The 226,747-nt window shown below is 42.7% G+C and overlaps 2 protein-coding genes across 3 annotated transcripts; both read left to right on the top strand.

Annotated features, from left to right (window-relative positions):
• Window positions 1-30,703: 30,703 nt before the first annotated feature.
• Window positions 30,704-33,313, top strand: LOC117507769 (uncharacterized protein K02A2.6-like). Its single transcript, XM_034167575.1, has one exon. It carries the CDS (start codon window positions 30,704-30,706, stop codon window positions 33,311-33,313), a length of 2,610 nt encoding a protein of 869 aa, XP_034023466.1.
• An 8,091-nt stretch (window positions 33,314-41,404) lies between these two features.
• slc6a11a (solute carrier family 6 member 11a) lies at window positions 41,405-189,189 on the top strand. 2 transcript variants are annotated; one of them, XM_034166446.1, is made up of 14 exons: window positions 41,405-41,600; window positions 89,074-89,208; window positions 124,388-124,528; window positions 125,131-125,218; window positions 126,553-126,685; window positions 129,009-129,143; window positions 129,306-129,409; window positions 129,518-129,642; window positions 156,818-156,930; window positions 163,605-163,742; window positions 164,029-164,131; window positions 183,730-183,830; window positions 188,575-188,745; window positions 188,832-189,189. In XM_034166446.1, exons 1-14 carry the CDS (start codon window positions 41,405-41,407, stop codon window positions 188,979-188,981), a joined length of 1,833 nt encoding a protein of 610 aa, XP_034022337.1. In that variant the 3' UTR covers window positions 188,982-189,189. The 2 variants fall into 2 exon arrangements, with proteins under 2 accessions (XP_034022337.1, XP_034022336.1); XM_034166445.1 differs by lacking the exon at window positions 41,405-41,600 and adding an exon at window positions 57,669-57,811.
• The last annotated feature ends 37,558 nt before the right edge of the window (window positions 189,190-226,747 follow it).

A 226,747-nucleotide genomic window follows, 5' to 3' on the forward strand; every position in this document is an offset into this window, starting at 1 on the left:
TTTCTCACAGTATTACTAGAGGTCAGGGTAATGCCATCCAGAGTAAGGATCTGGTTAGACACCATGTTTCTAAGATTTGTGGGGCCAAGTACAATAACTTCAGTTTTATCTGAGTTTAAAAGCAGGAAATTAGAGGTCATCCATGTCTTTATGTCTGTAAGACAATCCTGCAGTTTAGCTAATTGGTGTGTGTCCTCTGGATTCATGGATAGATAAAGCTGGGTATCATCTGCGTAACAATGAAAATTTAAGCGATACCGTCTAATAATACTGCCTAAGGGAAGCATGTATAAAGTGAATAAAATTGGTCCTAGCACAGAACCTTGTGGAACTCCATAATTAACTTTAGTCTGTGAAGAAGATTCCCCATTTACATGAACAAATTGTAATCTATTAGACAAATATGATTCAAACCACCGCAGCGCAGTGCCTTTAATACCTATGGCATGCTCTAATCTCTGTAATAAAATTTTATGGTCAACAGTATCAAAAGCAGCAATGTCTGAGCCTTAACACTTTGACTGCATGCTTGGAGTTTTATTGCAGGTTTTGCCAATAACATATTCATCATGGGTTATATGGTGATGATTTCACAACAGTAATACAAATATAATTAAAATAATAATTGGCTGCGATTTATTATTATTATTATTATTATTATTATTATTATTTTTGTTTTGTTTTTATTTATTTATTTTTTTAATAATACAATAATTCTGACTGATCTTGCTTTGACTGGGACTGGATTGATTTCTTAACAAATTTTCCTGGGAGTGAGGGAGGAAGGTTTTCGAGGTTAAGGTCCCCAGCACGATGAACTTGATTTCCTCTTCATCAGCTATTAGTCGTTGGCTGACCACGATCCTTGTGCGATATTGTGATCCTTCAGCAAGGTTAATCCACATAAGATATTATTCCATCTTCAATCAACCACAAGTTGATCTAATCCATTCTGGTATGCTGAGATATTCCTTGAGAGAGAAATCGTTGAACATTCCCCACTCAGACTTAAGGCCAGTGGTTATCCTCCATCATTCTGCTACTCCGTAACTGGACGGCCTGAGTGGGCGTCGTAATATCTCTCAAACGACTCTGCATGGCTCCAATCCTCTCACTCCACGATTCCAATTGATGCTCACAAGATGGTCAAGTCTTGTGATCTCCTCGTAGCAGGGGAGTAGTGGCAACAGCACCTCTCCCTGGAAGAATAACCCCGTTTTCTGGTGTTTCAACAAGTTATATATGTTCCTGACTCCAGTCGTCCTCAGATGATCTTGGCTACCATGGGGACACTGTTGACTCAAAACCTCCTCCCTTCTCCTTCTGCTTTACTGGAAATCTCCGCAGCCCCTACCACTAACTTATTTCTCAAGTTCCTCTTTTCTGTTAACACTTCAGCTTTTCTGAGAATTAATTATTTTAGATCATTTCTTCGAAGGTACCAAAAACTGTGCAGTTTAATTCAACAGCATGTATATTAATCCCATGGCACGTATTATACTCCAAGATGAAAACAAGCTGAGAGCAAGCTTAAAGTCATCTTTCCTGACACCCCGGAAAAGGGTCTGCAGGAACTAGTCCCGGCCATGGCCACGGTCTCCACGGGCGTCCTCCGTCACAGGCTGACCACCGTTCCGGTCTGTTGGCACCCGGCTGTCGAAGGACCAAGATGTCAGAGTTGAAATCTTTAAAAAAGCAACTCAGTTAACTAAACACAAAGAATGATCATGCTGGAGACTGAATTTCATTTCCTGATCAGGGAGAGCCAGCGTGACCCCTCGTCACTGTCCGTCAGTCAGCTCTGAAGGGCCCGCCCACTCTGCTCCTGAATTTACTGCACACAGACATATTACAAAATGATATACGAGGCACAGCTGCGTTTCTTCAGTCAATTCATACTTGTATCACTTCGCACCTGGAAGGCGCCCTGCAGTCTTGCTCAGACAGATAGTAATTGTTCTTCAAATTGAGACATTACAGTGCCAGCCTCGAACTAGTGTGTTATTCTCTGCTCAAGGCCAAAATATTAATCTGTGCTGGACAAAAACACAGCTCTAGCAAAACAGTCTGCGCATTCATTCACCAACAAATGTTACTTTTTTTATGGGAGCAGTTGTAGTCTGTGTTCAGCAGAAACATAGCTTTAGCAAAACAGACTGCACATTCATTAAGCAGAAGAACAAATGTTACTTCAAAAGTTCAGTTTATATTACTGTTTTAACAATGAGTGATTATTTAGAAGAATAATGGTGCATGAACTCTTACATATGCATATATGTATATATAGAAAACAGAGAACAGAATCAAAACAAGATGAAAGGCAGTTGATCAAAGTAAAGGCATCAAAGTAAAGACAAAGACATTAATATTTGATAATAATATTGACAATATATAGAAAACTCTATCATAAACCAACACATTAATGTTGGTTTACATAATGAATGACTCAACCAATATATAATGACACATAATGAATGACTCATTGTGTGTCATGTGTTGGTGTTTAAAGATAAATGTGCTTTTGTAAAATATTCCATTTTTTTATTTGTAAAAACAGGCATTTTTACGGAGCCCTGGAACTGTCATCGCAAAATGTTTTGCATGTGGAGAGAATGTGCACTCATTTTATTATATTGTGCGCACGTTTTATGATGTTGTGCGCATGTTTTATTATTTTGTGCACACGTTTTATTATATTGTGTGCTCGTTTTTAGCATCGATTGAGTAAAACAAGGGCACGATCTACTTAAACGTGGCCACAATTTGTAAAACGTGCACTCAATATTGACACATACGTAAATGTTGGCTATTAGCCAACAAACCAGGAGACAGTGTAATACATTGTCCAATTAGAAATGGATCTGGTCCGAGTGTATCATCATGGTTTGGGCGCACAAGGACATATAGAGAACTCCAGCTGCCCAGCATGACATCATCTGGAGTTTAAGCACATTAAAAAGGATGCTGAGGGCGAAGCATCTCCCTGTCGTGAGGATGACAATTTAGGTCATATTATGAAGTTAATTTTGAACGAAAGGAAAACGTGCCCACGTTTTATTAATTCGAGGGCTCAATTAAAGGAAACGTGCGCACGAATTATCACGGCCAGGAAAACGTGCGCATGTTTTATTAATTTGAGAGCACGTTTTATTAATTTATGGGCTCAATTAAAGGAAAACATGCACACAAATTAATCATGGCCAGAAAAAAATATCACTTTAAGTGACCTCTCCTGGGTTCCGTACTCCCATCGAGAGTTTTTGTAAATTAAGTTTGAAAAAAAGCTTCTGTTTATGTTTTGCTTCTGGAAACACGAGTCCGACGTGTGGTTTTTGAACGTACAATGTGTGTGAGAACATAAATCATGCGCTATGAACTTTTACACCGTGCAGTTCTGTCATACAGTTTGAGCTGTCGCCCAGTATAGTGATTGAATATATATCAGCCCAGCTTCAGGGCCAATACTGCCATGAAAACGACTGGCCAGTAGATGGCAGTAGAGACCTTGAAAACTTGACAAAACAAAATTCCAGATAATCCGTGTCTGCTACATTTAAGATGCGTGGTATTTAATAATCACAGAAAAAATAACAATGTCTATAAACCCAGAAAATATATTCATGAGAATTTTAGGCACTAGAGTTTAATGCTGTTGTCCGTACAGCCTGATCAGCCTGATCAGAGTGTTTCAAATGCATTTCTCATGTCGTGAAAGTACTGAGATTACCCCCCACCCAGAAGCGAACATTTGCAAACATCAAACAAATGTTCATAGAATGTTTGTTTACTGTTCAGCAAGTTTGTGAACGTTCATGTAATGTTTGTGATGTTTGCCTAATGTTTGCATGGAGGCGAACATTTGCGAACATCAACTGAACGTTCGTAGAATGTTCATTTACTGTTCAGCAAGTTTGCGAACATTCATATAATGTTTGTGATGTTTGTCTAATGTTTGCATGGAAGCAAACATTAGACAAACATGTGAGGAAACATTTGCAAAAATTAGTCAAATGTTCATAGAATGTATGCTTAATGTTCAACATTCACATAATGTTCATGTTGTATGTGTAAAGCTTGCCTCTAAATAAAAGTGTGTGTGTATATATATATATATATATATATATATATATATATATATATATATATATATATATATATATATATATATATATATATATATATATATGTGTGTGTGTGTGTGTGTGTGTGTGTGTGTGTGTAAAATTTCACATTATAGGAAAACATTAAATATCATTTACGGCATACAGAAAGTTAATGTTGGACTCCATTTAAATTATGTGTGCAAACATAGGTAGAATGAACAATAGGAAATAATTTAAGCACTCTACCATGGTAACCAAGAATTTGTCGATTTATGATTTATTCAGGCCTACTGAATATACTGTATAATTTCAAGATTACTGTAATAAACTGACAGAGCTAACTCCGAAACATGTCTTGGTGCAACTTGCATAAACATGCACTCTGTTAATTGGAATATTAATTTTTGCAAAATAATTTACATCACTACAGACTGTGATTGTCATCTACCAGCTACTTTTATGGAAACAGATTGCAATGGCATCTTATTATCCAGACGTCCCACAGACCTGAGTTACATACATTTTGCCAAATTTAAAAAAAAGCCTATCTTTAGCATTTTTGTAAATAAGGAAAAATACATTAAAGTTATTAAAAACTGATTTACAAAATAATGTTTTCAACATGCATGAGCAGGAAGCATTGACATTTAAATAAAACAGCTCACAGACAAATAATATTTTTACTGGTCACTTCACAACTTGCAGTTCAAACATGTTTGAACATGAAATGAATATAGCAGTCACACACGTTACAGTGGCAGAAATCAACTCGATTTCACATTTCCAGAATGAACATTTGTCCAGGGTTTAGTGTTTCGCTCAGGCCTCATTTGAGGATGACTTCATGTCACAGTTGAACAGTGTTTGGTGGGAATTGTTACCACATAATTGTTACAACATATTTCTTGCTTTCTGATTCCTTTATTTAGGCTGCTTAATTCATGTTTGCAGTGAGGCATGATATTATAATTATCCAGGGTAAAACATGTACATTGTACACAATATAATTGTAAGACCTGGATACAATCATTTCTGTATGTAAAATGCAACATACTCATTCTGGTAAAAAAATAAAAAATAAAAAAGCATCAGTGATCATTGTGTATAATTTCCTGTAATCACATTATACATTCAAGTATTGCCAATTAAGTTAACAAATTTCTAGCATAAGTGTTTGGTTCCTTCGTGGTTAAAGGTAAAGCCAGAGCAGGTTTATCAGCTCAGAGAAATGCTGTCTCACAAAACTACTGTAATAATTGGGTCAGAACGTCTGAAACACTATAGTGCTTTATTTTAAAACATGTTTGATCAACATTATCAGAGGATACAATTCAAATGAATTCATTTTATTTAAAGTAGTTTGTGTACATAGATCTATTTACTATTAAATTATTTTGTTAACAATATGCTTGCTGCTTCACAGTTGCTTGCAGTGCTGCTCACGCACCAGTTGGTGGCAGTAGTGCACCGAGTTGGGTTAAAACCCACTGTTTAACAGAGCAGAAGAAGAAGACTTAGCTGAGTTGCAGCACTCAACTCCGTTCTGTTTTAGCAAATAGAAGTTTGTGTTCCACAAGTTAATTTACTTGTTCAGTCTCTATACTATGATTAAGAGACCACTGAGAGCAGGAGACTAATGCTGGACGCTCGTCGACTGGGATTCCTCACAAAGAACCACCACATAGCTACCCATGAGGTAGCAGCTAGCTTCAAATGGCTGGGCCTTTGTGCCGTGATATCGACGCTGTGAATATCAAAAGAAGGTAACGGAACCTGATGTGAGCACAAATTCGTTTTAGTCAGAAATAACAAAACTTGCTTGAAGCTTGATTATGCCAGCCATAGATTAATGGGAACCAAACCAACACATTTTTGACTAGCATGGAGCTAACGTTAGCCACAGAGAGGCACAGGCCTAATTAATATTTTGACTAAAACATGACTAAAATATATAGTCTCTTTTATTAGGTGTTGACGCATTTGAAATTTAAGTAATGTCAGTGCCCAGAAAGAGACTTTATGAAGATAAGCTTGTGATAATATTTTTGGATTATTGCTTGTTTCCCCCCAACAGCAACCATGCCGGCTGCCATAAGAGTTGTTCAATCAGTGAATCCTCCATCTGATCAGTGGGTTGAGTGTGTGCCTGCAGTTGATTCACATCAGCCCGATTATCCCGAGGTTTGTACTATAATGGTTAAATAAGATTGTATAGTGTGTCCAAGCAAGCAAAATATTCAAACATTTCTGGCAATAAATACTCTGTTCTATTTGGGATATAATTTGAAAATAGAGTAAAATCTGTCAGTAATGAAGTTGTATATGCTAACTTTCCTTCCTTAAAGAAATAATTTACAGGCCCTGTTACTCAATAAACATTTATTTATTGCTGATATAAAGTTTCAGAATTTCTTATATAAAAAATTTGCATAGTTTCATTTGCATAGTGTGTGCATACTGTCTATGGTACCATACACTTGAAACAGAAGGACTTCTATGCTGTACTGCTGAGGTTTACCACCTTATCTGGGGTGGAAAAACTGACCTGTGCTAACAAAAAAATAATAATTTTTTGAGATTCTTTTGGAATAGACCTGAGTAAGCACCAGAATGCATTTGAGATTTCACATTTTCTGGGGGACAACCACCAGACCCCACCAGGGCCTTTTCAAGATCTTTCAAGTTTTTTTTTTTTTTCATAGCTCACTTTCATCACTCAGTTCATTCACAGATTTGTCCGTGCTCATGATGAAAGGTCAGCAGCATTGGCTTAATCATTTGTGAAGCATAGGATTTAATAAAAAAGTGGGAACGTCTGTATTAAGGTTGTAACATGTGGATCTATATACATTTTGTGTTCCAGGAGAAGCAGAATGACATCATTCACAGTATCGAACAGCTGAATGACAAAGTTGATGCACTACATCCTTGGACCATCCCTGAAAGTGTCGGTTCCCAGACATACCAGGAGAGAGAACAATGTGAACGCTGCTGACACGATTATCCGAAGGTTGGCCAGCTAAACCAGAAGTGTGTGCCTGAGCCAATTACAAGCAGTGCCTGGAAGTAATGGGGCTTCCAGTAAAGTCACTCAAAGAAGTGAATTAATGTGTTTTCTGTTTGTTAGATCCTCTTCACTTCAATAAAGTTTTGCCTTTTTTTTTTTTTTTTTTTTTTTACACAGTGTATTATAAACATGCTGTATTTATGGAAAATAGTAACTAAAGGGCCTTTCACATTGCATGCTTTATACGCATCAGGCAACAACTCCCACTGTGTCGTCAGTCATGTTGTGTCAACGCCTCCCTACACCCTGACGCGACGCATGCAGCAGGTGGGGGTGGAGATTTTCACTCTTGATTTTTTTCCAGAGGAAAGCTGAATGATCGCCATGTTGTATGTGTGTCGATGAACCAAGAAAAAGCTTTAATATAGCAATTTGATTTCACAATCAAATTAATTTTTGGGTTAAAAAAACATTTGCAAGGATTTTTCTTCAGAAAACTGCTCTGTATAAATGAGCAGTCCTGGGCCATGTTTCTGTGGTTTCTTCCACGAGTCTTCCATGTTTGGACCCAACACGTTTGTATTGGACAGTGCGAAGCTTTGTCACAGTTCAGAGCACCAAAAGTTGGATTGGGTTGAACTTTGAACGTCATTCTGTTGACAAGCAGGAATGCGCACACTCCCGGTAGAAGCATCTGTTTAGCTCAGCTTTTGACGTGACACTTCTAACGTCTGTAAAAAGCTACGTGTTTCATTGAAAATAATGCTTTTTAGACCGATTTGTGGCGCTTCTGACACTTCCAAGCATGCGGTGTGAAAAGCCCTTTACACAAATAGCATTGGGTACAGAGGATTAATCATTTTTGTCTGATCTGCTTTCACCTGTGTGGTATACCTCGCTGATAACTAACCTGAGAAAAATTCTGCAAGCAAATAAACAGCTTGTTAAAAATATAGGGCCTGTCCAATAAGGAGTTGAGTTGAATACCAGTTATGACCATGCCGCTCAAATTATACAGTATCTGAACAGGAAAGTGTATATATAATTGCTTATGACTAACAATGGAAATGTTCAACTTGCAGCTCAGGAGTGCTAATGACAGACTTGAGGGCGAGGACAAGTGAACCAGGCACCAGAGGAATGCCCTAATCAATGCCTTGACTGCATACACCCCTGGAATGGAACAAGGGAAGAATACGGTAACAAGCATTGTCAGGGGCTGCTTGTACACTACGGCTCCTGTTTATCTTTGGCAGTGCTTCAGCAGTCAGGGCAAGTCAGGAACCGTCAAAGGCAGCCTTGCCAGGGACGTGCCACAAATTTAGTTATGGAGGCTGCAATAAATATCAATCATTTCTACAATTGTGCCATAATCCGAAGATGTCCTATCCAAGCAGAAGAAGTATAGACGGGACCATCCTGAACTTCTTCCTGACCCAGATTACAGGTTTGAGAAACTAACAATCTTGCAAATCTGTCTTTTTTTGGGTGGGGGGTGACACCCAGTCACAGTAGAGAGGCACCGTGACGTCTGGTCTGTCTGGCTGCTAATGCTAACATGGCAGAATCCGCTACAAAACATTTAATTTCCGTGTAAATCTAACATGTCTATCATATGTAAAAGCTACTGGAAAACGCTGTTTTCACAACCTGATAACACAAGACATCTCGCAGACGTCAGTGTGCACACATCCTGCAGTCGATGGTAACTTCCACATTTTTCAGAAGTTCATGCATGTGCACACGCACGATCTTTGGATGCCATTAAAATGTCAGTTTATCCTACAACAATATAAACATACAGAGGCGAATATATTAGAGATACACAGATAACACAATAAAGGGCATATATATATACACACTTTGCACTGGGATACCAATTAAGTAATTATTATGAAGACAATCCTCATATGGCTGAGGGTATTTTAGCATTGTGTTTATATTTCATAATATCAAAGCTTATGAGCAGATTAGCAGCAGCATTTAATTTGCCTTGTACATGGAATATTTTTGATAAAATTTTATTTTACTTCCGGAGAAACTTTTTTCTCTGGTGATCAAACATTAATTTAAATTAATAATTTTTATTATTTTTGTATATTTTTTTTATCATGAATTTTCTCAGGAAATTTTATTGTAATGTGTTTGTGTTAAAACTTCAGTTTTGCTTTAAAAATTGTGTTCAATTATATTGTATCTGACTATCATACTTTTATGTGATAAAAACTTAGTGTTTTGTCATGTGAATTTCCTCAGGAAATTTATTGATTGTAATGTGTTTGTGTTAAACTGTTCAGTTTCGCTCTTAAAATGTGTGTTCAGCAAGTTGCATTGTCGTATCTGACTAATGTCATACTGAGTCTTCAAATCTGTCGTTAAAAACTTTATATTAATATTTTTTCATAGGAATTTTCTCAGGGAATTTGAGAGTGTTTGTTTTAAAACTGTCCACAGTTTTGCTCTTAAATATAAAGTATTAACTGTATGTAGATGTAAGCTGAATTTATTTTTGCTCCTAAAATGTGTAGTTGGTTGTAGATCAATAGATGAATGTTTTTTAGGTTTCATTATTGTTTCTCGAAGATTTATTCTTTTGTCTGAACATCTTTTGGAGTAGTGTCGGTGGTATGCCATGTAAGAAATCTTTTGTAAAGTTGAAAATTTTTCATTTTATGTGCTTTTTTATTTTTGAGCATGATGTTTAATTCTGTAAAGATGAATTCCATCATTAAATCTGTAAGTGATTTCAAAAGTTTCTGCATTATTGATTTTATATGTGAATTCCATGAATACATTGCAAGTTACTATTTGAATAAAACCTGTTGAATTTCAAAACATTTATAAAGTTTGTTTTACATCATTTTTAGTTCTCAATAGGAAAAATCACAAAAAATTGTAGCTATATTGAGCAGGAACATTGCACGAACATCATGAACAAAGAATGAGGACAGGTAATGTTAGCATTCGAACATTCAAATGTTCATTTAATGTTCTGGTTCAACTGTTCACATGATATTTGTGAACGTTTGTATAATGTTCATTGAATGTTTGCATGCAAACATTACCTGTCCTCATTCTTTGTTCATATGACGTTCATCCAATGTTCAGGCCATGTTTGCAAATGTTGTCATGCAAATGTTCAATGAACATTCAAAGAATGTTCAGTTTCCGGGTGGGCCTATTCTACCCATAATGCACTGCTGGGCACAGCACGTATCCACACTAAAACCTTAAAAATTAGCGCATTACTTTAAAACAAAAACATATATCTGATATTTTCACTTTATAAGACTTCAGACATGATGTTAATTTAAATAACTTGTCCCAAATTAGTTTGGTTAAAAGTTGAACCATAAGTTAAAAATGTATGTCTCTGGATGACTTGGGTGATATTGCCATTGTATCAGTATGGAGTTAAAAGAAATTAGGTTTTTTGGGGGGCTGCAGAGGACAGAGTGGTTTCTTTTTGAAGCAGCTGTTCTCTGTTTTGCAGAACTACACAACAGCTATGAAACATTTAACAGGTAGGTTGTCAACTGATGTTAAATTTTATAAATGTTTGTAGCTGTTCAGCTTTACTTACCATGTTATCGGTTATAAGTTATCGGACAAAAATGTATCACAAGATAATTAGTCCAATAATGGTTTTTAAAGTTACCTAAAAAGATAATCCAATAATGAAAACATTATCTTTGATAATTACTGGTTATGGGATTATTGGAACTGTGCCCACCACTGTTCATGAGTATATCATATCCATATTTTTGGTTAGTCAAAATATTGTCTTAAAACAGCAATAACCCTGGAAAAAAACATGCCTGAAAAATGAAGAAAAGTACTTGTTGAAAAGTACATAAAATGGATGTAAGAGTCACCAAGTAAATAAAGTAATGACATCACAACTGGGAATAGCATCACAAGAAAGCAAGTAAAGTCACAATAGCTGTATTTATCTTGATAACATTCAGAATAGTTACCAACAGGTGTGACAGGTCCACAGATGGGCTGTGTTGTTCACTTCCACAAGTGATTAAACTGAAAAATGTCACAGGTGAATTGTTTCTGTTGTCATAACTCATAGCATGTCTGTTGACAGAACTGAAGTGATGAACTTTTATGGCACTTTGAGATCTCTCTTTAAAAAATCAGAAGCTTCTGCAGCCTGGATGAGCGTGCGAGTGTGATTATATATACTCAACAAAAATATAAACGCAACACTTTTGGTTTTGCTCCCATTTTGTATGAGATGAACTCAAACTTTTTCCACATACACAATATCACCATTTCCCTCAAATATTGTTCATAAACCAGTCTAAATCTGTGATAGTGAGCACTTCTCCTTTGCTGAGATAATCCATCGCACCTCACAGGTGTGCCATATCAAGATGCTGATTAGACAATGTACAGAAACTTTATTTTCAGTGATTTTACAACAAACTCCTGAATTTAAGCACGCTGTGCTACTGAAATAATTTTTTCATACACATATAAATACACCGCAGTCCAGGTACAAATTGATCAAAATGCAGGTGGAACTGTTTATTACCCAGGAATAAATGATCATTTATAAGAAAAGGTGGTGAGTGAGCAAACCATTCTATGTTTTGTAAGCAGCTTATATCCTCCTCCACAGTGACTTCGTTGTTGTTGTCATCCCGACAGCTGCGCTTCATCCTCATCTTCTGTCGCGTACGGCTCGAACATATATGACTGGAGCCCCTCATTATTTTCACCGTTGCTTCGTTCATCAGAAACGTCCTCATCTTCTTCAAAAACAATCGATACGTCACTTAAATCTTCACTATAATCGCTCACTATGCCTTCGCTGTCCGTGTCTGCCGTATTGGTAAACAGAGCATCGTTTCGACACATTTACTCGCATGACGTCACATCTGTCGCAGCGATAAAGTAGGTCAACTCGGAGGCGGTAAATGCAAATTCTCAGATGGGTAACGAAACATCTAAATCCTTGTTCAGTGTAATTTTATGGTAAAAAAACAAAGACAACATGTGGAAAAAGCTTTTTTATTCTTCAAGAATATGTAAAAATGTCATGGCGTGGCAGGGACCCTTTAAGCAGTATCTTTATTCTACGGTGCATCCGGAAAGTATTCACAGCGCTTCACTTTTTCTACATTTTATTATGTTATAGCCTTATTTAAAAATGGATGAAATTCATTTTTCTCTTCAAAATTCTATACACAATACCCCATAATGACAATGTGAGAAAAAGTTTTTTTTTAGATTTTTGCTAATTTATTAAAAATAAAAAACTAAGAAATCACATGTACATGGCATGAAGCTCAAAATTGAGCTCAGGTGTATCTCATTTCCATTGATCATCATTGAGATGTTTATACGGCTTAACTGGAGTCCACCTGGGGTAAATTCAGTTGATTGAACATGATTTGGAAAGGCACACTCCTGTCTACATATAAGGTCCCACAGTTGACAGTGCATGTCAGAGCACAAACCAAGCATGAAGTCAAAGGAACTGTCTGTAGACCTCTGAGACAGGATTGTCTCAAGGCACAAATCTGGGGAAGGGTACAGAAACATTTCTGCTGCTTTGAAGGTCCCAATGAGCACGGTGGCTGCCATCATCCATAAATGGAAGACGTTCAGATCCAACAAGACTCTTCCAAGAACTGGCTGTCCATCTAAACTGAGCAATCGGGGGGGAGGATTAATATATGGAATAGTTTGCACCATCTGTCATGCTTAGTTGTTGTTATGGGGTAACATGTGACATATATCATAGAATCCAATGGATGCTGACCTTATTTGACCTTTACTCTGGACACCAACACAGTCAAAACTATTCCATTTATTAATCCTATTAGCTCAACCAATAATTTGCATCACTTTATACCAACTTTAGACCTCTGTACAAACTAAAACTGACCTTTGTAACAATTTTTGCTGTTTTTACCCCATAACTCCAGAACGTTCTGTCATAGATAGTTCAAACTATACCTTTATGGAATCGTTATGATCAGACAAATAATGTGGTATAGTTTTCAACATGACTGGAGCTTTTTTTATTTTGATCCCTGTGTAATTCTTTATTGACCCCTGTAGCTCATTAGAGGTCAGCTCCAGGATGATGTTGTAAGTTGTCTTGACAACAATTTTGTGATGGATTGGATTGCTTTTTAAAGTTTGTGTTGGACTGTATAGAACCTCTTGTCCTCAAAGGACCAGTGACACACACCAAAATGTAAGCCCCTTTTCTGTTTAGAAATTAATAAAATATCAAATGACAAGGATTCATTTTAGGTGTGATATAAAACAAATGATGAATGTTTTCTTAATTTGTGTAATGAAAAGAATATTTAATTTGGTGAAAGATAAAATGTTCCATTCAATGACGCGCATAAACATTCATTGTTTTTATAACAAAGTGAGTCCAAGTAATTTTGCCCAAGGCACTTGATGGACTGGTTAAGTGTACTTCTGGCTCTTGAGATGAAACTGTCATTTAACATTGAAGTCTGTCCATGAAAAGCTCAGTCTTGTTTGCCAGATGGAAGAAGTTCAAGTAGATTGTGGCATGAGCATGTACTGTACATGCCAATACCAGTGGCTTTCGCGAGGGAACGTGTGCTGTAAATAACCTCCAGGGCTGGGAGCAGCACCCTTACGATCCTCTGACTCTTAAAACAACCCGCTGGAGACAATTACAATCACCTCCTGGGCAGCTGAGATATCACACCCAGATACAGTGACACAGTAAGTTATATCTATCTATCTATCTGAGTGCGTTGCACGTGGGGATCCATGGGCTCTAGATTGGGTAATGTTTATACAATAGGTAGTGTTGTGTGGGCCGCTGAAGAGGAGGTACTGCTGGCCCACTACCACCAGAGGGCGCCCTGCTTGGAGTGCGGGCTCCAAGCACGAGAGGGCGCCAGACCCAGAGGAGGTGACAGCTGTCACTCATTACTCCAGCTGTCACTCATCTACACCACCATATAAGCCGGACTGCAACTCCACCTCCCCGCCGAGAAATCGACTACCAGTACTAAGGTAATTTTCTCTGCTGACTTATACGTTGAATAGTAATCTGAACTTCTGTTGCAGCCGTTTTCCTGGTGCTTTCCTTGTCTGGAGGATTGGCGTTTGGTGTGACAGTGACGGCTTCACCTCGCACCCCGTCCCAGATAAGTGGTTGATCAGGAGCTGCACGAGTGTCTGTGATTTGGAGGTGGAGGTGCTCCCTCCTAACGGTGTCTGGACTGTTAATTACTGAGTGTGCGGACTCACACTCACACATCATCTTTCTGTTTTCTGCCAGCAGTACCAGGGTCGACAGCCGAAGACAGAGGCCACCTGGGGACTCGGGACTTGGCGGCTCCGGTGTTCTTCAGGCCGTTGGTGGTGGAGGCCGTGTGGGACGCGGCTTCTCTCTCGTCGGGCGTCTTCTATCTTCGAGCCTGCCCACACGTCACCTGGTGTTTATTGACTGTGAACATTAAGACACGTTTCATTGTGTAATATCACAACATTAAATTGTTACCTTTTGGCTTACTTATTGTCCGTTCATTTGCGCCCCCTGTTGTGGGTCCGTGCTACGACACCTTCCCAACAGGTAGTTGACATTTTTCAAGGGTGTAATAAATTGTGCAAAGTTTCTATAATGAGTTGGAATTGGGTAGGATACTCAACCCCTTTATTTCCTGTTAACTACATAATGTGGTGATGTTAATTTACTGTCTTAATGCATTTAAAAATTGTTTAGGTCCTTCGTTATCATAATCATCATCATTATTATTGTCAGTATTATTATTATTACATGATTTTTACTTCTATTTTGTCATTTGATTTTTAAATGGACCACAATGGAAATAAGTGTTTTCACTTTCTTGTGTCATCCATGTATTTTTAACCTATTTACAATTATATTATGTACTTACATTGAACTTACTAAATAAAATCACGCAGACATACATGCACGCACGCTTTAAATACAGTGGGGCAAAAAAGTATTTAGTCAGTCCCTGATTGTGCAAGTGCTCCTACTTAGAAAGATGAGAGAGGTCTGTAATTTTCAACATAGGTACACTTCAATTATGAGAGACAAAATGAGAAAATCACATTGTAGGATTTTTAAAGAATGTATTTGTAAATTATGGTGGAAAATAAGTACTTGGTCAATAACAAAAGTTCAACTCAATACTTTGTAACATAATCTTTGTTGGCAATGACAGAGGTCAAATGTTTCCTGTAAGTCTTCACCAGGTTTGCACACACTGTAGCTGGTATTTTGGCCCATTCCTCCATGCAGATCTCCTCTAGAGTAGTGATATTTTGGGGCTGTCACTGAGCAACGTGGACTTTCAACTCCCTCAACAAATTTTCTAAGGGTTTGACATCTGGAGACTGGTTCGACCACTCCAGGACCTTGAAATGCTTTTTACGGAGCCACTCCTTTGTTGCTCGAGCGGTGTGTTTGGGATCATTGTCATGTTGGAAAACCCAGCTACATTGCATCCTCAATGCTCTCACTGATGGAAGGAGGTTTTGTCTTAAAATCTCATGATACATGGCCATTCATTCTTCCCTTAACATGGATCAGTTGTCCTGTCCCATTTGCAGAAAGACAGACCCAAAGCATGATGTTTCCACCCCCATGCTTCACAGTAGGTATGGTGTTCTTGGGCTGCAACTCAGCATTCTTCTTCCTCCAAACACGACAAGTTGAGTTTTTACCAAAATGTTCTATTTTGGTTTCATCGGACCACATGATATTCTCCAATCCTCTTCTGGATCATCTCTGCTTTGCTCTCTGGCAAACTTTAGACGGGCCTGGACACGTCCTGGCTTAAGCAGGGGGACACGCCTGGCACTGCAGGATTTGAGTCCCTCTCTGCGTAGTGTGTAGCCTTTGTTACTTTGGTCCCAGCTGTCTGCAGGTCATTCATCAGGTCCCTCCGTGTAGTTCTGGGATTTTTATTCACCGTTCTCATGATCATTCTGACCCCATGGAATGACAACTTGCGTGGAGCCCCGGATCGAGGGAGATTATCAATGGTCTTGTATGTCTTCCATTTTCTTACAATTGCTCCCACAGTTGATTTATTCACACCAACCTGCTTGACTACTGTAGATTCACTCTTCCCAGCCTGGTGCACATCTACAGTTTTCTTCCTGGTGTCCTTCAACAGCTCTTTGGTCTTGGCCATGGTTGAGTTTGGAGTCTGACTGTTTGAGGCTGTGGATAGGTGTCTTTTATACAGATAACAAGTTCCAACTGGTGCCATTAATACAGGTAACAGGTGGAGGACAGAAGAGCTTCTTTTTTTTTATATAATTCAAGTTTTTATTGAACTTTTCTTAGGCTTGGTACATGGCAAATTAAACAAGTTTCTCCATACAGGAACAAGTAGTATATGTTGACAAAATTGACTCCAGTAACAGACTCCACACATTTGACCCAAAAATAGGCAACAAGTACAAAAAGTACAAAGCAGTGAATACATGATGATATCCAATGATACCGTCACATATACATACCTGCACAGCCCCCCATACCCAAAATACCTCTATGTACATCATCTTGACATGTTGCTGAGGTATACCACATTACAGAATCCCACTTGGGGGAAACACAACATAACCAAAATCCTAGTGGGGGTCATTATTTACCTTTATGTAATTGTAAAACCTGTCCCAAAGGGTCACCCCCTCCTCCCTGTCATCACTCAATCTACTAAGCATACGAGGTCTGTCCACAAAGTAACGGACCTTTTAGTTTTTTTCAAAAACTATATGGATTTGAATCACGTGTGATTGCATCAGCCAAGCTTGAACCTTTGTGCGCATGCGTGAGTTTTTTCATGCCTGTCAGTTGCGTCATTCGCCTGTGAGCAGGCTTTGTGTGAGCAGTGGTCCAACCCTCTCGTCGGATTTTTATTGCGAATAAAATGTCTGAACGATTTGGAGCTTTGCTGCATCAAATTTTTCCAGAAACTGTGAGAGACCTCCAGGTGGACACCGTTTGGAAAATTCAGATGGCTTTCAGGGACGATTTTATGGGGATTACACAGATTAAGGAGTGCTCCAGCCGGTTTAAAGACCGCCCATAGCATCTGAGAGCGCGGCGCACTCCGAACGCCAATCGACAGGCTGAAACCCCGCTGAAACAATCAGATCATTTCCAAAGTGAAGGCTTTGTTGATCTGGGACGTTGTCTGACTACCACAGAACTAGGAAGAAGACGTGGACATCAGCACTTTTTTGGCACATTCCACTGTTACAGGAGTTTTTGTCATGGAAAGAGAAGCAGAGGAATGCGCCACAGAGCCGCGAATGGCGCAGACAAAAGCACCTCCGTGTTGGTCTCACAGGACAGCTTTCAGATGGCTTTCAGACGGCTTTCGGTGGCTTTTCAGTCGTGTGACTATCTGAGAAATTGTGGATGAGCTGGATATGCCAGAACATGTCCTGTGAGGCTTCATCATGGTGTTGCTTTGCGCCATGCGGCTCCATGCGACGCGTGAATCCCTCCACTCCTCTTTCCATGACAAAAACTCCTGTAACAGTGGAATGTGCCGAAAAACTGCTGATGTCCACGTCTTCTTCCTAGTTCTGTGGTAGTCAGACGATGTCCCGGATCAACAAAGCCTTCACTTTGGAAATGATCTGGTTGTTTCAGTGGGGTTTCAGCCTGTCGATCGGCGCTCGGAGTGCGCTGCGCTCTCAGACGCTGTGGGCGGTCTTTAAACCGGCTGGAGCACTCCTTAATCTGTGTAATCCCCATAAAATCGTCCCTGAAAGCCATCTGAATTTTCCGAATGGTGTCCACCTGGAGGTCTCTCAGTTTCTGGAAAAATTTGATGCAGCAAAGCTCCAAATCGTTCAGACATTTTATTTGCAATAAAAATCCGACGAGGGGGGTGGACCACTGCTCACACAAAGCCTGCTCACAGGCGAATGACGCAACCGACAGGCGTGAAAAAACTCCCGCATGCGCATGAAGGTTCAAGCTTGGCTGATGCAATCACACGTGATTCAAACCCATATAGTTTTTGAAAAAATAAAAAGGTCCGTTACTTTTTGGACAGACCTCGTACATTCATAGGATGCAGTTGCAGTCATTGCACACACCCATTCTTTCACTTGTGGAGTTTTTGATGCCTTCCAGTGTCTTAAGATGACTCGACAAGCTGTTCTTGTACCCACCGAAATTACAGAAAAGTTACCTTTGGTTATATTGGGTAACTGGGACCTATCCCCCAGCAAACAGAGCTCTGGACTTGAGGGAATCTCTGCTCCAAGCCAGTCACTTAAAATATTTAGAACCTGAGTCCAGAAGAGTCTAATCAAGACACATTCCCACATACAGTGGAGGAAGGCACCAGTTTCTTCCTTGCATTTCCAACACAAATCATCACCCAAAACTTTCATCCTATACAGTCTGGATGGTGTGTAATAGTACCTATGTAATACATCATATTGTGTGAGTTTACCCCTCGCCTCTCTCACATACTGTATTTACCACAATCAGCCACAATTACTGCCCATCTGTCACTGTTAATCTCTTCACCAAGGTCCCTCTGCCAAATCATCTTTAATTGATCATCGCTGAGAGAAGAATTAGCACTTTTATAAAATTGTGAGGCTTTTCGTTTACCAAACGGAAGTTTCATATAATCAATTATCATATTATCAGTAATATTACATGGCTTTGAGGTAATGCAACTCCTCATTTGCAAGAATTTCCAAAAATTTTCTTTTCCCACCAGATCAAATTTCTGCAACAGCTTGTCATATGACAAAAACACCCCATCTTCAAATAGATCTTTAATGTTGCTCATACCCTTAGCATGCCACTGTTTCCAATACACAGGCTTCTTCCCAAGACAAACATCTGGATTATTCCACAATGATAGATATCTTTGTAGAGTGTGTGTGAGTTTAAACATTTTATGTACTTTGATCCAAACATCCCTTGAATGTCAAAGTATTGAGTTTGTAATGTTAGACAACCTTTGTGATAATACTTCTATAGGTTGGAAGGGTGAACATATCTCCTTTTCTACTTTCATCCACGCTGTTTCATCTTCTGCATCCTGCCAGGATCTTGCTATTTTAGCCATCTCAAAAGCAAAATAATACAATCTAAGATCTGGCAGGCCAAGCCCTCCCTTCTCTTTATGTGCACATAACTTTCTCAGTTTAATTCGTGGTCTTTTCCCAGCTCATAAGAAATGTTTTATTATATCATCCAGTTTCCTAAATATGTTAGATGGTATCTTAATTGGTAACATCATTGCCACATAGCTGAACTGTGGGGCAATAATCATTTTTATAATAATTTTTCCCCACAGTGTTAGTTTTAGTTTTCCCCACTTATCAAGGTTTGTTTTTATCTTTTGAAGTAAAGGGTTAAAGTTTAGTGCCACTATTTCGTCTGTATCCTCACAGAGTTTGATACCAAGATACTTCATTCCCTGTCGCACCCACATAAAATTAAACTTTTCCACCATAGATGAAGTACATGATTTGGAGAGAGGCATTGCCTCAGATTTCAAATATCTCTTGATACACCCTTTGTAAAATTGGAACAACAATATCTACAAAGATTTTATAATATTCCATTGGGAGTCCATCATAACCCGGTGACTTCCCATTTTTCATTGAAAAAATTGCTTTTCTTATTTCATCCATGGTTATAGGTGATTCCAGAGCAGCTGCTTCCTGCGGTGGGAGCTTAGGTACATCTATATTAAGAAGAAACTTATCCATATCTTCTGGTGAGGCACCAGAAGACATGGAGGATGTGTATAACTTCTCATAATACTGTTGGAATATTCTATTTATATCTTTAGCATCAAAAAATTGTGCTGTTTTATAACCGGTATGGTATTAGCAAAAATTTTTCTTTCAACTGTCTGGCTAATAATTTCCCCATTTTTTCCACACCTTCATAAAAGTTTGTTTTCAACCTATAAAGAGCATATTCTGCTTTCTTATTATAGATATCATGTAAAGAGTATTTAAAGCAGGGGTGGTGGCCAAGTGGTTAATGCGCTTGGTTTCAGTTCAGAAGGTTCCGGGTTCAAATCCCACCCCTGCCACATTTCTCCATGTAATGTGGAGTTGCGTCAGGAAGGGCATCCGGCGTAAAACTTGTGCCAATTCAACATGCAGATCCACCTTGGATTTGCTGTGGCGACCCCAAGTGCAAACAAGGGAGCAGCCGAAGGGACTTACTTTACTATATAAAGAGTATTTAAGCTTACAGATTTCTTGAAATTTCCTATTAGAGAAGTGTTTTGACAGGTCTAATTCCTTATCTTTAATCTCCTTCTCCAAATCTTCAATCCTGGCAATGTTCTTGCTTTTCTTTTTAGTGGCCTGTGCTATAAATTTTCCTCTCATATATGCCTTTGAGGCTTCCCACAAAGTGGTTATTTCTTCAGTACTACCAATGTTAATTTCAAAAAAGGTTTTTAAATCTTCTTCCATTGTCTTTTTAAAAGTTGAGTCCGACATCAAGCCAATGTTTAGTCTCCATCTGCCTCTCCTTTCAGTTTTCGGATTAACCTTAATGAACAATTCGACTGGTGCATGGTCTGTAAGGGAGATTGCCTTTATGTCACAGTCAGCTACGTTGTCTGCCAGGGAAGTACTTATCAGAAAAAAATCTATTCTGGAATAAGTTTTGTGGCTCAGAAGAGCTTCTTAAAGAAGAAGTTACAGGTCTCTGACAGCCAGAAATCTTGCTTGTCTGTGGGTGACCAAATACTTATTTTCCACCATAATTTACAAATAAATTCTTTAAAAATCCTACAATGTGATTTCCTGGATTTTTTTCTCATTTTGTCTCTCATAGTTGAAGTGTACCTATGATGAAAATTACGCGCCTCTCTCATCTTTTGAAGTAGGAGAACTTGCACAATCAGGGACTGACTAAATGCTTTTTTACCCCACTGTATATAGCTGATTTACCCCCCCAGCTGAATTGGCGTGCGAGCCCAGAATGCAAATATCAATGTTCATTGTTCAGTGTTGTAAGCTAATACGCGTAGCTTCTCTAAAACTATTAGTCCTATAAGCGTTCGGTTGTGGCATCATTCATCCTTGACCCAAAATACATAAGCATACCAAATGGCAAATGTCAGCTCTCCACAGTTTGGGCGTGATGAAAATTGCATGCACACACGCGTGCACACAGTGGCGCTGCAAGGGTCGCATGGGGCACCAAACAAAATATTCTATGGGGGCCCTCTGACCAGCTTTCATCATACAAATAAAATTAAAAAAAATCTAATGCAATGCTAAAATACCCTTGGCCGTATGAGCATGGTCTTCTTTATAATTTGCAGCTGTTTAATTGGTATCCCAGTGCAAAGTATATTTTATATATATATATATATATATATATATATATATATATATATATATATACACACACACACACAACAGCTACCATCTGAGGTGCCTTAACACAGAGAACGCACCAGCATGAGCAGCATGTTCACCATTCTTCACCTTCGTTGGCTTGGCCACGTCAGAAGAATGAATCCGGGCCGCATTCCTAAAGATCTACTCTACGATGAGCTGGTAGAGAGCACTCGTTTGGCTGGTTGACCATGCCTGCACATCTGCAAGAAGGAAATGAAAATGTGCAGCATCAATGTAAATACATGGGAGCAGTGCGCAAAGGACCGTGCAGCCTGGTGCCTTACTGTCAGAACAGGTGCACAGAGGGCTGAGCAGGAGAGGAACCAAGGCCTTGCTGAGCAACGGTCTAGGAGGAAGGAGTGACAGCAGCAGCCTCAGCAGGCATCACAGTACATGTGCAACAAATGCAGCAGAGATTGTCACTCGCGCATTGGACTGATAAGTCATTGGCGCAGGTGCAGAAAGAAACAAAAGACAAAAATTTCCTGTATATTTGTATTGTCACCTGTGTTGGTAGCATGGCCCAAGCAGAGGGTCACTCCTTTGAGTCTGGGCTGCTTGAGGTTTCTTCCTCAAATCATCGGAGGGAGTTTTTCGTTACCACTGTCGCCTGTGTGCTTGTTCTGGGGGTTGGTAAGGTTAGACCTTACTTGTGTGAAGCGCCTTGAGGCAGCTTTGTAGTGATTTGGGACTATATAAATGAAATAAATAGAAATTGAATGAAAAAAGTGTATAAAAACCAACAAACAATGAAAAGCAAAAAAAAAAACAAAAAAACAAACTGGACGTTACACCACCGTCTTCCGCAGGTGGATGGATGCCAGGAAATTGCAGTAACTATCTCTAAGTGACAATGTGTTTTGCAGGCAGTAGTATATATACATATATATATACGAGGGCTGTCAATAAAGTTATGGTCCTTTTATTTTTTTCAAAAACTATATGGATTTCATTCATATGTTTTTACGTCAGACATGCTTGAACCCTCGTGCGCATGCGTGAGTTTTTCCACGCCTGTCGGTGACGTCATTCGCCTGTGAGCACTCCTTGTGGGAGGAGTCGTCCAGCCCCTCGTCGGAATTCCTTTGTCTGAGAAGTTGCTGAGAGACTGGCGCGTTGTTTGATCAAAATTTTTTCTAAACCTGTGAGACACATCGAAGTGGACACGGTTCGAAAAATTAAGCTGGTTTTCAGTGAAAATTTTAACGGCTGATGAGAGATTTTGAGGTGATTCTGTCGCTTTAAGGACTTTTCACGGTGCGAGACGTCGCGCTGCGCTCTCAGGCGGCGTCGTCAGCCTGTTCAAGCTGAAAACCTCCACATTTCAGGCTCTATTGATCCAGGACGTCGTGAGAGAACAGAGAAGTTTCAGAAGAAGTCGGTTTCAGCATTTTATCCGGATATTCCACTGTTAAAGGAGATTTTTTTAATGAAAGACGTGCGGACGGGTCCGCGCGTCGGGACGCAGCCGACGCGGTGCGGCGGCACAGGAAAAACACCTCTGTTGAAAGCCTTAAGGACAAGTTGGAACATGTCCTGCCTGTTAAACAATTTCTCATATACTCACTCCACTGAAAGCCATCAAAAGCCGCCTGGATTTTACAAATGGTTATCAACACGGAGGTGTTTTTCCTGTGCCGCCGCACCGCGTCGGCTGCGTCCCGACGCGCGGATCCGTCCGCACGTCTTTCATTAAAAAAATCTCCTTTAACAGTGGAATATCCGGATAAAATGCTGAAACCGACTTCTTCTGAAACTTCTCTGTTCTCTCACGACGTCCTGGATCAATAGAGCCTGAAATGTGGAGGTTTTCAGCTTGAACAGGCTGATGACGCCACCTGAGAGCGCTGCGCGACGTCTCACACCGTGAAAAGTCCTTAAAGCGACAGAATCACCTCAAAATCTCTCATCAGCTGTTAAAATTTTCACTGAAAACCAGCTTAATTTTTCGAACCGTGTCCACTTCGATGTGTCTCACAGGTTTAGAAAAAATTCTGATCAAACAACGCGCCAGTCTCTCAGCAACTTCTCAGACAAAGGAATTCCGACGAGGGGCTGGACGACTCCTCCCACAAGGAGTGCTCACAGGCGAATGACGTCACCGACAGGCGTGGAAAAACTCACGCATGCGCACGAGGGTTCAAGCATGTCTGACGTAAAAACATATGAATGAAATCCATATAGTTTTTGAAAAAAATAAAAAGGACCGTAACTTTATTGACAGCCCTCGTATATATATATAGAGAGAGAGAGAGAGAGAGAGAAAATTATACATTTAGTGTTATTTACATTCATTATTAAGATCCTACTGTCTTACTTACAATTTGTGCATGTTAAAAAAGCCTGTCTATCAATCAGTCATACAACAATATTTACATTTATATAACGGCTCAGTGGATCCTTGTCATTTGATTGGTGCTTTGTATGTCACATGACATGGATTAATATACAAATAATGAATGTTTATGAGTTCAGTACGAATATTTCACCAAATTAAATATTCGTTCCATTGAAAGAATGTAAAAAACATTCATTATTTGTTTTATATAACAGCTACGAGGTCTATCCAAAAAGTAACGGACCTTTTTATTTTTTCAAAAACTATATGGCTTTGAATCATGTGTGATTGCATGAGCCAAGCTTGAACCTTCATGTGCATGTGTGAGTTTTTTCACGCCTGTTGGTTGCGTCATTCGCCTGTGGACAGGCTTTAAGTGAGCACTGGTCCAGCCCCCTCGTCGGATTTTCATTGTCAGGGAAATGGCTGAGCGACTGCAGCTTTGTGCCATGAAAATTTTTTCAGAAACTGTGTGAGACAGCCAGGTGGAAACCATTCGGAAAATTCAGATGGCTTTCGGTGAAGATTCTAGCGGTGTCACACAGATTAAGGATCATTACAACCGGATTAAAGACGGCCCACAGCGGCGCAGGGCGCGCCGCGCTCTGAGCGGCCATCGACGGGATGAAACAACCAGATCATTTCCAAAGTGAAGGCTGTGTTGATCCGGGACGTCGTGTGACTACCAGAGAAATCGCAGAAAATGTGGACATCAGCACTTTTGCGGCACATTCCACTGTTACAGGAGATTTTGTAATGAAAGAGTCGGGACGGAGCAGCTCATGGCACACAGCAACAACACCTCCGTGTTGGAAGTCTCACAGGACATGTTGTGACATGCCCAGCTGTTACACAATTTGTCAGATACTCACTCGACTGAAAAGCCACCGAAAGCTGTCTGAATCTTCTGAATGGTTTCCAACACGGATGTGTTTTTTGTTGTGCGCCATGAGCGGCTCTGTCCCGACGCGCGAATTCCTCCGCACGTCTTTCATTACAAATTCTCCTGTAACAGTAGAATGTGCCGCAAAAGTGCTGATGTACACCTCTTCCACAATTTCTCTGGTAGTCAGACGACGTCCCGGATCAACACAGCCTTCACTTTGGAAATGATCTGGTTGTTTCAGCCTGTCGATGGCCGCTCGGAACGCGGCACACCCTGCGCTGCTGTGGGCCGTCTTTAATCCGGTTGTAATGATCCTTAATCTGTGTGACGCCGATAGAATCTTCACCAAAAGCCATCTGAATTTTCCGAATGGTTTCCACCTGGCTGTCTCACACAGTTTCTGAAAAAATTTTCATGGAGCAAAGCGGCAGTCTCTCAGCCATTTCCCTGACAATGAAAATCCGACCAGGGGGCTGGACCAGTGCTCACTCAAAGCTTGCCCACAGGTGAATGACGCAACCGACAGGCGTGAAAAAACTCACGCATGCACACGAAGGTTCAAGCTTGGCTGATGCAGATGATGTCAGAGCTCTATTGAGCCGAGTATTCCTTTAACTTTAACTAGTAATGACTTCATGACTTTCTTTGCTAATAAAATTTTAACTATTAGAGAAAAAATTACTCATAACCATCCCAAAGACGTATCGTTATCTTTGGCTGCTTTCATTGATGCCGGTATTTGGTTAGACTCTTTCTCTCCGATTGTTCTGTCTGAGTTATTTTCATTAGTTACTTCCTCCAAACCATCAACATGTCTATTAGACCCCATTCCTACCAGGCTGCTCAAGGAAGCCCTACCATTAATTAATGCTTCGATCTTAAATATAATCAATCTATCTATTAGTTGGCTATGTACCACAGGCTTTTAAGGTGGCAGTAATTAAACCATTACTTAAAAAGCCATCACTTGACCCAGCTATCTTAGCTAATTATAGGCCAATCTCCAACCTTCCTTTTCTCTCAAAAAATCTTGAAAGGGTAGTTGTAAAACAGCTAACTGATCATCTGCAGAGGAATGGTCTATTTGAAGAGTTTCAGTCAGGTTTTAGAATTCATCATAGTACAGAAACTGTTGTGAAAGTGTAGGAACACGGACCCACAACAGGGGGCGCAAATGAACGGGCAATGGAGGAGTCAAATAACACTGTTTTTACTGTTGTGAAAACAGGCACAACAACACAGCCGATTACAATATTGAGACTGAGTCCAATAACAACGGTGTCGTGTGGGCAGGCTCGACGATAGGAGACGTCTGTCCAAGTTGAACCGGAACCAACCCGATTTCCTCTGCCACCGAACCCTGGGAATACTGGAGCCGCCAAGTCCCGAATTCCCAGGTGGCCACTGCCTCCGCTCGTCGGATCCGGTACTGCTGGCAAGGAACAAAAACAGTCAGGTGTGGATGCGGCTGCACCCAGCAACACGGAGGGTGGAGAGTCCACCTCCACCTCTCGTTAACAACAATACAGGAGTGTAGGAAGATGAGTACTTACCCAACTGTTGTCCAGTAGTCAGCTGTCCTACGAATACTCAACAAGAAATACAACAATGGTTATTTATATGTTTGGGCTGAGAGTGTTACCTCTTTGATAAGGCGATATCTCGGCAAATGAGGTGGAGATGCCGTCCTGCTGATATACCTCCCGGTTGATTGGAATCAGCTGTCTCCAGTGATGGGTGACAGCTGTCATCCTGGCTGCTCCTGTAGGGCGGCAGCGCCCTCCGGTGCCTGGAGCCCGCACTCCAGGCAGGGCGCCCTCTAGTGGTGGTGGGCCAGCAGTACCTCCTCTTCAGCGGCCCACACAACAGAAACAGCATTAGTGAAGGTTACAAATGATCTTCTTATGGCCTCAGACAGTGGACTCATCTCTGTGCTTGTTCTGTTAGACCTCAGTGCTGCTTCTGATACTGTTGACCATAAAATTTTATTACAGAGATTAGAGCATGCTATAGGTATTAAAGGCACTGCGCTTTGGTGGTTTGAATCATATTTATCTAGCTAAACTGCAGGATTGTCTTACAGACATAAAGACATGGATGACCTCTAATTTCCTGCTTTTAAACTCAGATAAAACTGAAGTTATTGTACTTGGCCCCACAAATCTTAGAAACATGGTGTCTAACCAGATCCTTACTCTAGATGGCATTACCCTGACCTCTAGTAATACTGTGAGAAATCTTGGAGTCATTTTTGATCAGGATATGTCATTCAATGCGCATATTAAACAAATATGTAGGACTGCTTTTTTGCATTTACGCAATATCTCTAAAATTAGAAAGGTCTTGTCTCAGAGTGATGCTGAAAAACTAATTCATGCATTTATTTCCTCTAGGCTGGACTATTGTAATTCATTATTATCAGGTTGTCCTAAAAGTTCCCTGAAAAGCCTTCAGTTAATTCAAAATGCTGCAGCTAGAGTACTGACGGGGACTAGAAGGAGAGAGCATATCTCACCCATATTGGCTTCTCTTCATTGGCTTCCTGTTAATTCTAGAATAGAATTTAAAATTCTTCTTCTTACTTATAAGGTTTTGAATAATCAGGTCCCATCTTATCTTATGGACCTCATAGTACCATATCACCCCAATAGAGCGCTTCGCTCTCAGACTGCAGGCTTACTTGTAGTTCCTAGGGTTTGTAAGAGTAGAATGGGAGGCAGAGCCTTCAGCTTTCAGGCTCCTCTCCTGTGGAACCAGCTCCCAATTCAGATCAGGGAGACAGACACCCTCTCTACTTTTAAGATTAGGCTTAAAACGTTCCTTTTTGCTAAAGTTTATAGTTAGGGCTGGATCAGGTGACCCTGAACCATCCCTTAGTTATGCTGCTATAGACTTAGACTGCTGGGGGGTTCCCATGATGCACTGAGTGTTTCTTTCTCTTTTTGCTCTGTATGCACCACTCTGCATTTAATCATTAGTGATTGATCTCTGCTCCCCTCCACAGCATGTCTTTTTCCTGGTTCTCTCCCTCAGCCCCAACCAGTCCCAGCAGAAGACTGCCCCTCCCTGAACCTGGTTCTGCTGGAGGTTTCTTCCTGTTAAAAGGGAGTTTTTCCTTCCCACTGTTGCCAAGTGCTTGCTCACAGGGGGTCGTTTTGACCGTTGGGGTTTTTCCGTAATTATTGTATGGCCTTGCCTTACAATATGAGGCACCTTGGGGCAACTGTTTGTTGTGATTTGGCGCTATATAAATAAAATTGATTTGATTTGATGCAAGCGCACATGATTCAAATCCATACAGTTTTTGAAAAAAATAAAAAGGTCTGTTACTTTTTGGACAGACCTCGTAAAATAGATCCTTGTCATTTCATATTTTATTAATTTATAAGCAACAGAAAAGCGACTTACATTTTGGCGTTCCACTGTTGCTGAAGTCCAAATTGTGACGTATAGTCCAGTGATGCTATGCACTGACTTTGGACTTCCATAAAAAAAAAGACTTTGTGTTGTTCCTTAGTCCAGCCAAAAATCACACCAGCATTTCCAGTGGCAGTCCTAGAGTGATTTACTCCCCGGGCGAAACCCCCTGCGTGCACCCCCCCGCGCACACTAACATGGCCACCACCTCCGCCCCACCACCCATGAAAACACTAACTTCGTCCAGAACACCCACAATCCCACTAATTACCTCACAACAGCTATTTTCAAGAACAAATTTGCAGTTTTAATGACTACTGCAATAACAAACACAAAGAAATTGGCACAGTCTAATGTGTCATCATCCATGGACTTATCTGCAATGATCTTCTCAAAAGTTTGCAGGAGGCATCATAATTGTTTGCCACAGTGCTCACTATCCGTGATATGAAATTCCATCGAGTAGGAGCATTTCTGGGCAACCTTGAGCAGCCTGCAGACTCAAGAAAAGACATCCTCTGTGGATTTTGAGAAAAAATGTGGCAAACCCAGAGAGTGATGCAAAAAAATTCTGCACTCAAGATAAGCATTTAGCCCCTTGAGACAGAACCAGAGTCAGTCTGTGTGCATAGCAATACACAAACATTACACTGGGGGCTATTGCTTTAACTTTGGCCTGCAAACCATTGAGAGCTGAAGCCATGACAGCAGTCATGGCTTCTTCGTAAGGAAGACTATCAAATGACTTCGCCAAAATCCGGTCCACAACATTCAAATTGTCTGCCATTATGTGCAGCTTGCTACCTAGCTAGCTCGCTAGCTGGGACTGGCGTGAGGCTAGTGTGAAGGGTGTCCGCCTGTGAGTGCTTTGTGACGGTGGAGGAGCTCAGCAGCACCCGCTGCTCGGTAGGGACAGAAACTGCGATAGAAGTCAGAAAGAGTGATAGAAGTCAGTCTCCAAACACAAGCAGCTACAAAAAAACCCCACCAGAAATAGAAGCTCGATTTGTCACTAGTCGTTTTTAACAAAGAAAATACCGCCAAGAGGATTACAAAAGTCTCTGGTTCAACTCAGAAAAGAATGAAAATTAAAAAATGCTCCTGTCATATACGGTAACAGATGTGCCTGCACATATATACGGTAATGGGACCAGGACACGCGGGAGAGAGCGTGTGGTTTTTGTGCTGTTAAGATGTGGAGTGACGGGGAGTAAAAGCCATAAAGACAAATAGCCTCTGGAGCAATCATTTACATGGTGTCAGAAGTGCAAACCGGTGAGACATGGCGAAGTTCAACCCCCCGATAAACTTCACATTTGACAAACCTGCTGAGTGGCCCGACTGGAAGCAACGTTTTGTGAGATTCAGAACTGCTACCAAACTTAGCACTGAAGATGGCGCCATGCAGGTGAGCAGCCTGATATACGCAATGGGAAGCCAGGCTGAGAATGTGTTTCGTTCGTTCACGTTTGGGGAAAATGAAGATGACGAAGACTTCAATTGCGTGCTGGCTAAGTTTGACGAGTACTTTGTAACGCGCAGGAATGTAATACACGAGCGGGCCTGTTTCCACCAACGCGTTCAAAGACCTGGGGAAAAAGCAGAGACTTTTATAAGGGCTTTGTACGAACTGGCAGAACACTGTGATTTCGGCGCGAGCAGGGAAGAGAACATTCGCGACCGAATTGTTGTTGGTATACTGGACAAGGACGTCTCAAAACAGCTCCAGCTAAAGCAGCAACTGACCCTGGCAGTGGCGATAGAAACTGTTAGGCAGTCCGAGGAGATCGCCTCACATGTTAGCATGCAAGGAGCAGAAACTGGGCTCGTGCATGAAGTGAATAACAAACCTAACAACAACGTAAAATTCCGAAGACAAAAGAAAAAGGGGAATAGCGGACATAACGGAGATGGCAAATGCGGAAAGTGCGGGAAAATGCGTCATAGCAGAGACGAGAACTGCCCTGCGCGGGAATCCACATGCAATTCGTGCAACAAAGTGGGGCATTGGAGCAGGGTGTGCAAGAGTAGGAGGGCTGTATGCGAGGTCACGGAGCAGCAGCAGCAGCAACTGTCATATTTCCTTGGGGCAGTGAGCAAAGCAGTTGCGGAAGCATCAGAGCAATGGACAGTCAAATTGCGCATAGGCTCCACTCCAGCTGAGTTCAAGATCGACACGGGGTCGACGTGAACATCATCTGTGAAGAAACCTATCACTCACTCAGACTCAAAACACCACTCGAGCCTGCAGACATCCAACTGGATAGCCCAGGAGGGGAGTTACAGTGCATTGGACAGTTCCAGAGCACTGTGGCTTACAAAGGAAAGAGACACCCACTCACAGCATACGTCGTCCGGGGCCGCACAGTCAGCAACCTCCTCAGCAGATCAGTCTGTGAAGCTGAACCTGGTGAAGAGAGTGGAGGAAGCGGTGTGTAACACAGGACACCTGAACTCTTAAGACTGAACCTGTAAGAATACAGCTGAAAGACAATGCTCAACCGTACGCTGTCCACGCAGCTAGGCGCGTGCCAATTCCCATGCTCCAGAAAGTCAAAGAGGAACTTGAGCGTAGGGAGAGGAACGGCATCATAGAAAGGGTGACGCAGCCTACCGACTGGTGTGCATCCATGGTGCCAGTCTTAAAGAAAAACACTGGTAAAGCACGTATCTGTGTGGATCTAAAAAGACTGAACAAAGCAGTTAAGAGAGAACAGTACATCTTACCTACCACAGACGAAATTATAGCTAAGTTGAGTGGTGCCACGGTCTTCACGACGCTCGATGCAGCCAGTGGGTTCTTCCAAATCCCACTACACCCAGACAGCTGCAAACTCACGACCTTTATCACCCCGTTCGGCAGATTCCACTTTAAGAGGCTGCCGTTCGGAATAACCAGCGCTCCCGAGATTTTCCAAAGGAAAATGATGGAGACAATGGAGGGGCTGGAAGGAGTGGAGATCTTCATGGACGATGTGCTCATCTATGGGGCCACAGTGAGTGAACACGACCAGCGTCTGGAAAAGGTCATGCAGCGCATCGAGATAGCTGGGTTGAAGCTCAACCGCGACAAGTGTTCCATCAGACAACACCAGCTGCGCTTCCTCGGGCATCTCATTGACAAGGATGGGATTCGGCCCGACCCAGACAAAGTCGAGGCTATACAACAGCTGCCACCACCAACGAACGTGCCAGAACTGAAGAGGATCCTGGGCATGGTAAACTACCTCGGAAGGTACATTCCCAAGCTGTCCACAGTGGCACAGCCGCTGTACGAGCTCCTGAAGGGCAAAAATGCATGGACATGGGGTCTCGTACAACAAACAGCTTTTGAACACACCAAACAGCTACTGACAACGGCACCAGTTCTTGCCTACTACGATGTCAGCAAACCTACGGCCGTGTCAGCCGACGCTAGCAGCTATGGACTGGGAGGAGTTCTCCTCCAGCTTCATGGGCAGCAATGGAAACCTGTCGCATACTGTTCCAGACGACTCACCGACGCAGAGACACGCTACGCACAGATTGAAAAGGAATGTCTGGCCGGTGTGTGGGCGTGCGAGAAGTTCGACAGGTACCTCACTGGCATTGAATCATTCAAACTAGTAACTGACCACAAGCCACTTGTGCCGCTCATAAACAGCTGCAACTTGGACAACGTACCTTTGCGGTGTCAGCGTCTCCTAATGAGACTGATGAGATTCAGTCCCGTGGCAGAGTATGCTCCTGGGAAAACTCTGATAGTCGCAGACACTCTCTCACGTAGCCCGCTGTCCACATGTACCGAGCCGGACACTCAGAGTGATGTGGCGTGTTATGTTGCTAGCATAGTGGGGGTAATCCCTGCTAGCCAGAATAAGATGGAAGAGATAAAGATGGCAACTGCAGAGGATGCTGAACTGCAGTCACTCATAAAGTTCATATGGACAGGATGGCCAGAACACAGCTGCAAGGTGCCTGTGGGTATAAGACAGTTCATGCAGGTCAAAGCAGAACTGTCAGAGCACGATGGCCTGGTCCTCAGGGGAAGCAGGATCGTGGTCCCGCAGCTGATGAGAAAAGAGATTCTCCAGAAGATTCACGAGGGACACCAAGGACTGACTAAATGTAGGGAAAGAGCCTACTCATCAGTGTGGTGGCCCGGTCTCGCTACAGAGATAAGCGGCCTAGTGTCATCTTGCCAAGTGTGCTTTGAACAGAAAAGAACACAACAAAAGGAGCCACTCATCTCTACACCACTTCCAGATTGTCCGTGGAAGAGAATCGCAATGGATTTATGTGAGTACAATCATCAGAACTACCTGGTTGTCTCAGACTATTACTCTAGATTCGTAGAAATACTGCACATGCCATCCACAACCAGTACACATGCAATACGTAAGTTGAAGGCAGTCTTTGCCAGGTTTGGCATCCCAGACGAAGTAGTGACGGATAATGGGTCGCAGTTTTCTAGTGCTGAGTTTCAGGAGTTCGCGAAGCAATTCGACTTCAGACACTGCACGTCCAGCCCACACCACCCACAGGGCAATGGGCATGCAGAGAGGGCCGTGCAAACAGCTAAGAAGATCCTCAAACAAGCGGATCCAGTGCTGGCCTTGATGATCTACAGGTCCACTCCGTGCTCCTCGACCGGCTTCAGCCCTGCAGAGCTGTTAATGGGGAGAAAGATCAGGACAACGCTCCCTACCCTGGAGAAGAATCTTCGATCATGGTGGCCGAGCAGAGCAGCGGTGAAGGAAAAGGACGACCGAGAAAAGGCCAAGCAGGCCTACTACTACAATCGCCGCCATGGAGCCCGATCTTTACCTGTCCTACAGCCGGGCGATGTGGTAAGGTCCAAGTTAGACCATGAGAAATCGTGGTCACGGTCAGCAGTGGTTTCAGGAGAAAGCACCACTCCGAGATCACTCGTCATAAAGACACAGCAGGGGGCTGAGCTTCGGCGGAATCGCCGCCACCTTCGACCTGAACCGGTTTCCCAGTCTTCCCTACCAGCGATCAGCGACAATACTGAGACAGACACTCACTCTGCCGTGTCAGAAACGGTTCCCTCCAGTCAGAGTGTGACTCCACCTGTAAGCCTTATACCTGGTCAGACTGTGACAAGATCTGGACGGGTGTGCAAACCAGTCAACAGGCTTGACCTGTAGATGGTACCTATGGCCTTTGGGGGGGGTTATATATATATATATAAAAAAAAAAAAAAAAGAAAAGGGGGAAACGTAGAGATGGAATGTGAAGAGAAAAGAGAACGTTTGTATTGAAATGGCATTATTGTTGTGAATGCTGATCCAAGTTCTTGCGGAGTTGCATCTGTAATAGAAGTTACATAAATGGGTTAATATTGATTTGAGATAGTTCACAGTAAATGTAAGGAGATTTGTTCCAAATATAAGTAAGCAACGGGTTGTTTGTTTTAAGGGGAATAATCCATTTTGAAGGGGGAGATGTCATATACGGTAACAGATGTGCCTGCACATATACTATGTCATATACGGTAATGGGACCAGGACACGCGGGAGAGAGCGTGTGGTTTTTGTGCTGTTAAGATGTGGAGTGACGGGGAGTAAAAGCCATAAAGACAAATACCCTCTGGAGCAATCATTTACAGCTCCCACGGATGTTTACACCAAAAGATCGCTGATTCGCTCATTTTGCTGTCAATCAAAAAGGGATTCAGCCTCAGACAGATCATCCAATCATCATGCAGAAGCTAAGCGTCCGGGCCAGCCGAGGCCAGCCCACTGCCCCATAGACCCCCAGACACGCTGCTTCGCTACTGTTTATAGCACTGTGAAGCTGCGGGAATGGGTGAGAGGAAAGCCGCCATGGGACGGGAAGGTGGGGGCGCCGCTCTGCCGTAACGTAACCACGAACCCCCCCGTCAAGACAACACCCCCCACCTCGTTTTTTTTTTGACCGTTTTTTTTTTCCGCACGGTCGTGCCGCCACTCCCCCTGCGATGCCGCCGGCCCGCCTCCAGGACCGCCTCTGAGCGTTTCATGTGAACAGCTCTTCATGCATCCAGATGGCTTACAGTGGAGTGGGTTTTGTGTGTGTGTGTGTGTGTGTGTGTGGCAGCCTCAGTTAGCTCAATCAAGGCATCGGGTCGTTGTCACTACAGGAAAGAAAAATTTGCTTCGTGGTGTTTTAGACTTCGCACCGTATAATGCACGGCTTCTCGTTGTTTAATCCTTATATATATTACTATATTACTTATATATATTACTTATATAAAATTACTGTTATATATTTTTGTGCCTTGATATTCGAAATAAACATTTTTTTTAAAAAGGTGATGTAACACAGTGGTAAACATACCACTCTCCCAGCTTTTTTTGAAATGTGTTGCAGGCATCCATTTCAAAATGAGAAAATTTGCAAAAAAAACAAACAAGAAAGTTTATCAGTTTGAACATTAAATATTTTGTCTTTGTGGTGTATTCACTTGAATATAGGTTGAAGAGGATTTGCAAATCAGTGTATTCTGTTTTTAGTTACATTTCACAACGTCCCAACTTCATTGGAATTGGGGTTGTACAAACCTGAGGGGAAAAACAGATCTGCAAAAAAGTGGGTAGGTGAGGTTGGTGACATAACTAAATTTCTTTGTTTTGGGGTTTGCTTGTGGGTTATTTTTTTGTTTTTTTTTTGTTGTTTTTTTTGCCTTACCATTCCACATTTAGCAAGATCAATAGAAGGATATAATTTGGTAACAGTTCTACTTTAAAACACTGGAATTACCCTGTGACTTACTGTGTCTTTGTGGGATCAGTGGTGTGCATGTTAAAGTGTCACAACAGCAGACGAGATAAAATAGTAAACATAGCAATCATAAAAAACTAGGAGGAGGAAGTCTGTGACATAAAAAAGTAAAATTAAATTATAACAAACTATATATCGGAATATTTTGAAACGTACATAAATTCACAGGTCATAAAGAAAAATCTAAGGTAATATCAAAATATGCCTATATGAATGAAACTCATTGCACTTGTCTCTGAGAAATGTGCGTCTGAGTGTAAATCTGTTATTTAAAAAAGGCTTGTAAATGAAACAAGTAAAAAAAAAAAAAAAAAAAAAACCCTATCCAAAATATTGAGTTCAGAGTTTTTCTCACCAGATAAGTGGTCATAAAAGATCTGTTTGAACAGTCTTATCTGATTTATGATACAATGCTAGAAATATGAACCTGTCAGCCACACAAAGGCTGCTTGGAGCCACTGAAACAGCAGGGAAGCATCAGGTCCTGTGGTTTAGTTGTTAGAAACTGTGCTAATCCCACAGCCTCCAGCTGCTCTGTGTGTAGAAAAATACAGCAGGAACGTGTCACACTTCCACAGAACGTTGTGGCTTCCAGTGGCATTAGGACAGCAGATGTCTTGCTCATGACACCAATTCTCTGCCATGTCAGGCAAACAGGAGTCCCAACTAGACGACTAGGACCACATTTAAATCTGGAATTCGCCTCAAGATTTGTTGAAGCCCAGTGCTTGAAATAGCAAGGGGTGCACAGCAGGTCCACCCAGCCATAACTAGGTCACAAAGTAAACTAGACAGGACACTCTAGTGCAGGGGTATTCAACTCCTTCCAGAAAGGAGTGAGAGGGTGCAGGTTTTCTTTGTAATCACCCACTCCACCAGGTGATTTCACTGATTAACTGATTCCATCTGCTAAAAGTTATGTTTAAAAAAACCCCTGCACCCTCTTGGCTCTTTCTGGATCAAGGTGAATATCCCTGCTCTAGTGAGTGCAAGGTTCCATATTGACATATTTTGTAAAATACACATCTGACTTCCTATTCAATTTCAGGAGTAATAATCGTTTGACCTTGATTGTGACATTCAAGGCTACTCAAGGTCAAATGTAATACAATAGTTTTAAGTCCAGATAACTTTATACATGCTCACTAGTAGTTATGGGTATTTTAGCACTTTTAAGCCACTATTAGTAAACAGAATGTGAGTGACCTTGATTTCGATCTTCAAGGTCACTTTTGGAAAATTTGTATTATTTTACTGGAAGGGCAAATATGACTTCCCCTTCACATTCACAGATCTCCCCAGACAATGGCATAACAGTGCCATGCCGTTATACTGCCATCCAGCGCCGCTAAACTGTGGCATCATCTCGTAATGTTTTAGTGTGATACTTGGTGGGAATCTGACTGCACGCAAACCCATTTTTGTGGGAAATTTCAAATAAACAATTTCAGCTCTTTATTTTATCCTGTTAACATCCAGATGACACAAACCATGACAAAATGCAAGCATTACATGAAGCCCAATGATCAAAGGACAATATCTGGTGCCAGACCGACTTGATCACTGCTGTCTGCCGCAAGATTGACCAGATTGGAGGCTAACAACAATGCTGCAGCTCCTATGACAGTGAACAGGGAGGGTTTTATGAAAAAACAACAGACCTGAAATCAAAATTCTTCAGGTTCGAAGACACTTTCATTCTTTGAGATTTTGGTGCTGGATAGCGGTGTGCATTATTTCCATTCTTCTAATGTGTTAAAGGATATGTCACATCGAAATCATAAAATTTCTGAGTGTTTTCCGACAGTGTTTCTTTGAAGAAACTGCCCCAGCGTGCACTTTAATAGAATGTCTCTGCTAACCTTAAAAACGAAACCACAGAATAATTGCAAAGTTTACATAGTGGGATATCAGTGGTGGACACAGTTCTGCTAATTATCGAAGCTCATGTTTTCATTATCAGCTTTTCAGATAATTTTGAGAACCATCGGCAGACTATCTTCCGATAAATTTTGGTCCAATAATTTTTAGACCACTAACATATTTTTGCAGGCGTGGTGAACAAAGCTTAACAGTTACAAACATTTCTGAAGTCCTAAATCAAAGATTTGAGTACCTACCTGTTAAATGTTTCATAGTAGATGTATAGTTCTATTCTCTGCAAATAGAGGAGAGCTTGTTCCAGGAGAAACCGCTCTGTCCTCTGCAGACAAAGGAGAAGTAGTCACAAAAAAGAAAAAAGCTCATTTCTTTTGACCCATACTGACTCACTGGCAATATCACCCAAGTCATCCAGTTTTAACTTGTGGTGCATTATGGGTAATCTCAGTACATTCCCAACAGGAGAAATGCATTTGAGACGCTCTCATCAGGCTCCACAGGGACAACAGCATTAAACTCTTTGTATATTGTCCCTAAAACTCTCATGAATATATTCTCTGGGTTTATAGACGTTGTTATTGTGTTTGTTTTATGTAAAAATGCCAGAAGAAGCTCAGGTTGCTTCTCCATTATTTTCAGTTGGAATCATTGTGAGCTCCAATTGGTTCCTGTTTGCTCTTTAACGACTTGCTTTTGTCAGACACTGTCTGACCTCTTTGTTCCAGAGTAATATATATAAGATGTCTGAAATTCGGTTTGCATTTATTAAATTCCACACGTCTTAAACGTAGCAGACACGAATTATTTATTGGGAATATTTGTTTTAGCAAGTTGTCAGGGTCTCTACTGCCATCTCCTGGCCAGTAGTGTTCATGGCAGTATTTGCCTTAAGTATTGAGATATCTCATAATCCTTTGCACACCAGAGAGTTGTTGCAGCTGATGAAAACCAATAAAAATGTACATTTTGGTTGTATAATGTTCATTTACAATTGTCGTGTTTTCTCTCTGTGCTGTTTAAACCGCAGCAACTATCTGACACGCAAAGGATTATGGGTTAGGGTCTGAGCTTCTGGGCGCCAGTAGATGGCAGTGTTCTATTTATTTTGACCCCGATTATATCAGATGGTTGTCTAATCACAACTTGACTTTTGCAAATGGCTTTTTTTTTTTTTTTTTTACAAATAAAAAGAATGGCATAATTTATAAAAGCACATTTATATGTAAACACCAACACGCACACCTCACATTAACGTCTTGGTTTTTACATAGAATGAATGAGTCAACCAATCAGTGTTAGCGGAGGATCATTTTACCCATAATCCGTTTGGCATCTGTGTGTTTGTTACAAAACTTCAGAATTAGTGCATTATTTAAAATGAAAAGATATGTGTTATATTTTAACTTTGTACAAATGACAGAATTGACATTAATGGAGTTAATCCATCCAGATTAATTTGTTTTATAAATCAAAACCATAAGTCAAAATTGCTTTATTTTCCAAGACCTCTGCCTCACAGTGACACTGCTATATGCTGTTAAGGAAAAATGATGTATTTTTGTGTGTGTAGAGTTGAGCTTAGCTGCTTCTTTCAACTGCTTCACTGCTGCAAGCTATGTAGTAAACAGGAGCTTCCAGCAGTGGGCAGGACGCACAAAGACAGAAGTGCTGACTCATTGTTTGGGTCTGTTGTTGCCTTTGATGCTGCCAGAAGTGATTGCGGTGTTAAAACTCAAAATCAGCTTGTTAGTAGTTGCAAGTGCACCGGAGACAATACTGAAAGTTATCGGTTAACTGTAGCTTCCAATAAATTTTTGGGTGGTTTATCGGTTTAGCTTCATAAAAGATAACTTTTCAGCTAGCCGACTAGCTGTTATCGAAGCTAACCTTTTGGTTAGCTGTGCCCACCACTGGATGTCATGTTATGATGACTCATTTTTAAGTTAGAACTGTTAATTTTGATGCAGCAGCCACGTTCCACTGTGAGAAAACTTAGTGCACATGCACATCCATTAATCATGAATGCAGCCTGTTAGAAACAATATGGCTCTAAAGGGAGAGCGACTTACAGGTAGTTGTTCATGAATAAGTGTTGCCACTGTAGAGGAAATCTTACAGATGCTTGTCCCAGGTAGTGGGATCGATGACCGCATTCTCCACCAGATGCTTAGGATATCTTACAAATGCCTATGTTTCATAATGCTTCATATTCATGCCCTCATATATGTAAAACTGACAGCTAAACAGTGCTTTGTCTGCGTGGAACAACTTTGCATACTTGGCCACGACTTATGTTCCAGACAGTAGTTATCAGCAATGTTATTTAGTTCCCAACTAGGCTCTTGTTTTCTAAGTGTTGGGATGCCTCTCTGAGCTCAGTGCTTGTAACCACACCCCTGGGCCGGGTTATGCTCTTGGGGCTTAAATGTGCTAATTCCTGTAGACTACTTTTGTACTGTGTGGGACCGGTGGGGGACTTCAAGCTAAAATAAATGTCCTGTGAGACTTCAACATGGAGGCGCTTTTGCTCCATGTTGAAGTCTCACAGGACATGCTGTGACATGCTCACCTCTTCCACAGTTTCTCAGATAGTCACACGACTGAAAAGTCAAAGTGTCTTTATTTGTCTCCCTAAGGAGAAATTTGCCTTGGACAGAGTCTGCTACACAACAACACATCCAGTACATGGCACCCATACATTAAAAACAACACAGTAAGTCAAAGGATAAATATAAATACACAACATTATTAACATCTTTGTGCAAATTCCGCAATACATACCCTTAAGCTATCTTCCCTGAACTATCTGCTGATTTATGAGCTTCACTGATAATGGAATAAATGAATATTTATATCGATTATATTTACAAAGAGGAACCCTGTACTTCCTTCCTGAGTTAAGTAAAATATATTCAGAGTGCAGAACATGAGACTCATCTGCCATCGAAAGCCATCTGAATCTTCCAAATGGTGGAAGAGGTGGGCATGTCACAACATGTCCTGTGAGACCTCAACGCGGTGGCGCTTTTGTTCCGCCATCAGCTTTGTGCCCAAGCCATCGGCATGAATTTCGCCGCCACTCTTTTCATGGCAAAATCTTCTGTCACAGTGGAATCTGCCGAAAAAGTGCTGTTGTCCACCTCTTCCGCAATTTCTAGGATAGTCACACGACGGTCCCACATCACCACAGCGTTCACTGTGGAAATGATCTGGTCATTTCAGCATGTTGATGGCTGCCCAGAGCGTGGCGCGCTTTAAACCAGTTGTACCGCTCTTTAATCTGTGTGATGCTCATAGCATCCTCACCAAAAGCCGTCTGAATAATCCGAATGGTTTCCACCTGGCTGTCGCCCAGTTTCTGGCAAAATTTGATGCAGTCGCGCTGCTCCAGTCGTTCCGCCATTTCCTTACAAAGAAAAAACGACAAGAGACTCCACCCATCCTCACACAAAGGCTGCTTACAAGCAAATGACGCAACCGACAGGCGTGAAAAAAAAAAAATCACGCATGCGCACGAAGGTTCAAGGTTGGCTCATGCAAGCACACGTGATTTAAATTCATCAGGTTTTTGAAAAAATAAAAAGGTCTGATACTTTTCTAACAGACCTCATATGTTAAGCTATGTTAGTCCACTTTAAAAGAGTGGTTTCATTCCAGACAGACAAATTCCAGACAGATGAATTTAAAAAAAAAGCTCGTACATTAACTGTCACCTTTAAATATTAACCCCTAACCAATCAATCTACTTTAATGTAGTAAACTTTTCATTTTGCTGACTTTGACAAAATAAAAAACTATAGCGCACAGTCGTTAAAATGTAATCTGTATTTTAAAAAATGCCATCTAGCTGAAATTCGTTCATCTGGAATGAAACAAAATGAGCAAAATTTGAGTGACCTTGATTTCAGTCTTCCAGATCAATCAAGGTCCAATTTGAAAGCATATTTTTAAAGCCAACATATGACAACATCTGATAGTAACCGTGGGCCTGGTACTTCAGATTCAGGAGTTATGAGCCTTTAAAATCCACCCCCCTCCCCTCCACCATCAAATTGCATTGGAATAAAATTTTGACCTTGTATAACATGACCTTGAACTTTGATCCCTATTCCTCAAACATTAATGTAATCATTTGGTTGAAATCCATCCTTTCAGTCTTGAGATAGTTTAACACACAGAAACACATGAAGGTGAAACCAGTAATCACACCCAGGCAGTTTTTTTAACACGTCATATTTCCTGATTGTGTTCAACCCTTCTGCAGAGGTCCTGTAGTCCAGCTGACAGAGAGGAATACTGCTCGCTTTGTTTCTTTGAACCTGTTCTCCTGGGAAGGGGCATTGCGATGGAGGGGTGAGTACTTCTGTGTTTTTATTCAACACTGAGCATTACTTTAAATTCTCTACTGTAAACAGAAAAGCTTATACTTATAAACACTCACTGTCAAAAGCCCACAAGTTTAGCTTCAGTAATATTTAACTAAAGTTACTGCCAGAGGGCTTATGCAACAGGATAAACTAGTCATTGAGAGGAAAATTCCAGGGTTAGATTTCATGGAATGAGTTAATTTATAATGGTTGCTGTGTGTTTGGACCATGTCAAGGGATTTCCTTAAAGGCAATGACAATGAAGTGCCGGGCAACAATAAGGTCCGGGTGAAAGAGAAGAGTGAGCTGTTGGACCGTGGTCAGTGGGCAAACAAGCTGGAGTTCCTACTGGCTGTAGCCGGAACCTTGGTTGGGCTTGGAAACCTATGGAGATTTCCCTATTTGTGCTACAAAAATGGTGGAGGTAAGTAAGATTTCCAGATTATGGAAATTACTCAAGTATTTTCTGTTCAGTGCAAAGTCAACCAACTGCTGTTGTCCAAAATCTAGTGTCAACAAAAGTGGGGAAAAAATTGAATTATGTAGAGTTTCAAATGATCAGGACATTTAGCACTCACTGCTGTTTCTTTTTATAAATGAATCTGTTTTAAACTGTGTGAACAAATGGCATCCAGTGGACAAAGCAAACAAACTGTTTTGCTAAAGTCTTATTTCAAGCAAAATGTTTGGATAATTAATTGTGAAATCATATAAAAGATCACTGATTTAGTCCAACTGAGGGGCATTAGGGGTCTCCAGTTGGTTCAAAATGCTGCTGCCAGACTTTTGAAATGAAGTAGAAAGTTCGACCACATTACACTCATTTTGGCGTCTCTTCACTGGCTTCCTGTCCCAGTGAGATCAGATTTTAAGGTTCTGCTACTAGTCTATAAAATTGTTCACAGACTGGCACCTCCCTACTTAGCTGACCTAATTAAACCTTACGTACCGGCCTGGGCTCTGTGTTCTCAGGGTGCAGGACTACTTTGTGTCCCTAGGGTGAATAAGAAGTCTGCGGGTCATAGAGCTTTCTCTTATCTTGCCCTTGTTCTGTGGAATGATCTCCCTGTATCAATAAAACAGTCAGATTCTGTAGAGACTTTCAAGTCCAGACATAAGACGCACTTATTTTCCCTTTTGTATGGCTAGCATACTGGCATAGTATGGTTCTACGCTTTTTACTCTTTAAATTCATTTTATTAGGAAACGCGTCCTCAACTTTATCTAAAGTCTGGGTGTTTTAGTGAAGCTTAGGGCTAGTTGCCGGTGGTCACCTTAGTATTTCTTCTGTTTTTCTTGTTGCTAAATGTTGACAAATTATACTGTCTTTGTTGTCTTTCTGATGCCTGATTCTGTTTTTTTTTTTTTTTCTCTCTCTGTTTCAGGTGTGGCTCCATCCAGAGATGGGTGTGGTGTCTGTTTCTGAAACCCTCCTGTCCTGTGCACCAGCAACATTTCCTGTATATTCGTTTTGTGAATTGTCGGTAGCATGACCCAGGCAGAGGGTCACCCCTTTGAGTCTGGTCTGCTGGAGGTTTCTTCCTCAAATCATCAGATCTGTGAATACAGTGTGTGGGTGAGGGTTAGTATATAAATGGAACTAATTGGAATATTATGTCTTTATTGTTTTTATGCCATGACAAAAAAAAAAAAAAAAGTATTCAATCACTGTAAAAATGATGCGATTTAATCTCAAAGTGGAAACAAATCTTTCTCCCTTTTTCACCACAACAAATCCAGGACACATCTGCACGTTGACTGGGCACAAATTTCACACTGGATGTCCTTTCAGATGCAACTCCACATTCCATAGATAACAAGCATGTGTGTTTTTGAGCTGGGAGCCTTCTGCTGTGTAAACAGGCTTACGAACCACTTGACCACCATGCTGCCAAAAACCTTTCCAACCCTTTAATACAGGAAATTACTTTCACAGCTAGTTGGCATTGGAACTCACTTTATTGCTAAAATAGGTCTTTTTTTTTTTTTTTTTAGCAATTATGTGAGTTTTAATGCCAATTGAAATCTCATAAGCATATCTAAATAAGGTGTGTTTATTTATGTGGTTTCAATTGAGTATACTCTCTGTTGAAGGTCCTCAGGGAACGTCCCTTCATCGACAAGTTATAGGATTGCTTTTAGATCCCCAGGATATTGTGTTGGTTATCTTGGGGCTGTCCTGGAGGATTATTTATTTTATTCTGATTTATTGGCTGTTCAACACCCAACAAATTCAATTCAATTTCAATTCAATTTTATTTATATAGCGCCAAATCACAACAAACAGTTGGCGCTTTATATTGTAAGGCAAGGCCATACAATAATTATGTAAAACCCCAACGGTCAAAACGACCCCCTGTGAGCAAGCACTTGGCTACAGTGGGAAGGAAAAACTCCCTTTTAACAGGAAGAAACCTCCAGCAGAACCAGGCTCAGGGAGGGGCAGTCTTCTGCTGGGACTGGTTGGGGCTGAGGGAGAGAACCAGGAAAAAGACATGCTGTGGAGGGGAGCAGAGATCGATCACTAATGATTAAATGCAGAGTGGTGCATACAGAGCAAAAAGAGAAAGAAACAGTGCATCATGGGAACCCCCCAGCAGTCTATGTCTATAGCAGCATAACTAAGGGATGGTTCAGGGTCACCTGATCCAGCCCTAACTATAAGCTTTAGCAAAAAGGAAAGTTTTAAGCCTAATCTTAAAAGTAGAGAGGGTGTCTGTCTCCCTGATCTGAATTGGGAGCTGGTTCCACAGGAGAGGAGCCTGAAAGCTGAAGGCTCTGCCTCCCATTCTACTCTTACAAACCCTAGGAACTACAAGTAAGCCTGTAGTCTGAGAGCGAAGCGCTCTATTGGGGTGATATGGTACTACGAGGTCCCTAAGATAAGATGGGACCTGATTATTCAAAACCTTATAAGTAAGAAGAAGAATTTAAATTCTATTCTAGAATTAACAGGAAGCCAATGAAGAGAGGCCAATATGGGTGAGATATGCTCTCTCCTTCTAGTCCCCGTCAGTACTCTAGCTGCAGCATTTTGAATTAACTGAAGGCTTTTTAGGGAACTTTTAGGACAACCTGATAATAATGAATTACAATAGTCCAGCCTAGAGGAAATAAATGCATGAATTAGTTTTTTCAGCATCACTCTGAGACAAGACCTTTCTGATTTTAGAGATATTACGTAAATGCAAAAAAGCAGTCCTACATATTTGTTTAATATGCGCTTTGAATGACATATCCTGATCAAAAATGACTCCAAGATTTCTCACAGTATTACTAGAGGTCAGGGTAATGCCATCCAGAGTAAGGATCTGGTTAGACACCATGTTTCTAAGATTTGTGGGGCCAAGTACAATAACTTCAGTTTTATCTGAGTTTAAAAGCAGGAAATTAGAGGTCATCCATGTCTTTATGTCTGTAAGACAATCCTGCAGTTTAGCTAATTGGTGTGTGTCCTCTGGCTTCATGGATAGATAAAGCTGGGTATCATCTGCGTAACAATGAAAATTTAAGCGATACCGTCTAATAATACTGCCTAAGGGAAGCATGTATAAAGTGAATAAAATTGGTCCTAGCACAGAACCTTGTGGAACTCCATAATTAACTTTAGTCTGTGAAGAAGATTCCCCATTTACATGAACAAATTGTAATCTATTAGACAAATATGATTCAAACCACCGCAGCGCAGTGCCTTTAATACCTATGGCATGCTCTAATCTCTGTAATAAAATTTTATGGTCAACAGTATCAAAAGCAGCACTGAGGTCTAACAGAACAAGCACAGAGATGAGTCCACTGTCCGAGGCCATAAGAAGATCATTTGTAACCTTCACTAATGCTGTTTCTGTACTATGATGAATTCTAAAACCTGACTGAAACTCTCAAATAGACCATTCCTCTGCAGATGATCAGTTAGCTGTTTTACAACTACCCTTTCAAGAATTTTGAGAGAAAAGGAAGGTTGGAGATTGGCCTATAATTAGCTAAGATAGCTGGGTCAAGTGATGGCTTTTTAAGTAATGGTTTAATTACTGCCACCTTAAAAGCCTGTGGTACATAGCCAACTAACAAAGATAGATTGATCATATTTAAGATCGAAGCATGAAATAATGGTAGGGCTTCCTTGAGCAGCCTGGTAGGAATGGGGTCTAATAAACATATTGATGGTTTGGATGAAGTAACTAATGAAAATAACTCAGACAGAACAATCGGAGAGAAAGAGTCTAACCAAATACCGGCATCACTGAAAGCAGCCAAAGATACGATACGTCTTTGGGATGGTTATGAGTAATTTTTTCTCTAATAGTTAAAATTTTGTTAGCAAAGAAAGTCATGAAGTCATTACTAGTTAAAGTTTAATGGAATACTCAGCTCAATAGAGCTCTGACTCTTTGTCAGCCTGGCTACAGTGCTGAAAAGAAACCTGGGGTTGTTCTTATTTTCTTCAATTAGTGATGAGTAGAAAGATGTCCTAGCTTTACGGAGGGCTTTTTTATAGAGCAACAGACTCTTTTCCAGGCTAAGTGAAGATCTTCTAAATTAGTGAGACGCCATTTCCTCTCCAACTTACGGGTTATCTGCTTTAAGCTACGAGTTTGTGAGTTATACCACGGAGTCAGACACTTCTGATTTAAAGCTCTCTTTTTCAGAGGAGCTACAGCATCCAAAGTTGTCTTCAATGAGGATGTAAAACTATTGACGAGATACTCTATCTCCCTTACAGAGTTTAGGTAGCTACTCTGCACTGTGTTGGTATATGGCATTAGAGAACATAAAGAAGGAATCATATCCTTAAACCTAGTTACAGCGCTTTCTGAAAGACTTCTAGTGTAATGAAACTTATTCCCCACTGCTGGGTAGTCCATCAGAGTAAATGTAAATGTTATTAAGAAATGATCAGACAGAAGGGAGTTTTCAGGGAATACTAAGTCTTCTATTTCCATACCATAAGTCAGAACAAGATCTAAGATATGATTAAAGTGGTGGGTGGACTCATTTACTTTTTGAGCAAAGCCAATAGAGTCTAATAATAGATTAAATGCAGTGTTGAGGCTGTCATTCTCAGCATCTGTGTGGATGTTAAAATCGCCCACTATAATTATCTTATCTGAGCTAAGCACTAAGTCAGACAAAGGTCTGAAAATTCACAGAGAAACTCACAGTAACGACCAGGTGGACGATAGATAATAACAATAACTGGTTTTTGGGGACTTCCAATTTGGATGGACAAGACTAAGAGACAAGCTTTCAAATGAATTAAAGCTCTGTCTGGGTTTTTGATTAATTAATAAGCTGGAATGGAAGATTGCTGCTAATCCTCCGCCCCGGCCCGTGCTACGAGCATTCTGACAGTTAGTGTGACTCGGGGGTGTTGACACTTTTAAACTAACATATTCCTCCTGCTGTAACCAGGTTTCTGTAAGGCAGAATAAATCAATATGTTTGATCAATTATTATCATTTACCAACAGGGACTTAGAAGAGAGAGACCTAATGTTTAATAGACCACATTTACCTGTTTTAGTCTGTGGTGCAGTTGAAGGTGCTATATTATTTTTTCTTTTTGAATTTTATGCTTAAATAGATTTTTGCTGGTTATTGGCAGTCTGGGAGCAGGCACCGTCTCTACAAGGATGGGGTAATGAGGGGATGGCAGGGGGAGAGAAGCTGCAGAGGTGGTAAGACTACAACTCTGCTTGTAGTCTTACATAATATGTAATTATGAATCAACATCTTTTAAGCTGTGGTAGATGTTATACTTCTGACATTTCCATCATCATGGAATGACCTCAGATTCAAAAAGAAAATGAGCACCTCAGGTCTGCAGAGTAACACCAAATCACATATGAATACACCTGAGTTTACATGAAGTTGGCTGCTTCACCTAACCAGTGGTTTTTTTCCCCTTACTTCTGTATAGCATTCCCTTATGTCTTACATCAGATACAGTGTGGTCAATCAGTAATTTGCGTGCTTGTGATGCACATGTTCCAGTATCCTTGATCACTGATTGGAACAACCCAGAGAAGTATCTGTGACCATGAGGTGGAAATGTACCCTGAACAATGTCCTTGATTGTCTGATTGCAGCAGGAACATTGTAAATCCCCCACACATATTTGGAGTTGCCAGACTATGTTTACCTCCAGCAGTGGTGAAAACCTCAGCTCTGTACTTGATATTAATTGATGAGCAGCTGTTTAAGGAGGGTTTGACAGCAGATACCAAGTGACTCATACAATCAGTTTTGTCATGAACGCAGACAAACATTATCAGGCAGACGAGTACAGAGCTTTATTGTAACACACACACACCCGTTTCTGTGTTGTGAGAGTCATTACCCCATATGGTACCTTACTATATCTCAATTCCTTGGTTGTGGTCCTGAAGTTTCTGGTGGACTTTTTACAGAAACGTTTGTTAATCCTTGTGTAGTCATTTGGGCCTCCTTGATCTAAACTGAGCTCAATAACCCAAATTCTGTATGATCCCATGTTTCTTCTATTTTTTATATAATAGACTGTACAGGAGCTCATGATCTCCTAAATCTTTTTGTTATGACTCCCAAGAAGGAATTTGATTTGTGGACAACCTAAATATACTTTGTCCCCGCAACAAAATTTTGCTTGGGCTAAAGTGCAACAATAGCTGCAGAGCAGAGAAATGACAGACACACAAAACAAACAAACAAAAAAAACCAGACAGATAAAACCAAGGTATAAAAGCCTGCTTCAAACCTGCCAAAATGACATGTTTAAAAACATTATCCCTATGAAAAAACCCCTATAAAAATAGTGACATTAAAAACCAATGTGCAAAATACTGTAAGTGCAGAGATGCACGTCGATGCAGGTTTGAAGGATTCAGTCAGAATGTTCAAATTTCAACAGTGATTAAAACTGGAAAACTTATTTTTTTTAATTAAGTATATGGAACTAATGTATACACAAGTTATTTAAACATTTGATTAAATGGAATGTGCGGTAGGAAAAACTTGAGTTTAAAAGTTATTAAAGTAGTATATAGTGGGGCAGCATTTTTTTCTCATTTGAATTTGCATGTGGTGATAAAAAGCACCAAGTTGGGCACAGATATAGCCAATTATACTACAAAAAAGATGGATATTGAGCCATTGTGAATTTTCAATCATGGTTGTCATGACCATTTTTCAAAATGAAAATGCTTTCCATTCATATTAACAAATATACCACATTACTTGTCTGATCATAAAGATTCCAAAAGGTATGTTGAACCCATCTATGATAATGTATGAATTTATTGGGGTAAAAAACAGCAAAAGGAATGATAAAGGTCAAATTCACATGCTAAAGTTGTACTAATTCTGGTAAAAAGTGATGGAAGGTATTGTTGATAGGGTTTTAAAGAGGGTTAGTTTGCACTATCCGTCATGCTTAGTTATGATACAGGGTAGATAGATCATATAATCCAATGGACTTAACCTTATTTGACAATCTGGGGACGACACATTCAACACAGAAATATTCCATTATTAGTTGTCAGGATTCAGAGCCAGGTATTTAACAAAACAGAACCCAAATGCAGACGCCAAACACAGGAGGTGAGTTCAAAAAAGTTGCCAAGTTTTAATACATCATGAGCCCAATATACAAAACAGGAGTGGGTAAGACTTCAACAAAATAGGTCTACGTTCAAAAGGGGTTGTGGTATCTAACTCACAGCAGGTGCGGCAAGAAGATGAACAAAAAATAGTCTTTATCCCATTAAGGTGTAATATCAAAACTCAGCAGGAGAGTGGAAGATTCAACAAAAATAGGCTTAGGGCTTTATCCAATAGGGGTGGGGTTTCAAAACACAGCAAGAATGAGGAAAGTTGTAACTCAAATACAAATAACGCTGAACCAGGGTGAGGGGGGGAAAAAAACAAAACAAAAAACAGCAAACAGAAAGTACAAACAAGCCAAATATGCTTAGAGCCCAGGGAAAACTTAAAGAATTTCAATGATCAAAAATATACATACCACCACAACATGAGAAGCATGAGTACAAGCAATGGACCAGCAAAGACCAAACCAAAATGTGACCTTAAATAACCAGCTGAACTAATGAGGCACGCCTGTATGATTACACCAGTACATGTACTGACAAAAGGAGAACACCAGAGTGCAGCAGAGAACAGACTTCCATGTAAAGAGAAATACAAACCTTGACCCCCAAGTTATAACCTGAACACAGAGAAAGGAACTGCAAAAAAAATAAATAAAATGAAACCTGAAGGACTGTTAACACATAAAACAGAAATATTAGATTAAAAGGGGAACAGACCTGAACAAACGTCAAAAATAACCCATCACAGATGGCTGCATGACAGTACCCCCCCCCTAGAGCTGGCTCAAACAACCCCCCCCCAAAAAAACGACCCTCCTGAGCCCACGCGACAACTGTAGTCTCAGGAGATGTGCTCTTGTACATGTCGAAACTGAGTGGAGGCAAGTCATAGTGAGCACATCTACCGTGTTAATCATTGCCGTTTCCCTCTAAACGACTCCAGGATGAGGACATTCATTTTCCGGGAACAGACTCATTTGTTAGGGAAAATACAGAGGGTCCTTTACACTTGTAAATACTTTGCTCGGGTACCATCACTGACATCTAAACATTGACTAGTACATGGGCACATAGTTCTACTACTATCTTGGTTTAGAGAAGTCGTACTGGATTTCAATGCAGAGCCCAGCTCCAAGGAAACATTAATACTTGTGTATGAGCTACTGTGTTTCAAGTCAGATCCGAAGTGATTAAACTCAGATGGCTCTCTATTATCATAAGAATCATTACATTGACTGAAGTTTGGACCGGTATGGACTGGATCTTGAGAAGCATTATACTGTAAAAAAAAACCCCCCCAAAAAACCCCCAAAAAACCTGTTAACGGTAAACCTCCGGCAGCTGTGGTTGCCGAAACACTACCGTAAAGTTACAGTAAAACATTTTCATTTACTATTGATACTGTTGATTTTACGGCTAAAAAATGTACATCGTTCCATTTTATACTGTGAAAAAAAAAATAGTTTTAACCTTTAAAAAAAATTGTTTTACTTGGAAAATTTACATAGTAATCTCATCAGCACAATGGTATAGTCGAATAGTACAATAGTAGTTACAAACAGCATTCTTTACGAGAAATGAATGTAAAAACTGTAGTGTGACCTGTTAAAAATATAACAGCATTTTCCATTATCAGCATAACAGTGTATTTAACATTAGATTTTTAGCTTGACATAAAGCTGTCAGAAATATTAAAGCATATGCCTTTTATTAACACAAAAGTAATAGTGTGTGAAATAAATGCAAAAATTGTCATGTTACTTGTTATAAATATCACAGCATGTTTCTGTGATCAGCACAACAGTATGTACATTTAACTGTGAATACTGTATTCTTTAAGAAATAAATGCAAATTCACAGTATTGAATGTATACCATATTACGGCATTTTTCCATTAAAAAAAACTGCAAGAGTAGGAAATTTATCTTTTCAAGAGAAAAAAGTAAAAAAAAAACAGTTTTTGCTGATTAATGTAATTACAGTGATTCAGTGTTATATAAACACTATCAAACTGTTCTGGAGATTTACAGATTTTTACTGTTATGATTCAGTTATTCACCACAAATTTCTGAATATTTTTTTTACAGTGTAGACCTTACTGTAGTGTCACAAGAACCAATCATCAGACTGAGATTGGACCTGGTGCAATCGGAATCATCAGAAGGATCGACATTTTGACTGATTGGAACCGTTACCCTTGGGGTCTTGGGAAATGTCAGACCAATCTGCCTCATCAGGAGAATCAATATTGCGACAGACTGGGAATGGTATGAGCGGGATCCTGAGATGTAGTAGGACACTTCTGTTTGTCTAGGCCTGCCCCCCAGTCTGTATTCTGCAGACAGCAGGATCCTGAGTGATTACTATTACTTCCCTCAAATTTGTCTTTGGAACTGCTTAGGTCACTGTTACGTCACTACATGACCACCATACTCTGGCTTAGAAGATACCATGGTCTGTTTTTTTCAAAAAAAATCTTCAGCTGTGAGAGGTTGAAGCCCCGTGGCAATACATGTTACTGCAGGATCAAAGAAGCTAGCTGGAGGAGGGACGGCTCATTCCTCCATGACATCCTCAGGGGTTGAGATGGGATTCCCCACTGTGACATCACTGGAGGTAGCATGTGAGTTCCTTGCTTCCTCATCGGAACTGCTGGGCTCACTGAGAGACCTGTAAAGAAAGTCACAGTCATTACACGTGGTCCTCACCCTGGAGCCTAGAGACTGCTCCGCAAGAGAACCACCCTTCCCTTCTGAGATGGCTCAGAGGAAGAGATGAGAAGGGCGGTGGCCATTGTGGGTCCCCCTACAAGTCTCCTCTGACAGCCTTAGTGTGGCTCCTCTTCCTCATCAGAGGACCCTGCTCAAGCTGATGACATCGGTTGACGTTGTGCGCTGGAGACAGGACTGGGTTGGCGTGACTGAAGATGAAGCCAAGGCGAGTGAAGTGACTGTGTGGAGTAACTGGAGGCACTTTGGGCATGGATGACACCTGGCAGCTAATCTTACAATAAAATGCTTTGGGATCCCGGGCCCAGTCTGGGGGGTTAACGCTTTCCGAGACTTTTTCACAGAAGAGAGTTCAGGGAGCACCGTCACTGCCCAACTGTGGGAACTAACCACCAGATGGGCAGTAGCCAGGTATCGCTTCTTCAGGTTCTTATAGTTTGTACCATGGAAGGAATTGTAGCAGAAGGAGAATTGTTCACAAAACCTTTCAGACACTAGGAAGTCTGGGAAAGTACCTGCAGGATCAATATTCAGACAACTCATCTCAGGCTTGAGCGAAACCCGTGGAGAACTGGCCTGTGCTACTGAGTGCAATATTGTGGAAGGCCCTGGTGTTGATGACGGGACTGAACTGCACTGAAGACCCTGGGAGGTGTGACTGTTGGCCTAAGGCTGCTGGAAGGCTGAGCTTGGTGGTGAGAGGTAGTTATGGAGGGTGTGGTAATGGGAGGAGTGAACAGTAAAGTTTCTGAGTCATGTGAGTTTAGCTCCTGAGCTGATTTAAGTCCAGATAACTTTATACAGGCTCACTAGTAGTTATGGGTATTTTAGCACTTTTAAGCCACTATTAGTAAACAGAATGTGAGTGACCTTGATTTCGATCTTCAAGGTCACTTTGTGGAAAATTGTATTATTTTACTGGAAGGGCAATATGACTTCCCTTCACATTCACAGATCTCCCCAGACAATGGCATAACATTGCCATGCCGTTATACTGCCATCCAGCGCCGCTAAACTGTGGCATCATCTCGTAATGTTTTAGTGTGATACTTGGTGGGAATCTGACTGCACGCAAACCCTTTTTGTGGGAAATTTCAAATAAACAATTTCAGCTCTTTATTTTATCCTGTTAACATCCAGATGACACAAACCATGACAAAATGCAAGCATTACATGAAGCCCAAGATCAAAGGACAATATCTGGTGCCAGACCGACTTGATCACTGCTGTCTGCCGCAAGATTGACCAGATTGGAGGCTAACAACAATGCTGCAGCTCCTATGACAGTGAACAGGGAGGGTTTATGAAAAAACAACAGACCTGAAATCAAAATTCTTCAGGTTCGAAGACACTTTCATTCTTTGAGATTTTGGTGCTGGATAGCGGTGTGCATTATTTCCATTCTTCTAATGTGTTAAAGGATATGTCACATCGAAATCATAAAATTTCTGAGTGTTTTCCGACAGTGTTTCTTGAAGAAACTGCCCCAGCGTGCACTTTAATAGAATGTCTCTGCTAACCTTAAAAACGAACCACAGAATAATTGCAAAGTTTACATAGTGGGATATCAGTGGTGGACACAGTTCTGCTAATTATCGAAGCTCATGTTTTCATTATCAGCTTTTCAGATAATTTTGAGAACCATCGCAGACTATCTTCCGATAAATTTTGGTCCATAATTTTTAGACCACTAACATATTTTTGCAGGCGTGGTGAACAAAGCTTAACAGTTACAAACATTTCTGAAGTCCTAAATCAAGATTTGAGTACCTACCTGTTAAATGTTTCATAGTAGATGGTATAGTTCTATTCTCTGCAAATAGAGGAGAGCTTGTTCCAGGAGAAACCGCTCTGTCCTCTGCAGACAAAGGAGAAGTAGTCACAAAAAAGAAAAAAAGCTCATTTCTTTTGACCCATACTGATACTCACTGGCAATATCACCCAAGTCATCCAGTTTAACTTGTGGTGCATTATGGGTAATCTCAGTACATTCCAACAGGAGAAATGCATTGAGACGCTCTCATCAGGCTCCACAGGGACAACAAGCATTAAACTCTTTGTATATTGTCCCTAAAACTCTCATGAATATATTCTCTGGGTTTATAGACGTTGTTATTGTGTTTGTTTTATGTAAAAATGCCAGAAGAAGCTCAGGTTGCTTCTCCATTATTTCAGTTGAATCATTGTGAGCTCCAATTGGTTCCTGTTTGCTCTTTAAACGACTTGCTTTTGTCAGACACTGTCTGACCTCTTTGTTCCAGAGTAATATATATAAGATGTTCTGAAATTCGGTTTGCATTTATTAAATGCCACACGTCTTAAACGTAGCAGACCACGAATTATTTATTGGGAATATTTGTTTTAGCAAGTTGTCCAGGGTCTCTACTGCCATCTCCTGGCCAGTAGTGTTCATGGCAGTATTTGCCTTAAGTATTGAGATATCTCATAATCCTTTGCACAGCCAGAGAGTTGTTGCAGCTGATGAAAACCAATAAAAATGTACATTTTGGTTGTATAATGTTCATTTACAATTGTCGTGTTTTCTCTCTGTGCTGTTTAAACCGCAGCAACTATCTGACACGCAAAGGATTATGGGTTAGGGTCTGAGCTTCTGGGCGCCAGTAGATGGCAGTGTTCTATTTATTTTGACCCCGATTATATCAGATGGTTGTCTAATCACAACTTGACTTTTGCAAATGGCTTTTTTTTTTTTTTTTTACAAATAAAAAGAATGGCATAATTTATAAAAGCACATTTATATGTAAACACCAACACGCACACCTCACATTAACGTCTTGGTTTTTACATAGAATGAATGAGTCAACCAATCAGTGTTAGCGGAGGATCATTTTACCCATAATCCGTTTGGCATCTGTGTGTTTGTTACAAAACTTCAGAATTAGTGCATTATTTAAAATGAAAAGATATGTGTTATAGTTTAACTTTGTACAAATGACAGAATTGACATTAATGGAGTTAATCCATCCAGATTAATTTGTTTTATAAATCAAAACCATAAGTCAAAATTGCTTTATTTTCCAAGACCTCTGCCTCACAGTGACACTGCTATATGCTGTTAAGGAAAAATGATGTATTTTTGTGTGTGTAGAGTTGAGCTTAGCTGCTTCTTTCAACTGCTTCACTGCTGCAAGCTATGTAGTAAACAGGAGCTTCCAGCAGTGGGCAGGACGCACCAAAGACAGAAGTGCTGACTCATTGTTTGGGTCTGTTGTTGCCTTTGATGCTGCCAGAAGTGATTGCGGTGTTAAAACTCAAAATCAGCTTGTTAGTAGTTGCAAGTGCACCGGAGACAATACTGAAAGTTATCGGTTAACTGTAGCTTCCAATAAATTTTTGGGTGGTTTATCGGTTTAGCTTCATAAAGATAACTTTTCAGCTAGCCGACTAGCTGTTATCGAAGCTAACCTTTTGGTTAGCTGTGCCCACCACTGGATGTCATGTTATGATGACTCATTTTTAAGTTAGAACTGTTAATTTTGATGCAGCAGCCACGTTCCACTGTGAGAAAACTTAGTGCACATGCACATCCATTAATCATGAATGCAGCCTGTTAGAAACAATATGGCTCTAAAGGGAGAGCGACTTACAGGTAGTTGTTCATGAATAAGTGTTGCCACTGTAGAGGAAATCTTACAGATGCTTGTCCCAGGTAGTGGGATCGATGACCGCATTCTCCACCAGATGCTTAGGATATCTTACAAATGCCTATGTTTCATAATGCTTCATATTCATGCCCTCATATATGTAAAACTGACAGCTAAACAGTGCTTTGTCTGCGTGGAACAACTTTGCATACTTGGCCACGACTTATGTTCCAGACAGTAGTTATCAGCAATGTTATTTAGTTCCCACTAGGCTCTTGTTTTCTAAGTGTTGGGATGCCTCTCTGAGCTCAGTGCTTGTAACCACACCCCTGGGCCGGGTTATGCTCTTGGGGCTTAAATGTGCTAATTCCTGTAGACTACTTTTGTACTGTGTGGGACCGGTGGGGGACTTCAAGCTAAAATAATGTCCTGTGAGACTTCACATGGAGGCGCTTTTGCTCCATGTTGAAGTCTCACAGGACATGCTGTGACATGCTCACCTCTTCCACAGTTTCTCAGATAGTCACACGACTGAAAAGTCAAAGTGTCTTTATTTGTCTCCCTAAGGAGAAATTTGCCTTGGACAGAGTCTGCTACACAACAACACATCCAGTACATGGCACCATACATTAAAAACAACACAGTAAGTCAAAGGATAAATATAAATACACAACATTATTAACATCTTTGTGCAAATTCCGCAATACATACCCTTAAGCTATCTTCCCTGAACTATCTGCTGATTTATGAGCTTCACTGATAATGGAATAAATGAATATTTATATCGATTATATTTACAAAGAGGAACCCTGTACTTCCTTCCTGAGTTAAGTAAAATATATTCAGAGTGCAGAACATGAGACTCATCTGCCATCGAAAGCCATCTGAATCTTCCAAATGGTGGAAGAGGTGGGCATGTCACAACATGTCCTGTGAGACCTCAACGCGGTGGCGCTTTTGTTCCGCCATCAGCTTTGTGCCCAAGCCATCGGCATGAATTTCGCCGCCACTCTTTTCATGGCAAAATCTTCTGTCACAGTGGAATCTGCCGAAAAAAGTGCTGTTGTCCACCTCTTCCGCAATTTCTAGGATAGTCACACGACGGTCCCACATCACCACAGCGTTCACTGTGGAAATGATCTGGTCATTTCAGCATGTTGATGGCTGCCCAGAGCGTGGCGCGCTTTAAACCAGTTGTACCGCTCTTTAATCTGTGGTGATGCTCATAGCATCCTCACCAAAAGCCGTCTGAATAATCCGAATGGTTTCCACCTGGCTGTCGCCCAGTTTCTGGCAAAATTTGATGCAGTCGCGCTGCTCCAGTCGTTCCGCCATTTCCTTACAAAGAAAAAACGACAAGAGACTCCACCCATCCTCACACAAAGGCTGCTTACAAGCAAATGACGCAACCGACAGGCGTGAAAAAAAAAAAATCACGCATGCGCACGAAGGTTCAAGGTTGGCTCATGCAAGCACACGTGATTTAAATTCATCAGGTTTTTGAAAAAATAAAAAGGTCTGATACTTTTCTAACAGACCTCATATGTTAAGCTATGTTAGTCCACTTTAAAAGAGTGGTTTCATTCCAGACAGACAAATTCCAGACAGATGAATTTAAAAAAAAAGCTCGTACATTAACTGTCACCTTTAAATATTAACCCCTAACCAATCAATCTACTTTATGTAGTAAACTTTTCATTTTGCTGACTTTGACAAAATAAAAACTATAGCGCACAGTCGTTAAAATGTATCTGTATTTTAAAAAATGCCATCTAGCTGAAATTCGTTCATCTGGAATGAAACAAAATGAGCAAAATTTGAGTGACCTTGATTTCAGTCTTCCAGATCAATCAAGGTCCAATTTGAAAGCATATTTTAAAGCCAACATATGACAACATCTGATAGTAACCGTGGGCCTGGTACTTCAGATTCAGGAGTTATGAGCCTTTAAAATCCACCCCCCTCCCCTCCACCATCAAATTGCATTGGAATAAAATTTGACCTTGTATAACATGACCTTGAACTTTGATCCCTATTCCTCAAACATTAATGTAATCATTTGGTTGAAATCCATCCTTTCAGTCTTGAGATAGTTTAACACACAGAAACACATGAAGGTGAAACCAGTAATCACACCCAGGCAGTTTTTTAACACGTCATATTTCCTGATTGTGTTCAACCCTTCTGCAGAGGTCCTGTAGTCCAGCTGACAGAGAGGAATACTGCTCGCTTTGTTTCTTTGAACCTGTTCTCCTGGGAAGGGGCATTGCGATGGAGGGGTGAGTACTTCTGTGTTTTTATTCAACACTGAGCATTACTTTAAATTCTCTACTGTAAACAGAAAAGCTTATACTTATAAACACTCACTGTCAAAAGCCCACAAGTTTAGCTTCAGTAATATTTAACTAAAGTTACTGCCAGAGGGCTTATGCAACAGGATAAACTAGTCATTGAGAGGAAAATTCCAGGGTTAGATTTCATGGAATGAGTTAATTTATAATGGTTGCTGTGTGTTTGGACCATGTCAAGGGATTTCCTTAAAGGCAATGACAATGAAGTGCCGGGCAACAATAAGTCCGGGTGAAAGAGAAGAGTGAGCTGTTGGACCGTGGTCAGTGGGCAAACAAGCTGGAGTTCCTACTGGCTGTAGCCGGAACCTTGGTTGGGCTTGGAAACCTATGGAGATTTCCCTATTTGTGCTACAAAAATGGTGGAGGTAAGTAAGATTTCCAGATTATGGAAATTACTCAAGTATTTCTGTTCAGTGCAAAGTCAACCAACTGCTGTTGTCCAAAATCTAGTGTCAACAAAAGTGGGGAAAAAATTGAATTATGTAGAGTTTCAAATGATCAGGACATTTAGCACTCACTGCTGTTTCTTTTATAAATGAATCTGTTTTAAACTGTGTGAACAAATGGCATCCAGTGGACAAAGCAAACAAACTGTTTTGCTAAAGTCTTATTTCAAGCAAAATGTTTGGATAATTAATTGTGAAATCATATAAAAGATCACTGATTTAGTCCAACTGAGGGGCATTAGGGGTCTCCAGTTGGTTCAAAATGCTGCTGCCAGACTTTTGAAATGAAGTAGAAAGTTCGACCACATTACACTCATTTTGGCGTCTCTTCACTGGCTTCCTGTCCCAGTGAGATCAGATTTTAAGGTTCTGCTACTAGTCTATAAAATTGTTCACAGACTGGCACCTCCCTACTTAGCTGACCTAATTAAACCTTACGTACCGGCCTGGGCTCTGTGTTCTCAGGGTGCAGGACTACTTTGTGTCCCTAGGGTGAATAAGAAGTCTGCGGGTCATAGAGCTTTCTCTTATCTTGCCCTTGTTCTGTGGAATGATCTCCCTGTATCAATAAAACAGTCAGATTCTGTAGAGACTTTCAAGTCCAGACATAAGACGCACTTATTTTCCCTTTTGTATGGCTAGCATACTGGCATAGTATGGTTCTACGCTTTTACTCTTTAAATTCATTTATTAGGAAACGCGTCCTCAACTTTATCTAAAGTCTGGGTGTTTTAGTGAAGCTTAGGGCTAGTTGCCGGTGGTCACCTTAGTATTTCTTCTGTTTTTCTTGTTGCTAAATGTTGACAAATTATACTGTCTTTGTTGTCTTTCTGATGCCTGATTCTGTTTTTTTTTTTTTTTCTCTCTCTGTTTCAGGTGTGGCTCCATCCAGAGATGGGTGTGGTGTCTGTTTCTGAAACCCTCCTGTCCTGTGCACCAGCAACATTTCCTGTATATTCGTTTTGTGAATTGTCGGTAGCATGACCCAGGCAGAGGGTCACCCCTTTGAGTCTGGTCTGCTGGAGGTTTCTTCCTCAAATCATCAGATCTGTGAATACAGTGTGTGGGTGAGGGTTAGTATATAAATGGAACTAATTGGAATATTATGTCTTTATTGTTTTTATGCCATGACAAAAAAAAAAAAAAAAGTATTCAATCACTGTAAAAATGATGCGATTTAATCTCAAAGTGGAAACAAATCTTTCTCCCTTTTTCACCACAACAAATCCAGGACACATCTGCACGTTGACTGGGCACAAATTTCACACTGGATGTCCTTTCAGATGCAACTCCACATTCCATAGATAACAAGCATGTGTGTTTTTGAGCTGGGAGCCTTCTGCTGTGTAAACAGGCTTACGAACCACTTGACCACCATGCTGCCAAAAACCTTTCCAACCCTTTAATACAGGAAATTACTTTCACAGCTAGTTGGCATTGGAACTCACTTTATTGCTAAAATAGGTCTTTTTTTTTTTTTTTTAGCAATTATGTGAGTTTTAATGCCAATTGAAATCTCATAAGCATATCTAAATAAGGTGTGTTTATTTATGTGGTTTCAATTGAGTATACTCTCTGTTGAAGGTCCTCAGGGAACGTCCCTTCATCGACAAGTTATAGGATTGCTTTTAGATCCCCAGGATATTGTGTTGGTTATCTTGGGGCTGTCCTGGAGGATTATTTATTTTATTCTGATTTATTGGCTGTTCAACACCCAACAAATTCAATTCAATTTCAATTCAATTTTATTTATATAGCGCCAAATCACAACAAACAGTTGGCGCTTTATATTGTAAGGCAAGGCCATACAATAATTATGTAAAACCCCAACGGTCAAAACGACCCCCTGTGAGCAAGCACTTGGCTACAGTGGGAAGGAAAAACTCCCTTTTAACAGGAAGAAACCTCCAGCAGAACCAGGCTCAGGGAGGGGCAGTCTTCTGCTGGGACTGGTTGGGGCTGAGGGAGAGAACCAGGAAAAAGACATGCTGTGGAGGGGAGCAGAGATCGATCACTAATGATTAAATGCAGAGTGGTGCATACAGAGCAAAAAGAGAAAGAAACAGTGCATCATGGGAACCCCCCAGCAGTCTATGTCTATAGCAGCATAACTAAGGGATGGTTCAGGGTCACCTGATCCAGCCCTAACTATAAGCTTTAGCAAAAAGGAAAGTTTTAAGCCTAATCTTAAAAGTAGAGAGGGTGTCTGTCTCCCTGATCTGAATTGGGAGCTGGTTCCACAGGAGAGGAGCCTGAAAGCTGAAGGCTCTGCCTCCCATTCTACTCTTACAAACCCTAGGAACTACAAGTAAGCCTGTAGTCTGAGAGCGAAGCGCTCTATTGGGGTGATATGGTACTACGAGGTCCCTAAGATAAGATGGGACCTGATTATTCAAAACCTTATAAGTAAGAAGAAGAATTTTAAATTCTATTCTAGAATTAACAGGAAGCCAATGAAGAGAGGCCAATATGGGTGAGATATGCTCTCTCCTTCTAGTCCCCGTCAGTACTCTAGCTGCAGCATTTTGAATTAACTGAAGGCTTTTTAGGGAACTTTTAGGACAACCTGATAATAATGAATTACAATAGTCCAGCCTAGAGGAAATAAATGCATGAATTAGTTTTTCAGCATCACTCTGAGACAAGACCTTTCTGATTTTAGAGATATTACGTAAATGCAAAAAAGCAGTCCTACATATTTGTTTAATATGCGCTTTGAATGACATATCCTGATCAAAAATGACTCCAAGATTTCTCACAGTATTACTAGAGGTCAGGGTAATGCCATCCAGAGTAAGGATCTGGTTAGACACCATGTTTCTAAGATTTGTGGGGCCAAGTACAATAACTTCAGTTTTATCTGAGTTTAAAAGCAGGAAATTAGAGGTCATCCATGTCTTTATGTCTGTAAGACAATCCTGCAGTTTAGCTAATTGGTGTGTGTCCTTTGGCTTCATGGATAGATAAAGCTGGGTATCATCTGCGTAACAATGAAAATTTAAGCGATACCGTCTAATAATACTGCCTAAGGGAAGCATGTATAAAGTGAATAAAATTGGTCCTAGCACAGAACCTTGTGGAACTCCATAATTAACTTTAGTCTGTGAAGAAGATTCCCCATTTACATGAACAAATTGTAATCTATTAGACAAATATGATTCAAACCACCGCAGCGCAGTGCCTTTAATACCTATGGCATGCTCTAATCTCTGTAATAAAATTTTATGGTCAACAGTATCAAAGCAGCACTGAGGTCTAACAGAACAAGCACAGAGATGAGTCCACTGTCCGAGGCCATAAGAAGATCATTTGTAACCTTCACTAATGCTGTTTCTGTACTATGATGAATTCTAAAACCTGACTGAAACTCTTCAAATAGACCATTCCTCTGCAGATGATCAGTTAGCTGTTTTACAACTACCCTTTCAAGAATTTTTGAGAGAAAAGGAAGGTTGGAGATTGGCCTATAATTAGCTAAGATAGCTGGGTCAAGTGATGGCTTTTTAAGTAATGGTTTAATTACTGCCACCTTAAAAGCCTGTGGTACATAGCCAACTAACAAAGATAGATTGATCATATTTAAGATCGAAGCATGAAATAATGGTAGGGCTTCCTTGAGCAGCCTGGTAGGAATGGGGTCTAATAAACATATTGATGGTTTGGATGAAGTAACTAATGAAAATAACTCAGACAGAACAATCGGAGAGAAAGAGTCTAACCAAATACCGGCATCACTGAAAGCAGCCAAAGATAACGATACGTCTTTGGGATGGTTATGAGTAATTTTTTCTCTAATAGTTAAAATTTTGTTAGCAAAGAAAGTCATGAAGTCATTACTAGTTAAAGTTAATGGAATACTCAGCTCAATAGAGCTCTGACTCTTTGTCAGCCTGGCTACAGTGCTGAAAAGAAACCTGGGGTTGTTCTTATTTTCTTCAATTAGTGATGAGTAGAAAGATGTCCTAGCTTTACGGAGGGCTTTTTTATAGAGCAACAGACTCTTTTTCCAGGCTAAGTGAAGATCTTCTAAATTAGTGAGACGCCATTTCCTCTCCAACTTACGGGTTATCTGCTTTAAGCTACGAGTTTGTGAGTTATACCACGGAGTCAGACACTTCTGATTTAAAGCTCTCTTTTTCAGAGGAGCTACAGCATCCAAAGTTGTCTTCAATGAGGATGTAAAACTATTGACGAGATACTCTATCTCCCTTACAGAGTTTAGGTAGCTACTCTGCACTGTGTTGGTATATGGCATTAGAGAACATAAAGAAGGAATCATATCCTTAAACCTAGTTACAGCGCTTTCTGAAAGACTTCTAGTGTAATGAAACTTATTCCCCACTGCTGGGTAGTCCATCAGAGTAAATGTAAATGTTATTAAGAAATGATCAGACAGAAGGGAGTTTTCAGGGAATACTAAGTCTTCTATTTCCATACCATAAGTCAGAACAAGATCTAAGATATGATTAAAGTGGTGGGTGGACTCATTTACTTTTTGAGCAAAGCCAATAGAGTCTAATAATAGATTAAATGCAGTGTTGAGGCTGTCATTCTCAGCATCTGTGTGGATGTTAAAATCGCCCACTATAATTATCTTATCTGAGCTAAGCACTAAGTCAGACAAAAGGTCTGAAAATTCACAGAGAAACTCACAGTAACGACCAGGTGGACGATAGATAATAACAAATAAAACTGGTTTTTGGGACTTCCAATTTGGATGGACAAGACTAAGAGACAAGCTTTCAAATGAATTAAAGCTCTGTCTGGGTTTTTGATTAATTAATAAGCTGGAATGGAAGATTGCTGCTAATCCTCCGCCCCGGCCCGTGCTACGAGCATTCTGACAGTTAGTGTGACTCGGGGGTGTTGACACTTTTAAACTAACATATTCATCCTGCTGTAACCAGGTTTCTGTAAGGCAGAATAAATCAATATGTTGATCAATTATTATATCATTTACCAACAGGGACTTAGAAGAGAGAGACCTAATGTTTAATAGACCACATTTAACTGTTTTAGTCTGTGGTGCAGTTGAAGGTGCTATATTATTTTTTCTTTTTGAATTTTTATGCTTAAATAGATTTTTGCTGGTTATTGGCAGTCTGGGAGCAGGCACCGTCTCTACAAGGATGGGGTAATGAGGGGATGGCAGGGGGAGAGAAGCTGCAGAGGTGTGTAAGACTACAACTCTGCTTGTAGTCTTACATAATATGTAATTATGAATCAACATCTTTTTAAGCTGTGGTAGATGTTATACTTCTGACATTTCCATCATCATGGAATGACCTCAGATTCAAAAGAAAATGAGCACCTCAGGTCTGCAGAGTAACACCAAATCACATATGAATACACCTGAGTTTACATGAAGTTGGCTGCTTCACCTAACCAGTGGTTTTTTCCCCTTACTTCTGTAGTAGCATTCCCTTATGTCTTACATCAGATACAGTGTGGTCAATCAGTAATTTGCGTGCTTGTGATGCACATGTTCCAGTATCCTTGATCAACTGATTGGAACAAACCCAGAGAAGTATCTGTGACCATGAGGTGGAAATGTACCCTGAACAATGTCCTTGATTGTCTGATTGCAGCAGGAACATTGTAAAATCCCCCACACATATTTTGGAGTTGCCAGACATGTTTACCTCCAGCAGTGGTGAAAACCTCAGCTCTGTACTTGATATTAATTGATGAGCAGCTGTTTAAGGAGGGTTTGACAGCAGATACCAAGTGACTCATACAATCAGTTTTGTCATGAACGCAGACAAACATTATCAGGCAGACGAGTACAGAGCTTTATTGTAACACACACACACCCCGTTTCTGTGTTGTGAGAGTCATTACCCCATATGGTACCTTACTATATCTCAATTCCTTGGTTGTGGTCCTGAAGTTCTGGTGGACTTTTACAGAAACGTTTGTTAATCCTTGTGTAGTCATTTGGGCCTCCTTGATCTAAACTGAGCTCAATAACCCAAATTCTGTATGATCCCATGTTTCTTCTATTTTTATATAATAGACTGTACAGGAGCTCATGATCTCCTAAATCTTTTTGTTATGACTCCCAAGAAGGAATTTGATTTGTGGACAACCTAAATATACTTTGTCCCCGCAACAAAATTTTGCTTGGGCTAAAGTGCAACAATAGCTGCAGAGCAGAGAAATGACAGACAACACAAAACAAACAAACAAAAAAAACCAGACAGATAAAACCAAGGTATAAAAGCCTGCTTCAAACCTGCCAAAATGACATGTTTAAAAACATTATCCCTATGAAAAAACCCCTATAAAAATAGTGACATTAAAAACCAATGTGCAAAATACTGTAAGTGCAGAGATGCACGTCGATGCAGGTTTGAAGGATTCAGTCAGAATGTTCAAATTTCAACAGTGATTAAAACTGGAAAACTTATTTTTTTTAATTAAGTTATATGGAACTAATGTATACACAAGTTATTTAAACATTTGATTAAATGGAATGTGCGGTAGGAAAAACTTGAGTTTAAAAGTTATTAAAGTAGTATATAGTGGGGCAGCATTTTTTTCTCATTTGAATTGTGCATGTGGTGATAAAAAGCACCAAATTTGGCACAGATATAGCCAATTATACTACAAAAAAGATGGATATTGAGCCATTGTGAATTTTCATCATGGTTGTCATGACCATTTTTCAAAATGAAAATTGCTTTCCATTCATATTAACAAATATACCACATTACTTGTCTGATCATAAAGATTCCAAAAAGGTATAGTTTGACCCATCTATGATAATGTTATGAATTTATGGGGTAAAAACAGCAAAAGGAATGATAAAGGTCAAATTCAAATGCTAAAGTTGTACTAATTCTGGTAAAAAGTGATGGAAGGTATTGGTTGATAGGGTTTTAAAGAGGGTTAGTTTGCACTATCCGTCATGCTTAGTTATGATACAGGGTAAGATAGATCATATAATCCAATGGACGTTAACCTTATTTGACATTCTGGGGACTACACATTCAACACAGAAATATTCCATTTATTAGTTGTCAGGATTCAGAGCCAGGTATTTAACAAAACAGAACCCAAATGCAAGACAGCCAAAACACAGGAGGTGAGTTCAAAAAAGTTGCCAAGTTTTAATACAGTCATGAGCCCAATATACAAAAACAGGAGTGGGTAAGACTTCAACAAAAATAGGTCTACGTTCAAAAGGGGTGTGGTATCTAACTCACAGCAGGTGAGCAAGAAGATGAACAAAAATAGTCTTTATCCCATTAAGGGTGTAATATCAAAAACTCAGCAGGAGAGTGGAAGGATTCAACAAAAATAGGCTTAGGCTTTATCCAAATAGGGGTGGGGTTTCAAAAACAGCAAGAATGAGGAAAGTTGTAACTCAAATACAAATAACGCTGAACCCAGGGTGAGGGGGGGAAAAAAACAAAACAAAAAACAGCAAAACAGAAAGTACAAACAAGCCAAATATGCTTAGAGCCCCAGGGAAAACTTAAAGAATTTCAATGATCAAAAATATACATACCACCACAACATGAGAAGCATGAGTACAAGCAATGGACCAGCAAAGACCAAACCAAAATGTGACCTTAAATAACCAGCTGAACTAATGAGGCACGCCTGTATTGATTACACCAGTACATGTACTGACAAAAGGAGAACACCAGAGTGCAGCAGAGAACAGACTTCCATGTAAAGAGAAATACAACACTTGACCCCCAAGTTATAACCTGAACACAGAGAAAGGAACTGCAAAAAAAATAAATAAAATGAAACCTGAAGGACTGTTAACACATAAAACAGAAATATTAGATTAAAAGGGGAACAGACCTGAACAAACGTCAAAAAATAACCCATCACAGATGGCTGCATGACAGTACCCCCCACCTAGAGCTGGCTCAAAACAACCCCCCCCAAAAAAACGACCCTCCTGAGCCCACGGCGACAACTGTAGTCTCAGGAGATGTGCTCTTGTACATGTCGAAACTGAGTGGAGGCAAGTCATAGTGAGCACATCTACCGTGTTAATCATTGCCGTTTCCCTCTAAACGACTCCAGGATGAGGACATTCATTTTCCGGGAACAGACTCATTTGTTAGGGAAAATACAGAGGGTCCTTTACACTTGTAAATACTTTGCTCGGTACCATCACTGACATCTAAACATTGACTAGTACATGGGCACATAGTTCTACTACTATCTTGGTTTAGAGAAGTCGTACTGGATTTCAATGCAGAGCCCAGCTCCAAGGAAACATTAATACTTGTGTATGAGCTACTGTGTTTCAAGTCAGATCCGAAGTGATTAAACTCAGATGGCTCTCTATTATCATAAGAATCATTACATTGACTGAAGTTTGGACCGGTATGGACTGGATCTTGAGAAGCATTATACTGTAAAAAAAACCCCCCCAAAAAAACCCCAAAAAACCTGTTTTTAACGGTAAACCTCCGGCAGCTGTGGTTGCCGAAACACTACCGTAAAGTTACAGTAAAACATTTTCATTTACTATTGATACTGTTGATTTTACGGCTAAAAAATGTACATCGTTCCATTTTATACTGTGAAAAAAAAAATAGTTTTAACCTTTAAAAAAAATTGTTTTACTTGGAAAATTTACATAGTAATCTCATCAGCACAATGGTATAGTCGAATAGTACAATAGTAGTTACAAACAGCATTCTTTACGAGAAATGAATGTAAAAACTGTAGTGTGACCTGTTAAAAATATAACAGCATTTTCCATTATCAGCATAACAGTGTATTTAACATTAGATTTTTAGCTTGACATAAAGCTGTCAGAAATATTAAAGCATATGCCTTTTATTAACACAAAAGTAATAGTGTGTGAAATAAATGCAAAAATTGTCATGTTACTTGTTATAAATATCACAGCATGTTTCTGTGATCAGCACAACAGTATGTACATTTAACTGTGAAATACTGTATTCTTTAAGAAATAAATGCAAATTCACAGTATTGAATGTTATACATATTACGGCATTTTTCCATTAAAAAAAACTGCAAGAGTAGGGAAATTTATCTTTTCAAGAGAAAAAAGTAAAAAAAAAACAGTTTTTGCTGATTAATGTAATTACAGTGATTCAGTGTTATATAAACACTATCAAACTGTTCTGGAGATTTACAGATTTTTACTGTTATGATTCAGTTATTCACCACAAAATTTCTGAATATTTTTTTTACAGTGTAGACCTTACTGTAGTGTCACAAGAACCAATCATCAGACTGAGATTGGACCTGGTGCAATCGGAATCATCAGAAGGATCGACATTTTGACTGATTGGAACCGTTACCCTTGGGGTCTTGGGAAATGTCAGACCAATCTGCATCATCAGGAGAATCAATATTGCGACAGACTGGGAATGGTATGAGCGGGATCCTGAGATGTAGTAGACACTTCTGTTTGTCTAGGCCTGCCCCCAGGTCTGTATTCTGCAGACAGCAGGATCCTGAGTGATTACTATTACTTCCCTCAAATTTGTCTTTGGAACTGCTTAGGTCACTGTTACGTCACTACATGACCACCATACTCTGGCTTAGAAGATACCATGTCTGTTTTTTCAAAAAAAATCTTCAGCTGTGAGAGGTTGAAGCCCCGTGGCAATACATGTTACTGCAGGATCAAAGAAGCTAGCTGGAGGAGGGACGGCTCATTCCTCCATGACATCCTCAGGGGTTGAGATGGGATTCCCCACTGTGACATCACTGGAGGTAGCATGTGAGTTCCTTGCTTCCTCATCGGAACTGCTGGGCTCACTGAGAGACCTGTAAAGAAAGTCACAGTCATTACACGTGGTCCTCACCCTGGAGCCTAGAGACTGCTCCGCAAGAGAACCACCCTTCTCCTTCTGAGATGGCTCAGAGGAAGAGATGAGAAGGGCGGTGGCCATTGTGGGTCCCCCCTACAAGTCTCCTCTGACAGCCTTAGTGTGGCTCCTCTTCCTCATCAGAGGACCCCTGCTCAAGCTGATGACATCGGTTGACGTTGTGCGCTGGAGACAGGACTGGGTTGGCGTGACTGAAGATGAAGCCAAGGCGAGTGAAGTGACTGTGTGGAGTAACTGGAGGCACTTTGGGCATGGATGACACCTGGCAGCTAATCTTACAATAAAATGCTTTGGGATCCCGGGCCCAGTCTGGGGGGTTAACGCTTTCCGAGACTTTTTCACAGAAGAGAGTTCAGGGAGCACCGTCACTGCCCAACTGTGGGAACTAACCACCAGATGGGCAGTAGCCAGGTATCGCTTCTTCAGGTTCTTATAGTTTGTACCATGGAAGGAATTGTAGCAGAAGGAGAATTGTTCACAAAACCTTTCAGACACTAGGAAGTCTGGGAAAGTACCTGCAGGATCAATATTCAGACAACTCATCTCAGGCTTGAGCGAAACCCGTGGAGAACTGGCCTGTGCTACTGAGTGCAATATTGTGGAAGGCCCTGGTGTTGATGACGGGACTGAACTGCACTGAAGACCCTGGGAGGTGTGACTGTTGGCCTAAGGCTGCTGGAAGGCTGAGCTTGGTGGTGAGAGGTAGTTATGGAGGGTGTGGTAATGGGAGGAGTGAACAGTAAAGTTTCTGAGTCATGTGAGTTTAGCTCCTGAGCTGATATAGTCCTCTGGCTCCTCACCCAATCAGGAAGTTTCCCCCTCTCAAACAATGCCCCTACAAGTGCAAAGTCTGTAAATAAATCCACAATCCATCTATTCTGCACCACCAGATCCAGTGCTTGATCAAAAAAAAAAACCACAAAAAAAAAAAACAAAACAGTTTTTTGGCTTGGGGTGTAGCAGCAACAATAATTAAACAAATGATTACATTCAGAAAAAAAAAAACAGCCTTAAGCTTAGACAAGTAAAGAGAGCTGCCTGCTGGGTTCTGGCTTAGCTGGTCCATTCTGTCAGGATTCAGAGCCAGGTATTTAACAAACTAGAACCCAATGCAAGCCAGCCAAAACACAGGAGGTGAGTTCAAAAAAGTTTTAATACACAGTCAGTGAGCCCAATATACAAAAACGGGAGTGGGTAAGGCTTCAACAAAAACAGGGCTATGTCCAAAAGGGGTGTGGTATCTAACTCACAGCAGGTGAGCAAGAAGATTAACAAAAATACAGTCTTTATCCCATTAAGGGTGTAATATCAAAAACTCAGCAGGAGAGTGAAAGGATTGAACAAAAACAGGCTTTATCCAAATAGGGGTGAGCTTTCAAAAACAGCAAGAGTGAGGAAAGTTATAACTAAAATACAAATAATCCTGAACACAGGGTGAGGGGAAAAAACAGCAAAACAAAGTACAAACAAAAGCCAAATATGCTTAGAGCCACAGGGAATTACCTGAATATATCAACAAACAAATAAACTTAAAGAATTTCAAAGATCGAAAATATACATACCACCACAACATGAGAAGCATGAGCAACAAGCAATGGACCAGCAAAGACCAACTCAAAATGTGACCATAAATAACCAGCTGAACTAATGTGGCACGCCTGTATTGATTACACCAGTACATGTACTGACAAAAGGAGAACACCAGAGTGCAGCAGAGAACAGACTTCCATGTAAAGAGAAATACAACACTTGACCCCCAAGTTATAACCTGAACACATCAGAGAAAGGAACTGCAAAAATCAAATGAAACCTGAAGGACTGTTAACACAAATAAAACAAAGAAATATAACTTAACAGACTAAAAAGGGGAACAGACCTGAACAAACACCAAAAAATAACCCATCACAGATGGCTGCATGACAATCCTATTCGCACAACCAATAATTTGCATGACTTTTTTTGTTTTTACCAAAATTGGAACATGTTAACCCTCGCAAATGTGAATCAGCTGCAAGTCGTGAATTATCCACAAACCGTTAATTGCAAAACATGACTACTGAAAAAATTTCTCACGAAATGTGAACACAGGTTTCGCAAATCTTAAGTTGCAAAATGGGAACATCATTCATGATCTATGATATATATATATATATATATATATATATATATATATATTTTTTTTTTTTTTTTTTTTTTTCAGTTTACAGATGAATTACTTTAGGAAGTCTTGATCAGTAACCCTATCTCCGCAAAAAAAAGTGTTTTTTTTTTGGGGGGGGGGGGGGGGGTCACTACAGCCGGTAAGGCGGAGTGTTAAGCCCTGAGTAGGGTCTTGCTTCTGGTTTCCACCCCCCCTCCCCGGGCGTGACCTGCTACAGGGACAGCGGCAGGTGGGGAATTTGACTGAGGCGGTATGCAGGTGTCAAACTCAGGGAGGAAAAGAAACCTTCCCTGGAGACTCCGGCAAAGTTAGAAAGATAGTCACTGAGTTCACAGCTCAATAAATCTTGAGAAACTAATGTAGAAAAACAACACTAGTTTCTAACCTCAGGAAGGTAGACAACGAGCTACAACCTTATTCTGAGCTGAAAAAATAACACTGATCTGAAAGATCAGGCTGCTGAGAAACGGAAGCGTAGGGACCGTCTACAAAAATGAAAAGAGACACCAGAAAAGTATTCAAATAAATTCATTGGTACAAGGTGTGGTGTTTACCAAATACACTGAACACAACAATAATCTCCTGCTTGTTATACTACAGCACTCATTTTGGCAAAATACCTTTTTGAAAAATTTAAGGGACGTTTTCATTGCTTAAATTTTCTTTCAGATCAGACAGGAGTTCTGTGGACTGTGATATTTGCATATGACATTGTGATGTGTAGAGAGAATAGAGAGCAGGTTGAGTCTGGAGAAGTGGGGATACGCTCTGGAGAGAAAGTGAATGAAAGTCAGTAGGAACAATGTGGAGTGTGTGTGTGTGTGTGTGTGTGTGTGTGTGTGTGTGTGTGTGTGTGTGTGTGAGGGAGCCAATGAAACAGAGTGGCTGCAAGAGTAGAGATATTGAAGGTAGATGAGTTTAAACATCTGGGATCAACTAGCCAAAGAAAGTGCAGTGAGGATGTAGTGGGTGGAGAAAGGTGGCAGGAGTGATTTCTGAGATGGAGTGATTGAAAAGTTTTGAGCCCAACAAAGAAGAAACCACAACTGAATTAATGTTGTTGTTATTGTCCAAGGCGGCTGCTCCCATTTTGTTCGGGGTCACCACAGTGGATACAGCCAGATCCACATTGGTATTTGGCACACGTTTTACGCCGGATGCCCTTCCTGATACAACTCCAGTGTAACCTGGAGAAACACCACAAATGAATTAATGTAATGCTTTATTTTCAACATAATTCCGATGTAAGTCCACACATTTTCTCCAGCATTGCTGCAGTGGCTGAATACTGTTCTCACAGAAGGTCTTATTCTGGAGCTCGAGGAAGTCATCCACTACAGATATGACATCATTATTAGTATTATACAGCAAGATGCCTTTTCATGTTTGGAAACCGATTGAAGTCTGACGGAGCCAAATCAGGGGAATAAGGTGGGTGCAGAACAAGTTTGAACCCATATTCATAAATGGCAGCCATTTCGATGACCAATGTGTGGAGTGGTGAATTGCCCTGGTGAAACAGAACACCTCGTCAGAGCATTCCATGCAGCTTCTGCTTTATTTTCTCCCACAGTTGTTACAAAAAGAATGCATAATAGGCCTCATTGATGGTCTCTCCCTTCTGGAGATAGTTCACCATTATGTTGTCCTCAGAATCTCAGAAGACAGAGGCCATGACCTTTCTGGCAGATGAGACAGCTTTGGCTTTCTTTGATAGTGGAGAACTCATGTTTCCATTGCTTCGACCGTTGTTTGGACTCTGGTTTTAAGTGATGGACTCAGGTATCATCCATGGTCACAAATTGTTGCATGAAGGTATTCTGTCTCAAAAAGCTGAAGATTCTCCCTGGACATCTGCAACATCATGTATTTGTGATTGACCACAAGAAGCGTTGGGGTCCACCGTGTTGAAAATTTTGTCATTCCCAGTTTCTTCATCAGAACCGAACCAACTCTCTCCTGGGAAATGCCTACAGTACTGGCTATGGGACGCTCACTTACTCTTCTGTCAGCAAGGACCATATCATGGATCTTTTGGATCATATCAGTTGTGGTGCCACTTCTGGGTCTTCTTGAACTTGCTCCATCTTTGACGCTTGTTCTGCCCCTCTTGAATTTGGCTGACCAGCCTTTAACTGTAGCATAAGATGGGGTATCCTCCTCTCATGTCATTGCCATGTCCTCATGAATCTCCTTTGGAGACATTGCTTTTGTCATGACACACTGAATCACAGCACACCCAACAGCTTTATCCATTTTGCCAATGTGACACACCCTGACTCACTTCACTGAAATATTATGTCTACATTTCACCCAGTGAGTCAAAATTTCACACATTCTTAAGAGAAAAGTTGGTTTCTCAGAATGCAATAGATGGAGAACCACACCCTAATTTTTCTGGATCAGGCTCAAAACTTTTCAATCACCATCACAGAAGGATATCTGAAAAAGTGAACAGCAGAGTTTAAAAAATAGCAGTGAGTCAGCTATGTTGTACAGCTTACAGCCGCTGGCACTAACAAAAAGACAGGAGGCAGGATTGAAGATGCTGCCATTTTCATTGGGAGTGATGAGGATGTACAGGAGGAGTGAACATATCAAAGGGACAGCACAGGTATAGAACGGTTTGAAGACAAAGTCAATGAAGTGAGATTGAGCTGGTTCAGACGTATCAGGGTGCGCAACTAGGCACATGATTGTGTGTTAGTTTGAGAGAGAACATGCTGGTGGCTGATTGACAGAGGAACATGCAGATGACAGAGTGATATTGAAAAGGGTAAGCTGCTACGGTGACCCCTTACAGGAGTAGCCAAAAAAGAAGAAAGAGAAGAAGAACAAGAAAAAAAAAAAAACAGTAATTTTGGGTTAGGATTATTTTTATTTAAAATTTAATAATAAAAGGTCTTGGCAGCTGGCAAAGTACTGAATATCTCTGACTTCAGTGTGTGGAGTTGATATTTTGCTATTGGGATTCTTGATAACATTCTCATAATGTTTGCTGCAGTCTCCAGGCGCTCTCGTTGTGAATTCTCCTCTGTTATTCTTTGTGGTCTTATTTTGACATTTTTAGTGCCAGATTGTTGTGGTATCATGCCTGCTTTTTTGTGTTCTTTTCCCATGTTTCATCCACAGTTGGTGATAGGGATGGGTATTGATAAGATTTTATCTATCAATGCCGTTATCGATCCGATTCCTTATTGATGCCCTTATATAATATATAATACCTCCTGTCAATTTTCTGTGTACTAAAAGTTGGCTTTTACAGGTTTTCTATGTCAATATTTTATTGAGTCTTAAAGTAAATAAATATGAAATTTGTCACTGGATCCTTGATCTCTGGACATAAACAGAAGTAAACAAAATCTGTAGTTTTTGTCAAAAGCATTTACTTTCAGATGGCACAAATACAACCCCTGGCAATAATTATGGAATCACCGGCCTCGGAGGATGTTCATTCAGTTGTTTAATTTTGTAGAAAAAAAGCAGATCACAGACATGACACAAAACTAAAGTCATTTCAAATGGCAACTTTCTGGCTTTAAGAAACACTATAAGAAATCAGGGAAAATAACTGTGGCAGTCAGTAACGGTTACTTTTTTAGACCAAGCAGAGGGAAAAAAAATATGGACTCACTCAGTTCTGAGGAATAAATTATGGAATCACCCTGTAAATTTTCATCCCCAAAACTAACACCTGCATCAAATCAGATCTGCTCGTTAGTCTGCATCTAAAAAGGAGTGATCACACCTTGGAGAGCTGTTGCCCCAAGTGGACTGACATGAATCATGGCTCCAACATGAGAGATGTCAATTGAAAGAAAGGAGAGGATTATCAAACTCATAAAAGAGGGTAAATCATCAAGCAATGTTGCAAAAGATGTTGGTTGTTCACAGTCAGCTGTGTCTAAACTCTGGACCAAATACAAACAACATGGGAAAGTTGTTAAAGGCAAACATACTGGTAGACCAAGGAAGACATCAAAGCATCAAGACAGAAAACTTAAAGCAATATGTCTCAAAAATCGAAAAAATGCACAACAAAACAAATGAGGAACGAATGGGAGGAAACTGGAGTCAACGTCTGTGACCGAACTGTAAGAAACCGCCTAAAGCAAATGGGATTTACATACAGAAAAGCTAAACAAAAGCCATCATTAACACCTAAACAGAAAAAAACAAGGTTACAATGGGCTAAGGAAAAGCAATCGTGGACTGTGGATGACTGAATGAAAGTCATATTCAGTGATGAATCTCGAATCTGCATTGGGCAAGGTGATGATGCTGTAACTCTTGTTTGGTGCCGTTCCAATGAGATTTAGAAAGATGACTGCCTGAAGAGAACATGTAAATTTCCACAGTCATTGATGATATGGGGCTGCATGTCAGGTAAAGGCACTGGGGAGATGGCTGTCATTACATCATCAATAAATGCACAAGTTTACGTTGACATTTTGGACACTTTTCTTATCCCATCAATTGAAAGGATGTTTGGGGATGATGAAATCATTTTTCAAGATGATAATGCATCTTGCCATAGAGCAAAAACTGTGAAAAATTCCTTGCAAAAAGACACATAGCGTCAATGTCATGGCCTGCAAATAGTCCGGATCTTAATCCAATTGAAAATCTTTGGTGGAAGTTGAAGAAAATGGTCCATGACAAGGCTCCAACCTGCAAAGCTGATCTGGTTCTTTTGTTTTTCATGATTCCATAATTTTTGCCAGGGTATAACTCCATAGCCTCTGAGCTGAGTTCAGCCAGCTGTGCTGCACGTCAGGATGTAATTCATAAAACACGGATGACATCTCATTTTGGGAGAAAAAAAATGTTTTTGTTCATTTTCTGTATTTTTAACATTTGGAAAAAGGTGTCATTTGATTTAAAACGGTGATTCGCTTTGAAGTTATTCCAACCGGCCTCTGTGTTTCAAACTTGACTCAGCAGAGACCAGTGCAGCGTTTGGAACTGTGTAAACGGAACGGAAGACGATTTCTGTTTGTTGCCCGCAGCAAGACAAGAGTCCCAGTTAGTTTAGGGGAGGTGATGGTCTCATGATTAAGCGTTGGGCTTGAGACCAGAGGATCCTCAGTTCAAATCCCAGCCTGACTGGAAAATCACTAAGGGTCCTTGGGCAAGGTCCTTAATCCTCTAGTTGCTCTTGATGTGTAGTGGGCGCCTTTCATGGCAGCAGCCTGGCATCGGCATGAATGTGAGGCACTGATGTGTAAAGTGCTTTGAGCGTCAGATGGAAAAGCGCTATATAAATGCAGTCTATTTAAGAGTTCCAGTTAGTGACTTTAATCCACACAAAAGTGACTCACAATTGATATATTTTAATGGCTTTGAGAGGGGTTCAAGAAGTGGACTTTCCGCTTCTGAAAAGCAGCAAAGCACAGAATCAACGAAGCAGCGGGTCAGAGTCTGCTTCATTGCTTCAAGCACAGCCGCTGCAGAAGCAGTCAATTACAGACCCGCTGCACCATCTGCAATCAATGTAGAGAAATGATCATTTTCCTGACAAACACCCTCAAAAACAACGGCCGCTCTGAAGAACCAATAAGGGAATCGTTAAGCAAAAAGGCTATTGATGTCAGTGGATCCCTTTCTTAATGATTCTCGAAAAGAGCCGGCTCTCGATGCCCAACCCTAGTTGGTGACCTATGCTGCCTCTATGTGTTTCCTGAGCTTTGCCTGCTGTTTCCTGATCTATTAAATTGTAATATTTGCTAGCTGCTGACCGACCTTCTGCTTGTTTAACTGTATTACTTCCTTGCTGCTTTCCTCATGGACACTGTTTGATGCTGGACTGTCCTCCTGTGTACAGACCCATCACCTGTGTCCTCGTTCAATCTGCATCCACCAAGATGACTGTATTATACAGACCTCCACTACTACTACTGATTAAATGATTCCATCCGCTCAAAGTGATATTAATCAGTGAAATCACCTGGTGGAGTCAGTGGCTGCAAAGAAAACCTGCACCCTCTTGGCCCTTTCTGGAACAAGTTGCCCACCCCTTATTTAGACCCCTGTCTAATTTTTCAACTGGCCCATATCTGGCTGCCTATTGAAAATTCAAGTGGCCAATCAGTTTTTTTTAAAAGAGCTAATGTCTATGGATTATTTGTGCTAAATTTGATGTTTGAAACACAATTCGCAGGATTCCACTCTAAAAATTCTCTTATCTGTTGCACTATATATGAGATGTAAGATGCTGCTCCTCAGTGTTTCTCAATTGCCCTCAAAGTATTGGAACACTTGGTATTTCACACATTTCAATTTGTTCAGCTACAATTTGACAGAAGGTACATTTGAGATGAAAGCCTAGATTTGATGTTTTGGTGAAAGAAACTTTTGTATTTCTTCATAATTGATGTACATAAAGTCCAAGACATATTCAATAATTTGGAAATGTTCATGTTTCCATCCCCTGACTTGTCAAAAGAAAACTGGCAATAAAACTGATTATTATTTACAGGTTTTAGAGATTTCTTTTGAGTTTGAGGAAGATAATTTTAGAAATTTGAATTCTTTATTTTTTTTATTTTTTTTTTGTATTTCTTGTATTTAAAATGGCATAAACAAATTAAAATGTGTGATATTCCAAGTGTTCCAATACTTTTGGAGGGCACAGTATCCTAACCTTATGATGAGTGCAAAATGAGTGTGGCATTATTACCGTTTTGTTTAAGAATGTTTAATTTTCACTGTTGCTGCACTTTGTGTCATATCATATTGATATGAAAATTTGGTAAGGTATACGCGTATCTTCTATTATACATTCCAAATCTTAGATGGAACTCTACTAGTGTTTACTAAGGTACACCTAAATATCAAAAAAAAAAAAAAATAAAGAGTACAGCCACTTAGGTGCCTGGTCTTGAGAACCAGGGATGGTAGGTTGAAAAGCTTTTTTTCCCATGGGAATTCTCCCTACATACCTAAGTGGCTCAAGAATATGGACAGCATGTATATAAGTGACATTTATATGACAATATTGAAATACGATAATTTGGCCATATAGTACAGCCCTACTATCAACTAGCTGAAAACTTTGAATATTAATTTACATCTACATTATAAAAAATGCTTAAAGTGGCAGGGGGTTAAGAGGGCTGTAATGAAGGGGGGTCAGCTGAAAAGCAAAAAAAGAAAAATGCTTAAAGGTGGAGAGTATGGGGGCAGAACCCCTCCAGAAGCTGAAAGGCAAAATAAGGAAAATGCTTAAAGGTGGGGGTCGACTGAAGCATTTACTCAAATTAAAGTCTGGAGAACTTAAATGACATGGTGAGATGCTGACGAGCTCCACTCGTTCATGTCCGCGACATATGTATATTATAGCACCCCTTGGGCACATATTGTGGCATTTTGGGATAAGCTTTCACTGCTATGCTGATGATACTCATTTATACATGCTGATAACTACTGGTAATCTCATTCACATAAAATCCTTGGAAGATTGTCTTGCGTCAGTGAGAAGTTGGATGTCTAGAAACTTCCTACTTTTAAACTCTGATAAGACTGAAATGATGGTTTTTGGTCCAGTGAGACATCGGCATCAATTTGACCAGTTAACGCTTAGCTTAGGCTCATGTGTCATACATCACACTGACAAAGTGAGGAACCTTGGGGTAATTTTTGATCCTATATTGTCCTTTGACCTCCATATTAGAAATATTACGAGGCCTGCTTTCTTCCACCTGCAAAATATAGCGAAGATTCATCCCATTCTGTCTATAGCTGATGCTGAGACGCTGATCCATGCATTTATCTCTTCTAGATTGGACTACTGATGAGCTGATAAAAGTGTGAATGGTTTTCTCCAGGTCTGCACGGTTTAAAAAAGGTTTAACCTTTGCCAAGAGACGCAACTGATAAAAACTGGTCCTGACCACACTATCAAATCAAATCAATTTTATTTATATAGCGCCAAATCACAACAAACAGTTGCCCCAAGGCGCTTTATATTGTAAGGCAAGGCCATATAATAATTATGGAAAAACCCCAACGGTCAAAACGACCCCCTGTGAGCAAGCACTTGCCAACAGTGGGAAGGAAAAACTCCCTTTTAACAGGAAGAAACCTCCAGCAGAACCAGGATCAGGGAGGGGCAGTCTTCTGCTGGGACTGGTTGGGGCTGAGGGAGAGAACCAGGAAAAAGACATGCTGTGGAGGGGAGCAGAGATCAATCACTAATGATTAAATGCAGAGTGGTGCATACAGAGCAAAAAGAGAAAGAAACACTCAGTGCATCATGGGAACCCCTCAGCAGTCTAAGTCTATAGCAGCATAACTAAGGGATGGTTCAGGGTCACCTGATCCAGCCCTAACTATAAACTGTAGCAAAAAGGAAAGTTTTAAGCCTAATCTTAAAAGTAGAGAGGGTGTCTGTCTCCCTGATCTGAATTGGGAGCTGGTTCCACAGGAGAGGAGCCTGAAAGCTGAAGGCTCTGCCTCCCATTCTACTCTTACAAACCCTAGGAACTACAAGTAAGCCTGCAGTCTGAGAGCGAAGCGCTCTATTGGGGTGATATGGTACTATGAGGTCCCTGTTGTGTGGGCCGCTGAAGAGGAGGTACTGCTGGTCCACCACCACAAGATGGCGCCCTGCTTGAAGTGTGGGCTTCAAGCACGAGAGGGTGTCGGAGCAACCAGGAGTGACAGCTGTCACTCATCATCCGTACCAGCTGTCACTCATCCACTACTCATCACCACCACCATAAAGGCCGGACTGCAACTCCACCTCCCCGCCGAGAAATCAGCTACCATTCAGGTAACTTTCTCTGCTGACTCAAATCATTGAGTGATAACCTGAACTTCTTTTGCAGCCGTTATCCTGTGGTGTTCTGCCTTATCTGTGGGATTGGCGTTTGGTGTGATCAGCGACGGCTTCGCCTCACACCCCAAACCAAGATAAGTGGTTAAACAGGAGCTGCACGAGTGTGTGATTGGAGGTGGAGGTTCTCCCTCCTTTACTGAACACTGACTGTGGGAGTACTGAGTGTGCGAACTCACACTCATCAGGACTGTCTCTGTTTTCTGCCAGCAGTACCGGGTCTGACTGCTGAAGACAGCGGCCACCTGGGGCGCAGGGCTTGGCGGCTCCGTTGGTGGTGGAAGCTGTGTGGGGATCCAGCTCTTCTCTCGCCAGGCGTCTTCTATCGTCGAGCCTGCCCACACGTCACCTGGTATATGATTGACAGTCCACCATATTGTTATTGTCTGTACGTCGTTGTGCGATTCACAACATTAAATTGTTACTTTTGGCTTATCCATTGTCCGTTCATTACCGCCCCCTGTTGTGGGTCCGTGTCACGTCACTTTCACAACAGTCCCTAAGATAAGATGGGACCTGATTATTCAAAACCTTATAAGTAAGAAGAAGAATTTTAAATTCTATTCTAGAATTAACAGGAAGCCAATGAAGAGAGGCCAATATGGGTGAGATATGCTCTCTCCTTCTAGTCCCTGCCAGTACTCTAGCTGCAGCATTTTGAATTAACTGAAGGCTTTTCAGGGAACTTTTAGGACAACCTGATAATAATGAATTACAATAGTCCAGCCTAGAGGAAATAAATGCATGAATTAGTTTTTCAGCATCACTCTGAGACAAGACCTTTCTAATTTTAGAGATATTGCGCAAATGCAAAAAAGCAGTCCTACATATTTGTTTAGTATGTGCATTGAATGACATATCCTGATCAAAAATGACTCCAAGATTTCTCACAGTATTACTAGAGGTCAGGGTAATGCCATCCAGAGTAAGGATCTGGTTAGACACCATGTTTCTAAGATTTGTGGGGCCAAGTACAATAACTTCAGTTTTATCTGAGTTTAAAAGCAGGAAATTAGAGGTCATCCATGTCTTTATGTCTGTAAGACAATCCTGCAGTTTAGCTAATTGGTGTGTGTCCTCTGGCTTCATGGATAGATAAAGCTGAGTATCATCTGCGTAACAATGAAAATTTAAGCAATGCCGTCTAATAATACTGCCTAAGGGAAACATGTATAAAGTGAATAAAATTGGTCCTAGCACAGAACCTTGTGGAACTCCATAATTAACCTTAGTCTGTGAAGAAGATTCCCCATTTACATGAACAAATTGTGTTCTATTAGATAAATATTAGATACACACTATCAATCTGCTTATCAAATCTGAAGCCACTGTCAAAGGTGACCCCGAGGTTTTTTACAGTGGCTTTCAGTTTAGCAGGCAGGTGGTTAAAATAAAATACATTCTGTCTTCTCCTCATTAAAAAAAAGAGAAAATTTTGACCTAGCCATAACTTTATATCTGCAGTACAGTTGATGAGGGCTTGAAGAGCGCCTGCTGTGTTCGGGATCACAGGCAAATAAATCTGTAGATCATCTGCATAACAGTGAAAAGCAAGATTGTGCCTGGCTACAATAGATCCCAGTGGCAATATGTACAATAAAAATAATAAATGGCCAAGAATCGAGCCTTGAGGCACACCGCAAAACAAAGGCGCAACGGAGGAAGATAAATCATCGATCATTACAGAAAAAGTTTGGTTGGCTAGGTACGATTTAAACCATTTCAGTGGTGTACCATGAATACCAACACACTGGTCAAGTCGTGATAAAAGAATAGAATGGTCGACCGTATCGAATGCTGCTGTCAAATCCAACATTACTAAAATAACAGGGCACTTGGTATCAACGGACAGAGCAATGTCATTGTGTACTTTTAAAAGTGCAGATTCAGTGCTGTGTCTTGATCTGAAGCCAGACTGAAACTTGTCAAAAACAGAGTTACTTTCTAAAAACAATTGCAGCTGTGTAGAAACAATTTTCTCAAGGACCTTTGAGATAAAAGGCAGATTAGAAACAGGTCTAAAATTGGACAGAACATTTTTATCCAGATTTGGCTTTTTAAGAAGTGGTCTCACTATTGCATGTTTAAAAGAGTTTGGGACACACCCTGAGCTAAGACAAGTGTTTATTAAAACCAAGAGGGATGGCCCAACGGTGGTGAGCACCTCTTTCAACAATCTAGTTGGAAAAACATCCAAAGGGCAGTTTGTAGGTCTCATTTTGTTAACAATATCAGTGAGGGACGTAAGGGAGATCAGTTCAAAGTGGTCAAACACGGCAGAATGCAAAGCCATCTCAGGCTGGCTTTGGCTAATGCTGCAGCTGCTCAGCGCTCTTACACAGTTCACTTTATCAACAATAAAGTGCAGAAAGTCCTTGCAAATGGAAACGGTGGCATCAGCCAGAGGAGAGATGTGTGGGTTCACAACCGAATTAATTATGTTAAACAAAACACGAGGGCAGTGTCCACTTGTAAAAATAATTTTAGAGAGAAATTCAGATTTAGCCTCTTTCACAGCCCTCTGGAACTGGGCGAGACTATCTCTCAGTATCTCCAGTGATACGTGCAATCTGTCTTTTTTCCAACAACACTCAGCCTGTCTGCGACGCTGACTTAGGGCTCGGGTTGTGTCATTTAGCCAAGGATCAGCCTTAGTCCTGGTGGATCTGCGCTGAAGAGGAGTGATGATATCCAGAATCCCAGTGCACACAGCATAGAAGGATGACAGAAGACTCTCTGGGCATTCAGGATAAGTATCTCCATTAGAAGCAAAAAAGTTAGAATCCACAAATGCAGCAGTAAACTCTCCAACTGTAGAAGAGGTAATAATGCGCCAACAGGAACCCAGGACAGGAGGCTTGCTTGCAGGTGGAGGTGCAAGAACATTAAAAATAATAGGGAAATGATCTGAGATGGGGATTTCAGAAATTTCAACCAGTGATACAGAGAGCCCTTGGGAAATAATTAAATCCAAACGATGTCCATCTCTATGTGAACGTTTATCCACAGACTGAGTTAAGTCAAATGACTCCAAAAGACGTATAAACGTATTTTCCAGTATATTCGTTTTGTGAATTGTTCTGTAATTTATGTCCGTAGCATGGCCCAAGCAGAGGGTCACCCCTTTGAGTCTGGTCTGCTTGAGGTTTCTTCCTCAGAGGGAGTTTTTCCTTACCACTGCAGCTCTGGGGGTTAATAAGGTAAGACCTTACTAGTGTGAAGCGTCTTGAGGCAACTCAACCCCTGGCAAAAATGATGGAATCACCGGCCTCGGAGGATGTTCATTCAGTTGTTTAATTTTGTAGAAAAAAAGCAGATCACAGACATGACACAAAACTAAAGTCATTTCAAATGGCAACTTTCTGGCTTTAAGAAACACTATAACAAATCAAGAAAAAAAAAATTGTGGCAGACATTAACGGTTACTTTTTTAGACCAAGCAGAGGGAAAAAATATTGACTCACTCAATTCTGAGGAATAAATTATGGAATCACCCTGTAAATTTTCATCCCCAAAACTAACACCTGCATCAAATCAGATCTGCTCGTTAGTCTGCATCTAAAAATGAGTGATCACACCTTGGAGAGCTGTTGCACCAAGTGGACTGACATGAATCATGGCTCCAACATGAGAGATGTCAATTGAAACAAAGGAGAGGATTATCAAACTCTTAAAAGAGGGTAAATCATCACGCAATGTTGCAAAAGATGTTGGTTGTTCACAGTCAGCTGTGTCTAAACTCTGGACCAAATACAAACAACATGGGAAGGTTGTTAAAGGCAAACATACTGGTAGACCAAGGAAGACATCAAAGCGTCAAGACAAAAAACTTAAAGCAATATGTCTCAAAAATCGAAAATGCACAACAAAACAAATGAGGAACGAATGGGAGGAAACTGGAGTCAACGTCTGTGACTGAACTGTAAGAAACCGCCTAAAGGAAATGGGATTTACATACAGAAAAGCTAAACGAAAGCCATCATTAACACCTAAACAGAAAAAAAACAAGGTTACAATGGGCTAAGGAAAAGCAATTGTGGACTGTGGATGACTGGATGAAAGTCATATTCAGTGATGAATCTCAAATCTGCATTGGGCAAGGTGATGATGCTGGAACTTTTGTTTGGTGCCGTTCCAATGAGATTTATAAAGATGACTGCCTGAAGAGAATATGTAAATTTTCACAGTCATTGATGGTATGGGGCTGCATGTCAGGTAAAGGCACTGGGGAGATGGCTGTCATTACATCATCAATAAATGCACAAGTTTACGTTGATTATTTTGGACACTTTTCTTATCCCATCAATTGAAAGGATGTTTGGGGATGATGAACTAATTTTTCAAGATGATAATGTATCTTGCCATAGAGCAAAAACTGTGAAAACATTCCTTGCAAAAAGACACATAGGGTCAATGTCATGGCCTGCAAATAGTCCGGATCTTAATCCAATTGAAAATCTTTGGTGGAAGTTGAAGAAAATGGTCCATGACAAGGCTCCAACCTGCAAAGCTGATCTGGCAACAGCAATCAGAGAAAGTTGGAGCCAGACTGATGAAGAGTACTGTTTGTCACTCATTAAGTCCATGCCTCAGAGACTGCAAGCTGTTATAAAAGCCAGAGGTGGTGCAACAAAATACTAGTGATGTGTTGGAGCGTTCTTTTGTTTTTCATGATTCCATAATTTTTTCCTCAGAATTGAGTGATTCCATATTTTTTTCCCTCTGCTTGGTCTAAAAAAGTAACCGTTACTGACTGCCACAATTTTTTTTTCTTGATTTCTTATAGTGTTTCTTAAAGCCAGAAAGTTGCCATTTGAAATGACTTTAGTTTTGTGTCATGTCTGTGATCTGCTTTTTTTCAACAAAATTAAACAACTGAATGAACATCCTCCGAGGCCGGTGATTCCATAATTTTTGCCAGGAGTTGTATAAATGAAAATAAATTGAATCGAACAATTCCAAGAAATGATCTAGAACTGTCAGATTGATCTTTGTTACCTGGTGGTGGCCTAGCATGGCTATAATCCAGCAGCCTTGTGAAGAGATGTTGACTCTGTTTGGCTGGGCAGAATGTTTCATTTTCCCTTTTCCGGGAACATGTTAAACTCAGGAGCAGATAGAACAAAATGAAGATAATAAACAGACACGTTGATGGCAAAATCCGAGGACTTTTGATGTTTTTAGAGGTTTTTGGGCACACACCCAGCACCTACCAAATTGTGTGCCTGCTCCTCAGCAGCCATCTTGTCACCATTCACCTCTTGCATATATCTCACCATCAAAGCTGTGTGTGCCAGTTCCAGCATCCACACCTGAAAAGCTAATGCAGATTGGATGGTCTTGGCTAACACCACAGGGACTACAGTGATGGGTGAGAATGGGTCTGTTCGTATATTGTGGGCCCTCAGGCCACCGCTGGACTGATATATTGCACACCGGGCATTTGCCCGGTGGCCTGACGGCCTACTGGCCTGTGGATTTTTTTTTTTTTTTTTTACGAAGTAAAGTGAGCTGTGAACTTTTCATCCGCGTTTTTTTTTTTGTTTGTTTGTTTTTGTAGCAGCTACGACTCGTCCTCACCTCTTAAAGCGCAGTGATAACAGCACACCTGCACTGAGCTTTACAAAGACATTTTTATGCTTTTTTCCTCCTTTATTTAGAGCTGAGCTGAGCCGCTCCGTATCTGCACGTTAAAACAGCTGATCCTCCGCGACGCGTCAACAACTAACACTATTTTCCACTCAAATGCACCTAAACTCTCTTTCTTAGGACCACATGATGTGAAAACGCAATAAAACTTTCTGACCTGTAAATCTGGTCATGTTTTCTGCATAAATAAATGTTATCCATTCTTTGTGCTCAAACGCCAAAGCAGGGGCGAATCCAGATGGAATGGGGGCGTGGGGCAAGGATGTCCCCCCTCACAACACCCCTAGATTAAAGGTCCAGTTTTGAAGCCTTTTTTTTACTACAACTACTAATACTACTTAATAATAATTTCGACAAGTAAAATGTTTAGAGAAAATTTAAATGTTAGAAAAATGTTAGAAAGAATTTAATAGTTACATTTATTAACAATGTAGGTTAGAAATGACAAGTTTTACTGTTACAGTGCTGTCAACAGTTAAATATGAGGTCAAGAAAGAGGTCTTTATTTTACTTTTTATAAAACAAGTATATATTTTCATTGAAGTCAAGAAAGGGTGACTATAAAGTGAGGCGGGGACCACTACGGCCATGACGGTAAGTGAAGGTTAACTTCAGCTATTAATTGATGAACAGCAACCTAACTTGTTCATAAATCAGACATCTGTGTGTGAGAGAGACATTCTGATCTTCTGGTCCGAAGTAAAGTGCTGTCTAACTGGGTCACTCAGATATGAATTAAGGTTGGATATTATTTTCGTTCGTGCTAACTCTGCCAGTCACGTAACCTAGCCTAGCAATGTAACCTGTGCAAATGGTGTGCATGGCTAGCTACCATGCTGTCACCGCCTGGATGTTTCTTTATTCTATTTGTGTGACGGCCGTGCGTCGGTCATACGAAGTATGCTGTTTTGCACAGTGTGCGGTGTGGTGGCGTGGTATAACGGCGTCCCTGTCTAAAATGTATTTTCCCAAGTCCTGGCATAATTTCACATACCTAACATTTTACTTTAAATTGAGAGTCATTCTCTAAGTTGATTAGCAACACAAATTGGTAATAAAAGAAATCATTGATGTTACTTGTAGCTTGTAGTGAGATAGACAACTTTCTCCATCTTGTGGCCTTTTTGTGTATTGCAGTTTCAAAAGTTCAACCTTTGTATCCTGTCATTGGTCCAGTCATCCAGTCATTTCTTGCTTTATATGATGAATTGTATCACACAAGTAATGATATATTATTTATAGTATAGCCTACAGTATTTCTATAACAAATGTTTTTATATAATTTCTATTTCTAAATTTAAGTAACAAGGCTGAATGAAATGGCATCTTATTATGTCTAAAAAGCAGAGGTGTCAAGTAACGAAGTACAAATACTTCGTTACTGTACTTAAGTACACTTTTTAGGTATCTATACTTTACTCCTTTACTTATTTTTCTGCCTACTTCTGACTTCTACTCATTACATTTTCACACAAGTATCTGTACTTTCTATTCCTTACATTTTTAAAACAAACAGCCTCGTTACTCTTGGCTTCAGTTTAATGTTTATATATATATTTTTCACGTCATGTGCGCCTGTAATCAACTTTTCTGCAGCACGGCTTTGCTGTGAACCAATCCAAGCAGTGGTTCGCAGATTGAAGCAATGCTTCGACCTATTGCTTTGTTTATTCTTTCTTTCTTTCGCTTAATTTTCCCCTGCTAAAACCCTAAAGAGCATACTTCTGTGAGTATTATTTACCTTTTCTATGTTAAACCGACCTGTTATGGTCTTCTGAAACAGTCGATATATGTATTTCATAACTTAAAAACGGGAGGAGCGACGCTAACGCGTTAGCATGTCTATGGCATTTTCAATGTTAAAAGTTAGCATTAAGCAGCTCTCATCACGTTCGGGTGCATTTGTTTTCAAAATGTAATATTTCTTAAATATATTTTTGTTTATATATTAATAATCTAATGATTATTATATACAATTTTCGAGAAAGAGGCAAAAAGAACCTGAATAGAAACACAACAGAAAATATAAAAGCAACTAACAATGAACATACATAAATAAATACATACATACATACATAAATGTTTCCTGTGAACACCTAGTGACTCTTACACCTCCACTATATCCCTGTCTTATTTAATGACAATTTGTTTCAGTCAAACCATATTTTCAATGTGTTAATTTCTTCAGTGATTTCCTCCAGAACTATATGCCAAACTAGAAAACTGCTGCATCCTTGTAAGAGCAGAATACTACTGGAATGAATTTGAATAAGGAAAGTTTTTTTTTTCTTCACTAAATGGATGCTGCACTCACTGCAGTTTGTCTGGAATAGTCCCAGATTGCATTTCAGAGCTTCTAGAATTGAAACATTTTCGTACAGGTAGTGTTGGGGGGTAATTTTGGGTTGTTGGTCTTGGGCCACATGTAGAACGAATCAGTTTTTAAATTAAGCTTTCAATTCATATAGTGGCATCTACCTTTTTTTTTCTTTTTCTTTTTTAAAGGTTACTTTATACTTTTATACTTTAAGTAGGTTTTGGAGTACATACTTTTTCACTTTTACTTGAGTAAAGAGGTCAAGTTGATACTTCAACTTTTACCAGTGTTTTTAAACTGCAGTATCTATACTTCTACTTAAGTAACAAATGCCTGTACTTTTGACACCACTGCTAAAAAGTAATGTGACCTACTGTCAATAGATCGTACTTTTGATAAGCCTATGATAACTGTATTTCGGGAGAACTTTTCATAATGCTTCTTATAGTGTTAAAATGTATGTGTCTCCTGGTGCACATTGATCGGTTAAGGGACCAAAAAAAAAAAAAAAAAAACCACACTGTCACAGCAGGCTTAATTTTTTCCCCTTCGATACCTGGTGGTGGCCTTGTCTTGGTTAAAAATGCCCGGCCTGAAAAATTTCCCCAGTCCAGCCCTGCCCTCAGGACATTATATTGCCAGTTGTCCATTAAAAAGACCAGGCTCATGAGAAAACAGAACACCTTTGCACCTCCACTAAGCTCTTCACTCCTTGACTCATCATGCCTGTGATTCTCCATGCACTCTCTGGTTCAATTGAAATTGCCGTTGTCATCATTTCTGGAATGGATGAAATTTTAATGGAGAAAAACCTAGCCCTACAACTCAATATGCCCCTGGAGCCCCTAGAAGAACCTCTGCAAGCAAATGCTCTGGATAGATAGCTGCTGGTGATAGTTTCTCACTGGATGTCATCCATTCATTTCATCATGCTGGGTAACCATTCAGAATTTGTGCAATTTTGTATAATTGTGTCACCACTATATCCTGTAGTTCTTAGTTACCCCTAGTTATGGGTCCACAACCCAATCATAGAGTGGTCAGTAGGGACCATTAGCAACTGGTCCACTAGGTGTAAGTTAATTTTTATTAAAACTGTCACCTCAGGATACTCTTCAGCAGCTGGAAACTCAGTCACCAGATCTCACAATATTTCCCAGGATTATTGGGACCTGAAAGAGTTGTTTAGTAAGACGTGTGCAGCCTGTTTGGTGCCTCACAGATCCAACGACTCTGCCATTGACCTCCTCCCAGCGGCAAAACCACCACAAGGACCACTGTACTCCCTCTCAGGACCCAAGCTCCAGGTGATGAAAAAATGTATCCAGGAGGGGCACTTTGCTGGTATCATTTGCCCATCCTCATCACCTGATGGAGCAGAGTTTTTATTGCTGAAAACAGGAATTGGCCTCTTCATCCCTGTATTGATTACAAGGACTTATATTACATCTAGATCAAAAACAGATACCCTTGCCACTTATTTCCTCTTCTTTGGAGTTATCACAAGAAGCAAAAGTATTTACCAAAGTAGACCAGACAAATGTGTATCATTTGGTACGTATAAAGGAAGGGGACCAATGAAAGACTCCCTTTAACATGCCAAGTGAGTACTTAGTTATGCCATCTGGAATTTCCAATGCTACAGCAGTCTTCCAAAACCTTATGAATGATGTCTTACAGGACAGGTTCAGTGTTTTTGTCTTTGTGTATGTTGATGACATACTAATTTTTTTTTTTTTTTTTTTGAAGGAACAAAGTCAAACATGGTAGCCATATGAGAAAAGTTCTCCAGTGTCTTTTGAATAATCAGCCATTTGTAAAAGCCTGTGTACTGTTGTACCGATCCATCAACTGTGACCTTGACCATCCTCTCCATCTGTTTTGAACTTGACAGCTCCATTGTACATACTTTCACTGGTGTATATTCTGTCTGTTCCATTGTCTGGTAGACAGAATAAACTCTGTCAACCACCATCGGTGTTGTTCTGGGGTCAAAGGTTTATTTGTTACATGCTGGCCTTTATAACCTTATTGACCATGTCTGTGTCTTAATTTAATATACAGTTGTGAATCCCTAAAAACTAGATAAACATGTACAGTAGTGTTGAGAATAATAGTAGTGCTATGTGACTAAAAACATTAATCCAGGTTTGGAGTACATTTCTTATTGTTACATGGGAAATAAGGTACCAGTAGATTCAGTAGATTATCACAAATCCAACAAGACCAAGCATTCATGATATGGACACGCTTAAGGCTATGAAATTGGGCTATTAGTAAAAAAGAAGTAGAAACTGTACACAGCATTATTTCATGATTAACATATTTATACTGTAAAGAGAGTAGTTTTGTTTTGAGTGAAACATTGTTTATTTCTCTCAGGTGCTTTCCTGGTTCCATATGTGCTGTTTCTGCTTTCTTGTGGTATTCCAATGTTCCTCCTGGAGACTGCCATGGGGCAGTATACATCGCAAGGATGCATCACCTGCTGGAGGTATTTCTGCCCATTGTTTGAAGGTCAGTGTATTCAAAGGAAGTGCCTTAATTTATTAATTATCCCTCGGAACAGATGCATAATAACAATTCTGTCTAGTGTTAACTGCCTGACTGCTATCTGCTCGTCCACCACTAGTAGTGTTAAACTTTATTCTGCATACTATATATTTTCCCGGAGGAATGTCCATCAGCATATTTATTCTCAATATTTTGTGCTATTCAAAAATGTGTCGTGTTATTGCTGTTGTTCATATGTTATAGTGGGCATATTACCGATGGATGAAGTGCAGTTCTTTAAAAGAACAGATGAACACTGGATGCAGGACAGTCAAAGATGAAGTTGGGTGTCGAGGATAACTTGAGCCTATATCAACATTTCTTTGTAGAACCAATGCAACAAATTCGGCTTTTTGTGCACAGAAGGCAGTGAAGGGGTGAATAAAATATGAGTAGAAAAGGAGACAGTAAATGAATTAAAGCAAATGTTCAACAGACAACCAGAGGATGTAATAATTACCACATGGGGCGTGCAGCCAGTACACTGAGTGTCTTTCCCAAGCCCAGATAAATGAAGAGGGTTGAGTCAGGAATTCTTAGTCTGTACGTGTCAGAGTTTGAATTTTGTTAGTTTTGTATTATCTGGGTTTTGGTTTGTTTATTCTCTTGGGATTTTTATGCTTGGGTCTCTGTCTCTGTTTCTTTTGTCTCTTTCTTGGTGATGGGTGCATCCCTCTCTCTGGCCACGCCCTGCTTCTGGTGCTTTCCATGCACACCTGTTCCTGATTTACTGATTACCACCTGGGGTTTTATAAAACTCAGCCACATGGGGTGTGCAGCCAGTACATTCTGAGTGCCGGACCCAAGCCTGGATAAATGAGGAGGGTTGCGTCAGGAAGGGCATCTGGTGTAAAACAAGCCAACCCAACTATGCAGACTAAGAATCGAATTTCCATACCGGATCGGTCGAGGCCCGTGCTAACAACTTCCGGTGCTGTTGCCCAACAGGGTGCCGGTGGAAATTGGGCTACTGCTGGGCGAAGATGACAAAGAAGAGGAGGAGACTGTTTCCACAAACAGCAGGGGTAAGAAGAAAACTAGAAGGCTGGAAATGAGAGTGGGGACTTTGAATGATGGAAGTATGACTGGTAAAGTGAGAGAGTTGGCTGATATGATGGAGAGGAGAAGTACTAGACACATTGTGTGTGCAAGAGACCAAGTGGAAGAGAAGTAAAAGCAGGAGCATCGGCAGTGGGTTTAAGTTGTACCATGGTGAGGACAGGAAGAGAAATGGTGTTGGGGTCATTGTAAAGGAAGAGTATATTAAAAGTGTGTTGGAGGTTAAGCGAGTGTCTGACAGGGGTGATGAGTGTGAAGTTGGAAATTGAAGGGGTGATGATGAATATCATCAGTGCATATGCCCCACAGGTAGGTTGTGAGATGGAGAAAGAAGATTTCTGGAGTGTGTTAGATGAGGTGGTGGAGAGTGTGCACAAGCATGAAAGAGTGGTGATAGGAGCGGACTTCAATGGGCATGTTGGTGAAGGGAACAGAGGTGACGAGGAAGTAATGGGTAGATATGGTATCAAGGATATGAATGGGGAGGACAGATGGTAGTTGATTTTGGAAAAAGGATGGAAATGGCTGTGGTGAATACCTACTTTAAGAAAAGGAAGGAGCACAGGGTAACATATGAGTGGAGGAAGGTGCACACAAGTGGACTACATTCTTTATAGGAGATGCAAGTTAAAAGAAATCAGAGTCTGTAAGGTGGTGGCAGGAGAGAGTGTCATTAGACAGCATAGGATGGTTGTTTGTAGGATGACTTTAGTGGTAAAGAAGAAGAGAGTGAGAGTTCAACAAAGGATCAGATGGTGGAAGCTGAAGGAGGAAGACTGTTGTGTGAAATTTAGTGAACAGGTGAGAAGCACTGGTTGGAAGGGAAGCAATTTTGGACAACTGGAAAAGTACTGCAGATGTGGTGAGGGAGACAGCTAGGACAGCACTGGGTGTGACATCTGGACAGTGGAAGGAAGACAAGGAGACTTGGTGGTGGAATGAAGAGGTCCAGGAAAGCATAAGGAGAAAGAGGTTGGTGAAAAAGTTTTGGGATAGTCATAGAGATGAAGAAAGTAGACAGGAGTACAAGGAGATGCGACGTAAGGCGAAAAGAGAAGCGGTAAAAGCAAAGTAAAAGGCATATTGCGAGCTGTACAAGAAGTTGAATAGTAAGAAAGGAGAAAAGGACTTGTACTGATTGGCCAGACAAAGGGACAGAGCTGGAAATGATGTGCAGCAGGTTAGGGTGGTAAAAGATGCACATGGTAATGTGCTGACAAGTGAGGAGTGTGTGCTGAGAAGGTGGATGGAATATTTTGAAGAGCTGATGAAAGATGAAAATGAGCAAATGAAAAGGCTGGATGATGTGGTGAGAGTAAGTCAGGAAGTACAAGAGACTGGTAAGGAAGAAGTGAGGTCTGCTATGAAGAGGATGAAGAGTGGAAAGGCAGTTGGTCCAAATGACATTCCAGTGGAGGCATGGAAATGTCTCGGAGAGATGGCAGTGGAGTTTCTAACCAGATTGTTTAATAAAATCGTAGAAAGTGAAAGGATGCCTGAGGAGTGGAGATGAAGTGTGCTGGTTCCTATTTTCAAGAACAAGGGTGATGTGCAGCGCTGCAGTAGCGACAGAGGCATAAAGTTGATAAGCCACAGCATGAAGTTATGGGAAAGAGTAGTAGAAGCTAGGCTTAGAAAACAGGTGAAGATCTGTGAGCAGCAATATGGTTTCATGCAGAGAAAGAGCACTACAAATGCAATGTTTGCTCTGAGGATACTGTTGAAGTGCAGAGAAGGCCAGAAAGAGTTACATTGTGTGTTTGTGGACTTAGAAAAAACTTACGATAGAGTGCCAAGAGAAGAGCTGTGGTATTGTATGAGGAAGTCTGGAGTGGCAGAGAAGTATGTTAGGGTAGTGCAGGACATGTACAAGAATAATGTGACAGCGGTGAGATGCGCAGTAGGAATGACAAACTCATTCAAGGTGGAGCTCAGGATCAGCTCTGAGTCCTTTGTTCACAATGGTGATGGACAGGTTGATGGATGAGATCAGACAGGTGTCTCCATGGACTATGATGTTTGCAGGTGACATTGTGATCTGTAATGAGAGTAGAGAGCAAGTTGAGTCTAGTCTGCAGAGGTGGAGATATGCTCTGGAGAGAAGGGGAATGAAAGTCAGTAGAAGCAAGACTGAGTACATGTGTGTGAATGGGAGGGAGCCCAGTGGAATAGTGCAGTTACAAGGAGCAGAGGTGGTGAAAGTAGATGAGTTTAAATATTTGGGGTCAACTGTTCAAAGTAATGGAGGGTGTGGTAGAGAGGTGAAGAAGAGAGTGCAGGCAGGGTGGAGTGGGTGGAGAAAGATGGCAAGAGTGATTTGTGACTGAAGAATATCAGCAAGAGTAAAGGGGAAACTTTACAAGACAGTAGTGAGACCAGCTATATTGTACGGTTTAGAGACGGTGGCACTAACAAAAAGACAGGAGGCAGAGTTGGAAGTGGCAGAGCTAAAGATGTTGAGATTCTCTTTGGGAGTGATGAGAATGGACAAGATTAGGAATGAACATATCAGCGGGACAGCTCAGGTGGGATGGTTTGGAGACAAAGTCAGAGAGGCGAGATTGAGATGGTTTGGACATGTGCAGAAGGACCCAGCATATATAGGGAGAAGGATGCTGAGGATGGAGCCACCAGGCAGGAGGAGAAGAGGGACGCCAAAGAGGTGGTTTATGGATGTGCTGAGGGAAGACATGCAGGTGGTTGGTGTGACAGAGGAAGATGCAGAGGACAGGGCGAGATGGAAACGATTGATCTGCTGTGGCGACCCCTAATCGGAGCAGCCGAAAGGAAAAGAAGACCTGGTGTTTTATAAGCTCACTGGATGGTTTTGTTCCTCACCAGTTTGTCATGCCTTGTGCCTTCATTCCCGCTCTGTACCTGCGTTCTTGTTCCTGCACAGTAAAATCACCAGTGTAAAAGTAACACTGACATATGTTCAACTGTCAGTGTTAATTTAACACTGGTGATTTTACTGTACCTGCCTCATACTGTGTACCTGACCTCCTGCCTGTTGCCTTGACCACACCTTATTGCCTGATAATTTCTGTACTGCTGTTTTTGTTGGACTGCCTACTCATGTACTGACCACTGCTATCCACTTCAGTAAAGCCTCCTAAAAATCAGAGCTGTCTGCTGGAGCCGTGCATTTGTGTCCCACCATTCCTCACCATCCCGCCTGACAGTACAAACTGGACAACGATGGACACAGCTGGCTCTGACCCATTTCAGTGAGCGGTACGCTATCACAGTAAGCAGCTCGCACAGCAGCAAGACCACCTCGCTGCCCTGACGTCCGGGTTTAGCGATCTCGCTAAACATCAAGACTTGTTTGTGGAGTTGGTGAGCGCTCAGATGAGTTGGTTGCTAACTAGACTTGATCATCAGGCTTCTCCCGTGACGACCACCGGTAGCGTCAGTCCATCACCTCTGGGGCCATCAGCACCCGTACTGGCTTCCGTACCTGCACCTGAGTACTGCAACCTGCTGTAACCACCGGTACACTTCTCAGATGAATCAGGTGGCGTAAAACCATTCATAACCCAGGGTAAGTTGAACTTTGAGCTCATGGTCTGTAAGTTCCCGTTTGACAGGACGAACATAGCTTATGTCATCACTCACCTGACTGGCTGTGCGAGGCGGGGGCAACAGCAGAGTGGGGTTGTCAATCGGCCACCTACTCCTCTCTTTTGGCTTTCACCGCCGCTCTGCTGTTGGTTTTCCAGCACACCTCTCCGGGCTGTGAAGCGGCTCAATCTCTCATGAGGCTGAGGCAGGGTGGACGCAGAGTCTCCGATTACGCTGTAGATGTCCGCATCTTGGATGCCAAAAGTGACTGGAATTCCGCAGCTCTCTATGAGGTCTTTCTCCAGGGGCTGGCTGAAGAAATTCGGGATCAACTGGTGTCTGTGGATCTGCCCGACGACCTGGATCAGCTCATTGCTCTTGCCATCCAGACCGACCGGTGCCTGCAGGACCTTCCGTGGTGTGCCGTCCACTACTCCTCCTCTCCGCTCCTCCTCCTGTCATGTCAATGTGGATTCTCTGCGCCACAGCACAGCGGAGCCAATGCAGCCCAGTCACACCCGCCTCTCCTTCACCGAGAAACAGTGTCGTCATGACAACGGACTTTGTTTTTACTGTGGTCATTCAGGACACATGATTAGTAATTGCAAAGCCAGGGGTGCCACCTTGAAGCCAAAATTGGACATACGGGTGAGTTTTAAATTCCATTACTCCATCCACAGCACAAAATGTTATTCCTGCAATGCTATTCTCTGAGTATTCATCTGTTTCCTTGTCAGCCTTTATTGATTCCGGTTCTGACACTAATTTGATTCAATCTTCTCTTGCCAGGTCCCTGCACCTGCAATTAGTTAAGCTCTCGTGCCCTCTGGTGGTGCATGCTGTGGATGGCCATGAATTGGGAAGTGTTACTCACCGCACTCAGTCTGTTTCTTTGATTGTGATGGAGAATCACTCCGAAATGATCAGTTTTCATGTATTTGACAAGATGACACATCTGCTCATTCTGGGGCACCCCTGGTTACAGCAGCACTATCCTCATTGTAAATGGGCTGAAGGGAAAATTGTGTCATGGGGTCCGGCTTGCAATAACTCCTGCCTTTTAAACTCAGTTCTCTCTCCGCCCATTGCTAACCCGGATCTCACTGGGGTTCCTGGACGCTATCACGATTTAGCTACGGTATTTAGTAAAAGCAAGGCCAAATCACTACCATCCCATCGTGAGTATGATTGCGCCATCGAGCTCCTTCCTGGAGCGGCTGTGCGTGATTGGGCTGTCCTGTCTTCTCGTAAGGAAGTCCAGGAATTACTGGGCTTTGCCAACTTCTGTCGCAAATTCATTCGTAATTTCAGTTACGTTGCAGCTCCACTTCATGATGCCACGTCGTTCCTCCGGTCGTTTGCCTGGACTCCGGAGCGCGATGAGGCTTTCAGGGTCTTAAAAAAAATCGCTTTACTGTGGCCCCTGTGCTGCTCCTCCCTGACCCCACCAGGCAGTTCGTGGTTGAGGTAGATGCTTCCGATATTGGTGTGGGTGCGGTACTGTCGCAAAGAAGTGCCGATGATAATAGGCTGCATCTGTCTGTCTAAGAAGTTGATGCCCGCTGAGTGTAATTACAGCATCGGAGACCGTGAGCTGTTGCGGTAAAAGTGGCCTTGGAGAAGTGTTGCCACCGGTTGGAGGGGACACAAACACCTTTTCTGGTTCATACCGATCACAAAAACCTAAGAGTATTTACGACCCGCCAAACGACTTAACGCTCGACAAGCTAGGTGGGCAGTCTTCTTTAGCAAATTCAATTTCATACTGTCATACCGGCCAGGGACTAAGAACGGAAAGCCGGATGCTTTGTCTCAGCAGGGGGAACCTATCGACGCCTCAGCCAATCCTGAACTGATCTTGCCTGCATCCTGTTTTGTCTCAGTTTTCATGTGGGAAATCGAATTGAAAGTCCGGTGGGCTGCTGATGGGGTTCCGGCTGTCCCACCGATAGGCTTTTTGTTCCTGTTGCGCTCAAGGGGGAGGTAATCAGGTGGGGCCACGACAGTCGCTTCGCTTGTCATCCGGGTATTAAAAAAACTCAGTCTGTACTTTAACAGAGATTTTGGTGGCCGGGACTGGTTAAAGATGTGACTGAATATGTTAATGCTTGTCAAACATGTGCAATGCATAAAATGCCCAGTCGCCCGCCTGCTGGACTGTTAATGCCGTTGCCTGTTCCCACACTGGTCTTCAGCCCTCTCGGGGAAACACTGTGATTCTGTCTGTGGTTGATAGATTATCTAAGATAGCTCAATTCATTCCCCTGCCCAAGTTACCTTCAGCCAAGGAAACCGCCAAGGTGATGCTTACTAAAATCTTTAAGATCCATGGTTTTCCCCAGGGTATTGTGTCTGATCATAGCCCTCAGTTTGTATCACATTTCTGGAGGGAATTCTGCCGTCTCCTTGGGGTTTCAGCTAGTCTTACACCGGGTTACCATCCGCAAGCCAACGGTCAAACTGAGCGAGTCAACCAAGATTTGTGAAAGGGTCTGTGAATTTTCACCTCCCAGCAGCCTGCCACCTGGTCCTTCCAACTGCCCTGGGTAGAACTTGCTCATAATCACTTGCCCTCAGTATCTACCGGTTAGACACCTTTTCATGGTGTTTTTGGTCATCAACCCTCTCTATTTCCTCCCCTAGATCTTGGCTCCTCAGTTCCCTCGGCACTCCGCCTCATCCTCCGCTGCTGACGAACCTGGGAGCGGGCCAAGAGGGTTTTACTTCGCACCTCACAGGCCTATAAGTCCACTGCTGACCACAGGAGGTCCTCTGTTCCTGCCTATGTGCCCGGCCAAAAAGTTTGGCTTTCCATTCGCCATCTTAAATCGAGGACAGTCTCATAAACTGCCTCCCATGTTCATCGGTCCATTTCCTGTGTCCAAAATTATTAACCCTGTTTGTTTGTCTTCGTCTCTCCACATTCATCCCTCCTTTCACACCAGTCAGATCAAACCTGCTAGGTCCAGTCCTTTGTGCCCTCCTTCCATTCCCCCTCCAACTGCTCGGTACATGGATGGTGGCCGGGTGTCCACGGTGCGGCGGCTTCTGGCCTCTCGCCGCTGTGGCTATGGGGTTCAGCATTTGGTGGATTAGGAGGGTTATGGCCCAGAGGACCGTTCATGGATTCCCTCTCGCTTTATTCTGGACCCTGCTCTGATTCGTGAGTTTCACTCCTCTCATCCCGATTCGACTGGGCCACCCAGGGTCGGCTGTGGGGGGGTACTGTCAGAGTTTGAGTTTTGTATTATCGGGGTTTTGGTTTGATTATTCTCTTGTTGGGATTTTTCTGCTTGGGTCTGTCTGTCTCTGTTTCTCTTGTCTCTCTCTCTTCGTTCTTGGTGATGGGTGTTTCTCTCTCTCTCTGGCCACACCGGCTTCTGGTGCTTTCCATGCGCACCTGTTCCTGATTTACTGATTACCACCTGGGGGTTTATAAGCTCACTGGGTGGTTTTGTTCCTCGCCAGTTTATCATGCCTTCATTCCAGCTCTGTACCTGCGTTCTTGTTCCTGCTTGCCTCATAGTGTGTACCTGACCTCCTGCCTGTTGCCTTGACCACACCTTATTGCCTGATGATTTCTGTACTGCTGTTTTTGTTGGACTGCCTATTCATGTACCGACCACTGCTATCCACTTCAGTAAAGCCTCCTAAAAATCAGAGCTGTCTGCTGGAGCCATGCTTTTGTGTCCTACCATTCCTGACCATCCCGCCTGACAGTACATGCAGACTAAGAATCGAATTTCCATCCTGGATTGGTTAAGGTGCCGGAAGAAATTGGGCTACTGCTGGGCAAAGAAGAGAATGAGAACATGTCCAGACAGGGGGAGAAGCAGAAAACTAGACAGGTGTAAGTGAGAGTTGGGACTTTGAATGTTGGTAATGTGACTGGTAAAGGGAGAGAACTGGCTGATGTGATGGAGAGGACAAAGGTAAACATATTTTGTGTGCAAGAGACCAAGTGGAAGGGAAGTAAGAGCAGGAGCATAGGGGGTGGATTCCAGTTGTTGTATCATTGTGTGCATAGGAAGAGAAATGGTGTTGGGGTAATTTTAAAGGAAGAGCATGTTAAGAGTGTGTTGGAGTTTAAGCGAGTGTCTAACAGAGTGTGTTAAATTGGAAATTGAAGGGGTGCAAATGAATATCATCAGTGCATATGCTCCACAGTTAGTCTGCAAGATGAAGGAGAAAGAAGATTTAGAGAGCATGATACATAGTAGTTAGTGAACTAGATGAGTGTGACCAAGCATGAAAAGAATGGTGATAGCAGACTTCAATGGGCATGTTGGCGAAGGAAACAGAGGTGATGAGGAAGTACGTAATGGGTAGATATGGTATCAAGGATAGGAATATGGAAGGGCAGATGGTAGCTGATTTTGCCAAAAGGGTGGAAATGGCTGTGGTGAATACCTACTTTAGGGGAAAAAAGGAAGGAGCACAGGATAACATATGAGTGGAGGAAGGTGCACACAGGTGTACTACATTCTTTATAGCAAGCTAAAATAAATTGGAGAATGTAAGGTGGTGGCAGGAAAGAGTGTACCTAGACAGCATAGGATGATGGTTTGTAGGATTACCTTTGATGTAAAGAAGAAGAGAGTGAGAGCTCAACAAAGGATCAGATGGTGGAGGCTGAAGGAGGAAGACTGTGTGAAATATAGTGAGCAGGTGAGTGAGGCACTGGATGGAGGGGAAGCAATTTTGGACAACTGGAAAAGTACTGCAGATGTGGTGAGGGAGACTGCTAGGAAGTTACTGGGTGTGTCATCTGGACAGCGGAAGGAAGACAAGGATTCTTGGTGGTGGAATGAAGATGTCCAGGAAAGCATAAGAGAATGAGTTTGGCAAAAAAGTTTTGGGATAGTTGGAGAGATGAAGAAAGTAGACAGAAATACAAGGAGATGTAGCGTATTGCAAAAAGGGAAGTGGCAAAAGCTAAGGAAAAGGCATATTGCAAGCTGTACAAGAGGTTGAATAGTAAGAAAGGAGAAAAGGACTTGTATCAACTGGCCAGACAAAGGGACAGAGCTGGAAAGGATGTGCAGCAGGTTAGGGTGGTACAAGATGCACATGGTAATGTGCTGACAAACAAGTAGAGTGTGTTGAGAAGGTGGAGGGAAAAATTTTGAGGAGCTGATAAATGAAGAAAATGAGAGAGAAAATGCTGGATGATGTGGTGAGAGTAATTCAGGAAGTACAAGAGGTTAGTAAGGATGAAGTTAGGGCAGCTATGAAGAGGATGAAGAGTGGAAAGGGAATTGGTCCAGATGACATTCCAGTGGAGGCATGGAAATGTCTAGGAGAGATGGCAGTGCAGTTTCTAACCAGATTGTTGAATAAAACTTTGAAAACTGAGAGAATGCCTGAGGAGTAGAGACAAAGTGTGCCGGTTCCATTTTTTTTTTTAAGAACAAGTGTGATGTGCAAAGCTGCAGTAACTGCAGAGGCATAACGTTTATCAGCCACAGCATGAAGTTATGGGAAAAAGTAGCAGAAGCTAGGCTTAGAACACAGGTGAATATCTGTGAGTAGCAATATGGTTTCATGCTGATAAAGAGCACTGCAGATGCAATGTCTGCTCTGAGAATACTGCTAGAGAAGTATAGAGAAGGCCAAAAAGAGTTACAATATGTGTTTGTGGATTTAGAAAATGCTTATGACAGGCTGTCAAGAGAAGACTTGTGGTATTGTATGAGGAAGTCTGGAGTGGCAGAGAGGTACATCAGGGTAGTACAGGACATGTGCAAGAATAGTGTGACAGTGATGAGATGCGCAGTAGGAATGGCAGACTCATTCCAGGTGGAGGTGGCATTACACCAAAAATCAGCTCTGAGTCCTTTCTTGGTTGCAATGGTGATGGACAGGTTGACAGATGAGATCAGACAGGAGTCCCTATGGACTATGATGTTTGCAGATGACATTGTGATCTGTAATGAGAGTAGAGAGCAGGTTCAGTCTAGCCTGGAGAGGGGGAGATATGCTCTGGAGAGAAGGGGAACTAAAGTCAGTTGGAGCAAGACTGAGGACATGTGTGTGAATGAGAGGGAGCCCAGTGGAAAAGTGCGGTTACAAGGAGTAGAAGTAGTGAAAGTAGACAAGTTTAAATACTTGTGGTCAACTGTCCAAAGTAATGGAGAGTGTGGTAGAGAGGTGAAGAAGAGAGTGCAGGCAGAGTGGAGTGGCTGGAGAAAGATGGCAGGAGTAATTTGTAACCAAAGAATATCAGCAAGAGTGAAGGGGAAAGCATACAAGACAGCAGTGAGAGCAGCTATGTTGTATGGCTTGGAGACGGTGGCACTAACAAAAAGACAAGAGGCAGAGCTGGAGATGGCAGAGCTGAAGATGTTACGATTCTCTTTGGGAGTGATGAGAATGGACAAAATTAGGAATGAACATATCAGAGGGACAGCTCAGGTGGGATGGTTTGGAGACAGTCAGAGAGGCGAGACTGAGATGGTTTGGACAAGTGCAGAGGAAGGACCCAGGTATACAGGGAGAAGGATGCTGAAGATGGAGCCACCAAGCAGGAGGAGAAGAGGGAGGCCAAAGAGGATTTATGGATGTGCTGAAGGAGGACATGCAGGTGGTTGGTGTGACAGAGGAAGATACAGAGGACAGGGTGAGATGGAAACGATTGATCTGTTGTGGTGACCCATAACAGGAGCAGCTGAAAGATAAAGAAGTGGGTTAATGATTGAATGACACACCTTTCAAGATTCCTTGTTCAGTTGTTGGTTAGGATTTGACCAAGAGGACAACAATGAGGCACAGCCTTAACATTGCTGTTCAAAGCAGGGGTGTTGCATGATGTCATCAAATGAACATAGAATGGAGTCAGTGGGAAAAAAAAATCTTCACAAATAAAAATGTGATAAGTGATGGTGTCATCTTTCTTCAGCGTCACATTATTTAGCAACAAATCCACCTGCTTGCGGTTTAAGCTGAGGACACACAACAAGTTTTTTTGCTTGATTTTACAGACAATTCACAGTTGGGCCGAGTCTCCACCAGTCAGCACTACTCGGTGGGCTAGTTGGCACAGAAATCTGTTAGGGATAAAGACTCAAATTGGCAAATGTGTGAGGAAGAACAGACCCAACCACAGTCACAGGCAATCAAATGTTTGAATTTTTTGATCCCGTAGTGTATGCTGATTACTGACCTGACTGCAAACACATGTTGGCAATAGCTACTGAAAAAGATTAGGTAGGACACAGGAAATATCATGCAAAGACAAAGACGACAGGAAGTAGCCAGTGGGAATATCAAAACAATGATGGTAAACTGTTTTTTCTTCATAATGTGTTTCTCAGTGCAGATATCTATGCAAAAAACAGTAACAGCAAGCCTTTTGTCATTCATGATCGTTTACCTTCTAGATCAAGGGTATTCAACTCATTCCTGAAAGGGCCGAGAACCACCCCCTCCACTAGGTTATTTCAACGATTAATTACATCACTTTGAGCAGATGGAATCAGTTAATGGAGGGGGTGGTTCTCGGCCCTTTCTGGAATGAGTTGAATACTCCTGCTCTAGAGTGTCACTCTTGTGAGAGTTTGCATCAAACTCTCGCTCTCAGGAGTCACTCTGGAGAGTTTGACTCATTCAGTTGGCTTCAGTTCCTTTGACAAATCATATAGTTTGTGAAACCTTATTAGACGCAGTCGTTAAATGTGTGATCCCCAGTCTTTCAGTCGTGATAGAAAAAATCTGCTGAAACTGGTTAGTCAGTTTCGGTAATGCCTGTGAAAGCTGTGTAGTGTGTCCCCAGCTTTCCAGCCATTTCTCAGTATATTGGCATCAAATAAATATAAACGTTCTTATGTTCAAATGGCTCATCTGGAGTTTCACTCACTCATCTTCAACTGCTTACTCCAATTAAGGGTCATGATGAGCTGGAGCCTATCCCAACAATCATAGGGTGTGAGGTGGGTTCAACCCTGGACAGGATGCAAGACTGTCACAGAGCCACATATAAACAAACAAACATATTCACACCCGCACGCACACCTACAGACAATTTAAAGTGTCACACCTAACCTCAGACTTGTATAAAGTACCTCAAAGTGATACTTGAGTGAAAGTAGAAGTAACTTTGGTAAAAGTTAAAGTCTCCTTAAAATAAAGGAGTAAAAGTAAAAGTCTTCAAGCATCTGACATTTACTGTACTTAAGTATCAAAAGTAAATTTCTCATATAAATGTACTTTAAGTAAAAGTATTGAGTAAAAGTAAAATCCAAAACGAGTAGAGACTGACACGGTGACACAAAAAGAAAGCCAGTGTGGTTTCTGGAGAAACCAGGTCTGGGCCTCAGCCCCTATAAAAGGCTAATCTGCCTCTGGTGAAGCAGTTGGCATTGGTGACAGGATGAGTAAGCAACAGGTGGATGTATATTGCTGTAAATAAAGTTCCCATTCTTTTTCCTGGAAGATCCACGCACACACTTTTCTGTTAAACACAACAGCCAGGCTCTTGTGAAACAGAACAGTTATTTATAGCTGAACAGTTGTGCCACATTTAAGGGCCCCTTCACACATAACATGACTGAAGCCGACTAGCGCACAAAGGAGGAATTGCATGTCATTCGTCAAAAAGTTTAGCTGCCTCCAATGCCTCGTACACCTGTTGCTACAACTAGTCGCACACACCAGCGGCTCATTACCCCATCCCCGTAGAGACAGTGCCTGCTCCCAGACTACCAATAACCAGCAAAAATCTATTTAAGCATAAAAATTCAAAAAGAAAAAATAATATAGCACCTTCAACTGCACCACAGACTAAAACAGTTAAATGTGGTCTATTAAACATTAGGTCTCTCTCTTCTAAGTCCCTGTTAGTAAATGATATAATAATTGATCAACATATTGATTTATTCTGCCTTACAGAAACCTGGTTACAGCAGGATGAATATGTTAGTTTAAATGAGTCAACACCCCCGAGTCACACTAACTGCCAGAACGCTCGTAGCACGGGCCGAGGCGGAGGATTAGCAGCAATCTTCCATTCCAGCTTATTTGTTGTGAAAGTGTAGTGACACGGACCCACAACAGGGGGCGCAAATGAACGGTCAATAGATGAGCCAAAAAGTAACAATTTAATGTTTTGAAATGTGCACAACGAAATACAGACAACCTCAGAATATAATTACAGTCAAATCACAAAGGTGACGTGTGGGCAGGCTCGAGGATAGAAGACGTCTGTCCTGAGAAGAGCCGGAACCACACGATTTCCGTCGCCACTGAACCTGGTGAATACTGGAGCCGCCAAGTCCCAAATTCCCAGGTGATCACCGTCCCCGACTGTCGGATCTGGTACTGCTGGCGAGAACAAAGATAGTCAAGTGTAGGTGTGTGCACACCCAGTAACAACAACGGTGGGAATGCCACCTCCACCTCTCACTCATTACGCTGATGAATTTACAGTGATCCCTCAGAGGAAAAGAGTGCCGTCCTGCACTCACTCAGCCTCCACAGGAAGAGGGACCGGTACTCCTGCAAACACTCACAATATACAGCTTATAAGTAACACAAATGGCTGAGGATATTACCTCCAATGAAGTACGATATCTCGGCAACGAGGTGGAGATGACGTCTGGTCTTTATGCAGTGAGATGATGTTGAGTAGATGGGCGACAGCTGTCAAGAGATAATGAGTGACAGCTGTCACCCCCGGCTGTGTCCGTGGCGGCAGCGCCCTCTCGTGCCTGAAGCCCGCACTTCAGGCAGGGCGCCCACTGGTGGTGGGCCAGCAGTACCTCCTCTTCTGGCGGCCCACACACAACAGGACCCCCCCCTCAACGGGCGCCTCCTGGCGCCCGACCAGGCTTGTTCGGGTGACGGTGGTAGAAGTCGGCCAGGAGGGCCGGATCCAGGATGAAGCTCCTCTTCACCCAGGAGCGTTCTTCGGGTCCATACCCCTCCCAGTCCACCAAGTACTGGAACCCCCGGCCCATCCGACGGACGTCCAGGAGCCGGCGCACCGTCCAAGCCGGCTCCCCGTCGATGATCCGAGCAGGAGGCGGCGCCGGTCCGGGAGCACAGAGGGGTGAGGTGGGGTGAGGCTTGATTCGTGACACGTGAAAAACCGGATGGATCCGCAGTGAAGCCGGGAGTTGGAGCTTCACTGCGGCAGGACTGAGGACTTTGAGGATCTTGAATGGTCCGATATACCTGTCCTGAAGTTTCGGGGAGTCCACCTGGAGGGGGATGTCCTTTGTGGAAAGCCACACCTCCTGCCCGGGCTGGTAAGCAGGGGCCGGGGATCGCCGGCGGTCTGCATGGGTCTTCGCCCTCGTCCAGGCCTTCAACAAGGCAGAACGGGCGGAGCGCCACACCCGACGGCACTTCCGCAGGTGGGCCTGGACCGAGGGCACACCGACCTCTCCCTCCACCACAGGAAACAACGGGGGCTGATACCCCAAACACACCTCAAATGGGGAGAGGCCGGTGGCAGAGGACACCTGGCTGTTATGCGCATACTTGATCCAGGCCAGATGTTTACTCCAGGCCGTCGGGTGTGCGGACGTCACACAGCGTAGAGCTTGCTCCAATTCCTGATTGGCCCATTCTGCCTGTCCATTGGTCTGCGGATGATACCCGGACGAGAGGCTCACAGTAGCCCCCAGTTCCCGGCAGAAGCTCCTCCAGACGTGTGAGAACTGGGGACCACGATCTGAGACGATGTCGGTGGGTATCCCATGCAGACGGACGACGTGGTGGACCAGGAGGTCTGCTGTCTCCTGGGCTGTTGGGAGCTTCGGAGGGCCATGAAGTGGGCCGCCTTGGAGAATCGGTCCACTATCGTGAAAATGGTGGTGTTGCCCTGGGATGGCGGGAGGCCCGTGACGAAATCCAGGCCGATGTGGGACCAGGGGCGATGAGGCACAGGTAATGGCTGGAGAAGTTCTTGGGACCTTTTATAGTCTGCCTTGCCCCTGGCACAGGTGGTGCAGGCCTGGATGTACTCCTGGACGTCTGCCTCCATAGACGCCCACCAGAAGCGCTGCCGGACAACTGCCACGGTCGTTCGCACCCCTGGATGACATATATACTCCAGGTTCCGATGGTCAGTGAAAACCGTGAACGGCACAGACGCTCCCTCCAACAGGTGTCTCCACTCCTCAAGAGCCTCTTTCACCGCAAGGAGTTCTCGATTGCCGACGTCATAGTTCCGTTCAGCCGGGGTCAACCTGCGTGAAAAGTAGGCACACGGGTGAAGAACCTTATCGGTCTCTCCGCTCTGGGATAGCACGGCTCCTATCCCTGAGTCAGAGGCGTCCACTTCAACCACGAACTGGCGGCTAGGGTCGGGCTGCACCAAAAGTGGTGCAGTAGAGAACCGTCGTTTCAACTCCTTGAACGCGGCTTCGCACCGATCCGACCAGGTGAAGGGGACTTTTGGAGAGGTCAGGGCTGTCAGGGGGCTAACTACCTGACTGTAGCCCTTAATGAACCTCCTATAGAAATTAGTGAAGCCGAGGAACTGTTGCAGCTTCCTACGGCTTGTTGGTTGGGGCCAATCTCTCACCGCCGCAACCTTGGCTGGATCAGGGGCGACGGAGTTAGACGAGATGATAAACCCTAGGAAGAACAAAGACGTGCGGTGAAACTCGCACTTCTCGCCCTTCACAAACAGTCGGTTCTCTAATAACCGCTGGAGGACCTGACGTACATGCTGGACATGGGTCTCAGGATCCGGAGAAAAGATGAGAATATCGTCCAGATATACGAAGACGAATTGGTGCAGGAAGTCCCGCAAGACGTCGTTAACCAAGGCTTGGAACGTCGCGGGGGCGTTGGTGAGGCCGAACGGCATGACCAGGTACTCAAAGTGACCTAACGGGGTGTTAAATGCCGTCTTCCATTCGTCTCCCTTCCGGATCCGAACCAGGTGATACGCATTTCTAAGATCCAGCTTAGTAAAGATTTTGGCTCCATGCAGGGGGGTGAACACGGAATCCAACAATGGCAACGGGTATCGGTTGCGAACCGTAATCTCATTCAGCCCCCTGTAATCAATGCATGGACGGAGTCCGCCATCTTTCTTGCCCACAAAAAAGAAACCTGCCCCCATTGGGGAGGTGGAGTTCCGGATCAGCCCGGCAGCTAATGAGTCCCGGATGTAGGTCTCCATTGATTCGCGCTCAGGTCATGAGAGGTTGTACAGCCTGCTGGACGGGAACTCAGTGCCTGGAACCAAATCAATGGCACAATCGTACGGACGGTGCCGGGGAAGGGTGAGTGCCAGATCCTTGCTGAAGACGTCAGCAAGATCGTGGTACTCAACCGGCACTGCCGTCAGATTGGGAGGGACTTTGACCTCCTCCTTAGCCTGTAAACCGGGAGGAACCGAGGATCCTAAACACACCCGATGGCAGGTTTCGCTCCACTGAACCACCACCCCAGACGGCCAATCAATCCGGGGATTGTGCTTCAACATCCATGGGAAGCCCAAAATCACGCGGGAGGTAGGAGTTACAAAAAACTCAATCTCCTCCCGATGGTTTCCAGACACCACCAGAGCTATTGGTTGTGTCTTGTGTGTGATTAAAGGGAGGAGGGTGCCATCTAGTGCCCGCACCTGCAATGGCGAAGGAAGCGCCACCAGAGGGAGCCCTACCTCCCTTGCCCATCTGCTGTCTAGCAAATTCCCTTCTGACCCCGTGTCCACCAGTGCTGGGGCTTGAAGGGTTAAATCCCCACTCAGGATTGTAACTGGGAGTCGTGTGGCAATCTGTGTGTGTCTCATGTGAATGTTTTGACCCCCCCTTAGCCCAGTCTCTGAGGGCGGTTGTTGTTGTGGCCGTTTGGGGCAGTTTTTCTGTGTGTGCTCCTTTGAGCTGCAGAGAAAACACTCCCCGCGGATCAGCCTTCTCATTTTGGCCCTGTGCGTTTCCCTAACAACGTCAGCAGGGGAGCTGTTGCCCCACAGAGCGCTGTGGCTGTGGAGCGTGGGGAGGGCGGCCCCTTTTCGAACCCGGAAGGGAGAGGGACGGCGCGTATCCGGCCACGTCCTTCGCCTCACTCCCGACGGCGTTCCTCCAACCGATTGTCTAACCGTATAACGAGATCGATAAGCCCATCTAAATCCCGCGGTTCCTCCTTAGCTACCAGATGCTCCTTCAGGACCAATGACAGTCCGTTTATGAAGGCGGCGCGGAGCGCAACGTTATTCCAGCCGGACCTCGCAGCCGCGATGCGGAAGTCGACTGCATGTTCGGCTGCACACCGGTGCCCCTGTCGCATTGACAGCAGCATTGTTGAAGCGGTCTCTCCTCTGTTAGGGTGATCAAACACTGTTCTGAACTCCCCCACAAACCCAGTGTATGCTGATAACAACCGTGAGTTCTGTTCCCAGAGCGCCGTAGCCCAGGCGCGTGCCTTACCCCGAAGCAGAGCAATCACATAAGCTATTTTACTAGCATCTGACGCGTACATGACGGGACGTTGTGCGAAGACGAGCGAACACTGCATGAGAAAGTCCACGCACGTCTCCACACAACCTCCGTACGGCTCAGGAGGGCTTATGTATGCTTCAGGGGATGGTGGGAGGGGTTGTTGAACCACCACTGGAACGTTCATATCCTGCACAGGGTCGGCAGGAGGAGGAGCTGCAGCAGCGCCCTGAGCGCTCGCCGCCACCTGCGCGGAGAGAGCCTCCACCCTGCAGTTCAGGAGGATGTTTTGCTCGGTCATTTGATCCAACCGAGCCGTAAAGGCGGTGAGAATGTGCTGCAGCTCACCAATCACGCCTCCTGTAGACGCCTGCACTCCCTGCTCTTCCATTGGTCGTTCAACAGCCGGGTGACGCCCCTCGGAGTCCATGACGCTGGCCGAGATATCCTGTTGTGAAAGTGTAGTGACACGGACCCACAACAGGGGGCGCAAATGAACGGTCAATAGATAGCCAAAAAGTAACAATTTAATGTTGTGAAATGTGCACAACGAAATACAGACAACCTCAGAATATAATTACAGTCAAATCACAAAGGTGACGTGTGGGCAGGCTCGAGGATAGAAGACGTCTGTCCTGAGAAGAGCCGGAACCACACGATTTCCGCCGCCACCGAACCTGGTGAATACTGGAGCCGTCAAGTCCCGAATTCCCAGGTGATCACCGTCCCCGACTGTCGGATCTGGTACCGCTGGCGAGAACAAAGACAGTCAAGTGTAGGTGTGTGCACACCCAGTAACAACAACGGTGGGAATGCCACCTCCACCTCTCACTCAATACGCTGATGAATTTACAGTGATCCCTCAGAGGAAAAGAGTGCCGTCCTGCACTCACTCAGCCTCCACAGGAAGAGGGACCGGTACTCCTGCAAACACTCACAATATACAGCTTATAAGTAACACAAATGGCTGAGGATATTACCTCCAATGAAGTACGATATCTCGGCAACGAGGTGGAGATGACGTCTGGTCTTTATGGAGTGAGATGATGTTGAGTAGATGGGTGACAGCTGTCAAGAGATAATGAGTAACAGCTGTCACCCCCGGCTGTGTCCGTGGCGGCAGCGCCCTCTCGTGCCTGAAGCCCGCACTTCAGGCAGGGCGCCCACTGGTGGTGGGCCAGCAGTACCTCCTCTTCTGGCGGCCCACACACAACATTATTAATTAATCAAAAACCCAGACAGAGCTTTAATTCATTTGAAAGCTTGACTCTTAGTCTTGTCCATCCAAATTGGAAGTCCCAAAAAACAGTTTTATTTGTTGTTATCTATCGTCCTCCTGGTCGTTACTGTGAGTTTCTCTGTGAATTTTCAAAACTTTTGTCTGACTTAGTGCTTAGCTCAGATAAGATAATTATAGTGGGCGATTTTAACATCCACACAGATGCTGAGAATGACAGCCTCAACACTGCATTTAATGTATTATTAGACTCAATTGGCTTTGCTCAAAATGTAAATGAGTCCACCCACCACTTTAATCATATCTTAGATCTTGTTCTGACTTATGGTATGGAAATTGAAGACTTAACAGTATTCCCTGAAAACTCCCTTCTGTCTGATCATTTCTTAATAACATTTACTCTGATGGACTACCCAGCAGTGGGGAATAAGTTTCATTACACTAGAAGTCTTTCAGAAAGTGCTGTAACTAGGTTTAAGGATATGATTCCTTCTTTATGTTCTCTAATGCCATATACCAACACAGTGCAGAGTAGCTATCTAAACTCTGTGAGATAGAGTATCTCGTCAATAGTTTTACATCCTCATTGAAGACAACTTTGGATGCTGTAGCTACTCTGAAAAAGAGAGCTTTAAATCAGAAGTGCCTGACTCCGTGTTATAACTCACAAACTCGCAGCTTAAAGCAGATAACCCGTAAGTTTGGAGGAAATGGCGTCTCACTAATTTAGAAGATCTTCACTTAGCCTGGAAAAAGAGTCTGTTGCTCTATAAAAAAAGCCCTCCGTAAAGCTAGGACATCTTACTACTAATCACTAATTGAACAAAATAAGAACAACCCCAGGTTTCTTTTCAGCACTGTAGCCAGGCTGACAAAGAGTCAGAGCTCTATTGAGCTGAGTATTCCTTTAACTTTAACTAGTAATGACTTCATGACTTTCTTTGCTAATAAAATTTTAACTATTAGAGAAAAAATTACTCATAACCATCCCAAAGACGTATCGTTATCTTTGGCTGCTTTCAGTGATGCCGGTATTTGGTTAGACTCTTTCTCTCAGATTGCTCTGTCTGAGTTATTTTCATTAGTTACTTCATCCAAACCATCAACATGTCTATTAGACCCCATTCCTACCAGGCTGCTCAAGGAAGCCCTACCATTATTTAATGCTTCGATCTTAAATATGATCAATCTATCTTTATTAGTTGGCTATGTACCACAGGCTTTTAAGGTGGCAGTAATTAAACCATTACTTAAAAAGCCATCACTTGACCCAGCTATCTTAGCTAATTATAGGCCAATCTCCAACCTTCCTTTTCTCTCAAAAATTCTTGAAAGAGTAGTTGTAAAACAGCTACCTGATCATCTGCAGAGGAATGGTCTATTTGAAGAGTTTCAGTCAGGTTTTAGAATTCATCATAGTACAGAAACAGCATTAGTGAAGGTTACAAATTATCTTCTTATGGCCTCAGACAGTGGACTCATCTCTGTGCTTGTTCTGTTAGACCTCAGTGGTGCTTCTGATACTGTTGACCATAAAATTTTATTACAGAGATTAGAGCATGCCATAGGTATTAAAGGCACTGCGCTGCGGTGGTTTGAATCATATTTATCTAATAGATTACAATTTGTTCATGTAAATGGGGAATCTTCTTCACAGACTAAGGTTAATTATGGAGTTCCACAAGGTTCTGTGCTAGGACCAATTTTATTCACTTTATACATGCTTCCCTTAGGCAGTATTATTAGACGGCATTGCTTAAATTTTCATTGTTACGCAGATGATACCCAGCTTTATCTATCCATGAAGCCAGAGGACACACACCAATTAGCTAAACTGCAGGATTGTCTTACAGACATAAGGACATGGATGACCTCTAATTTCCTGCTTTTAAACTCAGATAAAACTGAAGTTATTGTACTTGGCCCCACAAATCTTAGAAACATGGTGTATAACCAGATCCTTACTCTGGATGGCATTACCCTGACCTCTAGTAATACTGTGAGAAATCTTGGAGTCATTTTTGATCAGGATATGTCTTTCAAAGCGCATATTAAACAAATATGTAAGACTGCTTTTTTGCATTTACGCAATATCTCTAAAATTAGAAAGGTCTTGTCTCAGAGTGATGCTGAAAAACTAATTCATGCATTTATTTCCTCTAGGCTGGACTATTGTAATTCATTATTATCAGGTTGTCCTAAAAGTTCCCTGAAAAGCCTTCAGTTAATTCAAAATGCTGCAGCTAGAGTACTAACGGGGACTAGAAGGAGAGAGCATATCTCACCCATATTGGCCTCTCGTCATTGGCTTCCTGTTAATTCTAGAATAGAATTTAAAATTCTTCTTCTTATTTATAAGGTTTTGAATAATCAGGTCCCTTCTTATCTTAGGGACCTCATAGTACCATATCACCCCAATAGAGCGCTTTGCTCTCAGACTGCAGGCTTACTTGTAGTTCCTAGGGTTTGTAAGAGTAGAATGGGAGGCAGAGCCTTCAGCTTTCAGGCTCCTCTCCTGTGGAACCAGCTCCCAATTCAGATCAGGGAGACAGACACCCTCTCTACTTTTAAGATTAGGCTTAAAACTTTCCTTTTTGCTAAAGCTTATAGTTAGGGCTGGATCAGGTGACCCTGAACCATCCCTTAGTTATGCTGCTATAGACTTAGACTGCTGGGAGGTTCCCATAATGCACTGAGTGTTTCTTTCTCTTTTTGCTCTGTATGCACCACTCTGCATTTAATCATTAGTGATTGATCTCTGCTCCCCTCCACAGCATGTCTTTTTCCTGGTTCTCTCCCTCAGCCCCAACCAGTCCCAGCAGAAGACTGCCCCTCCCTGAGCCTGGTTCTGCTGGAGGTTTCTTCCTGTTAAAAGGGAGTTTTTCCTTCCCACTGTCGCCAAGTGCTTGCTCACAGGGGGTCGTTTTGACCATTGGGGTTTTTACGTAATTATTGTAATGCCTTGCCTTACAATATAAAGCGCCTTGGGGCAACTGTTTGTTGTGATTTGGCGCTATATAAATAAAATTGATTGATTGATTGATTGAAAGACAGAGAGTGCCCTGTAAGAGCCCATTCGATCCCTTTCGTGGCAGCTGTCGGCCAAATTACAGATGACACAAACAAACATCGACACCGTTCGCTCGGCACTTAGAAAATGTGTGGCCATTCACACTGTCAGCACGAAAGTAGTCAGTAGATGATCACTTTCGAGCTGGATGTGTGAAATTTGTTTAAGTGCCCCACGAGAGTGGCATTGTAAAAAGCAACACACACGTGGCCTGTATGTCTCTATGTGCAATGAGTCACCCCCCGAAACATGTGGCGTACGTGTGTTTTACACCCCCTCCCTCCCGGCACACCACATGTGTTGGGGGAGCGCACACGTACATAAAATGCTGATATGTACAGACATGATCACATGGGGACCGGCCAGCCAAGTCTGAACGCACACAGCATGGGGAACTGCCTCCCAGCTGCTGACCAGAAACTCACTGACAGCTACAAATGATGGTTCAGTGCACACGACGTGGTACATTAAAAACACAGAGACCACAGCCAGGACAGGTATATTATAAGTACTACATAAAAACTACATACACAATTACATAACAAATAAATTTAAAAAAATGATCATATCACACAGAAGAGAGTAACACATTTTAGGCATTTTAGGACTAAGTAGTAAAGTTTTTGTCTGTTAATCAGAGCTTTTGTAAATTGCAGGTTCGAATACCATGTGTGGCATGTATTTTTTATTTTTATTTTTTTACACAGCAGCTGCGTGATGTGGTTCCACATGCTCCAGCTGCTTGCACTGTGTTCCTGTGCAGTGCGACGGTTTTGTATGTGTGCACGAAACCATCGCAACGGGATCGTTCACACCTGGCCAACTGTGTGTCACTCCCGATGTTGGCTCGATGTTTTCATGCTTCGTTCATTCGGGCTGTTTCGCCGTGATTCACCCTGATTCCTTATTCGTGCTATGTGTGAAGGGGGCCTAAGGAAAAGAAAAAAACAAGAAAAAAACAAAAACCAATGCAAGCATCATTGCCACCAACCACTGCAAAGCAACCAAATGCAGGGCTCTCAAATCCAAAATGTGGTGGTGCTGTTACGTACCATATCTCAGCAGAAATTTCAAATAAAATAAATGAAATGAAACAGCCACATTGGCCAGTTTTGTCTGTATTGCCCAATCAAATTTCTTCTACTTAACGAGTAACAAAGAAGGTTCAGGGAAATGTATTGGAGTAAAAGTATACATTTTATTGAGGAAATGTACTGAAGTTAAAGTGAAAGTCGCCAGAAATGCAAATGACAAGTAAAGTAAATAAGTGTAAATAAGTAAAGTACAGATACATCAAAATTCTACTTAAGTACAGTAACGAAGTATTTATACTTTGTTACATTGCAATACTGCCGAACCTGCATGTCTGTGGATGTTAGTGGGGCATCATTCTTCTTTGTCTTTCGGCTGTTCCCGTTAGGGGTTGCCACAGCAGATCAATCGTTTCCATCTCACCCTGTCCTCTGTATCTTCCTCTGTCACACCAACCACCTGCATGTCTTTCCTCAGCACATCCAAAAACCTCCTCTTTCTCCTCCTGTCTGGTGGCTCCATCCTCAGCATCCTACTACCTATATACCCTGGGTCCCTCCTCTTTAGAAACCAGTCACCATTTGCTTTATTATACATCTGTGTAGTTAATAAGTAAAATAATCTCCACTGACGATTCCCTCACGCGCGCATGTAAAAAAAAGAAAAAGAAACTCCGCTCCCGCTGCTGCAGGGCTGCTGCTCGCTCCAAAAACTGTCATGATTGTGAAATAAAGGACAAAAGAGACATAAGTCCTGCTCACAGGCTGCTACCAGATACAAGACATGTTGACATCCTCAGTCAAACTCCAGACATCTCCACGTCACTACATATTCAGTCCCTGATTGGTCATCGCGGCGTGACGAGACGAAAAAGTTCAGATTTTTCAACTTGGGGAGGAGGGCAACACAACGCGACGCAATATCGCGCCACAAATGCGCAAAACGCTCAAAATCGCTTCACTCGCATCGCTTCCCTTGCATCGCGCTGCGCGGTTTGGCACCAAAACGCGTCCTTACATAGGGATTACATGGCAACCTGTGGCTGCAGTCGCTCGCGTCGCGCCCGGTGTGAACGCGGCATAAGCCGTACAACATAGCTGGTCTCACTACTGTCTTGTAAACTTTCCCTTCAACTCTTGCTGATATTCTTCGGTCACAAATCACTCCTGCCACCTTTCTCCACCCACTCCACCCTGCCTGCACTCTCTTCTTCACCTCTCTACCACACTCTCCATTACTTTGAACAGTTGACCACAAATATTTAAACTCATCTACTTTCACCACTTCTACTCCTTGTAACTGCACTATTCCACTGGGCTCCCTGCCATTCACACACATGTACTCAGTCTTGCTTCTATCCATCCATCTATTTTCTTCCGCTTTAGCCGGAGTCGGGTCGCGGGGGCAACAGCTCAAGCAAAGCCGCCCAGACCTCCCGATCCACACACACCTCCCCCAGCTCCTCCAGGGGAACCCTGAGACGTTCCCAAGCCAGCCAAGAGACGTAGTCCCTCCAGCGTGTCCTGGGTCTTCCCCGGGGCCTCCTCCTGATGGGACATGCCTGGAACACCTCTCCAACAAGGTGTCCAGGGGGCATCTGGAAAAGACACCCGAGCCACCTCAACTGGCTCCTTTCGACATGGAAGAGCAGCGGCTCGACTCTGAGCTCCTCCCGAGTGACCGAGCTCCTCACCCTATCTCTAAGGGAGCGCCCAGCCACCCTGCGGAGGAAACTCATCTCGGCCGCTTGTACTCGCGATCTCGTTCTTTCGGTCATGAGCCAAATCTCATGACCATAGGCGAGGATCGGAACGTAGATCGATCGGTAAATCGAGAGCTTTGCCCCCTACTCAGCTCTCTCTTCACCACGATGGCCCAATACAGCGACCGCATCACTGCAGATGCTGCACCGTGGAGTGGGTGGATCATCTGTTGATCTCACGCTCCATCCGTCCCTCACTCATGAACAAGACCCCGAGATACTTAAACTCCTCCACTTGAGGCAATGACACTCCACCGACCTGAAGAGGGCAAAACACCTTTTTCCGGTCGAGAACCATGGCCTCGGATTTGGAAGTGCCGATTTTCATCCCGGACGCTTCACACGCGGCTGCAAACCGCCCCAGTGCACGCTGAAGGTCCCGATTGGACAAAGCCAACAGAACCACATCGTCCGCAAACACCAGAGACGAGAGTCTGTGGTTCCCAAACCAGACCCCCTCTACACCCTGGATGCGCCTAGAAATTCTGTCCATAAAGAATGAACAGAACCGGTGACAAAGGGCAGCCCTGGCGGAGGCCAACATGCACTGGAAACAGGTTTGACTTATTACCGGCAATGCAAACCAAGCTCCTGCTGTGGTCGTACAGGGACCGAATAGCCCTTAGCAAAGGACCCCGGACCCCGTACTCCCAGAGCACCCCCCACAGGGTGCCCCAAGGGACACGGTCAAACGCCTTCTCCAGATCCACAAATCACATGTGGACTGGTTGGTCAAACTCCCATGAACCCTCGAGCACCCGATGGAGCGTGTAGAGCTGGTCCAGTGTGCCGCGACCAGGACGAAAACCACACTGCTCCTCCTGAATCCAAGGTTCAACTGTCGGTCGAGTTCTCCTCTCCAGTACTCTGGAACAGACCTTACCGGGGAGGCTGAGGAGTGTGATACCCCTGTAGTTGGAACACACCCTCCGGTCCCCCTTCTTAAACAGAGGGACCACCACCCCGGTCTCCCAATCCAGAGGCACTGTCCCCGACCGCCACGCGATGTTGCAGAGGCGTGTCAGCCAAGACAGTCCCACAACATCCAGAGACTTAAGGTACTCAGGACAGATTTCATCCACCCCAGGAGCCTTGCCACTGAGGAGCTTTCTAACCACCTCGGTGACTTTGGCCTGGGTAATGGATGAGTCTGCCTCTGAGTCCCCAGTCTCTGCTTCCTCTTTGGAAGACGTGACAATGGGATTGAGGAGATCCTCGAAGTATTCCTTCCACCACCCGACAACATCCCCAGTCAGGGTCAACAGCTCCCCACCCGCACCGTAAACAGTACTGGTGGAGAGCTGCTTCTGCCTCCTGAGGCGTCGGACGGTTTGCCAGAATTTCTTCGAGGCCGACCGATAGTCCTCCTCCATGGCCTCCCCAAACTCCTCCCAGACCCGAGTTTTTGTCTCTGCGACCGCACAGGCTGTGGCACGCTTGGCCTGCCGGTACCTGTCAGCTGCCTCTGGGGTCCCACCTACCAACAAAGACAAGTAGAACTCCTTCTTCAGCTTGACAGCATCCTTTACTTCCGGCATCCACCACCGAGCTCGGGGATTGCCGCAACAGGCACCAGAGACCTTGTGACCACAGCTACGATTGGCCGCATCGACAATGGAGGTGGGGAACATGGTCCACTTGGACTCCATGTCTCCAACCTCCCCCGGGATCTTGGAGAAGCTCTCTCGGAGGTGGGAGTTGAAGACCTCGCTGACAGAGGGTTCCACCAGTCGTTCCCAGCAGACCCTCACGATACGTTTGGGCCTGCCAGGTCTGACCGGCTTCCTCCCCTCCCAGCGGATCCAACTCACCACCAGGTGGTGATCGGTCGACAGCTCAGCCCCTCTCTTCACCCGAGTTTCCGAGACACGTGGCCAAACGTCAGATGATATGACTACAAAGTCGATCATCGACCTCCGGCTCAGGGTGTCCTGGTGCCACATGCACTTATGGACACTCTTGTGCTCGAACATGGTGTTCGTGATGAACAAACTGTGACTAGCACAGAAGTCCAACAACTGAACACCACTCGGGTTCAGATCGGGGAGGCCGTGCTTCCCGATCACCCCCCTCCAGGTCTCACTGTCGCCGCCCATGTGGGTGTTGAAATCCCCCAGGAGAACAAGGGAGTTCCCAGTCAGAGCGCTATCTAGTACCCCTCCCAGGGACTCCAAGAAGGTCGGGTACTCTGCACTGCCGCTCAGCCCGTAGGCCAAGACAACAGTGAGAGACCTGTCCCCAACCCGAAGGCGTAAGGATGCGACCCTCTCGTTCACCGGAGTGAACTCCAACACATGGCAACTGAGCTGGGGAGCAATAAGTAATGCGACCCCAGCTTTCCGCCTCTCCCCGTGGGCAACGCCAGAAAAGTGGAGCATCCAGCCCCTCTCCAGGAGTTGGGTACCAGAGCCCAAGCTATGCATGAGGTGTCCTGAGGTGAGCCTGACTATCTCTAGTCAGTATCTCTCAACCTCCCGCACAAGCTCAGGCTCCTTCCCCCCAGCGAGGTGAGATTCTACGTCCCAACAGCCAGGGGCTGTGAGCGCGGACCAGGCTGCCGGGCCACCTGCCCTCAACCGCCACCTAATCCTCTCTGCACCCGACCCCCATGGCTCCCTCTGCAGGTGGTAAACCCACAGGAGCAGTCTTGCTTCTACTGACTTTCATTCCCCTTCTCTCCAAAGCATATCTCCACCTCTTAAGGCTAGACTCAACAGGCTCTCTACTCATTACAGATCACAATGTCATCTACAAACATCATAGTCCATGGGGACTCCTGTCTGATCTCATCCGTCAACCTGTCAATTACCACTGCAAACAAAAAAGGACTCAGAGCTGATCCTTGGTGTAATCCCACCAGTGGTGGGCATGGATAACCAAAAAATTAACTTCGATAACAGATAATCAGATAACTGAAAAGTTATCTTTGATAAAGATAAAATGATAAACCACTCAAAAACGTATCGGAAGTTACAGATAACCGATAACCGATAAATTCCAGTATTGTCTCTGGTACATTTGCAACTACTAATAAACTGAATTTGAGTTTTAACACCATGATCACTTCTGGTAGCATCAAAAGCGACAACAGACCCAAACATTGAGCCCACACTAATGTCTTTGAACATCTTGCCCTCTGCTGGAAGCTCTTGTTTACTACATGGCTTCCAGCACAGACGGAAGCTGAGAGCAGTCACAAAGCCCAGCTCTCTACCCAAACAACGCTCCGGTCAGGCGGAGGTCTTGGAAAATAAAGCAGTGCTGACTTATGGTTTTGATTTGTAAATAACATTAATACCGATAAAATAACTCCATTAATGTCAATTCTGTCATTTGTACAAAGTTAAAATATAACATATATCTTTTAATGTTGAATAATGCACTAATTCTGAGGTTTTGTAACATACACAGACAAACACTGATTGGTTCAGTCATTCATTATGTAAACCAACACGTTAATGTGAAGTATGTCGTGTGTTGGTGTTTACAGATAAATGTGCTTTTGTAAAATATTCAATTTTTTTTATTGGTAAAAACAGGCATTTTTACGGAGCCCTGCAAGTGTCATCGCAAAATGTTGTGGAGAGAATGTGCGCTCATTTTATTATATTGTTTGCACATTTTATGATGTTGTGCGCACGTTTTATTATATTGTGCACACGTTTTATTATATTGTAAAACATGCACTCAATATTGTCTTGACACATATATGTTGGCTAGTCGCCCTATTGACATTTCAAATCCCGCAAAACCTCAGGGAGGTCGCCGCGCTACGAGATCTCAGTAACATTGAGAACTGCACTGAGACACTGATCACGCTGCACTTTCACCGCTGCACACAGACAACACCATTAACATCGCAACATAAAACTATTTTTATATTGTGCCTACAACTCTCATGAATATATTGTCTGGGTTTATAGACGTTATTGTGTTTATTTTATGTAAACGTGAGAATCACAGGCTGTCTCTCCGTTATTTTCAGTGGGAGCTGCTGTGAGCTACAATCACTTCCTGATCGTCGTTCTGGGGGAAAGTGAAGTTTGCTCTTTAACGTCTTGATTATTGTTCTTTACAACACTGTTTGTCCTCTTTGTTCCAGACTAATATATAATATGTCTGAAATTCAGTTTGCGTTTTTTAAATTCCACCCAGATTAAACGTAACAGACACGGATTATTTGTTATAATTGTTTTATCAAGTTTTCACGGTATCATGCAGCAGTCTCTTATTAACGTGACGAAACGCATAAAAAAAATTACATTTTTGTCGTATAATATTAATTTACAACCGTCATCATGTTGATTCTCTATATTGTTTGACTGCAGCGACTCTCTGCCATGCAAGGAATTATGGGATACGTCAATAGGGCGAATGAACACTACTGGCTAGTAGATGGCAGTAGAGACCTTGAAAACTTGCCAAAACAAAATTCCAGATAATACGTGTCTGCTACATTTAAGATGCGTGGAATTTAATAAACGCAGACACAATAACGTCTATCAAATCAAATCAATCAAATCAATTTTATTTATATAGCGCCAAATCACAACAAACAGTTGCCCCAAGGCACTTTATATTGTAAGGCAAAGCCATACAATAACTACGGAAAAACCCCAACGGTCAAAACGACCCCCTGTGAGCAAGCACTTGGCGACAGTGGGAAGGAAAAACTCCCTTTTAACAGGAAGAAACCTCCAGCAGAACCAGGCTCAGGGAGGGGCAGTCTTCTGCTGGGACTGGTTGGGGCTGAGGGAGAGAACCAGGAAAAAGACATGCTGTGGAGGGGAGCAGAGATCAATCACTAATGATTAAATGCAGAGTGGTGCATACAGAGCAAAAAGAGAAAGAAACACTCAGTGCATCATGGGAACCCCCCCAGCAGTCTAAGTCTATAACAGCATAACTAAGGGATGGTTCAGGGTCACCTGATCCAGCCCTAACTATAAGCTTTAGGAAAAAGGAAAGTTTTAAGCCTAATCTTAAAAGTAGAGAGGGTGTCTGTCTCCCTGATCCGAATTGGGAGCTGGTTCCAGAGGAGAGGAGCCTGAAAGCTGAAGGCTCTGCCTCCCATTCTACTCTTAAAAACCCTAGGAACAAGTAAGCCTGCAGTCTGAGTGCGAAGCGCTCTATTGGGGTGATATGGTACAATGAGGTCCCTAAGATAAGATGGGACCTGATTATTCAAAACCTTATAAGTAAGAAGAAAAATTTTAAATTCTATTCTAGAACCTAGAACCTAGTCTATGAACCCAGAGAATATATTCACGAGAGTTTTAGGCACTAGAGTGTAATGCTGTTGTCTGTAGAGCCTGATCAGAGTGTTTCAAATGCATTTCTCATGTCGTGAATGTAGTGAGATTACCCTATCCTACCCATAATGCACTGCTGGGCACAGCATATATCCACACTAAAACCTTAAAAATGAGCACATTACTTTAAAACATATATCTGATATTTTCACTTTATGAAACTTCAGACATGACATTAATTTAAATAACTTGTCTGACATTAGTTTGGTTAAAAGTTGAACTATAAGTTAAAAATGTATGCCTCTGGATAACTTGGGTTAAAAGAAATGAGGTTTTTGGGGGGACTAGTTCTCCTTTGCCTGCAGAGGATAGAGCAGTTTCTTCTTAAAGCAGCTCTTGTTTGTTTTGCAGAGGGTAAAACTATACATCAGCTATGAAACATTTAAGAGGTAGGTGCTCAACTGATTTTAAGTTTTATAAATATTTGTAGCTGTTCAGCTTTATTTACCACGTTATCGGTCTAAAAATTATCGGACAAAAATTTATCGCAAGATAAATTAGTCAGATAATGGTTTTTAAAGTTATCTAAAAAGATAATCCGATAATGAAAACATTATCAATCAATCAATCAACTTTTTTCTTATATAGCGCCAAATCACAACAAACAGTTGCCCCAAGGCGCTCCATATTGTAAGGCAAGGCCATACAATAATTATGAAAAACCCCAACGGTCAAAACGACCCCCTGTGAGCAAGCACTTGGCTACAGTGGGAAGGAAAAACTCCCTTTTAACAGGAAGAAACCTCCAGCAGAACCAGGCTCAGGGAGGGGCAGTCTTCTGCTGAGACTGGTTGGGGCTGAGGGAAAAAACCAGGAAAAAGACATGCCGTGAAGGGGGGCAGAGATCGATCACTAATGATTAAATACAGAGTGATGCATACGGAGCAAAAAGAGAAAGAAACAGTGCATCATGGGAACCCCCCCACAATCTACGTCTAAAGCAGCATAACCAAGGGATGGTCCAGGGTCACCCGATCCAGCCCTAACTATAAGCCTTAGCAAAAAGGAAAGTTTTAAGCCTAATCTTAAAAGTATCTTCGAAGTATTATCGAAGTATTATCTTCGGTAATTATCGGTTATTGGATTATCAGAACTGTGCCCACCACCTTCACCTTCACCCTCCATTACTTTGAACAGTTGACCCCAAATATTTAAACTCATCTACTTTCACCACCTCTGCACCTTGTAACTGCACTATTCCACTGGGCTCCCTCCCATTCACACACATGTACTCAGTCTTGCTTCTACTGACTTTCATTCCCCTTCTCTCCAGAGCATATCTCCACCTCTGCAGACTAGACTCAACTTGCTCTCTACTCTCATTACAGATCACAATGTCACCTGCAAACATCATAGTCCATGGAGACACCTGTCTGATCTCATCCATCAACCTGTCCATCACCATTGTGAACAAAGGACTCAGAGCTGATCCTGAGCTCCACCTTGAATGAGTTTGTCATTCCTACTGCGCATCTCACCGCTGTCACACTATTCTTGTACATGTCCTGCACTACCCTAACATACTTCTCTGCCACTCCAGACTTCCTCATACAATACCACAGCTCTTCTCTTGGCACCGTATCATAAGCTTTTTCTAAGTCCACAAACACACAATGTAACTCTTTCTGGCCTTCTCTGTACTTCTACAACAGTATTCTCAGAGCAAATATTGCATCTGTAGTGCTCTTTCTCGGCTCTTTCTCTGGCTTCTACTACTCTTTCCCATAACTTCATGCTGTGGCTGATCAACTTTATGCCTCTGTAGTTACTGCAGCTCTGCACATCACCCTTGTTCTTGAAAATAGGAACCAGCACACTTCGTCTCCACTCCTCAGGCATCCTCTCACATTCTAAGATTTTATTAAACAATCTGGTTAGAAACTCCACTGCCATCTGTCCTAGACATTTCCATGCCTCCATTGGAATGTCATCTGGACCAAGTACCTTTCCAATCTTCATCCTCTTCATAGCAGCCCTCACTTCTTCCTTACCAGTCTCTTGTACTTCCCGATTTACTCTCAACACATCATCCAGCCTTTTCTCTCGCTCATTTTCTTTATTCTTCAGCTCTTCAAAATATTCCCTCTACCTTCTCAGCACACACTCCTCACTTGTCAGCACATTACCATGTGCATCTTTTACCATCCTAACATGCTGCACATCCTTTCCAGCTCTGTCCCTTTGTCTGGACAATTGGTACAAGTCCTTTTCTCCTTCCTTACTATTCAACTTCTTGTACAGCTCGCAATGTGCCTTTTCCTTCGCTTTTGCCACTTCTCTTTTCGCCTTACACCGCATCTCCTTGTACTCTTGTCTACTTTCTTCATCTCTCCGACTATCCCAAAACTTTTCACCAACCTCTTTCTCCTTATGCTTTCCTGGACCTCTTCATTCCACCACCAAGTCTCCTTGTGTTCCTTCCACTGTCCAGATGTCATACCCAGTACTATCCTTGCTGTCTCCCTCACCACATCTGCCGTACTTTTCCAGTTGTACAAAATTGCTTCCCCTCCAACCAGTGCTTCTCTCACCTGCTCGCTACATTTCACACAACAGTCTTCCTTCTTCAGCTTCCGCCATCTGATCCTTTGTTGAGCTCTCACTCTGTTCTTCTTCTTTACCTCTAAAGTCATCCTACAAACAACCATCTTATGCTGTCTCTCTCACTCTCTCCTGCCACCACCTTACAGTCTGATTTCTTTTAGCTTGTATCTCCTATAAAGAATGTAGTCCACCTGTGTGCACCTTCCTCCACTCTTAAATGTTACCCTGTGCTCCTTTAAAGTAGGTAATCACCACAGCCATTTCCATCCTTTTTGCAAAATCAACTACCATCTGTCCTTCTCCATTCCTATCCTTGATACCATATCAACCCATTACTTGCTCATCACCTCTGTTCCCTTCACTAACATACCCATTGAAATCTGCTCCTATCACCACTCTTTCATGCTTGGGCACACTCTCCACCACCTCATCTAACACACTCCAGAAATCTTCTTTCTCCTTCATCTCACAACCTACCTGTGGGGCATATGCACTGATGATATTCATCATCACCCCTTCAATTTCCAACTTCATACTCATCACCCTGTCAGACACTCGCTTGACCTCCAACACACTTTTAACATGCTCTTCCTTTAAAATGACCCCAACACCATTTCTCTTCCTGTTCTCACCATGGCACAACAACTTGTACCCACCGCCGATGCTCCTGCTCTTACTTCCCTTCCACTTGGTCTCTTGCACACACAATGTCTACCTTTCTCCTCTCCATCATATCAGCCAGCTCTCTCCCTTTACCAGTCATAATACCAACATTCAAAGTTCCCACTCTCATTTCCACTTTTCTAGTTTTCTTCTTGTCCCGCTGTTTGTGGAAACGTTCTCCTCCTCTTCTTCGTCGTCTTCGCCCAGCAGTAGCCCAATTTCCACCGGCACCGTTGGGCAACAGCACCAGTGGCGGACGTTGTTAACCCGGGCCGCGACCAATCCGGTATGGAAATTCGATTCTTAGTCTGCATAGCTGGGTTGGCTTGTTTTACGCCGGATGCCCTTCCTGACGCAACCCTCCTCATTTTTCTGGGCTTGGGACCAACACTCAGAATGTACTTGCTGCACACCCCATGTGGGCAGCATAGCAGAATTTTGCACACATATTCTAAACTAACTAATGTTTATTTTCACATATGGAGTCATCCTGGAGCTGACCTCTAATGAGCTACAGGGGTCAATAAAGAATTACACAGGAGTCAAAATTTAAAAAATGCTCCAATCATGTTGAAAACTATACCACATTATTTGTCTGATCATAATGACTCCAAAAGGTATAGTTTGGACTATCTATGACTGAATTCCATGGAGTTACATGGTAAAAACAGCAGAAATGGTGACAAAGGTCAGGTTGTTTGTACAGGGGTCAAAAGTTAAAGTTGCTCCAATTTTGGTAAAAAGTGATGCAAATTACTGGTTGAGTTAATAGGATTAATAAATGGAATAGTTTTGACTGTGTTGAATGCTTGGTCTCCAAAGTAAAGGTCAAACAAGGTCAAGGTCCATTGGATTCTATGACATACTCATATATGGCATATGTTACCCTGTAACATAAGCATGATAGATGGTGCAAACTATTCCTTTGTAAAATGCTATTAACTCAACCAATAATTTGAACCCACACAAAAAAGGGAGAACATGTAAACTCTACACAGAAAGGCCCCAGGTGTATCTATCTATCTATCTATCGGCATAATAATCTCTGGCTTCAGCCTAGTCCTTTCCATTTTTGGTCAAAATGAAATGGATGGATGATGACAGACAGGAATTTAAGGTGACAGACTCCTGAACACTCTGCACTTGCTCTAATGAGTCACAGATAAGAAATGCAGATGGGAGGTTGAGACTTTAGTGTACACAATGTGAATCTCATGCAGTGCCAACCAAGTGACTTCGCTTCAGGATCCCATAGCAGTTTTATAAATGGTAAATGGACTGCATTTATATAGCGATTTTCCATCTGCATCAGATGCTCAAAGCGCTTTACAATAACATCTCACATTCACCCTCATTTCATGGCCATCTCTAGTTCATTCTAACAACATACTTTATAAAATGTAAAGCATCCTAAGGCTTAATGCCAAAGGTAGACCTATAATTGTAGCAGAGCTCAAACTTTATGTACATTGCTGTATAAATTCATGCAGCTGTTTGCCTCTTTAGGGATTGGCTATGCAACCCAAATTGTGATTGCATATGCGGCGGTGTCATATATCGTCATCCAGGCCTGGGCCTTCTTTTATCTGTTCTCATCCTTCAGCGCTGAGGTCCCATGGGCCAGCTGCAGGAATGACTGGAACACCGGTAGGTTTGTCAGCAGTTGCAGAGATTTACTACATACAGTAGGGCATGTAGCTGTATTTTGTTTCTTTGTTTATTTTTCTTTCTTCTTGGTTAATCTTCATCATTTTTTGCAGGACATCTTTATATTAGCAGTGATAGACAAAGGACCATTAACATACCTTTATTAGCTCCATAATGCCATAATGTGGGGATGATTGACTCTTTAAGTTACCGATTGACTGTCAGTCCCAGATGGTAATAACAGAAAAAAATCTATAACATCTATAAAGAAGAGTCAAACTTACTTTTCAGGATTTCCCAAATTATTCAATCACACATTTTGTAATGTATCTGCATTTCAAGATTTACAGTGATGGTCAGTCTTTATTTCTTATTATTGGAACCAGAAACCTATTGGTTGATCATATTTATGGAATACACTTGTGTGTGTGTGTGTGTGTGTGTGTGTGTGTGTGTGTGTGTGTGTGTGTGTGTGTGTGTGTGTGTGTGTGTGTGTGTGTGTGTGTGTGTGTGTGTGTGTGTGTGTGTGTGTGTGTGAAAAGTGGTTTCCAAATATTTGTCCATGTTGATCATCTAGAACTTCTCCTTCCACCTTCTCTTAGACAATTGTGTTGAATTTGATAAAAAGAACATGTCATCCAATTGGACAGCACCTGCAAATGCAACATCGCCTGCAACAGAATTCTGGGAGTAAGTCTAATTTAGGATCTTTGTTTTTGTGTGGGCTGTGGCTTTTTACCATTACATTTATTTATTTATAATATTCTTGTAAATGTTGTCGACAGTAAAAGCTGCTTATTTGGTCAAATTTGGACCCAGATCACAGTTAAATATCCGATCACTACTGTGGCTGGTGTGTTGGGCCAAGACAAAAGTACAGAACCTTACCATATGACGTGGACCACTCCGGCATGCCAAGAGCCACGGGTCTAGGATGCAGGGTCCCAGGAGAAACAAGGAGAAGGACAGCAGGGCACAGGGGCCAGGAAGGGCACCCACTAGGACCACTGGGGCAGCCAGGCAAACCGCCAGGGGAACGGCCCAGGTGGAGCAAAAATGCACCTGTATCAGTTCCTGTTCCTGACTCTGAAGCGGTCGAGGGCCAGCATGCCTCATGAGCTCCTGTTGTCCCTAGTTCCTTGACGGCCGATGGCCAGCATGCCTTAACAGCTGCTGCTCAAGCTTCCAAGGCAGTCTAGCTGGTGGTGAAGAGTTGACATGCCTCATCTCCTCCCCTGGTTCCCGTCTCTGGAATATCTGACAAACAGTTCACCTTATTTGATCCAGCAGTTTCTGTTGCTCCAGTGTGCATGGCATGACGCACCTCCTCAGCCCTTGAATGTCTGGTTGCCCAAGGCCTGAGTGTCTCTCCCATTTCAAAATTTTTGGACTGTTGTCATTTGGGGGATATTTCTGGTTGTGGGTTGTGTCATCCGTGTGTCACGCCATTGGTTTCCTGTTGTCTGTTCTGCCATCCCTCTGTTATCATGTCTGTTTGCCAGTTCTCCATGCATCCAGTCTGTCCCTTGTTGCCCCAACAGCTTTTTCCGTTTTGTTGTCTCCTATGTGAGCCACACTGATGTCCCCCTGATGTTCTCGCACCTTCCTGGTGTCTGGTGTGTTTTTTGTTGGCTGTTCCACTTTCTTCTAGGCTTAGTGTTTCCACCAGCCCCTCCACACGTTCCTGTTTTCATTGTTTTGGTTTCTTGTGGTTTTCATGTCGCTTCCTGTTGCTTCCTTTGTGGTTACCTGCCTTACAGTCCCCTCCACCCACCATGTTTGTTGTTTTGTGTTTGTATCCCCCTTCCAGCCCCCTCCACGCTGCACTTATTTTCTGTGCTAGTCCCTCATGGTTTCATTTGGTCTGAACACCTGGTGATGTTCCATAGGAAGGGGAGTACTGTCATGATTCATGCTAAGGTGTTTTATTCTGGTCTCTGGGTTTTTTGGTCTTTACCTCCCACATATATTATTTCAGAGTTCCCTTACAGTGCTACAGTTCTCTTTTACTGTGTTCCTTTCAGGCGACGTGTCCTGGGTATATCTCAAGGAGTTGAGGAAATTGGTGTCCTGAGGTGGGATTTGACATTATGTCTCTTACTGGCTTGGATAATATGCTACTTCTGTGTTTGGAAGGGAGTCAAATCCACTGGAAAGGTAGATCCTTTATTTTATTGTAATGTGTGTATGTTCTCTTTGTACATGCAATATATATATATATATATATATATATATATATATATATATATATATATATATATATATATTTGATCCAATTTTCAATTCAATTTATTTCATTTATAGTGTCAAATAACAACAAAGCTGCCTCAAGGTGCTTCACACAAGTAAGGTCTAACCTTACCAACCCCTAGAGCTCCACTGCCGATTTTGCAAGTCCTCCCACCAACGATGAATAGAGAGGTCTGTAATTCTTATCGTAGGTACACTTCAACTGTGAAAGCCAATCTAAAAAGAGAAAAAAAAATTCAGAAAATCACATTGTATGATTTTGAAATAATTAATTTTTAAATAATTAATTTGCATGAAATACGTATTTGATCACCTACCAACCAGCAAGAATTCAGTCTCTCACAGACCTGTTAGTTTTTCTTTAAGAAGCCCTCCTATTCTGCACTCTTTAACTGTATTAAGAACTACACAGGAAGACCTGGTCAATAACCAGGTCTGGGACCTGGGACCATAGTCACAAAGATTACATTAGTAACACATGATGCCGTAATGGTTTAAATCCTGCACAGCAGCAAGGTCCCCCTGCTCAAGGCAGCACATGTCCAAGCCCGTTTAAAATTCAATAGTGACCATCTGGATAATGCAGAGGAGGCATGGGTGAAGGTCATGTGGTCAGATGAGACCAAAATAGAGCTTTTTGGTATCAGCTCCATTCGTGGTGTTTGGAGGATGAGAACAACCCCAAGAACATTGTACCAACCGTGAAGCATAGGGGTGGAAACAATTTTTGGGGGTGCTTTTCTGCAAAGGGGACATGATGACTGCACCACATTGAAGGGAGGACGGATGGGGTCATGTATCACGAGATTTTGGCAAACAACCTCCTTCCCTCAGTAAGAGCACTGAAAATATGTTGTGGCTGGGTCTTCCAGCATGACAATGATCTAAAACATAGCCTGGGCAACTAAGGAGTGGCTAAGAAGCATTTCAAGGTCCTGGAGTGGCCGAGAGTTTCCAGACATGAACTCAATAGAAAATCTTTGGAAGAAGCGCAAACTCAAAAGATCTGTATGGAGGAGTGGACCAAAATCCCTGTTGCAGTGTGTGCAAACTTGGTCAAGAACTACAGGAAACATCTGACCTCTGTAATTGCAAACGAAGGTTTCCGTACCAAATATTAAGGTCTGTTTTTCTATTGTATCAAACACTTATTTTATGCAATAAAATTTAAATTATTTAAAAATCATACAATGTGATTTTCTATTTTTTTTTTGTTTTTGTTTCTGTCTCTCTCAGTTGTGTACATACGATAAAAATGACAGACCTCTCCATTCTTTGTAGGTGGGAAAACTTGTAAAATCGACAATGGATCAAATACTTATTTGCCTCACGGTATATATAAAATGCCTCCTATGCATATATAACATAGGAACTGGAAAAGCTCTCACTGGACTATCTGGACCCTGCAACATTTCTGCCACTGCATTTTTTGGCAATTCCTTATACCTTTGTTTCATTTTGTTTTATTTTCATTGTTAGCATGGCCAAAGCAGATGGTCCCCCCACCGAATCTGGTCTGTTTGAGGTTTCTATCACCTGAGGGACTTTTTTCTTTCCCACTGTTACTAGTGTACTTTCTCGGTGGGTGACTAAGGTCTAAACCTTTCACGTATTTTGCAACTTTCTGAGACTTATGTTGTAATTTTGGCACTGTATAAATCAGCTAAATTAATATCATTGTCTTTGTATGTTTACGGGATCATGCAACATATTTTAAGACCATCTCCAAGAAACATCCAAAAATCTGTTTTATCAAGAGGAAGAATTATACTTAGGTGCTTAAACGTACAAGCCTGAAGGTCAATATTACAAGCTGGGGTGTATCTAAAATTTCAACACAAAAATTAGTCCTTCCAATTTAGCAGGGAAACCATAGGATTAATGGGGTCAGTCAGTAAGTGGGTCTGCAAATTTCCGTAACTGTGTCGAAGCAACTGAATAATCATTTTTGAAATGAGTTCTGGTGGACACAATTAAGGACTAGTGAACCCCATAGTTTGGGTCATGTTAATATCTTTTGAAATGGCCATGGCATAAAACAAGCATAGACAGACCTATCAAGTTGTTTTGAAGCCTTGTTGCTTATCGCAAGGCCCTGGTACGATTGAAGACAGCTAAACATTCTAACAAAATAACCAACAAAGAGACCAATAAAGACCGAGGAAAAATAAGATGTCCATGAATAAGGTTAAAAAAAGGAAAACATTCAGTCTTTGTTTCCTGTTGGCAGGTAGTTTACTTTACCGCCACTTTTCCATATGTGATGTTGGTGGTTCTGCTGGCCCGTGGACTCAGTTTACCAGGAGCTATCGATGGTTTAGCTTTCTATTTATATCCTGATCCCACAAGGTTGGCGGATCCTCAAGTAAGTAATAGTCAAATATTTAAAATAAATACCACTGCAACATGTCAAATCTCCATCTGGAAAGCCAAACCCAGCAGTAACATACCCCTGTTACCGTTGAGTTTCGCTTTCCCAAACACAAGTCATACCTTCTATGATATGTATTTTTTCCCATCTGCTCAGGTGTGGATCGATGCAGGTGCCCAGGTTCTTTTTTCATTTGGAATTTGTCAAGGGAGTTTGACGGCTTTGGGCAGTTACAATCACTACAACAATGACTGCTACAAGTTAGTGCTCAGTATAGTTTGTTAAATATAAATCATACAGGATCGGGGTAGGGATATGTGAAAGGGTCACTTACTTTTTTAATTGTTTTTTTTTCTGCTTTTTTCCAGGGATACTTTTATTCTGTGTTTGGTGAATGGAGGGTCAAGCTTTGTGGCTGGGTTTGCCATCTTTTCTGTTTTGGGCTTTATGTCTTATGAACAAGGACTGCCAATATCTGAAGTGGCTGCTACTGGTGAGCAACGGCTTCACCATCAACACATACACTCGTGTTTGAAAAGAGAGTTCTGTGTTTGTTCAAATAATCAAGTGCATAGGTGTTAAACTGATTCCAGAAAGGGCCAAGAGGGTGCAAGTTTTCATTGTAACCACCAACTCCATAGAAAGTGTCATACTCTTATTTTCAGGGTTGCCGCAGTCCAGTGTATCTGCGATCCACCATACATCCGAAACACTTTACCAATGGAATTACACAATCCCAAAGGACGTGCTGAATGGACTAAATTAGTACGTTATTATTTTTACTTTTATCTGTTACATATCCAAATAAACCCAGTCAAATATTTGATAATGTCTGTATTATGGTACTGCCACATAGAGCTGATGATTCATAGGGTGTCATAGTGTAAGTACAGCACAGCTTACCCTTATACTACGTATGCGGTGCACCCAGAAAGTATTCACAGCACTACAATTTTCCACTTTTTTTTTGTTACAACCTTATTCCAAAATGGGTGAAATTCTTTTTTGTCCCTCAAAATTCTACGCAGAATACCCCATAATGACAATGTGAATAAAGTTTTTAATTTTAGATTTTTTTTAATTAGAAAAAAAATCACATGTACATACCTATTCACAGCCTTTGCTATGAATTTCAATTCATTCATTTTATAAAAGCACCAAATCACAACATCACCCCAAGGAGTGTCACACAAAACATAAAACAGTTAAAAAACAATTTAAAATGAGTTTAAAAAAAACAACAAATTAAAAACACAATTAAAAAAGCAAAAAAAATAAAAGAATAAAACTGAAAAATAATTAAAAAATAAAATACAACAAACTGTATTAACTGTAGGACTGATGGAAAAAAAAAATGTCTTTAGTCTTGACTTGAAGGTCTCCACAGTATCAGACTGCTGGGAGACCATTCCACAATAGTGGGGTGTGATACAAAAAGGCCCTTTGACCCACAATCTTTTTCTTTACCCTTGGAACACAAAGCAGTCCTGCATCATGTGAGCGCAAAGCCTGGGCTGGTACATCGGGGGCAGCAGCTCAAGCAAAGCCGCCCAGACCTCCCGATCCACACACACCTCCCCCAGCTCCTCCGGGGGAACCCCAAGTGTTCCCAAGCCAGGTTTATTCTGTAACAATGTTGACAGCAAAAATAATTTATGGTCAAAGGTGCTCGATCAGACCTCCCCCAGTCAAGCTCAGTGCAGACTCCATTCGAGTCTAACTCAAAACATAAAGAAAAAAAAAAACCCCACAAATATATATATATATATATATATATATATATATATATATATATATATATATATATATATATATATATATATAAGGGGTCCTTAAAGCTGTAGTTAAAGTCCTTATTCTCTGTGAAGCCCGTAAAATTTTCACTGCAAGCCAGATAAATTTGTCGAATGGTTTCCAGGTGCCAGTCTCTAACAGCTTCTGAAAAAATTCTGATGGAAAAAAAGTCCTTTTCATTCCGCCATTTCCAGACAATGAAAATCCGACGAGGGGGCGGGACCACTCCTTCCACAAGGCGTGCTCACAGGTGAATGACGTCACCGACAGGCGTGGAAAAACTCACGCATGCGCATGAGGGTTCAAGCATGTCTGACGTAAAAACATATGAATGAAATCCATATAGTTTTTGAAAAAATAAAAAGGTAGAATACTTTATGGACAGCCCTCGTACATCAAGTGCCGATATGAGGCTCAGCCTAAATTAATGCCGCAAAATGTGAACTAAATCACCACAGGATCTAACAAAAATAAATAAATAAAATAAATAAATGAAAATGAATCCCCTCCAAAGTAAACACTTATGAATGACCATGACAACAGTAACAACCCCACATCTAAAGTCACTGACAGAAATAAATCTTAAAACAGTGTATATTATGAACTGAACTTAAACACATTCACATACCTGTAACAGTGTTGACAGCAAAAATAATTTATGGTCAAAGGTGCTCCAACTCCACATCAACAGATCTAACCAAAGAAAGCAATTTAATGTAGATCTCACGTGGAGATAAAATGGCGACACTAAACCACGCACCCACTGGAAATCAGATTTTTTTTTTTTTTTTTTTTTTTTTAGCAAAATTGCAGCAGCTCTCACAACTCATTTTACAGGTCAAAATGCATAAAAAAAAAAATTCAAACACTATAAAAGAGACAACTGTTCTGTGCACTCAAACCGTTACGTTAACTTAATTTATAAAACTTTATAATCACGCAGCTTTAAACACATACCTCCCCCCGTCAAGCTCAGTGCAGACCGACGAGGGACAGGAAATGACACATCATGTCCGTCAACAGCCAGTAGGGGGAGTAAAACGCAACCTAATATATTGCTTTCAACACAATTGGAAGAAACTTGGAAACAAAAATAATAATAATAATAACAAAAAGGATTTTGGTGAAATTTATATCCTTTAGCCACCGAATAAAAATGAAAATAATAACAACAATAATAAAATAAAACAAACAAAAAAAAAATTCCAGCGTCATTTACTACATCTGTTACATTCACCCCTCCTTAATTTTGGCAAAATTGTTGTGTGGGCCGCCAGAAGAGGAGGTACTGCTGGCCCACCACCAGAGGGCGCCCTGCCTGAAGTGCGGGCTTCAGGCACGAGAGGGCGCAGTCGCCTCACAGGAGCAGCCAGGGTGACAGCTGTCACGCATCACCTGCAACAGCTGTTACCCATCATCTGATCAGCAGGGGAATATCAGCAGGACGACGCCTCCACCTCTTTGCCGAGATATCGTTCTACCTGGAAGGTAACGTGCTCAGCTGACTGGTTAACAGTGATCTTTTGTGACTTTTGTGAGTTGTTTAGCTGACTCCTTTTCCAACGAGTGGTGGAGGTAGTTTTCCTGCCGTACGGATTCCTGGGTGCAGACGCACCCACATTTAATTGTTCTTTTGTTCCTCGCCAGCAGTACCAGGTCCGACACGCGAAGGCAGTGGCCACCTGGGAGTTCGGGACTTGGCGGCTCCAGTATTCCCGGGGTCTGGTGGCGGAGGAAATCGTGTGGTTCCGGTTCTGCTTTGGACAGACGTCTCCTATCTTCGAGCCTGCCCACACGACACCTTTTGTGATTTGGCTTTTGTCTATTGTTGTAATCTGATTGTATTTGTTGTGTCCATTCACAACAGTAAAGTGTTGTTATTTGACCTCATCCATTGTCCGTTCATTTGCGCCCCCTGTTGTGGGTCCGTGTACCTACACTTTCCCAACAGGATATCTCGGCCAACGTCATGGACCCCGAGGGGCGTCGACCGGCCGTTGAACGGCCAATGGAAGAGTAGGGCGCACAGGCGTCTGCAGGAGGAATGATCGGTGAGTTGCAGCGAATCCTCACCGCTTTTACGGCTCGGCTGGATCTGATGACCGAGCAGAACGTCCTCCTTAACCGCAGGGTGGAGGCTCTCGCCGCGCAGGTGGAAGCACGCCCTCAGGGCGCTGCTGCGGCTCTCCCTCCTGTCGATCCTGTGCGCAATAGTGACGTTCCACAGGTCGTTCAACGACCCCTCCCACCTTCCCCTGAAGCATACATAAGCCCTCCAGAACCGTACGGGGGTTGTGTGGAGACATGCGCGGACTTTCTTATGCAGTGTTCGCTCGTCTTCGCACAACGTCCCGTCATGTACGCGACTGATGCTAGTAAGATAGCTTATGTGATTAATCTGCTTCGCGGCAAGGCACGCGCTTGGGCTACAGCGCTCTGGGAGCAAAATTCACGGCTCCTTCTGACATATGATGGGTTTGTGAGGGAGTTCAGAACAGTGTTCGATCACCCAAATAGAGGAGAGACCGCTTCAGCCGTGCTGCTGTCAATGAGACAGGGGCGCCGGAGTGCAGCTGCTTATGCAGTCGACTTCCGCATCGCGGCTGCGAGGTCCGACTGGAATAGCACCGCCCTCCGCGCCGCCTTCGTAAACGGACTATCGTTGGTCCTGAAGGAGCACCTGGTGGCTAAGGACGAACCACGGGATTTGGACGGGCTTATTGATCTTGTTATACGATTAGACAATCGGTTAGAGGAACGCCGTCGGGAGCGAGGCGAAGGACGTGACCGGATACGCGCCGCCCCTCTCCCTTCCGGGTTCGAAAAGGGGCCGCCCTCCCCACGCTCCACAGCCGCAGCGCTTTGTGGGGCAACAGCTCCCCCTGTTGACGTTGTTAGGGAAACGCACAGGGCCAAAATGGGGAGGCTGATCCGTGGAGAGTGTTTTCTCTGCAGCTCAACAGAGCACACACAGAGAGACTGCCCCAAACGGCCAAGACGTCAACACTCGCCCTTAGAGACTGGGCTAAGGGGGGGTCAAGACATTCAAGTGAGACACACACAAATTGCCACACAACTCTCAGTCACGATCCTGAGCGGGGATTTAACCCTTCAAGCCCGAGCACTGGTGGACACGGGGTCAGAAGGGAATCTGCTAGATAGCAGATGGGCAAGGGAGGCGCTTCCTTCGCCATTGCAGGTGCGGGCACTAGATGGCACCCTCCTCCCTTTACTCACACACAAGACACAACCAGTAACTCTGGTGGTGTCTGGAAACCACCGGGAGGAGATTGAGTTTTTTGTAACTCCTTCTACCTCCCGCGTGATTTTGGGCATCCCATGGATGTTAAAGCACAATCCCCGGATCGATTGGCCGTCTGGGGTGGTGGTTCAGTGGAGCGAAACCTGCCATCGGGTGTGTTTAGGATCCTCGGTTCCTCCCGGTTCCAAGGCTAAGGAGGAGGTCAAAGTCCCTCCCAATCTGACGGCAGTGCCGGTTGAGTACCACGATCTTGCTGACGTCTTCAGCAAGGATCTGGCACTCACCCTTCCCCCGCACCGTCCGTACGATTGTGCCATTGATTTGGTTCCAGGCGCTGAGTTCCCGTCCAGCACGCTGTGCAACCTCTCACGACCTGAGCGCGAATCAATGGAGACCTACATCCGGGACTCATTAGCTGCCGGGCTGATCCGGAACTCCACCTCCCCGATGGGGGCAGGTTTCTTTTTTGTGGGCAAGAAAGATGGCGGACTTCGTCCATGTATTGATTACAGGGGGCTGAATGAGATTACGGTTCGCAACCGATACCCGTTGCCATTATTAGATTCCGTGTTCACCCCCCTGCATGGAGCCAAAATCTTTACTAAGCTGGATCTTAGAAATGCGTATCACCTGGTTCGGATCCGGAAGGGAGACGAATGGAAGATGGCATTCAACACCCCATTAGGTCACTTTGAGTACCTGGTCATGCCGTTCGGCCTCACAAACGCCCCCGCGATGTTCCAAGCATTAGTTAATGATGTCTTGCGGGATTTCCTGCACCGATTCGTCTTCATATATCTAGACGATATACTCATCTTTTCTCCGGATCCTGAGACTCATGTCCGGCATGTACGTCAGGTCCTGCAGCGGTTGTTGGAGAACCGGCTGTTTGTGAAGGGCGAGAAGTGTGAGTTTCACCGCACATCTTTGTCCTTCCTGGGGTTTATCATCTCCCCCAACTCCGTCGCTCCTGATCCGGCCAAGGTTGCGGCGGTGAGAGACTGGCCCCAACCCACTAGCCGTAGGAAGCTGCAACAGTTCCTCGGCTTTGCAAATTTCTACAGGAGGTTCATTAAGGGCTACAGTCAGGTAGTTAGCCCCCTGACAGCCCTGACCTCACCAAAAGTCCCCTTCACCTGGTCGGATCGTTGCGATGCCGCGTTCAAGGAGTTGAAACGGCGCTTCTCGTCTGCACCCGTTCTGGTGCAGCCCGATCCTAGTCGCCAGTTAGTGGTTGAAGTGGACGCCTCGGACTCAGGGATAGGAGCTGTGCTTTCCCAGAGCGGGAAGACCGATAAGGTCCTTCACCCGTGTGCCTATTTTTCCCGCAGGTTGACCCCGGCCGAACGGAACTATGACGTCGGCAATCGAGAACTCCTTGTGGTGAAAGAGGCTCTTGAAGAGTGGAGACATCTGTTGGAGGGAACATCCGTGCCATTCACGGTTTTCACTGACCACCGGAACCTGGAGTATATCAGGACCGCCAAGCGGCTGAAGCCCAGGCAAGCCCGCTGGTCACTGTTCTTCGGCCATTTTGACTTCCGGATCACCTACCGTCCCGGGACCAAAAACCAGAGATCGGATGCCTTGTCCCGGGTACATGAAGATGAAGTCAAAGCGGAGTTGTCGGATCCACCAGAACCCATCATCCCGGAGTCCACTATCGTGGCCACCCTCACCTGGGACGTAGAGAGAACCGTCCGGGAGGCCCTGGCACGAAGCCCGGACCCCGGAACTGGGCCGAAGAACAAACTATACGTCCCACCAGAAGCTAGGGCTGCAGTCCTGGACTTCTGTCACGGCTCCAAGCTCTCCTGTCATCCAGGGGTGCGAAGAACCGTGGCAGTTGTCCGGCAGCGCTTCTGGTGGGCGTCCCTAGAGGCCGACGTCCGGGATTATATCCAGGCCTGCACCACCTGCGCCAGGGGCAAGGCTGACCATCGCAGGGTATCAGGACTACTCCAGCCGCTGCCTGTGCCTCATCGCCCCTGGTCCCACATCGGCCTGGATTTTGTCACGGGCCTCCCGCCGTCCCAGGGTAACACCACCATCCTCACGATAGTGGACCGATTCTCCAAGGCGGCCCACTTCGTGGCCCTCCCGAAGCTCCCAACAGCCCAGGAGACAGCGGACCTCCTGGTCCACCACGTCGTCCGGCTGCATGGGATTCCAACAGACATCGTCTCCGATCGCAGTCCCCAGTTCTCCTCGCAAGTCTGGAGGAGCTTCTGCCGGGAACTGGGGGCCACGGTGAGTCTCTCGTCCGGGTACCACCCTCAGACCAACGGGCAAGCAGAACGGGTAAACCAGGAGGTGGAACAGGCTTTGCGCTGCGTGACTGCCGCGCACCCGGCGGCCTGGAGTACCCATTTGGCCTGGATCGAGTATGCTCATAACAGCCAGGTGTCTTCAGCCACCGGCCTCTCCCCTTTTGAGGTATGTCTGGGGTATCAGCCCCCGTTGTTTCCGGTGGTTGAGGGAGAGGTCGGTGTGCCCTCGGTCCAGGCCCACCTACGGAAGTGCCGTCGGGTGTGGCGTGCCGCCCGTTCTGCTTTGCTAAAGGCCCGGACGAGGGCAAAAGCCCATGCAGACCGTCGGCGGGCCCCGGCCCCTGCGTATCGGCCAGGGCAGGAGGTGTGGTTATCCACAAAGGACATTCCCCTCAAGGTGGACTCCCCCAAGCTACAGGACCGTTACATCGGCCCATTTAAGATCCTTAAGGTCATCAGTCCAGCCGCGGTGAGGCTTCAGCTTCCGGCCTCACTGCGGATCCATCCTGTGTTTCATGTGTCCCGAATAATCACACCTCACCCCTCTGTACTCCGGGTCCGGCACCGCCTCCTGCCCGGATCATCGATGGCGAGCCGGCTTGGACTGTACGCCGGCTTTTGGATGTCCGTAGGATGGGCCGGGGCTTCCAGTATTTGGTGGACTGGGAGGGGTACGGCCCCGAAGAACGCTCCTGGGTGAAGAGGAGCTTCATCCTGGACCCGGCCCTCCTGGCCGATTTCTACCGCCGCCACCCGGACAAGCCTGGTCGGGCGCCAGGAGGTGCCCATTGAGGGGGGGGTCCTGTTGTGTGGGCCGCCAGAAGAGGCGGTACTGCTGGCCCACCACCAGAGGGCGCCCTGCCTGAAGTGCGGGCTTCAGGCACGAGAGGGCGCAGTCGCCTCACAGGAGCAGCCAGGGTGACAGCTGTCACGCATCACCTGCAACAGCTGTTACCCATCATCTGATCAGCAGGGGAATATCAGCAGGACGACGCCTCCACCTCTTTGCCGAGATATCGTTCTACCTGGAAGGTAACGTGCTCAGCTGACTGGTTAACAGTGATCTTTTGTGACTTTTGTGAGTTGTTTAGCTGACTCCTTTTCCAACGAGTGGTGGAGGTAGTTTTCCTGCCGTACGGATTCCTGGGTGCAGACGCACCCACATTTAATTGTTCTTTTGTTCCTCGCCAGCAGTACCAGGTCCGACACGCGAAGGCAGTGGCCACCTGGGAGTTCGGGACTTGGCGGCTCCAGTATTCCCGGGGTCTGGTGGCGGAGGAAATCGTGTGGTTCCGGTTCTGCTTTGGACAGACGTCTCCTATCTTCGAGCCTGCCCACACGACACCTTTTGTGATTTGGCTTTTGTCTATTGTTGTAATCTGATTGTATTTGTTGTGTCCATTCACAACAGTAAAGTGTTGTTATTTGACCTCATCCATTGTCCGTTCATTTGCGCCCCCTGTTGTGGGTCCGTGTACCTACACTTTCCCAACAAAAATCCTGTACGTACGAAAGACCGCACATAAAACAACCCCCGCCAGCATAATATTCACCATCACCTGATCCAAGATAACCTTTGGGAATCTAATTGCCCACACAGCGTATTAAGCTACTTATTTCATAAGTTCGGAAAATGATAGAAGTTGATCAGGCTGCTGCTTTTCCTAGTTAATATGATGCCTTTTACATCACGTAAAATCTCGGATCTCAATCCAAACAGTGTGAACATCCTACCAGCCAAACCAAAATAATATGCGTATCAGATGTAAACATAATGCAAAATCCAAGTTCATTCTACTTTTCAATCCAAAACAAGTTAAGTAAAGACTGTGACCTTCTATTGAACCCATCTACGATACCCCTTGTGAAAGGTTTTTGTGCCATGTTTTCTATCAATCGATTGACCGTTTTGACAACCCTCCCTGTGCGTGTTCTGACCACAGGTCTCTCAGGCACTCCGTCTTGGCTTGGTATCTGATTGTCAGTCACTGATACGAATGAGTCAGTGTTACAAAGCCCTGTCTTGTCTTGATCGGAATTGTTGACTGGAAAGTCATGGTCTTTGTCAGTCCTGCATATTTCTGGGGGGACACTGGGACCTGGACTGTCTCCCATGGATGTTACTTGCTCCTCTTCAGTGTTTCCACAATCACCAACAAGGTCTGACTGGGGTCCTTCTGACATTGGCTGATCCAAGTCTCTGGATGAGGAGCATGACATATCCTCCATCGCTGACTCACTATCAGCATCTGGCGAGGTACATATCCTTGAGCGTGTGCGATCCTCTGAAGCTTCTACTGACAAGCCCCCTACAGCATCGATGGATGGAGACTGAAACTCGCTGACTTCATCTGAGGCACCTGAATCCATCTCCTCACTAGCTTGTCCCGACATGGGCAGGAAGGTCACATCCAACATCAAGTTCCTGTGCACAACTTTGGTTTTCCCGCTCTCATCTGTGACTTTATAGGTGTGAGTTCGGGGATTCAGGTCTGTGACAGTGTAGATGGTGGGTTCCCATTTATCTGCCAATTTCCTCTTCCCCTTTTCAGCTTTGTTAGCAAGTAAAACACGGTCACCCACACTCAAGCAATTGCCACGTGCTCTCTTGTTATAGCCATGGGCTTGGTGTTGCTGCTCTTTCCTTGCGTGTTGCTGTGCAGTGTTGGCAGCCTCTTGGAGGTTGGTGATTAGTTTCCCTGCATAGGTCTTGTAATCAACCACAACTGGATCCTTCAGAACCTGTTTGAAATCTATGTCCACTGGGAGTCTAGGGACAACCTCCAGCCTGCTGAGGGCTTCCTGTTCAGAGGGGGCAAAGACCAAAAGATCATCAAGGTAACACAGCAAGCTACTGAAATTTAGGTCACCAAAAATGCTTAGCATCATCCTCATGAAAGATGCCGGGCTGTTACAAAGGCCTTGGGGCATTCTGTTATATTCATGTAAGCCCAGCGGTGTTGTGAACCCTTACCAAAAAATAGTACTGATAAGTATATAAAAAGTAAACTGGAAGTATACTTGAAACATACTTGCACGTACTACTTTTTGGTAAGGGAAGGCGGTATACTTCTTATCCTCTTCATGCATGGGTAGGTTGTAGAAACCTGATGTTAGGTCCATGGTGCTGAAGACAGTGTTTCCACCAAGGGCTGCCAAACAGTCCAACTGATGGGGCAGGGGATGAGCGTCTTTGATGGTCCTGGCATTCAGCCAGTGGAAATCTGTGCATATCCTGAGATCTCTATTTTTCTTCCACACCATCACGAGTGGAGAAGCATATTCGCTCACTGACTTTCGAATAATTCCATCCTCTTCCATCGTAACTTTTGGTAGTGAGCTAGAGGCACCCTCCGATATGGAAGGCACAAGGGGCGGTCATCCGTAAGCCGGATTCTGTGCACAGAATCCTTGGCTTCTCCACAGTCTACATGGTGTTTCGAGAAAACATTGCGGTATTGTTCAAGCAGTTCTACCAGCTGGGTTTTGGTAGAGGGGCTCACTTGGCAATTGTCAGTGTCAAGATTTCTGAGGCCCACATTCTGCAGTCTCTGCTTCAAGTCTGCATGGTCATTGTGTTTTTCAAAGACTGCTTTCTCTATGTCATCCTCTTTCTGAGAAGAGCCTTGGAGCAGCGTAAAATCTTCCACTGCAACACAGGGCGAAACATCTGCCAGCTTACAGTTTCTTCTGAGAGTGAGTGGCTTTTCTGTAAAATTGGTAACTTTCATGGGAACCCAACCATCTCCCCATAAAGGTGTGACAACTCTGCCCACCATTATACCACAAGGGACACACTTGACCGAGGTAGGCTCAGCCACTACTGTGCTCCCTGGTGACATAGGAGCATTTTTTGGCAGCTTGCCCCATAGCAAGTACTCTTGTTTGGGAAGCAGAGTCACTGCTCGAGTTAGCTTGGCTGTACCAACCTTGTCAGGTGCTCCTGTTCCTCTCCACCTCGTGAGATTGGCCATCATCTCTAAAAGCTGCTCACCCTCAGAGGAATCCTGCACATTGCATGAGATAAGTTTCCAGTAATTGTCATCATTCTTTAGTTCATGAAAAACATACTTTAACATGTTGGTGCCAATGATGATGTCATCCTTTTGGCCAGCTACCACCAAGACTGGCACCATGCATTTCACCCCATACAAGCTCAATTCCAAATCATTCATGCACTTAGGACTCACTTGTTGTCTTCCATAGCCAACTAGTATGATACGCTCTGTCAATTCTTGTTGTGTCAAAATGTTCTTTGATAAAAGTCTCTGTTCTGTTGTGAAAGTGTAGTGACACGGACCCACAACAGGGGGCGCAAATGAACGGTCAATAGATGAGCCAAAAATTAACAATTTAATGTTGTGAAGGAGCACAACGAACATACAGACAATCTCAGAATATGATTACAGTCAATCCACAAAGGTGACGTGTGGGCAGGCTCGAGGATAGAAGACATCTGTCCTGAGAAGAGCCAGAACCACACGATTTCCGCCGCCACCGAACCTGGTGAATACTGGAGCCGTCAGGTCCCGAATTCCCAGGTGATCACCGTCCCCGACTGTCGGATCTGGTACTGCTGGCGAGAACAAAGAGTCATGTGTGGGTGTGTGTACACCCCATAACAACAACGGTGGGAATGCCACCTCCACCTCTCACTCAATATGTAGCAGAGTACCGCAGTGATTCCTCAGGGGAAAAGAGTGCCGTCCAGCACTCAATCAGCTCCCGCAGACAGAGGATAACAGGTACTCCTGCAAAGACTCACAATATACAGATTGATGTGTAAAACACAAACGGCTGAGTATATTACCTCCAATGAAGTACGATATCTCGGCAACAAGGTGGAGATGACGTCTGGTCTTTATGGAGTGAGATGATGTTGAGTAGATGGGTGACAGCTGTCAAGAGATAATGAGTGACAGCTGTCACCCCCGGCTGTGTCCGTGGCAGCAGCGCCCTCTCGTGCCTGAAGCCCGCACTTCAGGCAGGGCGCCCACTGGTGGTGGGCCAGCAGTACCTCCTCTTCTGGCGGCCCACACACAACAGGACCCCCCCCTCAACGGGCGCCTCCTGGCGCCCGACCAGGCTTGTTCGGGTGATGGTGGTAGAAGTCGGCCAGGAGGGCCGGATCCAGGATGAAGCTCCTCTTCACCCAGGAGCGTTCTTCGGGTCCATACCCCTCCCAGTCCACCAAGTACTGGAACCCCCGGCCCATCCGACGGACGTCCAGGAGCCGGCGCACCGTCAAGCTGGCTCCCCGTCGATGATCCGAGCAGGAGGCGGCGCCGGTCCGGGAGCACAGAGGGGTGAGGTGTGGTGAGGTTTGATTCGAGACACGTGAAAAACCAGATGGATCCGCAGTGAAGCCGGGAGTTAGAGCTTCACTGCAGCAGGACTGAGGACTTTGAGGATCTTGAATGGTCCGATATATCTGTCCTGAAGTTTCGGGGAGTCCACCTGGAGGGGGATGTCCTTCGTGGAAAGCCACACCTCCTGCTCGGGCTGGTAAGCAGGGGCCGGGGATCGCCGGCGGTCTGCATGGGTCTTCGCCCTCGTCCGGGCTTTCAACAAGGCAGAACGGGCGGAGCGCCACACCCGACGGCACTTCCGCAGGTGAGCCTGGACCGAGGGCACACCGACCTCTCCCTCCACCACGGGAAACAACGGGGGCTGATACCCCAAACACACCTCAAATGGGGAGAGGCCGGTGGCAGAGGACACCTGGCTGTTATGCGCATACTCGATCCAGGCCAGATGTTTACTCCAGGCCGTCGGGTGTGCGGACGTCACACAGCGTAGAGCTTGCTCCAATTCCTGATTGGCCCGTTCTGCCTGTCCATTGGTCTGCGGATGATACCCGGACGAGAGGCTCACAGTAGCCCCCAGTTCCCGGCAGAAGCTCCTCCAGACGTGTGAGGAGAACTGGGGACCACGGTCTGAGACGATGTCAGTGGGTATCCCATGCAGACGGACGACGTGGTGGACCAGGAGGTCTGCTGTCTCCTGGGCTGTTGGGAGCTTCGGGAGGGCCACGAAGTGGGCCGCCTTGGAGAATCGGTCCACTATCGTGAAGATGGTGGTGTTGCCCTGGGACGGCGGGAGGCCCGTGACGAAATCCAGGCCGATGTGGGACCAGGGGAGATGAGGCACAGGTAACGGCTGGAGAAGTCCTTGGGACCTTTTATGGTCTGCCTTGCCCCTGGCACAGGTGGTGCAGGTCTGGATGTACTCCCAGACGTCGGCCTCCATAGACGCCCACCAGAAGCGCTGCCGGACAACTGCCACGGTCCTTCGCACCCCTGGATGACAGGAGAGCTTGGAACCATGACAGAAGTCCAAGACTGCAGCTCTGGCCTCTGGTGGGATGTACAACCGGTTCTTCGGACCTGTTCCTGGGTCCAGGCTCCGTGCCAGGGCCTCCCGGACGATCTTCCCCACGTCCCAGGTGAGGGTGGCCACGATAGTGGACTCAGGCAGGATGGGCTCCGGTGGATCCGACAGTGCAGTTTTGACCTCCTCTTCGTGTACCCGGGACAAGGCATCCGACCTCTGGTTCTTGGTCCCGGGCAATAGGTGATCCGGAAGTCAAAACGCCCGAAGAACAGTGACCAGCGGGCTTGCCTGGGCATCAGCCGCTTGGCGGTCCTGATATACTCCAGGTTCCGATGGTCAGTGAAAACCGTGAACGGCACAGACGCTCCCTCCAACAGGTGTCTCCACTCCTCAAGAGCCTCTTTCACCGCAAGGAGTTCTCGATTGCCGACGTCATAGTTCCGTTCAGCCGGGGTCAACCTGCGTGAAAAGTAGGCACAGGGGTGAAGAACCTTATCAGTCTCTCCGCTCTGGGATAGCACGGCTCCTATCCCTGAGTCAGAGGCGTCCACTTCAACCACGAACTGGCGGCTAGGGTCGGGCTGCACCAAAACTGGCGCAGTAGAGAACTGTCGTTTCAACTCCTTGAACGCGGCTTCGCACCAATCCGACCAGGTGAAGGGGACTTTTGGAGAGGTCAGGGCTGTCAGGGGGCTAACTACCTGACTGTAGCCCTTAATGAACCTCCTATAGAAATTAGCGAAGCCGAGGAACTGTTGCAGCTTCCTACGGCTTGTTGGTTGGGGCCAATCTCTCACCGCCGCAACCTTGGCCGGATCAGGGGCGACGGAGTTAGAGGAGATGATAAACCCCAGGAAGGACAAAGACGTGCGGTGAAACTCGCACTTCTCGCCCTTCACAAACAGTCGGTTCTCTAACAACCGCTGCAGGACCTGACGTACATGCTGGACATGGGTCTCAGGATCCGGAGAAAAGATGAGAATATCGTCCAGATATACAAAGACGAATCGGTGCAGGAAGTCCCGCAAGACGTCGTTAACCAAGGCTTGGAACGTCGCGGGGGCGTTGGTGAGGCCAAAAGGCATGACCAGGTACTCAAAGTGACCTAACGGGGTGTTAAATGCCGTCTTCCATTCGTCTCCCTTCCGGATCCGAACCAGGTGATACGCATTTCTAAGATCCAGCTTAGTAAAGATTTTGGCTCCATGCAGGGGGGTGAACACGGAATCCAACAATGGCAACGGGTATCGGTTGCGAACCGTAATCTCATTCAGCCCCCTGTAATCAATGCATGGACGGAGTCTGCCATCTTTCTTGCCCAGAAAAAAGAAACCTACCCCCATCGGGGAGGTGGAGTTCCGGATCAGCCCGGCAGCTAATGAGTCCCGGATGTAGGTCTCCATTGATTCGCGCTCAGGTCATGAGAGGTTGTACAGCCTGCTGGATGGGAACTCAGCGCCTGGAACCAAATCAATGGCACAATCGTACGGACGGTGCGGGGGAAGGGTGAGTGCCAGATCCTTGCTGAAGACATCAGCAAGATCGTGGTACTCAACCGGCACTGCTGTCAGATTGGGAGGGACTTTGACCTCCTCCTTAGCCTGTAAACCGGGAGGAACCGAGGATCCTAAACACACCCGATGGCAGGTTTTGCTCCACTGAACCACCACCCCAGACGGCCAGTCAATCCAGGGATTGTGCTTCAACATCCATGGGAAGCCCAAAATCACACGGGAGGTAGGAGTTACAAAAAACTCAATCTCCTCCCGATGGTTTCCAGACACCACCAGAGTTACTGGTTGTGTCTTGTGTGTGATTAAAGGGAGGAGGGTGCCATCTAGTGCCCGCACCTGCAATGGCGAAGGAAGCACCACCAGAGGGAGCCCTACCTCCCTTGCCCATCTGCTGTCTAGCAAATTCCCTTCTGACCCTGTGTCCACCAGTGCTGGGGCTTGAAGGGTTAAATCCCCGCTCAGGATTGTAACTGGGAGTCGTGTGGCAATCTGTGTGTGTCTCACGTGAATGTTTTGACCCCCCCTTAGCCCAGTCTCTAAGGGCGGTTGTTGTTGTGGCTGTTTGGGGCAGTTTTTCTGTGTGTGCTCCTTTGAGCTGCAGAGAAAACACTCCCCGCGGATCAGCCTCCTCATTTTGGCCCTGTGCGTTTCCCTAACAACGCCAGCAGGGGGAGCTGTTGCCCCACGGAGCGCTGCGGCTGTGGAGCGTGGGGAGGGCGGCCCCTTTTCAAACCCGGAAGGGAGAGGGACGGCGCGTATCCGGCCACGTCCTTCGCCTTGCTCCCGACGGCGTTCTTCCAACCGATTGTCTAACCGTATAACGAGATCGATAAGCCCATCTAAATCCCGCGGTTCCTCCTTAGCTACCAGATGCTCCTTCAGGACCAGTGACAGTCCGTTTATGAAGGCGGCGCGGAGCGCAACGTTATTCCAGCCGGACCTCGCAGCCACGATGCGGAAGTCGACTGCATATTCGGCTGCACACCAGCGCCCCTGTCGCATTGACAGCAGCATTGTTGAAGCGGCCTCTCCTCTGTTAGGGTGATCAAACACTGTTCTGAACTCCCCCACAAACCCAGTGTATGCTGATAACAACCGTGAGTTCTGTTCCCAGAGCGCCGTAGCCCAGGCGCGTGCCTTACCCCGAAGCAGAGCAATCACATAAGCTATTTTACTAGCATCTGACGCGTACATGACGGGACGTTGTGCGAAGACGAGCGAACACTGCATGAGAAAGTCCGCGCACGTCTCCACACAACCTCTGTACGGCTCAGGAGGGCTTATGTATGCTTCAGGGGATGGTGGGAGGGGTTGTTGAACCACCACTGGAACGTTCATATCCTGCACAGGGTCGGCAGGAGGAGGAGCTGCAGCAGCGCCCTGAGCGCTCGCCGCCACCTGCACGGAGAGAGCCTCCACCCTGCGGTTCAGGAGGATGTTTTGCTCGGTCATTTGATCCAACCGAGCCGTAAAGGCGGTGAGAATGTGCTGCAGCTCACCAATCATGCCTCCTGCAGACGCCTGCGCTCCCTGCTCTCCCATTGGTCGTTCAACAGCCGGGTGACGCCCCTCGGAGTCCATGACGCTGGCCGAGATATCCTGTTGTGAAAGTGTAGTGACACGGACCCACAACAGGGGGCACAAATGAACGGTCAATAGATGAGCCAAAAATTAACAATTTAATGTTGTGAAGGAGCACAACGAACATCTCAGAATATGATTACAGTCAATCCACAAAGGTGACGTGTGGGCAGGCTCGAGGATAGAAGACGTCTGTCCTGAGAAGAGCCGGAACCACACGATTTCCGCCGCCACCGAACCTGGTGAATACTGGAGCCACCAGGTCCCGAATTCCCAGGTGATCACCGTCCCCGACTCTCGGATCTGGTACTGCTGGCGAGAACAAAGACAGTCAAGTGTGGGTGTGTGTACACCCCGTAACAACAACGGTGGGAATGCCACCTCCACCTCTCACTCAATATGTAGCAGAGTACCGCAGTGATTCCTCAGGGGAAAAGAGTGCCGTCCAGCACTCAATCAGCTCCCGCAGACAGAGGATAACAGGTACTCCTGCAAAGACTCACAATATACAGATTGATGTGTAAAACACAAACGGCTGAGTATATTACCTCCAATGAAGTACGATATCTCGGCAACGAGGTGGAGATGACGCCTGGTCTTTATGGAGTGAGATGATGTTGAGTAGATGGGTGACAGCTGTCAAGAGATAATGAGTGACAGCTGTCACCCCCGGCTGTGTCCGTGGCGGCAGCGCCCTCTGGTGCCTGAAGCCCGCACTTCAGGCAGGGCGCCCACTGGTGGTGGGCCAGCAGTACCTCCTCTTCTGGCGGCCCACACACAACATGTTCTGCTTTTTCACTCATTGTACAAGCCATGGATCCTGTGTCAAGCAACCCTTGCAGCTGGGTAGAACCACTTATCACTGGGGCATGGAATAGTTCACCATAGGGCTCAACTCTGTGGATATTTTGAATGACTACGGTGCTATTGTCTGGCATTGCTTTGCAGACCTTGAGATACACCTCCTTCAAGTCTTCATCTCCGTCAAGGGTTGATCCTTTAATGCCCACACATCCCCTCTCCAAATGTGAGCAGCCTAGTTTAAATCCATTCCAACTTGCCCATCCCTGGGCTGTGGCAATGGATTATTTCTCGGCTTGGCCTGTTGGCATTCTCTCCTCCAGTGGCCAGGCATGAAACAGCTCATACAAAGGTTCTCCTGCCTGCAGTGCATGGTTGTTGAATGGTCAATAGACTGGCAGACCTTACATCTTCTTTGAGAGGAATTTGCTTGTCCCCTCCCTGGAGGTGTAAATGATGCTGACTGATTTCTCTGCTCCAACATGCGATCCAGCAAGCCAATAAGGGACTGTATGCAAACATTCTCTGTCTGAGAGATGGATGATGGTCCCGTTGCATTCTGGTCGCAGGTTGGTTCCTTGACACTTTCGGCCCAATTATCAACATCTGTGACTGAGGGTTGGGCGTGTACACCAACCTGCTTTGTTGGTATTGGCCGGCCTGTTTTACTTTGGGCCTTTGTCCTGGCCTCTCTCTGATGTTCAACAATGTGTTCCTGGATCTCATTTGCTGTCCACTTCTCAGCCGTTTTGAATTTCAGAACACTTGATGGTGCAGGGTCGGGGCAATGTTTCACAAACATCATTGTTACTTCATGAGAAGGGTCTTCAACCTTGTCTCCTTAAGCACTTATCTGCCACGTCCACAGCTTTGTTCAAGCGAATCCAATAATCCATTGGGCTTTCCCCCACCAAAGGGAGTGTGTTGTAAAAATCCGCTAGAGGCATAGTGGAATATGTTACTTCACTGAAATATTGCTTTAGGATGTCAAATACAAGCTTAGTGTCTTTAGTGGGCTTTAAAGATGGGATGCTGCACACACACACGCACACACACACACACACACACACATATATATATGTGTGTGTATTCTATTTCTACCTCATTTTCTTATTTTATTGTATTGCTACAACTATTATTATTATTATTATTATTGCTTATCCTTGCACACACTGTTTGTTGCACATTTTCCTCTACTCGTACCCATCTTGTGTGTTTTTTTAAGAGCTGACGTAACATGAATTACTCCACTGTGAGATCAATAAAGTCTTATCTTAAGTAGGTCGATGCCAGTCCATGAACAACTTGCCAGGCTAATAACAGAACCTTAAAGTCTGATCTCAGAGAGACAGGTAGTCAATGGAGGGATGCCAGAACAGGTGTAATGTGGTCAAACTTTCTGCTCTGTGTCAAAAGACTGGCAGCAGCATTCTGAACTAATTGGAGACCCCTGATACTGGACTGCGGCAACCCTGAAAATAAGAGTATGACGCTCAGAATTGAGCTTAGGTGCATCCTGTTTCCACTGATCATCTTTGAGATGTTTCTATAGCTTCATTGGAGTCCACCTGGGGTAAATTCAGTTGATTGGACATGATTTGGAAAGGCACACACCTGTCTACATATAAGGCCCCACAAGGAGTTGTTTCAGGACAACTCTCTGAATGTCCTTGAGTGGCTCAGCCAGAGCCCAGACCTGAATCCAATTAAACATCTCTGGAGAGCTCTGAAAATGACTGTGCACCAGTGCTCCCCATCCAACCTGATAGAGCTTGAGAGCTGCTGCAAAGAGGAATGGGCAAAACTGCCCAAAGATAGGTGCGCCAAGCTTGTCATTATATTCAAGAAGACTTGGGGCTGTAATTGCTGCCAAAGGTGTATCAACAAAGTCTTGAGCAAAAGGTGGGAATACGTATGTACATGTGATTCCTCAGCTTTTGATTTTTAATAATTTTGCAAAAAGTAATAAAAGAAAACTTATTTCATGTCATTATGGGGTGTTGTGAGTAGAATTTTGAGGGAAAAACACAAATTTCCTCCTTTTTGGCACACACATACACACACACACTCAAAATATTCAAAATTTACATTGGTGGCGTCTCTTATGTGTTTTTCATAGTCATGAACTTTGACCCAGCTCAGCATGCACTGCGCATACTGAGATGCTGAATTTGCTTATATTGTATTGGTGCATCAAAGATCAACAGATGCATCAGGGTTTGTCTTCATTAAAAGTTCTTTTAATCTGATTAACAAGATGATAGCATTTGTTTTTGAGTTATTATGTACATAAACCCGCTGTGAAGCACTTACTCACTTATCCACTCATTTACATTTTTCCTGTCCAAGTCATACACTGTGACCAGTGCAGGGAATTCTACAAATTATATTCATACATCTCCCCTGTAACAAGAGCAATCAGAGATTTCTGACATCCGCCAATCCGGATCCGGATCACCTCCACAATTTAATGGACTATTCCATGCCCTAATATCTATCTGTGGTGCAAATTTGGTGAGAGTCTGTGAAGTAGTTGTGACGTAATCCGTCAAAGCGTATATGAAGTGAAATCTTGATCCAGAATCTGGATTCGGATTCAGATCACCTCCAAATTTACTGGAGTCTTTCATGGTCAAATATGTATCCGTGGTGAAAATTTGATGAAATTCTGGAAAGTAGTTTTGACATAATCCTTCAAAGACTATATAACATGAAACTTGATCTGGATCCAGATCACCTCCAAAATTTAATGGAGTCTTCCATGGTCTAATATGTATCTTTGGTGAAAATTTGGTGAGAATCCGTGAAGTAGTTTTGACATAATCCTTCAAAGCCTATATAAAGTGAATCTTGATCCAGAATCTGGATCCGAATCTGTATCACCCCCAAAATTTAATGGAGTCTTCCATACCTCAATATCTACACAGTATCTGTGGTACAAATTTGGTGAGAATTCATGAAGTAGTTTTGATGTAATCCTTCAAAGCCTATATAAAGTGAATCTTGATCCAGAACCAGATCTGGATCACCTTCAAAATTCAGTGGGTTCTTCTGTGGCCTAATATGTAACTGTGGTGAAAATTTCATCAAAATCCGTGCAGTAGTTTTCACGTAATCCTGCAAACAGACAGAAAAAAATCATAGAGGGATATGCTTTGCAAACTTAATACCCATTGCTACATTGGATGATGTTGAAATTGAATGGAATGACTGAGAATGGCTAGGACCAATTTTATTCACTTTATACATGCTTCCCTTAGGCAGTATTATTAGACGGTATTGCTTAAATTTTCATTGTTACGCAGATGATACCCAGCTTTATCTATCCATGAAGCCAGAGGATACACACCAATTAGCTAAACTGCAGGATTGTCTTACAGACATAAAGACATGGATGACCTCTAATTTCCTGCTTTTAAACTCAGATAAAACTGAAGTTATTGTACTTGGCCCCACAAATCTTAGAAGCATGGTGTCTAACCAGATCGTTACTCTGGATGGCATTTCCCTGATCTCTAGTAATACTGTGAGAAATCTTGGAGTCATTTTTGATCAGGATATGTCATTCAAAGCGCATATTAAACAAATATGTAGGACTGCCTTTTTGCATTTACGCAATATCTCTAAAATCAGAAAGGTCTTGTCTCAGAGTGATGCTGAAAAACTAATTCATGCATTTATTTCCTCTAGGCTGGACTATTGTAATTCATTATTATCAGGTTGTCTTAAAAGTTCCCTAAAAAGCCTTCAGTTGGTTCAGAATGCTGCAGCTAGAGTACTGACGGGGACTAGCAGGAGAGAGCATATCTCACCCGTGTTGGCCTCTCTTCATTGGCTTCCTGTTAATTCTAGAATAGAATTTAAAATTCTTCTTCTTACTTATAAGGTTTTGAATAATCAGGTCCCATCTTATCTTAGGGACCTCGTAGTACCATATTACCCCATTAGAGCGCTTCGCTCTCAGACTGCGGGCTTACTTGTAGTTCCTAGGGTTTGTAAGAGTAGAATGGGAGGCAGAGCCTTCAGCTTTCAGGCTCCTCTCCTGTGGAACCAGCTCCCAATTCAGATCAGGGAGACAGATACCCTCTCTACTTTTAAGATTAGGCTTAAAACTTTCCTTTTCGCTAAGGCTTATAGTTAGGGCTGGATCGGGTGACCCTGGACCATCCCTTGGTTATGCTGCTTTAGACGTAGATTGTGGGGGGGTTCCCATGATGCACTGTTTCTTTCTCTTTTTGCTCCGTATGCATCACTCTGCATTTAATCATTAGTGATCGATCTCTGCCCCCCTTCACGGCATGTCTTTTTCCTGGTTTTTTCCCTCAGCCCCAACCAGTCTCAGCAGAAGACTGCCCCTCCCTGAGCCTGGTTCTGCTGGAGGTTTCTTCCTGTTAAAAGGGAGTTTTTCCTTCCCACTGTGGCCAAGTGCTTGCTCATAGGGGGTCGTTTTGACCGTTGGGGTTTTTCATAATTATTGTATGGCCTTGCCTTACAATATGGAGCGCCTTGGGGCAACTGTTTGTTGTGATTTGGCGCTATATAAGAAAAAAGTTGATTGATTGATTGATGTCTGAAGTTTTATAAAGTGAAAATAACAGATATATGTTTTAGTTTTAAAGTAATGTGCTAATTTTTAAGGTTTTAGTGAGCACATGTTGTGCCCAGCAGTGCATTATGGGTAGGATAGGGTAATCTCAGTACGTTCACGACAGGACATATGCATTTCAGACACTCTGTTCAGGCTCCACGGACAATAGCATTAAACTCTAGTGCCTAAAATTCTCGTGAATATATTTTATAACAACAACAAAAAAAAACATTACAAGACAGTTCTGCGGTGTTTACACATGTACAGTGCAAGCGGTTGGATGCTCGTTGCTCTTCAGAAGCAGGATACCCTCACGACAGCCAACCAGAATAATATCAAACAGGTTTGGTTTTCATCTGACCATACGATCGGCGATCAGGAAGTGGTCATGAGATGTTAAACACAGCTTGTTACTCCATGTACACTACATGATGCAGGACGTGCGATTAACCTGAAACTTGGTCCAAAAAATTCTCACACGAATGAAAAATCATCTGAAAAAGGACCAAAACTCACACAGTGTAAAGCCAACATTTATGTATCAAGACAATATTGAGTGCACGTTTTACAACATCATAAAATGTGCGCACGGCATTAATAAAATGAGCGCACATTCTCTCCGCATGCAAAACATTTTGCAATGACACTTAAAGGGCTCCGTAAAATTGCCTGTTTTTACAAATAAAAACATGGAATATTTTACAAAAGCACATTTATCTGTAAACACCAACACACGACACATGTCACATTAACGTGTTGGTTTACATAGTGAATGACTGAAATAATCAGTGTTTAGCAGAGGCACTTTTTACCCAGAACCCTTTGTCTGTGTTTGTTACAGAACCTCAGAATTAGTGCATTATTCAACATTAAAAGATATATGTTATATTTTAACTTTGTACAAATGACAGAATTGACATTAATGGAGTTATTCTATCAATATTCACACCAAACCATAAGTCAGCATGACTTTATTTTCCAAGACCTCTGCCTGACCGGAGCGTTGTGATTGATAGAGAGCTGGCTTTGTGGTTGCTGTCAGCTTGTGTTTGTGCTGCAAGCTGTGTAGTAAACAAGAGCTTCCAGCAGGGAGCAGGATGTTCAAACACAGAAGTGTGGGCTCATTGTTTGGGTCTGCTGTTGCTTTTGATGCTTCCAAAAGCGATCGTGGTGTTAAAACTCAAATTCAGCTTGTTAGTAGTTGCAAATGTACCAGAGACAATACTGGAATTTATCGGTTATCTGTAACTTCTGATACATTTTTGGGTGGTTTATGCATTTATCTTTATCAAAGATAACTTTTCAGTTATCTGATTATCTGTTACCAAAGTTAATTTTTTGGTTATCTGTGCCCACCACTGCTCTTATTTATAAATCTAGGTTTAGCTTATTAGCTGTTGGGGGTCACAACTATAACTCATTTGAGCATCTGATTCTCCGCTCTGCTCAGGATATTACGCATTGCCATGGTCAGAAGAAAAAAAAAATCAGCCTTATTACTTTGTCACTGTATATAGGCCTCCTGGCCAGTATTCTGAATTCTTAGATGAATTTTGTGCATTCATCTCTAACTTGTTAACTAGTGCAGATAATATTCTGATCATTGGTGACTTTAACGTTCATATAAATAAGCCTTCTGATCCGCTCTACAAATCATTTATGGAAATTGCGGATGCATTAGGATTTCAACAATGCATTCGGGACTCGACACACATTAGTGGAAATACCCTGGATCTGGTTCTCGCACATGGTATTGCTGTCACAATGTTGACATCATACCTCTTACATCAGTGGTCTCTGATCACTCACTTATTAAGTTTACAGTTGCACTGCCGTGTTTAGTGGAACAACAACCTTATATATCAATCAATCAATCAATCAATCAATTTTTTTATATAGCGCCAAATCACAACAAACAGTTGCCCCAAGGCGCTTTATATTGTAAGGCAAGGCCATACAATAATTATGTAAAACCCCAACAGTCAAAACGACCCCCTGTGAGCAAGCACTTGGCTACAGTGGGAAGGAAAAACTCCCTTTTAACAGGAAGAAACCTCCAGCAGAACCAGGCTCAGGGAGGGGCAGTCTTCTGCTGGGACTGGTTGGGGCTGAGGGAGAGAACCAAGAAAAAAACATGCTGTGGAGGGGAGCAGAGATCAATCACTAATGATTAAATGCAGAGTGGTGCATACAGAGCAAAAAGAGAAAGAAACAGTGCATCATGGGAACCCCCCCAGCAGTCTACGTCTATAGCAGCATAACTAAGGGATGGTTCAGGGTCACCTGATCCAGCCCTAACTATAAGCTTTAGCAAAAAGGAAACTTTTAAGCCTAATCTTAAAAGTAGAGAGGGTGTCTGTCTCCCTGATCTGAATTGGGAGCTGGTTATATCAGTACAGCGATGCATCAACTCCTCAGCTAAGACTGAACTCGAAGCTAGACTGCCTGATGTCTTAGCTTCACATTTGGCAAATGCCCAATCAGTAGAAAGACTTGTGGATAGTTTAAACTCAGTGCTCAAAACTACAATCGACATGATTGTGCCACCTGTGTTAAAACCACGCTCCCCCAAATCACCCCTTGGTTCAATGATTACTTGCGTGACCTCAAGCATAAGGCAAGAGGTCTAGAACAGAAATGGCGTAGTTCAAAATTAGAAATATACTACCTTGCGTGGCATGATGCTATCTTAGACTATAAGCATGCATTACTGGCTACAAAGCGGACCTACTACTCTGATTTGATCAACAAAAACAAGCATAACTCAAAGTTCTTGTTCGACACGGTGGCAACACTTATTCATGGACAACCACGCTCAAACCACGCTCCCCCAAATCACCCCTTGGTTCAATGATTACTTGCGTGACCTCAAGCATAAGGCAAGAGGTCCAGAACAGAAATGGTGTAGTTCAAAATTAGAAATATTTTACCTTGTGTGGCATGATGCTATCTTAGACTATAAGCATGCATTACTGGCTACAAAGCGGACCTACTACTCTGATTTGATCAGCAAAAACAAGCATAACTCAAAGTTCTTGTTCGACACAGTGGCAACACTTATTCATGGACAACCACCTGTAGTTCGCTCTCCTTTTACAGCACAAGATTTCCTGGCTTACTTTGAGAAGAAAATAGAAGACATTAGGTTAAACATATCCCAGCATGCCTTAACCCAGCCACTACACCCTGCTATTGAGGTGGGCGCCATTACTGAGGAATTACCTAGATTTACAGATTTTGATAGTATCTCACGAGGCATGCTGACGAAACGTATAACGTCAACAAAAAGCACAACCTGTCTATTTGATCCTATACCAACAAAACTGTTTCAGGACCTGTGGCCCACTCTTGGGCCGACTGTGCTAGAAGTTATTAATCTTTCTTTAACTTCTGGATCTGTTCCTAAATGTTTCATATCTGCAGTGATTAAACCATTACTTAAGAAACCTAATCTTGACCCTAGTGTATTGAAAAACTATCGGCCGATATCAAATCTATCATTTTGCTCTAAAAATTCTGAAAAAAGTGGTGTCACACCACCTCGTGGACTATTTTACTGAGAATAATCTCTTTGAGCCATTGCAGTCTGCTTTTAGAAAATATCATTCCACAGAGACAGCTCTCACTACAGTGGTGAATTATCTGCTTACAGTGTATTCAGTTCTGGTGCTGTTAGATCTCAGTGCTGCATTTGATACCGTGGATCATCATATTCTACTTGATAGGCTCGAAAATCATTTTAGTGAAGCAGCAGGACCTTAGGTCAGCCAAAGGGGAACTCCCCGTTAGCCACGCTAGCGGGAACGTCTTTTCAATTGGGACCCGGGACTTTCATCCCGCTACATTAGGATTACTGGGAGTGCCCTTGCATGGCTGACGTCATACTTAACCAGTCGTTCTCACTGTGTTTTGTACAGTAACACTACCTCTAACCTTACAGACATGAAATTTGGGTTCCACAGGGGTCCGTCTTAGGCCCCCTGCATTTCTCCCTTTATATAACACCCCTTGGGCACATATTGCGGTGTTTTGAGATTACCTTTCACTGCTATGCTGATGATATTCAGTTATACATGCTGATAACTGCTGGTAATCTCGTTCACATAAAATTCTTAGAAGATTGCCTTGCATCAGTGAGAAGTTGGATGTCTAGAAACTTCCTACTTTCAAACTCTGATAAGACTGAAATGATCATTGGCATCAATTTGACCAGTTAACGCTCAGCCTAGGCTCGTGTGTCATACATCACACTGACAAAGTGACAAACCCTGGGGTAATTTTTGATCCTACATTGTCCTTTGACCTCCACATTAGAAATATTATGAGGACTACTTTCTTCCACCTGCAAAATGTAGCAAAGATTCATCCCATCCTGTCTATGGCTGATGCTGAGACCCTGATCCATGCATTTATCTCTTCCAGATTGGACTACTGCAATGTTCTACTTTCTGGTTTACCGCAGTCTAGCATTAGGACTCTCCAATTGGTTCAAAATGGTGCAGTCAGACTTTTGACACGAAGCAGAAAGTTCAACCACATTACACTCAGACGTTTGACACGAAGCAGAAGGTTCGACCACATTACACCCATTTTGGCATCCCTTCACTGGCTTCCTGTCCCAGTGAGATCAGATTTTAAGGTTCTGCTACGAGTCTATAAAATTGTTCACAGACTGGCACCTCCCTACTTAGCTGACCTAATTAAACCTTACGTACCGGCCCGGGCTTTGCATTCTCAGGATGCAGGAATACTTTGTGTCCCTAGGGTGAATAAGAAATCTGCGGGTCATAGCGCTTTCTCTTATCGTGCCCCTGTTCTGTGGAATGATCTCCTTGCATCAATAAAACAGTCAGATTCTGTGGAGACTTTCAAGTCCAGACTTAAGACGCATTTATTTTCCCTTTCATATGGCTAGCATGCTGGTATAGTTTTGTTTTACGCTTTTTACTCTTTTAATTCATTTTATTAGTAAACAGAGCGTGCCGCGGCCTCAACTTTACCTAAATTCTGGGTCTTTTAGTGATGCTTAGGGCTAGTGGCCGGCGATCACCTTAGTATTCTGTTTTCTGTTTGTCTTGTTGATTAATGCTGGCAAATTATACTGTATTTCTTGTCTTTCTGATGCCTGATTCTGTTTTTCCTCTCTGTTTAAGGTGCAGCTTCATCCAAAGATGGAAGTTGTATTTGTACTGGAGATCCTCCTGTCCTGTGCACCAACAGCATTTCCTGTATATTCGTTTTGTGAATTGTTCTGTAATTTATGTCTGTAGCATGGCCCAAGCAGAGGGTCACCCTTTGAGTCTGGTCTGCTTGAGGTTTCTTCCTCAGAGGGAGTTTTTTCCTTACCACTGTTGTTCTGGGTGTTAGTAAGGTTAGACCTTACTTGTGTGATGCACCTTGAGGCAACTCTGTTGTGATTTGGCACTATATAAATGAAAATAAATTGAAATTGACAGACAGACAAATAAATAAACGCCGGTGATTTTATTACATTCTTTAATGACTGTGTTTATATTTAAACACAGGACCCGGCTTGGCATTCATTGCTTATCCACGAGCAGTTGCTATGATGCCTTTTCCTCAGTTATGGGCTGTGTGCTTCTTCATTATGGTCATCTTGTTGGGTGCAGATACACAGGTAAGATTAAAGTGATTAAAGTGCATCTCAAAAAAAATCTGCATATCATGAAAAAGTTCAATATTTGTCGTGAGATATGTCAGAAAGTGAAAATATATATTCCTGTCTGTGTGGAGTTTGCATGTTCTCTCCATTAGTGGAACAGTTAACTGTAGCAATCATTAATTTCTGGAAACAAGCACCAAAATTGGCACACATACTCCTTAGACATGAAAAAACAATTGGCCACTTGAATTTTCAATTGGGCAGCCAAGTAGGGGTCAATTGAAGAATTACACAGGGGTTAAAATTAAAAGATACTCCAATTATATCACATTATTTATCTGATCACAGAGATTCCAAAAATGTATAGTTCCAACTATCTGTGACTGAATGTTATGGAGCGATGGGCAGTGATAGGCACAGTTCTGCTAATTTGCTAACCGCTAATTAGCACAGCTAATTTTTTGCTAGCTTTTAGCTTTTGTTAGCTTTTCAGCTAACTTTGAAAACCATCATCAGACCAATTAGCTTCTGATAAATTTAGTTCCACTAACTTTCAGTCCCCTAATTTTTGTTGTTGTTGTTCATAAACTGAGTAAAGTTTAATGGTCAAAACGTTCATAAACCCTAAAATCATACATGTTATTTCCTGTGTATGAACGGGAACTGATGTTGTGTTTGAACACAATATGAGTGAGTCGTTAGTTCAATTTCAATTTATTAATTTATATAGCGCCAACTCACAACAAAGTTGCCCCAAGGCGCTTCACATAATTCACAACAACACAAATTAATCTAAAATCAAAATTAAAAGCAAGAAAAGCACAGTAAAAAGATAAAACACAGTAGAATAAAAAGAAATTACAAAGCAAACACAAACAGATTAAAAAATTAATGATAAGACAGTCTAAAAAAGTGGGTCTTCAGTCTTGATTTAAAAATCTCCACCGTGTCAGACTGCCGAATAACAGCAGGTAGATCGTTCCAAAGAGCCGGACCACGGTAGGAGAAGGGTCTATACCCCACAGACTTTTTGTTCATCCTCGGAACACACAGAAGCCCTGTGCCCTGCGAACGCAAGGGCCTCGCAGGTACGTAGGGCTTAACCAAGTCCGCCAGGTAGGAAGGTGCCAGTCCATGAACAATTTTATAAACCAACAATAAAACTTTAAAATCCGATCTGGCAGAAACCGGTAGCCAATGAAGGGATGCCAGAATGGGAGTAATGTGGTCAAACCTTCTACATTGTGTCAAAAGTCTGGCAGCAGCATTCTGTACCAACTGAAGTCCTCGAATGCTAGACTGCGGCAGGCCAGAAAATAAAGCATTACAATAATCCAATCTAGAAGAGATAAACGCATGAATCAGAGTCTCAGCATCAGCCATAGACAGGATGGGGCGAATCTTCGCTATATTTCTCAGATGAAAGAAAGCAGTCCTCATAATTTCCCTAATGTGGAGGTCAAAGGACAACGTAGGATCAAAAATTACCCCAAGGTTCCTCACTTTGTCAGTATGATGTATAACACATGAACCTAGGCTAAGCGCCAGCTGATCAAATTGATGCCGATGTCTTGCTGGACCAAGAACCATCATTTCAGTCTTATCAGAGTTCAAAAGTAGAAAGTTGCTAGACATCCAACTTCTCACTGCTGCGAGACAGTCCTGTAAAGATTTTATGTGGACGGGATTTCCAGCAGCTATCGGCATATACAACTGAGTATCATCAGCATAACAATGAAGAGCAACCCCGAAACGCCGCAAAATGTTCCCAAGGGGTGCCATATACAGGGAAAAAGCAGGGGACCCAGAACGGATCCCTGCGGAACCCCGAACTTCATGCCCTTAAAGTCAGAGGTAGTGTCATTGCACAAAACACAGTGGGAACGGCCAGACAGATAAGACGTCAGCCACGCAAGAGCAGTTCCAGTAATCCCGAAACAGTTTTCTAGTCTATCAAGTAGAATATGATGATCAACTGTGTCAAACGCAGCACTGAGATCCAACAACACCAATGCTGTAGTAGTATCCGAGTCCATTGCTCACAGAAGATCATTAACTACTTTAATAAGTGCTGTTTCTGTAGAGTGATGTCTTCTAAAAGCAGACTGCAGTGGCTTAAAAAGGTCATTCTCAGTAAGATAGTCCACAAGCTGCCGTGAAACCACCTTTTCCAGATTTTTAGAGCAGAATGATAGATTTGATATCGACCTATAATTTTTCAATACACCAGGATCAAGATTAGATTTCTTGAGTAGTGGTTTAACCACGGCAGATTTAAAACAATTTGGAACAGATCCAGAGTTTAAAGAAAGGTTAACAATTTCCAGCACAGTCGGCCCAAGAATGGGCCAGAGATCCTTAAACAATTTTGTTGGCATAGGATCAAATAAGCAAGTTGTGCTTCTCGTAGACATCACGAGTTTCGTCAGCACACCTTGTGAGATACTGTTAAATTCCATGAATCTAGGTAGCACCTCAGTGGTAGTCCCCTGCTCAGTAGCTGAATACAATGACTGGACCAAAGTATGCTGAGATGTGCTCAACCTAATATCTTCTATTTTCTTTTCAAAATAGTCCAGAAAGTCCTGTGCTGAAAAAGGAGAACGCCCAACAGGTGGCTGTCCATGAATAAGAAATGCCATCGTATCAAACAAGAACTTTGAGTTATGCTTGTTTTTGTTGATCAATTCAGAATAATACGCCTGCTTCGTAGCCAATAAAGCATGCTTATAATCTAAAATAGCTTCACGCCACGCAAGGTGAAACACCTCTAGTTTGGAACTACGCCATTTCCATTCCAGCCCTCTAGCCTTCTGCCTAAGGTCACGCAAATAACTGTTGAACCAAGGTGTCTGTGCTTTGGGAAAGCGTGGCTTTAATAGAGGAGGCGCAGTCTTATCAGGTGTGGTTTTAGCGCTAAATTCAGGCTATCCGCAAGACAGTCTACCGACTGAAATTTCATCAAGCCTGAAGTTAGGATTTCAGGTAGTCTCGCTTCGAGTTCAGTCAAAGTTGAAGGTTTAATTCGTCGCCGCAATGATAGGTAAGGTTGTTGCTCCACTAAACGCGGCAGCGTAATTTTAAACCTAATAAGCGAGTGGTCAGAGTAGTTCCGTTAATGTTTATAAATATAATGTACAGATAAACTGTGATTATTAAAACTGCGATTTACTGCTTTTATTTTTTATGTATTTATTTTTCGTGCGTTCGTTTTGTGTCATGTTTACAAACACAACATGGGTGAGTTGTTACTGTAACAGTTCATAACAGTTCACAACAGTTCATTTTTATAAAGACAATGACAATGTTAGGATTTTCTTTTTATTTATTTATTTTTCATGCATTTGTTTTGTGTTTGTGAACGTAATACGTGTGAGGCGTAGCTCCATTACTGGTTTATAAATATATAATATAGAGAGAAACTGTGACTTCTAATACTGCAGTTTGCTGCTTTTGATAAAGATGATGACCGTGTTTGGGGTTTTATTTTATATTTATTTATTTTTCATGCATTCGCTTTGTGTTTGTGACCCTGGGATCACAAACACGTGTTATGTGACTTGACCTTTGAATTTACCCAGCAGCCCCTGCGGTGCTTAAACTAAAAACTGGCTTATCAGTAGCTGACAGTGTAATCCAATATGGCCGTGACTGAGTCAATACTAAAAGTTAGTGGTAACTTTTTTGCGGTTTAGCATTATAAGAGTTAACTTTTCAGTTAGTGGATTAGTGGCTATCAAAGCTAACTTTTCAGTTAGCTGTGCCCACCACTTCTTCAAACTATACTGGATTAACCATGTAATTGATCAACTGGTCTCTGAACGCTATTGACACCATTTTTTTCAACAAGGAAATCAGGGCTGGGGGGCCCTGCATGCCCAGATGGCTACCCTGCGGGCTATGTTCTCAATGCCTGGGAGAAATGGCGTGTCACATGCTTGGTGCCACTCTCTGTGGAGGACGTCAAATATTTATTTATATTTGGTTTTATTGTAGAAGGGCTGGTACTTATTGGTGTATGAGCTTTCGCTTATCATGCCCCTCTTCTGTGGAATGCTCTTCCTGCGTCAATAAAACAATCAGATTCTGTGGAGACTTTCAAGTCCAGACTTAAGACGCACTTCTTTTCCCTGTCATATGGCTAGCATACTGGTACAGTTTTGTTTTATGCTTTTTACTCTTTTAATTCATCTTATTAGTAATTGGAGCGGGCCGCAGCCTCAACTTTACCTAAATTCTGGGTCTTTTAGTGAAGCTTAGGGCTAGCGGCCGGCGATCACCTTAGTATTTCTTCTGTTTTTCTTGTTGATTAATGCTGGCAAATTATACAGTATTTTTTGTCTTTCTGATGCCTGATTCTGTTTTTTCTCTGTTTAAGGTGCAGCTCCATCCAGAGATGGGAGTTGTATTTGTGTTGGCGACCCTCCTGTCCTGTGCACCAACAGCAATTCTTGTATATACGTACATGAATTGTTCTGTGAATTGTTTCTGTAATTTATGTTTGTAGCATGGCCCAAGCAGAGGGTCACCCCTTTGAGTCTGGTCTGCTTGAGGTTTCTTCCTCAGAGGGAGTTTTTCCTTACCACTGTTGCTCTGGGGGTTGGTAAGGTTAGACCTTACCTGTGTGAAGTACCTTGAGGCAACTCTGTTGTGATTTGGCACTATATAAAGGAAAGGAAAAATATGTGCTGCCCTGACCTACCGGAGAATTGGCAAGACAGCTGCCACCAGAGCCACGACCCCTCACCTGTCCGTCAGGATTAATGAGTTGGGCAAGGCGATACATTCTGAGACTGCGTTAACTCTTGAACTCAGACGTAAGTTGGATAACATCTTGGAGCAAATGCACGCCTTGCAAAGGAAGATGTCTGAGACCAGGGACTACTCAGAAATTGGATTTGGTTGTTCATGAGAGCTGCAAATGTGTTTTCACTGCTCAACCATAAACATGGCAGGTTTATCAGCCTCTAAAGGTCAAAGCGCCCCATTGTTTTCCTCCAGAGGAATTTCTGCGGCCTTGGTGAACCATTCGGCTGACTTCTTATCTTTTGCAACTCCAGCACACACGGACAGAGACTGATACGCATGCTCCCACCCCCTTCCCCTCCTTTGTGTTCCTGTCCCCATCCCCCACCCCATCCCATCTCCCACGCACGCCACTCCCTTCCCCCTCTGAGGCACAACGCAGCTTTAGCTGTGGCAGCTCCCCATTTCCTCCAAGCTGGCTACGCAACCACATGTTGCTGCGGCCCCCCCACACTCACATTTCCTCAATTCGGATGACGGACTGTTTCAAAGTTTAGCGTACATAAACAATCAAATGTATATGCGCGGTTGTTTTAATTCTGATGTGGGCCATTATTACGTTCAACTAGTAATAATTGTGGATTAATTGCTGTGCATTTGTATGAGGTAATTTGGTGTGAAATTAATTGCCCTTTTAGGGAACAATAAAGTTGTCTGAGTCTGAGAGTGAAGAAGCACAGAAGCATCCACTGTGTTTTATCAAGTCCAAAGTCAACATAGTGTTCTACCAGGGCATTTTAGAGCACTTGATGCTCCGGTGACAAGCTTTATGGAGATGCTGATTTCCTTTTCCAGCTGGATGTGGCACCTGTCAACAGTGACAAAACTGCTAGTAACTGGCTAGCTGACTGTGATATTACTGTACTTGACTGGCCCCATAGATTCTCTATGGGGTATTGTCAAGAGGAAGAAATAGCCAAAATACCTGACAAAAAAGAACTCTCTCTCTGTCATATATAAGATATACCTTACTGAATTTTCATGCAGCCATCTGTGATGGGTTATTTTTTGGTGTTTGTTCAGGTCTGTTCCCTTTTTAAGTCTGTTAAATTATATTTATTTGTTTTATTTCTGTGTGAACAGTCCTTCAGGTTTTATTTGATTTTTGCAGTTCCTTTCTCTGATGTGTTCAGGTTATGACTTGGGGATCAAGTGTTGTATTTCTCTTCACATGGAAGTCTGTTCTCTGCTGCACCCTTGTGTTCTGTTTAATTATGTCCCAGTCACTTTTGCTTATGGAAGTTTGTTATCTGCTGCACTCTGGTGTTTTCCTTTTGTCAGTACCCTTTTGTCGCACCCTTTTTGGATGTAGACCTATTTTCGTTGAAGCCTTACCTACTCCTATTTCTGTATGTTTGGCTCACTGACTGTGTATTAAAACTTGGCAACTTTCTGAACTCACCTCCTGTGTTTTGGCTGGCTCGCATTTGGGTTCTATTTTGTTAAATACCTGGCTCTGAATCCTGACTCTCTCTCTCTCCCCCTTTATTTAAATACGCTGTAGTTAAAAGCCTCAATGTGATTAAAAACCTCTTTTCCAAGTGTGATCTGGCCAAGAAGGCAGCACAACACGGTTACAAAGATACATAACTTTCATGCACAACAAATATACAAATTAAATAAATACACACACACACACAAATAAATAAAACAAAATATTCAGTGAGCATCAGATACAGGTGCAGTTTCTAAAATGCCATCATAAAAACATTTAAAAGTAGTCACATTGACCGAGGGAGTTTTTCTCTCCATACCTCATAACCCCGTTTCACGATATTCTAACTGTTTAAGATGCAGTTGTATGAAGCGGTAATCATTCACCGATAATGGTTATCAATAACTGCTGTTAGTGATGTGTCCTGTGTGTTTTTTGTCCCTGGCAGTTTGTCAGTTTGGAGTGTTTGATGACATCCGTAACAGACATGTTCCCCGCTGCTTTTCGAAGAGGTTATCGCAGAGAGTTGTTGCTGCTTTGTCTCTGCTCTGTTTGCTTCTTATTAGGACTCCTGCTTGTTACAGAGGTGAGATAAAATATTTTTAACATTTACAAATATGTTCTTATTATACAGTTTTGTACTGGAATATTTAAATTTAAAACTACACTGATGAAAAGGGATGAATAGAATTCTTATAATGGTGCTATAATAATGAGAATAACATTTAAATAATGATTTGTAAATGTCCTCTGGCTTAAAAAAATCAAATAGAAAACAAAGGATTTTTTTTCTGAAGAATGATAAAGCTATTTTTGTAACTGTGTATTTGTATTGCTTGTCCAGTAATAGTCACTAGTCTGTCTTCCTACAGGGGGGGCTGTATTTTCTTCAACTTTTTGACCACTACGTGTGTAGCGGTAATAATCTTCTTCTTCTGTCGGTGTGTCAGTCGGTAGCAATCGGATGGATATATGGTGAGTTTTAATGGTTTCCTCTTATTAAAATACAAATATATATCAGGATTTAGTTCTATGCCTGTTTGAATTACCTTTGCTCTACTAAATAGTTTTTTATGTATCTTTGTTCATTTTGCTAATGTGTAAATAAGGAAAGTTGTCCTCTTGGAAAGGAAAAATATTCAAATTTGAGAATAATTTATTTGTCATCACTGTTTTAAAAGCCTTTACTCAATGATTTGTCAAATTTTTGAAGAAAACACTCAGATCTCCTGGGTGGTTTTACTGGAAGGTCGGGGTCAAGTGTTATGCATCACAACATCCCTTACCAAAAAATAGTACTTATAAGTATATAAAAAGTAAACTAGAAGTATACTTGAAACATACTTGCATATACTACTTTTTGGTAAGGGATGGAACTGCCTTGGCTCCTGGATGGCAACCACCCATATCTGGCACAGCCAGGTGAAATGTGGGTGTGGCCTTGACTTTCTCCACCCACTGAGGTCTTCATCATTGAGAGAATTACTTGGTGGATCTTGAGTCCTCCCACTGAACATATCTCATTGCTACAGTGTTTTTAATGCTGGTCTTGGTGGTTTGCTTCTACCTGCTGTGGTCGGCTGCTCTTTCTTCCCATATACCTGGTTCAATAGTGCAGATCTTCGTATCATGTTTGCAGACATCCTTGTAAAGGAGGACTGGTCTGCCAGTGGCCAGCTCACAATACAAAACTCTTTAATGATCCTACCATTGTCCTCATGCCAAGACATGTGTCAGGAGTGCAAATACGAGGTCTATTAGAAAACTGGCAGTTTTCTAAAAAAAAAAACTATATGGATTTGAATCACGTGTGATTACACCAGACATGCTTGAACCCTCGTTCGCATGCGTGAGTTTTTTCACGCGTGTCGGTGACGTCATCCGCCTGTGGGCAGGCTTTGAGTGAGCACTGGTCCAGCCCTCTCGGCTGAAATCCTTTGTCTGAGACCCTGCTGGAGACGGCGCGCGTTGCTTTATCAAAATTTTTTCAGGACCTGTGAAGGATATCGGAGTGGACACTATTCGAGAAACTCTGCTGGTTTTCGGTGAAAAGTTTAACGGCTGATGAGAGGTTGTGGAGTTTCTTTCGCTTTAAGGACAGCTCACAAAGCGGATTGGCGCAGCGCGGTCGGAGGTGGCGTCCGTCTGGCTGTTTCGAGCTGAAAACGTCCTAATTGCAGGCTCTGTTCACCCAGGACGTCGTCAGAGAACAGAGAAGTTTCAGAAGAAGTTGGCATGAGGAGTTTATGCGGACATTCCACTGTTAAAGGAGATTTTGTAATGAAAGAACGTGCGGGCAAATTCGCCGAGTCGGTTCTGTGACGATAACGCAAATCCGCCGCGACAGGAAAAACACCTCCGTGTTGAAAACCATTTGTAAAATTCAGGCGGCTTTTGATGGCTTTCAACAAGTGAGTATCTGAGAAATTGTTTAACAGCTGGGCATGTTCCAACTTGTCCGTTAAGGTTTCCAATGGAGGTGTTTTTCCTGTCGCGACCCCCCACGGTCGGGTCCGGCCCGACATGCAAATCTGCCCACACGTTCTTTCATTACAAAATCTCCTTTAACAGTGGAATGTCCGCATAAACTCCTCATGCCGACCTCTTCTGAAACTTCTCTGTTCTCTGACGACGACCTGGGTGAACAGAGCCTGAAATGTGGAAGTTTTCAGCTTGAAACAGCAAGACGACGCCGCCTCGGAGCGCAGATCGCCGTCAGGCGCCGTGGGCCGTCCTTAAAGCGACACTTACACACCAAAATATCTCATCAGCCGTTAAAATTTTTACCGAAAACCAGCTGAATTTATCAAATGGTGTCCACTCAGTTGTGCCTTGCAGTTTTTGAAAAAAATTTGATCAAACAAAGTAGCAGTCTCTGAGCCATTCCTAAACAATGAAAAAATCGATGAGAGGGTGGGCCACTCCTCACTCAAAGACTGCCCACAGGCGAATGACGTAACCGACAGGCGTGAAAAAACTCTCGCATGCCCACGAGGGTTCAAGCATGTCTGATGTAATCACACGTGATTCAAATCCATATGGTTTTTGAAAAAAATAATAAGGTCGGATACTTTTCTAATAGACCTCGTATACGGGGGTGTGTGTTCAGGAGAGGACATTGTTTGACACTCAACCCTTCCATGAGATCCCCAGGATTCTTCTAAGGCAACACATGTGGAAGGTGTTAAGATGATTCACAGCCATATAGACATGTCCTCAGCACATCAACCTGATGTACCTTGAGCTTGATGTTTATAGTCAGCATGCAATTATTCCAGCCCTTCTGGGATAGGCACGCCATCGTTGTTGTTGCTTTCACCAACCACATGTTCAAGTGTGTAACTAGGTTAAGGTTACTTGTAACAGTGGAGCCCATATAGTAGGTGAACTGTTCAACAACTTCAAGGGTGGTGCCTCAATGGTAATGCTAGGAGCATTACTGACATCCTGGCATGGTTTTCAGGCTGGTGGTTTAAACAAACTCGCGTGCAAATCTGGTTATGAGTCCCTAGACGGTTTTGTCAAAATGAGCTACTAAGGCTGCAGCATCAGCAACCAACAACTCTCTGATTAGCATTTGGCAAACGTTGGTTTTTGCCCTGAAAACATGCTAGATGAAAGACTTTTCCATTCATTGTGTATGCAGACATCGTCTTTAGAAGTGCTAAAGGCAAATGTGAGCAACAGGGACAATAAGATGCCAAAGACTGTGGCAGCAAGCACTCAATTCTGTTCGATTACACTCTTGATGCAAAGGGTTCTGATCTTTAACCATTGTTCTGTACTGTGCCTTTCTTGTCCTAATGGAAGGGTGTTATCTTGAGGTGTCTGGGTGGGCAACTGAGCATCTTGAGAAGCTTGAATTATCTTTTCCTGCTGACTAGGTCAGAGAGAAAACTGACCCACCTTTCGTCAAAAAAGTGACAGCTGCCAATCAAAATCGACTACGTCACTAAGCCCCGCCCCCTCTATGACGTCATAGCCAATCAGAATTGATGACGTCACTATGTCCCGCCCCTAAGCCCCTCCCCTAGTCCCGCCTCCAAGCCCCGCCCCTTATGACGTCACAGCCAATCATAATCGATGACGTCATTATGCCCCGCCCCTAAACCCCGCCCCTAGTCCCGCCTCCGAGCCCCCGCCCCTTATGACATCACATCCAATCAGAGTCGATGACGTCAGTATGTCCCGCCCCTAAGCCCCGCCCCCGGCTCCTCCCCTAGTTCCGCCCCTGGCTCCTCCCCTAGCCCCACCCCAAGCTCCTCCCCTAACCCCGGCCAAGCACCGCCTCCAAGCCATACCTCCCCTCCCACCCAGGGTCTAATATTTTAATGTCATTTTATTTCATGAATTAAAGAATGATTAAAAATACCTAGATCTTTTTAATGTATTAAAGAATTAACTAATTCTGAAATAATTAAACATAAATCAGTGTCTATTATTTAATGCCCCTTTAATATCTTTAATTCTTAAATTATTACGTTTCCTTTTCTGTTTTTTAATTCGTAAATTAAAGAAGGGGTACAAATAGCCGTCTCTCGGTTGTAAGTCTTTGCAGCAAGACGGTCAAATACCCACGCATAGAGCCGCTCGCGGAAACATGACCCCACGGCTGTAAAACCTGTTGCAGACGCTGTGTCTGTGTGTGTGCGTGCGTGTGTGTGTGCGTGTGTGTGTGCGTGTGTGTGTGTGTGGCGGGACACCCGCTGAGCGGAGATGCTGCCCCGAGGTGATGAACCCGAAGAACAATAAACAATACTCCTTATCACTCACGCCAAAGGATGTTTCAATAAACAATGCTCCTTATCACTCACGCCAAATGGTGTTTCTTTTAAGATATTACCCGATCATCATGGTGCGCGGGACACCCGCTGATCGGAGATGCCGCCCAGAGGTGATGAAGGCGGAAAAAAACAAAGTTTCTTCTCCGTCACTCCCGGCAGGGTGGCTGGGTGTCAGGCCAGATGGTATTTTTAGAGCAAAAGGTACCAGTAAGTGTTTTTCACAAAAAACCTCGTTTGAAAAACAATTTACCCTTTTCAACAATATTATAGGAAAGAACACAGGCTGTATAAGGTTTAGAATATGTGCTTTATTACATTCATTAAAGTCACACACAGAGAAAAAAGCAATTGTTCATGTTTATTAAACACAGCATACGTGAAGGAAAACATTAAGAAAAAAGTATTTGGTCCACTTACATGAAGAAAAAAAGTATACGTTCATGTTTATTAAACACAACATACGTGAAGGAAAACATTAAGAAAAAAGTACTTGTTCCAGTTACCTGAAGAAAAAAGCATATTTTCATGGTTATTAAACACAAATTTGGTCCACTTACATGAAGAAAAAAGCATACGTCCATGTTTATTAAAGGGTAACCATCAGGCTGTCGCTGTAAATTAGCTGATAGATGATTATTGTGTCTCCAGCTGCGTATAATAAACTCAAGTCTGCTCAAAGCCACTTTTTTAAGGCAACAAGTTCGCATATTTTTTTTTGTAAAGTCAACTTATTATATTTTACACATTTTGGGATTCAAACATCAAATCCTTATCTCAACACTTCACGGTAACGTTCACATGCCAGCAGCTTGGATGTTAAGTCCTAAATCTAAACATTTTCTTTGCTCACTTGTATCGCTGCAAGTTCCTGCTTTACCACCTCATTCTGACCAAGAAACATCTGAAGTGGGTCAAAAAATAACTGAAACTGTTCTTGAAAGCAGCTTTCTCCTGGTTAGTTTTTAATACACCCTGAAGACATCAAGATTCTCTGATCAGATTTCTTGGGAGACTTTCCAAAAGGGAGACATGTATTGTTTTAATATGAAAATCAGCCGTCAGCATTTTATGTCAAGTGTTCCCTGAAAATCACAGATAACTGAATGACGGAGAACTGAAGCAACAACTTTGAAGTTTCAAATAAAACAGGGTTCATCAGCATTTTTTGGTTTATCAGAATCTGAATCAGAACAGCTTTTAATGGCCAAGTATCCACAGAATACATGGAATTTGACTTTGGTTTGAGCCGCACTCTCTCTGTACACTGTAAATGCATGCTAACATACAAACGAATTAAGTTAACCAGACTCAGTTTTCAAGCTGTAGCTTCAAGAAAATTAAGTTGACCTGAATATGATGAATGAACAAAACTATTTTGAGAATTAAGCCGTCACTTGCTGGATGCTCACAGTAAATACATTACTGTAATTTATTTTTTTCAGTACAGCAAAATAAACAAGTTACTGTAATCTAGATTTTAAGTGTATTTGAGTACTGCACACTCGCAATAATTAAGGTAATCAAATCTGCTTCAAGACAACATAAATTACTTTGTAAGGCAGCAAGTTTGCATTTTTTGATTATTTTCATTTTAGTAAAGTCATCTTATTATTTTTTACAGTGTATGGCATGTAGAAATACCCTAAACAGCGAATAATCCGCAGTAAAAAATTGTACAACGTGTTTTTAAAAACCGCTTGTAATAATGAACAAACTAGTTTAGCTAACAACTGCTACAGAAAGGTGAACATTTATTAAAATGAATCTGAAATACACGAGTTGACCAACATCAGGAGGGTAAGAGTTCTAATGTTAAAACTCGCTGTTGTTACTCCGCTGTTTTATGATTTGTAAAAAGCTGCACCAGGCACTTGAAAGTTGCACATTTCCGACCAATTCTGTCAAAAACATTAACAGCCTGTGAGCCGACACACTGCTGTCAGTGTGACAAGAGGAAAGTGTGTCATGTAGAATCTGTGCATTTGTTCAGAGCGTATAATTATAAATCTCATGTCCTTTTAACGTGGATAAAGATTTAAATGCGGTTGTTTTGCAGAAGTTCCACTGAAAACACACAGAAGCTGTAATTTTTACAATTCACACGCCGTATCTGTGATAGAAACAGTCGGTGGTCATTTATTGAGAAATCTAACTGGCGGAGGGTTTTACGCTTTAAACGCTTATTTGGTTGTGAAAAGCTCCACAAAAACTTCTACTTTTCGAGCTGATGCTGGCTGTTTGCATAAATTTTTGGCTGAGTGGGGAAACGTCTGACATTATGTTTTTTTTTTCTTACTTTATGGACCTTTAAAAACTTTAGTCATATTACTAAATCATTGTTTTTCTTTTTTTCTTACCTCATGAAGGCGACTCTCTCTCTCTCCGGCTCCCCGTGTCGTCTAATAACCCTCTGGGCTTCATTTGTCTTCTTCTTCTCGTTAAACCAGAATAAACTTTTTATGCATCGCAATTATTCTCTGTCAAAAACATTCATTAATATCAGTCCAAAATATCCTCGAACCTCCGGGCATCTTGCAGGAGCGACGGTCACGTCTCGCCACAAACTGAAAGAAAAGATGCGACTTATTAAATATTTAGCCTACACTTTAAAAAAAAAACGTCATGATGTGATTTTTTTCTTCTTACCGTGTAACACGAGTCCGTCCCCGCGGCGCCCTGTTGACGGTTCGACAGACCTCCGTCGGTTAGAACACACCAGCTCCGCGTTATTAACCTGTATTTTTAATATAAATGAGATTTCAGAGGGTTTACTATCTCTGCTGCTGTGTCTGGGGGAAAAAACTTGATTAAACAGCGTTAAATAAACTCCTAACAGAATATCCACAAACTGTAACACAGACCATACTTATTAATGAAATATTTACACTTTAAAAAGTTTTGAGCTGATTTTCTTACGTCATAAAGGAGAGTCTGTCCCTGGCCTGTCGTGTCTCTAAATGATCCTCTGGGGTTAATTTGTCAGGCCGAATTCTTCTGCTCCATCAGAATAAACTTTTCTCACCGTGGGGCTCTATATCTAACAAAAAAACATCATTTAAAAATGTTTTTACCGCCGAGGATCTTTTTAAAAAAAAAAAAAACAGAAGCATTTCTATCAAAAGATTACTTAATTCACTTGCCGTGAAAGACTTTCGCACTCTGAAGAAAAAGAAAACTTCATTCCGAGAGAATGAACGTCTGCTCCGGTCAGCGGCTGGAATGAAGGAAAAACACTGCAGCAGGAGGCGGGACAGAAAACTGGACCAGCCTCCAAAACAAGCTCATTACCCACAGGTATCAGGTTTTATGGTGGACCCAAAAAACACACGTAATCATCGATCAGGGGATTTAACCTGACACCTCGGACCCAGGGACACAGCAGGACCTCATAAAAATATTGCTTCAAACGGGATCTGTGACGCTGGTCCGGTTTGTCAAAAGAGGTGCGACCTTTTGCGCTAAACACCCCAAATACACACACACAGGCACACACTTTTAAGAGCAAATATCCCCAGACCCGCGCGTGTAGTGGTCCCATACTATGAACAAAAGTGGATGGATAGCAAAGTCATGACGGATAATACAGAAATAGTGAACCTTTTAATAGTTGCACTAAAAGAATAAAACGCTACTCACAGGAGAATTAGTTTTCCCAGCTTCAGCCTGTCTTATTCCAGACATGTCAGAAACCACATGAACAAAACATCTACATATCTTTAACACCAAAGAGATTTAAATATATCCGTACATACATATGTACATACTCATATTTTTTCCCATTTCTATTCCCATGTTTCCTTTTTGTGAATATTTACAAATAAAATAAAGGTCACTGCGTGTATTAAATATATATCAGCGCCACCGGGGCGTCGTACCAAGATGTGCTGTCTTTATACACCGAAAATACTATCGCAAACCATGATCTGGTTTCTGATTTTGTGAAAAGATATCGTAATTGCCTTAAGAAAAGGGGTAATACCTCCTGTATCCAGCTACAAGGACCTTCGCACACTTTTAAATGCTGTGACAGCTTGTGTTAACCTTTGATCCTAATTTTTTTTTAATGTTTTTTCACGTGAAAATGTAACCCCTGTCTTGGGACAACCTCCCGATCATACCTTTTAAAGTTTTATCGCGTTTGCACGCTTTAAAACATTGTTATTAAGTACAGAAAGAAGTGTTAATCTTTGATCCTAAATTTTTTTAATGTTTTTTTTCACCTGAAAATGGGTTGGATGTGTGAGAGCGGCCTTCCGATCATACCTTTAAAGTTTTACCGCGTTTGGATAATTTAAAACGTCGTTATTAAGCGCAGAAAGAAGCGTTGACCTTTGACCTTGAATTTTTTATGCGCGTTTTTTGTGAAAAAATGCTTCTGGTGTGTTGAGAACGCTCTCCCGATCATACCTTTAAAGTTTTACCGCGTTTGGACGTGTTTAAAAATTGTCACGGCTCGTGTTAATCTTTGATCCTAAAATTTTTTAATTTTTTTTTGCCTGAAAACGGACCGGATGTGTTGAGAGCGGCCTCCCGATCATACCTTTAAAGTTTTATCGCGTATGCACACGTTTAAATATTGTCCCTCACATAAAACATGTTCAAGCTAAAATATCTAAAAATATTTCTAGTACCCTCAACAAAGCAAAAATATTTATTGAATTACAAAGCTCTACATATTTTATATCATTCACTTGTTTCGCCATATCTGAATTACTGCGTGGACGTTTGAGGCAACATTTACAAATCCTCACTTCGACCATTACCTTTATGATACCTTGTCAGTATTCATGACAGCCAATTAAGCAGTGTCTTTACTATAACCTTGATTAGCAATTTTAATGCGTATTCTTTATTCTATACAACATATAGCCTATTGAAATGATGTAAACTAAGGTGCAGCAATACAAATTCTATGGAAAAGAAGAGACTTACATGATTAATTATAACATTTATTAAAATAAGGGCTTACTTTCATCAATCAGCAACTCCGTCACTACATAAACGGAAAGTTCACCCCTTAAAAGTCAAAATTCAGCCAAAAGAGGGGCACCTATTCTCGTTTTGAGCTTCTCACAAACCTTCATGCGCTGCGTCTCCTGGAACTCACCGTGGAAGAATATGAAGAGCTATTGTGGAATACTTTCGAGCAAAACTGCTGACAAAGATGTTCAGATGGTTCTTGCAGGATGCTAAGGTGACACTCCATGTGGTCCGGCTGCTGATGGTCTATTTCAGAGAGCCCACGGATGGGCTTGTCCTTCTTGCAGACGTAAGTTTGTTCCTCTTCTTTCTTAAATTTTTATTGCATTGAATAATATTCTCACAACATGTATATATTTTCTGTACCCTATAGTCATCTTCCATAGGCTGACATCGAGAAGACCCTCACCCTGCCCATGATCTAATAACACTGCTTGGTATTTGGTGAATTCGCGCATTCGCATCAGATGAGCCGAAGTTATAGTCATCCCAGCAAAGCATGAATGTTAACCCGATTAGAGATATTTTCAAGATGCTTTCTGAAATAACTCCAATTTCATATTTCAGATGGGACAGAGCGTGTAACTGTGACGCTGTAATTTCAGTGTACTACAGTACCAAGAGGAGGCTGCCAGCACACTTGAATTCCTTCAAAAGTAAGCCTCTTCTTCTCCAATTGACCTATTCACAGCAGTCATTTGACATTAAATTGTATGGTCAACTCTCTCGTGGTGCTGTAATGACATAAATTGAAATGAAATTAACGATAGAAGGTTCACTTCTTCTATAAACAACAACCCTCTTTTGGAGTGACAAGATTAGGAATGAACATATCAGAGGGACGGCTCAGGTGGGACGGTTTGGAGACAGAGTCAGAGAGGCGAGATTGTGATGGTTTGGACGTGCAGAGGAGGGACCCATAGGGAGAAGGATGCTGAGGATGGAGCCACCAGGCAGGAGGAAACGAGGGAGGGCAGAGAGGAGGTTCATGGATGTGCTGAGGGAGGACATGCGGGTGGTTGGTGTGACAGAGGACAGGGTGAGAAGGAAACGATTGATCTGCTGTGGCAACCCCTAATGGGAACGGCTAAAAGACAAAGAAGATGCTGAAGATCCTGTCCAAATTACTAGTGATTGTTTATCAACAATCCTGTATGTCCATATGTTTGGAATGCGCCAATAGCCATCTCATCAATAGCCACACTGCTCAAGAACCTGATGGATCTTGAGTGGAATTTCATATAGGTGACTAAGAACGCTGTACTCCCGCTCGTCTTGTCAGCAGTGTTTAAATTTTGACTTTTAAGGGGTGAACTTTCCGTTTATGTAGTGACGGAGTTGCTGATTGATGAAAGTAAGCCCTTATTTTAATAAATGTTATAATTAATCATGTAAGTCTCTTCTTTTCCATAGAATTTGTATTGCTGCACCTTAGTTTACATCATTTCAATAGGCTATATGTTGTATAGAATAAAGAATACGCATTAAAATTGCTAATCAAGGTTATAGTAAAGACACTGCTTAATTGGCTGTCATGAATACTGACAAGGTATCATAAAGGTAATGGTCGAAGTGAGGATTTGTAAATGTTGCCTCAAACGTCCACGCAGTAATTCAGATATGGCGAAACAAGTGAATGATATAAAATATGTAGAGCTTTGTAATTCAATAAATATTTTTGCTTTGTTGAGGGTACTAGAAATATTTTTAGATATTTTAGCTTGAACATGTTTTATGTGAGGGACAATATTTAAACGCGTGCATACGCGATAAAACTTTAAAGGTATGATCGGGAGGCCGCTCTCAACACATCCGGTCCGTTTTCAGGCAAAAAAAACATTAAAAAATTTTAGGATCAAAGATTAACACGAGCCGTGACAATTTTTAAACACGTCCAAACGCGGTAAAACTTTAAAGGTATGATCGGGAGAGCGTTCTCAACACACCAGAAGCATTTTTTCACAAAAAAACGCGCATAAAAAATTCAAGGTCAAAGGTCAACGCTTCTTTCTGCGCTTAATAACGACGTTTTAAATTATCCAAACGCGGTAAAACTTTAAAGGTATGATCGGAAGGCCGCTCTCACACATCCAACCCATTTTCAGGTGAAAAAAAACATTAAAAAAATTTAGGATCAAAGATTAACACTTCTTTCTGTACTTAATAACAATGTTTTAAAGCGTGCAAACGCGATAAAACTTTAAAAGGTATGATCGGGAGGTTGTCCCAAGACAGGGGTTACATTTTCACGTGAAAAAACATTAAAAAAAAATTAGGATCAAAGGTTAACACAAGCTGTCACAGCATTTAAAAGTGTGCGAAGGTCCTTGTAGCTGGATACAGGAGGTATTACCCCTTTTCTTAAGGCAATTACGATATCTTTTCACAAAATCAGAAACCAGATCATGGTTTGCGATAGTATTTTCGGTGTATAAAGACAGCACATCTTGGTACGACGCCCCGGTGGCGCTGATATATATTTAATACACGCAGTGACCTTTATTTTATTTGTAAATATTCACAAAAAGGAAACATGGGAATAGAAATGGGAAAAAATATGAGTATGTACATATGTATGTACGGATATATTTAAATCTCTTTGGTGTTAAAGATATGTAGATGTTTTGTTCATGTGGTTTCTGACATGTCTGGAATAAGACAGGCTGAAGCTGGGAAAACTAATTCTCCTGTGAGTAGCGTTTTATTCTTTTAGTGCAACTATTAAAAGGTTCACTATTTCTGTATTATCCGTCATGACTTTGCTATCCATCCACTTTTGTTCATAGTATGGGACCACTACACGCGCGGGTCTGGGGATATTTGCTCTTAAAAGTGTGTGCCTGTGTGTGTGTATTTGGGGTGTTTAGCGCAAAAGGTCGCACCTCTTTTGACAAACCGGACCAGCGTCACAGATCCCGTTTGAAGCAATATTTTATGAGGTCCTGCTGTGTCCCTGGGTCCGAGGTGTCAGGTTAAATCCCCTGATCGATGATTACGTGTGTTTTTTGGGTCCACCATAAAACCTGATACCTGTGGGTAATGAGCTTGTTTTGGAGGCTGGTCCAGTTTTCTGTCCCGCCTCCTGCTGCAGTGTTTTTCCTTCATTCCAGCCGCTGACCGGAGCAGACGTTCATTCTCTCGGAATGAAGTTTTCTTTTTCTTCAGAGTGCGAAAGTCTTTCACGGCAAGTGAATTAAGTAATCTTTTGATAGAAATGCTTCTGTTTTTTTTTTTTTAAAAAGATCCTCGGCGGTAAAAACATTTTTAAATGATGTTTTTTTGTTAGATATAGAGCCCCACGGTGAGAAAAGTTTATTCTGATGGAGCAGAAGAATTCGGCCTGACAAATTAACCCCAGAGGATCATTTAGAGACACGACAGGCCAGGGACAGACTCTCCTTTATGACGTAAGAAAATCAGCTCAAAACTTTTTAAAGTGTAAATATTTCATTAATAAGTATGGTCTGTGTTACAGTTTGTGGATATTCTGTTAGGAGTTTATTTAACGCTGTTTAATCAAGTTTTTTCCCCCAGACACAGCAGCAGAGATAGTAAACCCTCTGAAATCTCATTTATATTAAAAATACAGGTTAATAACGCGGAGCTGGTGTGTTCTAACCGACGGAGGTCTGTCGAACCGTCAACAGGGCGCCGCGGGGACGGACTCGTGTTACACGGTAAGAAGAAAAAAATCACATCATGACGTTTTTTTTTTAAAGTGTAGGCTAAATATTTAATAAGTCGCATCTTTTCTTTCAGTTTGTGGCGAGACGTGACCGTCGCTCCTGCAAGATGCCCGGAGGTTCGAGGATATTTTGGACTGATATTAATGAATGTTTTTGACAGAGAATAATTGCGATGCATAAAAAGTTTATTCTGGTTTAACGAGAAGAAGAAGACAAATGAAGCCCAGAGGGTTATTAGACGACACGGGGAGCCGGAGAGAGAGAGAGTCGCCTTCATGAGGTAAGAAAAAAAGAAAAACAATGATTTAGTAATATGACTAAAGTTTTTAAAGGTCCATAAAGTAAGAAAAAAAAAACATATATGTCAGACGTTTCCCCACTCAGCCAAAAATTTATGCAAACAGCCAGCATCAGCTCGAAAAGTAGAAGTTTTTGTGGAGCTTTTCACAACCAAATAAGCGTTTAAAGCGTAAAACCCTCCGCCAGTTAGATTTCTCAATAAATGACCACCGACTGTTTCTATCACAGATACGGCGTGTGAATTGTAAAAATTACAGCTTCTGTGTGTTTTCAGTGGAACTTCTGCAAAACAACCGCATTTAAATCTTTATCCACGTTAAAAGGACATGAGATTTATAATTATACGCTCTGAACAAATGCACAGATTCTACATGACACACTTTCCTCTTGTCACACTGACAGCAGTGTGTCGGCTCACAGGCTGTTAATGTTTTTGACAGAATTGGTCGGAAATGTGCAACTTTCAAGTGCCTGGTGCAGCTTTTTACAAATCATAAAACAGCGGAGTAACAACAGTGAGTTTTAACATTAGAACTCTTACCCTCCTGATGTTGGTCAACTCGTGTATTTCAGATTCATTTTAATAAATGTTCACCTTTCTGTAGCAGTTGTTAGCTAAACTAGTTTGTTCATTATTACAAGCGGTTTTTAAAAACACGTTGTACAATTTTTTACTGCGGATTATTCGCTGTTTAGGGTATTTCTACATGCCATACACTGTAAAAAATAATAAGATGACTTTACTAAAAATGAAAATAATCAAAAAATGCAAACTTGCTGCCTTACAAAGTAATTTATGTTGTCTTGAAGCAGATTTGATTACCTTAATTATTGCGAGTGTGCAGTACTCAAATACACTTAAAATCTAGATTACAGTAACTTGTTTATTTTGCTGTACTGAAAAAAATAAATTACAGTAATGTATTTACTGTGAGCATCCAGCAAGTGACGGCTTAATTCTCAAAATAGTTTTGTTCATTCATCATATTCAGGTCAACTTAATTTTCTTGAAGCTACAGCTTGAAAACTGAGTCTGGTTAACTTAATTCGTTTGTATGTTAGCATGCATTTACAGTGTACAGAGAGAGTGCGGCTCAAACCAAAGTCAAATTCCATGTATTCTGTGGATACTTGGCCATTAAAAGCTGTTCTGATTCAGATTCTGATAAACCAGAAAATGCTGATGAACCCTGTTTTATTTGAAACTTCAAAGTTGTTGCTTCAGTTCTCCGTCATTCAGTTATCTGTGATTTTCAGGGAACACTTGACATAAAATGCTGACTGGCTGATTTTCATATTAAAACAATACATGTCTCCCTTTTGGAAAGTCTCCCAAGAAATCTGATCAGAGAATCTTGATGTCTTCAGGGTGTATTAAAAACTAACCAGGAGAAAGCTGCTTTCAAGAACAGTTTCAGTTATTTTTTGACCCACTTCAGATGTTTCTTGGTCAGAATGAGGTGGTAAAGCAGGAACTTGCAGCGATACAAGTGAGCAAAGAAAATGTTTAGATTTAGGACTTAACATCCAAGCTGCTGGCATGTGAACGTTACCGTGAAGTGTTGAGATAAGGATTTGATGTTTGAATCCCAAAATGTGTAAAATATAATAAGTTGACTTTACAAAAAAAATATGCGAACTTGTTGCCTTAAAAAAGTGGCTTTGAGCAGACTTGAGTTTATTATACGCAGCTGGAGACACAATAATCATCTATCAGCTAATTTACAGCGACAGCCTGATGGTTACCCTTTAATAAACATGGACGTATGCTTTTTTCTTCATGTAAGTGGACCAAATTTGTGTTTAATAACCATGAAAATATGCTTTTTTCTTCAGGTAACTGGAACAAGTACTTTTTTCTTAATGTTTTCCTTCACGTATGTTGTGTTTAATAAACATGAACGTATACTTTTTTTCTTCATGTAAGTGGACCAAATACTTTTTTCTTAATGTTTTCCTTCACGTATGCTGTGTTTAATAAACATGAACAATTGCTTTTTTCTCTGTGTGTGACTTTAATGAATGTAATAAAGCACATATTCTAAACCTTATACAGCCTGTGTTCTTTCCTATAATATTGTTGAAAAGGGTAAATTGTTTTTCAAACGAGGTTTTTTGTGAAAAACACTTACTGGTACCTTTTGCTCTAAAAATACCATCTGGCCTGACACCCAGCCACCCTGCCGGGAGTGACGGAGAAGAAACTTTGTTTTTTTTCCGCCTTCATCACCTCTGGGCGGCATCTCCGATCAGCGGGTGTCCCGCGCACCATGATGATCGGGTAATATCTTAAAAGAAACACCATTTGGCGTGAGTGATAAGGAGCATTGTTTATTGAAACATCCTTTGGCGTGAGTGATAAGGAGTATTGTTTATTGTTCTTCGGGTTCATCACCTCGGGGCAGCATCTCCGCTCAGCGGGTGTCCCGCCACACACACACACGCACACACACACGCACACACGCACGCACGCACACACACAGACACAGCGTCTGCAACAGGTTTTACAGCCGTGGGGTCATGTTTCCGCGAGCGGCTCTATGCGTGGGTATTTGACCGTCTTGCTGCAAAGACTTACAACCGAGAGACGGCTATTTGTACCCCTTCTTTAATTTACGAATTAAAAAACAGAAAAGGAAACGTAATAATTTAAGAATTAAAGATATTAAAGGGGCATTAAATAATAGACACTGATTTATGTTTAATTATTTCAGAATTAGTTAATTCTTTAATACATTAAAAAGATCTAGGTATTTTAATCATTCTTTAATTCATGAAATAAAATGACATTAAAATATTAGACCCTGGGTGGGAGGGGAGGTATGGCTTGGAGGCGGTGCTTGGCCGGGGTTAGGGGAGGAGCTTGGGGGTGGGGCTAGGGGAGGAGCCAGGGGCGGAACTAGGGGAGGAGCCGGGGGCGGGGCTTAGGGGCGGGACATACTGACGTCATCGACTCTGATTGGATGTGATGTCATAAGGGGCGGGGGCTCGGAGGCGGGACTAGGGGCGGGGCTTAGGGGCGGGGCATAATGACGTCATCGATTATGATTGGCTGTGACGTCATAAGGGGCGGGGCTTGGAGGCGGGACTAGGGGAGGGGCTTAGGGGCGGGACATAGTGACGTCATCAATTCTGATTGGCTATGACGTCATAGAGGGGGCGGGGCTTAGTGACGTAGTCGATTTTGATTGGCAGCTGTCACTTTTTTGACGAAAGGTGGGTCAGTTTTCTCTCTTAGGTCAAAGGATTTCATCAGATCGATGGAGGTAATGTATGGTGGTGGTCTCTGTTCCCAGCATTTTTCCTGTAACTGTCAACATGAGAAAACCATGTTTGTGATTGATTTTTTTTTATTTTTTTATTTATTTTTTTTTTGGCCTTGAAGCCACAGTGAGATTCTGGGTACAAATGAACAGCAAGTCTCTGAAGTCTTTTTTTGGACAACCCTGGCAAATACCTTGCCAACAACATGCAGGAGAGAAATCCCAGATAATTGTTGCAGTTGCTGTGGTTGCCTTTGTTCTTGTACAAGACAACTATCTTGGACTTATGCATGTTTTGAGAGAAAAAGATTTCTTTCCAGTACTGAAAGAGAAATATGTACAGATTCTTCAAGAGTGCTGTACTTTTCCCTGTTTTGATCAAAGGCTAAAGCCCAGGTTACACATAGACGGTTTTGTCGGCGGGTAGTACATAGACCGAAGTTCGCGGTAGTTCTGGCTGTTTTCGCGGTGGAAAGGGGCAGAGCATTTCGCTGGCGTTTTGAGCGCCGTACTAGCCGCAAATACGTGGATAAAATGTCGCCATTTTGACGCCGTAGCATCCGGCACATGTCAGGCAACGGGGGTTAATACCCAGTTCTATCCTTTATAATCGCAGGTTAAGACGCGTGAGAACGGCGGTGTTCTGCTGTCGCCGATAATGCCCTGTGTACCGCTGGATTTATCCAGGCAAATCCTGCATTACTCCAGGAACTTTTGCATATAGGCACCACCCCCAGAGTATAATAGGCTGAAGCAGCTGTCACTGCAGGGGGAGGGAGCTCATCTCTCAGCCTTTTCTTTTCCTCTCCTTTTCCCCTCCTCAACATGTTGCTCGTCTCCACCACAGGCCTCTCCTCTGCTCCTGAACCAGACCTCTCGTAAGTCCTTGCCGCTGGCAGTTTTCTTTTAGGAGGCATACTGGAGCTTCTCTGCAAAAATATCTGGAGCTGGCCGCGAGTGAGAGGCCTGCATGCAGCGCGCTAGCGTTTTTATACTGACCGCTGCCTATCGGCCGTTTGGAACGCCGTTACCCGGGAGGTGGCGTTTAGAACGGCGTACTGTCTGCTAGCGCCGCCGTTTTGTCTGTCTCTGTCGCCGGGTAAAACGCCTTTGAGGACGCCGATGTGGGCTCTATCGCCGTTTTACACGCCGTTGGTTAGGGATACAACGCCGGCCGCCAATTACGGCAGTGTAAACTGCGGCACTACAGGAAGGGGCAGGATGAAACGGCGATTAAAAGTATCAAACGCTGCTGTTTGCGTTGTCTCCGTCGTCACGCGAATTCTCCGGGAGCACTCCTGGAATTATTCGACATGTTGAATAATTTTTTCGACGATTCCCGGTAAAGCCGGAACTAAGCCACGCCCCCTAGTGCTGGCATTAACAACGACGTGTGATCCTTAAGACGGACAAAAACTCTTCCGGGACGCTTCCAGGAGCTCTTACCGTCTATGTGTAAATGGGGCTTAAGGGACCAAACCCAGAGTGGAGCCTTGAAGGCAGGAGGACAGACTATTAGCTATCTTTCTATCTATCTTTTTGTCAACTCCTGCAGCCAAATCAGTGCCAAATGTCATGCCTGCACTCCTTTGGATAACACTGAAAAGACCGAGCGGGGAACTCTGGTTGCGCAACCTAGAGTTTCCATAGACCTGGCCCAGGCTTTTGCCCTGGAGAGGCCACAGTTAGAGTAGCAGCACAACATGGTAGACAGCAGTTTTCTACCCCTGTTGCTTGGAATCTCTTGCAGAGTACTTTGCAAAGCCAACAGCTGACCTCACTCAGGGCTTTTGACTGCCTACCTGCAGTCTAGACCTGTCGCCCATTGAAAATGTGTGGTGCATTATGAAGCGCAAAATGCGACAATGGAGACCCTGGACTGCTGAACAACTGAACTCGTACATCAAGCAAGATTGGGAAAGAATTTCACTTACAAAGCTTCATTAGTGTCCTCAGTTCCCAAACGCTTACTGAGTGTTGTTAGAAGGAAATGTGATGTAACACAGTGGTAAACATACCACTGTCCCAACTTTTTTGAAACATGTTGCAGGCATCCATTTCAAAATGAGCAAATATTTGCACCAAAACAATAATGTTTATCAGTTTTAACATTAAATATCGTGTCTTTGTGGTGTATTCAACTGAATATAGGTTGAAGAGGACTTGCAAATCGTATTCTGTTTTTATTTACATTTTACACAACGTCCCAACTTCATTGGAATTGGGGTTGTATTTTCCTTTTGAAATTTGTTATTTCAACATGATCAATTTTGTCAACTAAGGAACTGTAAGCAATGAAGACTGGCAATTATCAAGATATAATCAGACTAATAAACTGAACACAGCTACACACAGGAGATGATCAAAAGTTCTTACAACCAGGACATGGGATGAAGCAAGGAAGAAACCAGCAAACAGAAAAGGAACCAGTGCAGTCTTAAAAACTCAAAAGAACAAATTAACAAATGAGCAGCAGGTGTGGAGTGTGAGCAGAATAGGGAAAGCTGGAACTAAAGCCACGCTTAAACATTCACACAAACTAACAAGCACAAAATGCTACAAACTATAAAAGAATCCTGGGGATGAGTAGAACTAAACCATACCATAATGATAATAATTAGACTAGAAGATCCATCAAATAACCAAGAAAGAAATGACAGAAACATGGAAACTCAAAGGTGTAAAAAGGGAAATGACAAGGCTAACAGACGTGAACACAGGACTGCAACATAATGACATAAACAGAGACACGGACAGACGACGGATCACAAAGAATACCAACAAAAGGACACAGACAGAACACAATGACAATTAACACAAGGACACAGATAAAGGACTGACTACAGATACTGACCACCAATACAGATAGGGGACAGACCACAACAGGGAGGTATCCAAGATGATCAATTCTCATGAATATACACGCAGCTACGAACGGGAGGTGACAAAGAATCATCTGGCAAACTAAACAGGAAACAGTGCAGGACTAAATAATGACACAACTGAACCAACGAGGTACAGGTGTGAAGTGTAACAGTTGTAGGGGAGACCGGGTTACAAGACATGCCTACAAACTGGCAAATACAAAGTGCCACAAACCTCACACGGGCTCTGGGGGGTGAGTAGAACCAAAAACATCTCAAACTAAAAGAACTGTACAAAACCCAAAAACAAAAACCAAAGAAGAAACGGCAGAAAGCTAAAGTTGAACTCAAAAATGTGAATGAGTGAAAACAGGGAAACTGCATGGCTGACAGACATGCACACAGGACTGAAACATAGTGACAATTAACATAGAGACACTGACAGGGATCAGACCACACAGACAACTAACATGGACCATAGACACGGACAGGGGACAGACAACGATAGCTTCCCTCCTTAAAGTATTTCCCTCTGTCTGATTATTTCTATGTCTGTTAAGCTGCTTTTGTGATGTGGTTTTGTTTTGTATTGATTTGTGAACTGTGACTGCCATCTTGGCTTGGACTGCCTTGGAAAAGAGATCTCAGTGGGACTCACCTGGTTAAATAAAAATTAAACTTTTTTTTCTCAAACAGGTGCAGATCAACTGTATGACAACATTAAGGATATGATACATTATCATCCTTGGCCAATAATGAAGATTTGTTGGCGTTATATTACTCCTGTTGTTTGCATGGTGAGTGAAATTAGACCTTTTTAAATGAACAAGTGCATTGTTGTTGTTCTTGCATAATGTACTGTATATAGCAATACATTATAGAAGACAACAACTTAGTGAAAATGTCAACATTTACTTCAATTTGACTTTATTTAGTTTATACAGCGCCAAATCACATCAAGGCTGCCTCAAGGTGCTTCACACAAGTAAGGTCTAACCTTACCAACCCCAAATTCAAATTCAACACTTCTTTCTTGGATATAATCAAAACTTTGCTTGTGCTCAAACACCAGGACACACCAGGAATTGCACCCTGGTCTACATTCACCAGCCACTTTATTAGGCACACCTGTTCAACAGCTTGTTAACACAAATAGTTAATCAGCCAATTGCATGGCAACTCAATACATTTAGGCATCTAGATGTGGTGAAGACGACTTGCTGAAGTTCAAACCGAGCATCAGAATGGGGAAGAAAAGTGACTTTGAAGGTGGCATGGTTGTTGGCGTCAGACGGGCTGGTCTGAGTATTACAGAAACTGCTGATCAACTGAGAATTTCACACACAACCATCTCTAAGGTTTACAGAGAATGGGCCAAAAAAGAGAAGATATCCAGTGAGCGACAGTTATTTGGATGAAAATTATGGCAAGCCAACAGTGACACAAATACACCACTTTCAGTCACGTATCACCAAAAATATACTGTAAAAACTGCTGTTTTGTCAGTTAGTACGGTGCTTTTTTGCCGTAAGTAAAGACGGCACTATTAAATGGGCCGTAATGTATCAAAAATACGCCGTTTTTCACACCTGTAGCGCATGGCCTCGATTTGCCCTAATTAAATAAATAAATTAATTCTTTCTCAACAAAAACCTGAGGTTTTGAACTGAGGACAGAGGCTGTTGTTTTCACTCCTAACTCTGAAATCCAATGGGCCTCCACTGTGGCTTCACATCACAACAGAACTGTTAAATTAGAGTTCTTCAAAGGAGCCCTTGCTTGTTTATCGGTTAAATTTTGGTCACTGTAAATTACATGACATTATAATTGCTTCACGTCAGAATCTGAAATTTCCCAGGCCCGAAGAACCCACCTTTATGACCTCACGTCAAGGCCAGAACCTCTCCAGACAGTGCAAGAGGATCTCTCCCACGATAAGACATGGCCATAAACTTTGAGCCTTGACAACCAGCTTTTATCTTTAGGTCTAAGTGAAGGACAAGACCTTTGCTTAAAATAAAAAAAATTGCATCAGTATTCTTTTATTCATATATAAAACTTCTAATGTTGTCTGTGTTGCTTATTCAAGCAAATGCTTTGCATGTATTCCATTTAATTGACACGTGTTCCTTGTAACTGATGTGTGTTCAAATGTGATCTTTCTGCATTATCAATATGTTGATGGTGAAATATTCTGTTTTAACCAAATGGAGTGTTAAGTGACTATTAACAATGTGTATCCATTCGAGTGTCTTAGAACAAATAGTATGCCAAAATAGTTAATGTGTTTAAATAGCTGAATTATTTCTTTGTCTGCCTTTCTCTAACACATGAAGTTTTTTGTGAAATTACACACCCTAAATGGGTGGAGTTTAATGATGTAGTCCCCTTTAAAAAGTTAGAACAGAGCTCTCTCTTTCTGCCCTTCTGCCAGCCTTCTTCAGCCTCTCTCTTCTCTCCTTTCTTCAAATGCTTAACTTTATTTTTGGGTCAACACAGCCCAGACTAACCTTAGCTAAGCTACCACATGGCTTCATTCATTGGTTGTTATCCTTTGATAACTTAAGTTTTTAAGGTTCATCAAGTCTTTCGAACTTTTACAAGAACTTCCGAGCTGAACTTTTCAAAATAATAGCGAATTGACAGAAAAGTGACATTCCTTTTCTGCATTTTCCAATGCTCTTAAAGTTTTAACTTTTTTCCCTAAATTCACAAAGACTTTTAATCTGGCTCCAACAAACTTTTTAAAAGCTACCAGAACCCATTTTTGAACAAACGCCTTCCACCTCTGTGGTCAAGCACGCTGACGACGGAGCTGATTTCAAACCATTAGCCATCCTGTTGGTAAAACCAGCCAACGCTGAAGCCTTGGGATCACCTGTGGAGACCGCTGGTTAACCCCTGACCCAAGTGAGCACGCTGCAAAGAGCCTAACCCATCAATGATGGACGGACGGTTCATCTGAGCCACCTCCTCAACGGATCAGCTAAGTGACCCAGTTAAAGGTTCCAGAAAAAGGGTTTTGTTGTCAGTGGATGCAAAGTGGCTTCCTTTTAAACATATTCATATATTTGTTTAATAATTTTCTTAATAATAATTGGCTTTGAATTTCATCACTAAATTCTAATCAGATTTATTTACTTAAAGTCTTTAAGCTTTATCGCTCTACTTTCTTTCAACATCTCATGAGTAAGCAAACTGTGGCCATAAATGAACTTATTTAATCACTGTCCACTCAAAAATGGCAGTAAACTGTTAATTTCTTGTGTACTTGTAAATAAAATGTAAATATGTCTGCTGTGGTTCATTTTGCATTCAGAAGGAAACCCTTGGTCAGTCGTATCGTAGAATTCAGACAGACCTGAGACTGATTAATTAAATTGAGACCGATTGATTAATTTGAGACTGATAAATTAATGAATGTTTAAATTAAAGTACCTATGCTTTAAATAGGTGGTGCCCTGAGTTGATTAGATATTGTTTTAGGGTGATTCTTTAACTACGGGCACTATTGGCCTTGTAAATGTAATTTCCACCACACCATTGCCTTACAATATAAAGCGCCTTTGGGCAACTGTTTGTTGTGATTTGGCGCTATGTACATGTGCTCTGATGTCACTGTTTATCTCCATAGAAACTACCCAAACAATCTTTCATGCAAACTGTTTAAAGGGACATTGCAGTGTTGTGGTGGAAATTATGGCAATAGTGTGGGACAACTATATTTTGTTTAAAAAAATCACAACAGTTGTATGACATTGAATACCCCAATCATGTTTTGATTATTTTACTGATATTTTATTTAGAGATATTTTAAAACATTAGGAAAAAAAACATTTTTTACCATTCATTTTATCATTGAAGATCAAAAGTCTGGGTGTGCTCAAATATCACTGTGTTTGTCTGCTATATGATATATTTAACTGAAATTGCTGATCCAAACAACAAATGATTTTATAAAGGAAAATCATGGAAATCATCAGGGGTGCCCAAACTTTTACATACAACTGTACTTATATAAAGCAATACTCAGACTGTTGCCTTCCTACATTTGTACTTTAATTATAAAGAGAAGTGCTGGTTCTTACTCTTTCCACTTACAAGATTACTTGTTGCTTTCTGTTCCATGTGCCCATACAGAAGAGGGCTTTTGTCTACTCAGCAGCTTTTGCCTGGACTAAGTTGCAAGAGGAGTGGAAATTAATCCAAATTGAGAACACTTGAGGGCAACTCCATAACATGCACTTGTTTTTTATAACATGCTTGTAATTTAAATTTTTATAATCGTTTTATTTGCCTTGTGTTTGTGTAAATGTGTAGCTGTGCTTTGTATTTGCTGCTGTCTTCTTGACCAGGACTCCCTTGGAAAAGATGTTTTTAATCTCAATGGGAGTTTTCCTGACTAAATAAAACATAAATGCCACTCGCGGATTTGAAGCTGCAATTTACAAAAGCTCTGATTGCGAGACAGGAACTTTACCACTGCACTATTTTCACTGCTTATGTGCCTATAATGCCTAAAATCAACAAGCAGATAAACATTTTTCTTTTTTTTTTTTAAAAATAGACAATGTATAAAGGAGGAAGTTAATTTATGATATATTTTCCTGCCTAACCCCCAAAATATTAGCCGATTTTAAATGACAAAACAGGTAAGTTAGATCAAAGTTTGCCACAAAGAGATCTGTGCTGGACTGATTCGGTCTGCTGGTCTTGATCAGCGATTGGGCACAAACACTTCAAGTTCAATAGCTGAGAGAAAAGGAGGCTGGAAATAATTATCATGCTGCACAAGCGCAGTTTTTTTACACGCATTGTGTGCATCTAAACAGCGTTTTTTATGGTGGTTTTTCAGGGTTCCATTGCTGTGTGAAAAACTGCGGATTTTTTGACACTTTATGGTGCATTTAACAGTGTCATCTTTAATTACAGGGGAAAAAAAACGCCGTAATAACTGACAAAATGGCATTTGTTACGGCGTATTTTTGGTGATATGTGACTGAAAGTGGCGTATTTGTGGCACTGTTGGCTTGCCATATAAATGCTTTGATGTCAGAGCTCAGAGGAGAATGGACAGACTGGTTGAATGGGCAACTATGACTGTCAGTATGGACCAATATCTCTGAGAAATGTTTCCAAGACCTTGTTGAATCTATGCCATGAAGAATTAAAGCAGTTCTGCAGGCAAAAGGGGGTCCAACCCGGTACTAGCAAGGTGTACCTAATAAAGTGGCCCGTGAGTGTATATAATGGTAATCAATCTCCTTTAACAGATTGGGGCAGCTTTCCTACATTTGTTGACTAAATTGTTGGAAGGGCAAGGAGGGGGTATTCTGAATACACATTCTACTACAGCAGCAAAATAACCCATGCTTAAGCAGTACCCAGTGCCTGTTCAAATTTTGGCTGGACTGTGATTGACTTGCATAATTTGTGCCAAATCCAAATGACAATTTGTGTGAGTACAAAAAAAAAATGCACCTTTTTCAGCAGAGGCTTGTGAAGTGATACTATGTGGAAATAATCCATTTATCCTGCCAGAGTACATTCATCTGTTCAGTGATGAGATACAAAGCTCTGAAGTTCAACAAAACCTATGTGTACCCGACCTGGGCTTATGCTTTGGGTTGGTTCCTTGGAATGTTCTGTGTTCTGCTGGTACCGTTGTGGATCATCTATAAAGTCTATCGCATGAAAGGGACCGTCTGTCAGGTACGTACTACCACTTTCAAACAAACTCACCTGAACAAAACAGCTACATTATGTCCTGAGATTGTTCCTCCAACCTGTGTCCACAGAACCTCAGAAAGCTCTGCCAACCTGAAAAAATGACCCACAGCCCAAAGCCGACCTCTGAGCAACGCCCTTTGAGCCCAGACCAGGTGCTGACTGCTGCTGCCAGCAAATATAAAGGAAGCGGTGGGCTTGAGATGGAGCTACAACTTTGAGAAATACCATAACTGAGTAGGAAATCTGATTAGCTCTTCACCTTACCTGATTAGAACTTTTTTAAAATTTCCCTTTAGACTTTTTTCACCATTTTCATAAAATACATGTCATTTCAGCAAATGTTTAATATGAATGCTAATGTTTAAACCATATTTTATGTTAGTCTCTTTCACAGGCTCAGGAGATGTCAATGCCACAAGATTTTTATAGGAATGAAAAACAACTGTTGCTGTTGATTATCTTTTTTTATTAAATGCATTTAAGCTGAGCTGTATTCTTTCTTTTAATATATTGAGCTACATGCTATATTTGTAAAACAAGGATTAGAATAAGCTTCTCATCAACAATTGACTCGTAATGACTCAGTGGAGTCCAGCACTACCAAAAGGGCGGGGGGCTTGGGTAAGCTCCCAATGCCATAATTGCTGGTAGTAAAAATTGGTGGTCGTAAAAATAACATAAATTATGAAGAAATACAAACTGCATGGCACTCTATAGTAAATCTGTATGTAGTAGTTGTGGATAGTTCTCAAAAACTGAGTGACTGTGCAAGAAGAAGAGTGAGGAAAGCCACCAAGACAGCCGGACAACCCAGAAGAAGTTATAGGCTCCTCTGGCTGTGATTGGAGAAATTCTGCATTGTGCATGTTTTTCCTTTATCCCCAGTTATAGCTTCATGATGAAGTGGTAGAGAGGAGGATTTTCTTTCACCAAAGCATCAAATCTAGGCTTACATCTCAGATGTACCGTCTGGTAAATTGTAGCTGAACTTTCAGGTTTTCTTTTTATATTGATGTAAATTTTAAATGTAAATAAAGTCCAAGACATATTCACTGACTTGGAATTGTTCATGTATCCATCCCCTGGCTTGTCTGAAGAAAACTGGCAATAAAACTGATTATATACAGGTATCAGGATTTGCACCAGTCCTGACCTGTGTCTTGTGCTGTCCTCTGTCTGCACCCTTGCCCACTACTTCGATCCTCAGTCTTTGATTTTCTGTTGTTTTATTATTGCCACTGGTTTTGATTTTCTGTTCATCATTTACTGTCTGTTCATAATACCTTAGTCATGTGTCTCTGTCAATTGTACTTCAGTCTGGTGTGTAGTTCTGTTCTAGTTTCTGTCCAGCCGTTGTTTTCCACTGTATAATCATTAGCACCACATCTGCCTGTACTTCCGCCCCGCTGACTGATACACTGTGTACCGAATCTTGTGCCCGTTTACCAGATAAAAATAAACAGGTTTTTTTTTTCTTAACCCAAATGGTAGAGAAGCTTGAATCTTCGACTGGACTGGGTTGCTTGACACGAGGATGTCAAGCAACCCAGTTCGCAAAAGCCTCCTCAGCTAAAATTCTTGCTCTGGTAGTCTGACTTCTGTCTTGACTCTTGTAGAGAAGAATAACAGAAGCCAGCAAAAGCTGGAGTTTTAAACCTAACCAGATCCCTCCTACCAAGAGGCAGACTGCTATTGGCTAGTGACTAACAATTGCTCTAATTAGCACCTATTGCGCTCTTGTGCTATTGTCCTAATGACAGGGCAGCTGTCCCTCCTAACGATGGGACTGACGCCTCTCCTGATGACGTGAATGACTCATTACCATGAAAAAAAAGACTGAAACTGCTTTAACCTGAGTACCCCATTGTAAACAGGGGACAAAGCGTGTCTCAGACCCCTCCCCGGTTAAGGCTGGGTTTCACCTGTTTCACATACAATGCTTCCTTCACTCCCCTCTCAAACCATTTCTTTTCTCTGGCTAAGATTTTAATTTCCGGGGGCCTATATACAGTGACAAAGTAATACGGCTGAGTTTTATTCTTCTGACCGGCAATACGTAGCATCGTGGGCAGAGCGGAGAATCAGATCCTCAAATGAGTAATATTTGTAACCCCCAACAGCTAAACCTAGATTTATAGATAACAGCAACACCCCCGCCTTGCTTCGCATCACAAGGGACGTGACTAAATGTGTACGCCAGTGGGCAGGCCTCATTTAAGGGGAGGACAGCTGTAGGTTTAAGCCAGGTTTCACATAACCCAATCATATATAAGTAATGATCCATAATTAGATCATCAATCAACAACAATTTTGAGGATAGTGATCATATGTTAATGAGACCCAGACTAAGGACCTCAGTGGGGTTGGCAGTTGGACTGTTTGGGTTTAGGGGTGGTTCCAGAGTAGCATATATAAGATGCCTGGAAGTAGGTTTAGGTTTGAGACATTCCACGTGAGTTGTAGGTAGAAGACACAAAATCTTTGATATTGCTGGTAAATTTCAACATCATCCATTGTAGTAATGGGTATAATGTTTGCAAAGCATATCCTTCTATGATTTTTATGGACACATCTAAGGAACAGACCACAGTCTTAACTTGTTGAATTTCCCTCCCTGGCAGATAAACTGCACTATCACCATAGTGGATTTTCTGCACTGATTTCCACGCTACGATAATGGATTCCACAGCCACGTGTCATAAACCTTGCAGGGTCTCTAATCACCTGCTCCGTGGCGCGCTGTAAAATCCTAATGTTACCCTCCCTGTAAAGCTTTACGTTCGCAGACAAGATGGCGGCGCCTTCCCCAGTAGAGTAAAGGCCATCCAACATCAGCAAGCGACAGCAGCCCCAGAATGAAGGCCAGACCTTGAAGATCAAAATCAAGGTCACTCATGTGGTGTCTGACTGTGCTCACTAGAGGTCAGTCACACTATATAAAGAGTCTGCCGTCTGAAACGCTGTAATAAAGTTTCTAGTTCCAGTGCAAACCTGCATCGTTTCTCCACCAGGAAGAACCATACTTTAAATCTGTTAAATATGACAGACTCACATTTTGATCACTAATAGTGGCTTAACAGTGCTAAATATACCCATAACAACTATTGAGCATGTATAGAACCCAACAAAAGTCATCTGGACTTAAAAATATGCCATTGCATTTGAATAGCCTTGAATGTCACAATCAAGGTCAAACAATTATTACTCCTGAAACTTAAGAAGACTTTACAAAATATGCCAGTATGGAATCTTCCACTCACTAGAGTGTCGTGTCGAGTTTACTTTGGGTGGACCTGCTGTGCACCCCTTGTTATTTTAAGCACTGGGCTTGAACAAATCTTGCAAGGTGAATTCCAGATTGAAATGTGTTCCTAGTTGTCTAGTTGGGACTCCTGTTTGCCCGATATGGCAGAGAATTGGTCTCATGAGCAAGACATCTGCTGTCCAAATGCCACTGGAAGCTACAACATACTGTGGAAGTGTGACACGTTCCTGCTGTATTTTCTACACACAGAGCAGCTGGAGGCTGTGGGATTAGCACAGTTTCTAACAACTAAACCACAGGACCTGATGCTTCCCTGCTGTTTCAGTGGCTCCAAGCAGCCTTTGTGTGGTTGACAGGTTCATATTTCTAGCATTGTATCATAAATCAGATAAGACTGTTCAAACAGATCTTTTATGAGCACTGATCTGGTGAGAAAAACTCTGAACTTAATATTTTGGATAGGTTTTGTTTTTTTTTTTTAACTTGTTTCATTTACAAGCCCTTTTTAAATAACAGATTTATACCCAAAGACAATGAGTTTCATTCATATAGGCACATTTTATTTTGATATTACCTTAGATTTTTCTTTATGACCTGTGAATTTGTGTTTAAAAATATTCCGATATATAGTTTATCATTTAATTTTACTTTTTTATGTCACAGACTTCCTCCTCCTAGTTTTTTATGGTTGGTATGTTTATTATTTTATCTCGTCTGCTGTTGTGACACTTTAACATGCACACCACTGATCCCACAAAGACACAGTAAGTCACAGGGTAATTCCAATGTTTTAATTCAGAACTTACCAAATTATATCCTTTATTGATCTTGCTAAATGTGGAATGGTAAGGCCAAAAAAAAAAAAAAAAAACTATTTTAGTTGTTTCACCAACCTCACCTACCCACTTTTTTGCAAATCAGTTTTTTTTTTCCCCCTCAGGTTTGTAAAAAATGTTTTAAAGCATTTATATTATCCGATGACGCTTCATGTCCACAGTGCACTGATGCACCCTGAAAAACAAGCAGCAACTGAATGGGGAGAGAACAAACTGCATGTGAGGTATCATCATTTCCCCCAAGGCCATGTGTACATCACCAGGACGAGCCTCTCAAGTGACTTCATAACGTGATGTTCGGGCCACAGGTCTGTAGTCATTAAGTGTGATGGGGCTTCTTGGACACAGGAACTAGACGTGATTTTCCACTGCCCAGGAACAACCATCTGGTTCAAGCTCAAGTTGAAGATGTGCTGGAAAATCCCACACAGCTGGATAGCACATCCCTTCAGCACTCTGGGGCTGAGGCTGTCAGGACCCGCAACCTTTCCCGGATACAGGTGACAAAATTCTCTTCTTACCTCCTCCGCAGTGATGGTGATAGGAGGTGATGGGGAGGATGAGGGAGGGGTGGAGGGAGGGGAGTAGAGGCAGTTTGGAGGGAGGAGGGGGTGGTGTTGATTGGGGTGTGAGATGAGTACACAGGGGAGGGGGAGCACTAAAAGGAGGGGGACCATGTTGTCAAATCTGTTGAAGAACAGGCTCATTGGCCTCAGGAACGTCTCCTTCCATCATGTGGTCCGCCTTACCATGACCAGTTGTTCTGCTAGAGCTTGCTGTCCAGGTTCCTCCTGTAAATGGACTGCATTTATGCGCTTATTTACTGCATTTATGCGCTTTGAGTGTCTGCATCAGATGCTCAAAGCGCTTTACAAATAATGCCTCGCATTCACCCCAATGTGATGGTGTTGCTATGTAAGGTACTCACTACACACCGGGAGTAACTAGGGGATTAAGGACCTTGTGGTCAGGCTGGAATCTGAACCGAGGATCCTCTGAAGCCCAGCGCTTTAACCACTAGACCAACACCTCCCCTCATACTCCATCACACTTCTGTAACTGTCCTTTCCCTCTGTGATCTTCTTCCTCAATTCTTGCTGCACCCTCTTCAGCTCCTCTCTGTCTCCACTCCTGAATACCACCTTCTTCCTGTTCAGTGTTGCTTTGATGTCCTTGGTCGCCCACGGTTTGTTATTGGGGTAATGGTGCACAGTCCTGGTTGGGATAATATTGTCTGTACAGAAGTTGATATCATCCATTATGCAGTCCGTAATGCTTTCGATGTCCCCCCCTTGTGCATCAAAGAGCACACCCCAATCGATCACCTCAAAACATCCACGAAGACTGTCTTCAGTCTCCTGTGACCACCTCCATACCAATCTGGTGATCACAGGTTGTCGTTGAACTACAGGAATGTAAATTAGCTCTAAATAGACCAGCATATGTTTCACTTTGCCGAGCAGGAGGAGGGCTGTGGCACTGTATGCTTCCTTGACATTAGCATACAGTAGGTCAAGTGTCTTATAATCCACAAACTGCTTGAAAGTGGGAAGAGATGTTGAAAGGGCAGCATGGTTAAAATCCCCAGATATGGCAATAAACGCACTGGTGTGCAGCTTCTGCAGCCTCGCCGTTGCGGAGGCGATGACGTCACTGGCCCGCGATGCATCCGCCACCAGTGGAATGTAAACAGTTAAATAGTGAGGATGATGGTGTGTCAAAACTTCCTCAGCAGATAATAAGGACGGAGACTCGCTGCCAGCAGCTCAGTGTCTGGATTACATACACACTCCTTCACCGTAATGTGTCCCGAATTGCACCACTTGTTCATGTAAACAGCCCCCCCACACACACCTTTTTTCTGTACCTTGTTGCTCCACCAGTTTTTTTTGTGTGTGTGTGTTATTATATTCTTTTCTGTTTTTATTGTGTTTCATGAGATCTTGTCGACTGGGATTTGAATATGAGCTCCATACAAGGTAATGCTAGAACGCGTCTTTTTATTGGTAGATGTAGGGACAGAGGTATGACAGTCCTGTTCAGGGGGGTGAGCATGTGTTGTCTGGGACCTCTTCAGTCAGTGGGGACAGGGTTCTTTCTCAGAGCCACCACGCTGAACCTACACCAAGCACACTGGTTACTGCTACATTCATAGAAATCCCTGTTACACCATCACCTGACATAGTAAGTCAAATAAGCTACATTATTGAATATGTTGGCCAGCAGCTGGCGGATAGTATAGTTGCACGCCTTGGCCCAACACATAGTACACCTACACAAAGCTCCTCATCTGTATATGATGCACCCACTAACTTGTCTGCGCACAGTCGAGATCTGTCAAAAGTCCAGCTACTGGCTCCAAGGAAAATGAAAGAGCCTCCAACCTTCAAAGGGGTTAACTCTGACATTGTGGATGTGCACGAGTGGGAAGACCTGATGAAGGGTTAGATACAGAGGTCAAATGTCAAACCAGAACAGCAGGCTGAGGAAATGCTCATTCACCTCAGAGATGTTGTGAAGTTTGGATTGAGGAACATCTGTACATGATGTGACTCTGAACCCAGATGCCATTTATGGTCTCCTCCATAAACATTTTGCTGCTGTCCCCTGTTCTCCTCTCCCTCTAGCAGACTTTTACACTACACTCCCTAAAAGTAATGAGGATGCGTATGACTACTATTGGTTGAGGCTCAACTAAGCTGTAGATGTCACTGCTGGCCACCTCAAAGAACAGGGCAAGGAACTACACTCTGCTAATCTGGAAGTGATGCATATGTTTATAAATAATTGTCCCTCGAAAGAGCTTGCCATGACTTTCAGGTCAAAGACAATTGATAAGTGGACTGTAGTGGAGGTTCAGGATGTGCTGGGACTATGCTGAGAGAAGTTTGAGGGGTGGTGGTGCTGCTGTAAGCAGGAAGCCCAGTGAGAATGTGTATGTGAACAAAGTTGAAGTGCTTCACACTGCAGTACCTCCGCCTAACTCAACAGACTCTCACACAAACAAGTCACCAGACGTGGCGGCTCTTGAACGTGTCATTAGCATGCTGGAGAAGGTTCTGCTGGAGAGATCTACTCCAACCTGAGTTAATACCACCAGGCAGCCTAGAATGAAATTCCCCAGGTTTGAGGGTCTGAATGAACTATGCTGTCTGTGGTGATGCAAACCATTGTGCACTCACTCACTGCCGTGACAAGAACCTCTGCTTTAAATGCAGTTCGTGCCACCTGATCACTCCAGAAGCAGGTACTCTGGACAGATGACATCCACCGCGTGTGCACAGTTGGTAAACTAGAGGATCTGCATCAAGGGGAGGATGGTGTGGATCCTACTAGTGTCCCTCCCTCAGTTAATATTGAGGAGTTTGAATCAGTCTTTGAGTCAGTCTGTTCAAGCGTGCCCAGAATTCAGATGTCAGACAGTTTCTTCTACACCACTGTCACTGAGGCAGGTGTTTCTCTGAGGGAAATGATGGACAGTGGATCAACAGAGTGCACATTGAGTGAATCAGCTCCTCCTGCAACCTAATCCAGATATAAGACAATACTCTGCAGATGGTGTTGTCATTATGTGGGGGTCATCAAGTCACACCTTCATCTGCATGCAATGTCAAAGTAGAGGTGTATGGTTGCAAAATGATTATCCCCATGTTCGTCATACCTGGACAGACTGATAACATGATCTTGGGCAGCAATGCCATAAAAACGATTATCAGACTGATGAGAAAGACTGACGGCTATTGGCAACTCATGTCTGAGCCCAGTAGTGTATCTTCTCTCTTATTTCCAATACAGAGAGGTGACACAGTGCCCGACAAGACTGGCACTCTGAAATTGAAATGATGTGTGACACTACAGCCACAAAGTGAACACCTAATATGGGGCAAGCTTCCTGCTTTGGCACCTATATCAAGATGCAGACCCAGAAATGCCTTGATTGACAGGACTGTTACACTTATGTGGGACGATGGAAGTCTGCCCATGAAAATCATCAACCCAACCAGTGAGCCCATAGTGCTGAAGAGGAACACAAACTGGCGGATGTGTTTCCCTGCATTGCAGCTGAGAATTTGTCTCAACCTGACCACATCCAAGTTCACTCACAATCCCTGGCTGATGCTATGACCCCAAGGTCAAAGAAGGATGTTAGGAGAGCATTAAACAAGCTTGGTCTATCTGATCTGGACTTGGATTCATGTACAGTCTCTGACCTGTGGAGAGAAAGGGTTCTCCAGATAATTGAGAAGCAAGAGTCAATCTTCTCACAACACAAGATGGACTGTGGGGAGTTATTGAGAGAGTTATTTTCATTAGTTACTTCCTCCAAACCATCAACATGTCTATTAGACCCCATTCCTACCAGGCTGCTCAAGGAAGCCCTACCATTAATTAATGCTTCGATCTTAAATATGATCAATCTATCTTTATTAGTTGGCTATGTACCACAGGCTTTTAAGGTGGCAGTAATTAAACCATTACTTAAAAAGCCATCACTTGACCCAGCTATCCTAGCTAATTATAGGTCAATCTCCAACCTTCCTTTTCTCTCAAAAATTCTTGAAAGGGTAGTTGTAAAACAGCTAACTGATCATCTGCAGAGGAATGGTCTATTTGAAGAGTTTCAGTCAGGTTTTAGAATTCATCATAGTACAGAAACAGCATTAGTGAAGGTTACAAATGATCTTCTTTTGGCCTCAGACAGTGGACTCATCTCTGTGCTTGTCCTGTTAGACCTCAGTGCTGCTTTTGATACTGTTGACCATAAAATTTTATTACAGAGATTAGAGCATGCCATAGGTATTAAAGGCACTGTGCTGCGGTGGTTTGAATCATATTTATCTAATAGATTACAATTTGTTCATGTAAATGGGGAATGTTCTTCACAGACTAAGGTTAATTATGGAGTTCCACAAAGTTCTGTGCTAGGACCAATTTTATTCACTTTATACATGCTTCCCTTAGGCAGTATTATTAGACAGCATTGCTTAAATTTTCATTGTTATGCAGATGATACCCAGCTTTATCTATCCATGAAGCCAGAGGACACACACCAATTAGCTAAACTGCAGGATTGTCTTACAGACATAAAGACATGGATGACCTCTAATTTCCTGCTTTTAAACTCAGATAAAACTGAAGTAATTGTACTTGGCCCCACAAATCTTAGAAACATGGTGTCTAACCAGATCCTTACTCTGGATGGCATTACCCTGACCTCTAGTAATACTGTGAGAAATCTTGGAGTCATTTTTGATCAGGATATGTCCTTCAATGCGCATATTAGGGTGATTCTTTAACTACGGGCACTATTGGCCTTGTAATTGGCCAATTGTAATTGGCATTTATTTCCTCTAGGCTGGACTATTGTAATTCATTATTATCAGGTGGTCCTAAAAGTTCCCTGAAAAGCCTTCAGTTAATTCAAAATGCTGCAGCTAGAGTACTAACGGGGACTAGAAGGAGAGAGCGTATCTCACCCATATTGGCCTCTCTTCACCTGCCAGCACCTTACAGTCTGTAATTTCTTTTAGCTTGCATCTTGTACAAGGACTGTAGTCCATCGTGGTGCACCTTCCTCTACTCTTATGTCACCCTGTGCTCCTCCCTTTTCTTAAAGTACAAACCCTGGCAAGAATTATGGAATCACCGGCCTCGGAGGATGTTCATTCAGTTGTTTAATTTTGTAGAAAAAAAGCAGATCACAGACATGACACAAAACTAAAGTCATTTCAAATGGCAACTTTCTGGCTTTAAGAAACACTATAAGAAATCAGGAAAAAAAAATTGTGGCAGTCAGTAACGGTTACTTTTTAGACCAAGCAGAGGGAAAAAATTATGGAATCATGAAAAACAAAAGAACGCTCCAACACATCACTAGTATTTTGTTGTACCACCTCTAGCTTTTATAACAGCTTGCAGTCTCTGAGGCATGGACTTAATGAGTGGCAAACAGTACTCTTCATCAATCTGGCTCCAACTTTCTCTGATTGCTGTTGCCAGATCAGCTTTGTAGGTTGAAGCCTTGTCATGGACCATTTTCTTCAACTTCCACCAGAGATTTTCAATTGGATTAAGATCCGGACTATTTGCAGGCCATGACATTGACCCTAAGTGTCTTTTTGCAAGTGAAGCAGCAGGACCTTCATGGCCGGGACGACGGTGGGGGGATCGAACCCACGCGGCTCGCACCTAAAGACCATTCCTCTACCAGGTCAGCCAAAGGGGAACTCCCCGTTAGCCAAGCTAGCGGGAACATCTTTTCAATTGGGACCCAGGACTTTCATCCCGCTACACATCTCCCCACCATTTTTGACTTCGTCCCAAAGTCACAGGTGCATGTTAGCATACTCTGTGACCATCCTGTTCGTGACGCCAGATTGAAGCAGCAGGACCTTGGTGGCCGGGACGATGGTGGGGGATCGAACCCACGCGGCTCACACAAAACACCGTTCCTCTACCAGGTCAGCCAAAGGGGAACTCCCCGTTAGCCAAGCTAGTGGGAACGTCTTTTCAATTGGGACCCGGGACTTTCATCCCGCTACACAAGGAATGTTTTCACAGTTTTTGCTCTATGGCAAGATGCATTATCATCTTGAAAAATGATTTCATCATCCCCAAGCATCCTTTCAATTGATGGGATGAGAAAAGTGTCCAAAATATCAACGTAAACTTGTGCATTTATTGATGATATAATGACAGCCATCTCCCCAGTGCCTTTACCTGACATGCAGCCCCATATCATCAATGACTGTGGAAATTTACATGTTCTCTTCAGGCAGTCATCTTTATAAATCTCATTGGAACGGCACCAAACAAAAGTTCCAGCATCATCACCTTGCCCAATGCAGATTTGAGATTCATCACTGAATATGACTTTCATCCAGTCATCCACAGTCCACGATTGCTTTTCCTTAGCCCATTGTAACCTTGTTTTTTTCTGTTCAGGTGTTAATGATGGCTTTCGTTTAGCTTTTCTGTATGTAAATCCCATTTCCTTTAGGCGGTTTCTTACAGTTCGGTCATAGACGTTGACTCCAGTTTCCTACCATTCGTTCCTCATTTGTTTTGTTGTGCATTTTCGATTTTTGAGACATATTGCTTTAAGTTTTCTGTCTTGACATTTTGATGTCTTCCTTGGTCTACCAGTATGTTTGCCTTTAACAACCTTCCCATGTTGTTTGTATTTGGTCCAGAGTTTAGACACAGCTGACTGTGAACAACCAACATCTTTTGCAACTGTCTGTGATCTGCTTTTTTTTCTACAAAATTAAACAACTGAATGAACATCCTCCAAGGCCGGTGATTCCATAATTATTGCCAGGGGTTGTAGGTCTTCACAACAGCCATTTTCATCATTTTGACAAAATCACCTGCCATCTACCTTTCCACATTCCTGTCATTGATACCATATCTGCCCATTACTTCCTCATTATCTCTGTTCCCTTCGCCAACATGCCTATTGAAGTCTGCTCCTATCACCACTCTTTCATGCTTGGGCACACTTTCTACCACTTCATCTAACTTACTCCAGAAATCTTCTTTCCCCTTCATCTCGCAATCTACCTGTGTGGCATAAGCACTGATGATATTCATCATCACCCCTTCAATTTCCAACTTCACAAACATCACCCTGTCAGACACTTGCTTAACATCCAACACACTCTTAATATACTGTTATTTTAAAATGACCCCAACACCATTTCTCTTCCTATGTGTGGGAGTGTGGAGCTGCTGAGGAGGGTAGTAGGTCGGAAAGTTGGGTCGAGGATCCAGACGGATGCACACATCTTCCACACATTGCTCTCGGCATGGACAAAGAACAGGATACAGTTTAGCATGTATCTGTTCAACAAATGTTTTTACACTTTTCTTCATGTTCATGAAGCCAAACCTCACTGTTCCCTTGTCACTGCTAAGCACCCGTGTGGTCGTTGCTCCTTTAATGCTGCTAGGTACTAGTGTGCCCGGCACTCCTTTATCAGAGTCATTTTGTCGTGAGTGTTCATTACTCGGAATGACAAGTCAGAGCACCTGCCAGCTTTGATGCAACATCAACTCGCTTGTCCTCCTCCAAGGTGTTCGGATCACCCTGGACCTCCTTAGACCACTGCAGCAGCAGGGTGAGGATCACCAGCCTCCACTACTCCCATGGGATCCTTCTTTTCCTCTGAGCCAGCTTTCAAGCCAGCCTGAGGTGACGGATGGCATCTTGTCATGTGAACCCATTTCGCCTTTCCTTCCACCTTTACAGCTGTCCTTGTCACCATCAGAACCTGGTATAAGTATGGACCTTTTTCTTTCACCTGGGAGAAAAAGACACTTTGTGGAGAGACTTGATTAGCACATAATGGAAATGGACGAATAGGTTCATCTGAAGGCCTTCGAAGTCTCCCGGATACCTGTAGAGAAAGTGGATACCTGGTTTTCTCAAATTGCTGACAATAGGTTTGATAGTTTTACAATAACAATCGTTCACCACGAACTGTAAATTATGAGTAAATTTTAATTTACGCATAACTGGAGTCCTGCGTTAACTTGGTATAATTGGTTTAGAACAGAGAGCTGTCAACCTCCAGGAGATATCTGATCTGAGTGAATTTGGACCTGAAACTAAACATTTTTATTTAGGTTTATGCTTTCTGTCAATCCCTCAGTGTTTTTCCCCCTTTATATGCTAAGCTGCCTTAGTGAGTGTGAGAAGTCACAACCTTTCTCTCTGACTTGAGTGTTTAATCACACTTTGCTCCTAAACAACCTCGATATGATGGGATCTACAGATACAAAACATTCCAAAGTGCAGAAGCAGGTGTTCACACACAATGTAACATCATACACAAGCACACCTTATCTGGCCTTAAAATAATTCATCTTAATGTTCGCAGTCTTTTACCCAAAATTGACCAAGTTAGAATCTGGGTAAAGTCAACAGGAGCAGATATAGTTGTTATTTCTGAAACTTGGGTAAGCAAATCTGTATCTGATAATGACGTTTGCATAAATGTTGACATCGTGTTGACAAATCAGCTAAAGGTGGTGGGATTGTCATTTATATAAACTCATGCTTCCATGTAAATTTGTTACAAGCTGAATCCTTTTGTAAACAATTTGAACTTTTAGTGTTAAGGGTTGAAACTGCCAAGGGTTTATATGTAAATGTTGTGGGATGCAATAGGCCACCTCTTGCCACCTCAAACGCACTTTAATCACTAAATGATTTTTTTATTTAAGGTTGATTCAAATGAAATGATACTAATTGGAGACTTAAACTGGGACTGGCTTTGTCCTAATTCTGATGATTTCAAAACTGTATGTGATCAATTACATTTAACAGTTAATTGTATCCCCTACTCATCGAACTAATAAGTGTTCTTCAAAGTCAACATTGATTTGATTTTAAAAAATGCCACACATAAATACTGTTCAATTGGGATTTTTTGCAATGATCTCAGTGACCACTGTATCGTGGCCACTGTTAGAAATACCAAAATGGACAAAAGGAAACCACAAATCATTATAAAAAGAGATTTAAAACATTTTAATGAACAGGCATTTTACCATGATCTTTCTAAGTATACGAGGTCTGTCCATAAAGTATCGTACCTTTTTATTTTTTTTTAAACTATATGGATTTGATTCATATGTTTTCACGTCAGACAAGCTTGAACCCTTGTGCGCATGCGTGAGTTTTTCCACGCCTGTCGGTGACGTCATTCGCCTGTGAGCACTCCTTGTGGAAGGAGTGGTCCCGCCCCGTCGTTGGATTTTCATTGTCTGGAAATGGTGGAATGATTTGGGGTTTTTTCCATCAGAATTTTTTCAGAAGCTGTTAGAGACTGACACCTGGAAACTATTCGAAAAATGTATCTGGCTTTCGGTGAAAATTTTACGGGCTTCACAGAGAATAAGGTCTGGTAGTACAGCTTTAAGGACCCCTTTAAGGATGCTCAGCGCGCCGCGCTCCGAGCTGCGACGACACGGCACAAGCCACCGGACCATTTCTGAGCTGATGGCTCTGTGGATACGAGACCGTCGTGTGCTCTTTCTCTGGTTATCACAAGAGCTGGACATCAGCCATTTTCTGGCAGATTTCACTTTTAACAAGAGATTTTGTCATGGAAAGCCGCGCGGAGGCTTCGCGCGTAAAGACCGATTCGCTTTGGAAGCGAGACAAAGGAACACCTCCGTTTCAGCCTGTCGATGGCCGCTCGGAGCGCAGCGCGCCCACCGCCACTGTGGGCCGTCTTTAATCCGGTTGTAATGCTCTTTAATCTGTGTGACGCCCAGAGTATCCTCACCGAAAGCCGTCTAAATCTTCCGAATGGTTTCCATCTGGCTGTCTCTCACAGTTTCTGGAAAAATTTGATTCAGCGCTGCTCCAATCAAATCCGACGAGGGGGGTGGACCAGTGCTCACTCAAAGCCTGCCCACAGGCGAATGACGCAACCGACAGGCGTGAAAAAACTCACGCATGCGCACGAAGGTTCAAGCTTGGCTGATGCAAGTGCACATGATTCAAATCCATATAGTTTTTTAAAAAATAAAAAGGTCGGATAGTTTTCTAACAGACCTCGTATATCACATTGTAGAGATTTGCTTTCAGTTTAAGAAAGATAATTTTAGAATTTTTTATTTTTTGGATTTAAAATGGTGTAAATGTAGCAGGATGGATGACCTTAATGATGTTCAGCTGGTGGATTGAGTGCAGCTGGTTGTGGCAGAGGAGTGTTTGTATAAAAGAGAGAGTGTGTGTGCTCTTCTTTCTCTTTCTGGAGATTGACTGCAGGTGTTTGTACGTGTTCACTTCCACGTTTCCGTGAAGACAGGTAGGCACCGGCCACAGCTGCAGGCTCATTGAGGTGTAGTGGTGAGCGTTTAAGGAAATGGTTTTGTTGTACAGAGACCTCTGTGTGGGCTGTCGTTGGCGGTGCGCTGCTGAGTTTGTGGTGCTCTTGACGCTCTGGGGTGGTGTCGAGTTACAGCTGATTGCTGTGATGGACGGTTCGGTATGTAAAGCGCAAAGTAAGCTACTCTTCCAGATATTTGTTTTATATTTATCTGTTTAAAATGTAGGATTTTGGACCAAGCTGTAGAAGGAGGCCCTGCTCCTCTGCTCTAGTGCTCTGCTGAAAGATGTCGTCCTGTGAGACCGGTGGATGTGCCCTGTTTGCTGCAGCGGCTTTACGCTCAGTGTGGACATTTGGAAAACTCTGCCAGCTGCGTATGCTGCCGGGCTGCGTGATGCAAGGGAGCCCTCATGTGGTCATGATCGGTGGTGTTTTAAATTAGTTTTTATAAAATTGTCTTTTTAACTAGAAATTTGTTAAATTCTTTTTGTATTTGGGAATTACGTCTCTGTCTCAATTGCAACGAACCTGTGTGTCTTAGGTTGAAGTTATTCAACTGTCGAATTCCCTGGGTGAAATTCCCAGGGTGGTGTCAGAAGTCCGACATATCATGTTTATTCATGACTTCTAATTGTCTTGACGATTAGGAGTAACTTGACCACTTTGCCACATTTTGGTGTCAAGAAGTGGGATGCAAATTGAGACTAGAGAGGTGTGTTCTGTTAGTTTTTTGGTGAAGTAAATTTTTTGTGTTTAATCTGTTTTTTTCTGTTTTCCAGAGCAAAGCAGCAGGTGGCCTCGGTGCAAGTAATTTCCCCCATTTTGGTCACATCCTCATTGTGGGAAAGTCTCAAGGGGTATGATGGCAGAGGAAATGCAGGAGCTGAGAGTTAGTCACTCAGCTTAGGATGGAGAATGAGAGGTTGAAGCAGGAACAGGCTGAGGCAGTGCCTGGCCCGAGTATAGAGCCCTCATCTAAAGTGTCTTCTAGTGGTAATGCTCCAGTAATGGAGAAGTTTATTTTTTTACCCAGAGATAGAAAATGTCCCATGTTTAATGGCAAGACAGTTATGGGGTTGGCTGAATGGTTGGAGGAGATGCAGTCTTGTGTGAGACCCTGTCATGTCTCTGAAGCTGACCAGGCATTTTTTTTTTTTTTATTTTGATCATCTGGAGGGGGAAGCACATGTGGAAATAAACCATCGTTCCAGTGAAGAGCGTTCAGACCCATTAAAGGTCATTGGGGTGTTGCAGGAGCTGTATGGGTATGCAGAATCTTATGTGGCACTTCAAGAGGCCTTTTTCTACCGCAGACAGTGTGAGGGAGAGACTCTGTTAGGGTTTTCATTGGCATTGAGTCTGATGACATCTGTTAAGCAGCGCGCACCTAATGGTGTCCCAAATGCAGAAGTTTTGTTACGTGATCAGTTTGTGTGTGTTTGATGGGTCACTTCGGCGCGAGTTGAAGCAGTTTGTGCGCCGGCAGCCTACCGCTACCTTGTTGGAGGTTAGGGGTGAGGCAATTAGGTGGGAATGAGAGGGTTTACCTGGAGGTACGAAGGGTAGTGATTTTTCCATCCAGTCTGTTGTGGGTACTCAGTGCGGGGTTCAGGGCAGTGGCCAGGTGGAGGCTGGTTCTTTTCAGGCCTCAGAACTACAAGAACTAAGGGAGATGCTCCAGCGGCAACAGGAGCAGTTGAATCGGCTGACTCAGAGTATTTCCCACTTGCAGGATTCTGGGCGGTTTCGTCAATCAGTTCCCCGGGGGTCTATAATTTGTAGGCACTGCCAGAAACCAGGTCACTTTGCCAGGGAGTGTGATGGCGTTCGGGTGATGGCCCGCAGTCAATCCTTTTTGGTGGCCTCTTCATTAAACAAACCATCTTCTTAGGTTTGACTAAGAAAACTTATAAGGTTGTTCATGGACTGGCGCCATCTTATCTGGCTGACCTGGTGGAACTCTACGTGCTGGCCCAGGCTTTGCGGTCGCAGGATGCAGGACTTCTCTGTGTTCCCAGGGTGAAGAAGAAGTCAGCAGGTCAAAGAGCCTTTTCGTATCGTGCACCCACCCTGTGAAACAGTCTTCCTGCAGCCGTGAGACAGTCTGAGTCTGTGGACATTTTTAAGTCAAGACTCAAAACCTATTTTTATTCTCTTTCTCTCTCTTTCTTATTTTTAATTATTTATTCAATTTTATGTTGACTTGTTTTATGTAAGGCACCTTGAGACAGCTTTTACTATGATTTGGTGCATTATAAGCTAATTAAATTAAATTAAATTAATTAAATCTTCTGCCGCTCGGGTCAGGAAACTAGTGCCCGCCGAGCTGCAGAGTCACAGCTCGGGGGGGCAAGTTACTGGCTCAGGTTTGGGTAGGACGTGTGACAAGGTAGTGTCCAAGCTTGTGTCACCGTGTCCTCATTGAATGGTGAGCATGGGGGGAGTTGGGATCCCTTGTCTGTTGGATACAGGATCTATGGTGTCAACTATTCCAGAGTCTTTTTTTCATCAGCAGTTTGAGCCAGGGGGTTTGGGGTGGCTGAAATCATGTTAAAGCAGCTTATGGCTTAGCCATCCCTTACCTGGGCTATTTGGAGTTGGATGTGGAGCTTTGTGGTAAGCTGTTGCCAGCATGTGGTATTCTGGTGGTTAAAGATGTGCCTAGTGTGTCTCCACAGGCTTCTGGGGTCCTGGGGATGAATGTCATCCAAAGGTGTTATGGGGAACTTTTTGGGCAGCATGGGGTTTCCTTGTTTTTTTTGCCGGCAGTGGTGGAGGCTCCTGAGTATGTCACGTAGGCGTTTCAGAAGTGCCACAAGGCTAGTGGTATTGTGGATCAAGGAGTAGGGAAGGTTAAAGTTCATGGGGGAGAGGCTTGTCAGATCCTGGGCGGTGTAATGAAGTTTGTTAGGACTACATGCTCGGAGCCGTATTCTGGTGGGGCGGCCCTGTTTGAGCCTGTGGAGTCTGGCTTGCCTGCTGGACTGTTGGCATCTCCTGCATTGGTGCAGGTGGAGCGGGGTATAGCCTACATTCCGGTGGTGAATGTGGGATCGGTGGATGTGTGGCTACGTCCCCGGGCTATGATTGGCACTTTAGAGGAAGTTCGGGTTGTGAGTCTGCCTGCGGGGGTTGCCGAGGTGCCCCCGGTGGAGGCGGTAGTGGCCTCGCAGTCCATTTCTCCATCAGTGCAGGATCAGATTGCAGCCCTGGAATTGGGTCACTTACCTCTGGAAGTACAAGGTAAGGTGAGAGCATTGTTGGGTCAGTTTAGTTCTGTCGTTTCAGCCCAAGATGGGGATCTTGGTTGTACTGTCCTAATATCACATGAGATTCCACTTCTGGATGATATTCCAGTGCATCAGCGGTATCGCAGAATTTCGCCCTCTGAGTATGAGGTTGTCAAAGATCACATCAATCAGCTGCTTGGAACACAAGTTATTAGGGAGAGTAGCAGTCCTTATGCCTCTCCTATTGTGCTGGTTAAGAAAAAGGATGGCAGTGTGCGTATGTGTGTTGATTACAGGCTCTTGAATGGAAAAACTAGGAAGGACGCCTTCCCTTTGCCTCGGATTGATGAGTCCTTGGATGCCCTCACTGGGGCTCGTTGGTTTTCTACCATGGATCTGGCGAGTGGGTATAATCAGGTTCCTGTGGCGGAGGCTGATCGTCATAAGACGGCCTTTTGCACACCTTTTGGTTTGTTTGAGTGGAACCGGATGCCCTTTGGGCTTTGCAATGCTCCTGGTACTTTTCAGAGATTGATGCAGAGGATTTTTGGTGATCATCAGTGTCTGTCCTTATTGTTGTATTTGGATGACACTGTGGTTTTTTCCTCTAGTGTTGAGCAACATCTGGATAGGTTGAGGGTGGTGCTGGAGCGTTTGCAGCATGAGGGGTTAAAGGTGAAACTCAAAGTGTGCATTTTTTTCAGCAGGAAGTGCGTTACCTGGGGCATGTCATCTCTGATAAGGGTGTTGCTACTGACCCTAGCAATGTGGAGGTGGTTGCTCATTGGCCACCTCCGGTCACACTCTCGGAACTGCGCTCTTTTCTGGGCTTTGCCAGCTACTACCGCCGGTTTGTAGGTGGTTTTGCAAGGTTGGCAGCACCCCTACACAAGTTCGTAGCAGAGTTGGGTGGGGTGAAGCCCAGTCGGGTAGATCAGCCAGTTTCAGGTTATTGGACAGAGGAATGTGGCCGCAGCTTTGAGACTTTAAAAGCTAAGCTTACCTCCGCACCTGTGCTGGCATATGCTGATTTTAGTCTTCCATTTATTTTGGAGGTGGATGCTAGCTATGGGGGGCTGGGAGCAGTGTTGTATCAGGAACAGGATGGTAAAGTTAGGCCGATTGCTTACGCGCGCCATGGGTTACGCCCTACTGAGCGTAACATGGTGAACTACAGCTCTGAAGTTGGAATTTTTGGCACTCAAGTGGGCAATGACAGAGAAGTTCAGGGAGTACTTGCTGGGCCATAAGTGCATTGTGTACATGGACAACAATCCTTTGAGTCATTTGTCATCTGCAAAACTTGGTGCTACTGAGCAAAGTTGGGCAGTGCAGTTGGCCTCATTTGATTTTGAGATTAAGTATCGTTCGGGTTGTAGTAATAAGAATGTGGATGCCCTTTCTCGGTTGCATTCTCCTGGGATGCAGGACTTCCAGGTAATGGTTAGTGGTGCCCAGCTTCCGGAGCCGCTGCAACAGGTTTGTCAGGGGAGTAAGGTAGATGTAAGGCAGGCTGTGGTTGCAGTCTTGCTCCACCATCTTCCATCTGACCTGGCTGCACTGCAGCAGGCTGATCCAGTGATTCGGGAGGTTTGGGTGTTTTGGGACCGTAAAAGGGGTCCTGATAAGGAAGAGTGCAATCAGGTGTCGCAGTCAGCCTGGGTGCTGCTTCGGCAGTGGGACCGGTTTGTGGAGAGGGATGGTGTCTTGTACCATCAGGTGTTTAAGTCCAATGGAGCTGGGGCTGTGTTGCAGTTGGTGTTGCCTGCAGCTTTAAAAGCCGATGTGTTGACTGAGGTTCATCAAGGCCATGCTCATCAAGGGGTCGAGAGGACCCTAGAGCTTTTATGTCAGCGGTGTTATTGGCCAGGGATGTCTGCGGAAGTGGCAGATTGGTGCCAGGCATGTGAGAGGTGTCAGGTAGCAAAGGTGAACCAACTAGTGGCTCGTGGCCCCATGGGACACCTGTTGGCATCTCGGCCTAATGAGATTCTTGCCATTGATTTTACTGTTCTAGACCCTAGTCATGGTGGAGTGGAAGACGTTTTGGTAATGACTGACGTCTTTAGTAAGTACACATGGGCAGTCCCTACCCGTGACCAGCGTGCTCCTACAGTAGCTCAAGTTCTGGTTACGGAGTGGTTTTCAAGGTTTGGGGTTCCAGCCTGATACATTCTGATCAGGGACGGAATTTTGAGTGTATTGATCCAGCAGTTGTGTGGCTTTTATGGCATAGAGAAATCTCATACTACACCATACCATCCATCTGGGAATGGGCAGTGTGAGCGTTTTAATAGAACACTTCATGATCTGTTGCGCACGCTGCCCTTGTCTCGAAAGCATCATTTGGGTTCTTGTTTACCCCAGGTTTTGTATGCTTATAACACGACGCTGCATCAGGCAACTGGTGAGTCTCCTTTTTTGTTGATGTTTGGTCAGGAGCCAAGACTTCCAGTTGATTTTCTGTTGGGTCGAGTTCAGGAGCCTGTGGGTGGGTTTGTTCATGAGTGGGTCCGGGAGCACCAGACCCGCATGCAGATGGCTTTTGATGGAGCTCAGGATCGGCTGAAGGCTGCTGCAGAGCGGTGTAAGGAGGATTATGATCAGCGTGTCTGTGATGTTCACCTGAAGGAGGGCCAGTTGGTCTGGTTGCGAGATTTTGGGGTACGGGGCCGTCATAAGATCCAGGACCAGTGGTCCTCTGTGATGTATCGTGTCCTGAGGGCACCACAGGAAAAAGGGAAAATGGTTTTGTTGTACAGAGACCTCTGTGGGGGCTGTCATTGGCGGTGCGCTGCTGAGTTTGTGGTGCTCTTGATGCTCTGGGGTGGTGTCGAGTTACAGCTGATTGCTGTGATGGATGGTTCGGTATGTACAGCGCAAAGTAAGCTCCCCTTTCAGATATTTGTTTTATATTTATCTGTTTAAAATGTAGGATTTTGGACCAAGCTGTGGAAGGAGGCACTGCTGCTTTGCTCTGGTGCTCTGCTGAAAGATTTCGTCCTGTGAGACCGGTGGATGTGCCCTGTTTGCTGCAGCGGCTTTACGCTCAGTGTGGACATTTGGAAACCTCTGCCAGCTGCCTGTGCTGCCGGGCTGCGTGATGCATGTGGTCATGATCGGTGGTTTAAATTAGTTTTTATAAAATTGCCTTTTTAACTAGAAATTTGACTGTTAATAAATTATTTTTGTATTTGGGAACCACGTCTCTGTCTCAATTGCAACGAACCTGTGTGTCTTAGGTTGAAGTTATTCAACTGTCAAATTCCCTGGGTGAAATTCCCAGCGTGGTGTCAGAAGTCCGACATATCATGTTCATGATTTCTAATTGTCTTGACGATTAGGAGTAACTTGTCCGCTTTGCCACAATACTTTTATAATACTCTCTGTGTAGTGTGTGTGTGTGTATATATATATATATATATATATATATATATATATATATATATATATATATATATATATATATATATATATATATATATATATATATGAGCTATTAAATACTAAGTATGATCCTACCACACTGGATTCTACAAAACAGAAATGGGAGAGATATTGGTGAACAGATATCAGGACACACAGCTAGCTATTAAAATAATCATCCAACATTTGCCTTAAACTCATTCAAAATCTTCTCTGGTTAAAAAATAAATAATGATCCAAGATCAACAATTTTCACCGTTGTGACCGACGTGGTCACGCTGACCACATTATCTTTTTTTTTTTTGACTTGTTCACATCTGGATTTCTGGAGCTCTATTTGAAACTCTATTTTATTTTTTTTAATGTGTTGTTCCTCCATGTATATCTGTTGCAGTATCTGGAGCAGCTCCGCAGAATGTAACCCTCAGCAGAGCACAAACTCACATTTTGTTCACTTCTGGCCAGAAGACATCTTAAACAGACTGACAACTCGCCTCCATCTTATGGACACGAGATGAAATATGTCAGGCAATTTTTGTTAAAGACCTACATTGAAATAAATGCAGTCAGATCTTTGGAACAAAAAATGACATTTACACATAAGAGCCTTCTGAATGTAGTAAAGTAAATCTGCAAGCCCAGATCTGTCATTCAACAGAGAAGTCTTCGTTTAAAAAAATGACATTTACAGCTAAAATTTGACCCTCCGCAAAACTGTCATCACATCTGGGATGTTGCCGAGACTTAAGAGAGAAGACACTATCCCAGCATGCATTGCGCGCGCCAACTGTAATTTGTGGATTTACGTCACTTTGCATCTCTTACAAAAGCACCTTTTTACTGTCTTATACGGAAGGATGGACTTTTTTAAAACTTCATATTGTCTTGCGGTATGTTTGGTGAGTATACATTTCTTTTATTTTGGCCTGAAAATTATTTTTGGGGACTTTTTCATACGCCCATTTGATTGAGTGGTGTTGCATAGAAACTCTACTGTCTTTAGCCTACAGCCATTTCGAGGTTGTTTATGATCGTTTTGCCTTTAGACTAGATTTATATTCGATCATATTTCCCCGTAAAAAACAATTACTGATGAGTTTTATATTATCTTGCTCTAAGACTGAATGCTTGTGGACTGCATAAAAATGATATTTTCAGGACTTTTTGCAACTTAAGTAGGATCTGCATGATCAATGCAGGTGCAGTATGAGTGAATGGACGGAGGCACTCCATGCAAGCCAATATTTTCTCACAGGGCAGGGCTGGGGTCGTGGTTACCACGAGGACCCGCTCGCTAGCGCAGTAGGGGTCTGGGAAGAATGTCGCCCACTGTCGATGTCGCCGCTGATCTGAACATGCAGAGCTGTATCTCGCATTTATTGCAGATTACTTTTGGATGTTGAAACCAGGATGTGTATAACAGTAACATTACTAACAGATAAAATCAATTTCAATTGAGAAATAGCTAGCATTGCATTCACTCAATGTGCGGGATCAGACTGAAGGCGCTAGCGCTCTGTCTTCTCCCTTACGTCACGGCAATGTCCCGGATGTACAGTTTTTGAAGAAATTTGTCATTTTTAAACAAAGATTTCTCAGCTGAATTACAAATTTGGGCTTGCAGATTTACTTTACTGCATTCATAAGGGTCTTATAAATACATATCAGCTATTTCTTTCTGAGATCTGACCACATTTATTTCAATGCAGGTCTACTTTAACAATTAGAAAATCCACTCCTCCATTAAAGGGTCAAACAAGTGATTTTACAATATCCAGTGTTTTGTGGAAGCAGAAAACTGTAGTAGTACACCCTCTACTGTCCATGTAGTTTCATGTTCTTCAACGTTCATCCCCCCACCCCAAAATGTACTAGTGACAGTTCTAGTTTGTCTAATATAGTAAGGATTGAGCACTTGGGGTTGTGCCCCCCCCAATACTACTGGAAACGTGTGAAGCGCCTTAAGGCAGCACTGTTGTGATTTGGTGCTGATACAAATAAAATAAATTTAATCCATTGTCAAAGAATGTCAAAATAACTAAAGTTGTTAAAAATAAAAAAAAAATCCAGACTTCAGGGTTTGATCCAGCCCAAAATGGCAGCATAAAGGATTAGCTCCCGATCAGCACTTGATAGAAGTCTCCAAATTCAATGTTCAAATACATTTAATGGCTCTGAAATAGAGATGCAAGGGGGAGGGAGACAAAGAAGGACAAAAACTACAAAAAACCTGGCAGAACAACCCAAACTAACGGAGAAACACAGAGGAACCATATCTGCAACAGGCGCAGGTGAGCAGGAACATGTGGACGCCGAAGCTACAGATACGAGGTCTGTCCAAAAAGTAACGGACCTTTTTATTTTTTTCAAAAACTATATGGATTTGAATCACGTGTGATTGCATCAGCCAAGCTTGAACCTTCGTGCGCATGCGTGAGTTTTTTCACGCCTGTCGGTTGCGTCATTCGCCTGTCGGCAGGCTTTGAGTGAGCACTGGTCCAGCCCCCTCGTCGGATTTTTATTGTCAGTGAAATGGCTGAGAGGTTGCCGCTTTGCTCCATGAAATTTTTTTCAGAAAGTGTTAGAGACAGCCAGTTGGAAACCATTCAAAAGATTCAGATGGCTTTCGGTGAAGATTCTGTCGGCGTCACACGGATTAAGGAGTGTTAAAACCTTTTTAAAGATGGCCCACAGCGGCGGAGGGTGCGCGGCGCACCGAGCGGCCATCGACAGGTTGGAACGACCAGATCATTTCCAAACTGAACGCTGTGTTGATCCGGGACATCATGTGACTACCACAGAAATGGCAACAGAGCTGGACATAGCACTTTTGCGGCACATTCCACTGTTACAGGAGATTTTGTAATGAAAGACGTGCGGAGGATTTCGCGCGTCGGGACGGAGCCGCTCATGGCGAACAACAAAAAAAACACCTCCGTGTTGGAAACCATTCGGAAGAGTCAGATAGCTTTCGATGGCTTTTCAGAGTGAGTATCCGAGAAATTGTGTAACAGCTGGACATGCCACAACATGTCCTGTGAGACTTCCAACACGGAGGTGTTTTTTTTGTTGCGCGCCATGAGCGGCTCCGTGCCGACACACGAAATCCTCCGCACGTCTTTCATTACAAAATCTCCTGTAACAGTGGAATGTGCCGCAATAGTGCTATGTCCAGCTCTGTTGCCATTTTTGTGGTAGTCACACGATGTCCCAAATCAACACAGCGTTCAGTTTGGAAATTATCTGGTCGTTCCAGCCTGTCGATGGCCGCTCGGTGCGCCGCGCGCCCTCCGCCGCTGTGGGCCATCTTTAAAAAGGTTTTAACACTCCTTAATCCGTGTGACGCCGACAGAATCTTCACCGAAATCCATCTGAATCTTTCGAATGGCTTCCAACTGGCTGTCTCTAACAGTTTCTGAAAAAAATTTCATGGAGCAAAGCGGCCATTTCCCTGACAATAAAAATCCGACGAGGGGGTGGACCAGTGCTCACTCAAAGCCTGCCCACAGGCGAATGACGCAACTGACCGGCGTGAAAAAACTCACGCATGTGCACGAAGGTTCAAGCTTGGCTGATGCAAGAGCACATGATTCAAATCCATATAGTTTTTGAAAAAATAAAAAGGTCTATCACTTTTTGGACAGACCTCGTATGATACAAGCAGGTCTGAAAGACATAGTCAGAGCGCTTCAAGACTTCAAAAACGACATGAAAACAGAGTTAACCACATTTAAAGAAGAAATCAAAAAAGAAATGGAGGAACTTGCGGACTTTATGAGTAACATTAACCAAAAGCTCATAGCAACAGCTAATGAGCTAACAGCGCTAACCACCAGACTGGATGAAGCCGAACAGAGTGGCCAACATGGAAAGCTGGAACGAGGAGGTAAAAGACGCCCAGCTCCAGACACTGAAACAACAGAGGATACTGCAGGAAAGACTGGCAGACCAAGAAGGGAGAAACCGACAGAATAATATCCGCATTTTTGGCTTGAAAGAAGGGGTAGAGGGCAGCTCGGCCTAGCAATTCATCGAACAATTTTTGAAAACTGAGCTCTCCTTGCCAGCAGAAACAGACCTGCAAATACAGCAAGCACACCGAGCTCTAATACAAAAACCGGGCTCTGACAAACCTCCGAGGTCACTGGTAGTGAACTTTTTACAGTGCACGACAAAGGAGAAAATACTGAAGGAAGCATGGAAAAAGAAAATCCAATACCAAAACCGCACACTGTTTTTTGATCACGACTACGCCATGGAGATCATTCAAAAAAGGAAGGAATATATCGGCATTAAAGGAGCAGTCAAGGAGAGAGGAATCCGTTTCCAGACACCCCTGGTGAAAATCAGAATCCACTGGAAAAGCGGTCCGCGGACATACGACAGCACGCAGGAAGCGGCGGCGGAGCTGAACAGGCGAGGACTACAGGTGGAGGTACCTGGGAGAGGACGCGCAGCCCGGACCGGGATGGAAGAGCGGCTCCAGTGAGTGTTGCCGTGGCAGTGGAGCAGTCACTCTGAGGACACTGCGGAGTGAGCCAAACTAAAGCTCCAGGAATTTCAAAGGAGATAAAGGCAATGCTAGGTATAAGAATGCATTAAATTGAAAAGAATAAGACTGAAAATGAATAATTTGGTTTAAGACTTATTGCACTCCTCTAAACTGTCCACATATTAGTTTGTCCTAATTGTTATGAATGATCGGCAGTTACATAGGAAAGTTCTTTTAGGATGTCGATGAGTAAGTGTTATTGACCAAGTCCAAACCTTACTACAGAGGGGCCCTATCTGGGACAGCTCCCTCAACCCACAATTGTAGTGTGGGAGGTGTTCACCTGCTTTTGGAAGTCAGGTAGTTACTTAGGTAATGTTCTTTTGCTCACGTTCTTAGAGATGTTAGCATTTGTTATGTCTATAGTATGGCTTCAGGGGAAATACTGCAGTTGTGTTGTTAAACTAAGGGGATACAGTGAAAATGCTCACATCAAACTAAATGACTCAAGGCCATGTACTTAAGTTGATGTCTCTAAATGTTAATGGTCTAGGTAATCCAATTAAAAGAGCCAAAGTAATGACAAAATTTAAAAAAGAAAAGATGCAGATTACTTTTTTACAAGAAACACATCTAACAACACAAGAACATGAGAAACTAAAGGGATTTGGTTATAAACATACTTATTATAGTTCATACAGAGGCAAACACAAAAGAGGGGTAGCAAGCTTGATTTCAGACTCTGTTAAATTTGAATACCTGAACAAAATAAAAGACAAAGAGGGAAGATATATCTGTTAACTTTCTACACTTGGAAACCTGTTATCGCGAGAGGCAGTGAGATGTGTTTTTTTCCTTCTCTCTCCCTCGCTCGGGAGGAGGACGGGGTGTGTGTGTGTTGGAACGTAATGGCGGAATAAAGGAATGTTCTGTGCTACCAGAGACGTTGTGTTTTTGGCATTTACATGGTAGCAGAGGATGGTTACCTATTATAAAATACCACCAAAGTTTGACGAAGCTCGGCCGTACGAGTGCTGGAAAAATGAAGTTAGTATTTGGAGACTTGTCACGGACTTAGACAAGAAGAAGCAGGCACTCGCAGTGGTGCTGGGGCTCGAAGGGAGAGCTAGAGAGACTGCCGTGGAAATATCCGCAGCCGACCTGAACAAGGATGATGGTATGGAAACCTTGCTTGCTAAATTGGACGCGGTATTCCTTCGAGAGGAAAAAGACCGTGCTTATGAAGCATACTCTCATTTTGACTCGATAGCCAAAGACAGTGCTTTGCCTATGACAGACTACATCATAGACTTTGAACAACGTTACAACTGCATGAAAAGTACAACATGACGCTACCTGACGCTGTGTTAGCGTTTAAACATCTGGACACAGTTTGTCTCGAGGAAAAGAGCAGGCAGCTGGCACTCACAGCGTGCATGGATCTATCATTTGCGCCGATGAAGTCTGCACTGAAGCGGATTTTCTAAGGCAAAAACAACGGACCAAGCAATGGCGGCGGGACACAAGATGGAGTTTTTTTCACGGATCAAAGATCACCGGGTAAATTCAGATGGAGCAACGGCTCTTCTCAGAGCAGTCAGCGGCACCCGCAGCAGGGGACAAATCCGCTCGACAAATTTGGTAAGCGAACAAAATGCGCCATTTGTCAGAGCACATACCATTGGGCCAAAGATTGTCCTCACCGACGAAATGAAGTAAAGTTAACAGAAGATGAGAAAGTGGAGGAATGCGATATTACTCTGTTTACCAAAGTTATGACTGACTGAGATCTTCCTAACTGAATCACTGGGATCAGCCATTATTGACACTGCATGCACGCGTACTGTGTGTGATGAAAAGTGGCTGGATAGTTACATTAAAGACTTGAGTGAAAGTCAAATCAACAAAATGCTAAAAACAGAATCGCTAAGCTGTAGACCATTCAGATTTGGAGATGGACAAGTGGTAAACTCCAACAGAAAAGTGAAACTTCCTGATAAGATCGGTCAAACAAAGTGCCACATTGAAACTGAAGTTGTTTCTGCTGACATTCCCTTGCTGTTGAGCAAAATGTCTCTAAAAAGAGCAGGAACTATTTTAGATATGGACAATGACAGAGTTATCATGTTCAAGCAACCAGTGCCTTTGGAGCTCACTAGTTCGGGACACTATTGTGTGGACATTAGAGATGAAGATCCTCAACTGAGTGGCAATGAAAGTGAAGTTCTTGTCGTCACAGCAGAGATGTCAACAGAAGAGAAGCGTAAAGTTCTGCTGAAGCTTCACAAGCAGTTTGGCCACGCCTCTGCAGACCGGCTGCAGAGACTCATTCACAGCTCTGGAAATACTGACAAAGAGTGTCCAGTCATTTTGCAGGAGATCATTTGTGACTGTGAGATATGTCAGAGGTACAGCAGGACCAAGCCCAAGCCAGCTGTCAGTTTGCCATTGGCCTCGGAGTACAATGAAACAGTGGTAATGGATCGACATGAGTTGGAACCTGACGTGTGGTACCTGCACATCATCAACCATTTCACACGCTTCAGCGCAGGAAACATTGTCAGGACCAAGAAACCTTCAGAGATTGACAATTCCTTCATCCATTCATGGATAAGTGTCCACGGTTCACCCAAGCGGTTGTTTACTGACAACGGTGGAGAGTTTAACAATGAGGAAATACGCGACATGGCAGAAAACTATAACACTGAGACCAAGACCACAGCAGGATACAGTCCCTGGAGCAACAGGCTGCTAGAGAGACACAACATGACACTAACTGAAATCCTCCTGAAGGTAAAAAAGGAAAATGGGTGCAGTTGGCAAACTGCCCTAGACTGGGCGCTGATGGCCAAAAACAATATGATCAATGTGCATGGTTACAGTCCATACCAGCTTATGTTTGGACACAGTCCTAATCTTCCTTCTGTTTTGGTTGATAAACTGCCTGCTTTAGAGGGAACTTCTATGAGTACTAAAGTAGGGCAACATCTAGCAGCTTTACATGCTTCGGGGAGGGCTTTCACAGAGGTGGAATGCTCAAAAAGGATAAGAAGAGCATTGCGTAAACAGCTCAGACCTACAGATGAAAAGTATGAGACAGGAGACAGAGTGTACTACAAACGAGCAGACACTACAGAGTGGAAGGGTCCAGGTGTAGTTATTGGTCAGGACGGAGCTGTTGTGTATAAGACACGGTGGGATTCTGGTCAGAGTACATCAGTCTAGGCTCAATAAAGTGAATAGACAGGATGAGGATAAGCCAATACTACCCAGTCTTCCAGAAAATGAGAAAGAAAATGAAAACATTGTTCATACTGATGTAACAGAGTTCGGATGATGAGATGAGTCTTAATGGAGAAGAATGAGTCACTGAAAACACAGAGACAGATGAGAGAGAAAATGTTAGTAGAACTAATGAGGCACAAAGTGACACAGAGAGTAGTGTAACTAATACTAATGGTTTTAGTAATGTCTAACTAAGAACAGGCCAGATCGTCACAGTTACAAACACAGATGATGGTACTCAGCACACTGCCAGAGTTTTAGGCAGAGCAAGAAAAGCCAAGGGGCAATACAAAAACTAGTACGACATGGAGCATCTTGAACTTGATGGCAGTGAAGGACAAAAACAAGCGTTAGACATATCACACGTTGATAATCTTCACACTGCATGTGATAACACAAATGCTGATGCACTCATTACAAAAGACATCTCTTTTGATGCTGCTAAACAGCAAGAGATTGAAAACTGGAAAAATAACAATGTCTATGAAGAGCTTACTAACAAAGGTCAAAAATGTGTCTCAACCAGATGGGTTTGTTCTTTGAAAGAAACCTCTAAAGATATTGTTCCAAAGGCCCGCCTTGTGGCAAGAGGTTTTGAAGAACTCAATATCCATGAGTTACAGAAAGATTCTCCCACATGTGCATCAGAGTCACTCTGGCTGCTGTTAGCTGTGATCTGTCAAAACAAATGGAAAGTTCATTCTATTGATGTTAAATCTGCCTTTTTGCAAGGTATGGAATTCACAAGTCTACATTTGCCCCTCACCTGAAGCAGGTGTGGACAATGTTTTGTGGAAACTGAAGAAATGTGTCTATGGACTTGCAGATGCCTCCCTCTACTGGTACAATAAGGTCAAAGAACTCATGCTGGACACTGGTGGTAAAATGTCAAATGTTGATCCAGCAGTGTTTTATTGGCAGAATGAGCATGCTGAGGTAACAGGAGTACTGGCATGCCATATGGATGATTTTCTCTGGGCAGGATCAGAGCACTTCAGTTCTAAAGTAATCCCAGTACTTAAGTCTGCTTTTCATGTGGGCCGTGAAGAACATGACAGTTTTTCTTACGTTGGCATGGACATTGTGACTGTGGCTGGAGGAGTGGAGGTGCATCAGCACAATTATATTGACAACTTACAATCAGTTCATTTACAAGCAGCACGGGCTGTACAGAGAGATGCACCGCTAAATGAGACAGAAAGAACTCATACAAGCAAACAAAATCAAAGAGGTTTTCTGGTCAGAAGCCAAGTCACAACTCGCCGAATTGTTTGACTAAAAAAGGTGCTTCCTCTCTTATGCTTTTTAAGGCACTGGATGAGGCCGTATGGATACTGAAATGCTGTTTGCACTGTTAATGTTGTTTGCAATAATAAGCAATTAATTATCTGGGTGCTGTTTTTGTTATTTGAGCACACCTGTTTTTGTTTTATTTGTTTGTTTTTTTTTCCTTATAATGGCTGTGTGTTCCATCAGCCAAGGTAACCTTTAGATTAACTGTTAACTGCTGCTTAAAAGAGAGAGTGAGATTGTTAACTTCCTACACTTGGAAACGTGTTATCGCCAGAGGCAGTGAGATGTGTTTTTTTCCTCTCTCTCTCCCTCGCTCGGGAGGAGGACGGGGGTGTGTGTGTGTTGGAACGAAATGGCGGAATAAAGGAATGTTCTGTGGTACCAGAGACGTCATGTTTTTGGTATTTACAATATCATACTAAAGGGTAAAGTGGAAAATAATCTGACACTAGTGAACATTTATGCCCCACCTGAAAGTAATAAACATTTTTTAAGTCCCTATTTGATATCATTGCAATGGAAACTGAGGGAATCTGTATATGTGGAGGGGATATGAATGTAATATTAAATCACAATATGGATAAACGAGCAAAAAGAAGACTAAAAATCATTTAACAAAACTACTCAATACATTCTGTGCAGAATTGGGACTGGTGGACATCTGGAGAAACCTCAACCCTCTAGAGCAGGGGTCGGCAACCTTTGAGACATTGAGTGCCAATTTCAAATTTTCTAGTCAATGAGTGTGCCACTATCAACAATAATGGTAAAAATGACACAAACTACAGGAATATGTTCAACAAATTCAAAGCAAACAGCAACGTATTTAACTAATCTGTGGGCTGAGACTAAAATGAATCATAGGCTATGTCTCAATATATCTTGCCTACCAGTCAGTGTGATCCCTGTCCTTGCTTTTCTTGGCTGAGCATTTTTATCTGGGGTTCGTAGTTTGTCACTTTTAATTGTAAACATGCCTCAGAATGGTCCGTCGTCAAACGGCTGCGGATGGGGCTGAGCACACTTTTCATGTGCGAAAATACCTGCTCACACAGGTATGTTGAGCCGAACACTGACAAGAGGGCCAATGCAATGTTCTTGAGACAGCTGAACTTCTCTGATGCAGTTGTCAAAAAGAGTCTGCACAGCTGAGAAAAGCCTCCTTTATGTACTCCCCATCAGTAAAAGGCTTCCCATGTTTAGCGATGCAGTTAGCCAGATTATAACTGGCTTCTGTGACATGACCTTGGGTGTTCGCAAACACTTTAAGAGAGCTGGATTGTTTCCCATACCTGGCCACGTCACGTTTGATGGTTTTGGCTCTATCGGCAGGGTCTTTATATGTCTTCTGATGTTTTGTCTCGAAATGCTGCTTAATGCTGGAAGTTTGGCACACAACGTTGTCACAGCACAAGGTACATACAGCGTGATCTTTGACAAAAACAAAACCATATTCTTCCGTCCAGGAGTGCTGGAATGCCCTAGCTTTAGTTTTTTTTAGCCGGAGGCTCTGTCATCTCTGCACTTGTAACGCTATCAGGTAACTTTGATTTTGATGCATGCTAGGCTAATTTTACACATGGGTCTCTGGGAAAGTGGACGGGAAGCTGGGTGCAGAGCGCTGTGGAGCGAATGTGGTTGGAAGATCGTGCTGTCACTCAGAGATTTTTTTTTTTTTTTTTTTTTGCTGATGCTTGTCCAGTGTTGTGCGTGCCAGTGATTATGCTGCCGCGATGCCACATTCTGTCCACTCTAGGATAGACTATTTCTTCACACAGAAAGCAGATTGTTATAGGGTAATAGATTCTAAAATTGGGGTAGCAGATGTTTTGGACCATAATGCAATATACTTAACTATTCAAATTGAGAGTAAAAAGAAGGAAACTGTGTGGCGACTAAATGATAAAACAATAGTTACAGGGGTGGCCAAGTTCGGTCCTCAAGAGCCACATTCCTGACACTCTTAGTTGTCTCCCTGCTCCAACACACCTGAATCCAATGAAAGGCTCATTAAAAGTCTCATAACGAGTCTTTCACTGGATTCAGGTGTGTTGGAGCAGGGAGACAACTAAGAGTGTCAGGAATGTGGCTCTCGAGGACCGAACTTCGCCACCCCTGGTTGAGGACATTAAATCTGAAATTGAGAGATTCCTAAAAGAAAATGACAATGGTATGGTAGATCCATCAATACTATTTGGACTCTCTCAAAGCTGTAATACGAGGCAGATTAATTGCGAGGATGACTTATTTGAAGAAAATCAGAACAGAAACATATAACAAGTTAATCTCAGATTTGAAAGAATCAGAACAGATATATGGGAAAAATAAGGATCAGAAAATTTACGAACAAGTACAAGTTTTGAAGAGAAGCATAGATGAGATATTGGGTCAAGAGACAGAGAAAAAAGCAAGATTCACAAAACAGGCATATTATGAATTGGGCCCTAAATCCACTAAACTACTCGCCCAGAGATTACGAAAACAGCAAGCTGATAATACAATCCATAAAATAAAAGATCCTAATAGAAACAAACTGATGACCGAGCCAAAAGAAACAGAACATATCTTCAGGGTGTACTATAAAGAATTACATACACAAACATCGATGATAGATACTAAATTAATGAGAGATTTTTTAAATACACTTGATCTACCTAGTATTGGAGAGAAACAAGATAGTTACATCAGAAATATCACTGGAGATACAGAAGGAAATGGGTAGGTTAAGAACAAATAAAGCCCCAGGTAGTGATGGCTTTCCTGTAGAATGGTATAAAATATTCCAAAATGAACTGAGTGCACTTCTACTTAGGACTTTTAATTGGATTATGAAAGAAGGCAAGATACCCCCATCATGGAAAGAGGCAATTATAACCTTAATCCTTAAAGAAAACAAAGATAAGGAAAATTGTAGTAATTATAAACCCATATCAATTCTAAATGTGGACTATAAATTATACAACCCCTGGCAAAAATTATGGAATCACCAGCCTCTGAGGATGTTCATTCAGTTGTTTAATTTTGTAGAAAAAAGCAGATCACAGACATGACACAAAACTAAAGTCATTTCAAATGGCAACTTTCTGGCTTTAAGAAACACTATAAGAAATCAGGAAAAAAAAATTGTGGCAGTCAGTAACGGTTACTTTTTAGACCAAGCAGAGGGAAAAAAATATGGAATCACTCAATTCTGAGGAAAAAAATGATGGAATCATGAAAAACAAAAGAACGCTCCAACACATCACTAGTATTTTGTTGCACCACCTCTGGCTTTTATAACAGCTTGCAGTCTCTGAGGCATGGACTTAATCAGTGACAAACAGTACTCTTCAGTAATCTGGCTCCAACTTTCTCTGATTGCTGTTGCCAGATCAGCTTTGCAGGTTGGAGCCTTGTCATGGACCATTTTCTTCAACTTCCACCAAAGATTTTCAATTGGATTAAGATCTGGACTATTTTCAGGCCATGACATTGACCCTATGCGTCTTTTTGCAAGGAATGTTTTCACAGTTTTTGCTCTATTGCAAGATGCATTATCATCTTGAAAAATGATTTCATCATCCCCAAACATCCTTTCAATTGATGGGATAACAAAAATGTCCAAAATATCAACGTAAACTTGTGCATTTATTGATGATGTAATGACAGCCATCTCCCCAGTGCCTTTACCTGACATGCAGCCCCATATCATCAATGACTGTGGAAATTTACATGTTCTCTTCAGGCAGTCATCTTTATAAATCTCATTGGAACGGCACCAAACAAAAGTTCCAGCATCATCACCTTGCCCAATGCAGATTCGAGATTCATCACTGAATATGACTTTCATCCAATCATCCACAGTCCACAATTGCTTTTCCTTAGCCCATTGTAACCTTGTTTTTTTCTGTTTAGGTGTTAATGATGGCTTTCGTTTAGCTTTTCTGTATGTAAATCCCATTTCCTTTAGGTGGTTTCTTACAGTTCGGACACAGACGTTGACTCCAGTTTCCTCCCATTCGTTCCTCATTTGTTTTGTTGTGCATTTTCAATTTTTGAGACATATTGCTTTAAGTTTTCTGTCTTGACGCTTTGATGTCTTCCTTGGTCTACCAGTATGTTTGCCTTTAACAACCTTCCCATGTTGTTTGTATTTGGTCCAGAGATTAGACACAGCTGACAGTGAACCAACATCTTTTGCAACATTGCGTGATGATTTACCCTCTTTTAAGAGTTTGATAATCCTCTCCTTTGTTTCAGTTGACATCTCTCGTGTTGGAGCCATGATTCATGAGTCCACTTGGTGCAACAGCTCTCCAAGGTGTGATCACTCCTTTTTAGATGCAGACTAACGAGCAGATCTGATTTGATGCAGGTGTTAGTTTTGGGGATGAAAATTTATAGGGTGATTCCATAATTTTTTCCTCAAAATTGAGTGAGTCCATATTTTTTTCCCTCTGCTTGGTCTAAAAAAGTAACCGTTACTGACTGCCACAATTATTTTTCCTGATTTCTTATAGTGTTTCTTAAAGCCAGAAAGTTGCCATTTGAAATGACTTTAGTTTTGTGTCATGTCTGTGATCTGCTTTTTTTCTACAAAATTAAACAACTGAATGAACATCCTCCGAGGCAGGTGATTCCATAATTATTTCCAGGGGTTGTACACTTCAATTATCTGTAAACGATTTGAAAAGTTCATGCCAGGCTTAATTGAGGAAGATCAAACAGGATTTATATCTGGCTGACAAACACAAGACAACATTAGAAGAACGCTACACGTCATACATAAAATTCAAAAAGAAAGCTACAATGCAGCTATGATAAGCCTTGATGCAGAAAAGGCATTCAACAGAGTAAACTGGGATTTTTTATACCAAACACTAGGAAAATTTGGCTTCACTGAAGAATCAGTTAACTGTATTAAGACAAAGGTAAAGGTGAATGGATCATTAACTGAGATTCGTACTGGGTAGAGGAACGAGACAGGGATGTTGTCTTAGCCCCACATTGTTCACCATTTATATAGAACCATTGGCACAAGCAATCCGTCAGGATACGGAATTGAAGGGTATAACTGTTGGAAATAGGGAACAAAAAATTGGCCTCTTTGCGGATGAAGTAGTGCTTTACTTATCAGATGTAAACACCTCCTTCCTGTGAATGATGGAAATTATAGAAAAATTCAATTATAATGCAGGATATAAATTTAATCTTGCAAAAACCCAGATTCTCTCATTTAATTACACCCCCTCAATACAAATCAAATATGAATATGGAGTCAAATGGGACTCAAAACGGATTAAATACTTAGGGGTATATATAACCAAAAATATCTCAAGTCTGTATGGGGCTAATTACAACTACATAAATCAAAATCTAAAATAGGACATGAACGATGGTCCACTTACCCATTGGATTTTAGTAGTAAGATAAATATAGTGAAAATGAATATTTTACCAAGGTTACTGTATTTATTTCAATCCCTGCCAATATAAATTCCACCAAAACAATTTATAGAATGGGATAAATTAGTATCTAGGTTTATTTGGGGAGGGAGGAAAGCCAGAGTTAAATACACTACGCTCCAATTGCCAAAGAATAAAGGTGGAATGGCACTCCCAAACTTTAACATATATTTATATGCAGCTCAGCTTCGACCACTAGTTAACTGGTGTGATGAAAATTATATAGCAAGATGGAAAGAGGTTGAGACATACATCCCTGACTATCACATCCAAACACTCTTGGGAGAAAAAACAATCCCTGGCCATATCAGGAATTTGATTGATCCAATAACAATATTTACACTGGAAATGTGGTTTACTCTTACCAGACAACCTAAACTGAAAAAGGGGCAAAAATTATTAAAATGGATAGCACTGGATAGTGAATTTAGGTCTGGGCTGTATGACTCAACATTTAAAGAATGGAAGAAAAATGGAATGACTGTATTTTGTACTGCCAGAGAATGGAGAGTTAAGAAGTTTTGAAGACTTAAAGAAAAGATGTGCACTTAAGAATCAAGACTTGTTTAGATATTTTCAATGGAGGGAATATTACAATAAAGAGGTGAAGAGGGCCACACCAGAAGAAATGAACACACTGATAGAAGTGATGGTTAATGCATATAATCAAAAAATATCTAGGGTTATATCAGTAATATACCACAGCATAATGGAATGTCAGAATAAAACATTATACATAAAACACAAGTGGGAAAAAGAGTTGAATATCACAATTACTGAAGAAGAATGGTATCACGTGCGCAACTCAACAGACATACACAAATTCACTTACATGGAGAGAATTGAATTGGACAAAATTGAACACATTTTTTTATTACACCAAATTTAAAAAGCAAACAATTGTTAAAACAGCAAACATGCTGGAGGCAATGTGGTCAAATAAATGCAAACCACACACGTCTTCTAATGTTGCCCCAAAATAGAACCGTTTTGGGATGATGTGAACACTGTGATAAATGATGTGCTTGGATATAGGATTACCAAGGACTGCTCCACCCTGTATTTGGGAAATATAGGTAAAGTAGTACTGAAAGAGGATAATTATCTGGTAAAAATTCTTCTTATGGCTGCCAGGAAGGCCATAACAAGAAAGTGGCTTGCCTCAGACCCACCTTGACAAAAAGAATGGTTGGATAGTACAGGAAATTTGTGTGATGGAAAAAATGACATTGTTTGAGACTAAAAAAAGAAGATTATAACAGGAAATGGTGCAAATGTGTAAGTTATATAAACAAAGACATTAACATTTGAATGGATTTTATTTATTTATTTTTTATTTCTCTTCACTTATATAAATGAAAATGTGATCTGAAACTTTAATTCCTCCTGTCCCTTGTGAGCTGATCCCATACTGTTTTACTGTTCTGGTCTGTATATACGTATACTAGTAAGAAATAAAATAAAAAGTAAAATAAATAAATAAATAAATAATCCTCTAAAAAATAATATACACAGCACTGGATCTGACCAGGTTGCTTGCTGGTATGTTATCTTGTTACCCAATAATAAAAATCTACCAGCTCTGTGCGTGATGATACATCATTCTTAAGCCAACGTGTCCACCAGTGCAAGTGGACAGAAAAAGTCTGGTCTCAGGTGAAAACAACCAGTAACACATTCATGGAGTCACTTTCACTCAGTGGAAGACTGGATTCAAATGTGTGTTTTGTACTGCTGCTCTCATCGTCCGCCCTAATCACACACAAAAACATCTCATCCATCCATCCATTTTCTTCCGCTTTATCCGGAATCGGGTAGCAGGGGCAGCAGCTCAAGCAAAGCCGCCCAGACCTCCTGATCCACACACAC

The sequence above is a fragment of the Thalassophryne amazonica genome, chromosome 3 (assembly GCF_902500255.1).
Source record: "Thalassophryne amazonica chromosome 3, fThaAma1.1, whole genome shotgun sequence".
NCBI classification, from domain to species: Eukaryota; Metazoa; Chordata; class Actinopteri; order Batrachoidiformes; family Batrachoididae; genus Thalassophryne; species Thalassophryne amazonica.

What these genes read in the sequence shown, in the direction of transcription:
- LOC117507769 (XM_034167575.1), top strand. Translation starts at nt 30,704, where the DNA reads ATGCTCCAGAAAGTCAAAGAGGAACTTGAGCGTAGGGAGAGGAACGGC.
- slc6a11a (XM_034166446.1), top strand. Translation starts at nt 41,405, where the DNA reads ATGTCAAGGGATTTCCTTAAAGGCAATGACAATGAAGTGCCGGGCAAC. An exon ending in GTGCTACAAAAATGGTGGAG is followed by an intron (nt 41,601 to 89,073) that starts GTAAGTAAGATT and finishes TATTTCTCTCAG; the next exon opens with GTGCTTTCCTGGTTCCATAT. An exon ending in GACTCCTGCTTGTTACAGAG is followed by an intron (nt 163,743 to 164,028) that starts GTGAGATAAAAT and finishes GTCTTCCTACAG; the next exon opens with GGGGGGCTGTATTTTCTTCA.